The sequence below is a fragment of the Lithobates pipiens genome, unplaced genomic scaffold, assembly GCF_037356315.1.
Source record: "Lithobates pipiens isolate NorthernLeopardFrog02 unplaced genomic scaffold, aLitPip1_a1.2 Scaffold_1, whole genome shotgun sequence".
NCBI classification, from domain to species: Eukaryota; Metazoa; Chordata; class Amphibia; order Anura; family Ranidae; genus Lithobates; species Lithobates pipiens.
Genome location: NW_027507685.1, coordinates 213,305,363 through 213,550,958, shown reverse-complemented (window position 1 = coordinate 213,550,958; position 245,596 = coordinate 213,305,363). Strand labels below are relative to the sequence as shown.

General features: G+C 43.4%; 3 protein-coding genes across 8 annotated transcripts; all 3 read right to left on the bottom strand.

Moving 5' to 3' along the window:
• Positions 1–9,347: 9,347 nt before the first annotated feature.
• LOC143982908 (cytochrome P450 2G1-like) lies at positions 9,348–111,261 on the bottom strand. 4 transcript variants are annotated; one of them, XR_013274532.1, is made up of 13 exons: positions 111,191–111,261; positions 93,279–93,328; positions 81,828–81,938; positions 81,277–81,397; positions 75,190–75,355; positions 73,915–74,064; positions 62,035–62,195; positions 42,052–42,228; positions 31,210–31,351; positions 29,524–29,711; positions 26,660–26,801; positions 15,188–15,668; positions 13,227–14,897 (listed from the first exon to the last, which is right to left on the bottom strand). XR_013274532.1 is itself a non-coding variant. In XM_077482038.1 (10 exons), exons 1-10 carry the CDS (start codon positions 81,457–81,459, stop codon positions 9,460–9,462), a joined length of 1,491 nt encoding a protein of 496 aa, XP_077338164.1. In that variant the 5' UTR covers positions 81,460–81,494; the 3' UTR covers positions 9,348–9,459. The 4 variants fall into 4 exon arrangements, 1 of the variants encoding a protein (XP_077338164.1); XR_013274531.1 differs by having other exon boundaries at positions 13,226–14,897; positions 81,277–81,938; XR_013274534.1 differs by lacking the exons at positions 93,279–93,328; positions 111,191–111,261 and having other exon boundaries at positions 13,226–14,897; positions 81,828–81,856.
• A 15,575-nt stretch (positions 111,262–126,836) lies between these two features.
• Positions 126,837–166,894, bottom strand: LOC143982881 (cytochrome P450 2A13-like). 3 transcript variants are annotated; one of them, XM_077481974.1, is made up of 9 exons: positions 165,879–166,434; positions 163,145–163,307; positions 156,539–156,688; positions 154,432–154,592; positions 148,500–148,676; positions 139,243–139,384; positions 137,803–137,990; positions 130,817–130,958; positions 126,837–127,705 (listed from the first exon to the last, which is right to left on the bottom strand). In XM_077481974.1, exons 1-9 carry the CDS (start codon positions 166,047–166,049, stop codon positions 127,521–127,523), a joined length of 1,479 nt encoding a protein of 492 aa, XP_077338100.1. In that variant the 5' UTR covers positions 166,050–166,434; the 3' UTR covers positions 126,837–127,520. The 3 variants fall into 3 exon arrangements, with proteins under 3 accessions (XP_077338100.1, XP_077338119.1, XP_077338109.1); XM_077481993.1 differs by lacking the exon at positions 126,837–127,705 and adding an exon at positions 134,842–134,987 and having other exon boundaries at positions 130,835–130,958; positions 165,879–166,880; XM_077481983.1 differs by lacking the exons at positions 126,837–127,705; positions 130,817–130,958 and adding an exon at positions 135,182–135,410 and having other exon boundaries at positions 165,879–166,894.
• An 8,288-nt stretch (positions 166,895–175,182) lies between these two features.
• LOC143982877 (cytochrome P450 2C23-like) lies at positions 175,183–214,863 on the bottom strand. Its single transcript, XM_077481960.1, has 9 exons — positions 214,620–214,863; positions 208,038–208,200; positions 198,544–198,693; positions 197,851–198,011; positions 187,080–187,256; positions 183,277–183,424; positions 182,893–183,080; positions 179,266–179,407; positions 175,183–177,042 (listed from the first exon to the last, which is right to left on the bottom strand). Exons 1-9 carry the CDS (start codon positions 214,797–214,799, stop codon positions 176,858–176,860), a joined length of 1,494 nt encoding a protein of 497 aa, XP_077338086.1. The 5' UTR covers positions 214,800–214,863; the 3' UTR covers positions 175,183–176,857.
• Between the last annotated feature and the right edge of the window lie 30,733 nt (positions 214,864–245,596).

The following is a 245,596-nucleotide window of genomic DNA, read 5'->3' as shown; positions in this document are numbered from 1 at the left end:
AGTGCTGGTGTCAGTGCTCTCTATCATGGTGCTGGTGTCACTGCTCTCTATCACGGTGCTGGTGTGGTCTCAGTGCTCTCTATCACAGTGCTGGTCTCAGTGCTCTCTATCACGGTGCTGGTGTCAGTGCTGTCTATCACGGTGCTGGTGTCAGTGCTGTCTATCACGGTGCTGGTGTCAGTGCTGTCTATCACGGTGCTGGTGTCAGTGCTCTCTATCACGGTGCTGGTGTCAGTGCTCTCTATCACGGTGCTGGTGTCAGTGCTCTCTATCTCGGTGCTGGTGTCAGTGCTCTCTATCTCGGTGCTGGTGTCAGTGCTCTCTATCTCGGTGCTGGTGTCAGTGCTCTCTATCTTGGTGCTGGTGTCAGTGCTCTCTATCTTGGTGCTGGTGTCAGTGCTCTCTATCACGGTGCTGGTGGCAGTGCTCAGTCTCTATCGCGGTGCTGGTTTCAGACAGTGAGGGAGATAGCAGCAGAGAAGCCAATCAGCAGGCAGTGCCAGCACCATGGCTGAGGATCAGCACTGGACTGGCACCTCTGAACTACCGCATTGGAGCCCTGCATAGGTGGGGGTAAGGGCCGGTTAGAGGGAGGGGCTCAAGCACAGGTTGGGACACTGGAACACTGGCACAGGACTGCGCTGCCCTAACTGTCGCACTGATCATCTCCTGCACCCCCTTCATAGCCTGCCCTGACCTTGCCTCTCCTCCATGGCCTTCATGTGCTCCTGAATTGTCAAAATTTCACAGATAAAAAAATAATGCTTGTCGTTGTCGATCCCAGATTTACTTAATACTTTTGCTATGTCAGTGTCCATGTTGTGGGACTATGTGTGCACAGCTAGTAAGTATTTTGTGGCTGAAAATATGACCTGGAGGTTTTTAAGGTTCGCCTGCCATTAAAGTCAATGGGGTCTGCCGTGAACCTTGCCACTTTTGGCCGTTCGCGGTTCGCGTTCGCCAAACGTCCCGTTGGAAGTTCATCCATCACTATTCCAGACTTACAACACCTAATGCCCAGTGGTCATTCTAGACCAATCGTTATCTCATCTGCCTGCCCTTTCAGAGTTTATCCCATGCCTTACCAACCCTCTGAGTGATACCCAGTTCAACAGACACATTAGGATCCTCTTGCTTAACTTAGGCATTGACCCCGGCCAATAATCTGGATACTCCTCCTGGGTCGGAGCTGCGTCAGCAGCATCACAGCACAGGGTACTGGACCATGTCATCAAGAGAATGGGCAGGTGGAAATTACGCTTGCTTTGCCCGATACATTCGGAATCCGCAAGCAGAAATGTTACAAGCCTTCAGAAAGCTTGCCCAGTAGTACATTATCAGCTCAAATAAATAATTACCTCCCTAACCAAGTGTTTTGCTCCCTTCTCTTGGCATGCTATCCAGCAGACCAGGGCACACTGCAGGTGTACTTCATGTTGTTAGTCTTGTGACGTGTTTATATGGTTCACATCTCTCCCGGACTTAGGGCGCTGGCCATAAATAGAAAGGCCAGTATAGTGGTTTGAAATTGTGGGAGGAGCGGGGTGTATTTAAGCAGACCACCCACACTGGTCTTTGTGGGTTCCAATGCGTGGTACCCACCCACCCATTCCCCTTCTTAGGGCACTTCTCTTAAAACACTTTCTCTACAAAACCATCCACTCACTTACCTTGGGTATGCCCCCTTCTCTTGGGATACCGTCCAGCAGACCAGGGCACACTTCAGGTCTTCTTTAATTTGTTAGTCTTGTGGCGTGTTTTTGTGGTATATACAGTGGTGTGAAAAAGTGTTTGCCCCCTTCCTCATTTCCTGTTCCTTTGCATGTTTGTCACACTTAAGTGTTTCGGAACATCAAACCAATTTAAACAATAGTCAAGGACAACACAAGTAAACACAAAATGCAATTTGTAAATGAAGGTGTTTATTATTAAAGGTGAAAAAAAATCCAAACCATCATGGCCCTGTGTGAAAAAGTGATTGCCCCCTAAACCTAATAACTGGTTGGGCCACCCTTAGCAGCAACAACTGCAACCAAGCGTTTGCGATAACGTGCAATGAGGCTTTTACAGCGTCCTGGAGGAATTTTGGCCCACTCATCTTTGCAGAATTGTCCTAATTCAGTTACATTAGAGGGTTTTCGAGCATGAACGGCCTTTTTAAGGTCATACCACAACATCTCAATAGGATTCAGGTCAGGACTTTGGCTAGGCCACTCCAAAGTCTTCATTTTGTTTTTCTTCAGCCATTCGGTGGTGGACTTGCTGGTGTGTTTAGGATCATTGTCCTGCTGCAGAACCCAAGTTCGTTTCAGCTTGAGTACACAAACAGATGGTTGGACATTCTCCTTCAGGATCTCTTGGTAGACAGCAGAATTCATAGTTCCTTTTATCACGGCAAGTCTTCCAGGTCCTGAAGCAGCAAAACAGCCCCAGACCATCACACTACCACCACCATATTTTACTGTTGGTATAATGTTCTTTTTATGAAAAGCAGTGTTCCTTCTACGCCAGATATACTTGGACACACACCTTCCAAAGAGTTCCACTTTTGTCTCATCGGTCCACAGAATGTTGTCCCAAAAGTCTTGGGGATCATCAAGATGTGTTGTGGAGAAATTGAGACGAGCTTTGATGTTCTTTTTGCTCAGCAGTGGTTTTCTCCTTGGAACTCTGCCATGCAGGCCATTTTTGCCTAGTCTTTTCCTGATGGTGGAGGCATGAACGCTGACCTTAACTGAGGCAAGTGAGGCCTGCAGTTCCTTGGACGTTGTTGTGGGGTCTTTTGTGACCTCTTGGATGAGTCGTCGCTGCGCTCTTGGGGTAATTTTGGGCAGCCGGCCACTTCTGGGAAGGTTCACCACTGTTCCATGTCTTCGCCATTTGTGGATAATGGCTCTCACTGTGGTTCGCTGGATTCCCAAAGCTTTGGAAATGGCTTTATAACCCTTTCCAGACTGATAGATCTCAATTACTTTCTTTCTCAATTGTTCCTGAATTTCTTTGGGTCTCGGCATGATGTGTAGCTTTTAAGGATCTTCTGGTGGACCTTACTGTGTCAAGCAGCTCCTATTTAAGTGATGCCTTGATTGTGAACAGGTGTGGCAATAATCAGGACTGGGTGTGGCTATAGAAATTGAACTCAGGTGTGGACAACCACAGTTATAGTATGTTTTAACAAGGGGGGCAATCACTTTTTCACACAGGGCCATGATGGTTTGGATTTTTTTTTCACCTTTAATAATAAACACCGTCATTTACAAATTGCATTTTGTGTTTACTTGTGTTGTCCTTGACTATTGTTTAAATTGGTTTGATGTTCCGAAACACTTAAGTGTGACAAACATGCAAAGGAACAGGAAATGAGGAAGGGGGCAAACACTTTTTCACACCACTGTATATATATATATATATATATATGTGTGTGTGTATATGTATATATATATATATATATATATATATATATATATATATATATGTATGTATGTGTGTGTGTATATATATATATATATATAATTATTATCTATTTTGTAAAGTTGGGGGTTCTTTAGCTTGGTGTAGAGCCTACCTGTGAGCGAAGTCCATACCAAATATGCAGTTTTAAGGGCTTGTAGGCCCACTTTTATTAAAGAAAGAAAATCTCAATCCAGAATTCCCACACAGGGGTTTCAATTTCAAAGCAGTGATAAACAAAAAATACCAAGCCACCTGGTTCTCTGCTCAGGCTTTTCTTCTTGACTTTATATTGGCGTTCCTGTACCTCAGCACTCTTTTCCAGCTTCCGTGCTGTTCCAGCCCACAGGCTTGGACCCTCTGTCAAACAGAACTGTGCAGACATGCACATTTTTTCCTTGCTTGCCTGGACTCCTCGGGAGGGTGGAGCCCAGAACCATGGTCCTGACTCTACTATCAGGCCAACACACGCCTGGATAATCAGTGTGTCGGTAAATCTCAAATCATCCCACCCGGATCTCTAAGAAATTCCTGGGCACCAAGTCCCAAAGTGGACCTTACTAAATAATGAGGAAACTGAAAAGCCAGTTTCCTCTCAAACAAGCAAATACCCTGGAGCCCCTCAACCTGCCTGGTTGAGAATCCCTGGATCCATACACTGGTGGGGCACCACACTACCACTAATATAATAAATATATATATATATATATATATATATATATATATATACAGTGGTGTGAAAAAGTGTTTGCCCCCTTCCTCATTTCCTGTTCCTTTGCATGTTTGTCACACTTAAGTGTTTTCGGAACATCAAACCAATTTAAACAATAGTCAAGGACAACACAAGTAAACACAAAATGCAATTTGTAAATGAAGGTGTTTATTATTAAAGGTGAAAAAAAATCCAAACCATCATGGCACCTGTTCACAATCAAGGCATCACTTAAATAGGAGCTGCTTGACACAGTAAGGTCCACCAGAAGATCCTTAAAAGCTACACATCATGCCGAGACCCAAAGAAATTCAGGAACAATTGAGAAAGAAAGTAATTGAGATCTATCAGTCTGGAAAGGGTTATAAAGCCATTTCCAAAGCTTTGGGAATCCAGCGAACCACAGTGAGAGCCATTATCCACAAATGGCGAAGACATGGAACAGTGGTGAACCTTCCCAGGAGTGGCCGGCCGCCCAAAATTACCCCAAGAGCGCAGCGACGACTGCAGGCCTCACTTGCCTCAGTTAAGGTCAGCGTTCATGCCTCCACCATCAGGAAAAGACTGGGCAAAAATGGCCTGCATGGCAGAGTTCCAAGGAGAAAACCACTGCTGAGCAAAAAGAACATCAAAGCTCGTCTCAATTTCTCCACAACACATCTTGTTGGGACAACATTCTGTGGACTGATGAGACAAAAGTGGAACTCTTTGGAAGGTGTGTGTCCAAGTATATCTGGCGTAGAAGGAACACTGCATTTCATAAAAAGAACATTATACCAACAGTAAAATATGGTGGTGGTAGTGTGATGGTCTGGGGCTGTTTTGCTGCTTCAGGGCCTGGAAGACTTGCTGTGATAAAAGGAACTATGAATTCTGCTGTCTACCAAGAGATCCTGAAGGAGAATGTCCGACCATCTGTTCGTGTACTCAAGCTGAAACGAACTTGGGTTCTGCAGCAGGACAATGATCCTAAACACACCAGCAAGTCCACCACCGAATGGCTGAAGGAAAACAAAATGAAGACTTTGGAGTGGCCTAGCCAAAGTCCTGACCTGAATCCTATTGAGATGTTGTGGTATGACCTTAAAAAGGCCGTTCATGCTCGAAAACCCTCTAATGTAACTGAATTAGGACAATTCTGCAAAGATGTGTGGGCCAAAATTCCTCCAGGACGCTGTAAAAGTCTCATTGCACGTTATCGCAAACGCTTGGTTGCAGTTGTTGCTGCTAAGGGTGGCCCAACCAGTTATTAGGTTTAGGGGGCAATCACTTTTTCACACAGGGCCATGATGGTTTGGATTTTTTTTCACCTTTAATAATAAACACCTTCATTTACAAATTGCATTTTGTGTTTATTTGTGTTGTCCTTGACTATTGTTTAAATTGGTTTGATGTTCCGAAACACTTAAGTGTGACAAACATACAAAGGAACAGGAAATGAGGAAGGGGGCAAACACTTTTTCACACCACTGTATATATATATATATATATATATATATATATATATATATATATATTTGATATCCCCTCAAATTAACTCAACACACAGCCATTAATGTCTAAACCGCTGGCAACAACAGTGAATACACTCTAAGTGAAAATGTCCACATTGGGCCCAAAGTGTCAATATTTATGTGTCCACCATTATTTTACAGCACTGCCTTAACCCTCTTGGGCATGGAGTTCACCAGAGCTCTGAACCAAATAAGTTTATCTTCGTCTCATCAGATCATGGGACATGGTTCCAGTAATCCATATCTTTAGTCTGCTTGTCTTCAGCAAACTGTTTGTGGGCTTACTTGTGCATCATCTTTAGAAGATGCTTCCTTCTGGGACAACAGCCATGCAGACCAATTTGATGCAGTGTGCAGCATATGGTCTGAGCACTAACAAGTTGACCCCCACCCCCGCCCCTTCACCTCTGCAGCAATGCTGGCAGCACTCACATCTATTTCCCAAAGGCAACCTCTGGATATGATGCTGAGAACATGCACTCAACTTCTTTGGTCAACCATGGCGAGGCCTGTTCTACGGAACCTGTCCTGTTAAACCGCTGTATGGTCTTGGCCACCATGCTGCAGTTCTGTTTCAGGGTCTTGCTCATCTTTATGTAGAGCAACAATTCTTTTTTTCAGATACACAGAGAGTTCTTTGCTATGAGGTGCCATGTTGAACTTCCAATGACCAGTATGAGAGAGAGAGAGCGATAACACCAAATATACCATACCTGCTTCCCATTCACACCTGAGACCTTGTAACTCAGAAGATGTAATTTCTGCTTTTCAAGATACAAGTGACATGCTCGACAAGTTTTGCGCCTATGACTGTGCTTCTTCCTTGAGGACACATGCTCTTGATGTCCCAGGACCTTATTGACTTAGTTTACTTCAGAATGAGCCTCCCTGGTGTCTGGTCCATTGATGGTATTAAGATTATTTTTATTTGTCTGAATTACATCTATATATAATATAACTTATTTTGGGAGATTTATAGAGCCATGTCTGGCTCCTTTGTACCATACACTCAGATTTCACCAGAATGCCTGCAGAAAAGATGTGTATTGTGAATATCCGTCGGACCCAATTTTCCAACTCGTTGGAAATATTTTCCGACAAACTGGTCCGATCAGACATACTCAGATCATGTGTAGAGAATTCCGATCGGACAAAGTGCCATGCATGCTCAGATCAAATTCCTACATCAAAGCTATTGGCTACTAGTGTGAACGTAGTTCCATCGTAACGAAATAACGTCATCCCGTTCTGAACGATCCGATTTTCTGACAACTTTGTCCGACCGTGTGTATGCAACAGTTTCGGACACAATCCGTCGGACAAAATCCGTCGGACAAAATCCAACGGATTTGTTTGGCAGAATGTCTGACCGTGTGTACAAGGGCTAATACACATTGAGTTCCATGTTTCAATAGTTTGTATTTAATTTTATAAAACAGGTAACAGAGATAGAATTTGTGGTCACAATATCAGGATACATGTTAAAAATACCCATTGAGTTCCAATATAATGTATCATAGTTTATAAAAAAAAAAAATGAACTAACCTCTATTTCCAGTTTTTAGATGCAAACCTCCTGATATGTCTATGCATTTTATTACACGGTATTATCCAAGCAGATTAAGATTTAAATCAATCAATAAGCTAAATACACACTTTATATACACATATGGAATCTGCTTTCCTTGCAATTTTGCAACAATCTTTTACTTTATTCAGCTAGTACAGAGGTCTACAAAGCCCTACCAGACAGAACAGTCAGATTGCTAACCTCAATTTTATCTATTTCTGATACGGCACCTCAGTGGCTGAAAGTGTAACTCGTCTCTCCCTAGATTCTACAGATAATACAAATTGCAAACTGTGGTATTTTATATTTGCCTGGAGTTCAGCTCTAACTTTTCTTTATAAAAATGTTATTCTTATGTGTACAATTTCATACGGAATGCTGCACGTAGGCTGTAAGGTGGCAGGGTGGAGATATATTCTCTCTCTCGCACATATACAGTGCCTTGCGAAAGTATTCGGCCCCCTTGAACTTTTCAACCTTTTGCCACATTTCAGGCTTCAAACATAAAGATATAACATTTTTATTTTTTGTGAAGAATCACCAACAAGTGGAACACAATTGTGAAGTGGAACGAAATCTATTGGATAATTTAAACTTTTTTAGCAAATAAAAAACTGAAAAGTGGTGCGTGCAAAATTATTCGGCCCCTTTACTTTCAGTGCAGCAAACTCACTCCAGAAGTTCAGCGAGGATCTCTAAATTATCCAATGTTGTCCTAAATGACTGATGGTGATAAATAGAATCCACCTGTGTGTAATCAAGTCTCTGTATAAATGCACCTGCTCTGTGATAGTCTCAGGGTTTTGTTGAAAGCGCAGAGAGCATCATGAAGACCAAGGAACACACCAGGCAGGTCCGTAATACTGTTGTGGAGAAGTTTAAAGCCAGATTTGGATACAAAAAGATTTCCCAAGCTTTAAACATCCCAATGAGCACTGTGCAAGCGATCATTTTGAAATGGAAGGAGTATCAGACCACTGCAAATCTACCAAGACCTGGCCGTCCCTCTAAACTTTCAGCTCAGACAAGGAGGAGACTGATCAGAGATGCAGCCAAGAGGCCCATGATCACTCTGGATGAACTGCAGAGAACTACAGCTGAGGTGGGAGAGTCTGTCCATAGGACAACAATCAGTCGTACACTGCACAAATCCGGCCTTTATGGAAGAGTGTTAAGAAGAAAGGCATTTCTCAAAGATATCCATAAAAAGTCTCGTCTAAAGTTTGCCACAAGCCACCTGGGAGACACACCAAACATGTGGAAGAAGGTGCTCTGGTCAGATGAAACCAAAATCTAACTTTTTGCCCACAATGCAAAAAGATATGTTTGGCGTAAAAGCAACACAGCTCATCACCCTCAACACACCATCCCCACTGTGAAATATGGTGGTGGCAGCATCATGGTTTGGGCCTGCTTTTCTTCAGCAGGGACAGGGAAGATGGTTAAAATTGAGGGGAAGATGGATGCAGCCAAATACAGGACCATTCTGGATGAAAACCTGTTGGAGTCTGCAAAAGACCTGAAACTGGGACGGAGATTTATCTTCCAACAAGACAACGATCCCAAACATACAGCAAAATCTACAAAGGAATGGTTCACAAATAAACGTATCCAGGTGTTAGAATGGCCAAGTCAAAGTCCAGACCTGAATCCAATCGAGAATCTATGGAAAGAGCTGAAAACTGCTGTTCACAAACGCTCTCCATCCAACCTCACTGAGCTCGAGCTGTTTTGCAAGGAAGAATGGGCAAGAATTTCAGTCTCGATGTGCAAAACTGATAGAGACATACCCCAAGCGACTTGCAGCTGTAATCGCAGCAAAAGGTGGCTCTACAAAGTATTAACGCAAGGGGGCCGAATAATTTTGCACGCCCCACTTTTCATTTCTTTATTAGTTAAAAAAGTTTAAAAAATCCAATAGATTTCGTTCCACTTCACAATTGTGTCCCACTTGTTGGTGATTCTTGACAAAAAATTAAAATTTTATATCTTTATGTTTGAAGCCTGAAATGTGGCAAAAAGTTGAAAAGTTCAAGGGGGCCGAATACTTTCGCAAGGCACTATATAGATATATATATATATATATATATATATATATATATATATATATATATATATATATATATATATATATACACTTTAACTGTGTTGGAAGGTGGATTTCTGGTTTGAAACTCAAAATAACAAGTACAATATAAAATTCAGTAGTTCAATTAACGAGGGAGGAAGCACAGTTCATAGGTAGGTGGAATGTTTCCAAATCCACTCATTTGTGGTGTAAGGTCTAGATCTTGTGGGTCTACTGGGGATTTCAAGGTGAAGTTCTGTAAAATTGTAGTGAAAAACAAGAAGGCCGCGTACACACGCGCGGACTGTTCGCCCAACTTTGTCCGTCCAACAGTTTCGGCAAACAGTCCGCTCAAACTTAGCATGGACGGACATGGCCACACACGACGGACGAACAGTTTGCTGAAACCATGCGCGATGACGTGAACGGCACGTACGACGGGACGAAAAATACGACGTCCTATACACTGCATTATAGCTTTCGGCGTGAAAATCCTTTCTGAGCATGCGCGCAACTTTGTTTGACGAACAAGCCTACACACGAGCGGGCTGTTCGCTGAAACAAGGTTTCAGCGGACAGTTTTACGGAATTTCCGAAAAACCTTGTCCGTCCAACTGTCCGCTGAAACTGTCCGCTGAAAGCCCACACACGAGCGGACTGTCCGCCCAAACACTGTTCAGCGGACAAAGTTGGACGAACAGTCCGCCCGTGTGTACGCGGCCGAAGAGCTCCATTTTTGCAAGACCTTCACCCAGACAGATCCGCTTCCCTGTGAAGCGAAAGAGAATTATAAATGGATTAAAAAAACAATTACTGATGGCATTTAGTGGAAGTGTAAAATTAAAGAATTAGACTCAAGAATTAGCCTTTCTAAAATTGAAATATCAATTGAAACTATGCTTAAAGCGGACCGTCAGTCATTTTTTCAACTTTACATCTATTAAATCTTCTGCCCTTGTTGTTTTAACTTTGGATTGTAAAATATTTTTTTGCTAGAATGTTAATATTTTTATTGTGATAAAGTTGTAATTGCGTTCATTCTTTTGCGGCGGTGGTTAACCGAACCCTCCCCAATTGAAGGATGAATATTCTAATGATAGGCTACAGGAAAATGGCCATGGTATACATTGACATGGGCTATGGAAAAAATGGTAGCGGTAACCGCTATATAAATAATGGGATATTCGTTAGCCAATCACATCTCCCTGAGGAAGTCACAAGGAGTGCCAAAACTAGTGGGAGGGACCTGAGAGGCTGACGATTGCAGAAGAAAGAAGGGACAGTCTGAGTGTAACAGGCGGAGGGAGTACTGATGGCTGGGGCTGCAGAGCCGGTTGAAAGGTGAAACATTCGTCCTAGCACAGTTGCACATGTAATATATACATGCCTGGCTAAGTTTATCCAAATGTGAGTGCATATATGTTGTACAATTTTTTAATACATTTTTAAAAATGATAAAGCACTATTGCAAGAGCTGTGTGCTTTGCATGTGGTCGTTGTGATTGGAGTTCACAGACAGCATTAAGGAGGCATAATACTTAGCCCACGTACACACGGTCGGAGATTTTGCCAACCACAATCCGTCGGACTAAATCTGACGGATTGTGTCCGAAACTGTTGCATACACACGGTCGGGCCAAGTTGTCTGATTTAGCAGTTGCCAAGAACGCGGCGACGTAAGCCGTGTACGGCGGGACTAGAAAAAGGAAGTTCAGCTCCACGTCCGGCACCCTTTGGGCTCCTTCTGCTGATCTTGTGTCTATCGCCTGTTAGTAGAAGTTTGGTGAGAGACGATTCGCTCTTTTCAGATTTGTGATTCAGATCGCTACAGCTCTTCAGTTTCTGCTTGTCTTTGCGTATCTGATAATCAGTGCGTGCAGTCAGTAAGTATTTGTTGATCATTGTGGACTATATCTTGGTATAGTACGCTTTGAAAGGCATTTCTTATTGTCTGCTTGCTTCTGCTATTCAGGTCGTTCTTTCAGGCTTTGCTGTTTATCTGTGCTTTCTGGTGTCCGTTCTAACCAGCCGACCGCTTTCAAACCATGTTTCCTCTACGTACTCGTCGTAGAGTTTCTGCTGTGCAGGGGCTTCGTGTTGGGGTTGTTACTTTGACACAAGCCCGGTCCATGAACAGGGAGGGGAGGCGTTTGTGGACCAAGAATTGGTTGCACCAGCGTCACCAGTTCTCCCACATGCCTTTGCTCTGTGAGATCCAGGAGAATAATCCTGATGATTTCAGGAATTATCTCCGGATGACAGACCCCGTTTTTCACCGTCTGCTGGCTTTGCTGACTCCTTATATCACCAGGCAGGATACCTGCATGCGGCAAGCCATCACTCCGGAGCAGAGGCTCATCGCCACGTTGCGCTACTTGGCGACTGGGAGAAGCCTTCAGGACCTCAAGTTCTCTAAAGGCATCTCCCCCCAGGCTCTGGGGATCATTATTCCAGAGACCTGTTCTGCCATAATTCAGGTCCTGCAGAAGGACTATATGAAGGTAAGTTTTATCCTTTAACATCACATTCTATGTATTTCATGATTGCTAATGTCTTGCATTTCTTTCCTCATTCCCTAATTTCCATCATTGCAATATGCTCTAATTCATATGCTCTGCCCCTTTGTCCTCAGGCATATTTGCCTCACTAACTTCCCCACCATGCTCTTCTTGGCCCATAAAACTATAGTCTAGTCACTTAACAATGTCTTTTGTCAGCTCCATAGTATTGCTTTACCCTAAACGCCCCCTAAAATGTCTACAAATGTGATGTGTGTGCTTCAATTCATGCAGAGTGTTTTTTTTGTGTTTTTTTTTGGGGGGGGGGGGGGGGTTGGGCCAAACTCATTAGGATCCCCCCAACTGCTAGCTCAGCTGATAGCAATCCTCTATCTGCTGACTTTACCAAACTCAATACACATTATACCTACCTTTTTGATGCTCACATTTATGGATGAATTCACCTAAGCATGTAGTGCAAGGGCCTGCCTCAATACTTTCTATTTTTTTTTTTTTTTTGGGTTTTAACCTATTAATTATCTGGATATGTAATATCAGAATGTCAAAAAGTGCTTACATTTTGGTAAATTTTTGTTATTCTGACACTTCTTACCTGTCCCGTGGGCTGCCAATAGTGTAACTAAGGAGGGGCTTCCCAAAGTATCACACATTATTTAGCCATTCAGCTCTCAATCAAGTGGAGAGGGTTACCTGTCCTAAACATCCCCCCCTCATTTTTTAGCAAGGGCCCATCAGATGGGGGGGATGGAGGGGTGATGACTCTCATAAGGGGACATTAGACTTTAGGCTTTAAATACTCAGTTCCCAAAATGTTTAACTAATTTTGTCACAAAATGTTTGTGTGTAATCTGCTTGGAATGTTGATTGGTCAAATTACTAATTTTTGTTCTTTTTTCACTCCACAGTGTCCTTCAACGCCACAGGAATGGCAGACTGTGGCCTCCCACTTTGCCAGTCGTTAGGACTTTCCCAATTGTGGAGGAGCAATAGATGGGAAGCACGTCCGCATCGTCCCACCACCCAACTCGGGTCATACTATTATAACTATAAGGGGTTTCATAGTATCGTGATGTTGGCGGTGGTGTCTGCGACATATGAGTTTTTGTATGTGGACGTGGGGCAAAATGGACGGATGTCGGATGGTGGAGTGTTCTCACGGACAGAGTTCTACTGGCATCTCCAGAGTGGCAGTCTGGGCTTTCCACCCCCAGAGGAGAATCAGGAAGGACTCCGTTCGTCTTCGTCGCGGATAAGGCGTTTGCCCTGGCGAACCATCTGATGCGGTCCCCATGAGGACCCTCACCCCAGACCAGAGGATTTTTAATATCCGCCTGTCCAGAGCCCAAAGAGTGGTGGAGAACACTTTTGGTATACTGGCCAGCCGGTTCCGCCTTTTTCTTACGCCTATTCACATGGTGGAATACAAACTGAATCACATAGTGCTGGCGTGCTGTGTTCTTCACAATTATTTGAAAAAAGTTTCTGCGAACTATGCGGTCTCAGTTGGCCAACAAGAAGCAGACTTGATGGACAATGCAGATAACCTCACGGGCCTTCAACATGCTCATCCTGGCTTGCCCCCCCAAAGCGCCCGTGAGGTTAGAACACAATACATGGACTACTTTGTGGGTAGAGGGGGCCATTGATATGCCAGACAATGTCTGAGCGGCATTTTAAAAAAAATGTTTTATCTGAAACTCCTTCATTTACTGCTTGGCTTGGTTTTATGTGTCTCCTAGGTATAATTAGGTTTTATCAAGTTGTGCCTTTTTCACCAACAGTGCAAACCCAAGTTCAGAGCGAGATGAGGGGACAGTCTCTTCTTCAGATAATGTTATTATGTTGTGGGTCTGCTACACACACACCTTCTTTTTTGGTAACTAATGTATGTAGTGCATTACTGACCCAAATCGTGCTCATTTTCAGCACCATGGCAGGAAAATGGCATGATTGTCAAAATTTATACATCACTGTGGGTGTTTTTTTAGTAAAGGCCCATCCACTATGCACTACAAGTGCACTGCAAAAGTACACCTGAAACTGCCCTGGGAGTGCAAAGTGGAGTTGCCTTTAGTAAATCACACTCCTTCTCAGCACAAACTTAAATTGTACTCCAAATACATTTTTGTTGCCATGAAAAAGGAAGCCACACATTGTTGCTAATTTAACTGTTTAATCCAACCACATTCACATGTGCGTTTTGAAAAGGTTTTTACAACCAACCAAGAAATTGTGTGTTTCCAAAACTGAGTTTAATAAAAATTTTGTTTAATTGTTGTTTTTGTGTAAACAGGCATGTATCTAACTGTAAAATACAGAACACAGGAACTTACAAAGTTCAACTTTGAAAAGTGAAGACAATATTAGACATGAGTATGTACAAACACGTCTGATCTTGCCTTCATCACATGGGGTGTCACCCCTGAAAAATCAAAATTTTGAAGATGCACACAGTGTGTCAACATGTGCTATTTCCCATCATGGGGGATCAATGTACATGCTTTGGGGCTGCAACCCGTTCATCTAAGACACTTTACACAAAACACATACATTGATCCCCCATGATGGGAGATAATGCATGTTTACACACTCTGTGCATCTTCCAAATTTTAATTTTTATGAAATACAACATTTTGTTAGTAAAATTCCAAAAATAAGACCCTATCTAGTTTGGGGTGTTTCACACTCTCCCCAAAACATCAATGATGTTTTTCAAATTTCAATTAACATCATTGATGTTTTGCAGGATATGTTCCCAATCCCGATTGCACCCCATTATCTCCCCGATCTGGGCACTTTCACTGGTAAAACGGAAATCTTCTTCCACATCACCTACAAAACAAAAAAAAAACACCATGTAATATAAATATGGTAACATACATTGATGAGCTTACCGGAAGCTGTGTTCTCCGACACTCACCTGTTGTGGTGACAATTTGCCCAACCTGCATGATCTCTCCTTCCTCCTCCTCCTCCTGCTCCTCTATTTGTGCTTTTGGAAGTTGTCCTTCTTTGTGAGGGGTGGTGTCCCTGGTGTCCTCATACTTGCCGAGTCTTCTCTCCCCTATGAGATTTCGAAAAAATAAAGAATGAGCACACAGAGGGAAGAATTAACAATATGAAACATTGTTTGGAAGTGTTGTTCAATTGTTTTTTTTGGCCGAGCTTCAAGGTCATAACATTATTGGGGACACTGTGTTCAGCTAGAATACTTACCGGAAGAACGATGTTTCCTACGAACTAATGAAACCATGAACTTGAAAGTGGCCATTTTAAAATGCACAACATGAACTCAAAGCACATGGAGCAGTATGCAAGCAATAATAATCATATGAACACACGACAACTACTTACTTTTGTCAAGAACACGCTTGATCCTTATGTACTGCTCGTGCTCCCTCAGTTTCAGGTCTGACCAGCGTTTTCTCAGTTGATCCATGGATCAGTGTACCACAAAATTAGGCAGAAGAATCTTCACAACTTTATTCATGATCTTGGCCTTTCTGATATTTGGGTTTGGGTAAGGTCCATACTTTCCATCATAGTCGGTCCTGTTCAATATGTCGACCATCTCCAACATCTCTCCAAAAGACATATTTGTGGCCTTAAATCTTGTCTTCCTGGATCGGGACGTTTCAGGCTCCGGGCTTTCCTCACCCTCCTCCTCGTTAGTGTAATTATTAGTGCACACCTGTGTTCTCTCCGCCATGTGCTCTCCCCACTGCGCCGGAAGCGAAGGGGCAGGGAATAGTCTGGAAAGAACGTCAGGGGCGGGCGGAGTTGCACGCATGCGCACTGTATATAAAACGTAACACGCGTGTGTCGTCCGTACGATCTGTGAACAGAGGGAGAAGCTGAGGCGACGAACGTGCAAACAAAGGTAACATTTTGAACTTGGCACATCACTAGGCTACAGTGCTTATAGATTGAGGCCTGCATTAGTGGAGTTTAGCCTGACATTAGGGTTTGTCTTGTGTTTGTGTCTTGCAGACGTTATGGACGGCTTTAATGACTATAGCTTCCTCCCTCTGTTCATCGATAAATACAGAGACATGCCAATCCTGTGGCGAAACACGCACCCTTTGTATAGTAACAGACCAGAGAGGAAGAGGAAGGCAGCACTGTTGGAACTGGTTGAGTTTGTGAAGCCGGTGGTCCCCAGGGCAGATGACAAATATATCAAAAAGAAAATTGGGAACCTCAGGAGTACATATCTGAAGGACAGGAATAAGGTGCTGAAGTCCATGAAATCTGGAGCTTCAGCAGCTGAGGTTTATGTCCCCACCCTGTGGTATTATGACAGGATGAATTTTCTGGCAGACCAGGCTGAGGCCAGAGAATCCCTCTCTACTCTTCCTTCCTATGCTCCATTCCACACCTGATGAGTCTTCCGACGCCCAACCTGGGCCTTCCACTCAGGAAGAACTGGAGGAGCCCAGCTTGAACCAGGTATAGTATTGTTGTACATATTTGTGGAGTCAAAATGAATGATGTTTACTTGATTTCTGATCCCTAATTGGTGAGTTTTGAAAGTGTTTCACATATCAATAGACAGTAGTGGCCAAAACCTTTGGGACAAGAAAGAAAAATGCTGGGCTCAGAATGATAGTCTTTTCTATTGGTTAACAATTTGCAACAGTGTTGATGTGAAAATTGTGTGTGTTTGATGAACCAAAAACTCAAACGATGTCCCTTTTTTATACACAGGAAGAACTCAGCCAGGACCAGGAGGGTGTGGAATGCAGCAGCCAGGAGGTGGCTGTGGAAAGTGGCAGCCAGGAGGAGGCGGGGGTAAGCGGCAGCCAGGCGGTGGGCAGCCAAAGGAGCCTCACCGAATGCCAGGTCCCTCCCCTCCGCCTTCCACGCAGAAGGGCGAGAAAGGGGGGGAATGTTGAGGAGTCGGCCCTGAGGCTGATTGGTGGGGCTTCTGCGGCACTCCAAGCAAAACCCACCTACCAAGAGGCCTTTGCCGCCTTGGTTGCATGCAAGCTTGAGAAAATGGAGCAGGGGCAACAGATCTTGTGTGAGCAGGTTATTCTCCAAACCCTCAACACGGGTCTGTTGGGCCAAATGACACCAGAAACACACTTGTGTCGTTTGGCCCATGCCCCTGCTCCTCCTCCTCCTCCCCCTCCTCCTTCTGCCACACCTCCAGCACCACAGCCACAGCCTGGAAGGAAGCGTGGAAGGAAGACCAGAGTGTGATGACCTGGGTTCAGTCTGGTCTGACAGAAGATGCAGCCTGTTGTAGTACCACAGCCTGGGAACATAGATGTCATCTGCTGCTGTTCCGGGTTTCATGGACTTCAGGACCAGACTTCTCTCCCTCAGATATGTACTCCTCAGGCCACCAATTTTTGCGTTGAAATATTTGATGTGTGCCCTGGGGGCCCAAGGCTTCACGAATCTCCCCAGTTTCAACATTGCTGCCTCCCTCTTTATCTGTTACTGACACCGAAATAAAGGTATTTTTTGTTTGGATGAAATACTTGCGTATGTGTTTTACTTCCAAAAGTACAGTTTATTTGTGAGCAGGCAGGTACATTTCCAAAAAACAAAGTGAAATAAATAACAAGGGGTGTTAACACTAAACAACCTCATGTAGCTTAAAAAAGAAAAAGAAAATCTAAAAAATAGAATAATGTTGTTATTGTAAGTTTACACAAAAATAAAAAAAATTAAATAAGGAGAAATGAGCAAAGTGTCTTTAAAGGAGATTTTTAGGCAACCCCCCCCACCCTCCAAAAAACATCCAAAAAAGAATAAACCAAATCTAAAATTGTGTAGATGTGACGCAAACTAAAATTGTATTGCTGAAATGGTTAAAAAAGAGTAATGAAATCCGTTCGGGAGAAGTGTGTGTGACTATGAGCATCAAAAGAAGTTCGTTCTTGCAGCATTGTAAAGAACAAGAGAATGCGCTTGATGAATGAATTTTTAACATTGCAGCGTGACGAATGTGCTATATCGCTTACGAGCAGTAGTTTTACCTGAACGAGTGCTTCCGTGTCGGAATTTGAATGTGAGCATGCGTGGCACTTGGTCCGATCAAAATGCTCTACACATGATCGGATTAGGTCCGACCGGCCCAGTTGGTCGGGAAATATTTCCAACATGTTGGAAAATTGGGTCCGACGGAGATTCGGACGGAATCAGTCCGATGCATACCACACACAGTCGGATTATCTGACGACACGGTCCGATAAGACGCATTCCGACGGATTCTCCGACCGTGTGTACAGGGCTTAAGAGGTGATCGATGTGACTGAAGCTTACGGCATCTTTTAAGGAGGAGGAATACCAGGAGGAGAGCTCCAGAGGATTAACCATTTTCAAAGGCACATATGTAAAGTCTATATGGTGCGGGCACAACCGGTGGAGGGAGCACAAGGATTTTGAGAATATACACAGAGGTGGATGATTGTGGAGAGATCGTTTCATCTATAATTGTTTTTATTTTTCACATAATGGACTGGCACGATGCTTTCACTATCATTTGATTTACATAAGGACACTTTGTGGAGACCTATTTGGAACGTTGCACTTTATATTGCTTACAATTGTATAGTATTCATTATATTCCTAAGGGACATTCCTATGTCTATTTAGTTTAGCGCTGCACTTATTTTATTATTTTTTATTATTATTGTCTTTTTACATTATTTAAGGAAGTGTGGAAAGTGTAGGCAGCTTCACTGTTTTAGCATAGCAGCTTGCAAGTTTTCACATATTCATGTTTTAGGTCACAGCAAGTTGTTCTCTATGGGGTAGTTGGGGTTTGCCTGTCCATTTCCTTCCGACTGTCATCTGATCCAGTCCAACCCAACAGAATAATGGGGAATATATTCCTATCCGTCTGCTTTTAGTGGACCGGATCGGATGCCAGCAGCTGTCAGCAGACACATGTCCGCTGGCATTGGCCGCACCATACAGAACAATGGGTGTTCTGATTGGATCTGCCTGAAAAACTGACAGGCGGACCCAATTGGTCTTAATCTTTGACAAACAACCTAGAAGTTGATTGGTTTCTACGTACAACCGCACCAGATTTTGCACTTTTAGTAAATTAACCCAATTGTAATCTCTGTGCATTCATGCTGGATTTTAAATAAAAAAAGATGCACAAAAAAAAGACTCTGTATCAAAAAGTCCCACCCCCCCAGCAACTTTTTTTATTCTCCACTACAATTTGGTTTGAAATAACTCCTCATTTTCTTGTACTGCTCTTTCTTGTCAGTAGTAGAGTTGGTCTTACCGTCCTAGTTGATTTTTCCTGTAGCTTACATTGCAACAAATATAATTCAAGTCTAGCTATTTCTGCACTCCTGGCTACCTTTATTTTACTACCAGGTGAAACATATTTTATGATTGAGTATCTTGTTTACTTACATGTATGGTTTATATATTTTAAGGCAGTGGTGGCCTGTCCATTAGGGGCCCACGGGCACTGCCCCCCCCATCCATGCATCAGGCCCCTTAATCTACATGCATGCAGGGCGCCGGATGCATGGATTCCAATTAGGTGTGTTTGTTTAACCACTTCAGCTCCGGACCAATAAACACCTTAAGGACCAGAGGTCTTTTTGCAATTTCGCACTGCGCTGCTTTAACTGGTAATTGCGCGGTCATGCAATATTGCACCCAAACGAAATTTGCGTCCTTTTCTTCCCACAAATAGAGCTTTCTTTTGATGGTATTTGATTGCCTCTGCGATTTTTTTTTTTGCGATATAAATGGAAAAAGAGCGAAAATTTTGAAAAAAAAAGATATTTTCTTCTTTTTGTTATAAGAAAAATCGAATAAACTAAATTTTAGTCATACATTGAGGGCAAAATTTATTCAGCCACATGTCTTTAGTAAAAAAAATGTCAATAAGCGTATATTTTTTGGTTTGCGCAAAAGTTATAGCGTCTACAAACTAGAGTACATTTTCTGGAATTTACACAGCTTTTAATTTATGACTGCCGATCTCATTTCTTGAGGTGCTAAAATGGCAGGGCAGTACAAATCCCCCCCAAATGACCCCATTTTGGAAAGTAGACACCCCAAGGAAATTGCTGATGGGTATGTTGAGCCCATTGAATATTTATTTTTTTTGTCCTAAGGGATTGAATAATGACAAAAAAAAAAAAAAAAAATTTTTTTACAAAAAGTTGTCACTAAATGATATATTGCTCACACATGCCATGGTTATATGTGGAATTGCACCCCAAAATATATTCCGCTACTTCTCCCGAGTATGGCGATACCACGTGTGTGGGACTTTTTGGGAGTCTAGTCGCGCAGGGCACCCCGAAAACCAATCACCACCTTCAGGATTTCTAAGGGTGCAAATTTTTGATTTAACTCCTCACTACCTATCACAGTTTCGAAGGCCATAAAATGCCAAAATAGCACAAAACCCCCCAAAATGACCCCATTTTGGAAAGTAGACACCCCAAGCTATTTACTGAGAGGCATGTTGAGTCCATGGAATATTTTATATTTTGCCACAAGTTGCGGGAATATTACAAACTTTTTTTTTTTTTGCACCAAGTTGTCACTAAATGATATATTGCTCACACATGCTATGGGCATATGTGAAATGACACCCCAAAATACATTCTGCTGCTTCTCCCGAGTACGGGGATACCACATGTGTGGGACTTTTTGGGAGTCTAGTCGCGCACGGCACCCCGAAAACCAATCACCACCTTCAGGATTTCTAAGGGTGCAAATTTTTGATTTAACTCCTCACTACCTATCACATTTTCGAAGGCCATAAAATGCCAAAATAGCACAAAACCCCCCCAAATGACCCCATTTTGGAAAGTAGACACCCCAAGCTATTTACTGAGAGGCATGTTGAGTCCATGGAATATTTTATATTTTGCCAAAAGTTGCGGGAATATTACAAACTTTTTTTTTTTTTGCACAAAGTTGTCACTAAATGATATATTGCTCACACATGCTATGTGCAGAAGTCAAATTACACCCCAAAATAAATTCTGCTGCTTCTCCCGAGTACGGGGATACCACATGTGGGGGACTTTTTGGGAGCCTAGCCACGTACGGGACCCCGAAAACCAAGCACTGCCTTCCGGATTTGAATATAAAATGCTATAAAAAACAAACTAACCAGAGTCACCCGTAACACTTATACGGTGATCAGTGGTGAAAGGGTTAACTAGGGGCAATCAGGGGGTTCAAATTTTTATTAGGTAGTATATGGGGGTCCCTGGCGCTATATAAAAACCTGACGGGGAACCTAAATAACTAACTGGCTAACCAGCGTCACCAGTGACACTTATACTGTGATCGCTGGTGAAAGGGGGTGAAAGGGTTAACTAGCAGCAATCAGGGGGTTAAAGCCATTATTGGGTAGTATATCGGGGTACCTAGCGCTATAAAAACCTGGCGGTGAACCTAAAAAAATAACTAGCTACCTAGCGACACTAGCGACACTGATGCAGCGTTCAGAAAAATTATCGCTTAGTGACACTGGCAAAAGGGGGTGAAAGGGTTAACTAGCGGAAATCAGGGGGTTAAAACCATTATTGGGTAGTATATCGGGGTACCTAGCGCTATAAAAACCTGGCGGTGAACCTAAAAAAATAACTAGCTACCTAGCGACTGTAGCGACACTAATGCAGCGATCAGAAAAACGATCGCTTAGTGACACTGGCAAAAGGGGGTGAAAGGGTTAACTAGCGGAAATCAGGGGGTTAAAACCATTATTGGGTAGTATATCGGGGTACCTAGCGATATAAAAACCTGGCGGTGAACCTAAAAAAATAACTAGCTACCTAGCGACACATGCAGCGATCAGAAAAATGATCGCTTAGTGACACTGGCAAAAGGGGGTGAAAGGGTTAACTAGCGGCAATCAGGGGGTTAAAAACATTATTGGGTAGTATATCGGGGTACCTAGCGCTATAAAAACCTGGCGGTGAACCTAAAAAAATAACTAGCTACCTAGCGACTGTAGCGACACTAATGCAGCGATCAGAAAAACGATCGCTTAGTGACACTGGCAAAAGGGGGTGAAAGGGTTAACTAGCGGCAATCAGGGGGTTAAAAACATTATTGGGTAGTATATCGGGGTACCTAGCGCTATAAAAACCTGGCGGTGAACCTAAAAAAATAACTAGCTACCTAGCGACACTAGCGACACATGCAGCGATCAGAAAAATGATCGCTTAGTGACACTGGCAAAAGGGGGTGAAAGGGTTAACTCTAGGGGCAATCAGGGGGTTAAATCTTTATTGGGGGGTGATAGGGGGCTACCCTGGACCTAACACTAACTGTCCTGACAGTTTTTACTGTCACAACTGACACTGAATGCATTGATCAGTAAAGAAATGATCAATGCAATCAGTGACACTGTGACTGGGGGGGGAGGGGGGGCGGGGGGGGGATCGGGGGGCGATCGGGGGGGGGATCGGGGGGGGTTTGTGTGCCTGTGTGTACCTACATGTCAGTGTAGTGTTGGTGCACACTTACTTTTACTGTTCTCCTCGTAGTCCGGTCAAAAAGACCGCCCCGAGGAGAATGACATCACTTCCTCCTTCCTGTGTAAACAATACACAGGGGAGGAAGCTTCTCATTGGCCAGGAGCGATCCAGAGGGGGTGGCCGAAAACCAACGGCCATCCCCTCATCACGGAGCGCTCCTGGACCGAATCGGACCGCCGTATCCAGCGGGAGGGGGTCCGATCGGACCCCCCACCCGCTGGAAGGCAATCACGTAGATGTACGTGATTATGCCTGCCTGTGCCATTGTGCTGACGTACAATGGCAATACGGCGGTCCTCAAGTGGTTAAAGCACGTGAATAGAGCCAGAGGCTCCAATAGGCTTCAAAAAAGGGTGGGCTCGGGGTGCAGAGCACTGCTCTCCGAACCCACCTAGTTATGTGACAATATGAATAATTCGCTATTGTCACACTGATCCTTCTCCCAGCCAATCAGGAAGCGAGTCCTGAGACTCATCCCTCTTCCTGAAAGGACAGGCAATTCTATTGGACGCCTAGGAGGAGGGGGAGGGAGAAGACGCACAGCAGAAACCACAGTATTGCAGAGGAGAAGGAGACATGCTAGAAGCCGCCGCCCATCGCGATTCGTCTGTTTGGTGCCCAATGCAGAGATCCAGTTCCACAATAGCTGAACAGGTTAGTAAATTGTGACGTACAACAAACTGACAACACTGTAAAGGTGGCATCAAGGACAGACCAATCTAGAAGCCTAAGCCAAAGTACTTGAATGATTACAGCAGGCATGTCCAAAGTCCGGCCCGCGGGCCAATTGCGGCCCGCGGTTCGGTTTTGAACGGCCCGCCTGGTCTTTCTCAATTTAGTGTGCCACCGGAGCAGGGCTGTCAGATGAGCCCAATCCCCAGCACTGTGAGAAGCTCCATGAGCTTCAAAAGTGAAAGTAAAGTGCAGAGGAGTGTGCTGTGCTCTCTGCTTCCCCCTACAGTGCAGTACCCAGCTGAATGAGGAAGCTGCAAAGGTACTGTACTATGCTACAAGCTACATTAGTGTTAAAAAGGGCTTTATTCATGTGTGTGTGTGCACATGTGTCTGTATGTGTATGCACATATGTCTGTATCTGTGTGTGTGCACACATGTGTCTGTATGTGTGTGTGTGTGTACATGTATCTGTATATGTGTGTGTGTGTGTGCACATGTGTCTGTGTGTGTGTGTGTGTGTGCACATGTGTCTGGATGTATGTGTGTGTGTGTGTGCACATGTGTCTGTATGTGTATGTGTGTGTGTGTGCACATGTGTCTGTATGTATGTGTGTGTGTGTGCACATATGTCTGTACGTGTGTGCATTTATGTCTGTATGTATATGTGTGTGCACATGTGTATGTATGTCTGTGTGTGTGCATGTATGTGTATGCGTTTGTCTGTATGTATGTGTGTGTGTGTGTGCACATGTCTGTATATCTATATGTGTGTGCATGTATGTCTGTATCTGTGTGTGCACATGTGTCTGTATGTATGTCTGTGTGTGTGCATGTATGTGTATGTCTGTATGTATGTGTGTGTGCACATGTGTCTGTATATCTGTATGTGTGTGCATGTATGTCTGTATATCTGTAGGTTTGTGCATGTATGTCTGTATCTGTGTGTGCACATGTGTCTGTATGTATGTCTGTATGTATGTGTGTGTGTGTGCGCATGTGTCTGTATGTATGTCTGTGTATGTCTGTATGTGTCTGTAAGTATGTGTATGTGTATGCATGTGTCTGTATGTATGACTGTATGTGTGTGTGTGTGTACGTATGTGTGTGTGCACATGTGTATGTATGTCTGTATGTGTGTGCATGTATGTCTGTAAGTATGTGTATGCATGTGTCTGTATGTGTGTGCGGCGTGCATTTGTCTGCAAGTGTGTGCATGTATCTGTGTGTATGTTACGTTTAATCCGACCCCCCCCCCCCATTCTTATACCATCAAAACTGCTTTTGTAGGGCTTGTGTGTGATATTAGCCAGGACTGCTGCTCCTCTGAAAAGCAATCCATGCACAGATCTCTTTTCAGAGGCATTTGAATGGCGGTAAAGAGGCATTATGTTGCCTCCTCACCACCTGTTTTAAGCCCATAAATGCAACATCTGTGTGGCTGCGTACTGTGTGTGGGGCAGCCCATTAATTTCAATGGACTTCCCTACTCACAAATGCAGGGAAAGAAGTTCCTGAGCTTTTTTTTTTTTCAAATGTGTGGGGTACCATTAAGAATTAACGGTACCCCCTAAAGTGCAGAGCATTGGTCTGTGTGTCGGGAACGAGCGCGACAAGGCAAGAGAATTCTTGTTGGGCCGTGTATTAGTGCTTGGATGGACACACTTAGACCGAATTTTCAATGGTTCAAAGAATGTCAGGCAAAATGGTCGGCCCTCACGCATGTTCACTTCATCAAATCTGGCCCTCTTTGAAAAAAGTTTGGACACCCCTGGATTACAGTAATACAAATTGAAAGTAAAGAGCCACACCATTGATAAGAAGTCCAGTTATTCCAATTTTATTCCAATAAATGTCAGAGGGACAATCCAAAGAGTAGGAATGGACTAGAAGTAAATCAGACTGTTATGCCACGTACACACAACCGGACTTTTTGACAGCAAAGGTCCGATGGAACGAGTCCATCAGAAAAATTTGATTGTGTGTGGGCTCCATCGGACCTTTGCTTACCAAAAATCCAGCGGACTTTAGAAATAGAACATGTTTTAAATTTTCCCACCGGAACTCCGCCGGATCGAAAAATCCGTTTGTGGGTATGCTAGTCTTGACGGATAAAAACCAACGTTAGGTCAGCTATTGGCTACTGGCTATGAACTTCCTTATTCTAGTCCGGTTGTACGTCATCATGTTCAAATCCATCAGACTTTGGTGTGATTGTGTGTGGCCAAGCCCGTTCATTTGGAAAGTCCGTCGGAACTCCGTCGAAAGTCCGTCGGAAAGACCGTCAGCCCTAGTACGTCAAAAAATCCGGTCGTGTGTACGCGGCATAATGCCCCGTACACACGAGAGGACTTATGTCCGACAGACTTCCAAAGGAGTTCCGCCGGAGTTCCGACGGAGTTCTGACAGACTTTTCGGCCGAACGGACTTGGCCACACACGATCACACTAAACTCCGACGGATTCGAACGTGATGACGTACGACCCGACTCGAATAAGGAAGTTCATAGCCAGTAGCCAATAGCTGCCCTAGCGTCGGTTTTAGTCCGTCGGAGTAGCATACACACGAGCGGAGTTTTCGAAGGGGACCGGGTCCGGCGGAGTTCCTTCGGGAAAATTTGAAGCATGCTTCATTTCTAAAGTCCGTCAGACTTTGGCGAATCAAAAGTCCGTTGCAGCCCACACACGATCGGATAGTCTGACGGACTCGGTCCTTCGGACTTTGGATGTTGAAAAGTCCGCTCGTGTGTACGGGGCATAAGTGTTATTTTTTCCCTGTGCAATTACAAGCACAAGTCTTGTCAGCAGCTGGTTTGGCTGGTTATTGAAATAAAGTTGTATCTGGACCTCTTAGCAGTGGTATGGCACTTCAATTTTCATTTTTGTTATATTACACTACAATTCAAGAATCCACCTGCCCAGAAACCTTAATATTTAAATCAACATCAGTTCTTTAAAGAAGTTGTAAACCCTTACAAACCACCTTGACCTGCAGGTAAGCCTAGATTAAGGCTTACCTGTAGGTCCAAGAAATATCTCCTAAACCTACACGGTTTAGGAGATATTTACTAAAAGACAGTCAGTAGACAGCAATATGCCGTTAGTGGTGGCTCCCATGCGCATGCGCCGGAATGACGTCATCACTGCTCCGGCGTTGTGAGTGGCTGGAGCAGCGATACCCGGAAGAAGATGGATGCTCTGTACTACAGGGGACAGCGGTGACATTGCTGGCTCCTGTGTCAAGTAAGTGACACATAATGGGCTACTATGCGATGCATAGTAGCCCATTATGCTTTACCTTTGCAGGGAGACAAAGAAGAAGTAAACCCATCAGTTTACTTCCTCCTTAAGACAGTAATATCAATAAGATAACATTATGGGTCCAGAAATATTTTCCCACATTCCTCAACTATCTGAAAGATTGCCGTGGCTCAGCTTTCTTATTTTTGTTTGATGAAGCCCCTGTTCTCTAGTCAATTAAAATTGCCTGCTGTTTCTTCCTTCAACGTATTAAGTAATACCCAAATTCTCAGAATATTTATGCATCCTGAGAGCCATCACTTCATCTACATGGTGCAATGATACTGGTAATACTATGTGTGTAGTACTATAGATGGCACACATGTGGCTATGTTGATCCTACAGTATTTAGTGATGCATACCTGAAGAGAAGGGCATGAATCCATCATTCCTACGGAATTTGCCATTTTCATCCAAGAAATGTCCAGGATTAAACTCATTGGGGTATTTAAACTGCTTGGGGTCTCGGAGAACAGATCCAAGCACGGCATACACAGTGGTGTCCTATAAAAGTTGATATGATGTTATATAAGATGTAAACCTATACATTTAATAGGGTCAGTCGTTGACTCAGTGTCTGTTCTAAAGACTGAGAACTATATAATCACACCCATATTAGTACTGTAGGATTGTTATCCAGCAATGTGTTCAGATGCCTCCATACTTCCTAATGGATACCAACAAGACAAATATGGATTTACTCTTTCTTTGTTCAGTTTGAGTTTTAGCCTAGTACATGTCTCATTTGATTGTTATTGATTACTGTGATCATAATGGTTTATGCCAGGAAAATGTCCATTAATGTCCATAAAATAAGTAAAAAATAAAATAAAAATGTTATATATATATTGTGACAGTACAGTTCCCTGTCCTAGTAATTGTCGCCCAGGGTTCTCAAATAGGCAGGTTGAGGGGCTCCAGGAGTATTTAATGTGGAGGAATCTGTTTTATCAGTTTCCTCCAAAGTTTGTAAAATCCACTTGGGGACCTGGAGCCCAGAGATTCCATAGCGTTATGGGTGGGACGGAATCTCCAATCCTGGGACCGGGTTTTTGGAACAGCCAGGAGTCTGGCTGGTTGATTGAGCAGGTGGGTCCTGGGCTTATAGCAGAGTCAGGATTAGGGTTCTGGGCTCCACCCAGAGAGACAGGAGGTCTCCTGGAGTCCAGAGTGTGCAGGTGTGCACTAGAGAAAGCCAGAGACACAAGTCTGAGGATCAGAGCAGTGAGGGGCTGCTTTCTAGAGACACTGTGTGTGTGTGTTACAGCTGTGAGCATCTGAGAAAAATGAGAGCCTGAAGTGGAAGGCCTAAGCGGCAAGGAAGCTGAAAAGAGGCACAGTAGTTGTACGGGAACCCTGTTATAAGGCCAAGAGGGCTGATTTGTAAAGCCTAGGTGGCAGTGCTGATGAAGAGAGCCAGGTGGCTTGGCATTTTTCATGTATTGTTTTTTTTGGCAGAAGAACCCCTGTGTGGGCAACCAAGTGCATGTATGAACTTTATGTTGTTCCTTTTTAATAAAAGTGGGCTACCATGCCCTTAAACGAAAGTTCCTGTTCGCTGTGAACTTACTGAAAAGACATCTGCCACTGAGTTAAACACCCCCCAATGTTACAAATATATATCAAAAAAAAAATTTATACAAATAGATCATATAAAACAAAACCAAAGAATTTCCCATCTCAACTTACCGCAATCAACTGAATTGTCCTGTCTAACAGGTAAGCTGAGATGGGAATTTTCTTTGGTTTTGTTTTGCATGCATTGCCCTTCCATGTGCTCCTTGCTGCAAAGGCCAGTTATAGGTGAGGAAAGTAACTATTTATTTGTAGGAAGATCATATAAGCCTGATTGTGACAGAATATAAAGCGGAATGCTTTCATTTCTTCATATTAACCACTTCCCGACCACCTCATGCCGATATACATCAGCAGAAGGGCACGTACAGGCAGAATCATATACCTGTACGTTGTCCTTTAAGAGGCAGCAGGGGTGCACTCGCGCGCCCGCGGGAAGCTCCGTGAGTCAGGTCGCAGGTCCTGTGGACTCGATTGCCACAGGGATACCCGCGATCGCCTCAGGGAGAGGAAGAAAGGGGAAATGCTATAGTAAAAAAGCATCTCCCCGTTCTGCCTAGCAACAAGTGACACTGATCTCTGCTCCCTGTGATTGGAGCAGAGATCAGTGATGTGCACAACACAGCCTCGCCCTGCACAGTTAGCAACACGCCCCTAGGATACACTTAACCCCTACACTGCCACCTCCTGGTTAACCCCCTCACTGCCAGTGACATTTACACAGGAATCAGTGCATTTGCATAGCACTGATTGCTGTATAAATGACAATGGTCCCAAAAATATGTAAAAAATGTCCGATGTGTCCGCCATAATGTTGCAGTCACGATAAAAATCGCTGAACGCCGCCATTTAAAAAAAATAATTATTAATAAAAATGCCATAAAACTATCCCCTGTTTTGAACTTTTGCGCAAACCAATCAATCGCTTATTGCGATGTTTTTTTTTTTTTTTAACCAAAAATATGTAGAAGAATACGTATCAGCCTAAACTGAGGAAAAAAATTTTTTTTATAAATTTTTGGGGGATATTTATCATAGCAAAAAGTAAAAAATAATGTGTTTTTTTTTTTAATTGTCGATTTTTTTTATGTTTATAGCGCAAAAAGTAAAAATTGCAGGGGTCATCAAATACCACCAAAAGAAAGCTCTATTTGTGGGAAAAAAAGGACGTCAATTTTGTTTGGGAGCCACTTTGCACGACCGTGCAATTGTTAGTTAAAACGACGCAGTGCCGAATCGCAAAAGTGCTCTGGTCAGGAAGGGGGTAAATTCTTCCGGGGTTGAAGTGGTTAAAAATTCCATTTTGAAATGTAGATATAGTTCATGACTGTATTGTCACAAGTATGCATTTATTTACATTTCGCTATAGGTAGATAAATTTAGTCTTAGCCCTAAGCCCGACTTTAGTTAAAACCAAACGTGAGGACAGTTAGTATACATGTGTTTATTTATTTAGGATAAAGAAAAAAATGCAGTAACCAATAGAGACCATGAAAAATCAACTATTTACTGATCTATCTTCAAAAAAAAGTGAAATCTGATTTTTTTTTCCATGAATTAATGCACTTTTCATACTATCTCTGTTTTGTGTACTGCCTAAATAAGCTAGCCAAAGGTAGCCAAAAAAATAGGCTGGCACATATTGCTTTACCTTTGGAATGATGAAATCTCGGAAGTGCACATCACGAGTCACTTTGTGGGGGACTCCCAATGGGGAGAGGTCAAGGAATCTCTGAATCTCATGGATCCCAGCATCCATATATGGCATACGAGACCGGTCTTCAATACAAGGAGCCCGATTCCGGCCAATGACATGGTCTATCTCTTTGTGGATTCTTTCTGCAAAAATAGAAGCCATGGAAACAGGTGATTTAAAGCTAAAATAATGTTAATTTAATTATCTGATTTAATTATCAGAAACTTCTTAATTTATAATAAAAAAAATAATTAAAAGGTCTATAATTGAATAAACTTGAGTGGCTGTTTGACAGCCAGTTACAGTATATAGCTTATCTAATGTTTTATAACATGGGAACTAAAATGTTGCTTGATCGAATTAATGTAGTTCTTTATTAGTAGTTTTTTTGTTTTTTTAATACAACTAGTATAAATGACTGATCTGACTATCTAAGCCCATGTCAGTGACAATAAACAGGCATCACACCATTACAGTGCCTTGAAAAAGTATTCACACCCCTTGAAAATTTCCACATTTTTTCATGTTATGGCCAAAAAAACATAAATGTATTTTATTGGGATTTTATGTGATAGACAAACACAAAGTGACACATAATTGTGAATTGGAAGGAAAATGATAAATGGTTTTCAAAATTCTTTACAAATAAATATCTGAAAAGAGTGGCATGGATTTGAAGTCGGCCCCCTGAGTGAATATTTTGTAGAACCACCTTTCACTGGATTTACAGCTGCAGGTCCTTTTGGGTATGTCTCCTACCATCTTTCCACATCTAGCGAGTGAAATATTTGCCCATTGTTCTTTGTAAAATAGCTCAAGCTCTGTCAGATTGACTGCACAGCGTCTGTGAACAGCAATTTTCAATTCTCTATTGGATTTGGGACTGGACCATTCTAACACATGAATATGCTTTGATCTAAACCATTCCATTGTAGCTCTGGCTTTATGTCGAGGGTCGTTCTCCTGCTGGAAGGTGAACCTCCGCCCCAGTCTCAAGTCTTTTGCAGACTCTAACAGGTAATAATTCTAAGATTGCGCTGTATTTGGCTCCATCCATCTTCCCATCAACTCTGACCAGATTCCCGTCCCTTCAGATCTTCCAGAGTTACCATGAGCTCTGCTTCTCTGATTAATGCACTCCTTGCCTGGCCTGTCAGTTTAGGTTTATGGCCATGTCTTGTTAGGTTTGCAGTTGTGCCATACTCTTTCCATTTTCGGATGATGGATTGAACAGTGCTCTGCGAGATGTTCAAAACTTGGGATATTTTTTGTAAAGAAAGTTTGAAAATCATTTATCATTTTCCTTCCACTTCACAAATGTGTGCCACTTCGTATTGGTCTATCACATAAAATCCCAATAAAATACATTTACATTTTTGGTTGTAAAAATGTGGAAAATTTCAAGAGGTATGAATGTTTTCAAGGCACGGTATCTCCATGATTAAGTATGAAATGCATAGGAGTGAAGTACAACGGTTGGGAAGTCATGCTGTGAACTTGTCTTATTAGATAAAAATGTTTTATTATTTATGATATCATTGATGTTCCCCCAGTTTCTATATTATACCCACAACCTCTTTCCCACTCTCCACTACCTTCTGTGTTTTTTTAGTCCTTTACTTTTTTAAGAACTTTACAAACCTTCAATATCTGCGGGTTTGAGCAGAATCAACAGTCCGTAACGCAAAGTTGTGCTAACAGATTCTGTACCAGCGGTAAACAAATCGAATGTGGTATGCACAATTCCCTCCATGTGAAATTCAGTTTGCAGCACATCTTTTTCCTAAAGAATTGAGAAGACAACTTAGATGTCAAAAATTAGACTAAAGCTAAGGCTTGGGCAAAATCCTGGATTCACTTTTTTTTCTTTTTTGAATAGAGTAAGGCCGCGTACACATGGGCGGACTGTTCGCCCAACCTTGTCCGCTGAACAGTGTTTGGGCGGACAGTCCGCTCGTGTGTGGGCTTTCAGCGGACAGTTTCAGCGGACAGTTGGACGGACAAAGTCTTTCGGAAATTCCAAAAAACTGTCCGCTGAAACTGTGTTTGAGCGAACAGTCCGCCCGTGTGTGGGCCTGTCCGCTGTACTTTCGAAATGAGCGGACTGTTCCCGCTCGGAAAGTCCGCCCATTTCGAGCGCGTGTACAGGTAGGCGGGGCCCGCGAAGGAGACGTCGCGGGCTCCGCCGCCTGGAATGGGCTTAAAGGGGAACCCCAACGCCGAAAAAAATCGGCGTGGGGGTTCCCCCAAAGTCCACACCAGACCCTTGTCCGAGCACGCTACCCGGCCGGCCAGGAAAGGGGGGCGAGCGAGCGCGCCCCCCCTCCTGAGCCGTACCAGGCCGCGTGCCCTCAACATGGGGGGGTGCCTTGGGGAAGGGGGGGCCGCGCGGCCCCCCCACCCCAAAGCACCTTGTCCCCATGTTGATGAGGACAAGGGCCTCTTCCCGACAACCCTGGCCGTTGGTTGTCGGGGTCTGCGGGCGGGGGGCTTATCGGAATCCGGGAGCCCCCTTTAAGAAGGGGGCCCCCGGATACCGGCCCCCCACCCTATGTGAATGAGTATGGGGTTCAATGTACCCCTACCCATTCACCTGTGAAATAAAGTACAAAAAAAAACACAACACAGGGGAAAAAATATTTTATTGCACAGCTCCGGGGGTCTTCCGTCTTCGGGGGTCTTCTCGCCGGACTCCTCCGCTATGTGTGTGTAGCTCTTTTACTAGCGGAGGAGTCCGGCTTTCTTCCTCCCCGCCGCCGGCCTCTTCTCCCGACTTCGGGGGTCTTGTCCCCCTCTTCGGTTCTTCTGCCGGGCCACCGCGCCTTCTTGTAGCTCTTTTACAGGCGGTGGCCCGGTCTTCTGTCGCCGCTGCCTTCCGTTCTTCTGTCGCCGCCTTCGGTTCTTCTGCCGGGCCACCGCGCCTTCTTGTAGCTCTTTTACAGGCGGTGGCCCGGTCTTCTGTCGCCGCTGTCGTCGCCGCCGCCGCCTTCCGTTCTTGTTCTTCTTCTTGTTCTTCTGCTTCTTCTCCTGGAGATGTTGACTCGACGAGCTCTCCGGCCGGAATGCCAGAGCCGCGCTGTGCGGACACTTATATAGTGACAATGGGGCGGTGTCACATGGTATATGTCACATGGGTTGGTCACATGGTGACCCCGCCCCCTTACGATGTCATAGTCCCCATGTGACATCAACCCATGTGACCAACCCATGTGACATATACCATGTGACACCGCCCCATTGTCACTATATAAGTGACCGCACAGCGCGGCTCTGGCATTCCGGCCGGAGAGCTCGTCGAGTCAACATCTCCAGGAGAAGAAGCAGAAGAACAAGAAGAAGAACAAGAACGGAAGGCGGCGGCGGCGGCGACGACAGCGGCGACAGCGGCGACAGAAGACCGGGCCACCGCCTGTAAAAGAGCTACAAGAAGGCGCGGTGGCCCGGCAGAAGAACCGAAGGCGGCGACAGAAGAACGGAAGGCAGCGGCGACAGAAGACCGGGCCACCGCCTGTAAAAGAGCTACAAGAAGGCGCGGTGGCCCGGCAGAAGAACCGAAGAGGGGGACAAGACCCCCGAAGTCGGGAGAAGAGGCCGGCGGCGGGGAGGAAGAAAGCCGGACTCCTCCGCTAGTAAAAGAGCTACACACACATAGCGGAGGAGTCCGGCGAGAAGACCCCCGAAGACGGAAGACCCCCGGAGCTGTGCAATAAAATATTTTTTCCCCTGTGTTGTGTTTTTTTTTTGTACTTTATTTCACAGGTGAATGGGTAGGGGTACATTGTACCCCATACTCATTCACATAGGGTGGGGGGCCGGTATCCGGGGGCCCCCTTCTTAAAGGGGGCTCCCGGATTCCGATAAGCCCCCCGCCCGCAGACCCCGACAACCAACGGCCAGGGTTGTCGGGAAGAGGCCCTTGTCCTCATCAACATGGGGACAAGGTGCTTTGGGGTGGGGGGGGCGCGCGGCCCCCCCTTCCCCAAGGCACCCCCCCATGTTGAGGGCACGCGGCCTGGTACGGCTCAGGAGGGGGGGCGCGCTCGCTCGCCCCCCTTTCCTGGCCGGCCGGGTAGCGTGCTCGGACAAGGATCTGGTGTGGACTTTGGGGGAACCCCCACGCCGATTTTTTTCGGCGTTGGGGTTCCCCTTTAAGCCCATTCCAGGCGGCGGAGCCCGCGACGTCTCCTTCGCGGGCCCCGCCTACCTGTACACGCGCTCGAAATGGGCGGATTTGCCTCCGCCTTACGTGGGCGAGTCCGTTCATTTCAAAAGTTGAGCGGACTGTTTGGCAAACAGTTCGTTGAAACAGTCCGCTCGTGTGTGGGCAAGTCCGCTCATGCAAATTTTGAGCGGACTGTTTGCCGAAACTGTTTGACGAACAAGGTTGGGCAAACAGTCCGCGCGTGTGTACGCGGCCTAAGAGAGAATTATAATCCCTGTCAGGTTTTTTTCACCATCTGTATCCTATTGGGGAGATTTCCCTTCCCTTCTTGTTCCATAGCCAAAACAGGAGGTGCAATGGAGATGTGTTCAAGAGGAGGGGTCCGTCTTACACATTTTCTGGAACTTTCCAGTGGTTTAAGACTATTGGAAACAAATGAGCGACATTATAATTAAACTGACTGATGTCAGTTAACAAAATGACTGAATGCTTTCCTCCTACATTTTGGCCCACTCTCAGCCAAACGTTATAAGAAATCACTTCTCATCCATCTCTTAAACTCTGCAAAGGCCTGTATCCCTATGTTATAACAACAAACCACTGCCCCATCATTTAGCCTTTGATTTGTCAAAATTAAGGAAACCCAGGTTATGGAAAATTTAAATGCTACATAAAGTGGACTTTATAGGCACAAAGTAGAAAATCTAAAAGATTAGTAATATTATTTTATTTTATTAAAAAACGAGTATAAAAAAATACTGAAGTACAGTTATTACAACAATATGTAACATAAAAATAGAATTAGTTATTAATATACCCTACACATATAGAGAATGACATCACATAATAGCTAATGTAACCACACTCATGACAATGAACCAAATAGGTTCTTGGATCGTTGCCTGATGTAAATATCCAATAAGTTGTGTGTCCAAATCTAGATCCGGCTATATACATTTTTCAAAAGCTCGACATGTTGAGCCTGGATTACGCTTCCTCAAGAGCAGCAATTTTCATAATGATAGGAAGCTAATAACGCCCAATAAGTGCCACGCAGCCTGAGCAATTGCACAGGATTTTCTTCAAGTAGGTAACAACATAACCTCAAAAACAAAAAAGCTGAACTTCAAAAAAACTTCAGTAATAAAGATGTCCGTCAGGATAAGTAGTTTATCCTGTCGATATGTTAAAGGCAGGCTAGGAAAAGTACAAAACCATTCCAAATATGAAATGCCTTATAAATAAGTGTCAGCATCACGGCACAGTGTTAAGCCATAATAGTCCAGATGGAAATGGCAACTGCAGCAACTGCAGATGCTGAGGTAACACATATAGGGCAAAAATTTTAAAGCAGTGAATGTGATATTCACCAAACATTCACTCCAGATTTATCTTCTTGGTACATGTGACTTAAATTACAGAGAACAATATGTAAGGTCACCGTGAAAGTAGAGTAGAAGTAGATATAACACAAAGTTCACATATAAGCGGAGTACAGGGCTCTGGATTATTAATTCTGAATAGGGATGAGCTTTGAGTTCGAGTCAAACCCATGTTCGACTCGAACATTGCCTGTTGAGTTGTTCATTGAATTGCGAACGTTATGGGCCGTTCGCTCCAAATTCGAGTGGCGTGTCATGGCCCATAATTCACTGCGGCATCGCAGTGCATTGCTGGCTGATTGGCCAAGCATGCACTATGACCTGCATGCTTGGCCAGTCACAGCGTCGTCTGTACAGAGAGCCGTAATTGGCCAAGGCCAGGGTGGCTTTGGCCAATTATGGCTCAGAGGGTTTAGTACACGCCCCACACTATATAAGGCCAGCTGCATAGCGGCCTTGTGTAGTGTATTGCGGCGGCGGAGAGAGATAGACAGAGAGACAGTGTCATTTGATTTAAGTTAGAGTAGGCAGGTGAGTCAGTTATGCCGTGTACACACGTAGCCGACTATCCGACGGACTTAGTCTGGCGGACTTCCCGCCAAACTGTCCGTCGGACTTTCCAAACGGGCTACTTGCCCACACACGGCACTTTTTCAGTGGACTAATACGGCGTACTAAGTCCGCCATACTATCCGCCCTACTTTTGAAATGAACGGACTCACCCACACACGCGGAGGAAAGTCCGCTCTTTTCGTTTGCGTCTCCAGGTAGGCGGGGCCCGCGAAGGAGACGTCGCTGGCCCCGCCACCTGGTATGGACTTAAAGGGGAACCCCAACGCCCCCAGGTCCACATCAGACCCTTGTCCGAGCACGCTACCCGGCCGGCCAGGAAAGGGGGGGACGAGCGAGCACCCCCCCTCCGAGCCGCACCAGTCCGTGTGCCCTCAACATTGGGGGTGCCTTGGGGAAGGGGGGGCCGCACGGCCCCCCCACCCCAAAGCACCTTGTCCCCATGTTGATGAGGACAAGGGCCTCTTCCCGACAACCCTGGCCGTTGGTTGTCGGGGTCTGCGGGCGGGGCTTATCGGAATCCGGGAGCCCCCTTTAATAAGGGGGCCCCCAGATTCCGGCCCCCCACCCTATGTGAATGAATATGGGGTACAATGTACCCCTACCCATTCACCTGTAAAATAAAGTACAAAAAAAAACACAACACACAAGATAAAATAGTTTATTGCACAGCTCTGGGGGTCTTCCGTCTTCGGGGGTCTTCTCGCCGGACTCCTCCGCTATCTTCTTGTAGCTCTTTTACTAGTGGAGGAGCCCGGCTTTCTTCCTCGCCGCCGGCCTCTTCTTCCGACTTCGGGGGTCTTGTCCCCCTCTTCGGTTCTTCTGCCGGGCCACCGCGCCTTCTTATAGCTCTTTTACAGGCGGTGGCCCGGTCTTCTGTCGTCGCCGCGGCCGCCGCCTTCCGTTCTTCTTCTTCTCCTTCTTCTCCTGGAGATGTTGACTCGACGCTCTCTCCGGCCGCAATGCCAGGGACGCGCTGCACAGCGACTTATATAGGGACAAGGGGCGGGGTCATTGGTTGATGTCACATGGGTTGATGTCACATGGTGACCCCACCCCCTTACAATGTCACAGTCCCATAGGATGCTGGGACTGTCGCCATGTGACATCAACCCATGTGACATCAACGCCGATGACCCCGCCCCTTGTCCCTATATAAGTTGCCGCGCAGCGCGTCCCTGGCATTGCGGCCGGAGAGAACTTCGAGTCAACATCTCCAGGAGAAGAAGGCGAAGAAGAACAGAAGGCGGCGCGACAGAAGACCGAAGAAGGAGACAAGACCCCCGAAGTCGGAAGAAGAGGCTGGCGGCGAGGAAGAAAGCCGGGCTCCTCCGCTAGTAAAAGAGCTACAAGAAGATAGCGGAGGAGTCCGGCGAGAAGACCCCTGAAGACGGAAGAAGACCCCCGGAGCTGTGCAATAAACTATTTTATCTTGTGTGTTGTGTTTTTTTTGTACTTTATTTTACAGGTGAATGGGTAGGGGTACATTGTACCCCATACTCATTCACATAGGGTGGGGGCCCCCTTATTAAAGGGAGCTCCCGGATTCCGATAAGCCCCCCGCCCGCAGACCCCGACAACCAACGGCCAGGGTTGTCGGAAAGAGGCCCTTGTCCTCATCAACATGGGGACAAGGTGCTTTGGGGGTGGGGGGGCGTGCAGTCCCGCAGGCCGCACAGTCCCCCCCTTTCCTGGCCGGCCGGGTAGCGTGCTCGGACAAGGGTCTGATGTGGACCTGGGGGGAAGCCCACGCCGAATGTTTTCGGTGTTGGGGTTCCCCTTTAAGTTCATACCAGGTGGCGGGGCCAGCGACGTCTTCTCCGGGCGGGAAAAGTCTGCTCATTTCAAAAGTACGGCGGACTGGCATACACACGGCCGGATTGTCTGCCAAAATGCGAGTCCGGCTCTGTGTCTAGAGGCAACAGTGCTGGTCATGGACATGGTGCATCCTCATCAGCATGTGGCCATGGGACAAGCTTGTCCTTTACTTCGGCAGCTGGCCGTGTTGAGCCGCAACATGCCTAAGATTTGGTAGAGTGGATGACCAAGCTGTCCTCATCCTCCTCATCCTCTCTCACCCTGGCTCAGGGTACTTTGTCTGGCAAAGCAGCTGACAACGCGGCCTCTTCCCTCGGCTCAGTGGCATCAGTCACTCCTTCCCTAGCCCCACCATGTCCTCCTGAGGAGTCCCCCGAACTGTTTGACCACAGTGTTGGGTACATTCTCCAGGAGGATCCCCTGCTTTTTAAAGGCTCCGATGATGGTACCCAGCTAGAGGAAGGCTGTAACGTGAGCCCAGAGAGAGGGGGTGCCCAAGAAGGAAAGCAATCTGGCAGTCATGTTCCCCCAGCTGCAATATTCTGCCAGGTTTGCTCCAGTGATGAGGAGGGAGGAGATGATGAGGTCACTGACTCCACATGGGTGTCTGATAGGAGAGAGGAGGAGTAGGAGGAGGCACATCTCCAGGGACCAGCTTGAGGGCAGAATACGACTGCATCACACTGCAGAGCTCCGTATGTGCAGGGCGCTGCTGTCTCTGCCCGTTATTCCAAAAGTTCTTTGGTGTGGGCCTTTTTTGAGACGAGTGCATCAGATTGCACCACTGCTATTTTCAACCTATGTCTGAAGCATATCTCGTGTGGCCAAAATATCACCTGCTTGGGCACCACATGCTTGACCCGACATATGTCGACCTGCCATGCAGTTCATTGGCAAGCGTACCTAAAATACCCACACCAAAGAAAGCCAAGGATCAACAGGTGTTCCTAATTAATGACAGAGATATTGCATATTGGTTACCTGGAATCATCCTGTTGGAATGTGAACTACCTATATGGACAAGCCAGCCTCCTTACATTTTGCCATTTTCATTTTTCTCTGAAAGTGGGCTTGACCATTTCCTACATACAAGACTTATATCTCCTAGCTAGAACTTGTAACATGGCCACAAGACAAGTGTCTGGTCCTGATTACCTGTGCCATGTTGCATAACAGCAAATGGAACTCCATGGCGGGAAACAAGTATCTTTAGTTAAGTATTCTTGATATTTTCTTTATCTTTATCTGTATCATTACTTTTCCTGATTCACCGCTTATATATCAGTTAGCTAACCAAGCCTCGGCCTGATTCCCTGGAAATTGAGCCAAAAAGCGCCATCTTGGTTAGAAGAAAACCACAACAGGGAGCACAGAAAATACCAACACATTGAGAAAAAAACATAAAACTAGACCACCAAACATGTATAAAAAAAAGTATAATGGAGAGGTCATTTGTAACAGCCTAACTCAATAACCCAACTTACATCCAAAATAATAAATAGCTAGATTACTTCATTTGTTAGCTCACAGACTGGAGGGATCACCGACCAGCAGAGGCGTCAAGCCATGCAGAGAGCACTGCACAACACAGCCAGTCGGAAATCACTCCCATTGAGCAAACAAACCAAACACTGTTTAAAAACGAGAATCTGAGTATACAATTTATGACAGACCATACCGGACAACATCTATATATTGCACAATGGTAAAGATAAATGAGAAATTAACAATTTATTAAAAAAGGGTCAAAGGGACCTTCTAAATAAAAATATTAGATCCTGAATAATTTATAAGTGGGGGGGAAAAAAAAACAGCCTCCCCACCAAAAGAGTGCTCAATAAATCACTGGAATCAAGCCGGACTTGACCATGAAGGTCAGCTCCTACAAATACAACAAAATATGGTAAAATATGGGAAAAAAAGGACATACAACTTAATATTATAACACACAGTATAATTGTCACTAGGAATTATCAATGAAAGAGTTCACATCTACATCAATATTCAAGCCAAAGGGGGTATAACTCTTCAGTTTATGTACCCAAGCCATCTCCAATCTAGAAATACTTCTAACTAAGCAACTATTTATTATTATGCCTAAAAATATATTTATCTATGCCTAAAAATATTGTATTGGAAGGGTCCCTATTATGTACAGTGAGATAATGCTTCGATACAGAATGCTTAGTGAAGGCCCTGCGTATGTTGTTTATATGCTCATTAAGACGGACCTGCAGAGGTCACTTAGTCGGCCAACATATTGCAGGCTACATGGACATTGGAGCATATAAACAATTCCAACAGTGGAGCAAGTAATTAAAGGCTCAATGGAAAAAGTGTTAGATGTACAGGAAGAGACGAAACTAGTAGTCCTTCTCGTTCTGCATTGATTAAGAGAACAGACCTGACACCTTCTACATTGATGATATCCAGTAATTTCGGAAAATAAATTAGAATTGTTCACATTAGGGTTAAGAATATTAAGTGCCAATCTCTCTTTCAGGGTTGGTGCACCCCTAAAAACAACCTGTGGTTTATCTGGAAAAATAGATTTTAGCACCCTATCATTTTTAAGGATGTTCTAGTGTTTGTTCATAATATGTTTAACACTAAAATGTTGATAAATAGGCAGCGATAAGCATTCCTGTTCTGATTTTCAACCCTCCCTCTCAGAAGGTCATCACGATTGAAATTTTTTACTTGATTTAATGTGTTAGTAAGAAACTCTGGGTTATAACCCTTAGCCTCAAATCTTTTGGTAAGGACCTGGGCTTGGGCAAGAAAAACAGCATCATTCGTACAGTTGCGCTTTAATCTCAGGTATTGACTCTTTGGCACAGACTTGAGCCACAAGCCGTGATGGCAACTGTCATTAGGAATAAAAGAATTTCTGTCGGTGGGCTTGAAATAAGTGGAGGTAACAAAACCAAAAAGTGGATCTGTTCCAGGCTTGCCTCATAATTCAAATGGATGCCCCTATTGTTAACATTAAAGCGGAGGTCCACCCTAAAATGGACCTCCGCTCATCGGAATCCCCCCCCCCTCCGGCGCCACAATCGGCACCTTTCAGGGGGGAGGGGGGTGCAGTTACCTGGATAATCCAGGTAACTGCACCCACTTCCGGGCTAGCTCTCTGCGGAACGAGCGTAGGTTACGCCCCCGTTCCGCAAGCGCCCGCCCCCTTCAGCAAGTGCCCCGCTGCCTGCTGGGAAACACACAGCTCCCAGAGGCAGCGGGGACCGTCCGGATTGCGCCGCGCGGCTCGCGCATGCGCAGTAGGGAACCGGGAAATGAAGCCGAAAGGCTCCATTTCCTGATTCCCATACCCAAGATGGCGGCAGGACCCGGCAGCCGAGCGAGCGATCGGCTTCGGGTGCCGACATCGCGGGCGCGCTGGACAGGTAAGTGTCACTATTTAAAAGTCAGCAGCTGCAGTATTTGTAGCTGCTGGCTTTTAAAAAAAAAAAAAAAAAACGCGGAGTCCCGGTGGACTCCCGCTTTAAGGGAGCACATGTAGTCCGAAAGGTCAAACTCACTACTATCCCATAGGAGGATCACTTAGGTGCCAGAAAAACCTTTTTACTTTGCTTTAAAGTGATACTAAATTCTCTGGTTTTTAAGAAACATACCTGTTCTGCGCAGTGGTCTTGCACAAAGCAGCCCAGATCTGCTTCTTCTCCTCAGGTCCCGCGCCCGCAGTCCTGGCCCATCCAACCTGGTGATTGCCCCCACGGCAAGCAGCTTGCTATGTGTGTGCCCTAGCCAAACTGCTGTTCTCTGTGTCCATTCAGACACCGGGCCACGGCTCGGCCCCGCCATTATTTCTCCACATTGGCTCACTTGCTTTGGTTGACAGCACCTAGAGCCAATGGCGCCTCGCTGCTGTCTCAGCCAATGAGGAGTGAGAGTTCCGGGCAGCCAAGTCTCTCGTGCAACACTGCTCAGGTAAGTATTAGAGGGCTGAGGGGGACTGCTGCACACAGAAGGTTTTTTTATCTTAATGCATAGAACACATTAAGACAAAAAACCTTCTGCCTTTACAACCACTTTAAGATATATACAGTATCTCACAAAAGTGAGTACACCCCTCAAATTTTTGTAAATATTTTATTATATCTTTTCATGTGACAACACTGAAGAAATGGCATATTGCTACAATGTAAAGTAGTGAGTGTACAGCTTGTAGCTTGTATAACAGTGTAAATTTGCCATTGCCATTAATGTCTAATGTCTAAACCACTGGCAACAAAATTGAGCACACCCCTAGGTGAAAAGTGGCGACCATTGTTTTCCAGCACTGCTTTATATATATATATATATATATATATGTCTTAAACAAATATTAATATTCCCTATATGAAAGCAGAGTTTAGTAATGACATTTTAGATTGTCCATTTTCTAATTTAACGATGGCTAAAAAATTTTAAAGCTCTGGTTTTAGGTATTAAATTAACATTTTTTTGGGTGAGACTTCAACTGTAAATCTGAGAACTTTCTGTGAGCTAAAAGTAAAATTTCCCAGTAAAACTCAGCAGAATAAATTGCTTTACCTGCTCCATTTTCAAGAGGAAGCAATCGATGAAGTCTCGAGGAGAACCTGGATCCAGGGTTTCTTTATGCATTTTCACTCTTTCTTCAATAAATTTATGAATGTCATGAATAGCTTCAAACAATTTTTGATGAGGTCCCGGAATCTTTCCGACCACTTTGGGAAACACATTGTACATCTAAGAGATATTTGCAGAGTAAGTTTATGACCTTACCTTAAGACCCATTGAGAAATTAGCATTCATATATACAGCAGAATTACTGCAAAGAATTGAGAATAGGAGTGTGTGCACCAAAATAATAAACCAATAAGCTTATCTAAGAGAAATTAAAGATTTCCACATATGGATACATTTACGATAGTAGGCAGGAGAAGTTTATCCTCCACTTTATAGGTGGCACTTTTTTACTGCCCGCTGTACAGAGGGAATGGAGAGTGAGAGGAGCTTTGTTCCTCTGAAGCCTCCGTAGGTGTCATCAGGGAAGCAGCTGTCCGATTACACACTGCAACACTGGATGACCTTCACTGCAGTCTTTAGTGAGAGCAATGCTAATGGAGGGCACTGCCCCACTGCAGTTGGTGTGTATTTGCTAAGTGGATAGAATAGGGACAGTATCCCCGCTGGTTAGGGACAGTGTATTTAGCACTATGGAGAGGTTCCTGTTGAGGAGGGACAGAACAGGGTTACCACTACTGCCTTCTCTATGTGGGGACTCTAGAGCTGGGACAAAAATCTTTCTATCGGTCTGCTAAGTGCACCTGGAACGCTGCTCTGTCTATCATCCCTCAGATGCTGCTCTGATAATGTAAGAATTATTAAAGTGGCAAATGATGGGACTGTGTTAAAGTACTGCAACATTGCAGGGAACTTTTGTACCTGCGTTCCTTGTATTATCAAGACACACCGCTGCCTTCCAGTTGTTATTTGTTACGTCTACATAACCAAATAATAATTGTGCCTTCCTTCCTTGGCCTTGGTATACCTTTATTCCATCTTGGGTACCAATCAGCTGGCCCTGCCCATATGGTTACCTTGGTCCAGCTTGAACCATACCTGTGGGATCCCTCTAGAAGCTTCAGATCACAGTAATAGGCACTGCTACTCTAGTGGTCTCCTTGAGCTTCATTGTCCCGTGCTAAACGACTGCCTTGCTGCATTGTGAACACAGCATGTAGCTAGGTTGGCATAGTTGCCATTCATAGATACACTATATTACCAAAAGTATTGGGACACCTGCCTTTATACCCACGTGTACTTTAATGGCATCTCAGTCTTAGTCCATAGGGTTCAATACTGAGTTGGCCCACCCTTTGCAGCTATAACAGCTTCTGGAAGAATGGTCAAACATTTCCATAGACACTCCTAAACCTTGTGGATGGCCTTCCCAGAAGAGTTGAAGCTGTTGTAGCTGCAAAGGGTGGGCAAACTCAAAATTTAACCCTACGGACTAAAGCGGGGATCCAATGAGAGTTCATGTGTGTGCAAAGGCAGGCGTCCCAGTACTTTTGGTAATATAGGTAGAGAAAAAGGGTAGTGACATCACATCTTGTTTAATTATTATTGCTACTTTGTGCCTGAAGACTTTTTTCACACCATATTTCTTTTAAATCCTTGTTCTTTGTTTATATTCCTATGCACCAAGTTAGAAACTGGAGTACTTTTTTACATGCACCAGTTTTTAATTCCCCCCCCCCCCCCCCAAACATATTTACAGTATAATCTTTAGGGATGGTCCCAATGTTTGAGTCAAACGCAAGGGTGTTTCGAACATATGAGGCACTCATGGCAAATTCACGAGATTGCAGTGCATCGATGGCTGCTGTTTGGACAAGACATGCATCTGACCTGGATGCTTTGGCCAATCACAGCGCGATCTGCTGTGAGAGCCATGATTGGCCAATCATGGCTCAGGGGGTTAAGTCAACACCCCACACTATATAAGGCTGCTTACACGGCGGCACACATAGGTTGGACTTGATGGACTTCTGTCTTTTTTCAACCTCACCTACTATGTAACTATGTAGTGTAGAGATTGAGAGAATTTGAGCTAGATTAGACAGGTTAGTTAGTGGTGTGCAGGCAGTTTAGTGTGTGTGTGTGTGTGTGTGTGTGTGTGCAATATATATATATACACATATACACAGTGCATTCAGTGTAGACTATATATACAGTGCAGGCAATCTGGTGTATATATGTAGCCATGCTTTGTTAACTTATGTATTGCACTAGGTTACAAGTGGGGCCGCGTACACACGCGCGGACTGTTGGCCCAACCTTGTCCGCTGAACAGTGTTTGGGCGGACAGTCCGCTCGTGTGTGGGCTTTCAGCGGACAGTTTCAGCGGACAGTTGGACGGACAAGGTTTTACGGAAATTCCGAAAAACTGTCCGCTGAAACCTTGTTTCAACGAACAGTCCGCCCGTGTGTAGGCTTGTTCGTCAAACAAAGTTCCGCGCATGCTCAGAAAGGATTTTCAAGCCGAAAGTTATAATGCAGTGTATAGGACGTCGTATTTTGCGTCCCGTCGTACGTGCCGTTCACGTCATCGCGCACGGTTTCAGCAAACTGTTCGTTCGTCGTGTGTGGCCATGTCCGTCCATGCTAAGTTTGAGCGGACTGTTCGCTCAAACTGTTGGACGGACAAAGTTGGGCCAACAGTCCGCGCGTGTGTACGCGGCCTAAGAGTTTGGATCCCTCTAGCATCCATTTGATTTAATGTTACTAAGACTTTTGATTGGTTTATTAAGCCATGAAAGAAAAGCATTGTGGGAGATGTAGTGAAGGAGGAAGTGACTCTTATGTTAAAACTCAGTCAGCAAACTACAGACCCTACCCACAAGGCCAAGCCACCAATCAGCCTGCTGGGTAAGAATATATAAGGGGCAGGCATGGCATGGTTCTCTCTCTTGCTGGGATGCCAGTAAAGACCTGCCTGCAGGGAGCTTTGGGTGTGCGATTGAAAGACTGCGGCCTGTGTGGCGCTGAGCAGAGTTGTGTGGCCTCCAAGGCATTCCAGGACACAGTGTGCTGGATCAGTGTGTGGATGGACCGGAGAGCCCAAGACTTCTTAACCTTTCCTGCATCACAGTGACCGGACCTCTGAAAGAGCAGCGTGGGGTGATGGCTACAGCCAGGAGCGGGACTAAGATATTTTAAGCGGAACAGTACAAGCATCTGGGCCTTGTGTGTTGAGCGGGCACATGCCCAGATTGATATACTACTTTGTTGCTGTGTAAACTTGTTCCAGAAGGCTGGTGGGACCTGTAGTCCCACATAAGCACTTCCACGTGTTCATAGACTTGGTGCAGTGAAGCTTCAGAGCCTGGTTTCTCTGCACTACCAAGTTAATGTTGTGTTACAATCTCCAGTAAGGAAGAAGTTCTACAGGTGCCTTATACAGCCACACACAGTTACCCGCATATGTTCTCCCCTATAACCTGCCATTTACTTGTTCCCTGGTTTACAAATACTGCAGTCTAATAATCTATCTGAAGAAAGAAGAGGATACGAGACTGTTACTATTTCTATAAAGTATTATTACCTCATCATACATTCTTAGAACTCCATTATAACCTAGGGGGAGCGCTTGAGTACAGAATATCAATATAGTGTATTGTACTGTTTATGTTCACAGCATCTCTTGCAGAATTGGTGTGTATGCTCTGAGGTTGGAGGGAAGGTGTTTAATATATGAGCTTGGTGTATTTAGCGCTTATCTAATTTCTTGCCCGTTTGCATACAGATCTTATGGTAACCGTTTAATTTACACTCATAAAGTATATATGTAAGGTTGTCAATCGTTACTTTTTATGTTGGATTTCATTTTCGGCTATGTTCTGCATATATTACAGTAAATTTACTTAAATATTCAGCAGCTCGTTGTGTGATTCTCAATGACAACATCTCTTTAAAATATGGAACCTGAGGTGTCAGAGGTATGAGAGGATACACAGAGTCGGGGTAGCCAGTGGGATATTGAGTTAATCAGCAACCCCTACGGTAGTACCACTACATTTGGATGTACCACCGAGATATCCCATCTGGAATGCCTGAACAAATTGGGGGAGGAGTCTAGAATAGAAGAGGTCATGGACTCTGTAATGGCTACCCAATGGAGCCGAGTGTGTGGAAGTCAGTTGGAGAAGACCACAGTCTTTAGGTTACCAGGAGACCAATGGTTTGACAAAAAGGTACGGCAGTTGATGGAGAAAGCGGTGCCAGTACAGGGGTCCTACCTCTTGGACCTGAAACATGATGTGCAGGAGGATTTCACTTATGCCCTTCTAGATTGGAGAGAGTATGTTCCGGCAGAATTCAAGGAGGGTGTGGTGAGTCTAGCAGAATGTCTAGATGGTCAGGTGATCCCAGTGCAGGGGTCAGAGGAAGAAAAAATACCAGAGATGCCACCAGAGAGTCTCATGGCAAAAGCTCAATAGGGGAAAATCCAAATACCCAAGGTGCCAGTGGAGGCAGCCCTGTGAATGGGATACCACCTGCATCATTCTACCTGGACATGAGCCCCCTAGTGAATAGTCTGATACAAAGCCACCAGACATCTACCAATGAGAGATAGACATGTGCAGAGTAAAATATTTCGTTTCGGAATTTCGTTTTCGTCCGAAAACTTAATTTATTTAGTTACTCCCGAAATTCGTTTTTATTTATTTCGTTTTTCGTTCAAAAATTGCATTCGTCCGAAAATCCACATGAATTATGGTCGAATCTGTCTTGGAAGGCTTATGGTGTCTGTCGAATGTATAAAGAAGATTCGACGGAGCTAACTATATAGCATACTTTAGAACCCTATTAATGTCTATGGGACTCCAACGTTCAAAATCTAAAGTGCTAATTTTAAAGGCTAATTTGCAAGTTACTGTCCTAAAAAGTGTTTGGGGACCCGGGTCCTGCCGCAGGGGACATGTATCAATGCAAAAAAAAAGTTTTAAAAACGGCCGTTTTTTCGGGAGCAGTGATTTTAATAATGATTAAAGTGAAACAATAAAAGTGTAATATTCCTTTAAATTTCGTAGGGGGGGGGGGTTGTCTATAGTATGCCTGTGAAGGGGCTCATGTTTCTGGTGCTTAGAACTGTCCCTGCACAAAGTGTCATTTATGCAGGAAAAAAAGTTCTTTAAAATCACTCGCAGCTATTATGAATTGTCGGCTCCATAATACAGAGAACACTCATTGAAAGTCATTGATAAAAAAATAAATTAATTAATTAAAAAAAAAGCGTGGGGGTCCCCCAAATTCAATTACCAGGCCCTTCAGGTCTGGTATGGATATTAAGGGGAACCCCGCGTCAAATTTAAAAAAAAATTGACGTGGGGTTCCCCCTAAAAATCCATACCAGACCCTTTATCCGAGCACGCAACCTGGCAGGCCGCAGGAAAAGAGGGGGGGACGAGAGAGCGCCCCCCCTCCCTCCTGAACCGTACCAGGCTACATGCCCTCAACATTGGGAGGATGCTTTGGGGGTCTGTGACCCCTCAAAGCACCTTGTCCCCATGTTGATGAGGACAAGGGCCTCATCCCCACAACCCTGGCCGGTGGTTGTGGAGGTCTGCGGGCAGGGGGCTTATCAGAATCTGGAAGCCCCCTTTAACAAGGGGACCCCCAGATCCCGGCCCCCCCCCTGTTTGAAATGGTAAGGGGGTACAAAAGTACACCTACCATTTCACAAAGAAAGTGTAAAAAATTGTTAAATAAAACACACACTTTTGAAAAATTCCTTTATTAAAAATAAAAAAATAAAAAAAAGATCCACTCTTGCTATCCAGCAACGGACGGTCATCTCTCCAGCGATGGCTCATCTCATCCAGCGCAGCGAATACATCCTTCTTCTGTCTCCGTGGAGGAGACACTGCAGGCATTCCGGCGGCTGACGTTTCTTATATACGGAGGGCGGGGCCACCCGTCACCTGACCCCGCCCCCCTCTGACGCAAGGGGAAACCCGGAGTTCCCCGTGACGTATGGGTGACCCCGCCCCCCTCTGATGTAACGGAAACCTGCCTGTGTTACATCAGAGGGGTGCGAGTCACCCATACGTCACAGGGAACCCCGCGTTTCCCCTTGCGTCAGAGGGGGGCGGGGTCAGGTGACGGGTGGCCCCGCCCTCCGTATATAAGAAACGTCAGCCGCCGGAATGCCTGCAGTGTCTCCTCTCCGTGGAGACAGAAGAAGGATGGAGGATTCGCTGCGCTGGATGAGATGAGCCATCGCTGGAGAGATGACCGTCCGTCGCTGGATAGCAAGAGTGGATTACCGCCGCTGGAATCTTTTTTTTATTTTTTTATTTTTAATAAAGGAATTTTTCAAAAGTGTGTTTGTTTTATTTAACCATTTTTTACACTTTCTTTGTGAAATGGTAGGGGTACTTTTGTACCCCCTTACCATTTCAAACAGGGGGGGGAGCCGGGATCTGGGGGTCCCCTTGTTAAAGGGGGCTTCCAGATTCTGATAAGCCCCCCGCCCGCAGACCTCCACAACCACCGGCCAGGGTTGTGGGGATGAGGCCCTTGTCCTCATCAACATGGGGACAAGGTGCTTTGAGGGGTCACAGACCCCCAAAGCATCCTCCCAATGTTGAGGGCATGTGGCCTGGTACGGTTCAGGAGGGAGGGGGGGCCGCTCTCTCCTCCCCCCCTCTTTTCCTGCGGCCTGCCAGGTTGCGTGCTCGGATAAAGGGTCTGGTATGGATTTTTAGGGGGAACCCCACGTCAATTTTTTTTTAAATTTGATGCGGGGTTCCCCTTAATATCCATACCAGACCTGAAGGGCCTGGTAATTGAATTTGGGGGACCCCCACGCTTTTTTTTTTTTATTTATTATTTTTTTTTTTTATCAATGACTTTCAATGAGTGTTCTCTGTATTACGGAGCCGACAATTCATAATAGCTGCGAGTGATTTTAAAGGACTTTTTTTCCTGCATAAATGACACTTTGTGCAGGGACAGTTCTAAGCACGGGAAACATGCGCCCCTTCACAGGCATACTATAGACACCCCCCCCCTACGAAATTTAAAGGAATACCGTATATACTCGAGTATAGGCCGACCCGAATATAAGCCGAGGCCCCCAATTTACCCCCAAAAAAACTGGCAAACTTATTGACTCGTGTATAAGCCGAGGGTGAGACATGCCTGTCCATCCCTGTGTGTGTGTCCGTCCATCCCTGTGTGTCCGTCCATCCCTGTGTGTCCGTCCATCCCTGTGTGTCCGTCCATCCATCCCTGTGTGTGTGTGTGTCCATCCATCCATCCATCCCTGTGTGTGTGTGTCTCCATCCATCCATCCATCCATCCCTGTGTGTGTGTGTCTCCATCCATCCATCCCTGTGTGTGTGTGTCTCCATCCATCCATCCATCCCTGTGTGTGTGTGTATCCATCCATCCCTGTGTGTGTGTGTGTGTCTCCATCCATCCGTGTGTGTGTGTGTGTGTGTGTGTGTCCAGCCTACCTGTGTCCCGAGCCTTTGTCCCGAGCCTCCGTCCCGTGCCTTGCCTCCTTGCCTCCGTCCCGTGCCGTGCCTTGCCTCCGTCCCGTGTCGTGCCTTGCCTTGCCTCCGTCCCGTCCCGTCCCGTGCCGTGCCTTGCCTTGCCTCCGTCCCGTGCCCTCTTCGTCGGCGCCTCGGCGGCCATTGTAAAATTCAAAAGCCGCGCCTCCGCCTTCGCCTGTGATAGGCGGAACACTGAATTTCCCAGCAGCCTGTGTTCCGCCTATCACGGACATCGTATCATCCTCGTCCGTAGTACGAGGATGATACGATGTCCGTGATAGGCGGAACACAGGCTGCTGGGAAATTCAGTGTTCCGCCTATCACAGGCGAAGGCGGAGCCGGAGGCGCGGCTTTTGAATTATAGAATGGCCGCTGTCTGTCTGCTCGACACGCTGAACGAGCGGGCAGACAGCGATGACTCGAGTATAAGCCGAGGGGGGCACTTTCAGCCTCAAAAAAGAGGCTGAAAATCTCGGCTTATACTCGAGTATATACGGTATTACACTTTTATTGTTTCACTTTAATCATTATTAAAATCACTGCTCCCGAAAAAACGGCCGTTTTTAAAACTTTTTTTTGCATTGATACATGTCCCCTGGGGCAGGACCCGGGTCCCACAAACATTTTTTAGGACAGTAACTTGCAGAATCTTTTCTCTCTGTCAAATCTTTTTTCTCTGTCGAATATTTTCTCTATATAATCTTGGACTAATAGAGGTAAGGTTAGGCACATTCGACCACAGGTTCTATAGACACAGATTGTTGTCAGAGTCATGTCGAATCTCCTATTCTATATCGAACTGTTATAACAATGAAAACGAAAATAAAGCATTTATTTATGTCGGATCTTTCGTTTTTCGGATTTTGTGCTTTCGTTATCGTTTGTCAAAACGAAAATAGCTGAAATTCGGACGAAAATGCATTCGGACGAAAACGAATGCACATGTCTAATGAGAGATATCGGAAGCTGCCGACCTTCTCAAGTCGTATTCCTAGACCCGATGGAGAGAAAGAATTTGAGAGTTGGATGGATCAGGCAATGCAAGCCTTGGAGGACTAGAATGTGTTGAGATCAGTGGGAAGACAGTGAATTAGAGCCTGTTGAGCCCAGCAGCAGATGTCACCAGAAGCTTTAGGATGGAAAGCCGGATTGTAAAGCCATGGATTACATCAAAGCTCTTTATGCCATTTATGGAAGGGTGGACGAGTTATCTGATCTGATGTACAAATTTGAGCATACTCACCAGATGAAAGTTGTCGGCATATATTGTCTGCATAGACCAGATTCTACACCAGATCATCTTGAAGAAGGATGAGGATCCCAGAGAGGCTGACGAAGTCCGGTTAGATCGGACTCTACAAGGAGCTAGGCCAAACCATCCTATTGTCCTTCGATTACTCCTAAATGGCACCAGAGAAGCACCTTCTTAACCAAAGCTGATGGGGTTGGTGAGAGAAGAGGAGGCTATTCACCCAGGACATACCAACAGTCAAGCAACCCGACACTGGGGTCAGGGAACCAGGCGCAGAGGGTCAATGCTTCACCGTCACCTAGGACCACAGTTAGGTCCTACCAGAATAGTCCTGAAAAGGTTTGTCAGACTAGCCCAATTCAAAGAGGTCTGGCAACACCGCCTAGGGCCACTGCTAGAGTTTCACAGAGTACTAAAAAGAAGAAGAATGGGTGTTCTGATCACACTCCGTGTACTTCTGCAAACTTCCCAGAAAAGCTAGTGGGGCCCTCCCCGATTGTACCAGTGCAAGTTGAGGGAGTGTATATCAAAGCTCTACAGGACACAGGGGCGCAGGATACGTTGCTATATCGGGACTTTTATGACAAGCACATATACCCATTCGCAAACTGGAACAACTTGAGATCTGGGGGATTGGAACCATCAGATGTCCATATGATGGCTACATTCCCATTCAGATATCCTTTGGCCCAGCAATTGTCGGGAAAGAGGAAGCTTTTGACACCTTGGTTGTCGTGTGCCCCAGACCCGCTGGGGCAGGGCAAAATTCCATATTAGTGGGGACAAACACTGATCTAGTGAGAAGGTTGATGATCTCTGTACTGAACGAAGATGGGACCACCACCAATAAGATTCACTCGCAGTTATGGCAGGCTTGTCAGGGAGTGCCCAGGGAAAAGAAAGAGACGGATGAGCGGGCCAGTGCAGCTGGATTGGAGATGGTTCCTTAGCTGGTTCCTACCCGAGATTTGCACAGAACAGGAAGGAAAGTTCCCATTCAGCTAAAGAATGTGACTGATCAGCCTGTCAAGTTGGGAGCTTGCATGCTGGGGGCAAGTGAGTACCACCACCCCTGTAATCCCAGAAGAAGCTAAGGACTTGAAAATTGGTCAGCAGCTACAGAGGGAGTTCCAAAAATGCTCAAAAGTTTTGTGTCCTTCCTGGCAAAAAAGGGTGAAGACCCAGCTGATGAGGTGGGAGAAGCTGTTTGCCCAGGACAATTTTGATGTGGGATGTGCAAGAAGTGCCAAACACAAAATTCACCTTCAGGAAGACAAGCCTTTCCAAGAGTGGGCCAGGAGGGTACCTCTCAGTGACTTAGAAGACTTAAGAGAGCAGCTTGCTGAGTTAAAGAGGGCCAGGGTCATCCAGGAATCATGGAGCCCTTATGCATATCCTATCATGGTGGTAAGGAAGAAGGATGGGTCCCTACGCATGTGTATCGATTACCAAACTCTGAATCTGCGCACCATCCCAAACCAGTACACCACACCTCGCATTGAAGATGCTTTGCGGTGCCTCACTGGGGCTAAGTTGTTCAGTGTGTTGGACTTAAAGAGTGGGTACTACCAGATTCCCATGCACCCAGAAGACCGGGAAAAGACAGCTTTCATATGCTGTTGGGTTTTTATGAATTCAATCGGACACCTCAGGGTCTGTCGGGGACTCCTGCCACATTTCAACGTTTGATGGAAAGAATGGTTGGGGATATGAATCTTGTGGAAGTTCTGGTGTACCTGGATGACATCATCGTGTTTGGGAAGACCCTAGAAGAACATGAGGCTCGATTGGAAAAGGTATTCTCTCGCCTTTATGAAGAAGGACTGAAGCTGTCACTACAGAAGTGCCAGTTTTATCGAACTTCTGTTACCTACTTGGGTCATATGGGTTCTGCAGGAGGAGTTGCCACAGATCCTCAGAAACTGGAGGCTGTCACTACCTGGCCCAGACCAAGAACAGTAACTGAGTTGAGATCGTTTTTGGATTTTTGTTTCTATAATCGAAGATTTGTGGAAAACTTTGCCAAGATTGCCCGGCCACTCAATGAGTTATTGCACATGGTTACAAGAGAGGAAGAAAGAAGGGGAGAAGCCTCAGAAGTGTGGTGGTCACTCTTCTGAGGCTTAAATGGGGCAAAGATTCTGCATAGAGAATGGGATCGGTTGGAAACAAGAGATGGAGTGCTGTACAGGCGCTGCCCAACTGAAAACAGGGAAGAAAGTTGGCAGTTATTTCTTATGGAAAAGCACCATCCTAGTGTCCTTGCATGATGAGCATGGTCACCTGGGAACCGACAGAACTTTTAGACTGATCAGGGATAGGTTTTATTGGCCTATTTTAAGAGAAAAAGCTGAGAGTTATTGATGTTCTTGCCTCACTTGTATCTAGCAGAAAACCCTGCCAGTTAGATCAGCCCCAATGGGCCAGCTGCAGAGTCAGGAGCCCCTAGATTTGGTTTGCATTGATTTTTACCCGATATAGGTGGAAGAAATAGTATCCTGGTCGCGACGGATCATTTCACTCGCTATGCACAGGCCTACTCTACTAGGGATCAGAAAGCCAGTATAGTATCCAAGGTGCTTGTGGAGAAATTTTTCGTGCACTATGGGCTGCCTGTGCGCATTCATTCAGATCAAGGAAGGGACTTCGTTGCCTAGAACATAAATGACGTGCTTTGCTAGGTATCAAGAAGTCACGCACTACACCCTATCACTCTCAAGGTGATCCTCAACCAGAACGATTTAATCGAACTCTATTAAACATGTTGGGGACTTTGACTCCGGATAAGAAGTGGCATTGGGGGGAACCACATAGCCGCATTAGTTCATGCCTACAATTGCACCGAGTGATGCCACCGGTTACTCCCCTTACCGTCTTATGTTCAGGAGGGAAGCTAGACTTCCCGCCGACCTGGCTTTTGGCACCTGCCTGGATGATACGCCATTAACGTCACATAAAGGATATGTAAACAGACTACGAAAGAATCTGCGACAGGCCTATGAGAAAGCAGTGGAGTATGCTTCTACCAAGGAATCCCGAAAAATAAGAGGAACTTTGATGCAAGAGTAAAGATTCAGGATTTACAATCTGGTGATCGGGTGTTACTAAAGAACTTCGGTGTCCCTGGAAAACATAAACTGAAAGATCGGTGGATGTCGCAGCCTTATGTTGTGTGTAAACAAATTCCTGGTCTACCGGTGTATCATATTAGACCTGAAGGGGAGAAGGGACCAAGAAAGATGTGGCACAGGAATCATTTGTTAGCACTGTCAGAAGCAGTGAAGATACCTCAAGCACCTAAATAGCCTCCTCAAAAGCCAACTCTACTTTGCACACGTTTGCAGAAGGAAAGTCTAACTGAAGCTGAAGTAATGGATCAAGCAGATGACAAGTTTGGAGAAGATTATGGGTATTCTCAAACTCTTAGGCCGCGTACACACGGGCGGACTGTCTGCCCAACTAGGTTCGTCAAACAGTTTGACAAACAGTCCGTTCAAAATTAGCATGAACGGACTTGACCACACACGACGAACGAACAGTCCGCTGAAAACTTGCGCGATGACGTGAACGGCACGTACGACGGGACGAGAAATTCGAAGTCCAATAAACTGCAATGCAACCTTCGCCGTGTAAATTCTGAGCATGCGCGAGACTTAGTTTATCGAACAAGCCTACACACGAGCGGACTGTCCGCTCAAACCAAGTTTCAGCGGACAGTCTTACGGAAATTCCGAAAAACTTTGTTTGTCAGACTGTCCGCTGAAACTGTCAGCTGAAGCCCACACACGAGCGGACTGTCCGCTGAAACACTGTTCAGCGGACAAAGTTGGGCGAACAGTCCGCCCGTGTGTACGCGGCCTTAGTCCAAAGCCTTTGTCAAGAGGGCAGGCGGATGAAGATGAGTTTGGGGAGGAATATGTGTATTCTCAAGCTCTTACTTCATCCTCACAGGTAAGAAGAGAGGAGGAGGATGATGATATGGTGTCAGTGCCTGCCTGGTTTTGGTCTGAGGGAGAAAGGTCAATAGCCAGTCCTCTGGAAAGAATAAGGGAAATAATCCCAGAGATGGAAACTCTTAGATCTTTGCCACCACAGCCAGAAGCACCTGTCAGAGTGGAGCCTAAAAGATCACAGGATATCAGCATTGTGGTGCTGCCACAGCCAGTTGAGGCACAAAAGATGGTCCGTAGGTCTCTTGGACCAGAGTTGCAGAAAATGTTATCAAAGAAGGATGCGGAAGGGATCAAAGCTGTAGCCATTGTTCCTAAACAAAAGACCAAAGATCTGATAGATTTCTCCACTGAGGTATTGTCAGCCCCTGAAATTGAGGAGTCAACACAGGTTCCTGTAACTGCAACTAAAGACTTCTCCATTGACTTGAATGCTCAGAATGAAGTCGGGGATCAAGCCAAAGATTTGATACAGCCTTCTGGAACTGATTCACCCATGCGGTTAAGGCGGGATGTGCACCCTCCTAAGAAACTTATGTATGACACATTGGGAGAGAGTTCTGAAGAGCAGATCCATACTATTCGTAGACTAACTCCTGAAGCTGCACCCCCCTACTGTTAACCTCTGTTCTGACTAGACATGTGCATTCTGTTTCGTTCCGAATCGAAATTCTGACGAATTTTCATTATTTGGACATTTGGATGCATCCGAATTACAATGCTAACGAATTCAAACGAAATTCTAATCAAATTTGAAAAATGACATTTTGCGACCCGAATTTGGGGCCATGTATCTCGGGGCCACTTATAGCAAGAAACCCCAAATTTGGTATGCAAATACAGTAGAACTAGCACTACAACATCTTTGGGGTTTCTAGCTCCAAGTGACCCCGAGTTACGGGGCCCCAAAGTCGGGTCACAAAATGTCATTCTCTGCTGCAGAAAAGTGCTTGACATTTTGCGACCCAACTTTGGGTCCCCGTAACTCGGAGTCACTTGGAGCTAGAAGCCCCAAATTTGAAAATGTTGTAGTGCTAGTTCTACTGTGTTTGCATACCCCAAATTTGGCATGCAAACACAGTAGAACTGTAAATTAAAATTAAATAGATGCTAATAGTCTGCAGGAGATCTGGTGGAAAAACGAAATAGATACTTATAGTCTGCAGGAGATCTGCAAAAAAAGAAATAGATGCTAATAGTCTGCAGGAGATCTTATTAAAACAAATAGTAATCTGCAAAAAAAATAAAAATTAAATAGATAGTATCTATATTCTATTCTGTTCTATTGTTCTAGTCTATTCTCTATTTCTATTCTAATCTTTTCTATTCAAATTCAAATTCATTCTATACGAAATTCAAATGTCGTATGTATATATATATATATATATATATATATATATATATATATATAAAACCATCTTCCGAAATTCGATTTTAGTATATAATGATTTTGATTTTAATAGAATATAAAAGAATAGACTAGAAAAACAATAGAACAGAATAAAATATAATATATTCTATTCTGTTCTGTTCTATTGTTTCTCTAGTCTATTTTCTATTTTATTATAATCTTTTCTATCCAAATTTAAAATTAATTAATATAAAAATTTGAATTCATACTATTCGAAATTCAAATTTATTCTATTCAAATTCGAATTTCAGAAGATGGTTGTATATTCTTTCTATTTTATTCTATTAAATTATATATTTTCTTCTATTCTGTTCTAATCTTTTCTATTTGAATTAGAAATTTTGGAAGATGGTTAGTTACTTATACTTACTTATATATATCTGTCACATCAACTTTTCATACTTGCAGTGTACCAGTGCAAAACACAAATCTTATTTCATTTATATTTATGGTATCAATGAAGTTGTCAGCATGCCTGATTGAAGAAGTCACGGATGTCGATCGCAAGGCAAGTGCATATGCTGTATGTCATTGTCCACTTGCCACAAGTTGTGTATTGTATTTGTCCACTTGCCACGTCACCTGGCACAAGTTGTGTATTGTCCACTTGCCACGTCACCTGCCACAAGTTGTGTATTGTCCACTTGCCACACCACCTGCCACAAGTGCCACGTGACCTGCCACAAGTGCCACGTGACCTGCCACAAGTGCCACGTGACTGGCCATGAGTGCCACGTGACCTGACACGAGTGCCATGTGAACGACCATGAGTGCCACGTGACCAAGTTGTGGATTGTCCACTTGCCACGTCACCTGCCACCAAGTGACCCCAGATATGGGCATTATGGCAAGTACTTTTCTGCAGCAGAGAATTACATTTTGCGACCCGAATTGGGGCCACATATCTTGGGGTAACTTATAGCTAGAAACACCAAATTTGGTATGTAAACACAATAGAAATAACACTACAATATCTCCAAATTTGGGGTTTCTAGCACCAAGTGACCCCGAGATACATGGCCCCAAAGTCGGGTCACAAAATGTCAAGCACTTTTCTGCAGTAGAGAATTACATTTTGCGATCCGACTTTGGGGCCACATATCAAGGGGTCACTTATAGCTAAAAACACCAAATTTGGTATGCAAACACAATAGAACTAGCACTACAACATCTCCAAATTTGGGATTTCTAGTACCAAGTGACCCCGAGATACATGGCCCTAAATTTGCAAAATATTTTCGAATCCAGTTGAAATCGTTTCGAATCATGTTGAAATAATTTCGAATCCGGTAGAAATATTTTCGAATTTGGTTGAAATATTTTCGAATGTGACCGATTTTTCGAATTCACTAAAAAATGAAACAAAATCCGAAAACAAATTTAACGAATATAACTAAACTAAATTAATTAACTAATTAAAACGAAACTAAACTAAACAATTTTTTTCCTTTTGCACATGTCTAGTTCTGACCTCTGACACTGAGGGGTGGGACACGGCACTTGTCATGACCTGTTCAAAATTTGATTATGAACTCCCTGATGGCATGTATCAGTTGTGTAAAGAGAATCCAACATTGTGTCTTTATCTGGCAAGTCTGGAGTGGGATTAGGAATTAATAACTTGTTTTTCCTTTTCCAGCAAGATAAAGTGTAATCTTCCTGTCTTTGGGGACCAAGAGTTTAACTTATGCATTGCACTAGGTTACAAGTAAGAGTTTGGCTCCCTCTAGCGTTCATTTGATTTAATGTTACTAAGACTTTTGTTTGGTTTTATTAAGCCATGAAAGAAAAGCATTGTGGGAGATGTAGTGAAGGAGGAAGTGACTCTTATGTTAAAACTCAGTCAGCAAACTACGGACCCACAATGCCCACTTACCTACCCACAAGGCCAAGACACCAAACAGCCTGCTAGGTAAGGATATTTAAGGGACAGGCATGGCACATTTCTTGCTGGGACGCCATTGAAGATCTGCCTGCAGGGAGCTGTGGGTGTGCGATTGAAAGACTGTGGCCTGTGTGGCGCAGAGCGGAGTTGTGTGGCCTCTAAGGAATTCCAGAACACAGCATACTGGATCAGTGTGTGGATGGACCTGAGAGCCCAAGACTTCTTAACCTTTCCTGCATCACAGTGACCGGACCTCTGAAAGAACAGTGCAGGGTGAAGGCTACAGCCAGGAGCAGAACTGAGATATTTTAAGCGGAACAGTACAAGCATTTGGGGCTTGTGTGGTGAGCGGCCACTTGCCCAGATTGATATACTACTTTGTTGCTGTGTAAACTAGTTCCAGAAGGCTGGTGGGACCTGTAGTCCCACATAAGCGCTCCCACTTGTTCATAGACTTGGTGCAGCGAAGCCTCAGAGCCTGGTTTCTCTGCACTACCAAGTTAATGTTGTGTTACATTCTCCAGTAAGGAAGACATTTCACAGGTGCCTTATACAGCCACGCACACAGTTACCCGCATATCTTTTCCACTATAACCTGCCATTTACTTGTTCCCTGGATTACAAATACTGCAGTCTAATAAGCTAGTTGAGGAGGATAAGAGACTGTTACTATTTCTATAAAGTATTATTACCTCATCATACATTCTTAGAACTGCATTACAACCTAGGGAGGGCCCTTGAGTACAGAATATCAATATAGTGTATTGTACTATGTGCATAGCATCTCTTGCAGAATTGGTGTGTATGCTCTGGGGTTGGAGGGAAGGTGTTTAATAAATGAGCTTGATGTATTGAATGCTTATCCCATTTATTTCCCGTTTGCATACATATCTTATGGTAACTGTTTAATTTACACTAATAAATATGTAAGGTTGTCAATCGTTACTTACTGTTTATGTTTGTTGGATTGCATTTTCGGTAATGTTCAGCATATATTACAGTAAATTTACTTAAATATTCAGCAGCTTGTTGTGTGATTCTCATTGACCAAATCACTTTACATTATGGAACCCGAGGTGTCAGAGGTAAGAGAGGATACACAGAGTTGGGGTATTAATATCCAGTGGGATATTGAGTTAATCAGCAGGGGTACCACTACATTATATTATATTTATATTTTTATATATATATATATATATATATATATATATATATATATATACACAGTGCAGTCAGTGTACATAATGCAGTACATTGAGGTAGTGTGGTACCCCATCAGTATATGGGTCCAGGATTCTCAACCAGGCACGTTGAGGGGCTCCAGGGTAGTTGCTTGTTTGAGAGGAAACTGGCTTTTCAGTTTCCTCATTATTTAGCGAGGTCCACTTTGGGATCTGGAGCCCAGGGATTTCTTAGAGATCCGGGTGGGATGAAATCCCCAGTCCTGGGTCTGGGTTTTGAGACTCACTGGCACACAGATTGTTCAGGTGTGTGTGGGCCTGATAGTAGAGTCAGGACCATGGTCCTGGGCTCCACCCTCCTGAGGGGTCAAGGCTTGCAGGGGAGAACCCAGAGAGTGCAGGTGTGCACTGAAGTAGCCAGGGAGTGCAGGCTGCACTGTGAACGCCAGAGACCCAAGTCTGAGGTCGCTGACAGTAGTCAGGAGAGCTTTGTGTGGAAGCCTGAGCAGTGGTGCATCTGCTGCTGAAGAGAGCCAGGTGGCTCTGTATTTTATTTGCAATGCTGCATGTATAAGCCCGGAGGCTGAATATCCTTTTATTTGTTGCTGGCGGTGAAATCCCCCTGTGGGGGAAACCACTTTTGTTTTCATGTATGGAACATTGTTTGAATTTCTTTAATAAAAGTTGGCCAACCATCCCTGAAAAGGAATCATTTGTGTAGACAGTTCTCGCTAGCGGGTACTACACTTGAGCTAAACAACCCTCAAACATTACTATATATATATATATATATATATATATATATATATATATATATATATATATATATATATATACACACACACACACACACAGTGCAGTCAGTGTACATAATGCAGTACATTGAAGTGGTTAAGGGGAACCCTAGGGGAACAAAATATTAAGAAAAAAAATGGCATGCCCCCCCCAAATCTATACCGGGCCCCTCAGGTCTGATATAGGTTTTAAGGGGAACTCCAAGCCAAAATAAAATAAAAAAGTGAGGGATTCCCCCCCCCCCCCCCCCCCCAAAATCAATACCATGCCCTTTGGGTCTGGCATAGATTTTAAGGGGAAATCCATAGTTGCATACATAGTTACATAGTAGGTGAGGTTGAAAAAAGACACAATTCCATCAAGTCCAAACTATGTGTGTGAATATATGCCAACATGTAAAAGAAAATTGATGTGGGGTTCCCCCCCCCCCCCCAAAATCTATACCAGACCCTTATCTGAGCAAGCAGCATGGCTGGCCAGGGAAGGGGGAACGAGCGAGCATCCCCCCTCCTAAACCATACCAGGCTACTTGCCCTCAATATGGGGAGGGTATTTTGGGGTCCTTTTCCTGACAACCCTGGCCATTGTTTGTCGGTGGTCTGTGGGTGGGGGCTAATCAGAATCTGAAAGTCCCTTTTTAACAAGGGGACCCCCAGATCCTACCCCCCTATGTGAATGGGTATCGGGTACATTGTACCCCTACCCATGCGCCAAAAAAGTGTCAAGTTTTTTAAAAATTACAGTTTTTGACAATTCCTTTATTAAAAAAGAAAAAAAAGTGTCCTGCGATGTCCATCTATCTTCAATCATGCCACCGGATGGACCGGAAAAATAGAAAAAAATAAAAAAGCTCTGCCTCGATGGGAGACCTCTTGCCGACTGCTGTGACAGCTATTATATAGGCAAGGGCAGGGCCACTGGTGAAGTAACTGAGTGACGCCACCCCCTTCTAACATCATGGGACATCAGAGGGGTGGGGTCATCTGGTTACATTAGTGGTTGACCCCGCCCTTGCCTATATAACAGCTGTCCACGGGAGCCCTCCCATGGAGACTGAGTTTTTTCAGGTTTTCTTTCTATTTTTCGGGTCCATGGACAGCGTGATTGACAATGGATGTACATTGTGGGACACTTTTTTTTTTTTTAATAGAGGAATTGTCAAAAACTGTCTATTGTAGCTTTTACTTTTTTACACTTTGGTGAATGGGTAGGGGTACAGTGTACCCGATACCCATTCACATAAGGGGGAGACCAAGATCTGGGGGCTCCCTTGTTAAAGGGGGCTTCCACATTCCGATAAGCCCCCCACCTGCAGACCCTACAACCAAAGCACCCCATGATGAGGGCATGAAGCCTGATATGGTTCAGGGGGGGGCGCTCGCTCGCCCCCCCTTATCTGTCCTCCAGGCTGCATGCTCAGTTAGGGGCTGGTATGGATTTTGTTTACATTTTGGCATGGAGTCCCCCCTAAAATTCATACCTGACCAGATGAAGGGCCTGAAATGGACGTAGGGGGGACCCACGCCAATTTTTTTCCTTGATTTTTCATCTATACATTACAACTGCAAGCAAGTTTAAATGACATTTTTTCATGTAATTTTGCTGCATTACTGTTCTACACATTGCACAGATGCACCACTTTACAGGCAGGCTAAGCGGACCCCCCAGGCATGATATTTAGAGGAATATTTTATTTTTATTGTTTCAGTTTAAGCATTATTAAATCACTGCTCCTGAAGAAATTTTTTTTATAAAAATTTTTTTGCAATGATACATGTCCCCTTGGGCAGTACCCAGGTCCCCAGACACTTTTTATGGAAATAACATGCATATAAGCCTTTTAAAATTAGCACTTTTGATTTTTCATGTTTTTGTCCCATAGACTTTTTTTTCTCGTGCCCCATAGACTTTAATAGGGTTCACATGTTCTGGTACGATCCGAACCGGGGGGTGTTCGGACCATCCTTAATAAGCATTTCCCTTTTAGATGATCTGAAGCTCTTTACTTACCTGTCCCCAAATAGAGCTAAAACTTCTAAAACTTTCATGTAAAAGGGACAAAAGCTGAAGAAAAGTTTTGTCTTCATACTCAAACCGGCTTCCAAACACCACTGAGCAGATGACATTTGAAACTGCCTTGGCAAAATAGAAAGTTGGATCCACAGACTGACCTGTACGATAAAGATAGTAAAGACTTAACAAACCATTACAATTAATTTTCTATAAAGAACATTAGAGGGTTATTTCCAACAAAGCTGATATTTCAATTTCTGGAAGGTGCTGGAGGGTATCGAAAACCCACAAACAGAAAATTCTCATGTTGCAACTTATCAGTCCTTAGATGTGTAGTATCATCTTTTTCAGTCTTTCTTTTTTTCTTCTGGTGTTCCTGGCAGTAACACATTTCCTGTCTTAGGGTGACAATGATCACTCAATGTACTGTACTTAAGAAGAAACTACATTTTACACTTGTGTGTTCTCCTGATTTGGACTACAAAAACCTTCCATTCTTCTCAGCTCCATTACATTGGAGAAAGGGTGGTGTGAAAAGGAGTCATAAGGAAAAAAAAAAAAAGTACACTTGCAGACACCCTGTAAATACGCAAAAACATGGGCTTGTTGGCACCATTTTACTGCATCTGATCAATATACTCAATCAATTGTATCTCCAACTTGATGGTCAACCCTGATTCAATATGCATAAGAGTTATGCCCTGTACACACGGTCGGAGTTTCCAACAGAAAATGTGCGATCAGATTGTGTTGTCAGAAAATCTGATCGTGTGTGGGCTCCATTGGACTTTTTCCGTTGGAATTTCTGACACGCAAAGTTTGAGAGCTGGATCAAAAATTTTCCGACAACAAAATCCGATCATTTAAATTCCAATCGTGTATAGACAATTCTGGCGGACAAAGAGCCATGCATGCTCAGAATAAATTACGAGACAAAAGCTATTGGCTACTGGCCTCTTTATAGTCCTGTTGTATGTGTTGTACGTCACCTTGTTCTGAACGACCAGATTTTCCAATCGTGTGTATGCAAGACAATTTTGTGCCAAAATCCATAAAAAAAAATTCAACAGATTTTGTCGTTGGAATGTCCAACCATGTGTACAGGGCATTAGACATGTGAGTTTACAGTATCCGGGGGAGAGACACCAGGTAATTTATTTATATTTAAAAAGGTTATGCCTAACTTTTAAGAGTTTGTTTCAGCTGATAATATTATAACCACTGCCCACTGGTAGGACGTCCATGGATGTCCTCAGGTTTCAGTGGTTATACCAGAATGATTCCTGCACCTACAGGCATCACTCTGGTATTTATCTTTTCAGCCAGCGATTCTCTAAGAGGCAGAAGTGACCTGAGTGGTTAATTAGCCACTCGATCACTTCTACAGGTGGCGGAAGGGGGTCCCATCCCCCTCCTGCTGCCACCTCTCCCAGGCTCTACCATACGATTGTGATGCCTGGGAGTGATGCAGCTGGCTGAGATGGCTACCCTGAACAGAGAGAGAGGAACTAACATTGTTCCCCTCTCTCTGTAACCCTGGAAACCGGGAACAACTAGTTATGGCATCACTTCCAGTTCTGCCTCTTTGTTTACCTGGCCAGCAGCGGCCAGGGAAGCAGCTGATCAGAACGACCTGGGTCTGATACACTGCATAGGAGGCTAGAGGAGATATTTAGGATCTAATAGACCCCAGATCTCTCCATAAGAACCTGTTAAAAAAAAAAAAAAATTTTGTATAAAATAAATAATAATAATAAAAAAAAATTAAAGTGCACCGTCCCACTGTGCTTACGTGCTAATGCAAATGCATACATTACTCCGGAACGCATATGTAAACGGTGATCTCACCACACATGTGAGGTATTGTTGCGAATGTCAGAGCGAGAGTAATAATTCTAGCACCAGACCTCCTCTGCAACTCTAAACAGGTAATCTGTAAAGGCTTTTAAAATGTTGCCTATGGAGAATTTTAAGCACTATAGTTTGCCGCCATTCCATGGGTAGACACAATTTTAACCACTTCTATACTGGGCATTTTCACCCCCTTCCTGCTCAGACCAATTTTCAGCTTTCAGCGCTGTTACACTTTGAATGACAATTGCGTGGTCATACAACACCATACCCATATAACATTTTAATAATTTTTTCCCCACAAATAGAGCTTTCTTTTGGTGCTATTTGATCACCTCTGTGGTTTTTATTTTTTGCGCTATAAACAAAAAAAGAGCATCAATTTTGAAAAAAAACAATATTTTTTACTTATTAATTTGCTATATATTGCTACTTATTTATTTGCTATAATAAATATCCCATTAAAAAAAAAAAAAAAAAAAATGTCCTCAGTTTTGGCTGATATGTATTGTTCTACATATTTTTGGTAGAAAAAAAAAATCGCAATAAGCGTATATTGTTATTTTGTTATTATTAGTTTGCGCAAAAGTTATAGAGTCTACAACATAGGGGATAGATTTATGGCATTTTTTTTTCTTTACTAGTAATGGCAGCGATCTGACTGCGATATTGTGGTGGACACTTTGGACACTTTTGACACTATTTTGCTACCATTCACATTTATACAGTGATCAGTGCTATAAAAAACTGATTACTGTGGAAATGTGACTGGCAGGGAAGGGGTTAACACTAGGGGGTGATCAAGGGGTAATTATGTTACCTAGGGAGTGATTCTAACTGTAGAGGACGGGGACTCACAAGGGGAGGAGACCTATCGGTGTTCCTATGTAGTGGGAACACACCATCCGTCTCCTCTCCTCTGACAGGACGTGGATCTGTGGTGGATCTGTGCGTTTACACACACAGATCCACAGTCCTGCTGTGATCATGAGCAATTGCGGGTGCCCGGCAGACATTGCAACTGCTGGGCACGCGCATTGGGTGCCTAGTGATGTGGTGGGCGCGCGTGCGCCCCCCTAGAGGCTCAGGAAGAAAAGACGTAATATGACGGGGTTCTAGAGGGACAAAGAGTTCCTGATGCCGTCATATGACTATGCACAGTAGAGAAGGGGTTAATGCATGACATGTTAGGTATATATTTACTCAGCGTAACATCATCTTTCACAATATAAAAAAAATTGGGCTAACTTTAGTGTTTTGTTTTTTTTAATTCATGAAAGTGTTTTTTTCCCAAACAAATTGCGTTCGAAAACTTCGCAAATACCGTGTGACATGCAAAATTACAACACCCATCATTTTATTCTTTAGGGCAGCTGCTATAAAAAATATATAATGTTTGGGGGTTCTAAGTAATTTTCGAGCAAAAGAAAGTACATTTTTACACGTAGGAGCGAAGTGTCAGAATTGATCCTACCCAGAAATAATTGTGCTAGGGAGCGGTAAATTGCAGGGAATATGGGTCAATTTGTCTATATTTAATGTTGCAAAATTCAGCTACCTATGATTTTAACTTATCTTTCTTGGTCAGGTCTAGGGATGAGCTGAGTGTTCAAGTCGAACCCATGTTCGACTCGAACACCGGCTGTTCGCCCGTTCGGCTAAATCAGAACATTATGGGCCGTTCGCGCCAAATTCGAGTGGCGCTTAGGGCCCATAATTCACTGCGGCATCGCAGTGCATTGCTGGCTGATGATTGGCCAAGCATGCACTATGAGCCGCATGTTTGGCCAATCACAGCGCCGTCAGCGAAGAGAGCCATCCTGCCTGTGGCCAATTAGGGCTCAGGGGGTTTAGTAAAAGCCCAACACTATATAAGGCCGCCTGCGCAGTAACCTTGCGTAGTATGTTGCGTCGCTAACAGAGAGGGTGAGATAGACGGAGAGACAGTGTCTGAATTTCCTTTTAAGCTATTACAATTACAGTTGGTGTATTGTGCCACCTGCACATTGTACACCTGAAGCTACCCCAATTGCTGGTGTTCTTCTGATTCTATACCACAGGCAGCTGCTGCAGTGGTTACAGTCTGTGTATTGTGCCACCTGCACAGTGTACACTTGAAGCTACCCCAATTGCTGGTGTTCTTCTGATTCTATACTACAGGCAGCTGCTGCAGCAGTTACAGTCGATGTATTGTGCCACCTACACAGTGTACACCTGAAGCTACCTAAATTGCTGGTGTTCTTCTGGTCCTATACCACAGACAGCTGTAGCAGTTACAGCCGATGTATTGTGCCACCAATTGCTGGTGTTCTGCTGATTCTATCTGCAGGCAGTTGTAGCAATTACAGTCAGTGTACTGTGTCATCTGCACAGTTTGCACATAAAGCTACGGCAATTGCTGGTGTTCTTCTGGTCCTATACCACAGGCAGCTGTAGCAGTTAGTCGGTGTATTGTGCCACCTGCACAGTGTACACCTGAAGCTACCCCAATTGCTGGTGTTCTGCTGGTCATATACCATAGGCAGCTGTAGCAATTACAGTCAGTGTATTGTGCCACCTGCACAGTGTACGCCTAAAGCCATCCCAATTGCTGGTGTTCTGCTGATTCTATCTGCAGGCAGCTGTAGCAATTAGTCGGTGCACTGTGTCATCTGCACAGTGTACACCTGAAGCTACCCCAGTTGCTGGTGTTCTTCTGGTCCTATACCACAGGCAGCTGTAGCAGTTTCAGTCGGTGTATTGTGCCACCTGCACAGTGTACACCTGAAGCTACCCCAATTGCTGGTGTTCTGCTGATTCTATCCGTAGGCAGCTATAGAAAGTACTGTCGGTGTACTGTGTCTTCTACACAGTGTACACCTGAAGCTACCCCAATTGCTAGTGTTCTTCTGGTCCTATACCACAGCCAGCTGTAGCAGTTATAGTTGGTGTATTGTGCCACCTTCACAGTGTACACCTGAAGCTACCCCAATTGCTGGTGTTCTGCTGATTCTATCCGCAGGCAGCTGTAGCTGCAGCTAAAGCTAATTCAATTGTTGGTGTTCTGCTGGTCATATACCATAGGCAGCTGTAGCAATTACAGTCAGTGTATTGTGCCACCTGCACAGTGTATGCCTAAAGATATCCCAATTGCTGGTGTTTTTCTGATTCTATCTACAGGCAGCTGTAGCAATTACAGTCGGTGTACTGTGTCATCTGCACCGTGTACACCTGAAGCTACCCCAATTGCTGGTGCTCTTCTGGCCCTATACCGCAGGCAGCTGCAGTAATTACAGTCGGTGTATTGTGCCAACTGCACAGTGTACAGCTAAAGCTACCCCAATTTCTGGTGTTCTTCTGATCCTATACCGCAAGTAGCTCCAGTAATTACAGTTGGTGTATTGTGTCATCTGCACAGTGTACGCCTAAAGCTACCTCAATTGCTGGTGTTCTGCTGATTCTATCCGCAGACAGCTGTAGCAATTACAGACAGTGGACTGTGTCATCTGCTCAGTGTGCACCTAAAGCTTCTCCAATTGCTGGTGTTCTACTGATCCTATACCGCAGGCAGCTGCAGTAATTAATTACAGGTGGTGTACTGTGTCATCTGCTCAGCGTTCACCTAAAGCTACCCCAATTGCTGCTGTTCTCATAGTAATAATACTACAGGCAGGCAGTTGATTCTGCTAGCTGCAGTATAATCAGTATATACGTCCCAGCTTTGTGCAGCTACATCTCCCTGCAGGCCATTAGTATGTCTGGAAGGCCAACAAGGAGAGGCAGACAGTCACGAGCTAATAAAAGATGGCAATCAAGCTCTGTGTCTAGAGGCAACAGTGCTGGTCGTAGACGCGGTGCATCCTCATCAGCACGTGGTCATGGGACACACTTGTCCTTCTTTTCGGCAGCTGGTTGTGTTGAGCCGCAACATGCCGAAGACTTTGTAGAGTGGATGACCAAGCCCTCCTCATCCTCTCACACCCAGGCTCAGGGTACTGGCAAAGCAGCTGCCAACGCAGCCTCTTCCCTCGTCTCAATGGCATCAGTCACTCCTTCCCTAGCCCCACCATGTCCTCCTCCTGAGGAGTCCCCCAAACTGTTTGAGCACAGTGTTGGGTACATGCTCCAGGAGGATGCCCAGCATTTTGAAGGCTCTGATGAGTAACGTGAGCCCAGAGAGAGGGGGATGCCCAAGAAGGACAGCAATCTGGCAGTCATGTTTCCCCAGCTGCAGCATACTGCCAGGTTTGCTCCAGTGATGGGGAGGAAGGGGATGATGAAGTCACTGACTCCACGTGGGTGCCTGATAGGAGGAGGAGATGGCACATCTCCAATGAGGCAACATGCCCTCCAGGGGCCAGCTTAAGGGCAGCACACTGACTGAATCACACTGCAGAGCTCCGCCTGTGTAGGGTGCTGCCTCTGTGCATTATTCCAAAAGTTCTTTGTTGTGAGCCTTTTTTGAGACAAGTGCATCAGATCGCACTGCTGCTATTTGCAACATATGTCTCAAGCGTATCTCGTGTGGCCAAAACATCAGCCACTTGGGCACCACATGCTTGACCACACATATGTCGACCTGCCATGCAGTTAGTTGGCAAGCGTACCTAAAAGACCCACACCAAAGAACAAAGCGGACCACTCCTTGATCCTTATCAGCTAGGATCTCCAACCCCATTATACCTTCAGTACCCTCTGAAACCTGCACTGAGAGCAATGAAGGTGTAGAATTAGGTGTGTCACAGCCAAGTACTTGCGGGCAATCTGATATCGGGTAATCTGCAATCTGCTAGCGGTACACCGACTTCCGATTGTACCAGGCAAATTTCCCTGCCCCAGCTGCTGGACCGTCAAGTTCATTCCCAGCCATCCACATGCCCAGCGGTTGAATGCTAGCTTGGCTAAATTGATAGCACTTCAACTGCTGCCTTTTCAGTTGGTAGACTCGGCGTGATTCCGGCTCTCTACCAGCATGTGGAAGGCAATGTCCATTCCTTGATGGACAGTGCGGTCAGCGGTAAGGTGCATATTACCGCTGACTCATGATCCAGCAGGCATGGACAGGGGCATGGACAGGGACATTATCGATCTTTCACGGCGCATTGGGTGAGTCTTCTGGCAGCTGGGACAGATGCAGGACAAGGTGTAGTAATGTTGGAGGTTGTTCCACCACCACGCCTCCAAAATGCTACTACTGGTGATTGTGACAAACCTCCCTCCTCCACCCCCTCCTCTTCTTCTTCCTCCATGGTCTCTTCCTGTGCTTTGTCCTTGGAACCAGCGGTGTTCCGTAGGCGTTCAAGGGGCTACACAAGTACGCAGACAAAAAGATGCCATGCCGTGCTTGCGCTGATTTGCTTGGAGATACAGGAGCCACACTGTGGCAGATATTCTGTCAACTCTGCAGGAGCAGGCTGAGAGGTGGTTGATGCCACGCCAGCTTAAGCCAGGAATGGTGGTTTGAGACAATGGCACCAATCTCCTCTCCACCCTCCGGCAGGGACAACTGACCCATGTGCCCTGTGTGGCTCACATCCTTAACTTGGTGGTGCAGCGGTTCTTGGGCAGGTACCCGGGCTTAAGGGATGTCCTGAGGCAGGCCAGGAAAGTCTGCCAGTGCTCGGTTGGCTGACCTCTAAAAGGAATTGAACCTGCCCAAGAATCGCCTAATCTGCGACATGCCCACCAGGTGGAAATCAACGTTGGCCATGCTGCATCGGCTGCACACACAGCAAAGGGCCATCAATGAGTACCTGTGCGACTATGGCACCAGGACAGGGTCAGGGGAGCTCATTTTTTTCCCCACGCCAGTGGGCCATGATCAGGGATGCATGTACTGTCCTGTCACCATTTGAGGAGGCCACGAGGATGGTGAGCAGTGACAGTGCATGCATCAGTGACACTGTACCTCTTGTCCACCTGTTGGAGCACATGCTGCATGCAATAATGGACGGGGCACTTGAGGCAGAACAGATGCAGGAAGAGGAGGACTTCCTTGCCTCTCAAGGCCCCCTTTATCCAGACAGTGTTCCTGCTAGCCTGCAGATCACACAGGAAGAGGAGGAGGATTGTGTCAGCATGGAGGTGGAGCCTGGCACTCGACATCAGCGGCAGTTTTATGGATGATTTACAGTCCCAAGAAACCTGTGGACTTGTACGTGGCTGGGAGGAGGTGGCTGCGGATCATGTTGTTATTAGTGACCCAGAAGACTCCGGACCGAATGCCTCAGCTAACCTACACTGCATGGCCTCCCTGATCCTGCAGAGCCTGCGGAAGGATCCTCGTATTCAGCGGACCAAGGAGAGGGATCATTACTGGCTGGCAACTCTCCTTGATCCTTGGTACAAGGGTAAGGTTACGGACCTTATGTTGCCGTCGCAGAGGGAGCCTTCGGGAGGCCTTGCAGAAAGGTCTGTGCAACGCTTTCCCAGAGACTGTAAGGTTACAAATTCCTGGTCCTGTAGAACGTGTTGCTGAGGCTTCAGTCAGTCACAGAAGGAGTGGTGGAGAAGGTGGCCGTCTGACTGATGCATTCAGACAATATTATAGTCCGCAGCCCCAAGGTATGATCGGTTCCAGCAACCATCGCCAGCTTCTGATTTACATGGTGCAGGAATACCTAGGGACAAGATCAGACTTGGACACCTTTACCACCGAAAATCCTCTGGGTTACTGGGTTTTGAGGATGGATCACTGGCCAGAGCTTGCTCAGTATGCAATGGAGCTACTGGCCTGTCCTGCATCCAGTGTTCTTTCAGAATGCACATTCAGTGCTGCTGGAGGCTTTGTAACTGATCACAGGGTGCGTCTGTCCACTGACTCGGTTGATCAACTGACCTTCATAAAATTGAATCAGTCTTGGATTACCACCAGCTACCAAGCACCTGAAGCTGATATAATCAAATAATTTTTTTTTTTTAAATGTCACATACCTTCAAGACTGCCTATGCTGATTGACTATCCTCTTCCTCCTCAATGATCCTGCTGATGGCGTGGAAGAACATTTTTGGTTCTGGGCACCGCCACCAGTGGCTAAAGCCCAATTTTTCAGCCCTGGTTAACAGGGGCATGTAATTTTTGATGCAATACTTTGCAGCAGGGCTCATTCCTGTGCTCCAAATATAGTGTATCTGTGAGGGGTTGCAGTGTCGTGGCACCAGTGCCTAAGGCCCAATTTTTAAACCCCTGTTTAACAGGGGTGTGTAATTACACTTTTTGATGCAATACTTTGCAGCAGGGCTCATTCCTGCTCTCCAACTAGAGTTTCTGTGAGGTGTTGCATTGTTGTGTCACCAGTGCCTAAGGCCCATTTTTTCTGCCCCTGTTCAACAGGTGCATGTAATTACAATTGATATAATATTTCACAGCAGGGCCCGTTCCAGCGCCCACCAAAAGTAACTGTGAGGACTTACAGTGTTATGGCACAAGCACCACCACCACCAAAGGCCCAATTGTTCTACCACTGTTCAACAATGGCATGTAATCACAATTCTTGATATAACAGTTCAGCGCAGGGCATTCCAGCGCCCACCAAGAGTCACTTTGAGGGCTTACAGTGTCGTGGCCTTAAATTTCTGCAGAGCATATAGGGCAGGCCCCTACTTTCAAACATTCAACTTACAAACGTCTCCTACTTGCAAACGGAAGGAAACAACAAGGAAGTGAGATGAAAAAAGACAGATGGGGAAAAAAATTATACAGGGGTGATAACCCTTCGCTATGTTTTCCAAAAAGCTTAAAAATAGATTTTTTGACTGGAGCTACACTTTAAAAATGTACCAGTTCAAAATTACAAACAGATTCTACTTAACACAACAGACCTACACAGTCCCTGTCTTGTTTGCACCGCCTGTATACTGCTGTTCTGAGTATATCAGGCCTGGGGGCCCCACGCCTTTCCTTTTTTATATTTGGGTACGGGGTTCCCCTTAATATCTGTACAAGACCCAAAGGGGCTGGTAATGGGCAGGGGGGTACCCATGCCATTTTTCTCAATGATTTTCATCCATATTGCCGGAACCAGACATTACATTAAAACCGCAAGCAGTTTTAAATTACTTTTTCCGTTAGAAATGTCATTTTGTGCAGGGACTGTTCTAAACACGGGAAACACATGCCACTTCACAGGCATACTATAGACACCCCCCAGGCACGATATTTAAAGGAATATTTCACTTTTTTCACGTTAAGCATCATTAAAAAGTGCTCCCGAAAAAAACGCCTTTTAAAAAAAATCTTTTTGCATTGATACATGTCCCCTGGGGCAGGATCCGGGTCCCCAAACTCTTTTTAGGACAATAACGTGCAAATTAGCCTTTAAATTAGCACTTTTGATTTGGAACGTTCGAGTCCCATAGACTTTAATGGGCTTACAAAGTTCGCGCAAATTTTCAGTCCGTTTGCAGGTTCTGGTGCGAATCGAACCGGGGGGTGTTCGGCTCATCCCTAGTCAGGTCCAAAGTGAACATGGCAGCACCTCCAGAAAAATTTAATGTGGAAGAGCATATGACTATAATCAAGTTCCTGTTTCTCCAAGGAAAAGGTACGAAGTAGATCCATGATGAAATGTCACAAACTATTCAACAGTTAAACGTTGAGTTGTCATTTTTAAAACTGGCCATTTTAGTGTTGAAGGTGAGAAACCCAGTGATAGGTCTGAGGACAGAATATCAGCCAAAAGTATTACTACATATCTGGGAATATCACGTGAGAGAGTTGGTGCCATTTTCCACAATGACTTGGAAATGAGAAAGTTTGCAGGAAACTGGATCCCAAAACTTTTGACTTTTGCAAGCACAGAGACAGAAACAGGCCTTCCACTGGGTTTCTAATTTTCCACACCGAAATGGGCAGTTTTAAAAATGACAACCGACTGTTGCATAAGAAGGGCCACTGTCATCCAAAGTTTGTGAGATTTCATCATGGATCTGCTTTGCACCTTTCCCTTGGAGAAACAGGAACTTGATTATGGTCCTATGCTCTTCCACATTGAATTTTTCTGGAGGTGCTGCCATGTTCACTGTGGACCTGAAAAAGAAAGATGTTAAAATCATAGGTAGATGCTTTTTGCACCACTGAATATAGACAAATTGGCAAGTACAGCCTGCAATTTAAAGCTTCCTAGCTCATTTTTTTCTGGGTAAGACTCAATACTTATCAGCACCCCCTTGTAGTCTTGAAACAAAATATTCAACCTATGTTTGTTTATAATGATCTCTGTCAGGTCATTTGAACTCTACTGCATATATGATGCGTATGTTATTTTATTTAATTATAATACTATACTAGCCTCAAGGCCTGGAAAAACTTAAATCCTATTCAGATCTGCTTTTTATTGTATAGTTTTACAAAAATTCTCAATAAAGTTCTTGTTAAATATAAAAATACATAAAAAATTGTCACCAGCCAAAAAAGTACACTTGCTAAAATGACATGGTAGTCTCCTTTTTTAATAGACAGTTTATTTTTAACTGACCACTTTAAATTAACCTTAGCAGTGCTATCCAGCTATTCTTTTTCCTTCGTCCTCCATTGCAAAATTCCACAAAAGGGAAAGCAGGTGAGTATTAAATGGTTGGGGGTTGGATATACACTTTGTCACTTTTCCCTAAACTCTCCGATGGTCACCGTAGTGTCTATTCCTCACTGCACTTGTATTTTAGGAGTCATTGATATAATACAGGTTGTGGTGTAGCCTGTGGTGTCCTACATAGTAAATTCTAATGCTGCACTGTGATTGGAGTAGAGGCTTGACAGTTTCATATTACAAGACTCTCTACCTAGCCTAACTAACTAATCTCCTTTTTTTTTATTTTTGATTGGAATTAATTTTTTCAAATATAAGCAATAAAAAGGGTACAAGTAGTGAAAGACATATACGGTAGGTATATGAACAATCTTATTTACAAAAATTATGCTATACTTGCTTTTGAGTCAAGAAGTAAGCTCTAAACACATTTGTAAAAATAATCAATGTGCTGTAATAATGTTCAGTGTTTTTGGTAATACAACTGCTTTATAAATGTCCTCCTATATGCTTTACTTACAGTTGGTTTTCCTAAATTCTTCTGTAAGGAAATAGGCCTCTTCCTGGATTCTCTCTTCAATGCTTTTTTTACCCATTCCGAAATTTCGGAGGGTCATCAGAGAAAATCTCCGTAGCTGTTTCCAACATTCCCCGTTACTGGAGACCACTCCTAAAAATGATGTATGGCACCAATGAGACACAGCTGTTTACTACAGAATTCAGGAACCACATACAGCTTTAACCAAAAGGTTTTCATCAGATTCTCATAACTTGTCTGTCTGAATATGGCTAAATTACCATTTATTTTTATTGGGCAGGCATGTTAAATCAAAGGGAACTAAGGTGAGTAAAATACATTGACAGGGGACTAACTAGAGTCAACATGGCCACAGCTACTTAAAGCTGAACTCTAGGCCAGCCCTCAAAATTTCCACTTGCCTGCTTACATTAGACGAGAGGAAATAAGCTGAGGGAGAGTGTGGAGCCGTGTCAAAGGGGGTGGGGCAGCAGGGTTGAAAGGGAGCCGATTCTCCTCCCAGCATCTGCCCAATATCATTCTCTTAGCAGGGCCTGGCATACAGTGGGAGTCGGCAAAGAACTAGATGAAGTGGGACGGGGGCTGCCAAAGTTTAATTTCCTAACAACAAACTGGTGATTGGTTGCTCGGACCACCTAGGACCACTTATTCTTTTTTCTGCCCTCACTCTTCTCTAACACTTAGGCCGCGTACACACGGGCGGATTGTCTGGCCAACTTAGTCCGCTGAAACGTGTTTCAGCGGACAATCCGCTCGTGTGTGGGCTTCAGCGGACTTTTTCAGCGGACAGTCTGGCGGACTAAGTCTTTCGGAATTTTCTGTAATACAGTCCGTCCAAACTTGGTTTCAGCGGACAGTCCGCTCGTGAGTAGGCAAGTTGGACGGACTAAGTATGGCGCATGCTCAGAAAGGATTTACACGGCCGAAGGTTGCATTGCAGTGTATTGGACGTCGAATTTCTAGTCCCGTCGTACGTGCCGTACACGTCATCGCGCAAGCTTTCAGCGGACTGTCTGTTCGTCGTGTGTGGTCAAGTCCGTTCATTCAAAAGTAGGACGGACTGTCTGTCGGATTGTCTGACGAACTTAGTTGGCCAGACAATCCGCCCGTGTGTACGCGGCCTTACAGTACATCCTGAGATCATCGGTACAGAGAGAAGGCTGCATGTGGTATGTTTCCGGTTTTAGGCAGTTCTCATCGAAAAGAAAGCACCATGAAAAGGACAGCTTCATAATCTGTTCTGTAAGTTGTTCTTACCATGTCCTCCTGAGCTTATCCTTTCCAGTAGAGGCATGTGTCCCCGAGCACCAAAATCATCTGCATTATCAATAAGGGCCTCCTTGACTGCATCACAGCTGCACAGCATTACAACTTTTTCCATGCCCATATGAACGGTAAAAACTGGGCCATACTTCTCACTCAGCTGCAGGACAAATAAAATTTGTAAATGCTATTTTTTAGTTTGAAATTTTATGAGATGTCAGTGTTCTAAAATCTCAGAAAGGTGCTTCCCAGTGCAGCGTATTTCCCTTAAGAACCAGGTCACCCAACAGAGCCACATTAGTGGCTGTTATTACTGACAACTCACAAATTGCGGCTGTATTTGTCTGTTGTTCCCTTTTTTCCAGGGACAGTCTTAGAATTAGTGATGATAATGATTTTCTTGCTATTGAAGTTTAACTTTAAAAAAAATCTACTTTGGGTCCACTGGTTATGCTTACAACTGTCATAACAATGGCCTCCCAGCCCCCACCCAATATTTGTCTTTTCAGGTTCCTTCCAGAGACTTTTTACCTGCTGTCTCATTTTCCCTTCAATCCTTTAGACACAGCTAAGTATGGGCTCTACATAATGAAGAGACAGTAACTGGCTGCTGAGGCAGAGGAAACCAATTAGTATCTTTGCTTCACACAGGTCCAATCCTCCATTACAACCACCCCAACCATGAAAAAATGTCCCCACGTTGGCGGTGTCAATGAAGAGAAAAAAAGTCCAAGCATTGGTGGTATTACTAAAAGGAAATGTCCCTACATCAGTGGTAACATAGAAGAAAACACCACTCCAAAGGTCCCCTTCCTTGTGTAAAGCTCTTCCCTGAAGCCTGGGCTGTCCCCCTTCCCCAATTCAGTTAATCCTTCACCCCCCTCCACCAGTAAATAGCTCCATTCCCCCCTCACTATAAAGCTCCCCACATCTACTAACCAGTCCTCATTGCAGGACTGTCTCAGCAGCCAGTTACAGTCTCTTCATTATGTAGAACTCATACTTAGCTGTGGCTAGGCAGCTGTTAGGAGGTTGGGCTGTCATTATCTGCACTTGATGCTCTGTAGCATGACAGCCCAGCCTCTGACAGTTACTCCCCCTGTATTCAAAAGGCACTGTCACTTGGGATACGTTGTCATCATAGACAGAAACCAGCACAGGAAGTTGGCTTCTGTTTTTAGAACAAGTGACAGTTGAGTGTAGGGCAAGTCCCGGAGATAGCGCTACCCAATACCAAAACACTGGATGAAAAAAGCCCTGCTAACAGAAATGACACTGCAGTCACTCTTGTCAGTGGGAGGCAGGAAGAAGAGAGCTGCTACAGCTCTCAACAACCCCCCCCCCCTCCAAATAGGGCCATGGCACCTGAGGCACGCGACCCTTCTGCCCCCCTGGTACTGGCCCTGGTTCCTTATTGTATATTTCTCTTGTATTCTTGTTTTGGTGACAACCCTGACATTTTGGATTTTGCTTCACTTTTAGTCTTTAGGTCAGTAAGCACCAGGACATACCGAAAGAGTGAATCTACCCAGCAAGGAAACAAAAAGCAATGACAACTTACTAACTCTTTCCCATGCTATTGAAAAATTCAAAACACAATGATTTTACATACACTTTAAGTTAAGTTTAGGTACAAAAACTATAATTAAAATATATTTCACCAAATTCCCTTGCAAACCCAGATAATACATTCAATAGCAGTTAAATCCTCACTGTGCTGACCATAGCCTGTGCCAAGAATGGATATTTAGGAGGGGAACAGCAGGCCCACCAACTACAGGCTGCCTACAGAAAAGTACAGGAGGAGGTGGACACAAGACCGGTCATTCGGCACAAGATGTGAGAGCAGCAGTGATGGGTCTTTACTACGGGAGGCTCCTGCACCAAAGCAAAAAGCCAGAGTTATTTAATGCTGAATTATTGGAAAAATCAGGAAGAAATACACCAAGTGCTTCGCAATTAAAGTCAGAATACACATACCTCTTGTAATTAAGCAAAACATTTTGCCTGGATTCTTTTTTTTTTTTTATATTTTTTAACAGAAGGTGATTTTCAGTGAAAATGATGACTGCATACAATTAGCTACAGAAAGCTAGCAGAGGGAACACTAGGAGCCTAGTTATTAAACATTCATTGGACAAATGTGAAAAGCATTCACCCACCCTGCATTAATATCCCTGTATTTTCTTTAATATGATTACAGTATTTTCTAAGATCTTTAGCTCTATCTAGTGTCCAAAATATGGTTATTTTTATGAAATACCCCATCAGAAAAATCAATGCATTTTGGCCACTAGATGGAGTTGATAATCATATGTAATAATTAAAAAAGGAAATGATTCAAACCTCCATCAGCACCCCATTAATTGGCACCTCATCCCTTTTAGAAATATCAAACAAGGTTTTTTTTAGGTAAACCAAACCTAAGAAATGGGACATTAACGGTGCAAAAAATCAAAATTATATTCATAATAAAAGGTTTTTCCATACAAAATTTATTTATACAAAATTCATAAAAACAGAGCAGTAATCTGTATAATCATACTGAGGTTATATACAGCTTTGTGGTCCAATAAAAGGTAAAGTTGAGGTAGTTGCGATTGATTTATCCCGACATGTTTCGCTTAATGCTTCATCAGAGGATAAGCCAACTACCAACATAACAAATTCAAAAAGAAAAAACATAAATTAATTTCACAAAGTACATTTCTTTTTACACCATTAATACATATAATCAGCATATATAGTGTTTAAAAGACACGAGTAAGGCTCAAAAAGATGGAAATATGCTCACCCCCACTTTACCGACCCATTCGTAACCCAGGAAGGATTAAATAACTACCAGATGGATAGGGGAGTGCAGGGCAGCAAGTACAGCAGCCAGGCAATATAGCTGGAGAGGGCATAGACGGCGGCTAATTGGGATAAAAAGATTATACAATATGTCAGCATACTATTTATAAACAAGAGCTATTTTATTATTTTATTTTATACTATAATCAAAATATAGGAATATCCTATAGTCATTTTAATGTGTTTTATCTGGTATAGCAATCATTTTAAGTTATGCATTTTGCTTTAAATAAATATATTTTTTATTTAGTGGAGCCCAGTTATTATTAATTTAAAATCATCCACTTACATTCACTGACGATAGAGTAGAAATTCCTTAGTTTTTAATCCAAGGTTTTGTATTACAGCCACCAAGGTATGTAAAAAGTCCCCCTTCAGGTTAGGACAAGCCCAGAAGGATAGCTCACCCAGGCGGGCTTTGCAGCCTGTTTACAGGGTGTCTGAGAAAGAGAAGTATATTTAGCGTTGGTTGAAATATGAAAAGAGAAAGGAAAATCGTTTTTAGCGATTCAATATTAAAATTACTAACCAGCTAATAGGTATGGACTTCCTCCTAGCACGGCTCCCCCACAATTGAGCCGGGTATCTGATGTCCCAATATATAACGCCGCCGTCCATCGAGCCGGCGTCTGACGTCACCGGCTCGATGCGGACGTAAACAGCGGTAGTGCACATGCGCGAGAGAGCCTTAGGGGGAATCTGGAGACTACGTTTCCCATAATGCGTCGGTATGGATACCGGCATTCAGGGAAACGTTGAAGAGGGGATAGCCAGAGCACAGCTAAGGCAATGCTCCAGCCAGCACACTCGTATTGCCCCAAGATGTAGCATTCCCTGTCTCGCACGCAGGGACCACCGCTAACCAATGGGCAGCCTGCCAGATCAGATAAAGTCCAACCCAGCAAAGATGCCCTTGGGCGTCCATATGCTCCTCTCCAATGCCAAAGTGCCAAAGGCAGCTGATTGGGAGCCATGCATCAAAGTAACATGCGATACTCAGATTGTATGAGTCGCATGATAAGATAAACGTGGGAAACGAAAAGGGGGTATAGATAGAAACCAAGGGGGGGAAAAATAAATAAAGGGGGGAGAAAAGAAGGTATACCCCAATATGTCAATCGGTGCGATCGCGATAATGGACCAGATTAATCGCGAAATCCGTATACATATTAAGAGCCCATCTCGTGCCCTGGAAACAAGGTTCACATACGGATCAATAAATCCATATATTAATAAAATAAAGTGTCACAGCAAAATGTAAATACATCCAATGTACCAAAATAGTTAATGATTATATAAACAATAATTAATGAGAAACAAGACAAAACAAAACAGAACAAAACAGAACAAAACAAAGAATGTCTCCCCCCCCCCCCCCAACCCCAGAACCCACACAACTCCACCACCATCACTCTACCCCAGATTAAAGAAGCAAGAGGCATTAGTACTTAAGGCAACGATTTTTAAAGAAATGATCGATAACTCAAATTTTCATTAAACCCAGGAAATGTTATTGCTTTTAAATTATATATCCATCTTGCTTCTATCTGTAGGAGTTTTTTATCAACACTTCCCCCTCTCGAAGAGAGTGGGACATGATCTAATGCCTGGAATTTAATATAGTCTGGGTTAAAGTCATGATGTAGGCCTATGTGCCTACCAATTGCTGTAGTCATTTTTTTGTTTAAAATTGGTTTTATGTGATCTCTCATACGTGTCGAGAAGGCTCTTTTTGTTTTACCTATGTAAAATCCTCCACACCGGCACTGTGCTAAATACACTATGCCAGGTGTGGAGCAGGTCACACAGGATTTCAATTGGTGCCAATTTCCATTTGGTAATTTAAATCTGCTGCAGCCAGCCATATATCTGCACATATCACAATGTCCGCATGGGTAGGAACCATATTTCCCTATTTTGGGTTCATTATCACAATCAATAAAATGACTATGTACCAGACGGTCCTTCAAAGAAGGAGCACGTTTGTAAGTAATCTCTGGGTATTCATTAACGTATTTTTTCACCACTGGATCGGCCAATAGTAGAGGCCAAAATGTCTGTATTATATCTCTGAATTTCTTATTTTGATTAGAATGTCGAGTGACTAATCTTACTGTATTAGCTATTTTAACAGGTTTTTTAGTAAAAATAAGGGTGTTCCTATCTTTTTGCTGAACTAGATTATATGCTTTTTTCAGGCACTTGTGGCTATATCCACGTACTATTAATCTGTCGTACAAGGCTCTAGCTGCTAGTCATTAAAATGACTATAGGATATTCCTATATTTTGATTATAGTATAAAATAAAATAATAAAATAGCTCTTGTTTATAAATAGTATGCTGACATATTGTATAATCTTTTTATCCCAATTAGCCGCCGTCTATGCCCTCTCCAGCTATATTGCCTGGCTGCTGTACTTGCTGCCCTGCACTCCCCTATCCATCTGGTAGTTATTTAATCCTTCCTGGGTTACGAATGGGTCGGTAAAGTGGGGGTGAGCATATTTCCATCTTTTTGAGCCTTACTCGTGTCTTTTAAACACTATATATGCTGATTATATGTATTAATGGTGTAAAAAGAAATGTACTTTGTGAAATTAATTTATGTTTTTTCTTTTTGAATTTGTTATGTTGGTAGTTGGCTTATCCTCTGATGAAGCATTAAGCGAAACATGTCGGGATAAATCAATCGCAACTACCTCAACTTTACCTTTTATTGGACCACAAAGCTGTATATAACCTCAGTATGATTATACAGATTACTGCTCTGTTTTTATGAATTTTGTATAAATAAATTTTGTATGGAAAAACCTTTTATTATGAATATAATTTTGATTTTTTGCACCGTTAATGTCCCATTTCTTAGGTTTGGTTTACCTAAAAAAACCTTGTTTGATATGTAATAATTAGTCTTAGGAAAAATAAATGCAAGCTTGGAGAATGCCAAATGTTTTATAAATAGACCCCTAGGAGAAGGTTGAGGTTTAAAAAAAAACATTTGGTGACATTCAAGATCACAAGATGTATTTAGGAAATAACTTTGCCCCTCTTAATTAAAAATCAAATTGCCATCACCGCAACATGTTATATTGTGATTCAACAGACTGCGTAGTGACAGCATGGATTATATAAACGAATGCTTTATACCTGCCAAGCTGGTAACTGATTTTTTTTTTTTTTTTTACAAATAAGGTAACTGACGTCTTTAATCAAACTTGGAAACTTACCTTATTGAGTGATTTGAAGAGGTCTTTTCCATTTAATTGCAGAATGTTCCCAATAATGGGCAACGGGGTGGGCCCCGGTGGCAGCCGACCTTTGCTTTGAGGCTTCCTGGCATGTGTGATACTTAAGATGAGGAAGATCAAACAGACAATTAATAACAGCGTGCTTGTACTCAAGATCTCCATGTTGGCACTATACTCTCCTGTAATGGAGCTAATAATATTTCAGTCTGCTACAGGCTTTTTTTTTATAAAGGCTCAGTGGAGAGCCAGTGGAGATGAAATTGGCACACTAAATAGATTACCCAAGAGCCAGCTATCTTTTGGCAATGCTGACATGTGAACTTTCGTACACTGAATTCTGCCCCCCGTCTGAGATGGAATGCTGATTTGCAAAAGGGTCACATGTTTACTTGTACTTATAATATTAAATCAAATTAACTTGTTTGACTTCTATCAGGTGAATAGGATGCTTCCATTGGATAATATGAAGATAATATAATATTGCAGTTACCATATTTACCCACAATCCAAAATCCATACCAGGCCCTTACCTGAGCATGCCGGCCGGCAGGTCAGAAAAGGGAGGGGACAGCTGACAGCTGATGATTCATTGGTTGTTAAGGACGTAGCAGCTGACTTCTCGGCCCCTGCTTGGCAACCAGCTATTTACAGTGTTAACATAAAGAACACAAAACACATCAAAAGTCATATCACAAACACAATACTTGTGTTTCTGGTGCAGTTCTATTCAAGTCTACTACCCAAAAATCTTAGGAAAAAAGTCCCCCACCCTTTCCAAAAATGCACTAGCCACAAAACACATAGAAGTGAACTTGTACCATAGGAAACCATGTTACATGGACTGTAGTGCGTTCTGCAAACTGCAAAAGCACTAAAAATGCATAGGTGTGAACCTATAATGTCAATGTGGGAAAGGGTTTGAACCTCTACCTGTTTTTTTTTTTGTCTGTATTACCTATTGGGAAGGTCTTCCTTCACTACCTATTTCAGTGATGGGGGTTAAGAGGGAGATTTAGGGGCTCAGTGAAACAGGGACCAAAGGAAAAGTTCTCTCTTATGAACAAAGCCAATAACAAAAAATAAATAAATCATGTACAATCACAACAGACTAGAACCCCTGTAAGGATGGGTTTACAATACGTTATTTTAAGAAGTTTAAAAAACAGCTAACACCAAAGTTATGCTCATACATGAACAGGTTAGGAGAAGGCTTTGAGATGAGGAGGGAATTACTACTAGCCTATATTAAAGCTATACCCAAAGAGGGAAAAGATACAACCCTGTGCTCTAGCTACAGACTGTAAGAGAAGCTCAGTTGGAACCAGAAGGCTATTACATGTCCATGCGCACAATTATGAGCAAAGGCCCATTTAAAGTGGTTGTAAACCCACATGAAAAAAAAAAAGACCTGCAAGACAAAGGCATAATGAGCTAGTATGCATAGCATACTAACTCATTATGTAATACTCACCTGAGATTGAAGCCCCCGCTGCGATGCCCATACACAGACAGCCCCAGCCAGCAACATTTCTCCCCAGAGTTACTTCCTGGTATTGCTGCTCCAGCGCTGTGATTGGCTGGAGCCGCGATGACGTCACTTCCGTGCATACGCACAGGAGTCGTCTGTAACAGCGCACTCACTGAAGAAAACGGCAGTGTGTTGACACATGCAGATACAGGGGATATCTCCTAAACCGTGCAAGTTTAAGAGATATCCAGGGTAGCTACAGGTAAGGCTTATTATAAGTTTACCCGTAGCAAAAAGTGGATTGTAAGGGTTTACAAATACTTTAAGCTGAACTATGGCATGCTGAGTGGTCTTTAGCTAGGTCCTATTTTGCCTGTGTCTTGACCTGCTATATCTGCATACCCACGCTTAATGTGGCTTGCCCTTGACCAAACTCTGGATTCCTGTCTGCCTATTGTGACCTTGGCTTGTACTCTGACTCTGCTCATGTCTTGTGCTTCTGTGCCCTGCTGCCTGACTGTGTACCGACTCCAGACTGTGTCTTGACTCTGCTTCTGTTCTTTTCTGTTCCTGTACTTTCGCTGTCCAGCTGTCGATGACCTTTTGGCTTGTGTTCCACTACACTCCTGCTTGCTGATCAAGCTTCATTGTGTTCCAGTTCCTGGTTTCTGCCTGGTGATCCAGGGTCATCTATTTCCTGCAAACCTCAGCTGGCACTGCCTGCTATACCGGCCCTTGTGCCACTCTGTGACTTCACACCTCCTGTCATTAATGCCAGGGGTGTTGGACAAGAGGTGCAAGAGAAGCCTTCTCTACAGCTTGATCTCCACCAGCTACCTGACACAGACCAATATCACTGTTGAATGCAGATACAAAATTATTTTCAAAGTTTTAGCCACCAGGATGAAAGATCTGATGCCTGAATGCATACATACAGAGAAGGTCAGGTTTGTCCCTTTTAGGGAAGGTACAATGGGGTGAGAATGGTTTAACCACTTGACCACTGGGCACTTAAACACCCTTAATAACTAGACCAATTTTCAGCTTTCGGTGCTCTCACATTTTGAATGACAATTACTCAGTCATGCAACACTGGACCTATATGAAATTTTTGTCCTTTTTTTCACACAAATGGAGCTTTCTTTGGTGGTATTTAATCACCGCTGGGTTTTTTATTTTTTGTGCTATAAAAGAAAAAATACAGAAAATTCTGTAAAAAAATGAATTTTTCTTTGTTTCCGTTATAAAATTTAGCAGATTAGTATTTTTTTCTTCATAAATTTTGGCCAAAATTTATACTACTACATATCTTTGGTAAAAATAAGTACAAATTGGTGGATATTATTTGGTCTTTGTGAAAGTAATAGAGTCCACAAGCTATGGTGCCAATATCTGAAAATTGATCACACCTGAAGTACTGACGGCCTATTTAAATTCTTGAGACCCCAACATGCCAGAAAAGTACAAATACCCCCCAAATGACCCCTTTTTTTTTTTTATTGTTCATTTTACTTTATTTTAGTTTGACATTTTTTTACCCAAAAATAAATTTTTTGATCACTTTTATTCCCATTACAAGGAATGTAAACATCCCTTGTAATAGGAATATGGCATGACAGGTCCTCTTTACAGTGAGATATGGGGTCAATAAGACCCCACATCTCACCTCTAAGCTGGGAAGCCTGAAAGAAAAAAATAAAAAAAAGATTCTGGCCTTGATCGTATTGGCGAGTCGGTAGAAGCACCGGAGGGCGGCGGGAGGGGGGGTGTCTATGGCTGGGTATTGCAGGGTATCACCGACTATGGCTGGGTATCTCAGAGTATGGCTGGGTATCTCAGAGTATGGCGTTGCAGAGTATTGCATTGCAGAGCATTGCAGGGTATTGGCGGGTGTTGCAGAGCATTGCAGAGTGTTGCAGGGTATTGGCGGGTGTTGCAGGGCATTGCAGAGTGTTGCAGGGCATCGCAGAGTGTTGCAGGGCATTGCAGAGTGTTGCAGGGTATTGGCTGGTGTTGCAGAGCATTGCAGAGTGTTGCAGGGTATGGCGGGTGTTGCAGAGTGTTGCAGAGTATTGCAGAGTGTTGCAGAGTGTTGCAGAGTAATGGCAGAGTATTGCAGAATATTAGCTGGCATTGCAGAGTATTGGCAGGGAATTAAGGGGTTAATTTTCGGTGAGCAGCGATGTGGGCACTGCAGATGCAGCCCACATCGCTGCTGACACCGATCTCTTCCCCCTCCGCTGTACCGATCGGTACAGAGAGGGGGAGGGAGGAACCGGCGTCATAACATGACGCCGGTTTGTTTACAAGTGATCACTCCGTCATTTGACGGAGCGATCACATGGTAAATGGCCGCGATGAGCGGCCGTTTACCGTGATCCGGCAGGTCATGGACCAGGACCCGGCGGTCATGGATGCTCTCGAGTGCGCGCCCCAGGGGGAGCGCGAGAGCGGAATTCTGGGAGGACGTCATATGACGGCCCCCCAGAGGTAAACAACCGCCCAGTAGCCGTCATTCGTCTATGGGCCGTTTGTTAAGCGGTTAATGTAGAAAAATGTAAAATAATGCATTTGGGTGGCAAAAATATTAATGCTATACAATCTATATACTGGGGGGAGAACCTCTGGGGGGAATCTAGGATAGAAAAGGACCTGGGGTTCCTAGTTGATAGGCTCAGCATTGGCATGCAATACATTCTGCTACTCTTCCCGAGTATGACGATACCACATGTTTGAGACGTTTACACAGCCTGGCCACATAGAGAGGCCCAACATTGAAGTAGTAACTTCAGGCATTCTAGGAGCATAAATTACACATCTCATTTCATTCCTACCCATTACATTTTTGAAGGTCCTTGAGCACCAGGACAGCGGAATTACCCACAAAATGACCCCATTTTGGAAACCAAACACCCAACATATATTCTATGAGGCATGGGCTGCAGATTAGACATGTGCAGAGTAAAATATTTTGTTTCGGAATTTCGTTTTCTTTCGAAAAATTTATTTATTTAGTTACTCCCGAAATTCGTTTTTATTTATTTAGTTTTTCGTTCAAAAATTGCATTCGTCCGAAAATTACATGAATTACGGTTGAATCTGTCTTTGAAGGCTTATGGTGTCGGTCGAATGTATAAAGAAGATTAGACGGAGCTAGTATATAGCATACTTTGTGTGAACTTTAGAACCCTATTAAAGTCTATGGGGCTCCAACGTTCAAAATCTAAAGTGCTAATTTTAAAGGCTAATTTGCAAGTTACTGTCCTAAAAAGTATTTGGGGACCCGGGTCCTGCCCCAGGGGACATGTATCAATGTAAAAAAAAGTTTTAAAAACTGCAGTTTTTTCGGGAGCAGTGATTTTAATAATGATTAAAGTGAAACAATAAAAGTGTAATATTCCTTTAAATTTCGTAGGGGGGGGGGGGGGTGTCTATAGTATGCCCGTGAAGGAGCGCATGTTTCTGGTGCTTAGAACTGTCCCTGCACAAAGTGTCATTTATGCAGGAAAAAAAGTCCTTTAAAATCACTCGCAGCTATTATGAATTGTCGGCTCCGTAATACAGAGAAAACTCATTGAAAGTCATTGATAAAAAAAATAAATAAAGCATGGGGGTCCTCCAAATTCAATTACCAGGCCCTTCAGGTCTGGTATGGATATTAAGGGGAACCCTGCATCAAATTTAAAAAAAAAATTGATGTGGGGTTCCCCCTAAATATCCATACCAGTCCCTTTATCCGAGCACGCAACCTGGCAGGCCGCAGGAAAAGAGGGGGGGGCGAGAGAGCAGCCCCCCTCCCTCCTGAACCATACCAGGCCACATGCCCTCAACATTGGGAGGATGCTTTGGGGGTCTGTGACCCCTCAAAGCACCTTGTCCCCATGTTGATGCGGAGAAGGGCCTCATCCCCACCACCCTGGCCGGTGGTTGTGGGGGTCTGCGGGCGGGGGGCTTATCAGAATCTGGAAGCCCCCTTTAACAAGGGGACCCCCAGATCCCGCCCCCCCCTGTTTGAAATGGTAAGGGGGTAAAAGAGTACCCCTACCATTTCACAAAGAAAGTGTAAAAAATAGTTAAATAAGACAAACACACTTTTGAAAAATTCCTTTATTAAAAATAAAAAAAAATTAAAAAAAGATTCCAGCGGTGGTAATCCACTCTTGCTATCCAGGGACGGACGATCATCTCTCTGGGGTCCAGCGATGGCTCTTCTGAAACCGCGTAGCGAATGCATCCATCTTCTGTCTCCACGGAGGAGACACTGCGGGGATTCCGGCGGCCTGACGTTTGTTATATGCGGAGGGCGGGGCCACCCGTCACCTGACCCCGCCCCATCTGACGCAAGGGGAAACCCGGGGGTTCCCCGTGACGTATGGGTGACCCCGCACCCCACTGATGTAACACAGGCAGGTTTCCGTTACATCAGAGGGGGGCGGGGTCACCCATACGTCACTGGGAAGCCCGGGTTTCCCCTTGCGTCAGAGGGGGGCGGGGTCAGGTGAAGGGTGGCCCCACCCTCCGCATATAACAAACGTCAGGCCGCCGGAATCCCCGCAGTAAAGGAATATTACACTTTTATTGTTTCACTTTAATCATTATTAAAATCACTGCTCCCGAAAAAACTGGCGTTTTTAAAACTTTTTTTTGCATTGATGCATGTCCCCTGGGGCAGGACCCGGGTCCCCAAACACTTTTTAGGACAGTAACTTGCAGAATCTTTTCTCTCCGTCAAATCTTTTTTCTCTGTCCAATATTTTCTCTATATAATCTTGGACTAATAGAGGTAAGGTTAGGCACATTCGACCACAGGTTCTATAGACACAGATTGTTATTGTAAGGCCGCGTACACACGGGCGGACTGTTCGTCCAACTTTGTCCGCTGAACAGTGTTTGGGCGGACAGTCCGCTCGTGTGTGGGCTTTCAGCGGACAGTTTCAGCGGACAGTTTGACGGACAAGGTTTTTCGGAAATTCCGTAAAACTGTCCGCTGAAACCTTGTTTCAGCGAACAGTCCGCTCGTGTGTAGGCTTGTTCGTCAAACAAAGTTGCGCGCATGCTCAGAAAGGATTTTCACGCCGAAAGCTATAATGCAGTGTATAGGACGTCGTATTTTTCGTCCCGTCGTACGTGCCGTTCACGTCATCGCGCACGGTTTCAGCAAACTGTTCGTCCGTCGTGTGTGGCCATGTCCGTCCATGCTAAGTTTGAGCGGACTGTTTGCCGAAACTGTTGGACGGACAAAGTTGGGCGAACAGTCCGCGCGTGTGTACGCGGCCTCAGAGTCACGTCGAATCTCCTATTCTTTATCGAACTGTTGTAACAATGAAAACGAAAATAAAGCATTTATTTATGTCGGATCTTTCGTTATCGTTTGTCAAAACGAAAACGAAAATAGCTGAAATTCGGACAAAAATGCATTCGGACGAAAACGAATGCACATGTCTACTGCAGATAGGTACTTGGGTATTCTGATGGGCTGGTGACAGGTACTCGGGTACTCTGATGGCCTTGTGACGGGTACTCTGATGGCCTTGTGACAGGTACTCGGGTACTCTGATGGCCTTGTGACGGGTACTCTGATGGCCTTGTGACAGGTACTCTGATGGCCTGGTGACAGGTAATCGGGTACTCTGATGGCCTGGTGACAGGTACTCGGGTACTCTGATGGCCTGGTGACAGGTACTCGGGTCTTCTGATGGGCTACAGATAGGGTCTCTGGGACTCTGATGAGCTGGTGACTGGTATTTGGGTACTCTGCAGGGGGCGGTGACAGATACTCAGGTACTCGGTACTCAGATGGACTGTGACAGGTACTCAGGTACTCTGGTACTCAGATGGACTGTGACAGGTACTCAGGTACTCAGATGGACTGTGACAGGTACTCTGGTACTCAGATGGACTGTGACAGGTACTCTGGTACTCAGATGGACTGTGACAGGTACTCAGGTACTTGGGTATTCAGATGAACTGTGACATGTACTCGGGTACTCGGATGAACTGTGACAGGTACTTGGGTACTCAGATGTCCAATGGCTGTTCACCCCCCTCGGTGGCAAGCGGTGTCTCCGTGACACGCTGCCACCGAAAGTACATGGCTGCATGCACACGATCGCACGAATGCCCTGTTTAAATGTACTTACATCATATGACACCTGCCCAGAACAAGAGCCGCATTGCCTGGCCATCAAATGACAGCTGGTGGGCAGCAGGCAGTTAAGGGCAATGATATTAAGGTATATACGGCAGAAAAAGAAACCATGAATCGGTATTGTGTAAGGATAAAAGGCAAGGGGGGTTTAGCTGTACCAGATTTTACAAAATATTACAATGCTGTATTGTTAGAACAAATGACACAGTGGACAAGAAAAACAAGTGAAAAAAGATAGGTGAAAATTGAGAACACGATTAGTACTGTACCAGTAAAATTATATGGATTTCACAACAATATAGAATCTTAGATAAGAATACTCATGTTTTGACATGGAACGTATTACGGGTACTTTCACATTGCCTAGCGCCCAGGGTTATCGGTATACACCACTCCCTCAACGCCCTAAAGACTTTTTTTTTAAGTCAGTTAAAGTCAGTTTTTAGGCCGCGTACACACGGGCGGACTGTTCGCCCAACTTTGTCCGCTGAACAGTGTTTGGGCGGACAGTCCGCTCGTGTGTGGGCTTTCAGCGGACAGTTTCAGCGGACAGTTTGACGAACAAGGTTTTACGGAATTTCCGAAAAACTGTCCGCTGAAACCTTGTTTCAGCGAACAGTCCGCTCGTGTGTAGGCTTGTTCGTCAAACTAAGTTCCGCGCATGCTCAGAAAGGATTTACACGCCGAAAGTTATAATGCAGTGTATAGGACGTCGTATTTTTCGTCCCGTCGTACGCGCCGTTCACGTCATCGCGCACGGTTTCAGCAAACTGTTCGTCCGTCGTGTGTGGCCATGTCCGTCCATGCTAATTTTGAGCGGACTGTTTGCCGAAACTGTTTGACGGACAAAGTTGGGCGAGCAGTCCGCGCGTGTGTACGTGGCCTTAGAGTACGTTTTCATCCGATCCGATCTGCAGACTGATGGAAAAGTAGGGTTTTCCTCCGTCATCAGAAACGGAGCATAGCAGAGACTTATATCAGTGGATGTTCATCCACTGACATCCACTATCCCATAGGGATACATGTATGTCTGTGTTTCATCCAAAAGCGGATGGATGAAAAAACGGACATATGGTCCATCCATGTGAAAGGGGCTTTAAGACAAAATGGGAGTATAACTCGCCGTTAATTTCTCTTACGGACAAAAAAATAATTTAAAAAATTTCATTTCCTCATCAATTTAGGCCAGGGTTTCTCAACTCCAGTCCTCAAGGCGCACCAACAGGTCATGTTTTCAGGATTTCCACTATTTTGCACAGGTGATTTGATCAGTTTTCACTGCCTTAGTAATTACCACAGCCGTTTCATCTGAGGGAAATCCTGAAAACATGACCTGTTAGGCCGCATACACACGCGCGGACTGTTCGCCCAACCTTGTCCGCTGAACAGTGTTTGGGCGGACAGTCCGCTCGTGTGTGGGGCTTCAGCGGACAGTTTCAGCGGACAGTTGGCCGAACAAGGTCTTACGGAAATTCCGAAAAACTGTCCGCTGAAACAAGGTTTCAGCGGACTGTTCGCTCGTGTGTAGGCTTGTTCGGCCAACTAAGTCTCGCGCATGCTCAGAAAGGATTTCCACGTCGGAAGGTTGCATTGCAGTGTATAGGACGTCGTATTTTTCGTCCTGTCGTACGTGCCGTTCACGTCATCGCGCACGGTTTCAGCAAACTGTTCGTCCGTCGTGTGTGGCCATGTCCGTCCATGCTAAGTTTGAGCGGACTGTTCGCTCAAACTGTTGGACGGACAAAGTTGGGCCAACAGTCCGCGCGTGTGTACGCGGCCTTAGTGTTTCTCAACTCCAGTCCTCAAGGCGCACCAATTTAGGCCGATGTGTATTCTGCTACATATTTTTGGTAAAAAAAATCCCAATAAGCTTATATTGATTGGTTTTCGCAAAAGTTATAGCATCTACAAAATAGGGGATATATTCATGGATTATTTATTTATTTTTTACTTGTAAGGCCTCTTTCACACGGGGCGGATCAGTAATGATCCACCCCGTGATGATCCGCTCGCTCAGCGGGGATCGCTCCGTTGTCCCCGCTGAGCCGGCGATGGACAGGGCGGTCTCCGCACACTGTGCAGGGACCGCCCTGTCAGCTCTCCTCTATGGGGATCGGACGAGCACGGACCGTCTGTCCGTGTTCATCCGATCCGCTCTGCAGACGGATAGAAAAATAGGATTTTTCTCCATCTGCAGAATCGGACAGTAGCGGAGGCGGACGATATCGGGTGTCTGCGGATGCTCATCCGCAGACACCCGCTATCCCATAGGGATGAATGTATGCCCGTATTTCATCCGCAAACGGATGGATGAAATACGGACATACCATCCGCATGTGTGAAAGGGGCCTAATGGCGGTGATTTTAAGAGGGCCTGTGACATTGCAGTGGACAGATTGGACACCTAGTTGACGCTTTTTTGGGAACCAGTGACATTACTACAGTGATCAGTGCTAACAATATGCACTGACATTGTACTAATGACACTGACAGGGAAGGGGTTAACATCAGGGCCGATCAAAGGGTTAACAGTGTCCCCTTAGCGTGTTTCTAACTGTGTGATGGATGGGCTCACTCCATGGACACTGTGATCCATGTTGTTGATTAGCAGAAACACTAGAGCACAGTGTCCATGCCTGACAGCACAGCGGTCTGCTTGTATACTTTGGCAGATGGCTGTTCTGTCTCTGCGGGGAGCGATCACGGGTGGATCACTGATTGGCTTCCCCTGTGGCCAATCAGAACGTGAGTGTGGCTCCGTCGGCGCATGCGAGCCCCCCAGTGGCCATTGACAAAATCACATACATGAACAGTGGTACCTTGGATTACAACCATAATGTGTTCCAGAAGAATGCTTATAAGCCAAAGTACTCGTATATCAAAGCAAGTTTACCCATAGAAGTCAATGGAAACTCAGATAATTTGTTCCGCAGTACCACATGTGGCCAGAGGTGGGAGGTGTTGGAGACACTCTGAAACACTTGGAAACTGCTCGCAGCTGCTTGGATGCTCTCGAAAACACTCAGAGTGGCTCGGAAACACTCTGAAAAAGAGTGTTTCCTAGTGCTTCTGAGTGTTACCTAGTGGCTCCGAGTGCATCCGAACGGCTCCGAGTGTCGCACCTGCACCTCTGGCCTAATGCGGTACTACACACCACAGAGGCTTGAATCCTGCTCATTTTGCAAGACAACACTCGACAACCAAGTCAGGATTTTTTAAAAATAATAGCTCGTATTGCAAAGCGCTTGCTAACCGCGTTACTCACAATCCAAGGTATTACTGTGCGTGATTTCGCATACTAGAACCGGATTGCTGCAGTATATTTGTGGCAGGCAGTCGAGAAGTCATTAAAAGTCATAAAGGAAAAAGCAAAGATTTGCACGTTTCAGGAATTGAGGCATAAGAGGGAATTAATGGTGATAGATGAATGGCGACATTTTCAGTTAAGGCATTTTGTTACAACACTGCCACAGCCAATAAGATCTGAGGAGGACTTACTTCCATTTGAGCGTCTGTGTAATTCACAGACAAACTCAAAGCATGGTATTTCCCAGATCTACAAAATACTTACAATGAAGGCTGAACCTAAAATACCGCCATCCTTGGAAAAATGGGAAAAGGAATTAGGAGCCCTTGTGAATTAACAGCATTTACATTTTGAGAATGGTACATAGCTCAGCAGTAAATACAAATACTTTATAAATGTATTTTAAATGTCTGGCAAGATGGTACATAACACCAGATAAAGAACATAAATACCAATCAGGAAAAACACCACTTTGTTGATGAGGATGTAAATTGGTGGGAACCATGAGAAAAACAGAAATGGAAGGCTTAGTGTATTACCAGAGATAATTTAATAAGAAGAAATTTTTGTATAAAAAGTGGGTACTCACAAAATGCAACTGAGAAAAGGCTATAAGCACAACGCATGGACATGCATAGAACACGGGGTACAGCTAACGCGTTTCAGGGGCGCACCCCCCTCCTCAGAGCTAGGCTGAGCTCTGATGAAGAGGCTGCGCCCCTGAAACGCAACAGCTGTAGCCCGTGTCCTGTGCATATCCATGTACTGTGTTAATGGCCTTTTGTCACTAGGTGCGCACGCCTTCCATTTCTCTTTTTCTTGGATACCATATATACCTTTCACACCACCATTTTATCTGACATCTGTTACTCCACACCTTGGAAGACCTATTAGCGCTGGAAGAGACTGTGGTGGGAACCATGGCCCATTTATGATGGAAATTCCCAAAAATAGAGGAATGCTGGAGGGAAGAGTTGCAACAGATGCAGGAGATTACAAATATAGATATACAGGGTATATATAGATAGATAACGGGGTGGGCCGCAGTGGCAGCCTACCTTTGCTTTGATGCTTCCTGGCATGTGTGATACTTGAAGTGGAGTTGCACCTAAAAAAAAAAAAAAAAAATCATGAATGTTCCTAAAAATAATAATAAAAAAAAAACCGCCTTTCTAATTTAAAAATTAATTTCTCCAAATCCAACGCCCTGAATATCTCCCTCCCTCCAGATATAGTTATACGATGTAAAGACAACTTCCCGTTTTCCTGGAAGACTGACTCGATTACATACCTAGGTATCCAGCTCCCAACCCGTTTATCCGACCTATTCTCTAAGTATTATCTCCCACTAGCCCACACAATGACAGACGACTTACGCAGATGGGACAGACCCCAGTCTTCTTGGTTTGGCCGCGCGGCCATTTTAAAAATGAACGTTCTCCCGCGATTTCTCTACTTGCTACAGACAATCCCTATCGCGATCCCCAATTCGTTCTTCCAACGCATCCAACGTCTGTCCCAACAATTCCTTTGGAAGAATAAACAGCCTAGGATAAGCTTCGTCCAACTCACAAAGCCCAAACACTTGGGCGGCATTGGCCTCCCAAATCTACGGAACTACTCTGTTGCTTGTCACTTGAGTAGAATTGTGGATTGGGTTACCCAAGAGGAATCCAAGGGTTGGGTTCATCTTGAGAGCCAGTTCTCCAACCTTCCTATTAAGACCTTGCCTTGGATTCTCCCTTCCCATGTACCTAAGCTAGCGAAAGAACACCCCCTCATAGGAGCTACCCTTAATAGCTTCAGGTTAACCTGCAAACAGTTCCAATTATCGTCGAACCCAGGTCCACTTACGCCGATTCGCATGAACCCTGCATTTCTCCCCGGCATGACCAAATGCTTTTTGCAAGCTGAATGGCCCCATGAAGATATACAAGCTCACCACTTTTATAAGGATGGAAAGCTTCTAGATCATAACGCCCTCCCTGTTAGGCCCGATAGTCAGCCTCTCCCATTTTGGTCGTACTTCCAAATACGCCACTTTCTTAGAGCGTCCAACCGAGCGGAAGCTCTATCTCGGACATTTACCCCATTTGAAACTCTCTGTTCCCAAGCCACTCCACAACGCCATTTGATATCCAGTATACACGCTATGTTGTTCTGGCTGTACTCTCCGAAGGATGGAAGGGCCTGTCCTGCTTGGGAGAGAGAGTTTCAGGTAGAATTCTCAGAAGCTGACTGGGAAAGCATTTTGCTCACCACACACAAGGGATCTCTAAACGTACATACACAAGAAAACAACTACAAACTTCTCTCCAGGTGGTACCGTACACCGCTTCGCTTACATAAATGTAATGCCGCAATACCGTAAACTTGCTGGAGATGCCAGACTGAACCGGGATCCTTCATTCATATCTGGTGGTCATGCCCCAGAATCCAGACTTTCTGGGTGCAGGTCCACACAATCACCTCTCAAGTTACGAATCAGCAAATTGAATTTCTACCAGCTAGGCTTCTTCTACACCATTCCCCCAACTCTACTCCCTCCTACAGAAAGTCCCTGGGCATGCACATGTTGAACGCTGCCAAGTTATGCATTCCGGTACATTGGGGATCCACTGAGATCCCGACCACCTCTGAATGGCTGAGCAGGGTAGGGAAGATAGCGGAAATGGAGGAGCTCATCCATATTGCTCGAGACTCCCCCCACAAATACGCACGTACTTGGGAGCGCTGGACCCAATTCCGCTCCTCTGCAGATAGCGGACCCCCTACAAGCCCATGCACACACGATTCTAGGAACGCCCAAGCCTCCGAAGGAAACTGACCCTTTGTCCCCCTGACACGTTGACGCGTCCGGGACTGGAGGTGGTCCCTCATATCACCCTCATATCAGCCCCAAAACTAGTGGGGCTCCTCACACCCGGAACTGGATCTACCATATCCAGCCCCTATGAAAGACTTGTCTTGGTGGGAGTCAGAGGTTGGACCACAAAGGTCCTTCTTCCCTCTCCTCTCCCCTCTCTTTCACCCCTCTGATGTGTTCCCCTTCCCTCCTGTCCCCTCCCCCCTTTCCCTCCCCTCCCGTCCCATACCCCCTGACAGTACCCCAATGCTCTATGACTTGACGCCAGATGCTTACCCCCCTTCCCCGTACACGAAAGACTGACACGACCGCTCTATTTACCGGGTTAATCTGAGACCATTAGGCTCACGCTATACCCAGGACAACTCACCCTGTTCCAAGGAAAGGACCAATCGGACCCCGAATACGTCAAGCGTCAAGATGCCTTTTTCTCTTCCCTGACTTCGGATAGAACTCTTTCCGGCGCAAAGGCTGACAGCTAGGAATCACCTTCTCCCCTCTCTCCCCTCCGAAGCTTACACTCACTTTTTTTAGCCATAGCTCTGGGGGTTAGGAGACCTTTTTACATTTTTACATTTTCACCTTTCCAATTGAAATGTTGTGCGGGTTCATTAGCCCACATACCCAGTAACAAGTTTGCCTTATTGTTCTTTTATGTATGGGATGGTTACTTATATGTTATCTGCCTGATTGTACCTCTGGCATAATATGTAACACATTCTGTAATTTTTTCCTATATGAAAAATAAAACTTTTATGGAAAAAAAATAAAAAAAATAAAAATTTGAATTTTTTTTAACTCACCTCTAAATGGCTGATGCTAGGGGGTCCCTCGTAGTCTGCCTCCTTCAGTGCCTGGGCTGGTGACATCACTTCCCCTCAGCACAGAAAGGGCTCAGCTCTGCCCCCTCCCTCTGGGACAGTCCTCTGGGACACGAAACAGGTCCCAGATGGTCCCAGATGATTGCGTGGCCAATCACGGTGCGTGGTTACGCTTGCGCATGCGCAGTTTGTGCCCAACTGGGAAGCACAATCACAATCACAATGCCGGCGCCGCTGAATGGAGGGGGAGTTAAGCAGGGCTTCGATACCCCGCATCGCTAGACCCTGGGACAGGTAAGTGTCTCTGATTATTAAAAGTCAGCAGCTGGAGTATTTGTAGCTGCTGACTTTAAAAAAAAAAAAAAATTAAAATGGCAACACCACTACCACTTCCCGACCGGCGCACGCTGACGTACCCGGCAGAGTGGCACGGACAGGCAAATGGGCATACAGGTACGTCCCTTTAAATTTGCTGCCATGCTATTGCACGCGCGTGCAGCGGTCGGGACCTCTGTGAGGGATACCCATGATCATCTTACCGGGAGGAAAAATGGGGAGATGCTAAAGTAAACAAGCATCTCCCTGTTCTGCCTAAAAGTGACACTGATCTCTGCTCCCTGTGATTGGAGCAGAGATCAGTAATGTGTAAAACACAGCCACACCCCCCCCCCCCCACAGTTAGCAACACCCACCTAGGACACACTTAACCCCTACACTGCCATCTAGTGGTTAACCCCTTCACTGCCAGTGTCATTTACACAGGAATCAGTGCATTTGTATAGCACTGATTGCTGTATAAATGACAATGGTCCCAAAAATGTGTCAAAATGTCTGATGTATCCGCCATAATGTCGCAGTCACAATAAAAATCGCTGATCGCCTCCATTACTAGTAAAAAAAAAAATTATTAATAAAAATGCCATAAAACGAACCCCCTATTTTTTAAACACTATAACTTTTGCGCTAACCAACGCTTATTGTGATTTTTATTACCAAAAATATGTAGGAGAATACGTATCGGCCTAAACTGAGGGGAAAAAAAATTACGCATTTTTGGGGGATATTTATTATAGCAAAAAGTAAAAAATAATGTGTTTTTTTCAAAATTGTCGCTCTTTTTTTGTTTATAGCGCAAAAAATAAAAACCGCATGGGTGATCAAATATCACCAAAAGAAAGATCTATTTGTGGGGAAAAAGGACGTCAATTTTGTTTGGGAGCCACGTCGCACAACCACGCAATTGTCTGTTAAAGCGACGCAGTGCCGAATCGCATAAAGTGGTCTGGTCTTTGGCCAGCAAAATGGTCCGGGGCTTAAGTGGTTAAGATAAGGAAGATCAAACAGACAATTAATAACAGGCTACAACTTCACCTGGCTTTAATGAAAACTTAAGCTTTAAACCCTTTTTGTGATATATTTTTTTCTGGCCCTTCAGTCCTGCTGACCGCCCCTCTGAGAGGGAACCTGTTTGGGTTCCTTCCCCCCCCCCTTTTTTTTTTTTTTCCCTCATTGTTTTATTTGAAATTTGTTTGTATTGATTTGTTTGTTAATAACGAGTATAAGAATACATTATGTATATGTTTATGATATTATTATGTTTATGATATTATTATGTGCAGCTTTCAGAGAAAAAATTTTTTGTCCTCCCCTTTTTTTTTTTTTTTTTTTTATGATTCCCCACCCGAATGGTCCACCTCCTCGGTTTCCCCATCAGTGCTGTTCGCACGGACGCCCGGGGGCATAGGCGCCTTGTGTGCCACTGCCCCTCTCTAGCGCTGCGACGCTCCCCTTACATCGGTCGGAAGGATTGGCCATTTTTTGCCATCCTTTTCCGACCCTCTTTTTCCATCGTTTTTGCCTCCATGCCTGACTGGGCGGTCGGATTGGTGGCCACGTTCGTCTATGCCGTCGCCCTTTACGAAGGCATCGTTCGTTCCCCTCTTTCCCCCGCCCACATGCTTGAGGCATTATGGGACTTGTAGGCTTACTCAGTCTCGTCCCATTGGTGAGCATGCGCAATAGCGCTCCTTTTGTCCGCATCAGGCCGACTACGTCAGACGCCGGCTTGATGGCGGGGCATATAAAAAGCCTTCGTAATACCGTCATTCCTTTGCGGGTCGCAGCCAAGGGTGACGCTTGATCCTCCAGACTTTGTACTTCTTGGTAAGCTTACTGCTATATCTTTCTATATTTACTTTAATTGATCGTTTTTTTCATTTGCAAACGTTCACTTTTCCTTCTCATTGTTTTTCAACCCTTTAGACCTGGGCTATTGTCCATGTTTCTTTTTGTATGTCTGCATTGACTCCCTGGCTTGGAATTCTATGCTTTGCGATGCCAATGTGTAATTTTTAGTGTATGTCTATATGCTTGAGTGTTTGTGTTTTTATAACACTCAGTTTTTGATGTACACACCACTCCTTTTGAGATATATTTTCTTACCTATCCTAACCTTTTTAATCTTCGTTTTGTTGTTTTTTTTTTTTTCTTTGATTGGCCACCCAGCTGGTACTTCTGTGCAGGTGTGTCTCCCTGAGTGCTCAAAAAGATTTTTTTCTAAATACGAGCGTCCCTATTTCTCACAACTATCCAACCTATGTAAGTAATATATTTGAAATTAAAATACATCTGTGTACTACCTTTCTCAATTTCTATACTTTAGAGGGTCTTTCACCCCTAAAAGGCTGTTTTATTTTAGCAACCTTAAAATTAAGTCATGTATTAAAGAACTTTAAATTATCCCAAAATTTCTAATTTCGCTTTTTACTACATACCTTTCTGTTATCAGTTTCCTTGGGTTGGCTTTTTAGCCCCCTGCGATTCAGCACTGCTGCAGTTAACCCCCGAGGTGGACAATTCCCCTACTTTACCATCAACGTAGTGGTTGAAGGTGGGTTTGATGTGTGTTTGTGTTTTTTTTTTTCCTCTCTGCACTTATGAATTTTGTGATATATTCTATTACTACTTTTGTATTTTTGGTTTAGATTCTGTTCAAACATTCACACATCCCCTGAAGAAGCAATCCAATGCGAAACATGTCGGGACTATGTGTGCTTGACGAGAACAACCACTGTATTGCATTATTCTGTATTTTTTAAGCATATATTGCTACTGATTTTAACTTCAAACTTAATAAATTTTTGTACTACAAATTTTGTACTTTAATTAATTGTACTTTGTTAACCAGCACCGCGAAAATCCCTAATTTCCCTTCCTGTCCTTTGATTTATGTTTCAAATTTTCAGGGATGAGGTGCCATCTTTGTTAGGTGTTGTGTGAGGCTGAACCATCAAAATTATTCCAATTAATAACAGCATGCTTGTACTCAAGATCTCCATGTTGACACTATGCTCTCCTGTAATGGAGCTAAAAATATTTCAGTCTGCTGCAGGCTTATTTATAAAGGGAACAGCTCAGGGTGGATGAAATTGGCGCACTAAATAGATTACCCAAGAGCTAGCTATCTTTTGGCATTGCTGACATGTAAACTCTGTACACTAAAGTCTCTCAGGGTCACATGTTAACCTGTACTAATATTAAATCAAATTACCTGATTGACTTCTTCTATCAGGTGAATAGGATGCTTCCATTGGATAATATGAAGAAAATATAATATTGCAGCTAAATGACTGCCAAGGCTTCCATTTGCTTTGAGGACTGGCTTATGTTTTAGGACACTCCAGTCATGCATGAAAATCTGGAATCTGAAAAGCCTTCAGCCTAGGTTCACATCTATGCAGTTGCACTTGATGCGTTTTTTAGGCACGTTTTGCAGTGCATTTTGCATTTTTTAAATCAGCTTGTATGCGTTTTTGCATAAACACACTGTATATAGCTGGTTGCTAAGGATGGGGGCGGGAAGCTGGCCACCTCGTCCTTAAAATCCCAAAATCCATACCAGGCCCTTACCTGAGCGTCAGGTCAGGGAAGGGAGGGGACAGCTGATGACTCATCGGTTGTTAAGGACGTGGCGGCCAACTTCCCGCCCCCCTGCTTAGCAACCAGCTATATACAGTGTTAAAATAAAAAATGCAAAACACATCAAAAATCACATCACAAACACAGTACTTGCATTTCTGGTGAGGTTCCATTAAAGTCTATTACCCGCAAATCTCGGGAATAAAGTCCCCCACCCTTTCCAAAAATGCACCGGCCGCAAAATGTATAGAAGTGAACTTGTACCATAGGAAACCATGTTAAATGGACTGTAGTGTGTTTCTGCAAACTACAAAAGCACTAAAAATGCATAGGGTCAATGTGGGAAAGGGTTAGAACCTCTGCCTGGTTTTATTGTTGTCTGTATTTCCTATTGGGAAGGTCTTCCTTCACTACCTATTTCAGTGACCGGGGTTAAGAGGGAGATTTAGGGGCTCAGTGAAACAGGGACCAAAGGAAAAGTTATCTCTTATGAACAAAGCAAATAACAAAAAAAAAAAAAAATCATGTACAATCACAACAGATTAGAACCCCTGTAAGGATGGGTTTACAATACGTTATTTTAAGAAGTTTAAAGGACAGCTAACGCCAAAGCTATGCTCATACATGAATGGGTTAGGAGAAGGCTTCGAGATGAGGCGGGAATCACTACTAGCCTCTATTACAGTTCTCCCCATTGAGGGAAAAAATACAACCCTGTGCTGTAATTATAGACTGTAAGAGAAGCTCAGTTGGAACTAGAAGGCTATTACATGTTCATGTGCACAATTATGAGCAAAATACCCATTTAAAGTGGTTGTAAACCCACATGAAAAAAAAAAAAAGAGAGACCTTCAAGACAAAAGCATAATGAGCTAGTATGCATAGCATACTAGCTCATTATGTAATATTCACTTGAGATTGAAGCCCCCGCTGCGGTGCCCGTACACAGCACCGGCTGGCGACATTTTCCCCCAGAGTTACTTCCGGATATCACGGCTCTGGCCAATCACAGTGCCGTCACTCTTGTGCATGCGCGCGGGAGCCGCAGATAACAGCACACTCACTGAAGCAAGCGGCCATTGCTTCAGTGTGCATGTGCTAATGACGTCAGCACATGCAGATACAGGGGATATGTTCTAAACCATGCATGTTTAGGAGATATCTGGGGGGAGCTACAGGTAAGCCTTATTATAGGCTTACCTGTAGCAAAAAGTGGATTATAAGGCTCAGTTCACACAGCGGGCGGCACGACTTGCAGCGCCGCGACCTGCACACGATCAGCGGCGACTTGCAAAACGACTTCTGTATAGAAGTTAATGCAAGTCGCCCGAAGTCGCCACAAAAGTAGTACAGGAACCTTTTTTCTAAGTCGGAGCGACTTGAGTCGCTCCTATTAGAACGGTTCCGTAGTACAGAACGGAGCACGACTTGTCAGGCGGCGAAGTCGCCTGGACAAGTCGCCCCTGTGTGAACCGAGCCTAAGGGTTTACAAAAAGCTGAACTATGGCATGAACAGATTACTGAGTGGTCTTTAGCTAGATCCTGTTTGTTGTGCCTTGGCCTGCTATATCTACGTACCCGTGCTTAACCTGGCTTGCCCTTGACCAAACTCTGGATTCCTGCCTGCCTATTGTGACCTTGGCTTGTACTCTGACTCTGCTCCTGTCTTGTGCTTCTGTGCCCTGCTGCCTGACTGTGTACCGACTCCGGCCTCGTGATCCAGGGTCATCTGTTTCCTGCAAACCTCAGCTGGCGCTGCCTGCTATACCGACCCTCGTGCCACTCTGTGTCTTCACACCTCCTATCATTACTACCAGGGGTGTTGGACAAGAGGTGTAAGAGATGCCGTCTCTACAGCTTGATCGCTACCTGACACAGACCAATATCACTGTTGAATGCAGATACAAAATTATTTGCAAAGTTTTAGCCACCAGGATGAAAGATCTGATGCCTGAATGCATACATACAGACAATGTTGGCTTTGTCCCTTGGAGGGAAGGTACAATGGGGTGAGAACACTACTCCTGTTGCATTAACTTAGCAGAGAAAAATCCCCAGCTCTATTCCCGTCAATAGATGCCGAAAAGTCATTCAACGGGGTATGATGATTACACTAAAGGCAATAGGAATGGGCCAAAGGATGGTCCAATGGATTAAAACATTATATAACCACCCCACAGCGACAGGAAAAATGAAAGGGACCTTGTCCCCACCCTTTGAAATGTTTGATGGAACAAGGCAGGGGTGCCCTCTGTCACGCCTGCTATGGTTTAATGTAGAAAAATGCAAAATAATGCATTTGGGTGTTAAAAATATGAATGCAATCTATACACTGGGGGAGAACCTCTGGGGGAATCTAGGATAGAAAAGGACCTGGGGGTCCTAGTAGATAGCAGCAGCTTGGCATTTCATGCAAATGCTGAGCCTAACAAAGCAAACAGAATATTGGCATGCATTAAAAAGAGGATCAACTCCAGAGATAAAACAATAATTCTCTCGCTCTGCAAGACTCTGGTCCGGCCGCACCTAGAGTATGCTGTGCAGTTCTGTGCACCAGTCCTCAGGAAGGATGTACTGGAAATGCAGTGAGTAAAAAGAAGGGCAACAAAGCTAATAAAGGGTCTGGAGGATATTAGTTATGAGGAAAAGTTGTGAGCATTGAACTTATTCTCTCTGGAGAAGAGACGCTTGAGAGGGGATATGATTTCAATTTATAAATACTGTACTGGTGACCCCACAATAGGGATAAAACTTTCTCGGAAGGGAGTTTAACAAGACACGTGGTCATTAAAATTAGAAGAAAAGAGGTTTAACCTTAAACTACATAGAGGGTTCTTTACTTTAAGAGCAGCAAGGATGTGGAATTTCCTTCGACAGGCTGGACTTGATGAACTTGTGTCTTTTTTCAACCTCACCTACTATGTAACTACTCGTTCTGTCATTGAAACCCTTACTGGCAACTAGGGATGCACCGATACCACTTTTTTGACACCGAATACCGATACTTGACATCATGTACTCACAGATACCCGATTTTGGTCATGTGACCATTTTTAAAAAAATTTATGAAAAATGGTCACATTTTCGCCCTAATATTAGGAATTGAAACGCAAAAAACATGTTTATTTGCTCGTCACAAAGCTGTTAAAGTGTAAATTGCACAGAACATGTTATAAAAAAAAAAAATGGCATTAATGACATGTACATTGCATTTGCAAGTTCACAATTTAGGCATGAGGGGAAGCAAGAACAGTGCAGTACGTCAGTCAACTCACAACACAAGACATTATAAAATGTCAAAAATCCAAAAAATAAAAATAAAAACACATGTGTTTGTTTCCAGTTCAACTTCTTATGCCACGTGCACACGATCGGACTATCCGGCGGACTTAGTATGGTGGACTTAGTCCACCGGACAACCCGCCGTACTTTGCAATGGAGGCCCGCCAGACTTGGACCTGCCCACACACAACCGGACTTTTGGCGGGAGTCTGCCGGACTTTTGAAATGAACGGACTTGCCCATACACAGAGAAAAGTCCATTCATTTTGAACATGGCTCCAGGTAGACGGGGCTGGCGAAGGAAGTGAATATCGCCGCCTCCATCGGCGAGATTGACACCTCATGAACCCCATCACCTGGTATGGACTTAAAGGGGAACCCCTTCGCCCAAAAAAATGGTATGGGAATGGGAGTCCCCCCCCCCAAAGTCCATTACGCAGCCCTGCCGGTCAGGGGGGGTGGAGTCGAGCGAGCGCCCCCCCCCCCTGAACTGTACCAGGCCACGCGCCCTCAACATGGGGGGGTGCTTTGGGGAAGGGGGGCCCCACCCCAAAGCACCTTGTCCCCATGTTGATGAGGACAAGGGCCTCTTCCCGACAACACTGGCCGTTGGTTGTCGGGGTCTGCTGGCGGGGGGCTTATCGGAATCCGAGAGCCCCCTTTAATAAGGGGGCCCCCAGATACTGGCCCCCCACCCTATGTGAATGATTATGGGGTACGATGTACTCCTATCCATTCACCTGGAGAAAAAAGTGTAAATAAAAAACACAACACAAGTTTTGTAATATTAACTACTTGACCACTGGGCACTTAAACCCCCTTCCTAACCAGACCAATTTTCTGCTTCTGGTGCTCTCACACTTTGAATGACAATTACTCAGTCATGCAACACTGTACCTATATGAAATGTTTGTGCTTTTTTTCCACACAAATAGAGATTTATTTTGGTGGTATTTAATGATTGCACAGTATAGCACTGGCACTGAGTAGCACTTTGGGCTGGATCTGTAGTGCCCACAGCGCTGCAAACGATCTATTTCCCTCTCCCCTCTCACACTGTACCGATCAGTACAGAGAGGGGAGGGAGAAACCGGCGTCATGATATGATGCCGGTTTGTTAACAAGTGATGCACTGTCATTTGACGGAGCAATCACGTGGTAAACGGCCGCTATCAGTGCCCATTTACCATGATCTGTGATGCCCGAGGCCCGCCCGGACCCAGTGGTCACGGATGTTCCCGGGTGCATGCTCTTCTGTGAGGACGTCCTACGGACGTCCACCCAGAATAAGCCGACCACGTTGTAGCCGTCTTTCAGTTATGGCCCAGTCAGTATGTGGTTAAGGCAACACCACAACACTCAGCGCTATGTTACTAATAAAGTTACACAAATACAACAATCATGTGAATTATGTCATATAACTCAATGGATACGTACATAAAAAGCAGCCGCTATAAAAATCACATAAAATGCATAAACTAGCAGTAAAGAATCTAGACAAAAAGCACAATATTGTGCAACATCCAATACTATAGCAGCACTCCTGTCAGTCCTTAAAACGTCACTGGCATTCATATGTTTAATTGTATGAGCAATTCATTTCATGATCGACTACCCATGGAGTGATTTGCAGCTCCAACTACCCTTGTTATCCTGATGACATCCCTTTGACTTTCCAAAGCTTGCAATATACTTCTTGATGGGGAGTTCAAACCCCTAGGGGAGTGTGACTCATGCGGTGTGGATCTTGGTGTATGGTGCACGCTTATTAACATCAACTAGGATTACCACCTGCTATCAGAACTTTTATCACCAAGTGTTATCCATCTGTTGCTCATACGATTAAACATATGAATGCTGGTCACATTTTAAGGACTGACAGGAGCGCTGCTAAAGTAATATAAGTCACAAGTTTACTATCTCCTGTTTGTGAATGAACACAGAAGTGCTGCTTATACCGCGTACATACGATCAGACTATCAAGCGGACTTAGTCCGGTGGACTTTCGGCAGAGGTCCACCGGACTTTTCAAATGAACGGACTTGCCCACACACGGAGTAAAGTCTGTTCATTTTGAACATGACTCCAGGTAGATGGGACTAGCGAAGGAAGTCAATGTCTCCATCTCCATCTGCGAGATTGAAACCTTGCTAGCTAGCTTAAACTTCTGATATTTCCCAAAAGCCTGTTGACAGTACAGTTTAAAAAACCAAACAAACAGTAAAAAAAAAATAATAATAATAATTTATTTAATAATTCAATAAAAAATGCTTAAACTAGAACTATTGGCCAAACTTTTTTTACATTTTGGATAGAGTAAGGTTATAACCCCTGTTATCTGTATCCCGTTGCAGAGATTTCCTTTTATTTCCTGCCCAATAGCCAAAAGTAAATCCCTGCAAATTAAGTAAATTCCTTGGGGACCCCCAGGTCATCAGAATTAGTGTCCCCATTGGAAGAATTCCCCTCTATTACTTTTCTTGGGACAACCCAAAATGTGGGATTTTCTTTTACTTTCACTTTTAATGATAATGGTAAATAGGACAAATAGAGAGGGTGAAACCACTTAACGGGGGAACAGACAGCAATTAAAACTGAAAATCATTCTAATTCCATCCCACGCTGTTCAAAACTATATAAAATTAGAGTTTTGTCTTGCGTATACTTCAGCATAAATCAGGAACTTCTTATTGAACTATAACGATTCTATTGGACTATAACCACACTAGACAAAACAACAAAACATTTGAAAGTGTACAATACCTTTCACAAATAAGGGTATAGTCATTCGCAATGAAAGGTCTAATTTTACATAAAATGCAAGAGAGGAATTGTTCACAGTGAGTTCATAAATTTTAATGTAATGCAGTTTAAAAAGTATAATAAGTGTGTGATGAGTATATGTTTACATAAAATAGCTAATAGACATGTGCGTTTCGTTTCATTCTGAATCAAAATTTGGACACATTTTTTGATACAACCGAATTACAGTAGTAACGAATTGAAGCAAATCCGAAACAACGAAATGGAATTTGAATTCAATTTGAATCAAATACTAAATTGAATTAGAAAACAAAAATAGAATAAAACAGAATAGAAAATAAAGGAATAGATATAAAATGATAGAGTAAAATAGAACAGAATATAATAGAAAATTAAATATAATATAATAGAAAATAAAGGAATATAATACAAAATAGAATAGAAAATAATTTATTAGAACAGAATAAAATAGGAAATAAAATAGAATTGAAAAATATAGAAAATAGAGAAATAGAAAAAAATTGAATCCTACAAAATGACTCTCTGGGAATGGATTGTTCATGTTCCAAAACTGGTCTTACAGAGATTGGATAATTTTTGGCTATATAATACCTTTTACATGAAGACATTATACAATAAATCACAAACCACATATTAAAAGTTTTAAAGTACAGTGGAAAGTCTATAGTCACATCAATTTGATGAATAAAAATAACTATTATGTTTATAAGATTTGATCACTTGATCATGCTTACTGATCCTTTTGGCAAGAACCTAAATTAGGCCTCTGTTTGCCAGGTAACACTTTACTGAAAGATCTAAGCTGTACATTTTTTTGTAACATAGATTCATCAAATGATATCTACAGTTAGTAAGCCCCCTTTGTAATTTAATGTATGTGTGTCAGCAAATGAAAGCATGATTTGATTCCAGGGCCAGCAGGATGTCTGAAGTAGGAAAATGTTGTGATAGGTCAACCACCTGTGATCTGTGGCTGGCAAAATCAGACAGTTTTCAAGATTGTGAGCAGCACAGAAAATGCATCAGTAAATAATAACTTATCTATGCACAAATACAAATGTAGACATAGTTGTACCTTTGGTGCAGTTAGCCCCTTCACGCCTAAGGGTAAAACAAATATTAACGCATGAGTACAATTTTGCACCTTTTACATGTTAGTAAAACTGTTCATATCATCGCAACTACTTTGTGCACCCAGGTGGATTATACCTTGCTTTTTTTAAATTTGGCTTTCATGTGGTGGTTGTTATATTCTTAATATCTAAATTTTGAATTGGTCCTATAAGTATATAATTGAGGTTATGAAATCCCCTCTAATTGTGTGTACATGTAAGGTCTTTTGAGCTAATGACTTACAGATGATGACATTTGAACTGAGTTCTCAATTTCAAAAAGCTGTCAAAACATTTTGACTAATATTCTTAGTTTTTAGTTTCATAAAGGTATTCCTATGTAACGGATATTTTGTTTGAAAAACTGGGTGTTTACATAATTACTCTGAGCCAAGCTGTCTCTCAAACTCACTTCTTGCTCTGTCTATAATTAGTCATGCTGTTCATATTACATTCCTATTCTTAGCCCCCACCCTTAGAGGGGAGTCGAAGAGAGATGAGGATGGTAGTAATATGGGAGTGTGTATTTTTAGGCATGCTTTCAAATAAAGAAACTGAGTTTATTTAAAAAGGAATATGTAGGCTTAGATGTGACTTCTGCTACACTTCTACATTTCTTTCTTACTCGTCACTACTGTAGAAACCCAGCATACAGACATTTTTACAGATGCTCTCAGGACAAAGGGAATTGCAGCCATTTTAAGCACATGTCTTAAACTTATTTTTTGAAACAAACAACTTTATCTCGTATCTTTGATCTTATTTGAAGCTACATTTATTTTGTATTTTAATGTACAACTTTTGTAAGTATTTTTGTAACTTTTGTGTGGAAAAAAATAAATAAATCACACAGTTTGATTCAAGCTGACTCAGTCATAGCCCTTGTACACACGGTCAGAGATTCCGACAGAATGTGTCCTATCGGACCGTTTTGTCGGATAGTCCGACTGTGTGTGGTATGCATCGGACTGTTTCCGTCGGAATATCCGTCGGACCCAATTTTCCAACTTGTTGGAAATATTTTCCGACAAACTGGTCCGATCGGACATACTCCGATCATGTGTAGAGAATTCCGATCGGACAAAGTGCCACGCATGCTCAGATCAAATTCCTACACCAAAGCTATTGGCTACTAGCGTGAACGTAGTCCCGTCGTAACGAAATAACGTCATCACGATCGGATTTTCCGACAACTTGGTCCGACCGTGTGTATGCAACAGTTTTGGACACAATCCGTCGAACAAAATCCGTTGGACAAATCCAACGGATTTGGTTGGCAGAATGTCCGACCATGTGTACAAGGGCATACAGCTAAGAAATTTGTCACAATCCAGAAAAATAAATAAATTATTGAGAATTGAATATTGTGTAGATTAAACTGCCATCATCCTTAATAACATTGCAGGAAACATGCAACAATTGCATTGGGGGACGCCCCCTTGGACTTTATCAATGGCAGAATAAAAAATATATATAAAGTAAAAAGAATAGATTAATTAAAAGGCACAATGGTGCCAACTTTATTAATATACAAAAAAATATAAAAAATGCATATATCATACAAATATACTCAGCAAACGTAAGTTGTGACGATACATCAATGAATAAACAAATAAGGTGTCATGAATTAACCCAGACTTGTAATTCTAAATGCCATCCAAACTTATAAGGTCAGCAGATAAGATGTTCAACCATATACTCGACAAGTTTTGGAAATTATTGAATTGTTGTGCATTTTCCTTATTCAGGGGTGGTTTATTATAAAACAAAGTTGGGATATTATTTTCTTATCTGTAACGTAAATATAAAAAAAATACATATAGTGGTGGAGGCATTTTTATATATGAAACAACATCAAAGAAGCAAAATCTATTGTGGAACAGTTTCAAAACCAAAAGTACTCACATAGACTCATTGAAATTGATAACAGTAAAAGCAACAATACAGAGAGACAGTACGTGCTGGTCGCACGGCTCCTCACATCCATACAGTGTAGATGGTAATGCATGTATCCACAGCTCAAGTGTCAAACACATCCACAAAAGACACCTGGCAAGTACCACAGCAAAAAAGTTTGTGCCGTAAAAATTATCATAGAGAAAAAGCAAAAGGAAGAGAGAAATAGATCCCTCTTGTAGCGTAAGCGCACTATTATATGAGTGTATAATATATAGTATTTCAGCTCCAATGGACTGGGGACCTGCCACATAATCAGACATTCCCCAGTCTGCTATACATAAAGAGAGAGAAGTGGTAAAAGTAATGAAATATATATAAGATTACCTTTGAATTCAGAGTGGTGTGAATGCCAGAGCAACAGCCAGTAAACTGACATTCCCAGATCGGAGTTAGTAAATATATACCGGCTGTGTCTTGGCATCAATCAATCAGCTGAGGACAAGTGGAGAGGAGTAATACTAATGTTCCCGCCAATCAGCTGTAAGAAAAAACAACTGATCGCGATGATCACCGATCAGCTGTGCAAAGACATCTGATCGTAAGAAGCAAGGCGTCTTCCTGAGACGGGGATGCGTGGCGCGACCACACTCCAAGGAGGTTTGGCGACGTCATGCATGCCTGCATCACCGGCGGGAGGGGTTCTCCGCTCAAGGCAGCATGTGTAATGGCGGAGATACACAGATTAGCTACTCCCAGTGCAAATAGGCTGGAACATAGACAGAGATATTCTGTCATTTGTTCAGCCAACACTGATGGAGCTTACCTGCCGGGTGTCAGCGTAAAGGACATGAGCAGGAGAAAGCATGGTATGGGGCCACCTGATGGATAAAAGAAATGGCGAACAAAGTGTTTACAATAAACTAAATTAAATAAAAAAACATACATAAATACAATACCTTTATTTTTTGGGATAAATCAATCGCAACTACCTCAACTTTACCATCTATTGGACCACAAAGTTGTATATAACCTCAGTATGATTATACAGATCATTGTTCTACTTTTATGAATTATGTATAAATAAATTTTGTAATTTTTTTAATAAGAATACAGTTTTTGACTTATTGCACCGTTAACATCCCACTCCCTTAGGCTTGGTTTACCTTAAAAAACCTTTTTTGTATTTATGTGTGTTTTTTATTTATTTCATTTATTTTATTTTAAAAATGCTGTTTGCCATTTCTTTTATCCATTAGGTGGCCCCATACCATGCTTTCTCCTGCTCATGTCCTTTTCGCTGACACCCGGGAAAGGTAAGCTCCACCAGTGTTGACTGAACAAATGACGGAGTATCTCTGTCTATGTTCCAGCCTATTTGCACTGAAAAGAGCTAGCCTGTGTATCTCCACCATTGCACACGATGCCTTGAGCGGAGAACCCCTCCCGTTGGTGACGCGGGGATGCGTGACGTCACCATGCCCCTCGGCACTCATATTTGTGCATTTACGCTACAAGAGGTATCTATTTCTCTCTTCCTTTTGCTTTTTCTCTATGATCATTTTTACAACGCAAACTTTTTTGCTGTGGTACTTGCCAGGCGTCTTTTGTGGATGCATTTTGAAACTTGAGCTGTGGATACATGCATTACTATCTACACTGTATGGATGTGAGGAGCTGTGCGACCAGCGTGTACGGTCTCTCTGTATTGTTGCTTTTACCATTATCAATTTCAATGAGTCTAATATGTACTTTTGGTTTTGAAACTGTTCCACAATAGATTGTGCTTCTTTGATGTTGTTTCATATACCAAAATGCCTCCATCACTATATGTCTTTTTTTATATTTACGTTACAGATAAGAAAATAATACCCCAACTTTGTTTTATAATAAACCACCCCTGAAGAAGGAAAATTCACAACAATGCAATCATTTCCGGAACATGTCGGGTATATGGTTGAACATCTAATTTGCTGACCTTATCGGTTTGGATGGCATTTTAGAAGTCTGGGTTAATTCATTGATGCATCGTCACAACTTACGTTTGCTGAATATATTTGTATGATATATGCATTTTTTGTATATTAATAAAGTTGGCACTATTGTGGCTTTATTTAAAATATTTTTTATTCTGCCATTGATAAAGTTCAAGGGGGTGTCCCCCAATGCAATTGATGCATGTTTCCTGCAATCATCCAGAAAAGGCAGAAGACTCTTTTCACAGCTGTATATTGGCTTATTACATTGGCGCATGCCAGGCAGTATAAATTTGGCGGAAGTTTTTTTTTTACCACTTCCTTCCTTGATCAGTGGGGAGAAGTGATGTGCTGAAATCAAATCTTTGGATTTATTGAATGAACCTAGAAGAAAAAAATCGATTGATGATTGTGTGAAGACCTGCCAATTTCGTGTGGAAATCAAAAGTCTTGAAAGACGGTTATTTGAGATTAGCGCATAAAGGAAAAAGTCCTATATTCGGTGAGTAGAAATCATTGAATGTGCTGATTAGCTAATGAAAGCAAATTGGAATATAAGGTTTTAGCGAATCATGACACTATTTTGTGGAAATCAATATATGAACAATGTTTACAGGCAAATGTTGAGATTGATAAGGCTAGATTTTCATTAGCTAAAACAAAGAAAAGGTTATGTAATATAATGAAGCTGGTTACAGTTTTTAATTCAATGGTTTATGATGTGCCAGAAAAACATATGATTTGTGTAGTGAACAAATGAGGAGGTGAAAATGTTTCAGAAATTACACAAACACATAAGAATTTATCTATTGAATCTAGTTGTTCAAACTGTGAATTTTTTTGTAAGTATATTGAGCATTTGGAGAGTGAAAAGCAAATGCAGGATGTTAAAATTTCTAAAAACAAACATATCTCGGTGGTTACGACAAGGAATATCAAAACGCAGTCAGAAACGGTGAAAGATTATATACCAGATTCTTGTATTGAGGTAGGCAATGCGACAGACGCAGATGTACGCATGCAAAAGTTATTCGATAGAGCGTTTAAGCTTAAGTTGCAAATACATGATCAGTTGATGAAAATGTTGAAAGATATCTCACACTACGATTTAAGAGCAGATGCATTTCACAACGGGGATGTCTTTGAAAGTTTTTGTGATCGTTTCAACTTGAGTGATGAGCAAAGGAATTACATTTTCTGTTTTTAGGTCCCTAATTTTATGTCACAGCATTTAATAAAATCACCATATCTTGATAATCATGGGACTGAAGTTCATAGAGATGCATCTGAGAGATTGCGCCAGTTATTACTGTGTATTACGGGGGAGGAAGCGCAGACGTCTGAAATATTGGACTTAAGAGTTACAATACATGATGACCCTTTTCATTTTAGAGAGAAATTTGCTAAGGCATTAAAGATGGTATATGCATTGGAGGAAGAAAATGTGGCTTTAATAAGGGCATATGTTCGAAAATGTACATATTTAGATCCTGCATCAATGGTGTTGTCTAGTCAAAAAGAAAGTCAACAGCTTCAGTTATAAATATTGTAAGAAGACAATTAAAACATAGTAATTTAAAAACCAAGATATCTGTCATTCAGAATGGTAATTTTTAAAAGAGACACCCAGACTAGGTATAAAGCAGGTGATGCTGCTGCCTTCAGGAATAACAGGGTAAGACCGTTTGATCATAAAAAGCCACTTACTTGTTTCTACTGTCAATGATTATTATACATCACAGTGTTGGAAGTATTTAAGAGATATTGAGTTGAAAAACATTGGGAAAGAAAATGGATTGATATCCATTCAACCTTCTGCCCCGCCTTCAGCAGAAGAAGTCAAGACTTTTTCTCCTTACACTCCTCTGAGGAAAGAGCTAAGAGAAATTGGTATGAATATAAATGCACATTCAATCAGTGAAATTAATAGAAGACAGCTATTATTGGCTTCCCCATGAAAAATAGAGGAAAAACAATTCGTATCTCACAATCTAGATTATGTAGCTCCCATAATTCTAGACAAAAGTGGTTGTCCTTTTTTTAAAGCTAAAATGAATGGACAAAAGGTGAGAACTTTATTGGATACAGGAGCTCATATCAGTGTCACTGGTTTGAAATTACCTGTTTTATCAGATGCAGCAATTTGTACAATTGTTGGGTTTAATGGAACAGGTGATTCTCAGGCTAAAATATGTAAAAATGTTTTTTTAAATCCCAGGTTGTTTGCAAATTGCAATAGACATGTGGTTTTGCCAGGGAGCAGAGAATATAATCAGTACAGATATTTTGTTTCAAAGAGGGTGGATAATTGATTAAGGCAATGGAGTGATTTGGAAAGGTTCATAACCTGTGGTAATTGATCCAGCCGATTATTCAGAAGTGGGAAGCATCTGTTTAACAGAAGCAGTTGACATTGATTACAAATGGCCTGATAAAGGAGATAATTTGAAGTTAAAACAAGTGGTACAGTCACACAAAAAACTTTGGAGTCACAAAAAGAACAAGGTTGGTTTATTTAAAGGTATTGAGGTTAACATTGAAGGTAAAGACCATCCATTTTTCAAGTCATACAAATTACCAACAGAGTCTGATGACCCTGTTTCAATAATTATTCAAGAGTTTTTGGAACAGGAAATTATGGGAAAGCTAATTCTCTGACAAATAATCCTTTATGGGTAGGGGCTAAATGAGATGACCCTAGTGCATACAGATTCTTAATTGACTTAAGAATGCTGAAAAAATATATACCATGTTGTTCGCCTATTGTAGCGGAAACACCAGACATCATGTTGCAATTAAACGCTAATGCAAAAGTGTTTTCTGTACTAGACATTGTAAACTGCTTTTTTAGCATTGCTCTGGCTAAAAGCTGTTAAATATAAATTTTCATTCATTTACAGAAATGTCTAATATGTTTTTAATCGTCTTCCTCAAGGCTGTCATAGTTGGCCGTCAATATTTCATCAGGCGTTGGCAAATGTTTTATTAAAATTCTCTAGATCTGATTGTTTAATTCAGTATGTAGAGGACATTCTTCTTTCAAGTGAAAATCAGGAGGAGCACTTGACTTTTGTGGCAGAACTGTTGACACTTCTGCAAGAAGAATGTCTCAAGTTGAATACATGCAAAGTTCAGCTCATGAAAAGTGATGTAACATTTCTAGGAATTTTGATTGGTCCAGGGAACAAGCAGCCTTTACAGGAACGTATTGGCAAAGAAGGCGAAACCGCTATATGATTTGTTAAAAAACATGAGGTGAATTAATTTTGTCCCTGGTCAGAAGTCCAGCAAAACCCTTTTGAAATGTTAAAAAAGTAGTTGCAGTCAGCTCCGGCACTAGCTACTGTAGAGAAACAAGCACCATTTGCTTTGCAAGTGCATGCTTCAGAAATTGCCTTCTCAGCTGTTTTGCTCCAGAAACAGGCAGAAAATGAGAGAATTCTTGAGTATTTTTCTCATTTGATTACTCCTGTGGAGAAGGGCTTCAACTAATGTGTCCAGCAATTAATGGGTGTACATTATGCGTTAAAAGCAACAGAGCATATTGTAGGATTTAACAAAATCATTTTACAGACCCCACATAGTTCATATAGTCAACAGTTCATATGTTCGTTCTCTTACTGACTACCTACCTATTTGGAAATGTAGAAGTTTTGTAGATTCATCCAATAAGGCTCTTGTGCAGCAGGAGACATTTGAATCAGTTTTTGCAGAGAAATTCCCTCATTTGTAGAGGAACAGAAAAGGGATGCTGCTCTTTTTTTCTTCTTCTCCAGGTGACCCAAAATCTTCCTTTGTTTGTGAAAACGGTATCTTGTGTCATGACTTGGATGGATTTCTGCATCCTGTTATACCACAACAACTACAGGTGGAATTCACTAAATTCAATAATGAAAGTTTAGGTCACATTGGTAAGCAAATTGCTTGAAATTCTTAAAGAAAAGTTTTATTGGGACAAATTGAAAGAGACTGTAGACAGTATAATTAAATCTTGTCTAGAGTGAATCCTAGACCAAAGGGTCATAAACCTCCTTTGCAAAGAATTCCTCCAGCAGACAGACCTTGGTCCACTATACAAATATATTAGGAAAAAATGGATTCAGATTTGCTTTAGTTTTGGTTGACATTTTTTCAAATGGATCGAGATCTTGCCAGTTCGCAAATATGATGCTTTAACAACTGCTAGGATGCTAATAATCATGTTTTTCCAGTTTGGGGTATACCAATAAACCTCAGTAGTGACAGAGGATCTCACTTTACAGGTAAAATCATGCAGGCAATTTGTAAAAATGTTGTTAGACAGAGGAAATACTTGGGTTGATGCTGTACCATTTGTTCTGATGAGTGCAGAAGCACAGCATCATCAGCAACACAGTATTCTCCTTTTGAATTAATGACAGGAAGGAAAATGCCGCTTGTATTTCCCAATTAACCTTTTTTGTCTATGCCGCAAAGAGAGGCAATAGTGGTTCAAAATGGTTACAGATGTTACAGGATAGTGTGAACAATATTTTGCCACATGCAAGTACTTGTATGCAAAAAATGGTTCTTCCACATATTTCTAAGTTTGAGAAAGGAGGACAATTTATGATAAAAATTTTCATGAAAAGTGGACCGTGGCCAAGTAATTGGGAAGGTCCATTTGACATCTTGGATATGTAAGGTGTAATGGTGCAAGTCCAAAGACCTCTCAATTGAGTGAAAAATGCACGTAGACAACAAAAAATGTGGGTACACACTGATCAATGCAAATTGTATATGCCGAGATAATGATGCTGCATTTATTTTTTCAGGAATGATTTCTAAAAATCTGACCTGGAGGAATCATGGATTCCAAAAAGAAGGAAAGATGACAACAAAAAAAAGAAAAGTTTTAAGAGACTTTTCATCATCACAGGATTCGTCTTTTCTCTAGTGACAATTTTATCTGTGGTAAAATATATCACAAATTGTTCCAGCTATACAGAGGTGAACAGGATTGAAGATTTACAAAGACATTACATTTTTCAGAAATAAAAGAGATGTAGACATTGATATAAATATAGATTACAAAAACAAACAACATACTGATATCAATACAGACAACAAAAGTGATAAAGACATTCATTTTTTTTTTTTTATTCTTTATTTGGTTTTGCATATTCATACACATATACATTTAGAATATCATAACACTGCTACAGATTAGTACATGTGTACACATATTAAATCCTGTAAAAGAAAATAATATTGTTTAGGTATGGTGCAACATTGCGTTTAAAGTGGGGGTGACCAAAAGGGTCTTCATAGGCTATACAAGTTTGGTTAAACAACAGTTGTTTGCATGGTTACAATAGCTCGGAACGGTTTTCCCCTCGGGAGTGGGGGCAAGGTCGGAAGTGTAGTCCTGGAAGTCAGGGGGCCAACATGGTCGCTGGAGGTTCATGGTGGCCGATAAGCTGAAGGATCACACTGAGCTACCAGCTTGAGGCTGCCCAGTGACCCGGCAAGATTGCCTTTCAGGTACCAGGCTGTGTAGCAAAACAGGTGCATGGCTATTTGCATATCTGCCTGTGTTAGGGTGGCCTCCATGTACTTACGCCATCGTGCAAAAAAAAAAGAGGAGTAGTTTGAAAGTTTCTGGTAATGGTGTCCAGTCTTTCCATGTAGAAGACCGATTCCATGGCTCTTTGCACTGCAGGTAGAGTAGGTGGTTCCTTGGAGATCCAATATTGCATTATCATTCTGCGAGCTACAAGAAGAGCAAGGTGTGCCCATTGTGGAATAGGTGTCGATTTCACACCCGCTGAGGGAGGTAATTGGGTAGCATATCCAAATAGACATAACAGCTGGTCTTTCGGGATCTGCTCCTTGGTAATATTACCAACATACGATATCATGAGTCCCAGTAGCTAGCAATGGTTGGGCAGTCCCAAAAATGGTGGAGCAGAGTGGGGCGGGGTATAGAGCACCAGGGGCATTGTTTTAGGTTTGCGTTGTCTTTGTCAATGTAAAATGGGTAGTATGTTCTGTGGATTATTTTGAATTGGGTTTCTCGCCATGTTTCTGATATGGTGAGTTTGCGTATATGTGTCTGTATCCTTCCAGTATTTTTTCTGGTAGATCCTCATCGCCAAGAAGGACAGACCATGTTTGGACTGGTTTGAGGTGGTATTTCTCAGATTGGTGTTGGATAAGGCAGGAGTACAAGCTAATGATGGAATACTCCCCTGACTGTAGCACTGTGTCTATAAGGGACTGCTGGAAAGGGTCTGACTTGGGTCCATAGCAGAATCGCAGGTAGTCAGTCAGTTGGTTGTAGTAAAAGATGTACGTTGCTGGTAGGGAGAATTCTTGTGATAGAGAGGAGAAGGGTTTGAACTCCCCCAGTCTTGATACACCTCTGTAGCTGATGTGAGGCCTTTTAACTTCCATTGGTCAAATGCTTCATGCAGGGTAGAGGGGAGAAACATAGGGTTCCCTTGAATTGGTATCTAGAGATAGTTGATGGTAGCCCCAGTAGTTTACGCATTTCTCTCCAGGCAATGATCGTGTCTCTGATAAGTAGATTTGATTTCAGATGAGGTGGTAGGGCATCAGATTAGAATGTAGAATAGCCGCTAAAGTATATGGATAGGCCATAGCTCTCTCGAGAAGGGTATTACAGTATTTGGATTTTCCAATTATCCAATCTAATCCCTGTCTAAGTAAACATGCAAGATTGTAAAAACTAATATTTGGCATACCTTCACCACCCTCGGGCTTTGGTAGGCTCAATTTATGCAAAGCAATGCATGCTTTTTTGCGAGACCATAGGAAATTAGATAGTGCCTTGTGAATCTTTTGGATATCTGAGTGCTTCAGTAGTAAGGGTATTGTCTGCACTGGGTATAGTAACTGAGCAAAGGACACCATTTTAAATAAGTGCCATCTCCTGAAGAGCGAGAGGGGCAGGGTCGCCCAGACCTCTAATTCCTGTACAATTTTGGTTATTAATGGGGGGTAATTGAGCCCATATAAAGAGGAGGGTTCACGGCCAATATGGATACACAAATAGGTGATAGTATGTTGTGCTATAGTGAATGGAGATAGATGTTTCCACTTCAGAGCTAGTCTTGGGTGGAGAGGTAAGATTTTTCACTTTTATCAAAGTTTATTTGAAAGCCCAAGCTCTCTCGAAAGGCAGCAAAAAGTTCCCTCAAGTTGTCGAAATCAGAGATGGAATCAGTGGAAAACAGCAGTATGTCATCTGCAAATAAAGCAGAGTGTAAAACCTGAGTTCCTATAGTAATTCCACTGACCCCATACCGAGAGTTAAGTAGTCTAGATAGAGGCTCAATGGCCAAGTTAAACAGTAGGGATGACAGTGGACATCCCTGTCTAGTTCCCTTAGTTAAGGGTATTGAGCCAGATATGAAGTCAGGAGTGACCAGGTGTGCCGTAGGAGATGTATACATTTGTTGGAGAAATACTTAAAGGAAACAGGGGAGAATGAAAGGGCTGGAGCGTAACCAACCCCCGGGACTTTTATACGGTACCCTGGTAGAGGCAGATCAATGACATGCCCATATTAAAATAAATAATTTTATTCAAAAGACAAACAAATATAAAAACAATAATATAAACACTGTTGGTACAAATATCAATTAGTTGTGAACAGAGCGGGTACAAGATCACGGATGACCACACATATTACCAATCTATACACATAAAGATGCTGCAACTTTCAACATGTTTCGCTCACTTGAGCTTCATCGGGACAATGCAGCTTGTGTTTAAAAACTGAAAGATTAAATTGAGAAATACATTATCAATATGATTGGACAGAAATGCATTCAAATTAATATCAATGCAATAAGTCAAAATTAATCCAGATGAAAAAAACATTAATGACATTAATAACAAATTAATTGAGGATAAATGTAAACATAAACAATAAATCAAAATCAGTAACCAAGAATAGGTACGTATAGATTACTACAATAAATAATAATAATGATAATGTTGCCTTCTTACCATATAGGTCATAGCTCATGAGTTAAATATAGTCAATATCCAAAATTAGTCACCCCCAAACCGAGGGGAGGAAGGGGGGTGTTTTTGAGAAAACGGAGAACCGCAGAAAAAGATCAGAGGTCCCAACAGCGATCTACAGAGACATATGATTATAATAGTAAGCAGAAGATAAAACGTTATTGAATATCCAATCAATGACTGGCTACTCAAACAAAGCATGTACAATGACATACCTGACATATACTCAATCTATGACATATATGTCTCAGATTTTTGTAGAGTAGAATAGCTACACCAGTTTTGCGCCCGACGGCTGGGGAGCCAAATACCGTACCCACCCACAATTTGCGCATTCATTGCAAATCGTCAGCCATCAGGTGTGTCTCCTGCAGCATCTACATCTGCATGGAGGCGCTTTAAGTGTTTCAGAATAGCCATGTCTTTACATGGTGAGCTGAGCTCCTTAACATTCCAGGAAATAAACTTTAAGTGATTCCTACCAGATGGAGAGGCCATGTCGGAAATGTATAAGTAAATTTGTATGATAGGTGCAAACAGGACCACTGTCAGACAGGGCCTCTGCTACCTGCGAGCCCACAAAGTAAGCCAACCCTCCCAAGGGTATAGGAATAAAACAAGGGATTAACACCATGTATGACACAGTATTGACTAGTAAGAGTAACAGCGGAACAAAGTTCAAGTAAGAAAAAATCCTAACATCCTGTGTGAACCTCTCTTTTTTCCACATGAGGTTCAACCAGCAATCCCGGTAATCTTCCCTTTCCCGCTCCTCCCCTGGTGGCTGGAACGAGACCATAGGGGGAGGTAGAAGCGGAGAGGATGATAGCTATCACAAGTGCTGATAAAAAAGGGGGGGAGCCCTTGGACAGGTGTAAAGACAGTATATGATATTTTACCCTTTTGTCCAGGTGGGAATTTGGGTTAGCAATTGGGCCAATTTTGGCTAGGGCCAGTGTAGAGGGCTAGTGAGCCGAATTGTTAGCCGTAACCTCTGTGGGGCATTAAAACAGACTGTAAATGATTCTTAATAGTATACTTTTCTATAAACAGCTTGGCAAGCTAACTTAGGTTAAAACGGTAATGCCTAGGTAGAGTCAATGAGTTCTGCCCCATCCATGACACTTGAGACCCTCACCTATAGTAGGTAGGTGACATGGGTAGGTTGAAAGGGGGAGAGAGGGAGAACAGAACAACAGTGATACTACCCGCCTCCCGGACATGTACTGTATCTGAGCGATTCTTTGCAATATTGTGTCAGCAATGGCCTGAGCGTTCATCCTTTGGTGTGACTTGAATGCGCTTGTACGGAGGTTTAGTTGGGCTACGTTGGTGCTTGGGATGCATAGATGGCTGGATCATTGATTGCGAGGCAGAGTTCCCCACAGAATCGATGTGTTCCATGTCTGTGGCCATGGCGTTGATGTATTTTTCAGCCTCCTCTGGTGTGGTGAAAATGAGTTGGTCACCTTTGTACGTTTGGATTCTTAGGGTGGCTGAGTAGGCCAAGGAGAATCTAATTTGGTTGTTATGCAGAGCGGTGCATCCCGGAGAGAAAGCCTTGCACCTATTCATCACTTCAATGGAATAATCTGTAAATAGTAGTTGTTTTGCACCATCTACTGTCAGTGATTGCGTGCGGCGGAACTTCTGCATGATGGCGTTTTTGTCTGCATAGTTCAGATATTTAACAATAACATGGCGAGGTTTGGCGCGTGAATCAGAGTGCTGCGCAATGCGATGCGCTCTTTCGATCATGCATGGTATGTGTAGGCCCAGTTGCCCGGGGATAGATTTAGCACAAATATTAGTGAGCTGAGCAGTGGTGACCAATTCTGGGAGACCTATGATCTGTAAATTGTTTCTCCTCAAACAATTTTCCAAATCGTCGAGTTTCCCCCAAATCTCTTTGTGTGTGGTAGCCATATGTGCCAGTGTCACAGATGTGCCCACAGTCTCATCCTCCAGAGAGGAGATGTGCTCCTGTGTATGTGTCAGTCTCTGTGCCTGGGCCTGTACTTCCAGGTGCAGCTGTTCCAGCCCTCTATGTACTGCTGCGTCCACTGTGGCAGCTAGTGTGGGTCCTAGCAGTGTGACTACAGCCTGTGCGATTCCCTCAGGAGAGGCTGGGTCTGCTAGTGCTGTCCCTGAGGCAGCAGGAGGCCCTGATTGCGGCTGTCTGTGCTCCGCTGCGGACGGCGCGGCGGCCATGTTGGCTGCGTGTGTCTCTTCCACCGGAGAGAGAGCTGCAGAGGCCGCCTTTGCGTAAGATCGCTCCACAAAGCAATCCATTTATGCTCACCAGCCTGTGGACGTATCGGAGGATCTCCCCTAGGCGTTTGCAGGTGTTGTTTGCCAGTTTTTTGGAGAGCAGAGCCAGAGCTGAGGACGATCACCTCCACCTCATGTGGTGTCGGAACCGGAAGTAAGACATTCATATTAATACAGATGACAAAAGTGATAAAGGCAATGATATCAATATAGATGACAAAAGAGTTAAATTTAGATATACTAATACAAATACAGCTGAAGATTTGTTTGGATATGTATGCATAGGACAGGGATATGATTTCTGCGTGGATTTGTATTTTATTCATAGTAATGATGTTGAAGTCAAAGTTAAAATAGAATCTAAAACAAAATTTGGTCAAATTCAGGGATCTTATAAACTAAATAACAGAACCAGAACCATTGAATGTATTATAGTGGAAAGGGGTTTCTGGTCAGTATTTGTAAATGGTTCAACAATGAGGTCTGGAGATGTTACTAATAATATGATAAGGTCTGAGAAATTACCCAGAAGAGCATTTTATTACCTATTACAAAATGTAAAAATATTAGATCCAGAACATTTAAATATAATAGGATATGAAAAAGGGGACATTGTAAGAATATGGGATATTAAAGTAACAAGAAAATTAGCTAAAATAAGTATTAAAATTAGTATTACTGTGGTAGATATGATTGTTCCAGAAATTAAAGTGTCTCCATAGTCGTTAAAAATCATTGAAGATGAAAATAGTTTGCATTACGTATATGCAATAAATCATACAGATTGATCGGTAAATAAATGGATCAGGATGTACAGTATGTTATAGTTCTTCTATGATTCCAATAGCAGGGAAAGAATAAATATTGGTTCCAATTACTATCTTGGGATTACCAGTCAGCAATACATAATTATTATATTATAAATTACAGTATACAGATTTTGCATTTAACAAAGAACAATTCGATCTGTCATCATGTTTACAATTCCAGTCTAAAGTTAATTGTTAACCAAATCAAGACAAAAGTATATTTCATTTCTTGTTATCATGTGCATTCATTATGTTCAGCAACAATAGAAAAAGTTGACACTACTTTTGAATTAATTACTCTTGTAGATAAAAAGAAGGTTTGTTTTCAAATCATGACAGACACAGAAAGGGTTAAAACTTTTTTCTCCTCTTGTACAAATATAGAAAACCTAAATCAAGGCTTTTATTGTATAGAAGGAGACATTGTAGCAATAAGTGTTAATGGGATGAGGACAAATGTAACAAATATGCTTATGAAAAATATGTGCTCTTCCCTTACAATACAATATATCTCATATATCTTTAGCTAAAGAAACTTCAGAATGCAGAAATATTTTTTAAACAAGGAAATGTGCAAGAAATAGCTCATCAATGGTCAGAGTTCTCAGGGAATAATTGGTGGAAAAAAATTCAGTAATAGTATATCAATTTTGGGGGAAAACTTAAATTACTTCAGCAGCAGGAAATATTTTATTGCATCCTATATTTTTATTATTATTATGTTATGCATTATATTTCAAAGCCAGATTTGTGATATGAATGGAAGTGTGAATGATATAATAAAAATAAGAAATATGATTATTATTCATATTTCAGAGGGGAATGTTATATCCTTAATATCTAAATTTGAATTCGGTCCTATAAGTATATAACTGAGGTTATCCAATCCCCTGTAATTTTGTGTACATGTAAGGTATTTTGAGCTAATGACTTACAGATAGTGACATTTGAACTGAGTTCTCAATTTCAAGACACTGTCAAGACATGTTGATATTTTAAGTTTATATTTTCATAAAGGTATTCTTTAATAACCAATATCTTGTTTGAGAAACTGGGTGTTTACATAATTACTCTGAGCCAAGCTGTCTCTCAAACTCACTTCTTGCTCTGTCTTTAATTAGTCATGCTGTTTATATTAAATTCCTACTCTTAGCCCCCTCCCTTAGAGGGGAGTGGAAGGGAGATGATGAGGGGAGTAATATGGGAGTGTGTATTTTTAGGCGCACTTTTAAACAAAGAAACTGAGTTTATTTAAAAGGAAGATGCAGGCTTAGACGTGACTTCTGCTACACTTCCACATTTCTTCTTACTCTTTACTACTATAGAAACCCAGCATACTGGCATTTTTACAGCTACTCTCAGGACAAAGGAAATTGCAGCCATTTTAAGCACATGGCTTGAACTTATTTTTTGAAACAAACAACTTTATCTCGTATCTTTTATCTTATTTGAAGCTACATGTATTTTGTATTTGAATGTACAACTTTTGTAATTATTTTTGTAAATTTTGTGTAGAAATAAATCACACGGTTTGATTCAAGCTGACTCTATACAACTAAGAAATGTGTCTCCCAATCATCCAGAAAAGGCAGAATAGGCTTTTCACAGCTATATATTGACTTATCACAGTGGTAAATAGTAATGGATATCTGCCGATTTTTTTATTTTTTTTAATTATCAAAGAAAAACGTGACCAAAATAGTAAAAATGTAGCTGTATATTTCTTGTTACTACCATATCCTGCAATCAATGAACAACCCAAAATAAATTCTCCTCCTTCTGACGATTTCAGCGATACCAGATACACTATATTATCTAAAGTATTGGGACACCTGCCTTTACATGCACTTTAATGGCATCCCAGTCTTAGTCCGTAGGGTTATATTGAGTTGGCCCACCCTTTGCAGCTATAACAGCTTCAACCCTTCTGGTAAGGCTGTCCACAAGGTTTAGACGCATGTCTATGTGAATGTTTGACCATTCTTCTGGAAGCGCATTTGTGAGGTCAGGCACTGATCCTTAAAACCTACATAGTTACATAGTAGGTGAGATTGAAAAAAGACACAAGTCAATTAAGTCCAACCTATGTGTGTGATTTTATGTCAGTGTTATATTGTATATCCCTGTATGTTGTGGTCATTCAGGTGCTTATCTACAGTGATAGTTTTTTGAAATTATCAATGCTCCCCACTGAAACCACTGCCTGTGGAAGAGAATTCCACATCCTAACCGCTCCTACAGTAAAGAATCCTCTAGGCAGCTTAAGGTTAAACCGCTTTTCTTCTAATTTTAGTGACTGGCCGTGTGTCTTATTAAATTTCCTTACCCGGAAAAGTTTTATCCCTATTGTTGGCTCACCAGTATGGTATTTGTACATCGAAATGATATCCCCTCTCAAACATCTCTTCTCCAGGGAGAAAAAAGTCAGTGCTCGTAACCTTTCCTCATAACTAAGGTCATCCAGCATCTTTATTAGTTTTGTTGCCCTTCTCTAGACTCTCTCTAGTTCAAGCACATCCTTCCTCAGGACTAGTGCCCAGAACTGGACAGCATTCTCCAGGTGTCGCCTGACTAGAGTCTTGTAGAGTGGGAGAATTATAATTTTATCTCTGGAGTTAATTCCTCTTTTTAATGCATGCCAATATTCTGTTTGCTTTGCTTGCAGCAGCTTGGCATTGCATGCCATTGCTGAGCCTGTCATCTACTAGTTCCCCCAGGTCCTTTTCCATCCTAGATTCACCCAGAGGTTCTCCTCCCAGTGAGTAGATTGCATTCATATTTTTGCCACCTAAATGCATTATATTACATTTTTCCACATTAAACCTCATTTGCCATGTAGTTGCCCACCCCATTAATGTGTTCAGATCTTCTTGCAAGGTTTCTACATCCTACAGAGAAATTATTGCCCTACTTAGCTTAGTATCATCCGCAAGTACAGAGATTGAGCTGTTTATCCCATCCTCCAGGTTGTTTATGAATAAATTAAATAGGATTGGTCCCAGGACAGAACCCTGGGGGACCCCACATTCCACCCTTGCCCATTCCGAGCCCTCACCATTTATCACTACCATCTGAACTCGCCCCTGTAGCCAGTTTTCAATCCATGTACTCACCCTATGGTCCATGCCAACTGACCTTACTTTGTACAGTAAACGTTTATAGGGAACTGTATCAAATACTTTTGCAAAATCCAGATACACCACGTCTACGGGCCTTCCTTTATCTAGGTGGCAGCTCTCCTCCTCAAACAATTCTTCATGAATCCATGATGATTACTGCTAATGATACTGTTGTCATTACTAAAATCTTATATATAGTCCCTTACCCTAGGACCCTAGAACCTAAGACTGGGATGCCATTAAAGTTCATGTGCCTGTAAAGGCAGGTGTCACAATACGTTTGGTAATATACTGTATGTATGTTATTTGTTGTACCTATTGTACAGCCCAGAAACAATAGTGCACATGTTACTTTTTTTTGTCCTCTGACACTGACACTAACTAATAGACACTGATACTAATTAAAAAAACATTTTTTTTAAATCCTGCCCAATATATACTGACCCTGTCCTTTGACCCAAACACAAACCTTGGCACTGACCTAGGTCAAGCCTTGATCATTTTTTTTTATATCTTTTTAATCTTTTATTATTATTATTTTTTTCACACTGGAAGGAGAGAAAAAAATACAATGTATCTTTCCTCTCCATTCACAGAGAGAGAAACAGAGGGGCGGGCTTTACAGTGACTAATCACCGTGGTAGCCAATCAGAGGCTACCACAGTGATCAGGTGACCCAGAATCTGGAGACCCTGGTCTCTGTGCTGGGCAGTGAAGTCTGGTGGGGTTTTTTGGGGGGGCACAAACAACCATCCCCCACCCCCCCTCACTTGCTGACAGCACCTCAACCTCCCCCCCAGCCCGCTTGTTGTCTGCCAGTCAGTCCGGCACTTACCCCATCTAGGTGGCAGGTGGTAGGCAGCGGAAATCAGGCAGCAGCTCCTGTGTCCTCTCCTCCTGGTTTCCACAATGCACCTTCTCCCCTCCTCCAAAAGGGTCACCTCTCCTTTCAGCCAATTGGAACCCGATTCCTGGTTGACCGGGAGGAGGATCAGTGTTTCAATAGTGAATATCCATTTGCTATTGTAACACACCTGGGTGGGTTTGCATTTTCTGTTCCCCGAGCCCACCCAATTTTGAAGCCAATTAGAGCCTCTGACTCTAATCAGCTGCTTCAAAACTCCCTTTGGAATTCATGCATCCGATCGGGGAGGTAGTGCCCCTGCTCCCTTAATAGATGGGCTGCCCCTGGTGTGGGAGTGCGCTGTATGGCGCGCTCCCTGCACAAAGACAGATAGGCATATATGTGGCCCCGCAGAAAAAAGCCCAGTCTAGTGAGGCTGCATATATGTGTTCTGTCGGCATGAAGAAATTAGACTTATATCAAAGCACCTCTAGCCACCCTCCTCCCTTATACTCACCTGTTCTAATCTATCAAGATATGGCAAATATTTACAGAAAAGATATTACAGATATAAGCAACAGTGAAATAAACAGGACAAAAAGTGAAAAATACTTTAGTGCACTTTTCCTGAGTATTTGGTTCCATGTAGAATCCAATTTGCTTGCAGAGTAAGTCCAGACTAATGTATCAGAGTCACTAGCTTTCAGAAACACCTAATTATCCTTAGTTTTGAAGTAAAAAAGAAATCGCAAAGCTGAAAATACATCCATCATTTCTGGTCCCTGATGAGGGCATTCACAAAATAGCCACAACCAATCAAAGGGTCTCATCAGTGTGCTGAATATTTCATTATGCTCCAGAAGACACAACTACAATACCAGATTTTTTTAAATAATATATCTTTATTTCCAACAAGGTTTTTACAACCCAACAACCAACATAAGGTATAACTGAACGGAATAACATAATGATTCATTAGAGAACAATAAAGATATGGATATTTTGTACATCTCACCTTAGGTCTGATGTGTTTTTTTAGCCTGTTGCACCTTGTAGCATAGAGATGTTTGGTGTCTAACTGGTTGACATCTTCCCATACATCAGTGTAACCACTTTTTATGAAGGTAACTGCACAAATATCAGGACTTATTGAGTATGGATAGCATTTACTCAGACTCAGACTCAGAATATTAGTTATTATTGAGTAATAAACAGGGGTAGCCTAAGTAGGTGTCAGGACCTATTTTATTAATGATTTGTTTGGTGCTGTATCCCAAAAAATATACTAAACTTCAACTTTGGGCTGGCTGTGCATTTTTGTCAAAGGTGTCACCTTACATAGTTGCCTAGTAGAGGTGGGATTTAAATCTGATTATTTTTGCCAATGACAAGTTTTGGAGAAAAGGGAGTGCCTCTGTGATTAGTATGATTCACTAATCACGCCACACGGTTTGGGGTTCATTAGACCTCATTATCCTCACAGCCATGCTTACACTTAGCTTGTCAGTTGGTGGGTTCTTGAAGTTCTAATATTTATTTATCTTAGTTTATTACTTCCAGAGTGACTTTTTTAATCACACAAATGCCTCTCAGACTCGTGGGATAAAGCCTATCTTGAAAGGTTTTGGAAAATTGGAAAACCCAACCATCTGTGGTGTGATGTCCAACTCTTTGAGGTCTACTGGTGAAGTAATATCAAAGTTCTGCAGAAGTGTGGTGAGAGTGAGAAAAATTTCCTGACGGGCCAGTCCTTCTCCTAAGCACATTCGCTTCCCTGGGGAGAGAAGAAGATATGAAAGCATTTCAATTTTACAAGGCACCCATGGATGGAAGAGGCATGTAAAGACTTCAATACTCCAATCAAGCCCCGTTTTATATGGAATTTTAATTTCAAAGCTAAATAAATAGATTTTTTATTTTGGGATGGGTTGTTGCACAACAGAAATTAATAAATAAAAATCTGTTATCTGTTTGCTTGTAATTAGTGTGTATAGTGTTAGTTTGTATAAAAGCATCTTTCATAAAATGCTGCACTGACGTTTCTGGATTCTGAGTCATGGGGAAAGCAAAAGAATTGTCAAAGGATGGGCGGGAAAAGGTAGTTGAACTGGATAAAACGGGAAAGGGATATAAAAATATATCCAAGAATATATCCCAGAATGCCAATCAGCAGTGTTCAAAATCTAATCAAGAAGTGGAAATTGAGGGGGAAATTTAGGGGGTCTGTTGAAACTAACCCACGGTCAGCTAGACCAACTAAAATTTTAGCCACAATTGTCAGGAAAATTGTTCGGGATGCAAAGAAAAACCCCAAAATAACTTCACATGAAATACAGGACTCACTGAAAACATGTGGTGTGGCTGTTTTAAGATGCACAATAAGGAGGCACTTGAAGAAAGATGGGCTGCATGGTCAAGTCGCCAGAAGAAAGCCATTACTACGCAAATGCCACAGAGCATCCCGCTTACAATACGCCAAATAGCACAGCAACAAGCCTCAAACCTTCTGGCACAAAGTCATTTGGAGTGATGAAACCAATATTTAGCTTTTTGGCCACAACTATAAATACTACATTTTGAGAGTAGTCAACAAGGCCTATGATGATAGGTACACCATTCCTACTGTGAAACACGAATTTGGATCGCTGATGTTTTGGGGATGTGTGAGCTACAAAGGCACAGAAAATTTGGTTAAAATTGATGGCAAGATGAATGCAGTATGTTTTTAAAAAATACTGGAGGAACGTTTGCATTCATAAGCCAGGAAGCTGCGCATGGGACCTACTTGGACATTCCAACATGACAATGATCCAAAACACAAGGCCAAGTCGACCCGTCAATGGCTACAGCAGAATAAAGTGAAGGTCCTGGAGTGGCCATCTCAGTCTCCTGACCTCAATATCATTGAGCCACTCTGGGGAGATCTCAAACTTGCAGTTCATAGTTAGTTCATAGTTCATATAAGACAGCCCAAGAATTTACAGGAACTGGAGACTTTTCGCCAAGAGGAATGGACAGCTTTACCATCTAAGATAAAGAGCCTCATCCACAAATACCACAAAAGACTTCAAGCTGTCATTTATGTTAAAGAGGGCAATACACTGTATTAAGAACATGTGACACTTATATTGCACGCAGGTGAACACCATTTCCCTAATTATGTGACTTCTGAAGGTAATTGGTTGCACCAGAGCTTTGTATGGGCTTCATAACAAAGGGGGTAAATACATATGCACATGCCAATTATCAGTTTTTTATTTCTGAAAAATAGTTTTATGTATATATTTTTATAATTTTACTTCACCAACTTAGTATATTGTGTTCTGATCCATCACATATAATGCAGATAAAAAAAACACTGAACTAAAGGCTGTAATGTAACAAAATTGGTAAAAAGACAAGGGGGTGAATACTTTTGCAAGACACTGTAGCTCCAGAAGAAGCACAGTCATAGGCACGGAACTAGCCGAGCACGCCACTAGTATCTTGAAAAGCAGAAATTACATCTTCTGAGTTGGCTACTGTTACCCATCACTAACTACTGTTAGGAATTTACCTATTCAGATTACCATATATGCTATTGTATTGGGTTGATTGTCTTATTCAGAATGTTTCCAGACCCCCTAGTGTATCTATCGAGCCCGTTTGGACTCTGGATAGACAGTGGACTGGGGAGAAGGTTTTAATCACTTTCAATGATTTACATGTATTTTGTCAAGTGTTTGTTTATGTTATTCTAATAAATTTTGTGATACCATTTTTAGTAAAGTCAATTTTTTTCATACTATAGTTCTTGATATACCGTATTTATCGGCGTATAACACCCACCCCAAGTTTAGGAGGGAATTTAAAAGAAAAAAACTTTTAGGAGGTAAGCCCCATACACATGATCAGATTTTCTGCTGATTTTTGTCTTCAGATTTACCAAAACCATGTAGTAGAAGGGCCGGACTGATTGCACACACATTGAAACTCCTAAGGTTTGACCTCATATTATATGGTTTTGGTAAATCTGAAGGAAAAAGTCAGCAGAAAATCTGATAGTGTGTATGGGGCTTAAGGAAAAAAAACTTGCATTTAAATGCCCATCAATGCAGCCTTGTCTGTGTCATTTTCAGCCTTGCATTGCAGTCTTGTCAGTAATTTGCAGCCTTGTCAGTCATTTGCAGCCTTCCATTGCAGCCTTCCATTGTAGCCTTGTCAGTCATTTGCAGTCTTGTCAGTGTCTTTGCTGTTTAAAAATGGCACCACCGAGATACAGAGCAGATGTCCTATGTATCTCGGCGGCGCTCGATAGTTCTCGGCAGCTTTCGGGTATTTTCGGCCGCACTCGGCCATTCTCGGCTATTTTCGGCCGTTCTTGGCTATTTTCGGCAAACTCTCGGCCGTTCTCGGCTGCTTTCGGCCGTTCTCGGCTATTTTTGGCCACACTCAGCCATTCTCTGCGGCTTTTGGCTTTCCGAAAGCCGGTGAGAACGGCAGAGTGTGGCCAAAGATAGCCGAGAATGGCCGAGTGTGGCCGAAAATACCCGGAAGCCGCAGAGAACAGCAGAAAGGGTTAGAAACAGCGGGGGATCGTCTTATAACACGCACCCCCGATTTCCCCCTGATTTTAGGGGGAAAAATGTGCGTGTTATACGCCGATAAATACGGTCATTTTGTATGAAGATTTTACATAAAGTAAATAATTGCATTGCAGATTGTGACCTCACATTTTTACATTTTTCATCTGTAGAAAGTTGAGAGCCCACTATGACACCCCTCCAAAATTGAAGCAGTCACAAGAGGAGTGGCTCACCTGTAAATTTGGATATATATTTTATATATTTAGAATTTAACATTGACATGGTTGATTTATGTGAATTTTGCTGAAATTAAAGATTACCTGCAGAAAATGCTAAGAAGGCCTCATTCTTTTTAAAGCTCCCATTTTCATCTAAGAACCGCTCTGGAGTAAAAGTGAATGGATCAGAAAAGTACTTTGGATCATGTAGAATGAAGGACAGGGGGACAAATATATCTGTACCCTGCATAGAAAAGGAAACACAAATGGTCAGGTTACTGCAATGTTAAGTGAGGTTAAAAGCACTTGAAATCTAACAGATAAAGTCACAGTACACAATGAATAGCCTAAAGGACCCTATTGCAAACATTGGTAATGGCTACATTTAGGCCCATTGCCCTTCAAGCAGTTCTTTAGTCTGAAAAAACAAACAGCTACAAATATTGTAGCTGCTGATATTTAATAAAAGACAGGGCCATCTCTACTATTGATTGGACCCTGGGCAAACATTTTCTTGTGCCCCCACCTAAGAAATGCAATAGATAGCAGCTGGACTCAAAATCAGTTTACTGCAGCAGATCAGGTAGCGATTGTGATTGGTTGCCAGAGGTTGCAGCATATCATTGCAGCTCACTAACTGCTAGAGTTTACTGCACATCATTTCTGCTCACTGATTGGTTGCTAGAGGTTACTGCACATCATTACTGTTCACTGGTTGGTTGCTACAGGTTGCTGCTCATCCTTAACACTCACTGATTGGTTTATAGAGGTTACTGCTCATCATTACTGCTCACTGATGGGTTGTTAGAGATTACAACAGTTCATTACTGTTCACTGATTGCTAGAGGTTACCGCACATCATTATCGCTGCATCAATTTGTGGGTGTGGCTAAACTGCACTAAACAGTAAGGCATTGTTATATACCAGGATTTTAGGAGTGCACTATATACAGACTGCAGGGTTCTGAAGTGCACTACGAACAGAGTGCAGGGTTGAGGAGTGCACTATATGCAGAGTTGAGGGGTGCACTATATGCAGAGTGCAGGGTCGTGGAGTCCTCTAAGTACAGAGTGCAGGGTTAAGGGCTGTGCTATGGGAAGAGTGCAGGGTTGAGGGGTCCTCTATGTGCAGAGTACAGTGTTAAGGGGTGTGCTATGTGAAGAGTGCAGGGTTGAAGGGTCCTCTATGTGAAGGTGTGCAGGTGTGCAGGGTTGAGGGGTTCCCTATGTGCAGGGTTGAAGGCTCCTCTATGGACAAAGTGCAGGGTTGAGGGCAGAGGCGTAACTAGAACTAGAACCTTTAGGGTCCTAGCGCAAGGAACCATGAAGGATCCCCTCCACCCAAGCCCCGGGCTTCCATTTCTGGGAGGGCATTCATTGACATTGAGACTTGCTGGTTATCGTCAGTAGTTTCCTTGGACACTGTGTCTGTGTGAGGAAAGGAGAACCATTAAGCAACAAGACTGTCAGTACACTGAAAATCAAGGCACTGATCATCAATGCCCTGATTATCAGTGCAGCCCCATAAGTGCCCATCAGTGCTGCCTAAAAGTGCTCCTCAATGCCACCTATCAGTGTCCATCAATGCCGCCTATCAGTGCCCATCAGTGCAGCCTCAGTGCCACCTTTCAGTGCTCATCAATGCCAGCTATCAGTGCTCCTCAATGCAGCCTGTCAGTGGCATCTATCAGTGCCCATTAATGCTGCCTATCAGTGCCCATCAGTGCAGCCCATCAGTGTTTATCAATGACACCTATCAGTGCCGCCTAACAGTGCTACCTATCAGTGTTCCTCAATGCTGCCTATCAGTGCCACCTGTCAGTGCTTATCAATGCTGCCTATCAGTGCAGCCTATCAGTGCTCATCAATTCCATCTATTAGTGCCCATCTGTGCTCATCAATGCCATCTATCAGTGCCACCTATCGGTGCTTCTCAATGCTGCCTATCAGTGCCACCTATCAGTGCTCATCTATGCCGCCTATCAGTGCCACCTTTCAGTGTTCATCAATGTCGCTATCAGTGCCCATCAATGCAGCCTATCAGTGCCAACTATCCATAAAAATGTCTCAATCTTTTCCAAGTCCAATGTAGACCAAACAGCTTCAGCAACATCCTCTCTGGTTGGGAATCCCTTGGAAGGCGAAAAGATCTTGAAAAAAGAAAATGCTATGTAGTGTAGTATGTGTAATCCAATTGGTGTGTTTAAAGTAATGCATTTATTTTGTGCTTACATCAAAATCATAAAATACTTTCCCCTGAATCCAAAGATGTGTTCTTATATACAGGTATGCACTCTAAGGCCGCGTACACACGGGCGGATTGTCTGGCCAACTTAGTCCGCTGAAACGTGTTTCAGCGGACAATCCGCTCGTGTGTGGGCTTCAGCTGACTTTTTCAGCGGACAGTCTGGCGGACTAAGTCTTTCGGAATTTCCGTAATACAGTCCGTCCAAACTTGGTTTCAGCGGACAGTCCACTCGTGAGTAGGCCGGACTAAGTATGGCGCATGCTCAGAAAGGATTTACACGGCCGAAGGTTGCATTGCAGTGTATTGGACGTCGAATTTCTAGTCCCGTCGTACGTGCCGTACACGTCATCGCGCAAGCTTTCAGCGGACTGTCTGTTCGTCGTGTGTGGTCAAGTCCGTTCATTCAAAAGTAGGACGGACTGTCTGTCGGATTGTCTGACGAACTTAGTTGGCCAGACAATCCGCCCGTGTGTACGCGGCCTTACCCTCATCTTTCTCAAACAGAGCCTTTCTTAACACTCCAATGTGGATGTTTCTCTGTGTCTCTATCTCCCCTCCAGAACAATTCCTCCTCACCTCTCTCCAGATTGGCGTTGGAAGCAAATGTAAGATTAATAATGTGCAATCAATTAGTCCTCTCTGATGAGAATTCCTTGTTATTACATCCAGAAAGGCACATAAAAAAGAATGCTATTCAGTAAGCACTGTTATCATGGATATAAGTTCAGGCCTGGTGCAAGGATTTTTGACACCATAGGCGAAACCTCATTATACTGCCCCCCCATTGGCTCTGCCCTTGACTCACCCCCTTTTCCCTGCCCATGTATATGGTGGAGGTGACGGGGTGGAGAGTACACAGACCTACCTGATTCCTACATTCACCTACCTTACCACTACACTGGCCTACCTGCCCACTATGCAGACCTACCTGACCATTACAGAGAGCCACCTGACCATTACAGAGAGCCACTTGACAACTACGCTGACCCACTTGACCACTACGCTGACCCACTTGACCACTACGCTGACCCACTTGACCACTACACAGACCTACCTGACCACTACACAGACCTACTTGACCACTACACTGACCCACCTGACCACTACACTGACCTACCTGACCACTACACTGACCCACATGACCACTACACTGACCCACATGACCACTGCACTGACCCACATGACCACTGCACTGACCCACATTACCACTACACTGACAACTACACTGACCCACCTGACAACTACACTGACCTAACTGACCACTTTTGAGGACAGCCCTGCATTGCATACAGCCCCCCCCACAGTACAATGTACATTGGTGGATGCTCCTCACCTCTCCATGGCCTCCAGATTACATCGCCAGGTTCTCCACCAGAACCAGACACACAGAATACTCCTTTGGGGTCCCGCCACCTAACCGCTCCTCTGTATTCCCCGCTGGTCCACCAACAGCTGTTTTTAACCTCTACACCAACTGCTCCTCCATCTGCACCATGCATTGCCCCTCCCTCTCCGCCATTCTCGCACAACAGGCCACACCAGACTAGAGGATTCCCAAGGCAGGGGGGAGCAGCAATAGGCTGCTGCAGAGGAACACGCCTCATCTGAGGGGGAGGCAAATGGCCACAGCACAGCACGCTCAGGCTGGAACAGAGAGGCCAGGTGAGTGGCGCCAGCCCAAGGAGCTACCCAGCTGCCTTGGGCCCCACAAATACATGCATCCCCGCCCAGTCAGCCCCTGTCGACGCCGCCCCCTGACTAAAGTGTGCTCCAATGCTAAGTACTCCAATGCTAAGAATCTCCCATGCAAGATATTAATAAAGGGCCCATAGCGCAGCAGTACAAGTTAAAATTCAAAGTTTAATGTGCAAAAACCTACTTAGGAACAGCAGCTTGTAAAAATGCCTGGAAATCTCAATTAAGATGGCTGCCACAGCACTTCTGATGCGCGATTACGCCACTTCCACATTTGATGTCCTTTCCGATGTGTTTTGTCCAATGGACTTCTTCCCAGGATGTGGGTTCCTAGGAAGAAATATATGGGATGAAACACATCCAAAGTCATGCCAGAAGTGACATAATTACAGAAAAAAGAGAAGAAGTTCTCCGTGGGTTTTTTTTTAGCAGCAATGAGGATGCAAGTGATTCATAAAAACTTACTTGGTTTTATTGGTCAAAAGCTAATCATGCCATATACAATACATGCAGGAATTAAAATATGAGCTCTGGTGTACAACAGACAAAAAGTCCTACTGTGGCAAACATACAAGGTGCAAAGTACAAATATAATTCATACATTCTTTCTAAAAGCATAAAAAAGTATTCAAATCAATATCAATTTTGTAATTTCAATGAACATCTGGCATGCTTAATACCCCAATGCATTTCAGCCTTGGATGATTTACGGCCTTCTTCAGGGGGAATTTTTTTTCTCTCATCTCCACATTCCTGCAGGCATATCAAGATGACAATTATTTAGCATTGAACTATATCATTGTTATATATTCATATACATTAACCAATCATATTTACCCTTTACCAGAGGAGTCCTTTCCACATAAACCAGAGTCTATTATTCTAAAAGCCCCAAACAAGCTTCCTCCCCGAAGGTGATCCTATGCGTGAGTTTAAAGCCCTAAGGGATTTAACACTACTTTACAATGAAAATAATAACGAAGAGCTCAGTGACCAATTGGATTTGGAAACCTTGCTCACTGAAGCACGGAAGTCCAATCCTGATCCAACATCTACATTTAGAAAACCATCTGTAAAATTTCCACCCTTGCATACAAATGCAAGTGTGGCTACTTTCCTAAAACTAACTTTGAAGGATATAGCTAAAATACCACACAGACAATGTACCCCACGTAATTTACCCATTGATGAAAGTTGGGCTCTAACAACCTTACAGTCCAGAGACACACTCATAATAAAACCTTCAGACAAAGGGGGACACGTTGTCCTGATGGACAAGGAATAAAGAGAAATATGTCAGAAAATCCTTGGCAATAAGGATTGGTATAAAGTTATACCTAAAAGACATATTAAGAAATCTAATATTGTATTTTATGGCCTCATTAAGAGGGCCTACAAAGAAGGTACCATAAACAAAAATGTTTATGAATACATTAAGATTAGACATCCAAGAATACCTACGTTTTTTATAGTATTCCAAAAATTCACAAGACTCCCCTACATCCTACCGGACGACCTATCGTCTCCGGCAATGGAGGAATCTCTGAAAATGTGACTCATTGACGCACACTTGCAACCTTTTTGTTTTTGCATTACCTTCATTTACTAAGGATACGATAATTTTTTTACAAACAATCCAGGCATTCTTGATATGCCTGCGGAAATGTGGAGATAAGAGAAAAAAATCACCCCTGAAGAAGGCCGTAAATTATCCAAGGCTGAAATGCATTGGAGTATTAAGCATGCCAGATGGTCATTGAAATTACAACATTGATATTGATTTGAATACTTTTTTATCCTTTTAGAATTAATGTATGAATTATATTTGTACTTTGTACCTTGTACCTTTGCCACAGTAGGACTTTTTGTCTGTTGTACACCAGAGCTCATATTTTAATTCCTACATGTATTGTATATGGTACGATTAGCTTTTTGACCAATAAAACCAAGTACATTTTTATGAATCACTTGCATCCTCATTGCTGCTAAAAAAAAACACGGGGGGCTTCCTCTTTCTTTTCTATATTTGTTACGGGGTGTGCAGCTAGCTCAGATTGTCCTTTGGGCACCTTCTTTCTTATTTGAAAAAAAGTGACACAATTACACATCGGAAGTACCGTGGCGGACATTTTTTAAGTACGTTTATGCACAATAAATATTGGATTTTAACATGTATTGCTGCACTTTTTTAATGTCTTGCATGGAAGAGTCCTAACATTGGAGTATGTAGGATCGGAGTATTGTTGATGATACAATTATACCCATGATAACAGTGCTTACTGGATAGCATTCTGGTTTTATGTTTCTTTCTGGATGTAAGAGCATGGAATTCTCATCAGGAAGGATGAATTGATGGCACATTATTAATCTTATATTTGCTTCCAACACCAATCTGGAGAGAGGGGAGGAGAAATTCTTCTGGATGGGAGATAGAGACTCAGAAAAAAAACAGCCACATTGGAGTGTTATGGAAGGCTCTGTTTGAAAAAGATGAGGGTAAGGGTACATATATAAGTACGCCAATTGGATTAGACATACTAAACTATATAGCATTTTCTTATTTGAGATCTTTTCAACCTTCATGAGTGGAGTACTACAAGGGATTTACAACCAGAGAGGACATTGCTGAAGCTGTTATGTCTACTTAGAAAAGATTTTTTGGAAGGACATCTTTATGGATTTGGACTTTTAGGATTACTTTTAGGATTGCTGATGGTGAGCACTGATTTTATGTGTATGCGTTTCATATCTGTCAGTGGTTTAATATGTTGTGCATAACCACACACTTTATTAGTACAAAAAGCAAAATCCTCACATTTTATATTTTAAAAGAGAAGTTTGTATTTTTATTTATTTTTTTAATCATACTTAGCTAGGTGGATGCAGCATCGGTTCGATGCTGCATCTATCCCTTGCCGCCTTTGCACTGAGAACTTTCGCCGATGGCTCGGTTCTCACAGTTCCCTGAGCAGAGAGCTGCTGACTGTCAATCAGCAGCTCTCCGCTCTGCCCCCCCCCCCAGCTCTCTCTGGAGAGCTGAGCTGTGGAGGGGCAGGGAGCAACTGTCTCAGGCTCTCAGTGGCTCGCTAACAGGCTGAAACAGGAATCAGTCCAGACACAAGCTATCTCTGCGTAAATATTTTACCTTGGGAATAGTAAATCCACGAAACTGAGTAGTCCTGGAGACCTCATGTGGTAGGTTCATGGGCAGCACATCAGCATATCTCTGGATTTCATGAATGACGGCATCGGTATAAGGCATAGCCTCCCTATCTTGGGTGGTTGGGACTCGAGATCTTCCAATCACTTGATCAATTTCCTCTTGTACCTTAACTAACGTAGATACTTGGTCAAAGTCAGTAAGAAAAAATAAATAAAACAACCTTTAGCTAGAATATTAAAGCAGATCTTCACAGCATCGGAGCACCAGAAACCAAAACACACAATTTAATAAATGATTTAATTTTCAAAGCAACTCTCCCCCAACCACCCATGTCTTCATGCTTTATTTTGTTGAGAAATCACTGTGAAAAACACCCCCTAGCATTTCTGGCCATGGCCATCTTCAGTAAGGGCAAATTATTCATGTAGCATTTAATTCTTGGAATCCATCTGCCCTTAGCTCAAGCATAGACACAAGAAAGTGTGCTTAGCTGAGATAACCTACCCTCCTGAAGACTCCTGGGATGTATGACATCATTTGCTTAGGCAAGAAACCAGGACGTAACTCAAGAAATGTAAAAGAAAAGTTTAAAACAAGTAAATACGATATACCTTCCTATCTATTTACTAATGCTAGCCGCACGATGATTAACTAATAATCAATGTTTATTGGGAGAGTAAAGTTCCGCTTTAAAAAAACGCATCGATAAACTAAAAACAAATATGCTCAGAATCACAGTTGGGAAATGAACAATGAATTCTACTTACAGTATTTATCTCTTCTAGAGTGTTTCTCTGCTACAATGTGTCCCAATTCCTGTTACCTGAAGAGCAGTTTTAAAAAAAAAAGTTCTAGTGATATACATAAAAAGAAAAATCCCAAATGTCCATGAACTTCAGTCTTTAAAAAAACCTCATTAACTATAATGGATCTAGAAAATGAAAAAAAAAATACTGAATTTGAAGATGGGCTATACCCAGATGCCTGGACCGGCAACTGGCCCAGCCTCTGAGTGAGCCTCCGAAAGCCTGAGCTACCTCCTGACAGTCCCCGGCTCTCTGCTCACTGAAGACCAAGAACTGATTGATCAGCAGTCTTTGATCGCTCTGTTCTCTGTGTTCATCAGATTGATGCTGCATCCACCTAGGTGAGTATAACAGTTTTTTTGTTTTTTTTTAACCTCCAACTTCCCCTTTAAGATGGGATTTACAAACCATTCCTAGATCTCTGTTCCAGTATGTTGCATTAACTAGCTAAAGTTGTACTGTACTTAAAATGGTATTAAATATAAAGATAAAAGCATTAAAGGGGTTGTAAACCTTTGTGTTTTTTCACCTTAATGCATCTTATGCATAGCCTATTTAAAATAGATACACATCCCACCACAGTCTGCATTTAAAGCTCTCTGCCTTGGACTCTTACGTTTAACATCTGGGTGTTTGAGAAGAAGTAAGAATCCATGTCTCAAGGTGGTGCTCACTGTCTCAGTCCCGGCCACAAATAAAGTTAAGACAGTTCCATAAAAATTCTTCACGGTGAAATGTGTGGATGGATTATGCTTCTCCTGCAGGTAAGGAACATGGAATTTCAGTCATTGTTTAGTTAATCTTCTAAAGATTAAAGTGACCTTGGCTCAAAATAAAAATTAAACAAAAGACACACTGTATGTAATGGAAGATGACTACTGCGTCTTACAGTGCCACTTGTTTTAGCCTAATAAATGCAGCTTTACCAAAGTTTAACCACTTCCTGTTGGTAGGCCGTATACGGCCCCAGGTTGAAGTGGTTATACCCATAGGTATGCACAGCCCATTGCATTAGGGTGTGCACCTCAAATCTCAAACACATATGTGTGTGTGCATGTGTATTTATACCGACGGTGTCAGAAGAGCAGTGGATGTTACCAGTAATATTTATTATTTTCTACAGCTTTATTTTATTCATTTATTTAATTCATTTTTTACATTTTTTAGGAGCCTGTTAGGGGGCTTTGGTGAAATATCAGGGGTGTAAACAGGGGGAAACTGCAGCACACGGGGTGATTACCTCGCCTGTGGCTATACCAGGATTATGGTTGCAGCTACAACCATGATCCTGGTATCAACCTTTGCAACTGGTGATTTCCTACAAGGTAAAAGAGATCTGAATGGCTATACAGCCACTGGATAACTTTTACAGGTGTTGGAAGGGGGTCCTCTGTCCTGGCTCCACTGTCACCTTCACAGGGCTCTCCCATCCCATCGGGGAGCCGGTAATGGTGTGAATGGCCGCATCAGATGATACCAAAGACAGAGAAAAAGGAACTGATATTGTTCCTTTCCCTCTGTGATATCAGAAACCAGAAGCAACTAGGATTTGTCCTTCCAGTTTTGGTTCTTTGTTTACAGGCCGTTTCCATGCTTTGGAGGCCAGAGGAGAGATCTGGGGTCTAATAGACCCCAGATCTCTCCATACATAGGATCTGTCACCTCCCATGCTATCACAAGGGATGTTGTTCATCCCTTGTAATAGCACTAAAGGTGATCCAAATTTTTTTTTTAAATAAAGTAAAATAAATAATAAAATAAACAAAGTTTAAAGCACCCCTGCCCCCGCTGGGCTCATAGCAAATGCAAAAGCACACAAAAGTCCCACATGCATATGTAAACGATGATCACAGCACACATGTGAGGTATTGCCACAAATATCAGAGCAAGAGCTATAATGCTAGTACCAGACTTCCAGTTTAACTCTAAACCTGTCATGTACCGTAGTTTGTTGCCATTCCACAGGTGTGTAAAGCATGGCATGTTTGGCATCTATTTACTTGTTTACTTGGCGTAATACCATCTTTTATATTTTGCCAAACAATGTGTTCTATATTGTGTTTGCATTCACTAAAATTCATGAAAGTGTATTTTTTCCCCAAAAATTGCATTTAAAAAGCCACTGTGCAAATATTGCGTGACATAAAAAAAAAGGAACACACACCATCGTATTCTCCAGGGCCTCTACCTATATATATATATATATATATATATATATATATATATATATATATATATATATATATATATATATATATATATATATATATATATATATATATATATATATATAGTGCCCACAGCACTGTCAAAGTAGTGTAACCCATAGCAAAAAGGTTTCTACTGCAACTTGCACAGCACCGCTTTTAGCACAAGACTGTCTTAACTGACCACCCATTGGTTTCTGCTGCAACTTGCAAGGCACCAAACTGTCCTAAACAGCTTGACCCATATGAGTGTTTCCTTCTTGTATAATAAGCAGACTAAATTCACTTTGTATTTCTCATGTGAAGTTTAATCATGCTAAATGTCACAGGTTGACCTGCATTTGGATTTATACTATATGGATTTCAAAACAATTTGAATATAGTGTTCAGTATTTAAAAGTTCAGTATTTCACTAATGCAACTTAAAAAGGTGAAACTAATATATGAGATAGACTCATTAAATGCAAAGCAAGAGTTCAAGCCATGATGTGTCGTAATTCTGATGATTATGGCTTACAGCTCATGAAAACCCCAAATCCACAATCTCAGAAAATTTTAATATTGTGAAAAGGTGCAATATTCTAGGCTCAAAGTGTCCCACTCTAATCAGCTAATTAAGCCATAATACCTGCAAAGGGTTCCTGAGCCTTTGAACAGATATCCCAGTCTGATTCAGTAGGAATCACAATCATGGGAAAGACTGCTGACCTGACAGTTGTGCAGAAAACCATTACCGACACCCTCCATAAGGAGGGAAAGCCTCAAAAGGTAATTGTAAAAGAAGTTGGATGTTCCCAAAGTGCTGTATCAAAGAATATTAATAGAAAGTTATGTGGAAGGGAAAAGTGTGGAAGAAAAAGGTGCACAAGCCTGGAGAGGATTGTCAGGAAAAGGCCATTCAAAAGTGTTGGGGACTTTCACAAGGAATGGACTGAGGCTGGAGTCAGTGCATCAAGAGCCGCCACACACCTGGACATGGGCTTCAAAATTCGTATTCCTCTTGTGAAACCCCTCCTGAACAACAAACAACGTCAGAAGCATCTTACCTGGGCTAAAGAAAAACAGACCTGATCTGTTGCTCAGTGGTCCAAAGTCCTCTTTTGTGTTGAGAGCAAATTTTGCATCTCATTTGGAAATGAAGGACCCAGAGTATAGAGGAAGTATGGAGAGGCGCACACTGCAAGATGCTTGAAGTCCAGCGTGAAGTTTCCACAGTCTGTGTTGATTTGAGCAGCCATGTCATCTGTTGGTGTTGGTCCATTGTGCTTCATTAAGTCCAGGGTCAACGTAGCCGTCTACCAGAGATTTTGGAGCACTTCATGCTTCCTTCCGCAGACAAGCTCTATGGGGATGCTGACTTCATTTTCCAGCAGGACTTGGCACCTGCTCACACGCCTGACTTGAACCCTATAGAAAATCTATGGGGCATTGCCAAGAGAAAGATGTAAGACATGAGCCCGAACAATGCAGAAGAGCTGAAGGCTGCTATTGAAGCATCCTGGTCTTCCATAACACCTCAGCAGTCCCACAGGCTGATAGCTTCCATGCCACGCTGCATTGAGGCAGTAATTGCTGCAAAAGGGGTCCAATCGAAGTACTGAGTACATATGCATGCTTATACTTTTCAGAGGTCCGGTATTATTCTATGTACAATCCTTGTTTTATTGCTCGCATTTAATACTCAAATTTTCGGAGATTGTGGATTTGAGGTTTTCATGAGCTATAAGCCATAAACATCACAATTATGACAAATCGCGGCTTGAATTATCTTGCTTTGCATGTAATGAGTCTATCTCATATATTAGTTGCACCTTTTAAGTTGCATTAGTGAAATAAATGAACTTTTGCATGATATTCAAATTTTTTGAGTATGTCACTATTAATTTGTGGGATTCAAAAATACAAACCACATTGGAAGGGTGACAATAAAATAATTAAGATTAGTCATGCTGAATCCCGATGGATTCATAAATTATTCACCTTAGCACCTTTAGGACATAATCTAGAGTTTGATCTTAATTGTTTCATTTCTAATTATTAATATATTTTAAAATTATTTTAATTAATCTAAATATTCATTTTATTAATTATGTATTTAATAGATTTTGATTCCTTGGGGGGGTTTCAAGTATTTATTTATGATTCATTAAATTACTTCTCTGGTCAGTATTCCCCAGAGTGCAGACCCAGTTTAAATAAAACCTTTTTTTATGTTTTTTACTCTGTTTATTAGATGGCCCATATTGAGGTTCCTTTCCTCTTGTTTATTTTTGATGTTATTAATTAGATCAACCACTAGATGGCTACATGGAGTTCGTACAGACCTTTATTTATTAATAGGTTTTTTACTATTAGTGAGATGTAATATCTTATTTAACCACAAGATGTCGATGTTGCTTTTTTCTTCTTTTTAATTATGCATCTCTAATGACATTTGTATAGTGTTACTCTGTAATTATGGAGAAATGTATGTTAATCAGAATGCATATATGTTAAAGCAGTGGTCCCCAACCTTTTTGGCACCGGGGATCGGCTGCGTGGAAGAAAATTGTGTCAAGGAAGGCCCGGCGAGGGACTGGGGGTGATGTACGCACACATGTGTTTAAGCAAATTTTGACGCCAATTTATCGGGCATTAGCTGGTGTTCGGCTATTGGTACTTCAGTCATCATGGCACCATGGTTGGTATGGTGTCAGAATGATTGAAGCGCATTATTTCTTATATTACATTGTAATATAAATGAAATAGTTCAACTTACCATAATGCAGAATTAGTGGGAGCCCTGAGTGTGTCACTTTCCAAGTCGCCTGCCACCAGATGAGGAATGCCACTTGCCACGCTGTCTGCCACCAGTTGAGGAATGCCATTTGCCACATCACCTGCCTGTGCGACCAGATGAGGAATGTGCCACTTGCCATGTCACTTGCCTGTGCCATCAGATGAAGAATGCCACTTGCCACGCTTGCCTGCCACCAGATGAGGAATGCCACTTGCCACGCTGCCTGCCACCAGTTGAGGAATGCCACTTGCCACATCACCTGCCTGTCACCAGTTGAGGAATGCCACTTGCCACATCACCCGCCAGTGCCACCAGATGAGGATTGTCACTGCATTGGTGACACTGGTTCAGTGGTCTTTCTTAAATGAGGGCAGGAGAGCAGAGATGCGGGGCGGGCAGTGAGAGATGATGTCATCTCTCTGCTCCCCGCCGCACCTCCGACATTCTGTATGCTGTGAGGGCGGAAGAGCGGTGATGCTAGGCGGGCAGGGAGAGATGATGTCATCTCTCTGCTCCCCGCCGCACCGCCGACATTCCGCACGTTGTGAGGGCGGAAGAGCAGGGATGTTAGGCGGGCGGAGAGAGATGTCATCTCTGCTCGCCAGCCCGCTTCTCTTATTCGCCTGCCCGCTTTCCTCTCTATCCACTGGTGTCTTACAGTCTGCCGCGGCCCGGCTGCAAAGACGCTACGGCCCGGTAGTGGGCCGTGGACCAGGGGTTGATGACCCCTGTGTTAAAGTATAAAGGTGATGCTAAAATATGTCTAATATACTGAATTAGAGTTATTGTAGCAAGCTATAAAATGAATTTGCGGTGTTGCGGTGGTTGTTTATGGTTGCTATGACAGCACCGCACGCCCTATATAAGTTACGCTGACACCTGACTCCTTGACCCTTTGCAAAAGTCATGTGTTTGTGACGCAACGCGTCAGGGAAGAGCCAGGTGTTGATTCGTTACTTCCGGTCGTTCTATTGCTTACACGCAAAACTGCTTTATTTTATGTAAGTGTGGAGATTATATTTTTTATTTAAATTTTGGATATACTACACATGTGAGTCCCCTTTCTCTCCCCTATTATATCCATTGCTGAAAGTGTTTGTTTATGGACGGGCGGGATATACGAAGAAGAGTAATTATCATCTCATTTGTATAAGAGCTTATGACCCTTGGGGGTCTTGAATTAAGGTGAGAGGATGGGGGAAACGGGGGGTGCACAAGTGGAGCACTGAAGGACCCTGTGTTTGGTGGACTGTCACAACTGTGGAGTTCTATATATATTTTTTGGACATTGCATGGATTGAGGACTTTTTTCACTACTGGATATTTACTTCTTGAACAGCACTGCTTGTCACTGTGGATTACTTGATTTGGACTGGATGCACTTTTCTTATTTTTTATTTGCACTGTATTTGTCGATTTGCAAGCTTTTTGCACATACTTATGCCAATGTGGATTGATTATCACACTTTATGTGTGATTTCGCACTAACAGTCACTTTATCAGTAATATTTTGCACATGTTTGGATTTTGCAGATTTGCACATTATTTTGCATACATTTATTTTATATTAATTTATGTATATACTCACTAGGTAGGTTAGTGTGGTAATTAATTAATTAATAGCAGGTAGCGCTACATATTTTTGTTTTAATACTGAGACAGTAAGACACTAAGAAATTACACTTTTCTACAATGTAAAGTAGCACGTGTACAGCTTGTATAGCAGTGTAAATTTGATGTCCCCTTAAAATTACTCAACACACAGCCATTAATGTCTAAATCGCTGGCAACAAAAGTGAGTACACCCCTAAGTGAAAATTGGGCCCAATTAGCCATTTTCCCTCCCCGATGTCATGTGACTCGTCAGTGTTAAAATGTCTCAGGTGTGAATGGAGAGCAGGCGTGTTAAATTTGGTGTTATCACTCTCACTCGCTCATACTGGTCATTGGAAGTAAAACATTGCACCTCATGGCAAAGAACTCTCTGAGGATCTGAAAAAAAAAAGAATTGTTGCTCTACATAAAGAGGGCCTAGGCTATAAGAAGACCCTGAAACTGAGCTGCAGCATGGTGGCCAAGACCACTCAGCGGTTTAAAAGGACAGGTTCCACTCAGAAAAGGTCTCACCATGGTTGACCAAAGAAGTAGAGTGCACATGCTCAGCATCATATCCAGAAATTGTCTTTGGGAAATAGATGTATGAGTGCTGCCAGCATTGCTGCAGAGGTTGAAGGGGTGGGGGGGTCAGCCTCTCAGTGCTCAGACCATACACCGCACACTGCATGATGGTCTGCATGACTGTTGTCTCAGAAGGAAGCCTCTTCTAAAGATGATGCACAAGAAAGCCTGAAAACAGTTTGCTGAAGACAAGCAGACTAAGGACATGGATTACTGGTACCATGTCCTGTGGTCTGAGACCAAGATAAACTTATTTGGTTCAGATGATGTCAAGCGTGTGTGGTGGTAACCAGGTGAGGAGTACAAAGACAAATGTGTCTTGCCTACAGTCAAGCATGGTGGTTGGCGTGTCATGGTCTAGGTGCTGCCGGCACTGGGGAGCTACAGTTCATTGAGGGAACCATGAATGCCAACATGTACTGTGACATACTGATGCAGAGCATGATCCCCTCCCTTCGGAGACTGGGCTGCAGGGCAGTATTCCAACATGATAACAACCCCAAACACACCTCCAAGAAAACCACTGCCTTGCTAAAGAAGCTGAGGTAAAGGTGATGGATTGGCCAAACATGTCTCCAGACCTAAACCCTATTGAGCACCTGTGGGGCATCCTCAAATGGAAGGTGGAGGAGCGAAAGGTCTCTAACATCCACCAGCTCTGTGATGTCGTCATGGAGGAGTGGAAGAAGACTCCAGTTGCAACCTGTGATGCTCTGGTGAACTCCATGCCCAAGAGGGTTAAGGCAGTGCTGGGCAATAATGGTGACCACACAAAATATTGACACTTTGGGCCCAATTTGGACATTTTCACTTAGGGGTGTACTCACTTTTGTTGCCAGAGGTTTAGACGTTAATGGCTGTGTGTTGCGTTTTTGAAGGGACAAAATATGGTGTGACCAAATCCCCATATTTTTTGATAATGTTTTTTGAAAATGTCTAGGTGTTTTAAATAAGCCTTGCTGGAGGTAAATGTCTTTTTTGCATGTGCAGAATTTTTTTTCTGTGCAGAATCCCCCCCCCCATACTTACCTGAGCCCCCTCTCAATCCAGCAATGTGCATGAGTGCCTGCCTCGGCTCTCCAGGGACTATCCCTCCTCATTGGCTAAGACAGCAGCTCCCGCTGCTGTTGATCACAGCCACTAAGCCAATCAAGAGAGAGAGGGGGCAGGGCTGAGCTACAGCTCTGTGTGTGAATGCAGCTGGGGAGCGCGCCTGCTTGGGTGCCCCATTGCAAGCTGCTTACTCTGGGGGCACTCGACAGTAGGGATGGTTCAGGAGCACCAGCGAGGGACCCAAGAAGGGGAGGATCTGGGCTATTCTGTGCAAAACTACTGCATAGTGCAGAAAAGTATACCATGTTTGTTATTGTTATTATTATTTTTTTTTAATAGACTTTAATATCCCTTTAAATGTGTAATGTGTGTAATGTGCACTGTTTTTACTTACTAATCTGGACATTTGTTTTGCCCTGCTTTTCAGACAGAAGAAACAGCCAGATCACTATTCCTATGTACACAGAGTTCTATGTGTTTGTAAACATAGAACTCTGTGTGTGATTGTACACAGCCGATCAGCAGGTTTCAGCCAAAATCATTGGCTGAAATCTGCTGCCAAACTTGAGCTGTGTTCAATCACAGCATAGGTTGGCAGGGGGTGCGCACATACGCACCCCAATCCAGGAAGAAGGCCAGTAGTGTACATGTACATGACCGTGCCTGTACATGCCATCCGCTCGCAGTATATTTACTGTGAGCCGTCAGCAAGTGGTTAAGCTGATCTTGTCTGCCAGCTCCTGCCGGAACAACTCCTGTGCCCACATGCAGGATGACATCATCCCCCACTGTCCGAATAAAAGGCTTAAAATTAGTCACCTTGAAGTAGCTCAGGGAGAAGAAACAGCAGGTGGCGAGTGGTATAACAATCACATCAATAGAAGATGAAGGTGAATATTTTTAGAAGTTTAGTTCCACTTTAGGTACTAAGTATTGCAAACACATGTAAAGGTATTTTCATTGGGACAAGAGGAGTTGACGGTAGAAACCCATCAAGCTAATCAACAACCAACCAACTTTCACCATGCAGTTTATTCCTCTGTACTTTCCAGAAATATAATCAATATGTCTGTACAAGTAATGGAGGGGAGGTGACAACACAGTTTTCTTTAACTCTAATGCCTTGTACACACGGTCGGACATTCAGACAACAAAATCCATCTGATTTTTTCCGACAGATTTTGTCCGAAATTGGTGTTGCATACACACGGTCGGACAAAGTTGTCGGAAAATCAGATCCTTCAAAACGTGATGACGTTCATTCATTACAATGAGACTATGTTGAAGCTAGTAGCCAATAGCTTTAGTCTCGTAATTTGATCTGAGCATGCGTGGCACTTTGTCGGAATTCTCTATAAACGATTGGAAAAAGGCAGAGATGGGATTTTTTGACGGAAAATTTGATATCCTGCTCTCAAATTTTTTCTGGCGGAATTTCCGACGGAAAAAGTCCGATAGAGCCCACACAAGATCGAATTTTCCGACAACATAATCCGATCGGACCTTTTCCGTCGGAATTTCCGACTGTGTTTACACGGCATAACAGAGAATGTGTTGTCACCCTCTTGGTTGGTTTGTCTGGCAGAGATGTGTGACTCATTCGTGTGTATTTCAAGTTGTTCTTTAAAAAATAACCAAAATAATGATGTAGCGTACCTTTTCCATCAGGATAAGGAAACTATCTATCAGGTGACGTGGACTGCTTGTATTCAGGGTGTCTTTGATGATTTCTATTTTCTCTTTCACAAACTGCTCCAGCTGCAGAACACACCTGTATGCCCTATGATGGGGGCCTGGCACATATCTCATCGGTACATCATATATTTCATAGAGCTGCATGACAGAAGAGAGGAAATTAGCATTATGCATATGAAAAATTAACTTAATCTCAAACTAGATGTGAACCTTAGAGAGGTACTACATACACCCAGAAAAACATCATCGTAGTACTTTGTATAGCACGACCTGCGTACCATGTATAAAAAAGCATCCTGTTCTTTTTATATTGCTTCCTTTGTGAAATCTCTGGTGTTGCTGTCAGTCCCCCTGCTTTCCTAATAAAAACTTACCCCACTAAGCATGAGAGCACAGCGTGGCCAGAATTCTGGCTGTGCTGAGAACTCAGCCTGCTCTCCTCCAATAATCAGAGTTGTGCTGACAGATCCCCCCCTCCTGCACAGTCAATCCCTGGGAAGTGTACTACAGTTTCTCCTCTTCCAGCTCTCTAAGCTCATTATGCATCTGAGAACACAGGATATGTTATCACTTAAAAAAAGGGGAAAAGAGGTATTTGTAATGTTTACAGTATCTTTGCAGTTTGCACCAATGTTTTGCTTTTCATTTATATTTTAACAAAGTGAGGGCTTACATAAACTTTAACATAACCTTGCACGGCTAATCTGCTTTGAAATACACTCTCTATTCCTATCACCAAACATTTTTTAGCTGCATGGCATAGGTTCAAGTCAACTCATGGTCTTCAGTCACCACGCATGCCTATCCTTTCATTCCTTAAAAATCCCTCCTTCTACCCTGCCTGGAGTTCTCCTATCTTCTTTCAGGTGTAGACTGCAGCTAACCAATTTTGGTAACAGCTATGTCGATTAAATCCCCTACATCAGTGATGGCAAACATTGACACCCCAGATGTTTTGGAACTACATTTCCCATGATACTCAACTACACTGCAGAGTACATAAGCATCATGGGAAATGTAGTTCCAAAACATCTGGGGTGTCAAGGTTTGTCATCACTGCCCTACGTTATGTGAGAGCCACGTTCTGAACTGTTCCGCTATCTTCAAATCAGAAATGTCTATGTGTCGTATATTCGAGCTTGGACTATGCCTACTCACATGACCGCTTCAAAAGCATCTGCAAGCATGATCCCCATGCCAGAGGATTTATTTTGTTTCTCTATGACCAGTTGGTCACTAAAACCGATGCAGGCCACCCATTCTATGTTGCAAAATGGGAGCATGATATAGGGCAAACTTTGGATACAGCGGGATGATGTTGGATTTAGACTGTGACCAAGTTCTCCTCCCCAAATGTTATGGCTACGGAAGCAAACTATGAAGTACTTATCCACTGGTACCTGATTCCTGCCAGAATAGCAAAGTTTGTCCCTAACTACTCTGCGGCTTGTTTTCGGGCTGTTCTGACCTAGGCATTCACTTTCATATATGGTGGCAGTTTCCAGTGGCTCTGGAAGGCTATCGTTGATCTGGCCTCACAGATATTTGATTCTGCCATCTTGTCTGACCCTTCCGTGGTGCTTTTGAACCTTAAACCAGGCAAACTACAGTGGATAAAAAAAGTCTATACACCCCTGTCAAAATGTCAGGTTTAAAAAAAAATGATACAAAGATAAATAATTTCAGAACTTTTGTCCACCTTTAATGTGACCTATAAACTGTACAACCCCCAAACATTATATCTTTTTTTTTTAGCAGAGACTCTAGAGAATATAACGGTGATTGTTGCAATATTTTATGTCACACGGTATTTGCGCAGCAGTGTTTTAAACACAACTTTTTGGGAAAAGGGACACTTTCATGAATTAAAAAAAAAAACAGCAAAAAATTAGCCCAATTTTTTTTCATAATGTGAAAGATAATATTACGCCGAGTAAATAGATACCAAACATGTCACACTTTATAACGCACGCACTCGTGGATTGACGACAAAGTATGGTACCTAAAAATCTCAATAGGCGACGCTTTACATTTTTTTTACGGTTACCAGGTTAGCGTTACAGAGGAGGTCTAGTGCTAGAATTATTGCTCTCGCTCTGACGATCGCGGCTATACCTCACATGTGTGATTTGAACACCGTTTACATATGCGGGCGTGACTTCCGTATGCGTTTCTTTGCTTTTTAGACCCCCCACCCCTCCTTTACAATTCAATGTATTCAGATCGCTGAAAACGGCGATTCTGAATACTGTATATTTTTTTAAAACCGGCGCCATTGGCAGCCGAGTAAACGGGAAGTGACGTCATGACGACGCTTCCGTGTTTACAATTAGGATACTGGAACGAAGCTGATTACGGCTTTGTTCCAGTTCCTCCCCAGCAGCCGGAGGCATCGGATCGGGAATTGGTGCTCCCGATCGATCGGGAGCACTGGTAACAGCGGCGGGAGGTGGCGGGAGGGGGGACGTCCCCTCCCGCTCCTCTGGCATAACAGCCGAGCGACTTTTAGCCGCATCGGTTGTTATGGCTGGAAAGCCAATCGCCCGCCTGAAAAAACGGTACAGGCATCATCCCGGTATACCCTCCGGAAGCCGAGTACGCAGATCTGCATACGCTTGGCGGGAAGGGGTTAAACTAAAACTCTGTTGAAGTACTTGCCAGATATTCCTGCATCTCCTTTGATGTTGCTGTAGGCCTCTTGGCAGCCTCCCTGACCAGTTTTGTGCTCGTATTTTCATTAATTTTGGAGGAACGCCCAGTTCGTTGTAATGTCACTGTTGTGCCATATTTTCTCCACTTGATGATGACTGTCTTCACTGTGTTCCATGGTATATCTATGCCTCGGAAATTATTTTGTACCATTCTCCTGACTGATACCTTTTAACAATGAGAAGCTCTCTGCAGACCATGGCTTTTGCTGTAGGATGCAACTAAGAAACTAAGAAAATGTCAGGAAATACCTACTAGAACAGCTGAACTTTATTTGGGGTTAATCAGAGGAACTTTAAATGATGGCAAGTGTGTACTGGCTCCTATTTAACATAAGTTTGAATGTGATTGCTTAATTCTAAACACAGCTACATCCTTATTTCTAAGAGGGTGTGCACAGTTAAGCACATTAGGTTAGTTTTTTATTTTTACTTCGCCCCTAAAAGATTTCTTTATTTTTTTTCAATTGAGTTGTACAGTTTATAGGTCACATTAAAGGTGAAAAAAGTCCTGAAATTATTTATGTTTGTCTCATTTTTTTTTTACATAACAGAAACCTGACATTTTAACGAGGTGTGTACACTTTTTATATCCATTTTAACACATAGCCAATTCAAACTTTTATTGCAGCACACAGCAGCCCCAAAACAAACCATAGCTTAATATTGGAAGTCCGACTCCTATCGTACCTGAAGCCAAAAATTGAGTGAACCACACCCTGATCCATGTCAAAAATGGAAGCCATCAGTGAAGACAAAATTTGTAAATTTCAAAAAATATGGGATCCCTGGGTAAAGCATTGCCTTCCCTTTGATTTCGACAAGTCAATATTGTTATTGAAGAAATGGATTCTGAACAGCCGCACTATGATAAAAGCCTTTATTGTAATGAATATTCAATAGACAACAGAAGCAGGACAAACAACTGATGCGTTTCACAACATCATTGTTGTTTAGTCATAGCTAAGTCAATATTGTTACCTTGGTAGACCTTCCTTTTCCCTGTCACAACCCTCGCAGCTAAATCTCTAGAGTCCTTCCAACCCCCCGGGATTTATTTCACCTTCACCCACTTCCCTTCCCTACTTCTCCTCCTTTTCTTCCTCTTCCCTGGTCATCTCCTGTAATCTTTCCTCCCTATTTTTTGTCTCTTTCATTTTGTCATGGTGCAGTAATGGTATGGTTCCCAATCGAGGACCTTGTCTTTAACTACACCAGTTTACCACAGCTGGTCCTTCTCTATTGCAAGGGTTTGCTCTTTACAGCATTTTACTTTTTATTCCTATTTGGAGATGGCCACTTCAGCAATTTTGTCAAAAGTAGCTTTATGTTTGCTGCCTACAGCAAGTTTTGTGTCTGACCTCGACTTCTGTAGCTTTTGATCTCTCTACCTGATGCCAGACTAGTACATGTCTATGTCTATTTATGTATCATTCACTGTACTTGAATTGTTCCTTTTACATTTAAGAGTTAATGAACAAATTTGACAAGAAAAAATAAAAAAGTAATTGTGTTCCTATTCAAAAAGGAACTCTCTCAGGCACTTGGAATTTGCTTGAGATCAGCGGCACATCTGTGCACATGTGGCAGGTTTCGGCACATGAACAAAAATGCCGGCAACATCTGATGAGGAACACTGTAATGCCCCTTGAGGCATGTGCACATGTGCCATAAACTTGCGACTTATTAACACACTGCCCCCTGCGATAGCTGTGACGTAGCAATCCCAGGTGGCAGCAGAGCCCAGTCAAAGCCAGAAGCCCTGAATGAAGTAGAATTAACCCAAAAAATAAAAAATGTTAATAAAAAAAATATTTTAGCATTTATGGGGAGGAGACAAAGTAAGACATTGTTGTTTAGGTGAGTTCAGTTTCACTTTAACCTCTTTGCACAGAGCGCAAACAAATATGTAGCCTTTCGGTGGCCGCATATTTGCATGCTTCGACAGTGCTGTGCCGACGCAGTGGTCATGGAAAATTCCCAATCGCAAACTTTTTCAATCATGTGGCCACGGTGGTCACGTAGCCATAAGCCCTACCCAACCTCCCGGCATAGCAAACAACTTAAAGGGCCGGGGGGAGCCCACGCTAAGCATAACTACTGTAAAGGCAAAACTTCAAGTAAGATCATAGTGCATTGTTAACTATAACTTTTGTTTGTATTGCTATTATAATGCTAATGTTATAAATTAAAGCAGAACTGCACCCAAAAGGGGCAGTTTTATTTTCCACCACCTCTCCCCTCCTATAAAACATTTGGACGCATATTTTTTTTTGCAGAGTGGGTAACAATTGGTTTAACAATTACCCACTTCTGATCGAAGTTCAAACAGCAGCCTTCTAGGGCATGTCACAGGTCCCAGGAGGCTGCGGGACCATTCAAAACGCACAGAGCTCCTCACACATGCGCAGTGGGAAGCTGCTTGTAAACATGCCAGTGCCAGGGACCTGAATACTGGTGAAGAACCGAGGATGGCTCTGGATCCCAGGACAGGTAGGTGTCCTTTTATTAAGTCAGCAACTACAGTGTTTTTATTTTTTTAGGGGGGAGCCTGAAGGTCCTCTTTCAAGTATAAACTGTGAACCCAGATCTCCTTTAACCCTTTTTCTGCCAGGTCTACACGTCATACGGACCTGACAGCAGGCGGTATCACACACAATCCGGTGGCTGCAGCCACCGGGATTGTGTGTGAAACTGCCACAATCCCAAAACAAATAAAGTTACACCCAAGCACATAAAATCCCCCCCCCCCCAATTTTTTTTGAGGCTCCCCACCCCCACATATACGCACATAAGAAAGTAAACACATGTGTCAGAGGCACCTACGCATGAAATCATCGATTTCAGAAAATATATGTTTGGGGTTTTTTGCAGGGGAAAATGTTAAGCCTGCCCACATGCTACAAAAGTGTCACAGAAAAAAAACTGTGGACAAAAAAAGTGCAAGGGGCGATGTGATTATCCTTCCACTGAGATCCTGAGTAATGCTAAATAGCCAATATCCCATGAGAAATTACTCCTGAAGTGGGATTGGGGTTACTTATCATTTCCCGGGATCTTGTTGGAAGAACGATGATGTCGCCTACATTTAGGCAATGTAAGCGGAAGTCCCACATTTCTTGTATAAATACACCTCAGTGTGTAGTTTGGATTCTGATAATATACAAAATGAGCTGTCTAATTACCTGACCCCAGAAAGACGACATGGCTTCAAATATGTTATACACAATTTGAAGCATCCTTTGGAAATTAGGATCTTCATAACTGTATCTGTCACCAAACATTATGGAGCACATGATATTAGCAGACAACTGGCTGCAGTATATTGTGGGATTGAAGGGCACACCTGGAAAGGAAAAAGAATACAGCTACCAATTATCACAGTAACACATGCTAACATGGGGTGCTTATTCATGAATCTAAAGAAAGCAGTGTAAAGCAATCTAGTTGTACAATCGTTGTACAATTGTCTTAAGATTTAACAAAATTATGTAATATGACAACCTAATTAAGCAATTACCGTATTTATCAGAGTATAACATGCACCGGCGTATAACACGTGCCAGTGTATAACACACGCCGGCATATAACACGCACCTCAAGTTTAGGAGGGAATTTTAAGGAAAAAAAACTTTTAGGAGGGAAGTTTAAGGAAAAAAACTTACATTTAAATGCCCATCAATGCAGCCTTTTCAGTGTCATTTGCAGCCTTGCATTGCAGCCTTGTCAGTCATTGTCAGTCATTTGCAGCCTTGCATTGCAGACTTGTCAGTCATTTGCAGCCTTGTCAGTGTTGTTGCAGGCTTGCCGTTTAAAAATGGCACAGCCGAGATACAGAGCGGATGTCCTGTGTATCTTAGCGGCGCTTGGTAGCTCTCGGTGGCTTTTGGCTATTTTCGGCTATTTACGGCCACACTCAGCCTTCCGAAAGCCACCAAGAGCAGCCAAAGGCCGCCGAGAAAGGCCGAGTGCGGCCGAAAATAGCTGAAAGCCAGCGGGGATGGCTGAAAAAGCAGAGAAGCTCACAATCGATGGGGGATCGGCGTATAACACGCACCCACGATTTTCCCCTGATTTTAAGGGGAAAAAAGTGCAGGTTATACACCGATAAATACGGTATATACTGTGTGGTCAACCGAAACAGTTTTACCATGTGCTGTTATTTATCTCTGTGTTAAAGTGGTTGTAAACCCTTACAACATACTTTGACCTACAAGTAAGCCTAGATTAAGGCTTACCTGTAGGTCCAAGAAATATCTCCTAAACCATTTGCCCGAAGACAGGCACCGCTGTCTACGGCGCATGCGCACTGAGCAGGGCATCGGACTGAGCGCGGTATTTTCAATGATGGAGCTGCCGCGCGTGTCGGCTTCTGTGCGCATGCGCGGGAGTGACGTCATCGCAGCTTCGCCGAATGACAGCGGCGGAGCTGCAAGACCCCACCGAGAAGATGGATGCGCCGGACTACAGGGGACAGCGGTGACTTCGCTGGCTCCTGTGTCAGGTAAGTGACACATAATGGACTACTATGCGATGCATAGTAGTCCATTATGCTTTGCCTTTGCAGGGAATGAAAGAGGAAGTAAACTCATCAGGGTTTACTTCCTCTTTAAGTTTGCTTAAAGTATTAAAAAGAAACTCAAATGGTTTAGGATCAATTTTATCATTTATATATAAATAAATAGAGAGAGAGAGAGAGAGAGAGAGAGAGAGAGAAAATAAAAATCCAATTTGCAGCACCTTGTAAGTTATCTGACTTGAATTTCACTTTGTTTTAGCACTGTTTTTTCACACTTTACAAGGTAAATAATAGATTCCAAACAGAAGCAATGTGCCATTGTTGAGTTCTCAAGGAAGGAAGGGGTGCAGGCTGTCCAACATCCACAGAAATCCACAGAATGCTCCTGTCAATGGTGCAATTTGCATAAACATTCTGTAGCCTTCTGTGGATGTTGGACAGCTTGCGCCCCTTTTTCGTCAAGAGCTCAATGACAGCACATTGCATCTGCTTGGATTCCATGATTTACCTACAATGAAAAAGAAGAAAAGTTACTACAGAGGGAGAGTTACTCTACCAACATGTGAAATTTGAATGACCTATGTAAGTTGATAAAAAAAACAATCATACCCAATTTTGGATTACCTTCGGTACAGCCCTTGTATTATAGGACTACTCTAGTCGATAGGAATATGTTATAAAATTGGTAAAACATTTTTATCTATCCAAAGCCTGTAAATGTGACCAAGCTGTGTAGATTTTATCCAGTGGTTTCTGTGTTAAGATTCACATACCATGGGTTCCTTTAAGGGCCTCCACCAGAATTTGAGCTTCCTCTTGAATTCGTTCCTCAATGCTTCTTTTACCCACTCCAAAAGTTCTCAGCGTCTGAGTTGAGAAACGACGGAGCTGCTTCCAACGCTCACCATTACTGAATATTATGCCTGAAAGAGATATTAAAATGATGTTCCACAAGTTTCTTGCCAGTTTTCTTGAAGAATAAGTTTGGTAACAGTAGAGAAAGTTGGATCAAGAATGGCACTGAATCTCAAGGTTTTTTAGATTCTTAATGAACTTGGAACAGGAGATGGACCTCAAATAGACAGTATAACAAGCATACCTCCCAATTTTCTGGAAAACTAAAGGAAACACCTTTTAGCACACAGTATGTAGGCAAAGGGCATGTACCTGGCTTGGCCCTGGTTAAACAGACCATAAAGATCTGAAATGCATAAAATTATTGGTTAACCCCTTGATGCTGATGTCACACATGGGGCCCCACTAGACTGGGTTTTTTTTTCTATGGGACCGCATAATCGCGGAAGCGTGCCGTATGGTGCAATCCCAACACAGACTGCGGGGTCTCACTGTGAGCCCCAAGCCCCATACTTGAGGTTCAGGGTCACCTTATTTCTGTAATATCCTCTCATTGGCTATCGCAGTGATCAGTCACTGGGAAGCCCACTGTCACGTGCCTGGTGATGGAGCCTGACGTGGAGAGGAAGGCAATCTCTTACAACTCCGACTTGGTAAAAGAGTCTGGCGTGGCATAGGTGTATGGTACTTCTGGTGATGGTCTGTGTGCATTTGGATGCAGGCTGTAATGTGACGCAGGTAAACAGGCACAGTAGGCTGGAAGACAGTCTTTAGGCACTTGGCGGCTGGCAGGTGACGGGCAGCAAGCACTCGGTAGGCCGCCAGGTGGCATACGGCAGGTACTTGGCAGGCTGCAGGGGTACGGATGGCCTCTATGGGCCAGACACAGAGCAGAGTCAGGCAAGCCGGGTCAGGTACAGAGCAGCAAGCAGAAGAATATTCAGGCTCAGGCTGAGGTTGGCAAGGAATTTGCTGCTCATGCATATTTATGCTCCTATGCACATTAGGTCTTTCCTGACAATAGGTGTGGCTAATAGGAATTCTCCGTCTGCACATAACTTTGCGCCTTTTTGTCTTTTGTCTTTCCTGAAACCCGTCCCCTGTTTTCCATCTCTATAATTGGATGAAAAAGATACAATGTATATTTCTCTGTCTTTGCTTAGAGAAAAAAAAAAAGCGTGTGTAGAAAAAAAATAGATCAAGGTTTGATCTAGGTCAATGCCAGGGTTAGTGTTTGGGTCAAGGTCAGGGTCAAAGGTCAAGGTCAGTCTTTTTGATATATATATATATATATATTTTTTTTTATTAATATTAGTCTTAATTAGTGTCAGTGTGTTTTAGCTAGGATAAAAAAAAAGAAAAATGTGCACTATTGTTCCTGGGTTATACTAGGGGTACAAACAACAAATGACATACACATTTGTGGTATCGCTGCAATCATCAGGAGCAGGAGAATTTATTTTGGGCTGTTCTCTGGTAGTAGATTATGATAGTAGCAAGAAATATACAGCTACATTTAAAATATATATATATTTTTTTTACTATTTTGGACCAATTTTTATTTGAAAAAAAAAAAATGGAGATATATCAATTACCATTTACCACCAAATGAAAGCCCAATTTGTCCTGAAAAAAAGCAAGGTATAATCCAGCTGCATGCACAAGTACAGTTTTACTAACACGTGTCAAAGTTGCAAAATTTGACTTTTTAACCTATATTTTTAATTTATTTTGGATTTTCAAAATAACAGATGCAGTAATATTGAGGTTGGATAAAAAAGTTTAGTGCGTCATAACAATTTTAGTAATATAATAATACATTTTACATAGTGATATACACATTACAACAAAAAGAGGGATAACTGAGGCTGAACAAGGGACAGAGGGATTTGATCTCAAAAGAGGGACAGTCCCTCCATATGAGTGACAGTTAGGAGCTGCATGAAATATGCTGCTTCTAATGCCGCATACACACGACCGGACTTTCTGGCAGACTAGGTCCGACGGGATCAGTCTGTCGGACAATCCGATCGTGTGTGGGCTAGTCCGATCATTTTTAAAAAAAAAATCTGACGGACCTAGAAATAGAACATGTTTCAAATCTATCGAATGGACAAAATTCTGACGGACTAAAAATTGTGAAAACCGTTCATCTGTGTGCTAGTCTGACGGACCAAATATGACACAAGGGCAGCTATTGGCTACTGGTTATTGAGCTTCCTTGTTTCATTTACGTCATCACGATAAAAAAGAACGGACTTTCGAACTGACTTAGTCCGTTTGTGTGTGGCCAAGTCTGTTCGTTCTGAAAGGCCGTAGAAACTCCGGCGTAAGTCTGCCGGGAAGACCGTCGGACCTAGTCTGCCAGAAAGTTTGGTCGTGTGTACGCGGCATAAGATTCCCGGTTGCCCCTGCAAACCAAGGAAAGTGGGGTGAAACCTTCAAGTGGGTCTATGATCAAAATGAAAATGTTTATTTCTGCAATGTATTTTAATTATTCCTAGCCTACTCCCGTTAAATTATTGAAGCCTGCCTTCAATCTGTGTGCTGGCTTTCTCTTCTAACTGAGGCTTGTTCTCTGCAGCCTGACGCAGCACTGCTAATAAAAACATCCAAATCTGAGAAAGAATGCCGAGCAGCAGGTCTGTTTTGCCTTTGTTGGACTTGGTTGCTTTTGTTCATATACCCAGGGCTAGGGCCGATCCTAGGGTCATAGACCCTCTAGGTGCAGAAATATTTCTGGCACCCCCACATGGACGTGGCCATTTTACTAACTCCTCCCATTTAAACATGTTTCGATGGCAACAACTCAAACACAGAGATGCCCCCCTAAGGAGTCTTTGCTAGCCTGGGATCCTCCCAAGATCTCATAACAATAAACAAAACACAAGAAGAGAAGCTGAGTACCCTAATGGGACCTGCAGGGGGGTCTCTCTAATGGACACAGAGAGGACTTCTGTAAGAGTCTGTTAGAAAGAGCCCTCAAAACATACTGTAGGAGATGGTCAGAGACTTTGGAAATGAAACAAGAGATCAATGTAGCTTATCAGTGCTCACCAAATGCAGCCTACCAGTGCCCACCAAATGCAACCTTATCAGTGCCCACCAAATGCAGCTTACCAGTGCCCACCAAATGCAGCCTACCAGTGCCCATAAAATGCAGCCTACCAGTTCCCACCAAATGCAACCTTATAAGTGCCCATCAAATGCAGCTTACCTGTGCCCACCAAATGCAGCCTACCAGTGCCCACCAATTGAAGCCTACCAGTGTCAACTAAATGCAGCCTTATCAGTGCCCACCAAATGCAGCCTTATCGGTGCACATCAAATGCAACTCACCAGTGCTCACCAAATGCAGCCTACCAGTGCCCATCAAATGCAGCTTATCAGTGCCCACCAAATGTGGCCTACCAGTGCCCATCAAATGCAGCCTACTAGTACCCACCAAATGCAAACGATTAGTGCCCATTTTAATAATGCTTAAAGTGAAACAATAAAAACAAAATATTCCTTTAAATATCGTGCCTAGGAGGGTTTCCTTAGTCTGCCTGTAAAGTAGCACATCGTCCCCATGTTCATAACAGTACCACAGCAAAGTTACATTTCTAAAGGAAAAAATTTAATTTAAAACTGCTCACAGCTGTAATGTATTGTCGGATCCCGGCAATATACATACAAATCATTGAAGTGAGTTCCACCCAGTCCATTACCAGGCCCTGTGGGTCTGGTAGGAGTAGTAAGGGGAACCCCGTGCCAAAATTTTAAAAAAATGGACTGGGGTCCGCAAAATCCATACCAGGCCCTTCAGGTCTGTGATTAAACCTTCTTTAATCACAGCGTCCAATGGTCCCCAAAAAATAAAATAAAAAAACTCCATGGGAGCCGTATCGTTTGACAGCTGTTATATTGGCAAGGGTGGGCCCAATGGTGACGTAACCAGGTGACCACTCCCCTTTTGACATCATGTGATGTCACATGACATTATAGGGGGCAGCCCTGCCCTCAGCTATATAACAGTCATTGCGAAAAGGCTGCAGTTGGCGGGATGTCTCCCATGGAGGCAGAATTTTTCCATTCTTTTTTTTTCTCAGGACCATCAGCGATGTGATTGAAGATGGATGGACATCGCGGGACACTTTTTATTTTTTAATAAAGGAATGGTCCAAAACATTTTGTGGTAAATGAGTAGGGGTACAATGTACCCGATATCCATTCACATCAGAGGGGTCGGTATCTGGGGGGGCCCTTGTCAAAGGGGGCTTCCAGATTCTGATAAGCTCCCAGCCCGCAGACCCCTACAACCACCGGGGAAGGATTGTGGGGATGAGGCCCTTGTCCCCATCAACATGGGGACAAGGTGTTTTGGAGGGGACCCCAAAGCACCCTCCCGATGTAGAGGACATGTGGCCTGGTACAGTTCAGGGGGGGGCTCTCTCTCATCCCTCCCATAGTTTTCCAAAGCCTGCCATGTTGCGTGCTCAGATAAGGGTCTGGTATGAATTTTGGGGGACCAAAGCATGCAACTGTCAATGCAATGCGATCTCGCAGTGCATTGACGATCTTGCAGTTCATTATGGGGCATTCCATGGGCACTTAAAAATTTCTATGGAATGCCCCATAATGTTCTAAATTCGGCATATGGTCAAACACCCAATGCTTGATAAAACTTACGTTCAACTCGAACATTGGGCTCATCCCTATTAAGCAACTCAGCGTGGTCTCCTCCCCACCCCCGCCTGCAATTGGTCAGTGAAGATATAGCAGCACAAAAATGATCACTTTGCTCTCACCTTCTGTTAGCATGCTTCTTGTAAGCACACGTGCATGCATGACACGTGATTGGCTATGTGCTGCCCCTTCCCCTAGTCGGAAGGATGGCAATTTAGCTTTAAAGTGTTTGTCAACACTTTTTGTTTTAAATATTAGATAAAGTAATGAATGGTTAAAATATCTACCACCTAGAAGGTTATTTATTTTGTTGCTTGTTCCCAGTGGGGAGATTTCCTTCCTTTCCTTCACTTCCTGTCATGGAGGCGCAATGATAAATTACAGGAAATCTCTCAAAAGTGAACAGAATTCCCATCTTGGAGAGTTGTCACAAGTTGGAGGATTTTTCCAAACTTCCTGCTCTGGTAACGGTTATAAAATGTCAGATTTCCTTGTACCTACTGTCTAGGTGACAGTGGTCATCAGGACTAATAGGGAAGTCAATCTACCTAGTGGGCACACAAACAGCAATGAAAACCTGATGGACAGTCTGACAAATGGGTGCTCAACCTGTGGCCCTCCAGATGTTGCCGGACGTCAGTGACTTTGGAAGTCATGCTTGTAACTATCAGCCTTGCAATGCCTCATGGGACTTGTAGTTCTGCAACAGCTAGAGGGCCACATGTTGAGCACCCATGGTCTAACCCTTCTCTACTAGCTGATGAAAAAAACCAAAACAATAATCATTCCCCAAAATGGTAAGCCCATGCTTTTATTCTGGAGATCTAAGCATGTTTCTGAATGTTTTCTTAACATTCCTTAAAGCGTATCTAAACTCAAAAACAAAAAGTTATATATTGCAGACAACCTGTTCCTAGATGTGATGGCTGCATTCATTTTCTTTGATATAGCAATTTCCTTTATTTTCATCTAATGATCCAGCCAGTAGCACACTCTCAGTGCTGTTTGTCCGTATCATAGAGGGGCAGGGTTCTGTACTCCTCAAAGAACAATTTCGTTGTTAACAGTCAGCAGAGGCAGAGAGCACAGGAATAAAAGCACTGCTACGAAGGTCTCCAGCAAGATCAACGGGTATATTCTGAACTTATCAAACTATTATAATAAAACTTTTTCAATTATATATTTACCAGACCAAAAGAAACCAAGAAAGAAAAGTTCCTTCTTAGCCCTTGTACACACGGTCAGAGATTCCGACGGAATGTGTCCTATCGGACCGTTTTGTCGGATATTCCGACTGTGTGTGGTCTCCATCGGACTGTTTCTGTCGGAACTTTACCAACTTGCCGGTAAAATTTTCCGACAAAATGCTCCGATCGGACATACTCCGATAAGTGTAGCCTACTCCGACGGACAAAGTGCCACGCATGCTCAGATCAAATTCCTAGACCAAAGCTATTGGCTACTAACCTGAACGTAGTCCCGTCGTAACGAAATAACGTCATCACGTTATGTACAATCGGATTTTCCAACAACTTTGTCCGACCGTGTGTATGCAACAGTTTCGGACAAAATCTGTCGGACAAAATTCAACGGATTTGGTTGTCAGTATGTCCGACCGTGTGTACAAGGGCTTAGGGTTTACGTAGACTGTAATGAATTAAATGCTTACTTTAGATACTGGACCTCAATTGGGGATCCATATCTGAACATCTGGAACATCTGGTTACCCCGTAAAATATTGGTCCGTAGATTTTTTTTTATCGCAATGAGACCTTTTGTCCATAGAAAAATGTATGATATGGTCTAACCTAGAAGTAATAATAGCTATTGCTGAATGTAGCCGTGACATGACTTACCATGACCTTTGAAATATTGCTCTATAGATGGCATTAGACCTCTCATTCCAAACACATCACTTTGGTCAACTAGAGCTTCTTTTACAGCATCATAGCCACACAGGACAATGACTCTTCGTGGACCAAGATATATGGTATATACGTCACCATACTTCTCTTTGATCTAAAACATAAAAGACAGTTTACATCCTACAGTATACCAAAAAAAAATATTTTTTAGTGAGCCTTTATCCCATAAGGCAAATGCAATCGAATGGCCTTTTCATGGTAGAAGCAATTTCATGTGGGATAATGGAAGTGCACTTCATGAAGTCTGCTGTGGTGCTGCAATTATTAGTGTCACGGATGTATTGTATATTGGACCGTATATATTGTATACATGTTCATGCGAAAAAAAAAGTAAAAGCTCTATGAAAATGCTGTGGCCTCCTTTATATAAAATATTAATTAAAATACCATGAACCAAAATGAATCCCTATCATCCAGTTTTCTTTAACAAATGAGCCAACAGATTTCCCAATTTTGCATTCTTCCAGAAATGCATCCCTCATAAAACTTGCTGTGGAACCCAATTTGAAAGGTCTGCGCCCATGTGGGAATGGTTACCAAATTCTCCAAGGTAATAGTTAAGCAGCACAAGCTGAAAAAGGGACAGCCAAGGAAGAACACTGAAACAAGACAGAGACTGCCAAGACCAAGAACCCATTTTCTCTGCAATCACTTAAAATGACTGTTTGCTACAGTAAACATATGTAGCCACCCTGCCCTACACAGGGGTGAATATCTAAATTTAGTTTTGCTGAGTGGTAAACATCCCAAGCTGATTTGTAGTCAGTTGGTCTTCACGTAAGCTCAGTATTTCTATTGGTCCTGACTTCTCCTAGTAGGTTGCGTAGTTTCTAAGGTTGAATAAAGACACCAATCCATCCAGTTCAACCTGTGTGGGTGTGTGTGTGTGTATTATGTCATGTCATGGCTGACAGCACGTGAGTAGAGAAGAGCTGACAAGTGGCTTTCCTGACATAGTAGATCTGTACTCATAATCAGTGCAATGATTATCACTGCAGCCCCATCAGCGATGCCCACCAGTGAGGCCTGTCAGTGCCTCCTCATCAGTGATGCCTATCAATGCCCATCAGTGCTGCCCATCAATGCTACCCATAGTGCCACCTATCATTGCCGCCTATCAGTGCCCATAAAGGCTGCCCATCAGTGCTGCCTATCAGTGCATATTAATGCCCCCTATCAGTGCCCATCAGTACTGCATATTAGTGCACCCCCATCAGTGCCACCTCATCAGTGCCCCTCAGTGCAGCCTGATTAGCGCACATCAGTGAAGGAGAAAAATTACTTATTTTCTAAATGTTATAACAGAAACAAACAAAAGAGGTTTTTTTTTCAAAATTTTAATTCTTTTTTCATTTGTTTAGCAAAAAAAAAAAAACCTAGTTGTGATTAAATACCACCAAAAGAAAGCTCTATCTGTCTCAAAAAATGACAGACATTTTGTTACTATATGGCGCTGTGATATCATATAAGTTGGAGGAGCACCACAAGGAGATGGGGGGGGGGGGGGGGATTTAGAGGGTGACAGGGGATAAGAGTTGTTCTAGGAGGGGAAATTAGGGGTCTGTGCTAGGATTGGAGATTTGGGAGATCTGTGTTGGGGGGGGGGAAGAGAATTTATGTTAGGAGGGGGGATTTGGGGGGTTTGTGCTAGAAGAGGTGATATGGTAGAGGGGAAGGAAATGTGTGCCAGGAGTGCCAGGAAGGGAAATTGAGGAAGAGGATTTGTGCTAGGAAGGGGGATTGAAGAGACAATTTCTGCTAGGAGGGGGATTTGGCATAGGAGGAGAGGATTTGTGCTAGGAGGGTGATTTTTTATTGGGGGGGGGGGGATTTTGGGAAAAAATGATTTGGAGGGGAATGAGGGGCAAAAATGTGTGCTGGCAAGGGGGATTTCAGCATCTTGAGGGGCACTGTTTGGTAGTACCTTGTCCCGGTACTGGCCTAACGTTTACATTTAAAATAGTTTGTAAACATATGGCTATTCCTATTCAACAGATCTAATGATCGACTTTTGTTGAACGGGATATTGTAGAATTTTAATCAATGGCTGTGGCCAATGATCAGTGTATTCTGACAGGGGAGAGTACCCAGTCCCTGCTGTCAGAATTCAATAGCACAGTGGGGAAGATGCCTTCATCCACTTTGCTTGTATGGATGGAGGAATCCATTTTTTTATCAATCAACCCATTGGCTGGACAAAAAAATTTGCAAAAAACAATTCATTTAACACTGTACATCCACACATTTCTCTCCCATCCTCTGGAACTCTCTACCTCAATCTGTCTAGCTATCTCCTACTCCAGCTGCCGATCCCTGAAAACTAGGCCTATCACGCCTCCAACTCATTTTTTACCACTTCCATCAGGTCATTCCCCACAGTTACAACGTTTTGTACCACCTACCCCACCCTTTTAGATTGTAAGCTCTTCTGAGTAGGGCTCTCTTAATCCTCTTGTATTTTATTGTATTGTAACTGTATTGTCTCCCCACTATATAAATCCTGTATCATAATAATAATATTAATAATTAATCACATTCAGTAAACGTTCACACTTTTTTCTAGTCCAAAGCCATACATACCTTTTATTGTGGAATGGTAAATATATACTGTTTGGTACAGAAAATGATTTTTGATGGTAACATATGGTTTACTGCTTTCCCTTACCTCCTTCAAGGAGTCCAAGAGTTTCCCTGGTTTAAGATGAAGAAGATTCCCAAAGAAAGGCAGTGGGGTAGGTCCAGGAGGTAAGTTGTTTTTCTCGTACATGTGCTTCCATGTGTAAAGACACAGGATGCCAGAGACCAAGAATACCAGGAACAGAGTGAGAAGCTCCATCCTGAGCCAGGGAGACGTCTGATCTGTATAGTGACTGTCTTATGTGATGGTGATGAAATAGTTCTTGCATGTAATTATAGGTATATAGTTAAACTTCCCTAAAGCTATTTAGAAAAAAGGATTGGTTAACAGACTTAAAGGGAAAGTACAGTATATTATCACTGAGCACATGTTCTAAGTTATTATTGTTTTACTAACCTTATAGCTAACCTCCAGGTCAGCAACTAAATACATACAGTATGGTGAAAAAACTATTTGCCCCCTTTTTGATTTATTTTAAATTTTGCATATTTGTCACACTTAAATGATTCAAATCATCAAATAGATTTTAATATTGCACAAAGATAACCCAAATAAATCCAAAATGCAGTTTTTTAACCATGATTTCATTTATTATGGTTACATGGTTTGGCTCACTCTTCTTTGTAGAATTGTTTTACTTCAGCCACACTGGAGGGTTTTAGAGCATGAATGGTCCGTTTTAAAGTGGTTGTAAACCCTTACAAACCACTTTGACCTACAGGTAAGCCTAGATTAAGGCTTACCTGTAGGTCCAAGAAATATCTCCTAAACCTATACGGTTTAGGAGATATTTGCGCGAAGACGGGCACCGCTATCTACGGCGCATGCGCCATAGACAGTGGCGCGCAGGCGCACTGAGCGGGGCATCGTCACATAATGGCATAGTGACACATAATGGACTACTATGCGATGCATAGTAGTCCATTATGCTTTGCCTTTACTGGGAATGAAAGAGGAAGTAAACTCATCAGGGTTTACGTCCTCTTTAACCACTTGCTTACTGGGTAATGACAATTGTGTGGTCATGCAACACTGTAACCATGTGAAATTTTTATATATATTTTTTTTTTACACAAATAGAGCTTTTTTTTGCTAAACAAACAAAAAAAGACTGAAAATTTTGAAAAAAAAAACAAAAACGTTTTTCATATTTTGTTATACAATTTTTCATACAGGTAATTTTTCTCCTACACTGATGGGCACTGATGAGGCTGCACTGATGGGCACTGATAGGATGAACTGATGGGCACTAATTGGTGGCACTAATGGGCACTGATGAGGTAGCATTGATGGGCACTGATAGCCTAAACTGATGGGCACTGATATGTGATACTGATGGGCACTGACAGGTGGCACTGATGGGCACTGATAAGGCGGTACTGGTCAGCACTGGTAGGTGGCACTGATAAGTGACACTGATGAAAATGCACTGATTGGCAGCACTGATGGGCACTGATAGGTGGCACTGGTGGGCACTGATTAGCAGCTGATCATGTGGTATAGGGCCCACTGTGATTGGCCCTTTACCCCGATCTCTTACCAGCCATGTCCCAAGCACAGAGCATGGGTGTCAAGTGGTTAAGGTCATGATACTCTACCCCTCCTACAGGTGTGTGTCAGCTCAACCACATCTTCCACCTTTAATTGAAACTGGGATCTGCTTGCTAATTCTGTGTATGTGCTTTTGGTGATCTATGCTGCCTTCAAATTCTTTACCTCTGTCCATATCACAGTGATGTTTATTTTACTTTCTGTTTCAATATGTTTATTGTGAATTTTTGAATAAACAGTAATAAACAAAAGAGCATAATCATCTCCTTGTGAGCCCTCGCAGGGGCCACTAATCACGAATATAAATCCAAAGGGCTATCCAGCACAATATATTTCTAATAAACTCAGGATAATAAAGAGAGATGAGCAAAAAATGGAATCTAGACTGATTCAGTGTCAAACAACTCGTCTCTTAATCATGTTCTGCGAGTAAGCCCTGTTCCTACCACCCCCGTCCATGGGAGGTAGCAGTTTTTAATTAGCAATGGGAGAGATTACTAATGAAAGAGAAGAGAAATAGGGAACAGAAGAAAGAAGGGTAGGGAGAAAGAGAAGACAGAAAAGAAAGAGAAAAAAAAAAAAAAAAAGGGGGGGGGGGGAGAAAAGGAAGGGGGGAAAGCTCGGACTCGGACGCCCGGCCAGGAGAATTCAGACCAAGCCCAGGCATGCCGCCTGGAGCGTGGAGAACTCATAAGAGATCCACGGCTCCCAGATCTTCAGAAATTTAGCATGAGAATCATGGACAATACTGGACATACGTTCTTGAAGTAACATAGCAGTCATACGTGTCTTAACCCCTTGAAAATCTACACGTTGTGACTTCCAGGCTTGGGCAATGGTCCGCTTGGCCGCTATAAATAGATAGGCAGCCAGCTTCTGTTGAGGGCCGCGCAGGCCAGGAACCGGGCAGTGTAGGAGAGCTAGCCTATCGTCCCTTTGAATCGTTAGATGAAAGAGTGTCTGCAGTAAACCAAAGATCCTAGACCAGAACCCCACCAACCTTGGGCAAGCCCACCATGTGTGCATGACATCACCTCGCTGACCACAGTTGCGGAAGCATCTGTCAGTACTCCCAGGTAATGCCCTAGCCGTGCGGGCAGGCACCCAATACCATCGGAACATTACTTTATATGCGGCCTCTAAGGTATTTGTGTTGAACGAGCATTTGGGACCGTGTGCCAGGCTCTGTTCCAATCCTCAGGGTCTACTGGGGCCTGAAGGTCCTTTTCCCATTGAGTCATATAAGAGAGGGGTGCTGATGGCTGGCGACCATTCAGGGAGGCATAAATGGCCGAGATGAGGCCCGGGGACCCTGGGGAGTGATGGCATGTATGTTCAAAAAAAGTTTTTTGGAAGGGATAGGTGGACGTGCGGCGTAATGCTCCAATCCAGTGCTTTAATTGGATAAAGTGATAATGCTCCGTGACCGGCACCCCCTGCGCTTCCCTGATACTCTCCCAGGAGGGGAAAGAACGTGAAGATAGAAAATTTTGAACTTGCGGGTAGCCATGCGAAGACCACCAGGAGAATGCCTGGGGCTCCACATGACCGGGAAGGAAAAGAGGGTTATGGGTGATGGGGAGTAGGGGTAGGAAGGGGGACATCAAATTGTTAACCGATCAAACTGAGTCCCACACCTGCAGACCATGAAGCAGCATGGGGCTTAGAGAGGGAGGGCGTAGATTCCTGGGGAGCCATAGGAGTGCCTGAAGTGCACACGGGTCAGAACCAGGTACCTCAAGGAGCACCCACAGAGGAACATCCGTGGTTGCATGAAGCATGGTCAATGGGGAGATCTGGGCTGTAACGTAGTATTTAGAGATGTTGGGGACCCCCAGGCCTCCCCGGAGCCTGTGGGCATAAAGGGTCGCTCTAGGTACCCTAGGGCGTTTGCGCGCCCATATAAATTGGAGGATCCTATTCTGCAGGAGTCGAAGGAAAAAAGCGGGTACCCGGACAGGCAGAGTGCGAAAATAATAAAGGACTTTGGGAAGTATCGTCATCTTTGCCGACGAGATCCTCCCTACCCAGGAGAGTGAGGGAAATTGCCAGGTTTGCATAAGGGTGGACACCATGCGTAACAGGGGATAATAATTGGCAGAGAATAGGCAGGAGTAAGCTGGAGTCAATTTGACACTTAAATAGTCAATCGAGTGCGATGCCCAACGATAAGGAAAATGGTCTTGAAGTCGCTGTACCAGTTCCAAAGGGAGGTTAACATTCAGCGCTGTGGTTTTGGAGTGGTTAATTTGAAGACCTGAGAAGGCTGAAAATTTATCTAATACAAGTTGCAGGTTGGGCAGGGAGATGAGCGGGTTTGAAATGGTCAAGAGGGCGTCGTCCGCGAATAGGTTCACTTTGCATTGAGTGCCCGCGTAAGGAATTCCCGAGAGATCACTATTGGCCCTGATCGCCGCCGCCAGCGGCTCCAAGGCCAGGATAAACAGTGCCGGGGACAGGGGGCAGCCCTGTCTAGTTCCCCGGAGTATCGGGAAAGGGTCCAAAAGGAAGCTCGCGTATTTTACTGATGCCGACGGTGCGGAATATAGGGCTTGGATCCATTGCAGGAAATGTGGACCAAATCCCCATTTGGTTAGAACAAAATATAGGTAATCCCACGAGAGCGAATCAAATGCTTTATATATGTCTAGGGAAAGCAAGAGTCCTGGAATTTTGCGCTGATTAAGTATATGGAGAAGATGGACCACCTTGCGGACATTATCCCCCGCCTGGCGACCGGGTACAAAGCCCACCTGATCCCTGTGAATGAGGGCCTGAAGATATCTGCTGACCCGCGCACTTAGGACCTTGCCCAGTACCTTCAGGTCAACATTCAACAGGGAGATGGGACGAAAGGACTGTGGGTCCGTGGCCTCCTCAGGCGACTTAGGTATCATAGTGATATGGGCCTTCAGCAAGTCCGGCGAAGGTCTCGCGCTGTCCCGCCAGGCGTTGAAATAAGATGTGAGATGGGGCGTGAGCAGGGGTGCAAATGTCTTATAATATAGACCGGTGAAGCCATCCGGACCCGGAGCCTTGGAAGGCTTAAGGGACTTTAGGGCTTGGGCGACCTCCATTTCCGTTATAGGAGCATTCAAATTATCTCGTGCCACCAAGGACAATGTAGGGAGGTCAATCGATTGGAAGAATCTCTCAGCCCTGTCTCGGTCGAAGGCTGCCGGTCTATTATATAGGGATGAGAGGAAGGAGGCAAAGCCTGCCACTACTTTAGATGGGTTTGACATAAGTCCCCCTCCCGTCACCTGCAGTCGAACCGGCCTGCCCGGGTGTCCCACTGAATTAAGTTTCCTAGCCAACATAGGACCAGGTTTGTTCGAGCAACTATAAAACTTATATTTGGACCAACGCAGGGCCTTTTCCGCCTGAGCAGAGGCGAGCAGGTCCAACTCAGTGGCCAATTTGTCACGTGTCCGCCTAAGGGTTACCGTAGGGTGCGCCTTCCATGTCGCGTCCGCCGCCTCTAATAAGGAGATCAATTCCCGTATCCGCTGCTCTCTGGCCCGCTTTGTACGGGAAGCGATCTGGATCAAGTGTCCCCTGACCGGTTTATTTTACTTTCTTATTGTCTATACCTAAATTATGAGCTGTTCCTATCTTTGCGGCTCTGACCTTTCTGCTCTCTTGCAGTGTCTTGTAGTGAGCCTTGGTGTGAGAAGTTCATTCTGCTAGCCATGTATTCCTCCTATGCAATCCTGACTAATTAATTGGCAATACCTCCACCCAAAGGCTGGATTCACACCTATGCATTTTTATTGCTTTTTGCATTTTGCAGATTTGCACTACAGTCCATGTACCACGGTTTCCTATGGAACACGTCCTGTAGTGCAAATCTGAAAAATGCAAAAACACTAAAAATGCATAGGTGTGAATCCAGCCAAATTCAGTATAAATTCAGGTCTTACCTAGCATTAGCAACTAGCATATTGGATAAAGTATTCATATTGGATTAAATATTGCACTCCCGCTCAGCACTTCAGCGATTGCAGAAAGCGAAAATACACAACAGACTTCTGCAGAACAGTAAAGAGACTACAGGTGACCTGATTCTTCAAACTTTTTCATCTCTCATTCAGGCTTCCTCTCAATTTCACCATTCTGCATCTGTATCATGCACTCCCTACTTTTCTTTCTTACAGTTGCATCCTCTCTCCTTAAATTCTCACTCCTTCACCCACCTTCTCCACCCCCCACAGCTTATATATGTCACCCTCACTCCTGTCTTCACCTTGTTACTGTACTCATCAGCGCCCGATAATTTTGAACCCATATACCAATAAAACCTGTAGGCCACTGGGATGTGTCCCCCCACATCAGTCACATTCCCATATCACCTCTCTCACCCTTCTGCTCTAACCTCTGGAGATGTTTCCCCAAATCCTGGACCACTATCATTTACCTTCAGCCAACATTCCCGACACCCCCCCCCCCCCCCCCCCCCCATCCTCTGATAGCAGCCACAATCCACACAATCTAATTTCTATTCCTCTTCAGCCTAGAGCCAGCCTCCCCATCACCTGCGCCCTTTGGAATGCCCACTCTGTTTGTAACAAACTCACCACCGCCCATGACCTATTTATCACTAACTCCCTGAACCTTTTTGCAATTACTTACTGAGACCTGGATTCAAGAATCTGACCTTCCTTCTCCTGCTTCTCTCTCCTATGGTGGCCTCCTGTGGACTCACTCTCCCAGGCCTAGTGGATGGAAAGGAGGTGGTGTTGGAATCCTCCTATCCCCTCAAAGCACTTTTCAGGTTCTTCATCCACCCCCCTCTCTGTCCCCCTCTTCATTTGAAGCTGATTGTATTCATCTATTTTCTCTAGTCTCATTGAGAATTGCAGTGATCTATCAGCCCCCTGGACCAGTATCAAACTTCCTTGGCAACTTCTCTGCCTGGCTACCCTACTTTCTCTCCTCTGAAATTCCAACAATCATTCTTGGTGACTTCAACATCCCTGTTAATCTTAACACTCCTGCTACTTCCAAGCTGCTGAACCTAACCTCCTCTTTTGACCTAAAGCAATGGACAAGTGCTTCTACTCACTCTGTTGGCAACTGCCTTGACCTCATATTCTCCTACCTATGCTCTCCACAAACCCTCTCTAATATTATTCCTTTTCCTCTATATGATCACCACCTTATTAGTGTCACTCTCTCCTTGTCTGCCTCCTCCTTGCCTTCCAAATACCAAACTATTACCCGTAGAAACCTTCGCCATCTTAACCCTTCTCTTCTTTTTTCTGCTACAGTATGTCTCTATGACTAAATCTCATCCTTGTTCTGCTCCAACTTGGCTACTTCTGTCTACAACAGTTCACTGTCAGCCACCCTGGATACCTTTGGCCCCCTCACTACACACAGAATCAGGCCCCGACCGCTACAACCCTGGCAGACAGACAATACCAAAAGCCTCAAAAAACGTAGACGTGCTCTTGCGCGTCTGTGGTGTAAAACAAATTTGTAGCAAGATTTCAGCCAATATAAATCTGCCCTGGAAAAATACCATTCCTGCCTCCACACTGCCAAACAGACCTACTTTATCACTCTCATTAACACCCTCTCACGCAGTCCCCGTTAACTCTTTTCTACCTTTACCACTCTACTTCGTCATCCATTACCCCCACCCACTAACTTACTCACTGCCCAGGAGATTGCTAATCACTTAAAAAATAAGATTGAGACAATTTGTCTCGAGATCTCCGCTCTACAGACATCTCCTTCACTTTACACTACTTGTCCTCCTGCACAATGAATACTTCCCTCTTTTAACCCAGCTACTATAGAGGAAGCCACTAAACCTTTTTTATTGCCCACCTTACCTCCTGCTCCCTGGACCCTGTTCCTTCTCAAATACTACGGTCACCATCTGAATCAATACTACACTCCTTAACTCATATCTTCAACCTCTCACTCTCTACTGGCATCTTCCCCAACCCTCTAAAACATGCACTAGTCACTCCCATACCAAAAAAGGCCTCAGGCCCCACCAATCTTAACAACTTAAGAAAATCTCTTTACTCCCTTTTGCCTCCAAACTCCTTGAACGTTTAGTCTACAACTGACTGAGCGACCACCTCATTGAGAATAACCTTCTTGATCCCCTTCAGTCTGGATTTCGTCCACAGCACTCCACAGAAACTGCCCTCCTAAAACTCACAAACGACTTACTAACAGCCAAAACCAACAGTCATTATTCTATACTCTTACTCTTGGACCTTTTTGCTGCCTTTGATACAGTCGACCACCCCCCCTCCTCAATTTGCTCGGTCTCCAAGGCTGCACTATCCGTTGGTTCAATTCTTACCCATCTCATCGCACCTTCAGTGTCACCTACAACTCCACTTCCTCTTCTCCAACTCCCCTTTCCGTTGGGGTCCCCCAAGGTTCTGTCCTTGGACCTCTACTATTCTCGATCTACATGTCTTTCCTGGGTCAGCTGATAGTCTCCCATGGCTTTCACTACCATTTATATGCCGATGACACCCAAATCTATCTGTCTGCCCCTCAGCTCACCCCATCTCCTCACGGATCACTGATCTACTAACAGACATATCAGCCTGGATGTCAAACCACTTCCTTAAACTTAAAACTGAGCTCTTAATATTTCCTCCTCCACGTGCCCCTCCCCCTGACTTCTCTGTCAAGATTAATGGCACATCTATCAGTTCATCCCCACATGCCAGGGTGCTAGGGGTAAACTTAGACTCTGAACTGTCTTTTCAGGCCCACATACAATCCCTGTCCAAATCATGCCACCTTAGCCTCCGCAACATTTCCAGAATACGCCCCTTTTTAACTAATGACACCACCAAGCTTCTCATTCAACCCTGGTCATCCCTCGCCTCGACTACTGCAACTCCCTCCTCATTGGTTTACCTTTACATAGACTATCTCCCCTTCAGCCCATAATGAATGCCACTGCCAGACTCATCCACCTTACCAGACATTCAGTGTCCTCCAACCTTCTCTGCCAATCCCTCCACTGGCTTCCACTCACTCAACGAATAAAATTCAAAGTACTAACAATAATTTACAAAGCCACCCATAACTCTGCCTCCTGCTACATCACTAACCTAGTCCCAAAATACCAACCAAGCCGCTCTCTTCGGTCATCCCAAGACCTCCTGCTCTCTAGCTCCCTTGTCACCTCCTCCCATGCTCACCTCCAGGATTTCTCCAGAGCTTCTCCCATCTTTTGTAACTCCCTACTCCAATCTGTCCAACTGTCCCCAAATCTATCCATCTTTAGGCAATCCCTGAAAACCCTTCTCTTCAAAGAAGCCTATCCTGTTACTAACTAACACTGTTTTACTTCCTCCATCAGCTCATTCCCCCACAGCTATTACCTTTTGTATCAATTGACCCTTCCTTTTTAGATTGTAAGCTCTAACGAGCAGGGCCCTCTGATTCCTCTTGTACCAAATTGTAGTGTAACTGTACTGTCTGCCCTCACGTTGTAAAGCGCTGCACACACTGTTGGCACTATATAAAACCTGTATAATAGTAATAATGATACAGCATCTCAACTGGATTAAAGTCCGGACTTTGACTAAACTTCAAAACCTTCATTTTGTTTTTTGAGGCAGAGGTGGACTTGGTGGTGTTTTCTAGATCATAGTCCTGCTGCATCAAAAGAGGGACACATTCCCAAAGGGATTTGAGAGTGCTGCTCACCCTGAGCGAATATTAAATGGAAAAAACTACCCAGAAAATTGGGTTTTTAGGCAGCAAGGTAAAAATAAAACATGGTACAATTGGGTAATGATGTAAAAAAGATTATATTTATTCAAAAAGGGGGCAGAACAAAACCCCCTTAGCATAACAGTAAAAACATGAGCTCCTATTGCGACAGAATATTAAAAACACAAAAAAAAGGGAAAAAGCGAAAGAAAGGAGAAGAAGATACACATGCACATTTACATAGCCACATGGATTGGTACAAATCAGAGTATAAAATACAAGTGGCATCGCGTGCACATATTCACATCAAGTAGTACAAATCAAAGATGTGAGGTATGGGTGGCCTTGACGCGTTTCGACCCACATTTGGGTCTTCCTCAGAGGGACATGCCCATACTTGTATCCATATAGCGACACAATTTAATTCCGATGAACCAGCGACCATGGGCACAAATGTCTGGAAGTGGCATCTTCTCCAGGTGGTGGGAGACAACAAATAGCCCTCCAAATCTCATGTTCTCTGCTGGGCCATAGTCTGTGGGTAGGAGGAGAGCCCACAGCCTCTTCCAAAACCCACAGTGACAGTAGGTTTTTTCACAACAACTAACTGCCAAGCTTGTATTAGGCCCCTTTCACACATGCAGACATTATGTCCGTATTTCATCCATCCATTTGCGGATGAAATACGGACATATATGCATTCCTATGGGATAGCGGGTGTCTGCGGATAAACATCCTGTCGGCTTTTTTCTCTTGGTGTCAGGAAAACTTGTAAGAAATTATTCATGCAGATAGAAGAGCAACAAAGCAGCAGACAAAAATCACACTTAGTCCTCGCACTATTTCAAAGCTGCATATCAGTGCGACTTTGGATGTGACTTGGAAGACATCTGTGTGGCTTCATGCACAGATGCCTATGCAAGTCATTCCCGAAAATCGCCAAAAGTAGTGCAGGAACTACTTTTTCAAATCGGTGCAGCACCACAAAGTCGGCATCGCACCGATTTCACCAGTGTGATTGTCGGCAATAAGGTGCAACTTTTTATACGATTTGACCTGTCAAATCACATGACAAGTTGCTCCAATGTGAACGAGGGCTTAATGGATTGAGACAAGTACACATTGTAGATGGATAATGCTTTATTCATATATCATGTTTTAAAGTATACAACCACTTTAAATCTTCCATGCATGGTCACCCCCTTTCGAAAAATGTCAAATGTTAGATCGACTTCTGATGATGGAATTTTTTATTTCTTTTTTGATCAGCGGCTGCAGCCAATCAACTTCAGCCACTCAGTGTATTCTGACAGTGGTGAGTCCCCATGGGGAGGATTCCTCTATCCACTTCGCTTGTGGCTGAACAAAGAAAGTTAAAAACCAGGCCCGCCTTTTTGGACAATTAACGCATGCAACAATAACAAGAAACATTAATTTCTGTTATTTTGGAACATCTTATCAGCTTTACCACAACCTACACTCTGGATGCAGAGTGTCGAGACTATCTTTAAACATTGCACATCAAGACCTGGAAGAAGAGAGAACAACTTGTTCTAATAATATATTTCTGCAAAATAATTCCAACACGCAAAAAGAGCCTAATGTTAGCAAACACTGTAAGCAAATAATATTGTCAATTGTTCATTAGTAAAACTATAATCATTATTTTTCTTTTTCTATTTTTCATATTTAACATTTTAGAGCTGGGCTATTGCCGTTTACATTCTAAAAAATTTCTTGTCTCTCTCATAATCCTACTCTCGGGGAAGAAAGATGACCTTGTAGTTTGGTGGGATGTTTTCTAAACCAGTCTCTGTTGGAGCGATGTCAAGATTTTTTGGGTCCACGGCAGACTTAAGTGTGAATTTTTGTAGAAGGGTGGTGAAGAAGAGGAAAAGCTCCATGCGTACCAAGCTTTCTCCAATGCATAATCTTTTTCCTGAAGCAATGACAAAATACATATTAAAGTACATATAAAAGAGCAGAAATTCCAAATGTAAATGCTAAAGAAAACTTAAGAGAACTTGGGGCATTCAGTATTCAGTGTAAAGCCTGAATTATTTGAGGTTTCAATAAAGAACTATTTTATTCTGCACTGTGGAGATTGAAGACTCAGGACATGGAACATCATGTAACTAAAAAATTAAGGTATTTTGGGCATTTTGAATAGTTTCTTGTTAAAACGAACTCAGTAGTTAGTTGGAGTGGGGGGCAGAAAGAGTGGTCCCCAGTGCAAGAATCCATGACTGGTCCCCCCGGCCTGGGCTCCTCCCTCTGAGCCAGGGGCCCTTTCCTTACAAAAAAGGGTATTTTTCCACTGATCCTGGTGCCCTTTACTCCAGTTGTGGGACCCTTTATTACAGTCTCCCAACGGGACCCTTTCGCATGTTCTGAGGCAGACCCCCTTCCTGCTGTCTTGGGTCCTCCCCACAGTGGTGGAAGGCCAGGACCCAGTTGCAAGTATGAGATTTGTGACACTGGTAGTTCTGCCACTGGTGTCAGTGAAAAAAAAATTTTTGGGTATTGTTATTTATTTATTTATTTATTATTTGAATTATTTTTTACTATTATATTTAATTTATATTTTAACAGTTTTATTTTTTATTTTTTTTAAAAGCCTTGTTGGGGGACTTTGGTAAAATATCAGGGGAAGCGGCGTACTATGAAAGAAGACTTATTTCAGCCACTTCCCGCGCTACTCTGCATGTGTTGGCTGAGACCCGATCTACCCATCTGCTGTCTGATTGACAGTTAGATCGCCTCAAATCCACTGGGGGCTTCTCGGTTGAGAAACACTGGTCTAAACAGACATCTGGTGTTTCGCCCTTGAGATAGAGTAATCAGATTGAGGACACAGGAGGAGAAGCAGGCTCACAACGGCTTCAGGAGGAAAATGGAGGGCATTGTTCCTCTATATGCCACTCCTCATATCTAGGTGTACAGGGGAGCCACACTGGCCCCCTGGGGCATGGGATTGGGTTGCAATTGCAACCCCTGAGACCCCTATAGTTACACCCCTGGCTTAACCTCCCTTCTTTGATAAGCTCTACACACAGCAAGAAAGAGAGGACCGGATCGAAAAATGTAGCGAAGAGGAATGTAGAGGCGGGCCGGACATGACGGTGTGTCGAGTGACACACTAGTGGGTGGAGTTTGGGAAAATGTAGGTGGAACGGAGGAGGGGGAGCGGCCATTTAAAAGGGGCGGAGCCACGAGTGGGCAGCCGGGAAGATAGAAAGCACGAGGAGGCAGTTTTTCCCACCCACCCTCCCTAGTTGGTTATGGTTAGTTTTGAATGTGTTAATGGTTTTCTTGTCATTTCAGGTTGGAATATGGTGGGTCGTCATGACAGCTGGTGGGTTGGCGGTATTTAATTGTTGGTCAGTGACGGTAGCATTAAAAGAGGTGGTTAAGTGGGTGGGGGGCTCATCGGGAGATGGCCCCTCCGGTGTGTACATCAAAAGTTTTGATGATAATGGTGTTGTTGCACTGCTGGAAAGGTGGTTGTCTCCGAGCGGTACAGCTGGAGGCCGGTAAGGTTGTGGTAAAGGTCCCGCAGTGCCTCCTGGTGTGTATACAGATATGTATACTTGGAAAAAGTAGCTCCGTCACTGACCAACAAAATTGGGTAAAACATGTTGTTTCTCATATGTTGTTTCCACATGTGTGGAAAATGTTTATTATATTAAAATTTAATTTTGGAGTTTTATTTTGGTTGGTTTAATAAAGGCTGATGTGGCCATTTTACTCCACAAAAAGAATGGTGTGGTCTCTTAATAAAGGGGGGTAAAAGGTTGGGAGTAAAAAGGTCTGTTACAACAGAGTGGGTCTTATCTGGGCTACACTAGTCATGACTTCTTGAACATTTTCAATTTCCTTCTTAATTTATACAACAGCAAATATGGAGCATATTTATTACTGTATACCAAGCCAAGGAAGATTATCTCCAAGCCCAACAATAGAAGTAATCCTCTTCATAAATCATAGGGGTCCATTTTTAAACCAGAGAATGTGACTTTCAGAAACATCCTTTGGTGGAGAACCATCCAGGTCCATGTTTTAAATGGGAGTAATTGATTCTCCACCAGTGAATGTTTGTGGTAGTCACATTTTCTACTTAGTAAATAGACAGTATAAAAATAGTAAAACAAATGTGACATACCTGCAGCAAATGGCATGAAACCATTATTTTTCTTAAATTTTCCATTCTCATCCAAAAAGTGATTGACATTAAATTTTTCTGGAGTTTCAAACTGTGCTGGGTCATGCAAGACAGTGGTCAGCAATGGTAGAATGTCTGTACCCTGCAATAGAGTTCTGAGTTAATGTATGCCACTTGCCAGGCTAGATAAAGTGATTGGACATTGTGAGGGATAGGCTTCTTCAACAAAAACAAAAGCTCCTGCATACAACCTGCATAGTGTACGCACATGGACAAGCTTGTATAGAAAGCAAGAGCATGCATCGTTGACTTCTCTTTTCAAACTGCCAATACCTCAGGCTCATATCTGTATGTACTGCATGTCCCCCTTTCTATTTCTTTGGCCAGAGCTGTGTAAAGGAAGAAGTGGAAAGCAGAGGCTGAAGAGGAGCTAAACACGGCACCATCACAATGCCAAATCTTTCTACTGGCTGTGGTCCGTTTATTAGGCTTGCCCAGAGGGAAATCATCCATCTGGCAACTCAAGAGATAATTCCGTGAAGCAAGCAAAGAACAGAGATAGGATAACCCCTACCAGGCTTCAATAACACAAACACATCCTAAAAAACTCAGATACTGCAACCTAGAGCTGCCTGGGTCTCAAAGTAACAGCTCAGTAGATTGTAGTGTTGGTATTCAGAAGAAGGGATACAGCCAATTGGTGATGTCTAGAGAGTGACTACATGTGGGATCTTAGGCTGGATTCAGCTATGCATTTTTAGCCCTTGTACACACGGTCGGACATTCCCACAACAAAATCCGTCGGATTTTGTCCGACGGATTTTGTCTGAAACTTGTGTTGCATACACACGGTCGGACAAAGTTGTCGGAAAATCCGATTGTTCATAATGTGATGACATTTTTTGGTTATGATGGGACTACGTTCAGGCCAGTAGCCAATAGCTTTGGTCTAGGAATTTGATCTGAGCATGCGTGGCACTTTGTCCAATCGTAATTCTCTACAAACGATCATGTCCGATCGGACCATGTTGCCGGAAAATTTTATAGCCCAGCTCTAAAACTTTGTCGGTCTGATATTCCAACGGAAACAGTACGATGGAGCCCACACATGGTCGGATTATCCGACAACATGGTCCGATCGGACATTTTCCGTCAGAATGTCCGACCGTGTGTACAAGGGCTTATGCCGCGTACACACGACCGGCCTTTTCGAGGGACTAGGTCCGACAGACTTTCGACGGAGTTCTGATGGAGTTCTGATGGACTTTCCGAATGAACGGACTTGGCCACACACAATCACACCAAAGTCCGACGGATTCGAACGTGATGACGTACGACCGGACTAGAATAAGGAAGTTCATAGCCAGTAGCCAATAGCTGCCCTCGCGTCGGTTTTTGTCCGTTGTACTAGCATACACACGAGCGGATTTCTCGGTAGGAACTGGGTCCGGCGGAGTTCCGGCAGAAACATTTGAAACATGTTCCATTTCTAAAGTCTGTCGGATTTTTGCAAATCAAAAGTCTGCTGCAGCCCACACATGATCGAATGGTCTGCCGGAATCGTTCCGTCGGACCTTTGATGTTGAAAAGTCCGGTCGTGTGCATTAGTGCTTTTTGCATTTTGCAGATTTACACTACTGTCCATTTAACATGGTTTCCTATGGAACATGTTCTATAGTGCAAATCTGCAAAATGCACAAAGCACTACAAATGCCTAGGTGTGAATCCAGCCTTAAAGTAGATTTTACCTTTGTTTTTCAAAATACTAGGTTTACCAGGAAAGAAGGAGGCGGTAACTTATTAGGGCATGTTCAGTAAAGAAAAATGTATCCTTAAAACAGTATTAAAGTGATTGTAAACGAACACCTTGTAAAACAAACCATTCAGATTAAAATATAAATAAAAGGTGAAACATTTGCGTATAGATTAAAAAAAAAAACATTATAAATACCTTTTTTCCCCCATTTTTATAAGTGATCACCTTCACTCTCTTCCCTCTGATCTCAGCTGCATAAGAGCTGAGGGGAGGAGAAGCAATGGCACACTGATCTTCCCAGTGAATGGCTATGCTGGGGGGGGGGGGCGTGTCAGGTCTGATCATTGGAAGAGAGTAAGCTCCCAGCATAGCTAGGGAACTGACCATGATGTGTTCTCCTGCTTAGTGTGGTCAGTTTTTAATAGGAAATCAGAGGGACTGGCAGGAACCATAATAGAATTGTACTACTCTGGGGAAGTTAACATTGTACTACTCTGGGGAAGTTAACATTGTACTACTCTGGGGAAGTGATCAGGATTTTATTTATTTATTTTTTTACATATTACGATTGCTTATGCCAGTGAATTCCACTGGTATAAACAACCATTTTACTGAATTAAACTGATTCCTTCAGTATTTATTTTTGTGATTAGCTGTGATTGCCACGGCTAATCACATGGTACAGATGGGCTGTGATTGGTCCTGTCTGTAACATGAGATCACTGTGACCAATCACAGCTAGCAACATAATTATACACAATGAATGGTATGAAAGAAAGCCATTCATTGTTTACAATTATCATGTGATCTGCTGTGATTGGTCACAGCAATTACATGGTACTGACAGTGGGCCGGTACGCAGATTAGCCATCGAATGTGTCCGGTGGACACAGCTGGTGACAGATTGCACTGAAGCGGGGCAACAGGGCCTTGAGTGAGGCACATTCCTGGCGCACATCATATGATGTCCAGCTAGAACGACAAAAGTGGTTAATACCGCACTGCAAATTTTTATTTTTTATTTTAAAGGGGCCCCCAGGAGGTTAATGCCATAATGTCATATGTGCTAGTATGCACCTCACATTAGCACTTTATCGCAGATTTACACAGTCACCACTCCAGTTGGTCCTGGGTGCTTCCATTTTCACCTGCTCTTTTTTCCAGGTTCCCTCTTCATACACACAGGAGTCACTTCATCGTGGCACAGAGAGGGTGCTGTAAATTTGGTCTGAGCTGCACATGTACAGCTTAGATTACATTACTGCTGACAGGCCAGGAGAGGCATTTATGATAGAGATTTATAAAAAAAAAAAAAAAAAAAACCCTGTTTGTCAGTGGTTTTTCAAATTTTGAGGTTACTACCTCTTTAAGGTGTCATAGCCTATAGCAGTGATGGTGAACCTTGGCACCCCAGATGTTTTTGGAACTACATTTCCCATGATGCTCATGCACTCTGTAGTATAGTTGAGCATCATGGGAAATGTAGTTCCATCTGGGGTGCCAAGGTTGGCAATCACTGACCTATAGCAATCAAAATGAAACTCTCATAGATCCAGCTTCAGTAAACTAAAATGCATTTGCTTCATTTTGGACATTGTCACCAACCTTCTTCCTGCCTGTGTGAGTTTCACACAGTGCCATGGCCTTGACCATGTGTGGCTCAGTGATTAGTTGTGAATGAACTGTCTAGCTTTGCTACTGTCTAACCAGTATGTCAATTCAACATTGCAATTACAGATTAAAGTACAATGATCTATTAACCAAACAGCGCTCATGTGTCATTGATCCGGCATCATGGAAATGTCATTATTTGAATGGATTATTGCAATCATATAATAGCTGTCACATAGAATAATCCTAAGAGCTTCTACCTTGGGGAGGTGATATCCACGGAGGGTCACATTGTTCACGGCTGATCTAATACACCCCATAGGTAATACATCACTAATTCTTTGAACCTCATGTATAATAGCATTCATATACGGCATCTGGTTCCTATCTTCCACCCTTGGGTCCCGTGTTCGACCAATGACCCGATCAATCTCCTCATGAAGTTTATCTACAGTTAACAGCAAAATATCAAGAATTAGGATGGTGGATGGATGGAAATCCCTGATTTCACCAAGCTAAAACGCACTGAGGATAAGCATAAGACACGCTCTGGGAGAAAGAGCTACAATGAAGCCATCCTCAGTGATAGTGGTGTCCTGTAAATACTTTTCCTGTTTGATATTCATATAGATGCCAATGATTACCTTGTATCTCTGGATACTTTATAAAATACAAGACTCCAAAACTCGTTGTAACCGATGTGGTCTCTGCTCCTCCCAGGAACATGTCAAACGATGTGGCCACCAAGTGCTTGTAATGAAAACACGTATCCGTATCGGAATCCAGTTTTTCCTATGGTTAAAACCAGACGTACAGATTGTAAATATTTAATACGCTTGAATATCAAATCAGCAACAATAGAGTGGGACACTGATCTGCCATCAGAGAAGGAGTCTTGGCATAATTTTTTTCAATTATCCTATAAGTGCATTCTTAAATGTATCTCTAAATGTAAAAGTCCTCACCAGATAGTATCTGGTCCCATATCATTTTTCCAACCTCTGAACTCTTCACCTTTGTTTCAGGGGATGTCATCTTCAAGTCACCATGTACCACATATGGTGGGAATGCTCTAGAACAAGGGTTTCCAAACTATAGCCCCCCATTTGTTCAGAAACTACAATTCCCATTATGCCTAGTCATGTCTGTGAATGTTAGAGTTTTACAATGCTTCATGGAACATGTAGTTCCGCAACAGCTGGAGGGCCGCAGTTTGAAGATCCCTGCTCTAGAATTAAGGGATTCTGTAAAAGAGTCTTCTGCCGCATACACACGACTGGACTTTTCAATGGACTTGGTCCGGCGGACAATCCGAAGGATTTTGCAGCTGGGGTCCGCCGGACTTTCAAACGAATGGATTTGGCCACACACGATCGCTTCAAAAGTCTGACGGATTTGAATGTGATGACATAGAATAAGGAAGTTCATAGCCAGTAGCCAATAGCTGCCCTAGCGTCGGTTTTAGTCCGTCGGACTAGCACACCTATGACCGGATTTTTCGACCGGACTCGAGTCCATCGGAAAGATTTGAAGCAAGTTTTATTTCTAGGTACCCCGGACTTTTGGGAAGAAAAAGTCCGCTGGAGCCCACACACGATCGAATTGTCTGACGTTTTCCAGTCCACCGGACTAAGTCCGTCCAAAAGTTCAGTCGTGTGTAAGCAGCATTCGCCTTACTGGGAAGGGTTACCGGAGTCTTAGTATTGTCCTCATGTATTGCTCTTTTGAAGGAGCCACGTGCAACTCAAAGATTAATATTTTTTATTCTCTTGTTTACTAAATGAACTATAGCCTGATTGTGGAAAAAGGCTTCAGTTTCCATAATGAGGCAGAAAGTATCTTGCATTATGACCCACAAAAAACTAGCCAACATTCTTAATGATGCAGGTCAGCGATTTGAAAAAGCTTGGAACCCATGGGCTCTCTAAATACGTATATTCACCTCTAAATCTTCTACATGTTTTATCTAAGGCTGGGTTCACACTGCTGCGGGGGGGGAGATCCGGATGTGATTCGGACCGCACTGCAGTGCAAATCACATCGGATCTCTGTAGCGATGCGAGTTCAGCCATACAGATAGTATGGCTGAATTCGCATCGCTCCCGCCGCAAACTCGCACAGGACCCTTTTTTTGGTCCGCAGCAGAATCGGATCGCATGGGTGTTCACACCATGCGATCCGATTCCTGTGTGAGTGTGCAGATAGCACTGCGATATGCGGACGGATCTGGGGGTGTCATTAACATTTCATTGACACTCCCAGCAGTCCGCATAGGGCAGTGTGAACTGCCGGCGGGAGGCATGTGATGCGGGAAAACGCCGCGGATTTGCGGCGTTCCCGCATCGCTATGGTGTGAACCCAGCCTCATGGTCACTACAGTCTCTGGGATTCTTCTTTCTTCTCTCTATTCTCCCCTCCCCCCTAATCTGCCCCCTTTTATTTCTAACTCTCTATCACTTCTTTCTCTTTCCTTCCTTATTTTCGATTGTATATAATTTGTTGATTGTGACACTGCAGATACATGCTTTGTAGTGACAACTACAGTGTCCTATGTGAAGTAAGTGCGATTCCCCAGACCCACTTTTATATTTATTTTCGGAGTCACTTTAGCGAGCAATGTTCACAGCTCATTTTCTATCTGCCTGACATGGGCTCTGGTTGCTAATGCGGTGACTTATGGGAGAGATTTGGATACAGGGTCCTGACTAGTTTGGGGGCGCCAATATCACTGACTATACATACATATTCATACTTACCATTACCTGTATACTCAAGACCTTTGGTTCCATATTTTGATTTCTTATATATCACACCATTTACTGCAGATCTGGACATGGTGGGCTACTCCCATGGGCCGTTTACCCTCATCTGGAGATCCTTTTCAGCGCTTTCTTTTATTTCTATGATGCCTGTATGAGCTACATAATTTGACTTAAGTTAAGAGTTACATACTATATATGCTTGAATGGTCCTGAGGAAGCAGGAGTCCATCGAAACGTGTCGACCAGACCAAGCTATCACTGAACTCTTGTATCTTAATGATATGTACTCTATACTGTATAGTATTAACTGTATTTCTTTTATGCAATACGGCATCTTTTAGCTGTATAAACTTTAATTAAAAAACTTGCTTTAAACACTCTGTACTGTGTAAAATGTTCTTAGAGGTATATGTAAAGTCCCACGTCCATTGCTCTTCCCTATTTATTTTCCAAACATATTTTGGGATGATGCTAATGCGAACATGATATGATATGGCATGTCATTCTCAGTTCACTCTTTACAATCCATTACACTAGCTATCAATGTTGTTTGAGCAGTGGATTATTATCACAATCATTTTTCTATTGGCTTTTTCTACTGGTTTGTATCCTTAAGTCATTTCTAAAAAATATTGAAAGTAAAATCAACACAAATACAAAAAACTACAAAAGAGATAAGTGTGCCAAAATATAAGGCACAGCAATGTTTAAGCATGCAAAATACGGATTTTTTTTTGTTTTTTATGGAGGGTATTTGAGGAAGAATTCCAGTTATGAATAATTTGCAGTTACACTGGTCCAGCTTGGATCAATGTGTGTATGTATAGACCATATATGTGATCCCTCTCTTCAGTGGAAATCACTGAAGTAGATACCACTACTCCAGTGACCTCCATTAGATGCTTAGTCCTGGGCCTAGCAACTTCTCTGCCGCATTGTGAACACAGAAGGTCAGCTGATTGACATAGATGACTTTCAGAGATCACTTTGTATTTTCTCAGTGAACAGTGTTCTCTGACTGGATGAGGGGAGAGGCACGGCAGTGAAGTCAGTCTCTCCACTTTGTCCAATCCATTAAGAAAATGCAAATCATTCTCTAAATAGTGCCTGTGTCAACCTCCTCTGTTCACAAAGTAACAGAGAAGCCACTCAGGCATGGTCAGTAGGGTGTCCCTAGATTTAGTTTTGCAATTCGAATTTTACATTACAGTAGAATTGCACTTTACCTTCTCACAAGTCTACAAATTGGCTGACTTTTTCCAGAAATTGCCCTCAGCTAATGTTGGGGATGACACAGTATTTGCCCACAGTCACAGAGTGCTCCCTCTAAAGGCTAATGCACAAATCTCTAAATGTAATGCAATCATAAAATATAGTACAAGCATAGTAAATGCGATCAGGACATTTAAAAAAATACTTACAACAACCCATTGTATTAAACGTGAGATTCAATGACACATACAGAATTGATTTACAATGAAGGAAGAATAAGAATTGATTGATATTTGAGCCAATTGACAGCAAAAAAGTAGCCCAGAAATAATTGGCAAAAATAGACTTAGAAATCCAAAGGATGAGCCTCCTTTGGTTCTGGTCAAATATTTGGTGATTACAGCCTCCCTTTACTATGGGTTCAAAGTAAACACATTGTATGGAATGCCAACTGATTAAAATTATTTGTTTACGTGCTCCATCCTGATGAGGAAACAGTCAATGTAATCTCGGGGGCAGGCTGGATCCAGCGTGTCTTTATGGTTCTTGATGCTCTCCCTCACCATTTCTTCTAGATCTTTTAAAAGTGGAAAGATTTTTTGGTGCGGTCCAGGTATATATTTCATGATACTCGGGTACATGTCATACAACTGTGGAATAAGGAACAGAAAAATATTACACCAAGCAAGATAGATAATGGTTCAAGAAAGGGGATAACAAGGTATGGTGGGGATCACACTCTATTTAATTTGTCTATAGCAGTGATTCTCAACCAGGGTTCCGTGGAACCTTAGGGTTCCTCCAGAGGTTGCTAGGGGTTCCTTCAGCATTGGACCATTTCTGCCTCTCAGATAAGTTCCCACCGACACCATTGATCTTTTTAGCTATCTGTGAGGAGGTAATTCTTCCCAATGACCACAAGTGTAAGGACCATTCTTCTCACTGACCATCACACTATTGTATCATGGGTTGTAGATTTCTAATTTTTAGCAGCGGTTCCCTGAGACCGGAGAACTATTTCAAGGGTTCCTCTATGTTGAAAAGGTTGAGAAAGGCTGGTCTATAGTGTAGATATATTCTACACTAAAAACTAGCCTTTCTCAATCCTTTAACATGGAGGAACCCTTGAAGTAAATTTCTGGTCTCAGGGAACCCCTGCTATAAATTGCTATATTTACAGCTCACAGTACAGTAGTGTGATGATCAGTAGGTAGGAAGAATGCTCCTTGCATCATTAGTATCAGTGGGAACTTATCTGAGATGCAGAAATTGTTCAATCTTAGGGACCTGAGCATTCAGATAAGCCTATCTATCTATCTAGTAGCATTTACAAGAAGGTCACACTCATATGTCATTTATATATTCATATACCGTATCTCACAAAAGTAAGTCACATTTTTGTAAATACTGTATTTTATTATATCTTTTCATGTGACAACACTGAAGAATTGACACTTTGCTACAATGTAATGTAGTAAGTGTACAACTTGCATAACAATGTAAATTTGCTGTCCCCTCAAAATAACTCAGCACTCAGCCATTAATGTCTAAACCACTGGCAATAAAAGTGAGTACACGCCTAAGTGAAAATGTCCCTCTTGGGCATGGAGTCCACCAGAGCTTTAACAGGTTGCCACTGGAATCCTATTCCACACCTACATGATGAAATCACGGAGCTGGTGGATGTTGGAGACCTTGCGCTCGTCCACCTTCCATATGAGGATGCCCCACAGATGCTCAATAGGGTTTAGATCTGGAGACATGTTTGACCAGCCCATCACCTTTACCCTTAGCTTATTTAGCAAGGCAGTGGTCGTCCTGGAGGCGTGTTAGGGGTCTTTATGTTGGAAAACAACCCTGCGACCCAGTCTCTAAAGGGAGAGGATTGTGTCACAGTACATGTTGGCATTCATGGTTCCCTCAATGAACTGTAGCTCCCCAGTGCTGGCAGGACTCATGTAGCCCCAGAACATGACACTCCCACCACCATGCTTGACTGTAGGCAAGACACACTTGTCTTTGTACTACTCACCTGGTTGCCACCACACACTCTTGACACCATCTGAACCAAATAGGTTTATCTTGGTCTCATCAGACCACAGGACATGGTTCCAGTAATCCAGCAATCCTGGCATACTTATCCTGCTGATCCACCGTTCGAATTCAGCCCACATGCTTTTATGTGATGTATGTGATTTCTGAAAACAGTGGGCCTGTGTGCAGGATTCTAAGTTGGGCCCCCCTGAGATTGGTAGTGACAACCAAGCGAGCCATCTTCCTCCAGATGGTGGATGGGCTAGCAGGACAGCAAGACTGTGATTAGCTTTAGCAGTGGCCAATGACAGTCCTTCTCCTCCTTGAGATAGGGACCCCCCCCCCCCAGCAGACCTGCACCCAATCTCTTCCCCATCACAAAAGCTGGCGATCACAGAAGATACAGCAAAGTTAGAGAACCAAACCACGTTTCTCATTTTTTACAATGTCTGGGGGCGCAGTGTCTCCCTCTCAGTGCAGGTGCGGCGTGGGGAATTTTGAAATTGGAATGCATTAGTGTCTCACTGACACTTCCCCATGCTGCTCTGCTTATGGGGAGGGATTCTAGTACTGGCAAAAGAGGCTTGGTATGCTGCTTGCTGCACCAGTGCCAGGGGTTGCCAACCCCTGGCCTAGACAATTGCCATTTTTTTTTTTCTTAATATTTAGTTCTCATTGACTTCAATGGGTTTGGATTCAGCCCCTAAACTTTAGTAATGTTCACTGAACCCTGCTCAAACCAGGTATGTTTGGCTCATCAATAGAAGGGACCAGTAGCAGAGCAGGCTAGTGGGGATTGTACAAGGATTAAGTATCGTTTAAAGCGGAACTCTGGGTTGGAGAAAAAGTTATCCCTTCGTACTGTGAGGATTAAATGCTCATCTTGAATGCAGGCATAGAAATAAGGGGAAAGATTTACTTATTCTTTGCTTTTTGGCTTTCTCCTCTTTGTAAGAGGAAAAGATGCATTGTTGTCCAATTAGCCACAGCTCTCTAACATCATCACATGCTATTACTCATAGTTGTCATGCTGCGGTTCCAGGAATTGCCTGTGTTTCCCAGTCCAGCCTGTGGGGCACACTCCTCCAGAGTCTGTTCCTACTATACTCTGCACATACAAAGTTGGTATCTGGACACCAGTTCCCTGTAGATAATAAGCAACATAGGTGTGCACAGCCTATTGCAACAGGGTGTGCACACCTAAGCTCAAACAAACATTTGTGTGTGTGCGTGTGTGTGTGTATATATATATATATATATATATATATATATATATATACACACACATACATATATACATACACACACACACATACAAACACTCTTATAAATAAAAGTAATCAAACATTTTAAAACATGGATGTTGTCAGTAGAGCAGTGGACATGTCAGTAAGACAGTAGACGGTGTCAGTAGATCAGTGGACTTTGGGGACATCTGCAGTGCACAGGGTGATTAGGGTGTGCCCAGGCACATATGGCACACTCCCTGCACACAACTATGATAAGCAATTTTATTGTACCAGTAGAAATACAGACACTCCAAACAGCTGCCTCTTTCTGATGCATGCAACCCCTTCTAAGAAAAAAATAAAAACACAGTGAGAGGCAGCTGGGTTGTGTCTGTTTATGCTGATACAATTGCTTTTTTTTACTAGAAGGAACTGGTGTGCAGCTCCAAATTGTCACATACTAAAATATGGCTCAAACTAAAACAATTTAGATGACTAAAGTACGACTAAAACTAAAATGGAATTTTAGTCAAAAGACTAAGGCCCCTTTCACACGGGCTTTTCGATCATGGCTGCCTGTCAGTTTTTCACGCGGACCGGATAGGATGCTCCATTCATCCCTATGGGTGACATGTCCGCTGACACCTGCTGCTATATGTTTTTATTGGGGACACTTGGCAGGAGGGGGGAGCCAGGACCGCTGGTGGGGGGCCCAAAAAAGAAGAGGATTGGGACTGCTCTGTGTAAAATCATTCCACAGAGCAGGTAATGTTTGTCATGTTTGTTATTTTTTTATTATTACTCCCTAATGTATCACTTTAACCACCCCTAGATGTTAACCCCTTCCCAGCCAGTGTCATTAGTACAATATTATTAGTATTAGTGCAGTATTATCACTGATCAATGTATTAGTGTCACTAGTGATGTCAGTGTCAGTTAGTGACCCTTCCAGTGTCTGTTAGGGCCAAATTCTCTACCTACCTATCACAGTCCCACTATAAGTCGCTGATCATCAACATTACATTATAGCATCTATAGCTGTGTAAATTCCAGTATTCATTTATTTTAGCCACTAGAATGCATTTGTATCTATGCGCATGTGTAAAAAGCACAAATACATTTCTCAGGGAGCGTGAGTTTGGAGCATTCTTTTCATGCACCTGAACACAACACACAAATAAGGATTTGACGCTTGCATGTGCATGGACACCTTAGCTAACAACACTTTGTTTTTCACACCCATGTGCATGGGGCCTTGGTGGGGACTTCTTTTGACTTTGGGAGATGCTTCTCTAATTTTCTTCTGCATCGCTGGGACAGGAAGTAAAGGGTTATTCCCCCATTGGCACACAGACAGCCAAAAAATTATCTGGTAAGGGTTTTACCGTTTCCTACTCTATCCAAGACAAAAAAACGAAAGATGAATTTTAAATTCACAATCATTGGGGGTTATTTACGAAAGGAAAATCGACTTTGCACTGCAAGTGCAATTGAAAGTGCAGTCGCTCTAAATCTGAGGGGCAGATCTGAAATGAGTGGAAGCTCTGCTGATTTTGTCATCCAATCATGTGCAAGCTAAAATGCTGTTTTTTATTTTCCTTGCATGTCACCTTCAGATCTACAGCGACTTTACTTCCAAGTGCACTTGCAGTGCAAAGTGGATTTGCCTTTAGTAAATAACCCCCATTGAGTCGTTACTTGTTTGTAAAAGTTCACAGGCTGATAAAAAGCTCAGGAGACGGTACTCCGTGTTCTCAGGAGACGGTACTCCGTGTTCTCAGGAGACGGTACTCCGTGTTCTCAGGAGACGGTACTCCATGTTCTCAGGAGAACACGGTGTCCTAAAGCATGATAATCTTTGAAATACCAGATTAACCACTTGCCGACCGCCGCACGACGATGTACGTCGACAGAATGGCACGGGCAGGCATATGGGCGTACCTGTACGTCCCTGCCTTCCCGCGGGTGGGGGGCCCGATCGGGCCCCACCCCCCGGTGCCTGCGGCGGTCGGTATGCGGTCGGTATTCGTTCGGGAGCGATCCTGGGTGGAGGGGGCGGCCATTCATTCATGGCCACCCCCTCGCGATCGCTCCCGACGAATGGAAATCCTTCGTGACATCACTTCCTCTCCTGTAATGTAAACACAGGAGAGGAAGTGATGTAATCTCTCCACCGTGTCGGTATTTTTCGTTCCGACACCGAGGAGAGAGGATCGGTGAGTTGCACCAACACGACACTTCACAGTAGAACATGCCAGGCACACTTACACCCCCCCTTTACCCCCCGATCACCCCCCCCCCAATTACCCCTGCCCCCCCAGTCACAGTGACACCAATGCATTTTTTTTTTGCATTGGTGTCATTTGTGACTGTAATAACTGTTAGGGCAGTTAGGGTTAGCCCCCTTTAGTTCTAATGTACCCCCCTAACCCCCCCCAATAAAGGTTTAACCCTGTGATCACCCCCCGTCGCCAGTGTCACTAAGGCTGGGTTCACATTGTAGCGGTTTATGAGAACGGATGTGATTCGCACCGCACTGCAGTGCAAATCACATCCGATCTCTGCGATTCGAGTTCAGCCATTCGCCGCACCCGCCGCAAATTCGCACGGGTCCCTTTTTTTGGTCTGCAGCAGAATCGGATCGCATGGGTGTTCACACCATGCGATCCGAGTTTGCAGATCACACTGCGATATGCGAACTGATCTGGGGGTGTCATTAACATTTCACTGACACTCCCAGCAGTTCGCATAGGGCACTGTGAACTGCCGCCGGGAGGCATGCGATGCGGGAACCCGCCGCGGATTCGTGGCGTTCCCACATCGCTCCAGTGTGAACCCAGCCTAATAAGCGATCGTTTTTCTGATCGCTGTATTAGTGTCACAGGTGACGCTAGTTAGGCAGGTAGCTATTTAGGTTCGCCGCAGCTTTTTATAGCGCCAGGGACCCCCATATACTACCGCATAAAGCCCCCTGATTGCCCCCTAGTTAACCCTTTCACCAGTGATCACCATATAACTGTTACAGGTGACGCTGTTTGGTTAGTTATTTTTTTATAGTTTCAGGGCACCCGCCATTTATTACCTAATAAAGGTTTAACCCCCTGATCACCCGGCGGGTGTCATTTGTGACTGTAATAACTGTTAGGGCAGTTAGGGTTAGCCCCCTTTAGTTCTAAGGTACCCCCCTAACCCCCCCAATAAAGGTTTAACCCCGTGATCACCCCCCGTCGCCAGTGTCACTAAGGCTGGGTTCACATTGCAGCGGTTTATGAGAACGGATGTGATTCGCACCGCACTGCAGTGCAAATCACATCCAATCTCTGTGCGATTCAAGTTCAGCCATACAGATAGTATGGCTGAATTCGCGTTGCACCCGCCGCACCCGCCGCAAACTCGCACGGGACCCTTTTTTTGGTCCGCAGCAGAATCGGATCGCATGGGTGTTCACACCATGCGATCCGAGTTTGCAGATCGCACTGCGATATGCGAACTGATCTGGGGGTGTCATTAACATTTCACTGACACTCCCAGCAGTTCGCATAGGGCAGTGTGAACTGCCGCCGGGAGGCATGCGATGCGGGATCCCGCCGCGGATTCGTGGCGTTCCCGCATCGCTCCAGTGTGAACCCAGCCTAATAAGCGATCGTTTTTCTGATCGCTGTATTAGTGTCACAGGTGACGCTAGTTAGGCAGGTAGGTATTTAGGTTCGCCGCAGCTTTTTATAGCGCCAGGGACCCCCATATACTACCGCATAAAGCCCCCTGATTGCCCCCTAGTTAACCCTTTCACCAGTGATCACCATATAACTGTTACAGGTGACGCTGGTTGGTTAGTTATTTTTTTATAGTTTCAGGGCACCGGCCATTTATTACCTAGTCTCACTAGTGTACCCCTAAATTTAGGGGTGTCTACTTTCCAAAATGGGGTCATTTGGGGGGGGGTTTGTGCCATCTTGGCATTTTATGGCCTTCAAAACTGTAACGCCCTTAGAAAGCCTGAAGGCGGTGCTTGGTTTTCGGGGCCCCGTACGCGGCTAGGCTCCCAAAAAGTCCCACATATGTGGTATCCCCGTACTCAGGAGAAGCAGCAGAATTTATTTTGGGGTGTCATTTCACATATGCCCATGGCATGCGTGAGCAATATATCATTTAGTGACAACTTTGTGTAAAAAAAAAAAAAATAATTTTTTTGTCATTATTCAATCGCTTGAGGCAAAAAAATAAAATATTCAATGGGCTCAACATGCCTCTTATCAATTTCCTTAGGGGGTCTACTTTCCAAAATGGGGTCATTTGGGGGAGTTTTGTACTGCCCTGCCATTTTAGCACCTCAAGAAATGAGATAGGCAGTCGTAAACTAAAAGCTGCGTAAATTCCAGAAAACGTACCTTAGTTTGTAGATGTGACAACTTTTGCGCAAACCAATAAATATACAGTTATTGACTTTTTTTTTACCAAAGACATGTGGCTGAATACATTTTGGCCTAAATGTATGACTAAAATTGAGTTTATTGGATTTTTCTAATAACAAAAAGTAGAAAATATCATTTTTTTTCAAAATTTGCGGTCTTTTTACGTTTATATCGCAAAAAATAAAAATCGCAGAGTCAGTCAAATACCTTTAAAATAAAGCTCTATTTGTGGGAAGAAAAGGACGCAAATTTCGTTTGGGTACAACATTGCATGACCGCGCAATTACCAGTTAAAGCAGCGCAGTGCCAAAGTGTAAAAAGACCTCTGGTCATTTACCAGCAAAATGGTCCGGTCTGAAAGTGGTTAAGGCTGCTCACCCTCCAACATGCAAAAACATAACCGAAAACAAGAAATTAAGATTTAGGGGTCTATATATTAAAACAAAAATGTTATGAATGTCTTCTCTTTAGAGCAAAAGTAATAAGTAATACATGTTGTGTTTGCAATTTGTATGTAATGTCAGTTTATTTGTTGCCTTTCTGCATGTGAATGTAGCATTTTCTAACATTCAATCCTAATAAAGAAATAGCCATGAACATTCAACCCTAAGGCCCCTTTCACACGGCTTTCCAATCAGGTCGGCCTGTCAGTTTTTCATGGGGCAGTGGATGTCAGTGGTGAAAAGACCGCTGCTGCTATACAATCCGATTCTGTCCAGACAGATGGTGGCCCTATTTTCCATCTGTCTGGTGGATCGAATCGGATGGGATCGGATGAAAACAGACAGGCGGTCCATTTTCATCAGATCTCTCCAGAGAGTGGAGTGGGACTCTGACAGGTCCGTCTCAGCACAGTGAGCGGAGATGGACCTGTCATCCGCCTTCTCAGGGAATCGATCCCCGCCGTGCAAGCGGAGTCCTTCAAACGGATCCGCCCTGTGTGAAAGGACCCTAATGCCCCGTACACACGATCAGAAATTCTGCCAGCAAAAGTCCAATGTGAGCTTTTGGTCAGAAATTCTGACCGTGTATATGCTCAATCGTACTTTTTCTGGTGGAATTTCCTCCAACAAAAGATTGAGAGCAGGTTCTCTATTTTTCAGACGGAAAAAGTTCCGATCGGAAATTTCGATCGTCTGTAGCAATTCCGACATGCAAAATTCCTACGCATGCTTGGAAGCAATTCGACGCATGCCCCGAAGCATTGAACTTAATTTTCTCGGCTAGTCGTTGTGTTGTAAGTCACCACGTTCTTGACGGTCGAAATTTCCGAGAACTTTTGTGTGACCGTGTGTATGCAAGCCAAGCTTGAGCGGAATTCCGTCGGAAAAACCATCCAAGATTTTTCCGACAGAAATTCGGCTCATGCATACAGGGCATACGACTAAAACTAAATTGAAATTTGAATTCAAAATGAACACTGCTATCCACAACCCAGGTGTGTTGGAGAGTGGAGGAGAGCACCAGCTGTCGAGGGAATTGTGCTTAACCTCCCTGGCAGTATGATTAGTTCTGGTTTTAGGTGCTGAAAGCGGTACAATTATTTTGCATGGAAATTTGGCGTTTTATATTGTAGTCCTGTAATTCTTAGAAATAACTCTCTTAAATCTGTTCAAACAAGAGTCTAGCAGACATCCTGGGTATGATAAAGTTTATAATATAATAAAGAATAATAAAAATTATTCAATAATGTAATCAAATCCTAAAACACTGAAAAAGGGACACTTTTTGGTTGCTATGGACAATCTCCAAATTCCAGGCAGAAAAAACTGTATTTATAATATAAAAGTGCATGCAGGGCACTGTACAGGCCACTAGGGACAAAGGGGGTGTGTATTTTTTTTATACAGTACTGTAATCTGAAAGATTACAGTACTGTGTGTGTTTTGTGTACTTTTACTTTTTTGAATTTGGCGCTGATCTCCGCTCCCGTGCGCCGTAAAGTTGCAGGGAACAGAGATCGGCGGCATTCAGGCACTGTGTGAATCAAGCGGAGGACAGCTCGATCACTCAGCGCGGAGGACATCGCTGGATCCAGGGGACAATGTAAGTAACTTCTCCGTGTCCTCCCCTGCATCCAGCGATGCGATCCCGAGTCTGGCTCTGGGTTACCGCTCGTGGAACTAAAATCCCAACCCGGGATCACCGCTAGGAAGGTTAATTCTATCATCCATTACAAAGCGAGCATTAACACTTGCAGTGAGAAGGATAACTTTTCTTCAAACTGGACTTCAGCTTTAAAGTCCCTACTGTACAATGAACCTGTTGTGTTTTCTAGTACAGGCATACCCCACTTTTAAGTACACAATGGGGTTTATTTACTAAAGCTAGAAAGTGCAAAATCAAGCTCACTTCTGCATAGAAACCAATGAGCTTCCAGGTTTTATTAACAAAGGTAATTGAAAACGCTGGTGTTAGAAGCTCATTGGTTTCTGTACACAAGTGAGCCTGATTTTGCACTTTACAGCTTTAGTAAATGAACCCCATTGCGTACTTAAAAGTGGGGTATGCCTGTATGGGCTAAATATAGGTTCACTTCAAGAAACTTCTATCACAGCATTCCTCAACCTTTTTTCATATAAGCCACACTTTAAAAATTATGGACAGTCTCAAGGCACCCCATTTTAAAATGTAAAAACTATTCTAAGCCCTTGTACACACGGTCAGAGATTTCGACAACCAAACCCGTCGGGTTTGCTCCGTCAGATTTTGTCTGTCGGATCTTGTCCGAAACTGTTGCATACACACGGTCAGACTAAGTTGTAGAAAAATCCGATCTTTCAGAATGTGATGACGTAATTTCGTTACGATGGGACTACATTCAGGCTAGTAGCCAATAGCTTTGATGTAGGAATTTGATCTGAGCATGTGTGGCACTTGGTCCGATCAAAATTCTCTACACATGATCGGAGTATGTCCGACCGGCCCAGTTGGTCGGGAAATATTTCCAACATGTTGGAAAATTGGGTCCGACTCATATTCCGATGGAATCAGTCCGATGCATACCACACACAGTCGGATTATCTGACGACACGGTCCGATAGGACACATTCCGACGGATTCTCCGACCGTGTGTGCAAGGGCTTATAGTTTTACATAATGCAGCAACATCTACACAAGTAGGACCCCCAACATTAGCAGTGATGTATTTTTCCAAAGTAAATACACTTTTTCAAACTGGTACTGACTAGTATTCCAGTGTTTCTCATCTCTCTCAGTTTTTCTCTACCACTCAGCTAATGTGACCCCAATGCTCATGGCGACAGGCAGGGGAGGGACAAACAAAGATGCTATGCAGGCAACTGACATCCTCCTTATCAACTGATGATGCCATTGGTCATTAGGGTGCAGGCAGCTAATAGGTTGTAATGTTACACAATGAAAACCTGTGGCTTTATGTAACTAAAAGGCAGGCTTTATCCATACGCCGGCTTGCATGCAATTTTTAGACATTTTGCCAAGGCACCCCCAGAATAAACCTCAAGGCATCCTGTTAGAAAAAGGCTGCTCCATCATATTAGAGTTTGTTTGTTATTTTAGTCCGATATCTGATAGTGTTTTGTACTTGCCTGGCCCCATACGGAAGAAATTTTTTCAAACGATTCCCTCATGTCATGCAGAATCTTCATCCATTTTTCATCTGTGTACTCAAAACGTCTTCCAAACACCAGATCAGCAATGATATTTGAAGACGCACAACTAAGTACAGTGCTGGGGTTAAAAGGCTGTTCTGAAGAGATGAAATAGGAATGATGGTAACAAGAAACCAAATCTATAAGTCACCAGCCTGTCCCAACAAAGGTCTTGGTAGGGTAATTTCAAGTGGTGCTGCGACAAGATCACCAGCAACCCCGTGGGCCTGATTTACTAAACTGTAATGTGCTATGAGCTGAAGTGATTCTAAGCCATTTATTTAACTGCCAAGTGAGTTGAAGTGAAAGAGTGTGCGCTTCAAACATGCTATGGGAATTTTGAAAATATATAGAGCTTTATATGATGAGATGTTCAAAGTGAGCACATGTTCTCTTCAGGTCATGTAACACTTTAGTAAATCTGGCCCACAGTGATCTGTAGCTTGGTGAAGCCATTAAACCAACTAGATTAGATGCTCAAAATGCAAGTTGTAGCAACCTGTCACTAAATTAATGGTCACATACTATCCGAATTTTGGTAAATAAGTTTTCACTCTAGGCAAATATTTATTTTTGAAATGACCTTTCTATATCTGTGTATATTTAACAATGTAGTTGTACGATACTCACTGTTAGTACTTCTGAAATAATCCACTAAGTATTGTGCTTCTGCCTGAATAGGCTCTTCCAATGTTTTTTTGCCCATTCCAAAGTCCTTGAGAGTCAGTAGGGAAAACTGTCTAAGTTGCTTCCATAGATCTCCATTGGCAAGAGTCAATCCTTAAAAAAAAATAAAAAAAATAAAGCCGTATTCAGAAACACAGCAAAAAGAGCAATATTCAATAGCAACAAACAAGAAATCATCTATTGACCAACTGAAATGCGAATGTTTGCTGTAGGTTGAGGTACGTCCACTTCCTTATTGCTACCATTTTATTACATAAGTCTGTTATGCCGCATATACACGATCGGAATTCTCGTGGGAAAAAAGCTCTGATGGTTTTCTCGTTGGAATTCCGCTCAAACTGTCTTGCCTACACACGGTCACACCAAATTCTGACCGCCAAGAACGCTGTGACGTACAACGCGTATGGCGGGACTAGAAAAAGGAAGTTCAATACCTAGTAGCCAATAGCTTCCATCTCGTAGTTGAATCTGAGCATGCGTGAGTGTTTGCGCGTCCGAATTACATACACACGATCGGAATTTCCGATAGAAAGTTTTTCCATTGGGAAAATTGAGAACTACTATTACTGCTATCAAATTTTTGCTGGTGGGAATAAATTCCGATGGAGCCTACACATTTCCGATGAAAAGATCTCATCGGTATTTTGCTGCCCGAAATTCCGATTGTGTGTGCGTGGCATTAGAGTAGTAGAATATGTATAAAGAATCAAATTGTGAACAATCAACATAAAAGATGCATATCTAATTACCTACATATTAGAGTTTATTTACTAAGACGCCTGTCACACTGGTGTGCTTTTCAGACATTTTAGTGCTAAAAATATTGCCTGAAAAGCGAGGGCTTTCACAATGGGGCGGTGCACTTGCAGGACGGGAAAAAAAGTCCTGCAAGCAGCATCTTTGGGGCAGTGCAGGAGAGGTGTATACACCGCTTCCAAAACGCCCTGCCCATTGAAATGATAGGGCAGCGCTGCCGAAACACCTGCAAAGCGATTCAGCAGCACCGCAACACAGCGCTATCAATACTTCGGCTGCTAGCGCGGGCGGGGGGGTTAAAGCGCCCCGATATTGGTCAAATAGCACCGCTATATCAATGGTAAAGTGCCGCTAAATCTAACGGTGCTTTACCACTAACAACAGCACCGCCCCATTGTGAAAGGGGTCTTAGGCCCCATACACAATATTATATTTTCTGCAGATTATTGTCTTCAGATTTACCAAAATCATATAATATGGGTTCAAACCTTAATGCCACATACACACGATCGGACTTTCCGGCAGAGTTGGTCCAGCGGACCAGAACCTGTCGAACAATTCGATCGCGGGTGGGCTTCAGCGGACTGTTTCTTCCCAAAAGTCCGGCGGACCTAGAAATAATACTTGCTTCAAATCTTTCTGAAGGACTCTAGTACTGTCAGAAAATCTGGTCATCTGTGTGCTAGTCCGACGGACAAAAACCAACGCTAGGGCAGCTATTGGCTACTGGCTATGAACTTCCTTATTCTAGTCCGGTCGTACATCATCACATTCGAATCCGTCGGACTTTTGGAGTGTGGGCAAGTCCGTTCGTTTGAAAGTCTGGCAGACCTCGGCTGCAAAGTCCGTCGGACAGTCCGCCGGACCAAGTCTGCCGGAAAGTCTGATCGTGTGTACGCAGCGTTTTAATTTGAGTTTTAATTTGTATGCAGTCAGGCAGGTCCTTGCACTACATGGTTTTGGTAAATATGAAGACAAATCTAATCTAATCAGCTTCCAGGTTTTTTTTGTCAAAGCTTAATTGAACAAGCTGTAGTTAGAAGCTGATTGGCTACCATGCACAGCTGTATTAGATTTTGCACTCTGCGGTTTAAGTAAGGCTCAGTTCACACCTATGCAGTTTGCTTTTGTTCTGTTCCTCTAGTCTAGTGCTTTTTGCTGTGTGTTTTGAGTTTTTGCACATGCAATTTTACCACAGTTTTCCCACGATTTGCGTTTTACTATATCTATTCTTTTTTTTTTTTTGGGCCAATTTGTTGTTGGGCAAATAAAAAAATGCAAAAACACAAATTGTTGCAAAATCGAGGTAAAATCATGGCAAAAACACACTACAGGCATACCCCACTTTTAAGTACACAATGGGGTTTATTTACTAAAGCTAGAAAGTGCAAAATCAGGCTCACTTGCGCACAGAAACCAATGAGCTTCTATCCCCAGCTTGTTCAATTACCTTTGGTAATAAAACCTGGAAGCTCATTGGCTTCTATGCAGAAGTGAGCCTGATTTTGCACTTTCTAGCTTTAGTAAATATACCCCATTGTGTACTTAAAAGTGGGGTATCTGGCGCTACCTATTTGGCATAAACAAATATTGACTCTCATTGATGAGACAAATGAAAAAGAGAAAATGAGAAATGCCAAGAAATCAAATAGGATTAATCTATCTCACCAATAATAGTTTTCATATATGCAATAGACATGTGCAGAGTAAAATATTTCGTTTCGGAATTTCGTTTTCGTCCGAAAACTTAATTTATTTAGTTACTCCCGAAATTCGTTTTTATTTATTTCGTTTTTCGTTCAAAAATTGCATTCGTCCGAAAATCCACATGAATTACGGTCAAATCTGTCTTTGAAGGCTTATGGTGTCTGTCGAATGTATAAAGAAGATTCGACGGAGCTAGTATATATACTATATAGCATACTTTAGAACCCTATTAAAGTCTATGGGACTCCAACGTTCAAAATCTAAAGTGCTAATTTTAAAGGCTAATTTGCAAGTTACTGTCCTAAAAAGTGTTTGGGGACCCGGGTCCTGCCCCAGGGGACATGTATCAATGCAAAAAAAAGTTTTAAAAACGGCCGTTTTTTCGGGAGCAGTGATTTTAATAATGATTAAAGTGAAACAATAAAAGTGTAATATTCCTTTAAATTTCGTAGGGGGGGGTTGTCTATAGTATGCCTGTGAAGGGGCTCATGTTTCTGGGGCTTAGAACTGTCGCTGCACAAAGTGTCATTTATGCAGGAAAAAAAGTCCTTTAAAATCACTCGCAGCTATTATGAATTGTCGGCTCCCGTAATACAGAGAACACTCATTGAAAGTCATTGATAAAAAAAAAAATAAATAAATAAATAAAAAGCGTGGGGGTCCCCCAAATTCAATTACCAGGCCCTTCAGGTCTGGTATGGATATTAAGGGGAACCCTGCCTCAAATTTAAGAAAAAAATTGACGTGGGGTTCCCCCTAAATATCCATAACCAGACCCTTCAGGTCTGGTATGGATATTAAGGGGAACCCCGCGTCAAATTTAAAAAAAAATTGACGTGGGGTTCCCCCTAAAAATCCATACCAGACTCTTTATCCGAGCACGCAACCTGGCAGGCCGCAGGAAAAGAGGGGGGGACGAGAGAGCGGCCCCCCCTCCCTCCTGAACCGTACCAGGCCACATGCCCTCAACATTGGGAGGATGCTTTGGGGGTCTGTGACCCCTCAAAGCACCATGTCCCCATGTTGATGAGGACAAGGGCCTCATCTCCACAACCCTGGCCGGTGGTTGTGGAGGTCTGCGGGCGGGGGGCTTATCAGAATCTGGAAGCCCCCTTTAACAAGGGGACCCCCAGATCCCGGCCCCCCCCTGTTTGAAATGGTAAGGGGGTACAAAAGTACCCCTACCATTTCACAAAGAAAGTGTAAAAAATGGTTAAATAAAACAAACACACTTTTGAAAAATTCCTTTATTAAAAATAAAAAAATAAAAAAAAGATTCCAGCGGCGGTAATCCACTCTTGCTATCCAGCGACGGACGGTCATCTCTCCAGCGATGTCTCATCTCATCCAGCGCAGCGAATCCTTCGTTCTTCTGTCTCCGCAGAGGAGACAATGCAAGGATTCCGGCTGCCTGACGTTTCTTATATAGGGTGGGCGGGGCCACCCGTCACCTGACCCCGCCCCCCTCTGACGCAAGGGGAAACCCGGGGTTCCCCGTGACGTATGGGTGACCCCGCCCCCCTCTGATGTAACGGAAACCTGCCTGTGTTACATCAGAGAGGTGCGGGGTCACCCATACGTCACAGGGAACCCCGGGTTTCCCCTTGCGTCAGAGGGGGGCGGGGTCAGGTGACGGGTGGCCCCGCCCTCCGTATATAAGAAACGTCAGGCAGCCGGAATCCTTGCATTGTCTCCTCTGCGGAGACAGAAGAACGAAGGATTCGCTGCACTGGAGAGATGAGACATCGCTGGAGAGATGACCGTCCGTCGCTGGATAGCAAGAGTGGATTACCGCCGCTGGAATCTTTTTTTTATTTTTTTATTTTTAATAAAGGAATTTTTCAAAAGTGTGTTTGTTTTATTTAACCATTTTTTTACACTTTCTTTGTGAAATGGTAGGGGTACTTTTGTACCCCCTTACCATTTCAAACAGGGGGGGGGCCGGGATCTGGGGGTCCCCTTGTTAAAGGGGGCTTCCAGATTCTGATAAGCCCCCCGCCCGCAGACCTCCACAACCACCGGCCAGGGTTGTGGAGATGAGGCCCTTGTCCTCATCAACATGGGGACAAGGTGCTTTGAGGGGTCATAGACCCCCAAAGCATCCTCCCAATGTTGAGGGCATGTGGCCTGGTACGGTTCAGGAGGGAGGGGGGGCGCTCTCTCGTCCCCCCCTCTTTTCCTGCGGCCTGCCAGGTTGCGTGCTCGGATAAAGGGTCTGGTATGGATTTTTAGGGGGAACCCCACGTCAATTTTTTTTTAAATTTGACGCGGGGTTCCCCTTAATATCCATACCAGACCTGAAGGGTCTGGTTATGGATATTTAGGGGGAACCCCACGTCAATTTTTTTCTTAAATTTGAGGCAGGGTTCCCCTTAATATCCATACCAGACCTGAAGGGCCTGGTAATTGAATTTGGGGGACCCCCACGCTTTTTTTTTTATTTATTTATTTATTTTTTTATCAATGACTTTCAATGAGTGTTCTCTGTATTACGGGAGCCGACAATTCATAATAGCTGCGAGTGATTTTAAAGGACTTTTTTTCCTGCATAAATGACACTTTGTGCAGGGACAATTCTAAGCCCCAGAAACATGCGCCCCTTCACAGGCATACTATAGACAACCCCCCAGCTACGAAATTTAAAGGAATATTACACTTTTATTGTTTCACTTTAATCATTATTAAAATCACTGCTCCCGAAAAAACGGCCGTTTTTAAAACTTTTTTTTGCATTGATACATGTCCCCTGGGGCAGGACCCGGGTCCCCAAACACTTTTTAGGACAGTAACTTGCAGAATCTTTTCTCTCCGTCAAATCTTTTCTCTGTCGAATATTTTCTCTATATAATCTTGGACTAATAGAGGTAAGGTTAGGCACATTCGACCATAGGTTCTATAGACACGTTGTCAGAGTCATGTCGAATCTCCTATTCTATATCGAACTGTTGTAACAACGAAAACGAAAATAAAGCATTTATTTATGTCGGATCTTTCGTTTTTCGGATTTTGTGCTTTCGTTATCGTTTGTCAAAACGAAAACGAAAATAGCTGAAATTCGGACGAAAATGCATTCGGACGAAAACGAATGCACATGTCTAATATGCAATCGTACCTAAATAAAAATGAAACCTCCCTAAGGAAAGCAATAGATCCTTTATAATCCACTTATTTCAATCCAAGCCCAAAGAAAGAAACATACAAGAGGCTACTTCCAGAAGTTACATACAACAGATTCCCTACTGCGACTCCAATGTGACAGTAAGCAGTGTAATAATTTAAGACCTTATCCTGAGAACTCAGTGTAATCCTGAACAAATCATATATAAATTCTGTGAAAAAACACCAAATTAATATAGAAAAAATTGTACTGAATGCGACTTTTCCTTAAAATCGCATTAGTGCTAAATTGTGATAAACCCAACGATCTGTCGGCTGGGAGAAAATTTTTTTATAGAAATCTACTCCAATTACTACATGTGAAAAAAATATATGAATATAAAAAATATATGAATATAAAAAACCAAACTCTAATAAGTATACCGGTATGTATAAGTGAAACGTGCAATCACAATACAAAAAAAACAAAAAATATATGAAAATACCAAATTAAGTGACACAATTCAAATTCAAAATCAAAGGGTTTCAAACATATGTACTAGCAAAGCATCTATGAAAAAATATAAATAAAAAATGTGTTATAGTGACCCTTAGAAAAATAAAAATAAAAATAAAAAATGAACACACACATAAAAATAGGAAAAAATAAAAATATATATGTAAAAGTAAAAAAATGAAAATGAAAAATAAAAATAAAAAAGTAAAAATAAAAATAAAAATAAAAAAATAAAAATAAAAATAAATATAAATATAAAAATAAAAATAAAAGTCCAGCTCTCCAAAAAGTCTTCAATAGTGCAAATCCAACATTAAATGTTCATAAAGTGACTTTTGTGCTTCTTGTGTGATCTTCAAAGTGACTTCCGTGCTCCCCCGCAAGGTACCCCACTCACCAAAAGAATTCACCCCTGCAGGGGTAGTTCGCCTTTGAATCCAATCTGCCGATATCCAGCTCTTTGACCTTCTGACCTCCTTATTTATGATCATTCATATCCAAAAAGAGATTCCATTTGTGCCCTCACTGTTGGGACCACACGGATCAGCAACCCCTTACTGCTTTGCCCCAGCCACAGGGCTGGACTGGCACAAACATTTGGCCCTGGACTTCATCCAGACCAGCCCACTTTAATTTTGCAAACAAGCACAAAAACAGTATATAAAACTATATGCAATTGTGCAAAAAAAAAACATAAGTAGCATAACATAAGGAGTCCTCACTAACCTCTTTTATTATTTCACTTATTCTCCTCTGTATTTTTCTCATCTTTCCCACATCACTGCGTGAAGTTGAGGGCGAGCCGCGCAGCCATTTACTGAAACCGGCCCACTGAGCCATCGGCCCACCGGGAAACTCCCTGTAGTCCCAATGGCCAGTACATGCCTGTCCAGCCAGGTTCTAGCCTCTCCTGGGTGGAAGTCCTTGCCGGTACAGCCGCTAAACGAAGCTAAATGGAAAGAACCCCACTCTGGAGATCTCAAGGGTATGTTACAAACTCTCTCTGTGTGCTTGGATAAAAGCCTTAAACAGGCTTAAACTGCTTCATTAACTGAAGCAGTTTAAGCCTGTTTAAGGCTTTTATCCAAGCACACAGAGAGAGTTTGTAACATACCCTTGAGATCACCAGAGTGGGGTTCTTTCCATTTAGCTTCGTTTAGAGGCTGTACCGGCAAGGACTTCCACCCAGGAGAGGCTAGAACCTGGCTGGGGCAAAGCAGTAAGGGGTTGCTGATCCGTGTGGTCCCAACAGTGAGGGCACAAATGGAATCTCCTTTTGGATATGAATGATCATAAATAAGGAGGTCAGAAGGTCAAAGAGCTGGATATCGGCAGATTGGATTTAAAGGCGAACTACCCCTGCAGGGGTGAATTCTTTTGGTGAGTGGGGTACCTTGCGGGGGAGCACGGAAGTCACTTTGAAGATCACACAAGAAGCACAAAAGTCACTTTATGAACATTTAATGTTGGATTTGCACTATTGAAGACTTTTTGGAGAGTTGGACTTTTATTTTTATTTTTATTTTTATATTTATATTTATTTTATTTTTTTATTTTTATTTTTATTTTTACTTTTTTATTTTTATTTTTCATTTTCATTTTTTTTACTTTTACATGTATATTTTTATTTTTTCCTATTTTTATGTGTGTGTTTATTTTTTATTTTTATTTTTCTAAGGCTGCTTTCACACTGGGGCGGGAGCAGCGTCGGCGGTAAAGCGCCGCTATTTTTAGCGGCGCTTTACCGTCGTTTTAGCGGCGGTGTGCGGGCGCTAGCGGGGTGGTTTTAACCCCCGCTAGCGGCCGAAAAGGGGTTAAACCCGCCCGCAAAGCGCCCGCAAAGCGCCGCTGCAGCGGCGCTTTGCCGGCGGTATTGCCGCGGTGTCCCATTGATTTCAATGGGTAGGAGCGGTATAGGAGCGGTGAATACACCGCTCCTTCACCGCTGCAAAGATGCGGCTAGCAGGACTTTTTTCACTGTCCTGCCAGCGCATCGCTCCAGTGTGAAAGCCCTCCGGCTTTCACACTGGAGTTAAAGGGGCCGTTTTTTTTCAGGCGTTACACAGGCGCTATTTTTAGCGCTGTAACGCCTGAATACCGCCCCAGTGTGAAAGCAGCCTAAGGGTCACTATAACACATTTTTTTATTTATATTTTTTCATAGATGCTTTGCTAGTACATATGTTTGAAACCCTTTGATTTTGAATTTGAATTGTGTCACTTAATTTGGTATTTTCATATATTTTTTGTTTTTTTTGTATTGTGATTGCACGTTTCACTTATACATATACTTATTAGAGTTTGGTTTTTTATATTCATATATTTTTTATATTCATATATTTTTTTCACATGTAGTAATTGGAGTAGATTTCTATAAATTTTTTTCTCCCAGCCGACAGATCGTTGGGTTTATCACAATTTAGCACTAATGCGATTTTAAGGAAAAGTCGCACTCAGTACAATTTTTTCTATATTAATTTGGTGTTTTTTCACAGAATTTATATATGATTTGTTCAGGATTACACTGAGTTCTCAGGATAAGGTCCTAAATTATTACACTGCTTACTGTCACATTGGAGTCGCAGTAGGGAATCTGTGCGATTGTATGTAACTTCTGGAAGTAGCCTCTTGTATGTTTCTTTCTTTGGGCTTGGATTGAAATAAGTGGATTATAAAGGATCTATTGCTTTCCTTAGGGAGGTTTCATTTTTATTTAGGTACGATTGCATATATGAAAACTATTATTGGTGAGATAGATTAATCCTATTTTATTTCTTGGCATTTCTCATTTTCTCTTTTTCATTTGTCTCATCAATGAGAGTCAATATTTGTTTATGCCAAATAGGTAGCGCCAGTTACCCCGGTTGTTAGATTCTTTTTATTGGTGGAAGAAACCCCTAGCGGGGATTTTCTTTTTGTGGGGGGCAGCAACCTATAATTATATACACATATAGTACTCATCCCGGATTTATTGTTTTTTATCTATCCAACACCCAGTGTTGACCAGCGCGGTTTTACCTTTACAATCATTAAAAGTGGGGTATGCCTGTACATTCTGCAGCTTCTCCATTGAAGTCTTTTGAACCAAAAAAGCACCATTTTGCTTTTAAAAAGTCTCTGACCCTTTCCAAAAATGCAGTGGCTGAAAAAAGCATAGATGTGACTGTGTCCCATAGAAAACTATGTTCAGTGAACAGTAGTGCGGCTCTGCAAAAAGCACCAAAACCATGCCGGACTCAACCCCTATTAGGTTTTTACGCAGTATAAAAAAAAACACTAAATTTTCTTTAGAAAACATCTCATAAATTTAAGTGAGCCATTTATTAGTAAATATTGTCTTTGCGTACATTTTTATCACTTACCGCTTTTGTTGTAAAACCTCTCAAATACAGGAATAGAGCCTCTTCCTAGGAAAACATCTCCAAGGTCCAGCAGGACCTCTTTGACCGCTTGGTATCCAACCACAATGACCGTGGGTCTTCTGCCAAAGTGAATGGTGAAGATAGGACCATACTTATCTCCCATCTGTTGGAGAATTAGACAGATATATAGATACGTTTTTAGTAGGTAATTTCTCTGAAATCTTCAGCCATAGATAAGTTCATGGTGGTCCATACAAAGTCTGCATTATTATTCATGAAGGAAAGCCAATGGATTCACTTGCCAATTTCCATCACTCCCTGCTTCACTATTCACCAATGGAAGCAAAGAGTAATACAATGTGTACTTTTGAGTATGAGGAATCATGTGATTTACTCTCCCCTCTTCCATGTGATGGCCCAGGGGATTGGTGGTTGGTTGCTGAGGCATCAGAGCTGTCACATGGGGCGGGATGGAGGCAGATCGAGAGAAGTTTGTGTGTGTGTGTGTGTGTGAGGGGGGGGGAGAACTTTGTATGTTTGTACCCTTTTGCCCCTACCACCTCTCCATTCCAACGCCCTCTTTCTGATCGCTGGGTTAAAACAACCTCTCTAAATCCCTGTTTTCCCTTACCTTAAAGCAGGGTTCCAACCAAAAGTGGAACTTCAGCTTTAACCACTAGGGATCCGCGCTATAGCCGAATGATGGCTATAGCGCGGACCTGCTTTGCCGGGACTATGTCTATTGAGGTTGTCCCGTGCCCGAGCGGCCTGCGCTGCGCGGCACGCTCTGTGATCAGCGAGTCTATGAGACTCGCCTGATCCGACCCCTTACCACATGATCAGCTGTCAGCCAATGACAGCTGATCATGTGATCACAACAGAGCCGGTCATCGGCTATTTTCCTCCTCGCACTGTCAGCGCGAGGAGAAAAAAAGCCGATCACCGGCGGCCGTGAGAGGGACTTCAGTCCCGATCATGGCCAAGTCATCAGTGCCCACCTGCCCCCTGCCAGTGCAACATACATATAGTAAAAGTGCCACCCATCAGTACCACCCCTTAGTGCCCATAGTGCCACCCATTAGTGCCCATAGTGCCACCCATCAGTGCCCATAGTGCCACCCATCAGTGCCCACAGTGCCACTTATCAGTGCCCACAATCTGCCTCAACAACTGTGCTGCACCTCATATGCCACATATCCATGCCCATCAGTGTCATCTACCAGTGCCCATCAGTGCCGCCCATCAGTGCCCAGCAGTGCCACCTATCAGAGCCACCTATCAGCCCCATCTATCAGTGGTACCTATTCATGCCCATCCGTGCCACCCATCCGTGCCATCTTATCTGTGCCCATCTTTGCCCATCAGTGCCGCCTTATCTGTGCCCATCAGTGCTGCCTTATCTGTGCCTATCAGTACCGCATTATCTGTGCCTATTGGTGCCACCTTAACCGTGCCTATCAGTGCCCACCAGTGCAGCCTATCAGTGCCCACCAGTGCAGCCTATCAGTGCCCACCAGTGCCGCCTCATCAGCGCATTTCAATGAAGGAGAAAAATTACCTGTTTGCAAAATTTTATAACAAACTATTAAACGTGATTTTTTTTATTTTTTATTTTGCATGTTTTTTTGTTTGTTTAGCAAAAAATAAAACTCTCAGCTGTAATTAAATACCACCAAAAGAAAGCTCTATTTGTGGTAAAAAAAATGATAAAAATTTCATTTGGGTACGGTGTTGTATGGCCGCGCAATTGTCATTCAAAGTGCATCAGCGCTGAAAGCTGAAAATTGGTCTGGGCAGGAGGGGGGTTTAAGTGCCCAATTTTTTGGGGGGGAGGGGCTGGTTACCTGGATTGGAGTGGGACTTTCTGTCCCACTTCCTCCTTTTCGACTTCTGGCCGCCTAGGCGACTCCTCATCTCCCTTTAGGCGGCCCCTCCCTCCCTCCCAGCAATCTTCTGGGACACGTCACAGGCCCCAGAAGATTGCCTGTCCATTGACAGAGCGCAGCAAAACTCGCACATGCGCAGTGCACGCCCAGCTGTGAAGCCACAAACTGCCACAGCTGGGCGCCCATACTTACAATGTCGGCAGCGCGAAGAGGAGGGGGAGGGAACGGAAGCTTCAGGCAGCCGTATCACTGGACCGTGGGACAGGTGAGTGGCTGTTTATTAAAAGCCTTTTAATAAACTCAACAACCAGTGGAACTCCGCTTTAAGCCACAGTCCCATGATTATCCAATGCCAGGCCCTTCAGCTCTCTGTTTACTTCATGGATGGGTCCTCCTTCCTAGTGTCCACATCACTGCCTGTGTGAGGTGGACGCCGGGCCAGTACAAGGGGTGGGCGGAAGAGGCAGATGCCCTGGGTGAGACCATTTACTGGAGGAAGAGGGGTGCAACAGAAGCGCCAGTGTACCGGCCGCGCTAAATAGATAATGACAACATGTGACGAGTGAGCTCCTGCACCCGGCACAAGCCTAAGACCAGCCCCGCCCCGCCTCTCACTTCCCTATCAGGCGGAGTTTCTGAAATCAGGACACAGCAGCATACTAGGGATGGATGACTGGAGTCAGTGTGGGAACTCTGTGGGGGGTATCCTTAAATGCAGTGATAATTAATCCTGCCGGCTGCAGCTTTCTCTGCTGTGTGCACTCTCCCTGTGCCTGCCTTCTCCCCCGCGGGAACAGCTAGGGGAGGGTGAATTAGAGGAGGGGGCAGGGCCCTCTCTTCAAACCCACTCTCCTGTGTTCCATCCTGATCCTCATCACCCCGGAGAGAGCCGATCCCCAAAAATATGTGACCCCCCTTTCCATCCATGCTGGCTCCGTCCCCTGAAGAGTGTCACCACCCCTGACCCTTTCCAGTCCAAGAGATGGGCGCAGAGTGACCCAACAGGGCAATAAAAAATGTGGGGTGCCATCATCATGCTCTTCTTCCTGAGCTGCCGACTGCACGCCCATCGAGTGGCTTCTTCTGCCTACCCTGGGCCCTAAGGCAGGCAGGGCTTGGGGGAAGGGAACAAAAGATCATTATAAGGAGAAGGCAGAGGATGATAGTATAGAGAATAATGTAGATTATAGGAGAGTAGAAAAGTTATGGCAAGGATGATAAGGAAGGGGGTGGTAATGAAGGGTGAAGACAAAGTTGGCAGGAATCATTTATAGTAATGGGGGAAAGTGACAAAAATAATGGCAAGGATGATGATGACAGTAAAGAAGATGAAAATGATAAAAACAAGTGATGACGATGATGATTATGGAAGGAGAGTAAAAAATGTGATAAGGATGAGGACGGTGATGACAGTAGAGAGGAAGTTTGCTTAATTAGCAATGGTATTGGTAATATGCAGCAAGATGGGTGTTAATGCACTAATGGCAACAGTGGGTTAATTAACACTGACACGGGTCACTAATGCATCGGTGATAGTGCATTACCCCCTTCCTGCTGCATATTACCACTACCATTGTTAATTAACCACTTGCTAACCCACCACAGGTGGCAGCTATAGGCAACGGCACGTACCCACACATCGCTGCCTGGTTCAGGTGCAGGCTCCTCCCACCTACTTCCCTGTGATTGCACACAAAGAGAGTCTGTCAGCAGAGCCCAACCGTTTATTCATGACTGGGAGCTGCTGATCAGCTGTGTCCAATCACAGCCCAGTGCTCTGTGTTGACAATCAACACAGCGCTCTGTACAGAGGGAACAATCCCGTTTTTTGCCTTTTCATGCAAACCAGGGAAAACAAAACAAATCAATCAGTAGTAAAAAGCAGAACACATTACAAATGCAGTTAACCCTTTGATTGCCCCTAGATGTTAACCCCTTCCCAGCCAGTGTCACCCACCTTTGAAGCCACACAGCATAACATTAGTGCAGCTTGCAAATGTCTTCTTTAATAGAAGTCAATGCAAGCTGCTCTGAAGTTGCCCCCAAGTAGTGCAGGAACCTTTTTATTTCAAATACTAGTATATAACAAATTCCCAGTATAGATCCCATCATCTGTAGGCGTTGTAGCTTTTACAGTGGGGGGGGGGGGAGGTGCAGTTTTCCATCTTTGCCCTGGGCACCGAATGACCTTGTCCCAGCATGGGTGAACGATTCCCATTGGCTAGCCAATGGAGGGGTCCTCTTAGGATCTAGAAGAGGACTGATGTCAGAAATAGAGGAATGAACGGGATGGGTTGGCAAGGGTTAACATGCAGAGCTGGATCGGCCACCCATGCGGGTGAGGGACCTTTGAGGGCGATGACACAGGTAAAAAAACTGGCTTCACTAAGTAAGCAAAGCAAAATACCTGGAAGGATGGGTTGAGGCTGGCTTTACATATGAGCCGCATGCGGATCACAGCAGGGGTCCGGTGCGTTCTGATTCACCATTTCAGGTCTGATTTCAGCCTGAATTTTTGGCTGAATTCGGAACTGAAACAGACCAAAAGATGCCAATGCACGGTAAAGAGCCGATCAAAATCTCTTGCTATTGCGACTTTGTTGTGGGGAACCTGCATCCAATTCGCAATGGTGAGACCCCAGAGAGGAGGGAGGGTTTGGTAAAATAGATTTTGCCTGGAGTTAGGTTTTAAGCAGTTCTATGAGCCTAGTAGTCACATCAGCATCATAGGAGGGGGTTGTTCTGTAGTCCTAACTTACTTCCTATCCCAGGGTGACAATGCTGCTTGTCACAGTACAGTGGGTGAGAGTTGTCACTCAGGGACAGGAGGTGTGGTACTGGCAAGATCACCAGGTGAAAATACAGGTATAAAAGCCTGAAAAAAGAACTTATGGAGCCACCTTATCTAAGGATTGTAAAGCTGCAATATTTTTTTTATATTTTTGTTTTGGGAGATTAGATGTGCTTTAACTCCCTTTTTTTTTACAAGGTAATTTTAAAAATTCCCTGGTATTCAAAGGGTTAAAACTGCAGCCATGAGCTTAGTGTTGTTTTTTAAACTGGCATCATGTAAAAGTGATCCAAGAGGCTGCAGAGCCACCCAATCACTTTTATGGTACCAAGAAGGTACTTATCTCCTCTGGCAAGTGCCACAGGGGTTCTCAGGCTTTCCTGTTCCTCCGGATAACACAGGGCCACAGTAAAATGCCTCAACCCGTTAGCTGGGAGGAAATCAAGGAATATCTTTTTCCCCAATCTTCTCTGAAAATAATGAACCCAAAATCAACTTGTATTACATCACTTCCAGATTCACAGCTGTAATTTCCCCGGCAACTGTACGTAGGGAAGCAGCTAATCAGGCACTATCTGTGCTTTATTAGTTGCAATGGAAGGCAGGGAAGACACCAGAGAACAAATAGACTGCTGAAGTCCCAAAAAAGATAACCTGATGCCTTAGCATAGCAATAGCAAGAAATGTATTTTTTTGTTATACATTACTCTTTATTTATAACAACTTATTAAAAATTCCACATATTCATAAGTCTTAATATACAACAGATCAAAACAATAACTATAAATATACACCCTACAATATAATTGTCAAGTACAATATACACATATACAATAAACCCATATGTACCTGGCATGCTTGATAAGCTCAAGAAAGTTAAGTTTTTAAAAATTCAAAGAGTGTTAAAAAATGTATTTGTATAACAATGCCAATGTGCTTGTTGGAAGCACATCTGTATGTAAATAGCAATTGTGCCACACATGTGAGGTATCACCACGAATGTTTCAGATTGCGAGCAATAATTACTGAGCCATAACTCATGGTAAACTTTAAATTGATAATTTTTCACCATTTTGCATGCAATTTTTAGTCTTGGCATGTTTGGCATCTATTTAATGGACAAAAGCCCACCTTTTTTTTTTAACCAAAAAATGGGTATTATATTTTGTTTTTGTTTATCAAAATAAATAATTTTTTTCCCTAAAGTTATGCATTTGATAACCAGTTGAACAAATATGTGTGCAAAAAAAATAAAAAATCTGCCATGTGTTACTGTCCCTCGTAAAATTGAACCTAAAACTGAACCTGTTATTTTGCCTAATATGGTCAATGAACAGGTGCACTTTAAGATAACTACCAGACATGAAGACATACCTGTGAGCCCCCGTACACACGGTCAGAGATTTCGACAACCAAATCCGTTGGATTTTGTCCGTCGGATTTTGTCCGTCAGATTTTGCCCGTCGGATCTTGTCCGAAACTGTTGCATACACACGGTCGGACTAAGTTGTCGACAAATCCGATCATTCAGAACGTGATGACGTAATTTCGTTACGATGGGACTACGTTCAGGCTAGTAGCCAATAGCTTTGATGTAGGAATTTGATCTGAGCATGCGTGGCATTTGGTCCGATCAAAATTCTCTACACATGATCGGAGTATGTCCGATCGAACCAGTTGGTCGGAAAATATTTCCAACAAGTTGGAAAATTGGGTCCGACGGATATTCCGACAGAATCAGTCTGATGCATACCACACACAGTCAGATTATCCGACAACACGGTCCGATAGGACACACTCCGACGGATTCTCCGACCGTGTGTACAAGGGCTGAGAGTGACCAAGGTGGGTATGGTGACCCTTTTTATGATGATTACATTAAGAAGATAGTAACTCATTCATTACCTTTATTAAGCTTGGCAGTAGACCTTCGGATTGAAGTTGAAGAAAGTTCCCCAGGATGGGCAGAGGAAAGGGACCTGGTGGCATGCTCCTTCTCCTCCATGAATACTTGCTGTAATACAAGACTAAGAAGAAAGTGAAAAGTCCCACCAAGACAAAGGTGACATTATTCAGATCTAACATGTCTCTACCAATAACCAGAGCAGCTGTGGATCCAAGCTTCTTCTGCCGGAGTCTTTCTTTCTATACAATATCTGGGAATGTGGGCGTTTCGCTGTTTTCATGGATATGTCCAGAGGTCTTTGAATGCTGCTTCTGTGTGTTTACATTTGTGTACATTCCATCAGGGCTCTGCAGGGTCTCTGAGTGGCAGAGCCACTAAGTGTGTACAAAGGGGACAATTCCAGCTATATTCCTGGGTTTTAAACATTTTCAACTTGTAATAATGTATCAAATGAACTTTTAAAATGATATATACAGTACATAGAAGATAAACTTAATTTAAAAGAAATGGATTTTACTAGTAAGAAAACAAGCTAATGCTTTGGACCTATCAAATTATTATTAAAAGGATGAAACTAACACATTAATCAGTAGTTTGTGGCCTTTATAGGCACAACCAAAGTACACAAAAATTACAAAACTTTATTAATGCACAAAAATAAGCGTGGATTAGCATAGCATATTGAGGAAGCGAACTACGCAAACAGGTTGACCTTCTTGTGAAGGGGTGCGAGGGGTGGTGGAACCTCCTACTATTCATACCACTTGGATATACAATCTGTAATTATATTTGTTGTGGGGGTTTGTACTAGGCCATCACCATTAATGACCTATGCCCCGTACACACGAGCGGACTTTTCAACATCCAAAGTCCGTCAGACCGAGTCCGTCAGACTATCCGATCGTGTGTGGGCTGCAACGGACTTTAGCTTCGCAAAAGTCTGACGGACTTTAGAAATGAAGCATGCTTCAAATTTTCCCGACGGAACTCCGCCGGACCCGGTCCCCTTCGAAAAATCCGCTCGTGTGTATGCTACTCCGACGGACTAAAACCGACGCTAGGGCAGCTATTGGCTACTGGCTATGAACTTCCTTATTCGAGTCGGGTCGTACGTCATCACGTTCGAATCCGTCGGAGTTTAGTGTGATCGTGTGTGGCCAAGTCCGTTCGGCCGAAAAGTCTGTCAGAACTCCGTCGGAACTCCGGCGGAACTCCTTTGGAAGTCTGTCGGACATAAGTCCTCTCGTGTGTACGGGGCATTAGGGTGCAAAATGATACTCTGTTTTTAAATGTTTTTTTTTATTGGGTTTTTATTGGGTTTTAAAAGAGCACATACAAAGTTGTTATATAGTACATGCTGCACTGATAACGAAAACATAATTATAGCAATGAATACTACAGAAATAGTAGATACAGATAGACAATGTCCATATATACAGAGCACAGGAGTGGTCTGCACAATCTGTCAAAATTATATTAAGCCAACAGCTCACAGGTAAACACTAAGGTTCAGAACCAAAGAGCAATTACAAAAGATAAAAGAGAAATATAAATTTGTGAAGAGTATATGGTGGGTATCATAGAATTCTAGGAGAGCACAAAGTAGCATAGATAGTCATGGGAAAGGAATGACGGGGATAAGAATACACTCAATGTAATTTTAGAACATTCTCAGAGGTGACCATTGACATGGGAGTCCCATATTCCGATCGATCCCAGGGTTCCCAAACTTTATCAAATTGGGTGATGGAATCATGTACAGAAGCCGTTAGGTATTCCATCCTCCAAATCTCCGCTACCAGGTGGAGAAATCTGGGCCATGGAGGAGGTGTATTGGACAACCAGCATAATGGAATAAGCCTTTTAGCAGCTAATAAAATATTCAGCTGGTTGGCTTTTTTGGATAAACCTGAAAAAGGAAGCCCCAGTAAGTAATTTAAGGGGTCTAGTGGAAGGGACACCCCCACCACCTCAGTATTAGTAGCCTCACATCATGCCAGAAGGGTTGGATCAGAGAACACTGCCAGAAAATATGAAATAACAAACCTGTATATGTTCCACAATGCAAACAGCACGGTGAGACTGAGGAGTCATCTATGTGAATGACGTCAGGAGTTTTATACCAAAACATGAGAATTTTTATAGACGTTTCCCTTTGAGTTACACATTTAGAGGACTTAACCACTTTCAGACCGGACCAATTTGCTGGTCAAAGACCAGACCACTTTTTGCGATTCGGCACTGCGTCGCTTTAACTGACAATTGCGCGTGGCTCCCAAACAAAATTGATGTCCTTTTTTTTCCCACAAATAGAGCTTTCTTTTGGTGGTATTTGATCACCCCTGCGGTTTTTATTTTTTGCGCTATAAACAAAAATATCCCCCAAAAATATATAAAAAAACATTTTTTTCCCTCAGTTTAGGCCGATACGTATTCTTCTACATATTTTTGGTAAAAAAAATCGCAATAAGCGATTATTGATTGGTTTGCGCAAAAGTTATAGTGTTTACAATATAGGGATAGTTTTATAGCATTTTTAATAATAATTTTTTATTATTTTTTTTTTACTAGTAATGGCGGCGATCAGCGATTTTTATTGTGACTGCTACATTGTGGGGAACCCATCGGACATTTTTGACACATTTTTGGGACCATTGTCATTTATACAGTAATAACTGCTATATAAATGCAGTGATTCCTGTGTAAATGACACTGGCAATGAAGGGGTTAACCAGTGGGTGGCAGTGTAGGGGCAAGTGTTCCTAGGGGCATGTTACTAACTGTGGGGGGGTTGGGCTTTCATTTAGTGAACACTGATCTCTGCTCCAATCATATGGAGCAGAGATCAGCGTCACTAGTTGCTAGGCAGAATGGAGAAATGTTGTTTACAGCGGCACTTCTCCATTCGGCCGCTCCGTGAGACGATCGCGGGGATGCCCGCGGCGATCGAGTCCGCGGGTCCCGCGACCGGCCCCCACGGGGGTCCCGACCAGCGCGGGAGCGTGCCGCGGGCAGCGCGCTTCCGATGGCAGGGCGGCAAATTTAAAGGGACGTACATGTACGCCCATTTGCCTGCCCGTGCCATTCTGTCGACGTACATGGTCGTGCGCTGGTCGGCAAGTGGTTAAAGTGGAAGACCAAATCTTGTCCCACACCTGGACTGTAATAGGTCTACCTAATAGATGAGCCCATTTTCTCATGTAGTGATGCGTGGTCTCAGTAAGAGGGGTCGACTCATGGAGGATATGGAGGATATTAGATGCAGCTGGTGGGGGCCTTGAGCGCACAAATATTCAAAGGAGGTAGGTTTGTCAAGGGTCAGGGATGAGGATTTAGAGTGAAAGAAATGTCTAACCTGCAAATAAAAATAAAACAGGCGGTGGGATATATCAAATTTCTCATACAGAGTCTCAAAAGCATACATTTTCCACATGATGGGATGTACCAAGTTTCGAAGTTGAAAAAGGGGGGGGGGGGGGTGTTAAGCCGTGTGAAAACTCTACACAGAGACAAACTGTCTGGTATGATTGGATTAAACACATTCACAAGAGGAGGACAAGGTGAGGCAAGAGGGTAGCTTTTGAGACATTTTCGCCAAATGGTTAAGGTAAAGGTCATTGGAGCCGTACATTGGCATTTAAAAATGGGATCCAGGTATAGAGGAGTACCCCAAATTAAAGAGCACGAGTGGGTCAGATATAACACCCCCTTTTCCAAGCAGACCACTGATTAGGAGCATGTAGAAAGGATCATGAGGCTATACAGTGGGGATTGAAAGTTTGGGCACCCCAGGTAAAAATGTGTATTAATGTGCATAACGAAGCCAAGGAAAGATGGAAAAATCTCCAAATGGCATCAAATTACAGATTAGACATTCTTCTAATATGTCAAAAAAGTTAGATTTTATTTCCATCATTTACACTTTCAAAATTACAGAAAACAAAAAAATGCCATCTGCAAAAGTTTGGGCACCCTGCAGAGTTAATATCTTGTACTGCCCCCTTTGGCAAGTATCACAGCTTGTAAACGCTTTTTGTAGCCAACCAAGAGTCTTACAATTCTTGTTTGAGGTATCTTTGCTCATTCTTCCTTGTTCCAGTTCTTTTAGATTTCTGGTCTGTCTGTCACGCACTGCTCTTTTAAGGTCTATCTATAGATTTTCAATAATGTTGAGGTCAGGAGATTGTGAAGGCCATGGCAAAACCTTCAGTTTATACCTCTTGATGTAATCCCCCGTGGATTTTGAGGTGTGTTTAGGATCATTATCCATCTGTAGAAGCCATCCTCTCTTTAACTTCAGCTTTTTCACAGATGGCATCAAGTTACCATCCAAAATTTGCTGAAATTTTATTGAATCCATTTTTCCTTCTACTCGTGAAATGTTCCCTGTGCCACTGGCTGCAATACAACCGCAAAGCATGATTGATCTACCCCCATGCTTAACAGTTGGACAGAGGTTCTTTTCATTAAATTCTGTGCCCTTTCTTCTCCAAACGAACCTTTGCTCATTCCGGGCCAAAAAGTTATATTTTAACCTCATCGGTCCACAGAACTTGTTTCCAAAATGCCTCAGGCTTGTCTAAATGTTCATTTGCAAAGTTCAAATGCTTTGAACGCTTCGTTATGCACGTTAAGTTTTTGGTGCCCAAACTTTCGATCCCCACTGTAGCTCTCAAGAATGAAGCGTAATAATATTTAATAATCTCGGGGGCACCCAAACCACCCCTGGATCTTGGTGCAAATACCACCGAACTCACTAAACGGTGAGCACTGCCACCCCATATGAACTTTGTAAAGTTCCTGTGAAGTGCTTTTAGTTGGGAGAACAACATGGCAACTGGCAACGTTTCAAAGTGGTAAAGTAATCTGGGTAGAATAGACATTTTTAGGACATTAATTGTACCCAACAGGGACAGGGGATATTTTGCCCAGGACAACATGGATCTGTTTATGTCTAAAACCAGAGTAGTACACCCAAATATTTGAGGGAAACACTGTACCACTGATAAGGGTATGATTCTTTAAGCTGAGATAATAGGTATTCCGGGATATGTATGGGAAGAGCTGCAGTTTTAGAAGTATTAACCTTATAACCGGATATGTCACCAAAAGAGGATAGTAATTTGTGCAACGAGGGGAGAGATATCGATGGGTTAGTAATAGTAAGCAGGATGGCATCCGCAAAAAGCGATAATTTATATTCCCCCTGTCGCATCACCACCCCACGAATGTCCGGATGGATGCGAATAGACTCGGCAAGGGGTTCTAGGCATAAGATAAAAAGTAATGGTGATAAGGGGCAACCCGGTTAAGTTCCATTTGTATTTTTCATTGTGAATTGTAATCCAACGCACTCCAATGTGGTGTGCTGGCAGCCCCAATGAAATTTACATTAACATGTGACATAACATGCATTGAATGAATGACAGCAGTTCATCCTGGCATGAATGGGCCCTAAAAGTCCTCACCCTCCTTCTCAGGGTTTGGCGGTAAGCCCTACTCACCTTCTTCTTGGGCATAGGTGATCATTGAAGGTCCTCATCTGCTTTAAAAGCATTGGTGGCATGGGCAGAGCTTAAGGTGTTGCAATGGTAACCCCGTCCAAGCTCCCATGGGTTCATGCGACCTCCCAGTCACATTAAGTTGGGGGTCAGCAACACAGTGCCCTACTGACAAAGTCCACTGCCCTACTGACACTGTCCACTTCTTTACTGACTGACACCATCCAATACCCTACTGACACCAATTTATGTCCTACTGACATATCCCCTGCTCTACTGGCATCATCCACTGCTCCACTGACACCACCTACTGCTCCACTGACACCATCTTCTGGCACCAACCTCTGCCCAAATGACACCCTCCACTGCCCTGCTGATACTATGCACTGTTTTACTGACTGACAAACAAAAAAATAGGGCACCAAACCCTTGTGATCTTTGACCTCTTTTATGTTGTTCAGATAGATCTCTTCCTCTCAAAGGTTGCCTGCCTGCCCCTGCATTAGGTTTAAAGCTGTATTGCTGGGGAAAAGTGCTTGCCACGTCACCCTGCATAGGCAATTCAGTAAACTAAGTGAGCCTGTTCCAGCCGGGCAGGGGCCTGCGCAGGCTCATCCTGACCCTCTCCCTTTCCATTTTCACCTACACAGGATGACAGGGCAAGCCTTTACCCCATCGGTGCACTCTCTGCTCAGCACCCCCGGCCAGCCCAGTACAACCTCTGCACGCAAGGTGGGCAGTGAAAGGGGTAAGCTTGCACTTAAACCTGGAGGTCAGAGGGCCGCCCCACCCACCCTGGGGAGCCGCAGGTCAACTTTTGCATCGGAGCCTACATGCTTCTCTAAATTTTGAGGCCAGTAATGAGTTCCATACTACCTTTGTAATAAGGTATGGTATGGCTCTAACCTTTGCCCTGCTGTCTGCATCCCTGTTGCAGATTTTTCTTCCCTTCCTTGAAAGCATGTACAGTATGTGCCATCTGAGCACATGGTGATAGTGTACATACTAGCTGCCTAATACGTTATGGAATACACCTCTTATAGACCCAAAATACATGCCATTTTGTGGCTGGTCTCCTGTGAAATACATGTTGACCTCAGCTTGTCAATCTACCTTTGCTGACCTTGACTTTTCTTGCCATGCATAAACCTAAACCTGATCCACCTGTCTTTACCTAAGTGTATCTCTACATGTATAAATAGCCATAAACCGTCTACTTCGGCCTAGACCTGTCCTATCATGAGTACATATCTTGATCTTTGGCAGCATGTCAACTCCAACCCTCATAGTTCAGTAAATCCTGCCCAGAATCACATATTTTCTGTACACTTCAAACTGAAATTTCTACTTATTGTATTTTGTCTGTTACAGATTCTATAGGATCACATCATTTGAAAGCTATCACATTTTGCAGCCATGCAACAGGCCCTACGGGAATGACCCTCCTATGGACTTGCTATATGGGTAAGTGGATATCCTGCTCCCGACATTCTATACAGATTTCATCAGCACATTAAATATTTTCAGAGCTGTTTTTCAGACTGCTGACCATTCCCTTATTTCGTTTATCTCTGTCCCCTAATGATTCTGTAATTTCTTACATGCAAGATTTGCTGAAACAGTAGAGTCCTGTTTGGTTTGGCTTGTGTCCATGGTATACATAGCTTCCTTCTGAACTGCTATACAGAGAAGGAGTTTCTGGGGCCTTTAGGGGGGATTGTAATTCTGCAGCAGCAACAGCGATAATCTGTATTTGCACAAAAACAGATTACACAATGATGCAAAGATTAACAGAACAATCATTATTTATTTGTTACTTATTTTTAGTGCTACACAGTATCTATCATGTATAGACCAATAGTCTATGTCCTCCACACAACTAAAATAGTAATGGTAAGTGACCTATTATACTGCCCTCAGGGAGTTAAAACACATATAGGGGAAGCAGGGCCATCTTTAATATTGATTGGACCCTGGGCATACATTTTCTTGCCCCCCATGCAGTTTCACTCTCCATCTGCTCTGAGACATACAATAAATAGCAGCTTTTTCCTTTTACTGGCATTTACTTGCAGGAGAAATGTGTCTGTTTTTTATTGGCTGTCAGTAAAAATACTGACGGTTGGCAACACTAGCCTGTTCAATTGCTTGGTAACACAAATTGCTAATCAGCCAATCACATGGCAGCAACTCAGTGCATTTAGGCATCTAGACGTGGTGAAGATGACTTGCTGAAATTCAAACTGAGCATCAGAATGGGGAAGAAAGGGGAATTAAGTGACTTTGAACATGGCATGGTTGTTGGTGCCAGATGGGCTGGTCTAAGCCCTTGTACACACGGTCGGATAATCTGTCGGATTGCGTCTTATCGGACCGTGTCGTTGGATAATCTGACTGTGTGTGGTATGCATCGGACTGATTACGTCCGAATCTCCGTCCGACCCAATTTTCCAACATGTTGGAAATATTTCCCGACAAACTGGGCCGGACGGACCTAATCCGATCATGTGTACAGAATTTTTAATCGGACCAAGTGCCACGCATGCTCAGATCAAATTCCTACATCAAAGCTATTGGCTACTAGCCTGAACGTAGTCCCATCGTAGCGAAATTATGTCATCACGTTCTGAAAGTTCGGATTTTTTCGCCAACTTGGCCCGACCGTGTGTATGCAACAGTTTCGGACAAGATCCGAAGGACAAAATCCGACAGGCAAAATCCGACGGATTTGGTTGTGGAAATCTCCGACCGTGTGTACAGGGGCTGAGTGTTTCAAAAACTGCTGGTCTACTGCGATTTTCACTGACAACCAATTCTCGGGTTTACAGAGAATGGTCCGAAAAAGAGGAAATGTCCAGTGACTGGCAGTTGTGTGTACAAAAATGCCTTGTTGATGTCAGAGGTCAGAGGAGAATGGGCAGACTGGTTTGAGCTGATAGAAAGGCAACAGTAACTCAAATAACCACTCGTTAAAACCAAGATATGCAAAATAAAATCTCTGAACACACAACACATAGAATCTTGAAGCAGATAAGCTACATCAGCAGAAGACCACACCGGACAGGCTCACCAAAATTTGACAATAGAAGATTGGAAAAACGTTGCCTGATCTGATGAGTCTCGATTTCAGCTGCGACATTCAGATGGTAGGGTCAAAATTTGGCGTAAACAACATGAAAGCATGGATCCATCCTGCCTTGTATCAACGGTTCAGGCAGGTGGTGTAATGGTGTGTAGGATATTTTCTTGCCACACTTTTGCCCCCTTAGTACCAATTGAGCATCATTTAAACACCACGGCCTATCTGAGTATTGTTGTTGACCATGTCCATCCCTTTATGACTACAGTGTGCCCATCTTCTGGTGGCTCCTGCAGGAAAATGCACCATGTCACAAAGCTCATAGTTCAAATCACCACTGGTTTCTTGAATATGAGAATGAGGTCACTGTACTCCAATGGCCTCCACAGTCACCAAATCTCAATTTAAAAGAACACATTTGGGATGTGGTGGAATTGGAGATTTGCATAATGGATGTGCAGCCGACAAATCTGCAGCAACAGCGTGATGCTATCATGTCAATATGGACCAAAATCTCGAAAGCCACGTACACACGGGCGGACTGTCTGGCCTACTTAGTCCGCCGAAACACATTTCAGCGGACAGTCCGCTCGTGTGTGGGCTTCAGCGGACTTTTTCAGCGTGCAGTCTGGCGGACTAAGTATTTCGGAATTTCCGTAATACTGTCCGTCGGACTCGCATTTCGGCGGACAATCTGCCCATGTGTGTGCCAGTCCGCCGTACTTTTGAAATGAGCGGACTTTTCCCGCCCGGAGAAAAGTCCGCTCATTTCGAGCGGGTATCCAGGTAGGCGGGGCCCGCGAAGGAGACGTCGCTGGCCCCGCCACCTGGTATGGACTTAAAGGGGACCCCCAACGCCGAAAAAAATCGGCGTGGGGGTCCCCCCCAAGTCCACAACAGACCCTTGTCCCAGCACGCTACCCGGCCGGCCAGGAAAGGGGGGCGAGCGAGCGCCCCCCCCTCCTGAGCCGTACCAGGCCGCGTGCCCTCAACATGGGGGGGTGCCTTGGGGAAGGGGGGGCCGCGCGCCCCCCCCACCCCAAAGCACCTTGTCCCCATGTTGATGAGGACAAGGGCCTCTTCCCGACAACCCTGGTCGTTGGTTGTCGGGGTCTGCGGGCGGGGGGCTTATCGGAATCCGGGAGCCCCCTTTAATAAGGGGGCCCCGGATACCGGCCCCCCCCCCCCTATGTGAATGAGTATGGGGTACAATGTACCCCTACCCATTCACCAGTAAAATAAAAGTACAAAAAAACACAACACACGAGATAAAATACTTTATTGCGCCGATTTTTTTCAGCGTTGGGGTTCCCCTTTAAGTCCATTCCAGGCGGCGGGGTCAGCGACGTCTCCTTCGCGGGCCCCGCCTACCTGGAGACGCTCTCAAAATGAGCGGACTTTCCTCCGCGTGTGTGGGCGAGTCCGTTCATTTCAAAAGTAGGGCGGATAGTATGACGGACTTAGTACGCCGTATTAGTCCGCTCAAAAAGTGGTGTGTGTGGTCAAGTCTGTTCATTCGAAAGTATGACGGACTGTCCGTCGGATTGTCTGACGGACTAAGTTGGCCAGACAGTCCGCCCCGTGTGTACGCGGCTGAAGGAATATTTCCAACATCTTGTTGAATCTATGCCATAAATAAGTCAGTTCTGAAGGTCCAACTCGGTACTAGCTAATAAAGTGGCCGGTGAGTGTATGTCTATCTCACTGGTGACTGGTGCTCACTATTTTTTGGGGGGGGGGGGCAGCACAAACTAACACCAACAAAAAAACCCTATTTGAATGTATACATCTAACACCCCGCATGTAGATTAGGGGACCGGAGGCATGGATGGGGGGGCGGCACCCCTGCGCCCCATATGGAGAGTCCATCAGTGGACCATCTGCTTTCTCTGTTAAGCTACTTGTGTCATAGAATAAAATGATAGGCATAGTCCACCTGTTGCAAAAAATAAATAAAGGCAGGGAATTTACATTTCCTTTTTATTTTGCTTTGGAGCCTGCAAAGCATTGTAGCTGTGATCAGTAGATCATGGATGCAATGCCCTGGCTCAGAGCAGACTGAACAACGTTTCACAGATTTTACTGGTAAAACTCAGCTGAACAGGTTAACAAGCAAACAGTCATTTCCCTGACTGATGCTAAAGCCGCGTACACATGTAGCCGTCTGTCCGACGTACTTAGTCTGGCGGACTTCCCGCCAGACTGTCCGTCGGACTTTCCGAACGGGCTACTTGCCCACACATGGCAGTTTTTCAGCGGACTAATCCGGGTCACCGCCTGTAAAAGAGCTAGAAGAAGGCGCGGTGACCCGGCAGAAGAACCGAAGAGGAGGACAAGACCCCCGAAGTCAGAAGAAGAGGCCGGCGACGAGGAAGAAAGCCGGGCTCCTCCGCTAGCAAAAGAGCTACAAGAAGATAGCGGAGGAGTCCGGCGAGAAGACCCCCGAAGACGGAAGACCCCCGGAGCTGTGCAATAAACTATTTTATCTTGTGTGTTGTGTTTTTTTTGTACTTTTATTTTCCAGGTGAATTGGTAGGGGTACATTGTACCCCATACTCATTCACATAGAGTGGGGGGCCGGTATCCGGGGGCCCCCTTATTAAAGGGGGCTCCCGGATTCCGATAAGCCCCCCGCCCGCAGACCCCGACAACCAACGGCCAGGGTTGTCGGGAAGAGGCCCCTGTCCTCATCAACATGGGGGGACAAGGCACCCCCCATGTTGAGGGCACGCGGCCTGGTACGGCTCAGGAGGGGGGGGGGCGCTCGCTCGCCCCCCCTTTCCTGGCCGGCCGGGTAGCATGCTCGGACAAGGGTCTGATGTGGACCTAGGGGGACCCCCACGCCACTTTTTTTCGGCGTTGGGGTTCCCCTTTAAGTCCATACCAGGCGGCGGGGCCGGCAACGTCTCCTTCGCGGGCCCCGCCTACCTGGAGACTTTTCTCCGGGCGGGAAAAGTCTGCTCATTTCAAAAGTATGGCGGACTGGCATACACACGGCCGGATTGTCCATCGAAATGCTAGTCCGGCGGGAAGATTGGAGTGTAAAACTACTTTCTAAGTCCGCCGTACTTTCGGGTCAAAAAAGTATGCCGGAGGCTACACACGGGGGGATCGTTTGGCGGACTTGAGTTTGCCGGACTTTTCCACCCGCTTGTTTGATTGTGTGTACGCGGCAAAAGTGTGCCTCCACCAGCATACCTGTGTAGAACTAACCCCTGAAGGAGCTGCTGGTTTGATTTGGGCCTGCACTCTACCAATGACCCCACTAACTTGACTCAATCCCCTTGACACAGTTGTGGTGCAATGCAATACAATACAATATAATACAAATGCAAAGTACCTGTACTGTAACCACAGGATCCACTGGCTCCACCTGGTGGGGAAAAAAACAGCACGCCACAACACTGGATACTTAACCAGAAATATATTTTACTGTAGAATATTCAAAACAGGTGATTACAGAAATTGTGCTGTCATCCCAATATATTTCAATAGGAACGATTTAAAACAATATATATATTTGTATTAACCACCTTCAGACCGGACCATTTTGCTGGTAAATGACCAGAGGTCTTTTTACAATTTGGCACTGCGCTGCTTTAACTGGTAATTGCGCGGTCATGCAATGTTGTACCCAAACAAAATTTGCGTCCTTTTCTTCCCATAAATAGAGCTTTCTTTTGATGGTATTTGATTGCCTCTGCGATTTTTATTTTTTGCGATATAAACGTAAAAAGACCGCAAATTTTGAAAAAAAAATGATATTTTCTACTTTTTGTTATTAGAAAAATCCAATAAACTCAATTTTAGTCATACATTTAGGCCAAAATGTATTCAGCCACATGTCTTTGGTAAAAAAAAAGTCAATAATTGTATATTTATTGGTTTGCGCAAAAGTTGTCACATCTACAAACTAAGGTACGTTTTCTGGAATTTACGCAGCTTTTAGTTTACGACTGCCTATCTCATTTCTTGAGGTGCTAAAATGGCAGGGCAGTACAAAACCCCCCCAAATGACCCCATTTTGGAAAGTAGACACCCTAAGGAAATTGATAAGTGGCATGTTGAGCCCATTGAATATTTTATTTTTTTGCCTCAAGCGATTGAATAATGACAAAAAATAATTATTATTTTTTTTTTTACACAAAGTTGTCACTAAATGATATATTGCTCACACATGCTATGGGCATATGTGAAATGACACCCCAAAATAAATTCTGCTGCTTCTCCTGAGTACGGGGATACCACATATGTGGGACTTTTTGGGAGCCTAGCCACGTACAGGGCCCCGAAAACCAAGAACCGCCTTCAGGTTTTCTAAGGGCGTAAATATTTGACTTCACTCCTCACTACCTATTACAGTTTTGAAGGCCATAAAATGCCAAGATGGCACAAAACCCCCACAAATGACCCAATTTTAGAAAGTAGACACCCCAAGCTATTTGCTGAGAGGCATGTTGAGTCCATGGAATATTTTATATTTTGCCACAAGTTGCGGGAAAATTACAAACTTTTTTTTTTTTTTTTTTCACAAAGTTGTTACTAAATGATATATTGCTCACGCATGCCATGGGCATATGTGAAATGACACCCCAAAATAAATTCTGCTGCTTCTCCTGAGTACGGGGATACCACATATGTGGGACTTTTTGGGAGCCTAGCCGCGTACGGGGCCCCGAAAACCAAGCACCGCCTTCAGGCTTTCTAAGGGCGTTACAGTTTTGAAGGCCATAAAATGCCAAGATGGCACAAACCCCCCCCCCCAAATGACCCCATTTTGGAAAGTAGACACCCCTAAATTTAGGGGTACACTAGTGAGACTAGGTAATAAATGGCGGGTGCCCTGAAACTATAAAAAAAATAACTAACCAACCAGCGTCACCTGTAACAGTTATATGGTGATCACTGGTGAAAGGGTTAACTAGGGGGCAATCAGGGGGCTTTATGCGGTAGTATATGGGGGTCCCTGGCGCTATAAAAAGCTGCGGCGAACCTAAATACCTACCTGCCTAACTAGCGTCACCTGTGACACTAATACAGCGATCAGAAAAACGATCGCTTATTAGGCTGGGTTCACACTGGAGCGATGTGGGAACGCCACGAATGCGCGGCGGGTTCCCGCATCACATGCCTCCCGGCGGCAGTTCACACTTCCCTATGCGAACTGCTGGGAGTGTCAGTGACATGTTAATGACACCCCCAGATCAGTTCGCATATCGCAGTGCGATCTGCAAACTCGGATCGCATGGTGTGAACACCCATGCGATCCGATTCTGCTGCGGACCAAAAAAAGGGTCCCGTGCGAGTTTGCGGCGGGTGCGGCGGGTGCGACACGAATTCAGCCATACTATCTGTATGGCTGAACTCGAATCGCACAGAGATCGGATGTGATTTGCACTGCAGTGCGGTGCGAATCACATCCGTTCTCATAAACCGCTGCAATGTGAACCCAGCCTTAGTGACACTGGCGACGGGGGGTGATCACGGGGTTAAACCTTTATTGGGGGGGTTAGGGGGGTACCTTAGAACTAAAGAGGGCTAACCCTAACTGCCCTAACAGTTATTACAGTCACAAATGACACCCGCCGGGTGATCAGGGGGTTAAACCTTTATTAGGTAATAAATGGCGGGTGCCCTGAAACTATAAAAAAATAACTAACCAACCAGCGTCACCTGTAACAGTTATATGGTGATCACTGGTGAAAGGGTTAACTAGGGGGAAATCAGGGGGCTTTATGCGGTAGTATATGGGGGTCCCTGGCGCTATAAAAAGCTGCGGCGAACCTAAATACCTACCTGCCTAACTAGCGTCACCTGTGACACTAATACAGCGATCAGAAAAATGATCGCTTATTAGGCTGGGTTCACACTGGAGCGATGCAGGAACGCCATGAATCCGCGGCGGGTTCCCGCATCGCATGCCTCCCGGCGGCAGTTCACACTGCCCTATGCGAACTGCTGGGAGTGTCAGTGAAATGTTAATGACACCCCCAGATCAGTTCGCATATCGCAGTGCGATCTGCAAACTCGGATCGCATGGTGTGAACACCCATGCGATCCGATTCTGCTGCGGGCCAAAAAAAGGGTCCCGTGCGAATTTGCGGCGGGTGCGGCGGGTCCGACACGAATTCAGCCATACTATCTGTATGGCTAAACTCGAATCGCACAGAGATCGGATGTGATTTGCACTGCAGTGCGGTGCGAATCACATTCGTTCTCATAAACCGCTGCAATGTGAACCCAGCCTTAGCGACACTGGTGAGGGGGGGTGATCACGGGGTTAAACCTTTATTGGGGGGGGTTAGGGGGGCACATTAGAACTAAAGGGGGCTAACCCTAACTGCCCTAACAGTTATTACAGTCACAAATGACACCAATGCAAAAAAAAAAAAAATGCAATTGGTGTCACTGTGACTGGGGGGGGGGCAGGGGTAATTGGGGGGTGATCGGGGGGTAAAGGGGGGGTGTGAGTGTGCCTGGCATGTTCTACTGTGTAGTGTAGTGCTTGTGCAACTCACCGATGCTCTCTCCTCGGTGCCGGAACGAAGAATACCGACACGGAGGAGAGAATACATCACTTCACAGGAGAGGAAGTGATGTCACGGGACATTTTCATTCGTCGGGAGCGATCGCGAGGGGGTGGCCATGAATGAATGACCGTCCCCTCGTCCGGGATCGCTCCCGAACGAATACCGACCGCCGCAGGCACCGGGCGGGGGCCCGATCGGGCCCCCGACCCGCGGGCAGGCAAGGACGTACATGTAAGCCCTTATGCCTGCCCGTGCCATTCTGTCGACGTACATCGTCGTGCGGCGGTCGGCAAGTGGTTAATACCCAGGGGCTCCCCTCACTTTAAAAGCTAAGAATGAGCTCTCACTTAGCACTTAGCCGTGATCTTCTTTCTTCGCTAGCTAAAATAACTCCTTTGTGATTTGTGATCCACAGTCTATGAAAAGTTAGGTTGAGGTGCTCCTGGTGTGGCTCCGATAACTAATTTACAACGCTTGAGGCGCAAGAGTAGATAGGCCTCAAGCCTGCTCAGTGTCAGTTGCTCTACTCCTCCTCAGTGGAACTACAAATCTCAGTGAGGCCTGTATGTGAGTCTAACTGCGTGTAAAAGTTAACAAACGGTGGGCCATAACCCGCTCACCAACTGGATCAGAGCTCCGTGTGGTAACTTGGGTCCCATGACTGCAGCTTGCTTCTCTGTCAGCTGGGCCAGTCGCTCTGTATCGCTCCAATGGAGGTATCCGGTCCTCCACTGCTCCTATGAGTGTCGCTGGACCTCCTCAATCCGTTCACCGTCTCTCAGGCACCGTCTGATCACTCTACAAACAAACAGAGTTGCGCTCCGCAATAGCTGTAGGCTGCTGTCTCCTTCCCCACAGATCCGCACAGGCCGGCAACGTGATCCCAAGAGACCTAAAATGGCCGCTCGGGTCCCTTTTATCTCCTATCCAGCATGCACTGCGTAAGAGAGTGTTCATGGGTAGATCACACAGACTCCTGGGTAACAAGGTCAACCTTCTGAATCAAAACAACAGTCACTTCCTGTATAAGTCTTTTGGGTTGTTCAGAGGTAACAATATACATGTGGGTTACCCATATTTTGTCACTAGATGGCTCTGGATACGGAACCATAGTAATATCCATTAACCTTATATTACACTATGCATAACCGCATCAATAGACAAGGATGTCAGCGCTACACCTGCATAGGTAGAGTCCATGAGTGCAGTCCAGAATGCATGTCCAGAATGGCAGGTGTGCAAGGAGATGGTGTCCCGACAAGTCGGTGTTTCTAAAAGTGGATGCAAGTTCCAACATCCCTTCTATATAGTGCCAATAAGCAGCTTCCCAAGCCGCGTTTGGTGGAAGTCTCTCCGGCATCTCATCGATGGCTCTCTAAAGACCCCCTAAGCTCACATGTGCTTTCTCTGGATTCGAACCCCTGTCCCTTTTATAATCACACAGGGAGGGCTGGAACCGGAAACGCCCACAAACTTAGCCTGGGGAAAGTAGTAAAAATATTAACCCCTTCCTCTGGCTAGGACAGCCATAACTAACTAACTTACTATAGGCAACCTGCCTGACTCTGTCTACATCGGACAGCTACAGCCTCTGGAAGAATTTTTTGCCTTCCACACTTACCAGAGTATGCCAAAGGCCTAGTTACCTATTTTTACAGTGTGGTTCCATCCTCCAGACCCTACTTCCCTACAGGACACGGTAATGCCGAGTACACACGACCGGACTTTCCATAAGAATAAACTCTGACGGTCTTTCTGATGGAATTCCGCTGAAACGGACTTGCCTACACACGATCACACCAAAGTCCGGTCGTTTAGAATGCGATGCCGTACAACTGGACTAGAAAAGGAAGTTCAATAGCCAGTAGCCAATAGCTGCCCTTGCGTCGTATTTAGTCCGTCGGACTAGCATACAGATGAACAGTTTTCCCGATAGGAATTGATTCCGTCGTAAAGATTTAAAGCATGTTCTATTTCTAGGTCCATCAGAATTTTTGAGAAAAAAAAAGTTATATGAAGCCCACACATGATTGGAATCATTCTGTCAGACCTTTTCTGCCAGAAAGTCTGGTCATGTGTACGCGGCATAAGAGGTCAGACGATGGAAGCACAACATACAGCTAGGTTCACAAGAAGAGATCAGCTCGGGTTCAGTCCAAACCCAGAAGGAAGCTGTCAGTTCTGAGCCAATCAGCTAGGGTGGGAGAGCAGCTGCACGTAGATAAAGGGGCAGGGATGCTCATGACATATATTGGAGCTGATAAGGCTATATTAGGTCAATAACGTTGAGGAAAGATTGTAGCAATTCAAGGTTGAGAAAAAAGGAGACCTGAACCACCAGATAGGGAAGTATAATATACACTATATTGTCAAAAGTATTGGGATGCCTGCCTTCACACGCACATGAATTTTAATGACATCCCAGTCTAATGCCTCATACACACGGCCGGATGTTGGATGTGAGCTTGTTGTTGGAAATTCCGACCGTGTGTATGCTCCATCGGACATTTGCTGTCAGAATTTCTGACAACAAATGTTTGAAAGCAGGTTCTCAAATTTTCCTACAACAAAACTTGTCGTAAATTCAAAGCGTGTGTACACAATTCCGACGCACAAAATCAGAAGAGCCGCACTGGCTATTGAACTTCATTTTTCTTGGCTCGTCGTACGCGCTGTACATCACTGCGTTCTTGACGTTTGGAATTTCCGACAACATTTGTGTGACCATGTATATGCAAGACACGTTTGAGCCAACATCTGTTGGAAAAAAATACACGGTTTTGTTGTCGGAATGTCCGATCATGTGTATGAGGCATTAGTGTGTAGCGTTCAATATTGAGTTGGCCCACCCTTTCAAATGTCAACTCTTCTGGGAAGGCTGTCCACAAGATTTTGGAGTGTGTCTATGGAAATGTTTGACCATTCTTCCAGAAGAGCATTTGTGAGGTCAGGCACTCATGTTGGACGAGAAAGCCTGGCTCGAAGTCTCTGCTTTAATTCATCCCAAAGGTGTTCTATCGGGTTGAGAACAGGACTCTGTGCAAGCCAGTTTCTCCACTCCAAACGCGCTCATCCGTGTCTTTATGAACCTTTCTTTGTGCGCTGGTCCAAATCATTTGGCGGAGTGGGGATTATGGTGTCTGGTTGTTTCAGGGGTTGGGCTTGGCCCCTTAGTTGCAGTGAAGGGAACTCTTAAGGTGTCAGCATACTGAGATATTTTTTAGACAATTTATTGCTCCCAACTTTGTGGGAACAGTTTGGGGATGGCCCCTTCCCGTTCCTACATGACTGCGCACCAGTGCACAAAGGAAGGTTGGAAGGTCCATAAAGACATGGATGAGCACATCGTCAGAGTCCCGATAGAACACCTTTGCAATTAATTAGAGCAGAGACTGTAAAGCAGGCCTTCTCGTCCAACATCAAACCTTGTGGACAGCCTTCCGAGAAGAGGTGAATCTGCATAGCAGCTGCAAAAGGTGGGCCAACTCAATATTGAACCCCACAGACTATGAACGGGATGCCATTAAAGTTCATGCGTGTGTGAAGGCAGGCATCCCACTACTTTTGGTAATATAGTGTACTTTTATTTGCAAGGAATTGTTTTTTTTTTTTAAATTACAGTGCCACTTATAAAATATTAAGAGAAGCCCTCCATGGATACTGTCACTTTAACCAGTACAGCTGCTTATGCAGGGTTTGGTGGCTTAGCCTATCACATTCACATGGATGTCTTAAAAAAACATTGAATTGAAAAGAATGTAGTTTCCTTTTTAAGGAGCATTCTCATCTAAGTGTTCTTTGATCTTGAACTCATTAGGAGTTTCAAACTGTGAGGGCAGTGCTTCACAATGGAAAAATATGTCAGAAAAACAAACCTAATTCAGCAAGCTTCCCTCAATTGTATATCAATAGACGCTGCATCATGTCTCTCAGTACATTATATGGTCAGTCTGACAGAAAGATGACCCCCAAAGAGTAACTCATTCTAAGACTCGGTCTATGTTTTACAGTAATTTTTTTGAGACCGATTACTACTTATATTTTTTGTTTTCAAACACAAAAATTAAAGCCCAACTCTTCGATCCCTTAGGCCCCTTTCACACTGTCGGACCGTTCAGGTCCGCCTGTCAGTTTTGACGGCGGACCTGAATGGGCGCTCCATGGCAGTCTGTCCGCTGACATCCGACCCAGTCAGATCCGCCAAAAGCAGATGGATGGCCCTACGTCCGGATCCGTCGCTGGCGGATCGGATCGGGTGAGATCTGATGAAAACGGACATGCTGTCCGTTTTCATCCGATCTCTCCATAGAATCCTGCAGCACTCGACAAGCCCCTCCCCGTTCAGTGAGCAGAGAGGGACCTGTCATCCGCCGGCTCGGAGATCAACGGAGAGAGAACTCCCGCTGACTCCGCACAAGCGGATCCTCCTCGTCTGAATGAGGCCTAACAATGAAGCTGTGCCCACACTGTTATGCCCCATACACGCAATCAGACATTGATTGGACATTCCAACAACAAAATCCATGGATTTTTTCCAACGGACGTTGGCTCAAACTTGTCTTGCATACACACGGTCGAGTACAACACAAGGAGCCAAGAAAAATTAAGTTCAATAGCCAGTGTGGTTCTTCTGCTTGATTCTGAGCATGGGGGAAATTTTGTGCGTCGGAATTGTGTACACACGATCAGAATTTCCGACAATTCGATTTTGTCAGAAAATTTGAGAACCATATCTCAAATTTTGTTTTAACGGAAATTCCAATGGAAAATGTCAGACGGAGCCTACACACGTTCAGAATATCCGACAAGAAGCTTCCATCGAACATTTTCCATTGTAAAATCCGACCATGTGTACGTGTCTACGAGGCATTAGGTTTACTTGTTTGTTCTGTCTAGGGGAGAGGAAGAGTACCTTTACCTACTCTGCCTTGGTAGACAATGCTATCTCATGGTTCAGGGGTGGACTGTTCCTCTGCATAATCATGCCCAATGAAGGACTATGAACCTTAGACCGCTGGAGCATGGGGAAGTAGACACTACAGGGACCAGTCTAGGAGCAAGGAGCAGCAGAGGATTGTGTAAGGAGATTTTCTTTTTTGTGTCCACTAGACCCAAACAAGCAATTAATCCTTGCAAACCAATGCAGGCACAACCCCACTACAAGGGATAATTTTTAGGTTTCCCGGAGTTTGGGCTTTAAACATTGGAGGTTATGGAAAATGGTTAACTTTAGCCTTGGATCTGTCCGTTAATTTGTAATGAAAGAAGAAAACAGAGGGCGGGACCATCTAAGTGTAGATAATTTGTACACAAAGGATTAACAGAACAAAGTGCACTCACATTTAAAAAAATGCACAGTAAAATAAAAAAAATTAGGTGAGTACATTTTTTTATGTGACTGCATTTTTTCATGTTAATGGGTTTTTAATGTGAGTGCATTTTATTTTTTTTGTTTTTTTAAATGTGAATGCATTTTATTCTTTTAACTCTTTGTAAAAAAAAAAAAAGATCTACACTCAGATGGTCCCGCCCTCCTTTGTCTTTTTTCATTACAGTTCTGGAAGACTCACCCTGACTCTGGGCTCTAGAGGAGCCGCAAGCCATCTATCTAAAAGTGAATCTTATTGACATTTGACCATGTAGGGGGCCACCCTTGTTAACATTCAGATGACCCAAGATATTCTGCCGCATAATACATTCTTTTTCTTATCCACTGTCCATTCATTTTCCTTTATATGAACAATGTATAGCTAACACAAATCATTCACGAGGAACAACCAATACTACTTGTATATTGTGTAGAGGCTGCCATACTGTATATGGCTTGACTTTCAAAATTCAAGCCATGGGTGCACCTGTTGGCATCAACCAGCATGACAAACGTCAATTGTTCAATCGACTTTTATTAAAGGAGGCAGGTGGAAAAATGTCAGTCAAATGGTGACTACAGTGAATTACCTGCAGGTAATGTTTGGCTAGTCTGACAACCACGGCATTAGAATATAATAGCTAGCAAGGGATATTCCTCATTGTAAGGATTAAGGGGTGTCAAAACAAAATGGTTGACCTTATGTCTTACTAAATACTTGTATTTTTCTATCCTTCTCTGTAAAATAAGGATTCGTCATCTATTGTCACGTACTCATCAAGAAGAGGCCGCATCAGCCCTAAAAAGCAGTCTACGCCCAGAAGATTGTCTTATCAGCTGATAACACTCGGAGAATTGTCTTTCCTTTGCAAAAATGTTGTTTTTTTTTACATTTGCTGATGTTTGCCCTTTTCTGTCTATAAAAGATGTAATAAAGAAGCCTCAGAGCCAGAGAAAGTCAGAGACAGTCAGAGTTAACGACGGACTTCTGAGCAGAAATACTGAATAATATCTCCGTGTCTCTTTGCTTGGATAAGAACTCTAACTAACAATTGGGAAACGGTAACATAACCTGACAAATAGGTGACTTGTTGAGGTCACACCTAACATTTCTGGCGCCGCGAACACGGACTCGCTGAAGAAACTACAAGAGGCGAACGAACATAAGGACGGAACGAAATGGTCGGGCACATCAAGAACCACAGACAAATCCTGCGCAGGTAAGAAAAGCTTTATTTTCTTATAAACTCTGTGCTTCTTAGATTTGTGCCCACCTGATCTGTCTGAATTGTTCTTCAGGTAAACACCAACCTCTGTAGTAAGTGGGTCTTGAACTTAATATTTTAGCTTATGTTACCGTTGTTTCTTGTCTGTCTACTTGTCATCTGTCTGTTGTGACTGAGATAAGCCCTGTTTGTATGGTGTGAATTGAAACATATATCATCCCAATGGGTAACGGAATGCGCCCTTAACTCGTAAGAGTACTTTGGGGGTCCGACACTTAAGTTTGATATACGCTTTTTGATTCATGAGCCTAAAAACGGGTTGAAAGTATAAGTCCTGACTGCCTCGATAAAGCAGGAATAAGAAACGAATGCTGAGAGATTCCATGGTAATGGGAAGGAAATAAGGTCTCCACAAGTCCCGGAGACCTAGTCATATGTGTTTGGCCACCAAAAGGGAATGCTTGTATATGTTGTAGCTGTCAGTCTGGTCATAATATTTGTCAGTTGGCTAGCATATAAGGTAATTCGATTTCAGAAATCTCATCCAGGAGAGGTTTTTAGTATTTTGGCACCCTAGGAGGAGAAGGCAACGAGACACTTAGTAAGTGATCCAAACGCCACCTAGGCAGGACTGTCAAAATGGGCCAGACACATGGTAAACCCCAGGAGGAATCTCAGAAATGTTATGCTGTTAAAGACATAATTACAATGTTGTATGGGAAGGATAAGGCACAGGGCACAAATAGGATTCTCAAGAAATTGGGGATGGATGGAGAAAATGGGCTAAGTGTAGAAGGTTGGGAAGAAATAAAGAAAGACAGACAGGGAGAGATATTGCAGAACAGATGGGTATCACAAATACAATGTTTAATTAAGGTTTCCAACAGGGCTAAAGAGGAGGGATGGGAGTATTGTCAGGAAAAGGGTGGATGGGATATGAAGGTCCGACACAAAAGTCTTCCTTCTGCTCCCGGCGATAGGGTAAATACGGGAGATACTCCACCTCCTTATAACACTACCACACCAGGTAATGAAAGACCAAAACTTTATCCTTCCTTAAGAGGAAGAGGATGGGTATGCCGAGTATGCGGTACCCAGAACCCAGACTGGGCACAGGAATGTGTGCATTGCGGCGCTCAAAGACCAGAGCCCGTAGCTCCAGTCCATAGTCGGACTAGGGTAATACAAGTAAATAATCCAAATGCGGGTCAAGCAGGACAGCCACCTACAGTGACCCGACAAGTCGTTCTGAGGACATGGACACCTTGGTCGGCTGACACTCTTATGGCATTAATACAGAATGCTCCTGATCCCGTAGCAAAACCTGCCGCATTCTGTAGATTCGTGACACAATTACTAGACACACATGAAGCAACTTGGCAAGATGGGGAAGATATATGTAGACATAAAATGACACTAACGATGTTTAATCAATTTATGAATGAAATTGCTCCACATAGACCACAAGGGGATCCAGCGGCAGATCCACCAGGAATACATCCCCGTCATATAGACTCTAGACCCCTGTTTATTGCTCAGTTACGAGAATTTTGCCAAGGGAAACAGCAGGAAAGGGGTTCGACAGCGCCCATAAAACAGGCCCCAGGTCAGACTGTTACAGAATTTTACCTCAACATGGAAAGCATGATGGCTGACGAAGGTCTAGATTTAGCCTTACCCGTCACCATTAGGGCTTTCAATCGACAGTTTATGGAAGGACTAGTACCCCAAATAGGTGACAAACTGAAGGCATGTACTCCCGAATGGAGAGCCATACGGGACAGAGGAACATTGTTGCAGAAAGCACAAGGCATAGAGGCTGATTTAGCAGAAACTAAACCCAGAAGGACACCGGGAGTTAACACTGTTGCCCGGGTCAATGAAGGAGGGAATTCCTCCCGTAAACCTCTTACCTGTTATTACTGCAACAAGGTGGGACATATAAAAAGAGACTGTAGGAAAAGGATAAAGGACGAACAGGAAGGAAACACGGACAGAGACACGAGGGACTACAGACAGGGGCGTACCAATGATAGGGACGATCCGACCGCATGACTTGCCCCAGTCCTAGCTGAATCAGAGAACAAAATGCTCCACATGTTGATGAAGGTGGAAGGTAAACATATTCCTTGTTTGGTTGACACAGGAGCGTCACGCAGTCTGTTGTCTGATTCAGTAGTCCCTCCACACATGACGTTCCGTGACACCATACCCATAAGTGGTTATGACGGTCTTTTGTCCGATGCCCCACTGACTAAACCTTAAAAAGTAAAAATAGGGGGAATGGCAACCGCCTGACACTTGTGTATTGTTGCAATATGTAGATGACCTATTGTTATGTTGTCCGGATAACGATACTTGTTTAAAAGCCACTCTATCATTGTTACAATTCCTGGCTGAAAAAGGGTGCAAGGTGAATAGAACTAAGTTACAGGTATGTCAGAAAAAGGTTGTCTTTTTGGGCCACTGTATATCCCAGGGTACTCGACATCTCACTGAAGACCGAGTCCAGGCCATAAGACAAATGAATATCCCACGCAACTTTAAGCAACTTCGTATGTTTCTGGGAATGGTATCATATTGTAGACAATGGATACCACATGCCAGTTCTCTGATGCAGCCATTATATGATTGCTTGAAAATAGTACCCTATGTACTCACAGAAGCAGGTCATGAATCTTTTAGCACCTTAAAAAGGTTACTAATTTCGGCACCTGCGATCGGGATCCCTGACTATACCAAAACATTTCATTTGTACATTGCTGAAATCACGGGACACGCAACAGGGGTGTTGACACAACAACACATCAAACAAAGGCCGGTAGCATACTTCTCGGCGGCTCTCGATCCTGTCTCTAGAGGATCACCGTCCTGTGTACGAGCAGTTGCAGCAGTGTCAATTATCATTGACAAATCCTCAGAAATTGTCTTAGACAATCCTGTAGTGGTACATACCACACATGACATACACGTCATCTTGTCACAGGTCCCGCCAAAACACATATCAATGGCAAGGCAGCTGCGTCTACAATGCACTTTGCTCCTACCCCCCAATGTTACCTTTCAGCGATGCACTTCTTTTAACTTAGCACAGCTTTTACCATTACAGACAGATTTGACAGGGGGGAGTAATGATGATAATGGTGTAGATACAGCACAAGATACTCAGGATTCTGACACACTTTCATTTCATGACATAACATCTGATGAACACGATTGTTTTCAACTTATGGAACAAGAAACCACGGGGTTCCCACATGTCACAGACATACCCATTGCAAATGCAGAACACACACTGTACATAGATGGTAGTAGATTTGCCGATGACAAAGGTAAATATCACACAGGTTATGCTGTGGTAACGGACACACAGGTAATTGAGGCAAAGTCACTACCAGCACACATGTCGGCACAAGAAGCGGAACTAACCGCTCTAGAGAAAGCCCTAGAACACTTGGAGGGACAAGAAGGGAACATTTACACTGATTCCGCATACGCCTACGGTGTTGCACATGATTATGGCCACATATGGAAAGCTAGAGGTTACCTTACAGCAGCAGGCACACCTGTTAAACATGGTGAAGGAATCAAAAGAGTCCTGAACAATCTTCAAAAGGTTATAAGAGTAGCCATCATGAAGATAGCGGCACACACGAGCGCAAAAACAACTGAGGCAAAAGGAAACGCATTTGCAGATTTAACTGCAAAGAAGGCAGCTCTAGGGGAAGTAAGCCATGAGACCTTAGCCACGGTACAGGTGAGTATGCCCGAAACCACATGGCAGCAGCTAATCGAACTACAGGAACAAGCAGGGGCTATTGAGAAGGACCGTTGGGTTAAGGAGGGAGCTGCACTAGGCCTTGACAATGTATGGAGAGAAGGAGACAAAATATGTCTACCCGGTTCTCTATACCCCGCAATGGCAGCGGCTGTTCACTTACCCACTCATGTCAGCTCCAATTCTATGTATAGGATTGTAAGCCAAGGATGGCTAGCCCCTGGATTCAGTAGTACTGCAAGGAACTACTGTGCTGCATGCCAAATCTGTCTGATTAATAACCCAGGACAGAGAGTGAAAACCCCACGTAAACATCAGGTTCGGGCCCAATATCCCTTTCAGAGACTGCAGATTGACTACATACAAATGCCTAAGAGCGGCCCCTTTGAATTTGTTCTCGTGTGCATCTGCCTATTTTTCAGGCTGGCCGAAAGTTATCCTGTGAAATCAGCTACGGCAAAAGCCACCGCCAAGAAACTGATTACTGAGCTGATACCTAGGTTTGGTCTCCCAGAAACAATAGAATCAGATAGGGGGACACATTTCACGGGAGAAATAATGCAAAATGTGATGGCAATGTTAGGGGTTCAACAAAGTTTTCATACTCCTTACCACCCACAGAGTTCAGGATCAGTAGAAAGAGTAAATGGTACAATCAAGCTGAAAATACAAAAAGCTATGCAGGAGTTGAACAAACCATGGCCTGAGTGCCTAGCTTTAGCTTTGTTCTCTATTAGGTACACCCCAACAGGAAAAACTGGGTTATCCCCATATGAAATACTGTTTGGAAGTGCACCTAGATTAGGTTTATATTTTCCTCAAAGTATGCAATTACAATGTGATAGTTTAACTACGTATGTAATACAGTTGCAACAACGTCTGACTAAAATCCACAAGAGTGTGTATTCTTCTCTTCCAGACCCTAATTCTGTCACAGGTACACACGATCTACAACCAGGAGACTATGTGTATGTAAAGAAACATACCAGAAAGACACTGGAACCAAGGTTTGAAGGTCCTTTCCAGGTGCTATTGATTACAGCAACCTCAGTGAAATTGGAAGGGAAACCTACCTGGATCCACGCTTCTCATTGTAAAAAGGAGCCAGTTGGCAAAAGACAACATGTATCTTTTTATTGTTTCAGTAATTCTGGCTAATAGTTTGGTTACCTCACAGAATAAAATACACAAGGATGAAGGATTTTCTAAAAAAATGTTATTACTGAAGTTTAAATATGCTTATGCCCAGAAGTCAGGATATGAGAAATGTTGGATTTGTAGCAAATTACACCCCAGCACAGCAAGTATACCACTGATGGCAGTTCCTATAAACTATACTGATCTTGCTAACAGTAGCATTAACAATTAGAATTACATGAATTAGCAATTGAAAGTATGAGTGCAGCACTGACAGGACTCTGTGAAACTACTGAGGACTATGAGTGCTGTACTTGGATACATAACACCAGTATTGAGGTACCTGATTATTATGACATCATTGCACAACACCATACGGAAGTAAAGAATTTACAAGAGAAGGCCCGAAATATTGGTCGCGACTGGGATCCGTTTGGTGGAACTTTTAGTTTCTCAGGGTTATTCTCTTGGGTTAAGAAGGCAGCAATGACGATTATAGTGGTGCTCTTATTCGTATTTTTCTTTTATGCATGCTTTAAGTTGTTTATGTGCTTTTGCAAGAAAGCCAAGGTAAATGATGCGGAAAAGATGGAACTTTTGTGAAGATAGGTAGATTTAGTTTCTTGACATCACCCATCTGTCAGAAAAGCCACTCTTCCTGAATTTTAGATGTTGGTACTGTCCAGGGGGATGGGTGTATACCCCTCTGACAACTCGCGGTCAGGGAGAGTACTCTGGATATAGGCTGACTAGAACTTGTTCAGGTGGACCCAGGGCAAGAGGGAGGGGTGATGTCAAAGGGGGAAATGTAAGGATTAAGGGGTGTCAAAACAAAATGGTTGACCTTATGTCTTACTAAATACTTGTATTTTTCTATCCTTCTCTGTAAAATAAGGATTCGTCATCTATTGTCACGTACTCATCAAGAAGAGGCCGCATCAGCCCTAAAAAGCAGTCTACGCCCAGAAGATTGTCTTATCAGCTGATAACACTCGGAGAATTGTCTTTCCTTTGCAAAAATGTTTTTTTTTTTTACATTTGCTGATGTTTGCCCTTTTCTGTCTATAAAAGATGTAATAAAGAAGCCTCAGAGCCAGAGAAAGTCAGAGACAGTCAGAGTTAACGACGGACTTCTGAGCAGAAATACTGAATAATATCTCCGTGTCTCTTTGCTTGGATAAGAACTCTAACTAACAATTGGGAAACGGTAACATAACCTGACAAATAGGTGACTTGTTGAGGTCACACCTAACATCATCTTTGCTGTTTAGCTTGGAAGGAGGATTCTATGTGATTTCTTTTGCAAAACCACAAAGGAAATGTATGTGTGTATTGCCAGCTAATAGGGATGGGTGAACAGTTCATATAGTCAAATGATGCTAATAGGGACGGGTGAACAGTTCATATAGTCAAATGATTCAGTGTATAAATATTAAAATGTCCCAATTGAAATGAATCAAAAAAAGTGTCCATATATAATTCAGTGAGCAAAACAATGGTGAAAAGACATTGTAATAAAGATTAAAAAAAAAGTTTTAAAAAACATAAATAAATAAATAAAAAAAAACACTTCAGTCCAGTTCGAAAGCAAATACAGATGGCCATCAACTTTCAGCTCTTTGAAGAAATAAATATGTAAGTGAGGATCCTTACCAGAGCGAGTTACATGTGACCTCTTTGCACGAGTGTTTGTGGCTATTTTTTAATTTTGATGGCTTTTTTATATTAATATTTATCCTTGTGCATAATTTATATTGTATTGCGGTTTATTCCACTTGTTTTTTTTTTTAAGCATTAAAGGCTTTTTTTAACGGTATTTCACGATTGGAGTCCGTCTTTTTCCCTCTTATGTCCCACGGTCGGAAATTCCGCTGTGGTACTGTTCTAAACATGGGAAAACTGCACCAATTTACAGGCATACTATAGACACCCCCCAGGCATAATATTTAAAGGAATATTTCATTTTTATTTTTCACTTTAAGCATTATTGAAATCACTGCTCCCGAAAAAACTGAGGGGGTGGGGAGGGGTGTTGTTCAGCTCCTCCTTACCAGCTAATTTGTTAATTTTAGGATCCTTAAAGTATCTCTGCTGATAAACTCTTACAAGTAAAATGTTTCAGAGTTAGAGAGGAGATAAAGGGGTTTATTTATAAAAGATTTGCTGTGTGAGTACCTCAAGCATTTGCACATCTGCCATGAATAATCGTCATAAGTGTTACATGTATTCTTCCTATGATTGTCAGCTCCATTTAGAGGCCATAATGTGTTATTTTCCTTGATTGAGGCATTTTTTTAAAATACCACATTATGGCCCCTAGATGGAGCTAACAATCAGAAGGAAATAAATATTACACGCATTACGGCGATTTATTCATGACGGTTGTGCCAGTGCTTGAGGGACTCACACAGCATTTTTTTCTAAAGGATAAGTTCACATTTTTAACATGTTACACTCAAGTTTAGGGTGTAACATGTCACATACTCTAGCACCTCCCCTCCTTGCTCCCCAATACCCTCCCCTTTAACAAAAGGAAAAGAAAAAACGAATGGCAACAATTATGCTTATTGGAGTGCAGCGTATTCAGTATATCCAGTATTCGTGAAACGAGAAGAAGAGGTTTACCCTAAGTGGACTTTTAAGGCAACTAGTGATATCATATAAACAAATATGCAAATTATTAAAGTAACAATACATTTTAATAGTAATTGAACGTGATTAAAAGATATACAGAAATAGAACTGGAATATTGATTGGCCTGAGCAGAGCCAGCTAATATCACCATACAGGGGAGTATATGAAGAAGACCTCCTTACACCCAACGCGTTTGGGGATACATTTAGGGCCTTCTTCAGCGATGCAAAGGACTGAGGAATTAATCTGTAGCATAATTGAGAATATATACGTAATCAGTATTCATAGGTAGAAAATTGTATACACAATACATAAAACTATTGGTATTACAAAGATCAACTTACGTAATGTTGAATGGTAAGATGTTTTTCAATATTCCGTTATAAAACATTTGACTGAAGGCAGAGGTTCTTCTTCTCCCCTGCTCCCACTGTCACATTTTAAAGTTGGTGTAGCTGTGTGGGGCTCCACACGCACAGCTGCATAATTCATTCATAGATATATGTGTATGAATACGCTACAAGCCCTTTCTACCATTGCGGCAAATGAACTTGTATTTTCAATGCATGCATAATTCCCATAGCTCTGACACTGACAGCCCATACAGAGGAACGGACATAAAGCTGTAGGCAGTGTCTGCAGGAGCCTGACATTGCACCTAGATCCACTGATCACAGGTGCAATACTTTGCAGGTTCCTGTTGAAACAATACTAAATGCTAATTTTTTTACCTGCAAAAAATATGTAAATGTATTTTTTTTGGACAGATGAACTTTATCTCTAAATAGACCACTTTGTGTGTCTTCATAAACATGCAATAATTTTCATAGCCATGCTATAGGTGATCCAGGGAGTCCCACTTCAACTCCCTCTTTGTTGTTTAATGTATAGTGAATTTGAACATATTTCCTTTATTTTTATTATTTTTTTTAATATATTTTTTCATTAAAGGACTTTATAACAAATACATCAAAAAATTAAAAAAAACATAGTACTATAAAATAAAATGTATAATGCACCAGAATGCTGCATCAGCACAGGCTCTCCTCACTTAACGACCAAGTTCCGTTCTCATGACCAGGTCGTTAAATGAATTGGTCGTTAAACGAGGAGCCACGAGTAATCAATATTTTACTGTACTGTACTGTATTGTGAAAAAAAGGTCTAACCACAAAACTCCAGCTCAATACGTTTTTTTTTTTTATTTTGCATAGGTACAAATGAAAATTCTGTACTGTACTGTACAATACAATAATGTACAGCACGTCGTTCGGGTGGGGAGAGCTGGTCTGAAGTCTGAGTGGTTGTTAAACAGGTAAGTCATTAAACGAGGAGTATCTGTAGTGTACTAAAACTAGCTCCATATATATCTAGTTTCTACTATGAAATATGGGTCGAATGCATTGCTAATTAATTTTCGTACGAAACAAAACAAATTTATTGACGGCGCACATGTACACAATATTTGTATGTATGGGACTTTAAAAAAACAATCAACAAAATAATTCATATATTTAAAATTACACATAATTATTCAAATGTTATAAGATGTGGTGCTTTGATCACCCATAAATCCAACAAAAAATGTCTTTTCCTAGCATTCTCAAAAGATAAGGTCCACAGTGGAAAACCTATATCTTTTTTCTAATGCCAGGTATAGCAAAATGCATAAGAAAAGTTGACTGGCTGTCATGAGTGGCACAAAAACCTCCACCTCCTCTGG

What these genes read in the sequence shown, in the direction of transcription:
- LOC143982908 (XM_077482038.1), bottom strand. Translation starts at nt 81,459, where the DNA reads ATGGAGATCTTGAGTACAAGCACGCTGTTATTAATTGTCTGTTTGATC. An exon ending in ATTCATGCCCTTCTCTTCAG is followed by an intron (nt 10,084 to 26,659) that starts GTATGCATCACT and finishes TTCGCTTCACAG; the next exon opens with GGAAGCGGATCTGTCTGGGT. An exon ending in GGTCTTGCAAAAATGGAGCT is followed by an intron (nt 9,599 to 10,040) that starts CTTCGGCCGCGT and finishes TGTGTACGCGGC; the next exon opens with CTTCTTGTTTTTCACTACAA.
- LOC143982881 (XM_077481974.1), bottom strand. Translation starts at nt 166,049, where the DNA reads ATGGAGCTTCTCACTCTGTTCCTGGTATTCTTGGTCTCTGGCATCCTG. An exon ending in GCAATATTTCAAAGGTCATG is followed by an intron (nt 156,689 to 163,144) that starts GTAAGTCATGTC and finishes TATCTCTTTCAG; the next exon opens with GCATAATATTCAGTAATGGT. An exon ending in TCCTTATCCTGATGGAAAAG is followed by an intron (nt 139,385 to 148,499) that starts GTACGCTACATC and finishes CCTTACCTGCAG; the next exon opens with GAGAAGCATAATCCATCCAC.
- LOC143982877 (XM_077481960.1), bottom strand. Translation starts at nt 214,799, where the DNA reads ATGTTAGATCTGAATAATGTCACCTTTGTCTTGGTGGGACTTTTCACT. An exon ending in GAGGTTTTACAACAAAAGCG is followed by an intron (nt 198,694 to 208,037) that starts GTAAGTGATAAA and finishes TTTTTTTTTAAG; the next exon opens with GATTGACTCTTGCCAATGGA. An exon ending in TCCTCATCAGGATGGAGCAC is followed by an intron (nt 183,425 to 187,079) that starts GTAAACAAATAA and finishes TTTTAACCATAG; the next exon opens with GAAAAACTGGATTCCGATAC.